This window comes from Aythya ferina (assembly GCF_964211825.1).
Source record: "Aythya ferina genome assembly, chromosome: 14".
NCBI classification, from domain to species: domain Eukaryota; kingdom Metazoa; phylum Chordata; class Aves; order Anseriformes; family Anatidae; genus Aythya; species Aythya ferina.
The window spans coordinates 14,540,869-14,802,831 of NC_140312.1; the positions used below are offsets into that span (position 1 = coordinate 14,540,869).

Below are 261,963 nucleotides of genomic sequence, written 5' to 3' on the forward strand. Positions count from 1 at the left end.
ATTCAGCTCCTAGATTAGTGGTGTTTTGTTTTTTTTTTTTTAATAGCATAGTTAACAACAAAGCCAAAAAACAAAAACAAAAACCAACAAACAAACAAAAAACACTTAATAAACAGACAAACAGACACATCCACCAACAACAGAAAAGATAATTTTCATTCCAACACCCATGTATTTACCATACTGGCAAAGTACATGAATAGGAGCATTACCTACAACAGAGCAGTGGGGCCACTCACAGAAGCATAGTTGATAGTTCCCTTGCAGGTCCTAGACTGATGTGCAGTAGCTGCAGGAATGTATCAGTTATCAATGTCAATTCCCTCTGAAAAGAAAAAATAAAAATAAAGAAACTACTTGTAAATTATCTTGGCTTGTTGCAAAGCATTTCTCTTTATAGGAGCAATTGTTCAAGCATCCTATGCAGACATCTTTATCCTCCTCATTGAACAGCAGGTTCATCGACATAGTTTATGTGTGCCAAGCCAGCTAGAGAGCCACAGGGGAGCTAACTAACCCCTGCGGTCAGGGCACCTGCTGGAAACATACCTGTGCCTATGAAGAACTGGTGTGTTGGAAGCACTTCCTCATTACCTATAGGACAAAAGTGTAATTTGATTAATAGCATGTGGGAAGCAATCAGGCACAAACTCTTGTCCTTTGAGAACAAAAAGTCAAAACTCAGTGACAAAGGAGTTGCTTCCTTCTGTCTGCTATTGTTCAGCAGTGTCATTCTCCTTAGTATAATTATCATTTTATTTTTCCCTCTCTTTCCCTGGAAGTTCACAATGGAACATTTTCCATTTCAGCACTAAGAAATCATTTTCCTCTCAGTTTTGTGAACAGTATACTCCACAGGAGCTACATTTCTAGGTATTTTGTTGTATATTTGCTGAATCATAGACTTTATGAATTTCTGAGTTATCATATGAGCAAATCTCTGCACAACAAATGCTGTCAGCTGCTGACTTGCAGGGCATATTGTGGCCTGCCTTCTGGGCTGGGATTCTTGGAAAGGCTGTAAAATTCTGAGGGTGGAGACTGCAGCTCAGGTCTCCGTACACACCTGACTTCAGAGAAACTTACAACCATAGAAGAAGGACACCACCAGAAGGTCATTTTATTTTTTATTAAGCACCAATGTTAGAAGTGGAAGGAGGTTTCACCTTCTATGAGAACTTATCATACTGAATACAAAAACTGTGAATAGTCATGGCAGCTTCCATAGTAAAAATAAAAAATAAAATAATAATTTAGAATGTAGGAAAGATTGCAGTCATATTTTGGCCAACTAGCATGTGAAAATTTAGCCTGGTTTCTTAAATTTTAAATGACTGGCACCACTTTCCAACAGGGAAATCATAACGGTGATTTTTATTTAGTGATTGTATTTTGCATAATAGCAGCAATTACATTCCTTGGGCATGAAAATTTTGATTGCATAGACATACTATCTCACTCTCTGACCTTATTTGAATATTATACTGTGTTTTCCTCGGGCAAACCGCACAAGAACTATTAAGGAGGTTTTTAAAGGCATACGAAGTATAGTACACACACACACTCTCTTCTATACAAATTCTTTATTAAAAATGCTTCCAGGGTTGCCTGTAACAAAACTGTATCCACGTATAGTTTAAAAAAAAAAAAAAAAATCAAGACATAACAGCATCTATTACAATGCATTAGTATGTTTTCCATCATTCTGGAAGTCTGGTCAGTGCACAGCTATGAACAGTTAAACTACAGTTAAGCTCAGCGTCTATGCACGCTGCAGGCTCTACATTCTGAGATGTTACTCTACATAAACGTGGAACTTGATTCAACTCTTGGTTTGAAAAAAAAAAATACATGTTTTGAAATTTTGTTTGTGGCTACAGTAGAATGTAAAACAAACAAACAAACAACATTATTCCTAATATTTACACAATAACAAGACAATTGCACAGACTTTTACAAAAAGACAAAAAACAAATATAGTACAGGGTCTTTTTTCACTGCCTATAGCCAATTCTTCTGAAGATACAGCTTTTGGAATTGAAGCTCCGAGACAGTTAACCTTTCTGTCTCCCATTTCTCCACCCTGCTCCCCGCCCCAACCTTCACACCACATTCAAATTCTTTTCTTAGTAGAAATGATTTATGTAGAACTTGAAAATAGAACAAATATCCTTTCTTATAAGAGAACATGTATTAAAAATACAGGCAGATCCTGATTTCCTTCTGTGAATAGATTTGTATGGGTAAGGCAAACAAAATTTGACCCTGTACTTCTACTTTAAAACATGAATATCTGATTGCACCAGCAGAAGACAACTCCATTATATTTTGTTATGCTTCCCTTCAGTTTCAAAATGAACATTGTGTCCATGACACTAGCCTGCTTCACAGCCATATTCCCCTTGGCAGTGAAAGGGGATGAGAATTTAGCCAATGCATGCACTAGTATTAGAGAAACCCAGAAAGAGCACTCACCCTTCAAGTGTTGGTTGTTACTCACTGTATACTAGTTTTGGCTATAGATCCTTCAGTGTCTCAGAATAGCTTTGTCAAAATAAGAACTTGCCAAATGCATTTAGTACAGATGGACTATATCAGTGAGAAGTAATTTACAGATATAGCTACATTTATGTTAGTGCTTTAAAAGCATCGCAGCATTATTAGTACCATGCCTGAAAATGTTTCCTGCCTAAGGTAAACAGTAACTCCTTTCAAGGATGTCCATAGAGGACCATGGTTGGCAGCAGTGCAAGCATGGTCTCCCATATAACCTCTTCATTATTGCTGCTGTTTGATCCCTGCTTTTTTATGGGAAGCTGCCGAATGTGGAGTGCTTGGGATCTGAATAAGTATGATGGGTAAAAAGTTTGGGGCTGTCAGAAAGTAGGATGCAATATAGAGACAACAGGCTAACACTTATCCACTCACGGATCATTTCCTCTCATAAACAGCTATATTTTGATGTCTTATTTAAACCTCTGTTCCCTCCCTAGGAAACAGCGTGTTATTTGTGCTGATACTGCTGTAAAAATGGGTGTTAAACTGGTTGAGCACTGAGTTACTATAGCCAAGGTGACTAGAAGGCATAGAATTGGACCACTCTCCCACACCATGACTGGCTATATTAGAGAGCGGAGAGTAGGAGTTAAAGCCTACCACGTTCTGTCCCATTTTGTCAATGGGTTCAGCGTTAAGTCCCAATGGCACTGAGCGGCCCACTGAGTTAGAGCCATTGACATAGGCAGTCATACTAGAAAGGAAGTTACTAAGGCATGGACTGCTGGAAGATGGAGGTGGAGATCCTTTATCAGGTGAATTGTCAGTCCCAGGTGAGGAGTTTTCCAAGATATCCTGATGCTCTACAGCTTTGGGGCTGCCAGTCAGGGCACTATCCTCGGATTTCTCAGATGCAAGAGAAGCAGTGCTAGCCCCAATGTCAGACTTCCTTTTTCTCTTTCTGCGGAAGTTTCCATTGTCAAACATCTTTTCACAGTTCGGGTCCAGAGTCCAGTAATTCCCTTTTCCTGTCAAGGGGGGACAAATGCACATTTTTAGTTTTAAAATAAACACATAGACAGCAAAGAGCAGTTTTCTTCGACTTTTCAATGTTTCTCTCACAGAAACAGGAAAAATTACTTGAACAAAAAATACGCATATGTAACCACAAAAAGCAGAAGTCTCTTAAATTCAGGGGGGGAAAAAAATGGTGTAAAGTGTTTCGCCTGTGTCCTGCAGCCCTTTCCCACACAGCAAAAACTACAAGTGGAACCACTAAGAGGGCTTTTTTTTTTTTCCCCACTTTTTGTTTGTCTCAGTGTGAGAATGAGGTTTTCAGTGTATAGCTGTCCTCTACATTTACAGTACAGAGTAATCAAATCCCATAATGGGTTGCTCCTCCAGGTTCAGTGTGGTAGACTAAGTCACTAACAAGCTAGAACCAGATCTTTGACTCTCTCAGGCAGCATAATTGAACGACTTTTAAATGTTCCCAGTGGTTCTCAACAGCTATTGATAGAAAACAATAAATAAAGGAACAATCTGACAACATATCAGCCAAGTGTGATTCCAAGCAAAACACTATTTGAAGTGAACAAAACAAAAGCAGGCTGCTCTCCTCAAGAGAATTATTGTTGACTCCCTAAAGCCACTGGATTTCTTTAACCAATCTGAATTTTCTTTATCCTCTTTTCATTAGTTCTCGGTTAAGCTTGATATAAGTCAGATGTGTTACACCAAATGTTTTTTTCTGATGTGACTTGCTCAGTCTGCTCCTATGCTTGCTCAACTGCATGCTCTGCACATTGATCAGTTCTCAGGAAGCTTGGAGAGATAAAGAATCCCCTTCCCTACAGAGATTTAGTAGCAACATTGATTCAGAATTCAGCTATGCATAGTTGCCTTCTAATACATCCCCATGAAAACAGAGAACTTACTGAATATATACCCCAAATCTAGGCTATTGGGTCTCTTTATGATTTATTTCACATTGTAATTGTAAGTATTTTTTTTTTTTTAAGTGGAAAATTTTCATTTTTAAATTAATCAAGTTTGGAGAGGAAAACAAACAAACAAACAGGGGGAACTGTACCTGGATCATCTTCATCTCTGGGCACCTTCTTGAAGCAATCATTGAGAGACAAGTTGTGCCGAATGGAGTTCTGCCAGCCAGCTTTGCTTTTGTTATAAAATGGGAAGTTGTCAGCCACGTACTGGTAGATTTGGCTGAGAGTCAGCCTCTTTTCTGGTGCTCCATGGATAGCCATGGCAATAAGTGCAGAGTAGGAATAAGGTGGTCTAACCAACTTCATGAGCTCTTCTTGGGATGGGAGAGGAAGCCAGCCGAGGTCGGTTCCTCCCAAGCCGTGCATATTAGGCAAGAGCTGCCGTTGCATCCCGTAAGACTGAGGAATGAAAGGACTGGCATTGGATCCAGGCAGGTATGGTGGTGGAGTAATGGAAGGTCCATTTAGCCAGAGGTAAGGATTGGGAGTTGCGTTGTAGTCCGTTGTCTCAAAAGTGCTTGGTCGCTGTGGACTAGGGATATTCTGTGGATGGAAAAAGTTCTCATAGTAGATATTCATCTCTGGAGGTTCTTGACCAATATTTGGAAATTGTGGGCTGCAGCGCGGTGGAGAGTGCGTCTGGGGATCGAAGGAGCTCATGCTCTAACACAGGCAGCTGATAAGTTATGACACACCTGTGCTAGTTCTCCTTTCCTGACACAGGTGCATCACCTATGCCCTTCCCTACCTACTTATGCACCTGTAAATGTTTTGGCTTGTATTGCAGGCTCCACCCCATGGCCCTGAGTGGCTGCAGATGAGGACGATATCCTTTTGGAATGCTGGCAGTCCCAGCCAGTCATTGATGTCACATCAACTGAACGTGAAAGTTACAACTGTTTATCTTCTTAAATGAATTGAAGGAATTTTCCACTAATATGATGCACGTAAAGACAGCCTAAGGTGCCTTGAAGTTAAAACCCCTCATTGGAGGTCCACCTCTTTCTACCTTTTACAAAGGAGTTTTAGCATGTAGTTTTTCTTTCTTTTAAAATAAAAGCAGTTTTGTTCCGCTGCTGCTTGCACCCCAGAATGCAAAAGCCATTGTCTTTTGTCAATGAAACAGTAGGCATACTTTAACATTAAAAAAAAGAAAAAGAAAGAAAGAAAAGGTCAGACCTCCTTTTCCTTCTGTAACTTTAATTGCAACTTGCTTGTACTTGCCCCTAGGCAATCACAGTACTACAGGCAAATTCTGCAATTGGTTACTCACGTGAGTAGTCTTACTGATGTAAAGGGAATTGCTTATTAAAGTAAGGTTTAATCTTATGAGGAAAAAAAACAAACAAAATAAACCCAACACGCTTAATCATCAAACCTTTCATTAGAGCTTAAGTAGGTGAACTAAAATGGGAAATCATTATTTGCTGCTTCCTCTTTGCTGCAGGATTGGTGCAAAGACGTCATAAAACCTCTTAGCAGAATTTCCAAGCAAGAAAGAGACAGGTTGCAGTACAGCTTTTCTCCAGCTTATTTCCAACTTCATTTGTAGCTATAAATAAAAACAAAACAAAACAAAACAAAACAAAAAAAAAAAACAGGTTCCTTAGAAATAACAACTGAGCAAAAGCTTCTAGCCATTTAATGACTTGCAAAAATACCTTCTGCCTTGCATGATACCCTGCACTTACAGATGTGAAAAAGCAAAGCTGCAACCTCATCAACACCTGTCTCAGGATGAGAAAACCCTTACATTGTACAACTGCATAAAAAACTCCACGGTAGTTAAAAGCATACCTGCAGTACAACAAAAATGATATTTGCAATTTATTTTTTCTTCATCAAAGGTACATACATATATTTGGAATTTCACTCAGCCTTAATAACTCATGCAATTAAAGGAAGTCCTAGTATGACAAGCATTGAAGATAGTGCTAGTCCCATAATTTCTGCAAAAACGTGGGCTTTGATCTGTAGATTTGAATCCCAGGCTGTAACAAACACTTTTCTGCTTTGTCATACGTTGATTAATTCACTTAGTCTTAAGTGCTGCAGCACCACCAAGATTCCCCCCCTCCACAGTATTGGAGTGAATCGCCTGTGTCATATTGTTACTTTGAAAGGTATGAAAAATATCACTAGAAATACAACTGGAATATTGAGTACAAAGTGACAAAGCTAGCTGATTTGCCACCTTGGGAATGCCTTTCTACATCTGTTATATAACAAATACATACTTTCACTGCACATAAAATCATTTGTACTACAAGTACGGATGAACATATGGATATTTTAATTTGAATGACCAGGAGTTCACAGCTTGTAAATGTTAACTAGGCTATGCATATACACGTTAAACAGACAAAAGTTTAGTAGAACATAGCAGGACTGGTTTATTTTTTATGTGGCATCCACTGAGCAAAAAGCATGGCATGACATAAAACCAAATAATGAGCCATTTTTCAGGAAATAATAATGCAAGTATATCCCTTCTCATGGAAACTATCTAAAACCAATTTTCTCTCTATAAGAATCTCAGTTACAAATATGAAAGGCTGAGCAACACTTCTTACAACTTGATAACTTACTAAAATATAGATAGCTTTTAGAAGTATATATGTAGTCCTGAAAATGCTATTATTATAAATATTGCTAATTAAAAACAAAACAACACAGTATTTACAGAGGAGTCGATGAAACAAAATGTTAAAGAAATGCTCAAATTAATAAAAACAGGACTTGCTTTTACAATGAAATAAAACTCATAATATAGTGTAAAAAGAAAACATAATAAATCTTCGGTCCTCTGAACAAATTATCTTTTTACCACCCACTACAGCTTCTCCACCCCCACAAAAAAACACAACCAACCAAAAAAAAAAACAAGACCCCCCCCCACACACACACATTCCCACCTTGCTAATGTATTACTGCTTAAGGTTTGTTTATACCAAGAAATAAAATTCAGCTCACTGCAATGTGGACTTTGATGAGCATCATCTAAACACTTACTCCCCAAGGTGTTCTGCATGCTTATTTACAGTTCAAATACACCGAGCTGGGTGCTGGGTGAACACTTGCAGGCTTAACAAAAGAAAAAAATATCACTTCTGCAAACAGATGATGAAGTTTGTAAAGCTTCCTCTGAAAATTAATCTTTATGAAGATTTGATGCTGTGCATTTTAGCAAGGTCAGCCCCTAAATTGTGCTCTACTGCTGCTTGAGAATGCATGTTTCTGCCAGACCTATCTTGATGTGACATTTGAGCAATATATTGGACAGATCTAAGCAAAGCAAGCACTGAGATGAAGAATGGCAAGTACTACTTCTAAAGCAATGAAATACAAAGACAACCGCAAGCTTCTGCTTAGGTAGCTCTCCGAGTGCAAAGGTCTGATCCCTCCCTGGCATGTGCGTGCTGGCACGGCTTCTAGTGTAGACACGAGGTGATCACCAACATTTTTCTTCCAACTGACTGTGCCTGATTTACTCAGAAAGGCATATAAACAATGCCAGTAAAAATGGTACTTTGTCAGTACCATGGGCACACCTTACTGCCTGAGAATCACTGCAGCACTTGTTCCAGTATAGCACTTGAGGTGCAGATGCTCCTCAGGTACAGACAAAAGGCAACAAGGGAAGAATAAACGTTGCTCAAGTTGTGATTGCTCTGAGCAGGGCAACTAAGAAGTGGAGTTAATTGAGTCTGGCCAAGAATACTGCCTCGGGGTCTTCACCACTGAGACTGCTGTTCGTGGCAGGACTAGAAGGAGAAGATAGCAATTCCAGAAGTGGAGAAAGGAGAAGGAAAAATGGTGAGTCTTCAATACAGTGAGTCTGGGGACATGTGAAATGCTGGCAAGGGTGTGCTAACAGATTGTGCTTATGGCTGAAAAACTCTGAAAAGAAAATGGAAGCTGATGCTCGAGTCATAGCTTAGTGATCATGACTTTCAAAGATCACTGTGCATTGGATTTGGTGAGGTCTTTGTAGGCAGGATACATCATGTTTTTAACACTTCATTTACTTAACTTTTTTTTCTTTTTTCCCCCCACTACAATACAGTACTGTACAGCCCTGAGGTGCACACGACTATCAATTATCAAGCCTCATCAACCACAGATTTTTGTCAACTTGTGTTATATGAAGATTTGCTCCTCTGGATTTCTTAAATGAAGCTCCAAAAAGCAAAACTTAGGCCAAGCCTCTGTGGAATAGTTCTTTTTGTGTGTGTTTTTAAAGTCAGCTCCTGCATATCCCTCTAGTCCTGCTAACTGTAATGTTTCTTCACACTGGGAAACAGTGCAATCCCTTTTACAAGGGAAACCATAACTGTCTGAAATCTTAGGTTATGAAGAGCTCAAAATACTTTCATTTAAACTGGGATTTCTCAGCATGATCACTTATGCTCCAAAGTAACCTATATATTCAGCATTTCTGAAATGTAGCTACCTGGTAGAAGAATGTACACGCTAGCACACAGTAGAAAGCCAAAGCACAGGGGTCACAAGGTAGAGGAAAGCACGGGGAACTCTGTAGGCTTCTCTGATAATTTTGGCTGCAATACTCCTAACTCTAGCTTCCTAACTGAATCATTTTAAACAATAAAGCCAAATAAAGAATGATGACTGCTAGTATCACAAGCACCTACCAGTCACCATGCTGTTCCACAGCGTGACAGTTTTAGAGAACTTAGATCAAAAGCACCAGGGCTACATGATGCAAAACATGTGCTTGTGCAAACCCACTCTCACTGCCCAATTAGGTTCAATTTTTTGGAGTAGTGACTTCATCCTGGCAAACCTTACAACATACTGTGTAACACTTGTCCCCCATTTTGCCAGTACAAAGCACCCTGTCTTATGTGCTTTTGCTAATCTTCCAGAAAATGTTTATACTTGATTCAGATCATAATACATACATTTGTGGACCACAGGATTATTTGGCTGTATTTTTAATTAATACGAAGCTTTAGGCTGTACTGTTAACATTGTGTATAACGTAATCCAGGTGTATTATCACAGTTTAACACCTTACTGAAGAAAAGTTCATTTAAGTTATTTACGTAGTCACAAAGAAGAGGGAAAACATTTTTTAAAAGAGAGTATATCTACAAGTCAGTAAACCAAGCAATGCAGCTTGTTTCAAACAATTCACACACTGAATTCAGAAATAATTCAGCATCCCTCAGTAAGACATTTTCATGTAAAGGCAAATCACCTATATTCTCAGTTACCTCAAAGTATTTGTAGAAGTCTTCATCCCTTATTCCAATAATCATCAGCACAGAGTATGCATAAAATAAACACCACTACCAGGAGAAATAAGATGTAGCAGACAAAAAGCTACATCAAGGTCACTGCAAAAGCACAGGAAATGTAGAACAGTATCACAAACCAAGGGAACTGAGCTTTATTTGTAGAAATGCAGGTTGAATACTAAATTAAAGGAAAAGGTAATACCATTTGGACCAGTGTCATTGATGCGGCAATGCTGGAATTACCTTAACATTTTTTAATCTTTCAGAGCAAATCCACTGTGGATTTTTCAAGCAATGTTTATAACAGGGATTTTAGAAGACTGTAAAACCTTACAGGTGCTAGTTGATGTTTTCTGACCATAAGAACTGTGATAGTAAGAGTAGTCATAGCTCCTGCTTCAAAAAAGACCTTCCATGATCTTGCCAACACATAATACGGTAGAGGGGATTAGGAGTACCCTGATTTAGGTATTATTCATGACAAACAGTAGGCAGCAAGAAATTAGAAACTTCCATTTGGCTGCCTCTGGCTTTGCTGCATTTAGATACAAAACTATGCTCAGCCCTGGGAGGGAGGGATACCTCAAGTATAAACCAGAGATGGACAGATTCTGCAACTAAATTCCTCTCATTATTATAATCTGTGGTGTTGCTCAGTTCTGGGAAACTGGTACAAATACAGACACTCCAATCAACCATATTTTAACAACCTCACTGCTCCTACCAGCTTCCAAACAGCCAAAATGCTTGCCAGTTTCAGATGATTTGCTTATTCTTCTGTGCCTGCCACTCTAAAAGTTTGCTTATACTAGAGATAAATAGTTCTAAAATCCAGTGAGGTATTGTATGGATATCAGCTGTGTTTATCTAGCAAATTAATCAGTACACTTTTCCAAAGGCCTTCAAAGTTAAAATTCTTGTACATTTTCAATAAGATACACACCAAAGAAAAATTAGTAACAGGCTAATACTTAAATTTGAGTCAGATTTCAGCATCAAGGTATTTGCTTATGCAAACAAATCAGCTTTAGGTCATTGAAAAGACATTTTAGAACAATGGATTTTTCAGAAAACATAATATTTTTTTTTCCCCCCACTCTTTTATTCATGGTGCTCTCTATGCCCTTTGGTACTTGCATAACACACACTTGGGGAAATTAATTAGCAACTAAAAGGGCTGAGTGAACTGGTACAAGTGTAAGTGCAGTGAACTACTCTATGGACACACCCAGTCATAGATAGACTTTAAGTTGTTTTAATTTAACCAAGATTTTACTGTTAATCCTTGCACTTCCAGTTGCTCCACTTTGGTTTTCCTGCTATCTGGGTAGGCACATCAGTAATTTGTTCTCATATATGGGTACAGTACTGCAACCACTTACCTCCCCCTACTGGCAATTTTTGAAAATGTAAAATGTATTGAATTAAGATCTAGCCTAGTTAGCTTTGTCAGTTTCTAGACTAGTGTAATCACTGTCTGCTTAGCAATATTATATATAGATAATTAATTTCTGAGAACAGTAATTCTGATAGTAAAACTAACAATTGGTATATAGAAACAATTTTTAACTTTTTCCATATTAGAATAATTCATATACTTTAAAATTATTTGCAGAAACACTGGTATGTTAAGAGACTTAAATCTTTCAAGTTCATTTCCTTTGCTCTTTTGTTTTCAAATACTGATCTCTAAGAGTACTGTTTTCTTGTCTTGTTAAAAGTCTAAAGGCAGTTGTTAAGAAAGACTCTACAAATTGAAGCTTTATGCATTAGTACTATAGCATGTGTCAAAGCACTACTAAGCATGTCAAAACAACTAAAGTCATGTAGTAAAGACTTCACATTCCTAAATATTTGTAGAACCAGGGTATCCAACCATAACATGATTTATTGTGTGACAGTTTACAACTGTATTTGCAAAAAGAACTGCATCTGGAGCACCTCTATTCAGGGCTACTTTCTTATATATAAAAACATACTAGTGAACATCACAGGGAAAATCTTTCATCAAACTCTGTCATACATGGAGGTTTAAGTCTTATTTTAGTTACAATAAGAATGTAAGATGCCTACTTCCTGTAAATAATCTCCTTTGGCTGCAGCTTTGGCTGTAAGCTTTCCTGTACCTTTTCAATCAATCACCTCTTAAACCCGTTGTAACACCACCAACAGCCACCTACCTTCAGGTGAACTAGTTAAGTATTCAAGTTAATGGGCATGCCTATGAAGTGTTATCTGTGAATGCAAAAGGTTACTGTTAGAGTCATTAACAATCTGTTAGTAAACACCGGTTGAATACCCACATGCATAATGGGGCTGCAGCATGTACTAAATGTCATGAAAAAAATCTTTAACACAGAAACTATATCTGTTAAAGAATGGACACTCACAGTGACTGTTCAATTCTAGGCTCAGACATATGAAAGATCATTCAAGCCACAGTAGACTTTCTGCTATCCTGGAAGAACAAAACAGCACTGAAAACAGATAATTTGGTCCAATTTGGTCAGATGAAACTGTCCTACTTGTCTGAAAACCACGATCATATTTATATAATATTTTAAAGTTACCAAATCCACAGTCTACCTCAGGTTTGTTTGCAGAATAATTATTCCTTTACAGTGTTAATCTTTAGCACACACAGCATGATGATAGCAAATCAGAATAGAAAATTACAGACTGAGTCAATAAAGAACTACTCTCGTCACCCCATAGCAGTAAACATTGTGAATGCTGAAGTCCTTACATCTTGTGGGCAGCCCTGGGATGTTGCTCAATGTTCTCTCTTAAAAGGACCTTGAACACTCAAAAGCAAGTAGGAACTCAGTTCTGAAAGGAAAATACAAACGAATACTCTAATAATGCCAGTGCAATTTCAAGGCAACAAGGATGGGAGATGGCTGGTAAGCATTTTTAATGGAGGCTTCTCTATCCCTGGGAAAATACATAGTAAGATGGAGATATCCACCTCCAAAAATTAACAAGAGAACAGATCCTTAAACTATTTGTCCTCCTTGATCATTTATTTATTTATTTATTTATTTTATTTATTTATTTATAAAGGGATGACTCAAAAGAGAGTTTGGCTTTAAATTAGCTGAATTCTGTTGATTTCTGCATGGGAAGGACCCTGTGTTTGAATGGTAAGTCATCACTTTTATTCCCCTACAGTATGGAGAATCGATCTGGGATATGATTTTACAACAGAATGTCCTAGGCCTAGATGATTCCTATATTGATGTCAGAATACACAGAACTAGACTCTGGGACATTTTCTTTTTTTTCACCTGGATTATGCTGAAGCTGGAACAACAAGGAAAACAAAATAAATTGTTTTCCTGTTAGGTAAGTCAAAATCCTTAAAATGAAAGAGCAAGAAAATTACATGTTTAGATGGCTTTATGCACAAGTCCTGGACCACAGATGAATTAACAAAATAAATAAATAAATAAATAAATCCATTTAATAAACAAAACTGCTCTCTTCCATCCTACCTTTATATTTTAGTAACATATTTAACAGCTTTTCTCATTTAGATGTGCTCTCATCCCATGATCATGGTGGAACAAACTTACTTGAGAGCTCGACTACCTTTAGATTGATTCAAGTTATATCTTGATTTCAAAGATGCTTCCACTTCTCTGACTGAGGTGGAAGTAAAAATCCATTGATAAGCAGACACGATAGAGCTGCTTCAATATTGTGACCTTAGTGACCAGCTTTGATTCAGATTCTGCAGAGTTGTAAGGATAATAAAATTGTTATATCCTATCCCAAACACAATCAACAAGGAAAATGAAAGCAGAGATCCAATGATATCGAATGTATCTTTGGACTCCATAGTGAACAAGCAACGTGGTACCCATTACTTCACCCAAAATTCCACTCTTTTACAGGAAAGATTACAGACTGCAAATTATACAGAAAAAAAAAAAAAAGTCCACTGTCAAGCAGTACCTACAACAAATACACAGATGTATCGCACATTAAGTCTTAGTTCAAGACCAAAATGCATTCCTGGGGTAAATAAAATTTTTATGAAAATTCTCCTTCCCACTGTGTTCAGAAACGTGACCCTACTGACTTCAGTCTGAACACTTCCCTCCAGGTTACCCCAGCTGATTTTTACTGAATTTTTAAGAGCACTAAGTTCAAAAGAGCCTGAATAATTGAGTTGTCATTTCATAATGAGAACTTGTACGGTTTGCTGTACATTATGTTGTGCAAACAAGGACAGATTGAACACCCAAGCTAGTGCCAAATCAATTCAAGAATGCTCCAGAATACCTTGATATAGCAGAATGCACACATTTGCCATCTAAGAGCAGACCTCACACTCCATTGACAGCGGCTCTTCTGGAGCTAGACCACTCCATCATAGATAAATCCCAGTGCCTGTGTCTAAAATTCAGACATCTAGTTAACTGAACATTATGGCATGCAGCTTAAATGCATATTACACTGTTGCAGCTTGACAGCTTTCTGCAAGTCAACACATACAACTGTAGCTGCATATGCAGCCTTTTCTATCCCATGCTAAACACAGATTATTACAGACCCAAGTTACTCAGTCCAAATCCTTACTGTCAAGCAATCCTGAAAGCCAGGCTGTTACTGTCCAGTCTATCTGAAATGTCCGTGAGAATTGGAATGAACTCTGTCAGAAAACACACATGAAAACGTTGTCTCCATAAATGCGTTTCTGACCCTGCATGTTGAGAGGTGGTGGAGCCATACAGATTACAGGTGAAGCTACACATGCTTCATTAATTCCCTGGGACAGCAGCCAAAGCCTGACCCTATCCTGAAGTAAATTTCTACCCTTTGTGATTCACTTATATATACCTATTAAAAAAAAAAAAAAAGTCAAATAAGGTTGGATGCCACCTGAGAATACCTTCTTCTGCATACATGAGCTAAAGGCCTGTTCAGCTTTTGACAGAAATTACAATAATTAGTGTTGAGATTTATGCTTTAAAATAGATGTTACCAGTTTGGCACACTTGTACTTCATTATTTCAGGGCATCACTTGCTGTTTATTTGGACTAAATGTCAACATGCACAGTTTCTGGAAACTTGTGAGTGGCTATGGAGTTTGATGTTCAAACAACATCCTTTAAATCTCAGGTCCATGCATGCTTTGTTCTTGACAAATATTTTTTCTGAGTTATTTTTGTTTTTCTGATCAGAGTTGATTTACATGATTTCAAGCTTGAAATAGATCCAAGATCGGGCTGGCAAGAGTTTGAATCTGTGGTACTGGACAAACTAATATGATTTTTGTTGATATTTGGTAAGTTAAATGTGAATCTAAACCCTGCATTGAAAATTACACTAACCAAATCAAAACACAAGCCTGACCCTTGAACCTCAACAACAAAATACTCAACACAAAACTTCCTTTTGATGTTGTTTTCCTGGCATTTGTTTCTGGGCTCTTTTTATTTTTCCACTCTTCATACATTTTTATCTTAAATTCTAGTTCATATAACAGATTGAGCTAAAACTCCTCCATTCCAATCTCATGTAAAAGCATAGCTACAAGACAAAATAAGCAGAAAATGTTTAAGGTATCTTTACAAAATAAACAGATGTTAAATCATTTCTCCTCACTCATTACCCGTAAAACAAAACCTTTTCTTCAGAAAAAAAAATATTTTGTGATATCAATATTTCTTCAATGAATCTGCAAATAATCGTGAAAGACAGCTTGAGTACTCTCCTCTTTCTTCCCCCAGGTTAGCAAGATGCAAAACATGTCCCCCTCAGCTTTTCACTGAGATACCTACCCAATTAAACTGAGTTGGTTTTTCTAGAAAAGTTTTGTTCTTCGTTTATGCTTCTTCAGAAGCATTTTCAAGTTGCTGTGAAAGGCAAATGAAGAAAGAAAAAAAAAAAAAGTGCCAATTTTCATGACAAAAATCCTATAGTTAGTGTTAAAACTGGACTTTTTTTTTTTTTTTTTTTTCTCTCTCTCTCTCTCTCTCTCTACTGTTATTTTAGGCAAAAATTTGTTTTGGTGAAGTATTAGCTTCAATGGCAAATATTTCAAACTTCTCACTTGCTAATTATTTCTGTAGAAAACAGCCTCAAACTGACAACTAGCAATGAGTCTAAGCTAATTAGCTTATTTAAAGTTAAACGTAAGATTGTTTAGAGCAATAGTTAGGCTTAGAACAAACCGAAGTTGCCTTTCTGTTGATTCTATCACTCAGCAAGAATAATGTTAATCTCTTTCTCTTACCCAAACCTATTTAAATGGCAACTTTTAATTTTGGACAATATACTTGCCTTTAGAAATAACTGGCAGGTTTAAAGAAAAATGAGATGCTGACCTGTGCTGTCTATCTTCATGCTGATAAGGCATTATCTTCCAACTCTGCCTCTTAAGTTGTAGGGACACAGAAAACTTATTTGGAAAGCAGAAGCCTTGGGCTTTTAGAGTTCATTTGATGACAGTAAGATGCTATTAAACACATATGTGATGACATCTAGAGATTCCAGTGAGAAAGGTTCAAGGCAAATAAAGTTTTATTATTTTATTGATGAACAGTAGAAAAATGCAGCTTGTATCTATCATACTGATGGATATAAAATCAACTTGTACATGTGTAAATAAACTTTTGCATGTGTTCAATACAGTACCCGCTACTCTGAAAATAACTTGGGCATATGGTGTCAGAATCATGGACATCACCCTGAGTAAGATTTGAGGATATAGAGCAGTGCGTTGGGAACAGCAGAGGGACCCAAGGAGTGTAAATCCAACTAGGGCCACAGAGCACACTCGAAGTGACTATTTCGTGCTGAGCCATCAGTTGCCTTGACAACCTTGCCAGCAGTAGTTTAAAGATAAGTGGAGTGTGCCTACACAAGCTGCACAAAAGGATAACTTCTGTGCTCTTTGAAAAGAACAGGATAGGACTTACATTATACGGCAAGCACTGCAGATGGCCTTTTAACATCTTTCTTCCCAGGAGTGAGTTTTATCACCAGGGAGCACACAATGATTTGTATAACCACAGGCTCAATAAACTTTCATTTTATATCCTAGTGAACCCATCCTGGAGTATTTGCTTGAAATATTATTCCTGTATTTATATCACATAACTGATCAGAACCCTGAATACTGTTTATATTCTCCCTCAGTCACCTGTTATCGGTGCCTTTCTTTACAGTAGACAGTTGTCTAAAGTAGGATATATACATACATGTATATATAATTATTTTTGGTTGAAAAGTGGTCATTTAATCATTTAATTACAGGAATTAATTACAGATCTGTAGATGGAGATTTGAAATGGTGCTCCACAGAGTACTTTCCATCTTCTAGAACTTTGGAAATACGCTGAAAAAAAAAAAAAAAAAAAAAAAAAAAGAGAGAGGAACTGAGTGCCATATGTTAATATGATTAATGTTTTTGCTTTCAGTAATATTTATATTCATTACTAGATTTTTTCCTTAACCTCTGACTAAAGAAAAAGGCATTGACCAAATCCTGGATATTTTAAACTTGTTTCCCTACTTTGCAAAACTATAAATCTGTATTTAAACCTGTCCACGTGATTTCAATGATACAGTGGCAGCACTATAGAAGGGAATTAAGTGGATTTATTCAATGCTTTTTCAGACTTCAGAAATGGGACATTTTTTCCATTTTATATTCTGTTTAGGTTTGAATGTGTGTGGATGAGATCATGCTGAAAAGCTGTTACTCCTCAGTCTTAAAAGAGCATTACCTGATAAATCAAACATAAGTGAAACCCTACAGGCTTCAAATTAAGAGTATTCTTGTTCTTACTAGGAAAATATGAGTATGAAAATACCCAAATGCTGATTAACCTTCCTAAAGGTATCTCTTTTTTTTTTTTTCTTTAAAGACTCCACTAACTAATTGATGAATATGAAAAGTTTGAAATATGAAATATCAGCACAGAGGTGATGTGTAAAATATTACAAGTGTCACAGAATGCTTAGATACTACACGTAAGTAGATAACAGCATCTGCATTGAATTTCATCCTTCCACTACCTGAAAAAATAGTAAAACTTTTGAATCTTGATAACTCCACTGAATAGTTAGATAGCAATAGATATATAGCTGTATTTTTGTTGTCGTTGTTTAAATTCAATGGTGTTTAATTTTTCTTTTGAAATTTCCACATAAGCCAAAGAAAAGTTTACTACACAGAAAGAAGGTCAATTGTTTAAAGCAACACGATTTACACTCCAGTGTAAGCCAATTTCTACTTTCTCATGATCATCCCTAACACCAGAAACTAACTCACACTCTGAATGTTTTACTGTATATGCTATCCTTATCTTACTCTGATACTAGTGTAAACTGCCCAATGTAATTAAATTGAAGAAGAAATAATTGCTTTCCTCTTTTGCTAATAAGTGTTACATAATTCAGAAAAAATCGGTAGGTCAAATGAGACCTCTTGTGGAACAGATGCAGAACTGCACATCTGTGCCTTTGTTAAACGTATGAAGTACATTCTTATTCCAGAAAGCACAGCCAGGGGCAAATGTTTCTTACGCACAGTTTCCACTCCTCTCTTTGATAAGAGAAGTAAGGAAAAAAAAGATAAAAGTTTCACTTACAGTCTTATGGAATTTTAAATCGACTTGATTTTCATAGCTTAAAATATTTGAAGAGGTAACACTCCCCCCCCCCCCCCCCCCCAACACACAGAATTTACCATTGTCAGAACTTACCATTGTTTTAAATAACTGGTTCACTTTCTTTTTTTTGACGGTTCTCTTGTCACCATCTGAGGTGGAAGGAAACACTGGCTGACTCAGCCTATGTGATGCAATTGTTTCATCAGGTGACACAGGGCTGACGGACAGAGTTAATCCTTAGAACAGAAACAGATTGGTTGAAAAGAAAAAAAAAAACAACGATAGAGTGCAATACAAAGTAGAATTTGAAATAAACTACTGCAATTACTAGAGAGAAATGAGACTTTTACAATCTAATCTTATTCTCAGAATACAAAAATAAGCAAAAATTTCCCCATTTTAACACTAAACTTCATTACATTGAAAGTGAACAGTGAAAAAAAAAAATCAATACATTTGTTCAAAGAAGAAAAATACATGTAGATAAAAAGAAGAAGCAGCAGGCTATGACAATCTGGGCAGGAAATTACTGTTGCATTGTACTAAATGTCTGTTATAGGCATCTGGAAAGATAGGAACAATAACAGGGCTAGATGAAGGGCAGGCTGAGAACTGGATGTGCTATGGAAGTAGATGGGGGGAAAGGATACTGAAATCGTGCAACGTTTTCTCTGTATACCTTGACCTAGAAATGAGTTCCACCTTCACTTACAGTTTTCCCTTCTTTATCACACATTTATCACGCTTTCTAGGGGGCAGTTGTGTTACTTCATTTCCCCTTCCTCTTGCTGTGAGCAAGGCTTACAAGATTCCTCTCTAATATTAACAGCATCAATTGAAATTCCTAATACTGGGCAACCTTTGGGGAAATTCATCTGCCAAAGCAAAAGGATTTGAAACAAAGAAATGCTCTGTATCTAACATACTGAGCTGTAACTGAAGACTACAGAACCCCTTCCTTCTGCAAGCGAGGCCCTTCAGATGAGGGAAGATAAAAAATCCTTGCCTCTTTCAAGGCATGTTGAATGTTCACACTATAAAAGGAAGCAAAATTAAGAGCTCCAGAAATAAGACTTTCAGTATGTTACTACTAGGCAGCACAGAGTTATCAAGCAATAGTAGCAGTCCAGCCTCACGTGTACAGCACACACTTAAATTGTAGTGTTTGTCTTAGAGCCACAGAACCACACAGAGACAGCTACCTGCTTCTGCTTGGAGCAAACACTTCAGTGCTACATTTTCTTAAGTAGCCAAGAAATGAAGAATGCTCATCATCTTACTATAAGCAGCTTACCCGGAATAGTTGGCATAGAACGACTGACAGAGCTCATCTGCTTGAGGACAGATGTCTTCTGAGGTGCCACTACATGCTCTGAGAGGTTGGTGTCACTCATGAACTCATACTTCCTTGACAGCTGTTTAATAACAATAACAATAATAATAAATAATAAGAAAAGCCCTTAATGATGAACTAAGATATGCAAAACAAATATCTAGGCAAAATAATGTTTTGTGAAAAGCATATAAAATAAATAAATAAATGAATGTGCCCAATCCTAGTTCTTTGTGGAATTTCTAGTTAGATTAATACTTCTCATTTGACATAGAAAAAACATTACTCTAAAAAAGGTAGCTAAAAGAGATTATGTAATCTGGAAGTGTAGAATGGTGTTCCTACCATCTTTGGTATGTCATCAGCCAGCTCTGACTGTGTTTTGCAAGGTAAAAATAAGTTTTGAAAATATTTTTCTCTATTAAATTAATGTAGTAGCAAGCTTGGCTGTTACAAGGCTTGTCACTACTTTCCTGAAGCAATAAATAAATAAATAAATCCTGCAACACTATACACAGTTAGGTGGATCTGTACGTAATGTAATCAAAGGGCAAAGATGCTACCTGGTTTTGTATACTACTGCTTCTCAAAACATGCCTGCATGCTTCCTGTCTCTCTTGTATGAGAGCATGAGACAATCACAATCCTCTACAAGTTTCACTACAATTCAAAGCTCAAAGACTAGGGACATGTGGCAGATTGCAGGATCTAGCTCAAAGTAATTCTTCCTTCATTTCTGAAAATGTGTTTGCTTTATTGTAGCTTCTCTCAGCTAAGACACATAAAATATTTCAACTCAAATACTACTTGGAGCACTGCTCTTCCACAAGTAATTAAGGTCTGTGCTCAGTGTTCAAAGATCAGTATTTTCTTCTGACATAGCTTTAAGTTTCTAGTGCTGCCTGTTTTCAGTAGGAGTATGTCACTCTGCTTTGTAGCAGCAAAAAATACGAAAAATTCCAACCTTCCTCGCCTCCTCACTATAGAATGAAGAAATTATGCATGTGTTTATATTACATAAACAAACAATTAAGAACCTAAACCTGTTACATTATATGTATTTACTATCATTTGTGAACATATATTTTGTCTTTTGAAACTAGTGACTACAGTCTGAACAAAATATACTTGCTGAATAGGGAAGTTGTGGGCATATTTAATGCAGGGCATTTTTCCTGCTGTAGTGTGCTTCCCAGAAAATGTCCAGACAGACCAATAAACTAGTTCAGAGGCTTTTCCTTCTCCATTCAAAGTTTTCTCAACTGTGAAATCACACAATTATGCAATGAATCAAATGTTTTTCTGAACTTAAGAAAAGGCAGGTGAACACACCCATTGGATAGTTTCTTTCTTCAATACACCCTCCCTTTATTCTTTTAAGGGTCATTGAAATCTTGGACCAAGAAAAAGAGAAAATACTTTATCAGGCATGAATTTAACTGCTTGCCAGTTTCAAGTTCATATGCAAAGATAAAGCAACATCTCTGGTAAGACTTTACTAGAACAGTTAGAAGAGTTATGACTTAAGATCTCCATCCTTTGAAAGAATCTTAGCTTTCTATTCAATTCACTTTGCCTTTGATGATTCTGCCAAAAATTTTTTGATCAAATGACTTGCACTCTTTTTCCATGTAATTCAGCAGTCTGGTAGTGCCTGACATTTTAATTCATGCAGGGCTTGCCTATCAAAAGTACATCTTCCAGATTGTATTATTTCTTTTTACACTTAAAGAAGAAAAGTCTCCTGAGGACTAAAGCATTAAAATAAATAAATAAATAAATGCACTGTGTAAGTTATGTAAGGCACTCAAGATGATCTACAAAGCAAGAGATGCCCGTGCTTCCAAACTTCATTCTGGCACCATTTAAGGAACTCTGTTTGCAATCTTGCAGTTTCCTAACAGCTGCATGTTCCGTAACAAGGTACAAAAAGTACAGGGCTCATCACTTTTGAAACAGCCCTGACTACAAGGAGCTGCCATGAAATGTCAGCACAGTGAATTGCCTCTCCACAGGAAAGCTACCTTAACCCTTCCAATGTTGTACTCCATTTTAAGTTAAGCAAGCTTCAGAACTGTGCAGCTTCAACACTGTGTTATCTGTCATTCTTAGCACATAGAAATGTTCTGATTTTTCCATTGATTTGTTCCCTTTTTAGTATCCTGCAAATTTCTTTTGTGGCAGGTCAGATCACTTTTGTATCCTGCATAATTCATTTTTTGATAGCTAGAGTTCTATGTGAAATATATATTTTTTGCTAAGTGAGTGATTAATGTCCTCTTTTTATGGATTATAAAATACAAGTCTAAACCAGTAACATACACATTTCATATCAGAGATAGAAATATCAGGTGCTGTCTTCTCATCAGCAAACACCACACTGCTTCTTTTTGTTCTTTTTTTGGACCTCCTCATCTTAACTTCAGGGTGAGGATTAATTTGTAGACCATTCTCCTCTGATTCTGATTTTACTGGCTTTGGTAGCACTACTTCCAGATCAAAGCTGCAGGAGCAAAAGAAAAGAAAAAAAAAAAAAGAAAAGTTGCTGAATAATATTTTAAAAGCCACTGGTATTCTGACATCATTTCCCCATTTTCCATACTCTTTTTTCTACAGTCTTTTGAACTTCTGATTCACCCTCAATTAATGCAGGTCATCCCTTTTGACTTTCAATGCAACCTTGCACACACTGGCAGAAAGTATATGATATGTTTCAGCTGGCAACTGTAGTTGCTAATAAGATGCCCTCAGGAGGTATTACAATGTCTTAAAATATTACAAAGATTGTTAAATATTAAGTGCAAATTTCTCTTTGAAGATGTGTGCATTAACTCAAGGACTCCTAAACTAAACAGGGTCAGAGCTCATACGGCAGCTTTATGTGGGGTGATGATGGTGCTGAAAGCGAGACATGCTATTTTGGATGTTGAACAGGAATAATACTATTTATACACACATTTTAAGTGCATCCTCTTATTTATTTCACCATATTGGACAGCAATACACATACCTACTGATAAAACAAAATCTCCCTCCTCCATTCCTCTAATATTTAGGGTTTAAATATTGGGCTACTCTTTAATTAAGAAAAAACAAGTGGGAAATGGATGACAGCTTTACTCCCTCTCTGCTAATGAAATTATCCTATTGCACATAGGGTTCAAATTATTTTACAACTTACAAATCGATAAAACAAGGTAGTATGGTAAATTTGCTGACCCATCCTGGAAAATAATTAATATCATGTGAATTAACAATATGTGCATGATTTAGCTACTTAGATGTCGTTGAATGGTATCACAGGAAGTGCCCTGCTTTGTTAGGGACACGAGGTGGCAGAAATGACAAATCACATTTGTGTGCAACACCCTTGCTGAGTGGAAGTCAAAGGGTAGGAAGAACACCTGGGGAATTTCATAAGGTATTAGAAACCTCAAAACCTATGAGCATTTAAAATGTAATTAAGTAGTGTTAAACACTGAACTGGCAGTCAAATATGCAAGAAGATGGTGGTACCTTAAGCAGATACTCTTCCAAGTTAGCATCATACACCTTTGGACTTTTTACTTCTTAAAAAACAACTACTCGAAAAGATAGAACAGATTTTACAAAAATCATAATCAAGCACTGCTCAGCGGGATTAATTTTATATCTGCTTTGTTTCTGAAAAAGGCTTTATGTGCCCAAAGGATAATTTATTAAGCAGTTAACTTTTAGATGAAAAAGCTAAATGAACACACCTACAACTGTTCTCTCTGTCTATAAAGCCCTCACCCTAGAGCTGCAGTTAAGAAAGCATATTAGGCAAAACATTTTAACGATGACAGGCTTTACTAAAAAGTTCTACCTCTTCACTTTTAAGCTTGTAAAGGCTTCCCTCTTCTCCAATTTTCACAAAAAGAAGATAGCAAGTTAAAAGCTGTACTGATTCAAAGAGGCAAAAGAACCCAGATATTTGTGTTTTTCAAATTGTCATTATAGAACCATGGAAGGGCTTGGGTTGGAAGGGACCTTAAAGATCACATAGTTCTAACCCCCATTTAAGTTATAAAATATTTGTTTCCTGAAAAAGAAATGTCTTTTTGAGTGAGAATCAAGTGTATTTTGTCTATTAAGGTTGAAATAATGTATCTTTAAAACCAGAGGAAATATTAGCCAAAGTTAAATATCATTTTGGCATAGTCAGAAAAGACTACTAGTGGGATTTATACTTGAATGCTTTTTAATTTTATGTTTCTTATAAATCTTTTAAGTTTCATCCCCTAAAACTGGCTAAAAAACAGGACTGAAAGAAAATTATGTTTGTAACCAACCTTTCCGAAGCAATTTTGTTTGGAGTACTGCAGTCTGAATTCATGGAAGTCAGTGAAATAACTGACAACTGACGATAGGATCTCAGCATTGATCTTGGACGTCCTACTCTCTTGTCATCAAAATCTGGCTATAAAATAGGAAGGATAAACATTTTATCAAACACGTTTGTGTGAACCATGTTCCATCCTTTTTCTCTAGGTTTTAAAGATAGCACAGATGTGTTGAAAACATTTGGCATAGTTGAAGTTATTGCGATTGTGATTATTCCCTCTCTCTGGATAAACTCTTACTCTTAGCCTAAAGACCTCTCAAATGCTATGATAAGTGATAAGCTAAGCTATGGTAAGTGATAAGCTAAATAATAATAAATAAGATATGATAAGCTAAATAAACTACAATTTACATAATTAACTTTGTGTCTGAAAAAAAGTATTAAACAGTGTCTGCTGATCTACTTCTGAACAGACCTACAGCAAGCATTTGAGAGCACTTTAGAGCACTTGCTTGGCCAAATAGCTTTATTTTGTCCTTGCTTGAAGGACACTAATCGTGCCAGAACATATTCTACTGCAATGTACCATGAATTAAAGAATATTCAAAGGGAGTGCAACAGGTACTGCACCCCTAGTGTTGTTCATAGACCACTTCAGGAAAAATCTCCAGGATTAAATTTAAAAGATATATTAAAAAAAAAAAAAAAAAGCTAGAATGTTGAAAATGTTGGGGAGTAGAAGTAGAGATTTTAATAAAAGAAAGATTCACAAAGAAAGTGTGTTCTCTGCTCCTGCAAAATTCTTTCCTAATTGCTGATCCCAAAAAGAGTGATGAAGGGTACAAGCATTAAGCAAGATTGCTAATTGTGGATTACAACCTCTGTTGTTGGTGACATGAGACTGAAAATAACGAGAATGTACAGAAAAAATATTTGCAATTCACATCATATAGGTGTGTAACACAGCACAGTACCCATAATTTAAATTAGAAACTTGCTATTATTCTCCCCTTTAAAAGAATACATACATTCCCTTATGAAATAATCAATGTTAAAGACAACACTAAAATAATTTCCAATGCAAATGGTGTCACAGAAAAACAGCCAAAAATATCCTTTGTGCTAGCCTGCACAAGCTCAGGTAGATTTTTATTCAAAAATTGTCTAAAGGCTCTGTGAAGCTATCCTTCAATTCCCATACATTTCAGCTTGGTCTCAACTAATATTTTTAGTTTTATATACATCATAGATTTTACTTTACAACGCAGCTGGAAGTGGCTAACACAGCAAGACCAATTGCACATCAATGCTCTAAGCTTCTAACAAAAATGACAAAGTGGAGAAACATGAGAATTTGCTTTTATAAGAATTTATATAAGAATTTGCTTCCTTATAAAACAGAAAAGAATTGCATTTTTAATGGAAATAATACAATACTCCAAATCTTCCAAACGAGGAATACTTGACAGGTTAGAGAATTAATCAACTCTCTGACTATGAAACTCAGGTCCCATTACTTTCAGATTACAAGTAAACCCACAAGCAACAAAAGTGTATGCGCATTTGGTTAGGAAAGAACAAGATATATATTAAGTAGAGAAAGCACAGGAGTAGGAAAAAATAAAAAATAAAAGGACAGCAATACCAATTCTCTTGCTCCATATTGTTTTTCCACTTTAACTTTTAAATGCTTGAAACATTCCTCCATTCGGTCATGGAAAGGGCGAAGATTATCGGAAACTCTTCTTTCATGAATTTTAATTCCGGCCCCAAGGAAAGGTATCTTGAAGAGGTGAAAATAGAAGAAAACAAGAGAGAATATTAAACTGGCTCTGACAACCCCTGTAACTGCATTTTAAGTATCTGCTAAATCAACTACCAAACTGTTACTGTTATTGATGGATAGATTTGTCAGCTGAAAATGAGATGATCGGGAGCAAAAACATTCCACAGAATTTTTTACCAGCAAAGAGGCAAATCAGTACGAGCCGAAAAGTGGGCTTGCTCAGCTATAGTGATTGCTTTTTCTCTCCTATGCATTTTGTGTTAATTGTTTGAGATAAACACACCATGTGAATTTTAAAAAAGCAAAAAACCTGTAGACTACCTGCTTATGAAGATGCACGCCGTAGTTTACTAGAAATATGGTAAGGATGCAAAATATCCAACTGGACTCCAGGCAAGTCATTTCAAATTCTTCTCTTTAGAATAAAAGAGTGACTGGGTAAAATTTGAATCAATTTACTTGGGGCTTAAGCATATGATCACTTCTACAATTACTACAGCAATTTAGCATGTTAATGCATGGTTACTAAGAGATGACCTCTTCCTTTCTCTTTGAATTTACTCTGCAGACTTCCCTTCCATTCCCCACACATAAAGAAAAAAATCATTAAGATAATGCTTCAGTACAAAAAACGAACAACTCAAGCCATGACCAGAGGCAGTCATCACTAACCAAGCTGGCTTTTCTCCACTTTATGCCTGTGCCTTCCTTATTTCCAGGATGGGGTCAGTGAGAGGTCACCAGAGGGGTTAAGATCTCTGGCTCCTCCTACTAGATTCAAAAGAACAACTTACCAACTGCCTTGGAGGAAAATACATGACTAAAGACATTTAGAAAAAGGTATCTTTGTATCAGTTCATCAAATAATTCCTTGCACTTGAATTTCTTAAAAATCCTTCAACTTTGCCAGAAGGAATAGCTTTCTTACCAAATACAAAACAAACAAACAAACAAAAATTTACAATGAAGCAAATATGATAGCAATACTACTTTCTAGCCCCTCTTCCCTACAATTCCTTTCTTTGCTTTTATATTGCTACTATTATATTTGCTATTGTATTAGTGTAATAATATCAATTAAAAACAAACAAAACAAAACTTATCTCCAAAGATGATGACACACTTCTACAGGCTGTTTAAATAATAATGTGTGGTCACAAAGAGAAACTTCATGGTGTTTCTCTTTAAAATATAAAGGCATTTCATTATTCTTCAGTCTTTGAAGATGATGATTTATGAGATTTGTTCAACAGATGTGGCTACCCTTTTCTAACTGCTTTACTACAGACTTTTAGCTATTTCCCAGTAATGCTTTTTTTTTTTTTTTTTTTTTTAATCCACTTAGATTCTATACTTACTTTTTGTGTTCTGACCATATAAATACAATTAATATTGTATACATCACTTTCCATTGACATTATCATATTTTTTGGTAGTTCAATTCAATATACATTTTAAAAACATGGTATTAAAGCAGATCTATTACAGACAGATCTGTTTGTCCCCTTTAAAAGGATTTATGGGGACAGAACCAAATAACTATATTAGTTCTAATGCCACACATGGTACAGCATCCACTTAGTACTTCTGATGGTCAGAAAGTGACACTATACAGAGTCAGAGTTGGGCAACAATACAGAAAAAAGCTGTTAAGGTTGGTGACTCAAAGAAATTTCCAAGCTGAATCAAAATGAGACAGGAAGAAACACCACAAAACAGAAAAAAAACTTTCAATTAAAACTATTTGAAAGCTTCATTTCTGAAAGAGGAATAAATTGTTAATTCTTGCTCATTTTGGTCCATGAAAACTGAGATAATGTACCCTTTTATTAAGATGGCATCAGATTAAAACAGCAAGAAGGATTTTTTTAAAATGAGTTTAGATAAGAGATATGGAAGATAGGTAAGTCCAGATTTAATTAATCTGTTGGACCAGACACTTCTGATAGCAAAATATCATATCAACTCATATTATTTCATTAAATGCCTCATGAAAGAGAGATCACTTTATTATACTTGGATAGAGCAGTTGCTGTACACATTAATTTAAACAGTAAACGATTCTTCTTTCTCATTTAAATCATTTACATTTCAGAAGACCTCATAGAGATTTCTTCACAAACTACAAATGTGCAAAAATTCAAGTCTCTAACAGTCATTTATTTTGCTATATATCGTTGCCAATAATTTCTGTTTGGACTAGATAATGCAAATAGAGCTGATGATTTCTGAGAGCAGGTTTTTCTACCCTGTCTTATCATAACAAATGTTTAGGACAATGAGAAGAGCCTTTTTCCTTTGAATCTCAGCAAAAAAAAAAAAAAACATTTTTTTCCTGCTACTACCTCCTGCAGGTGCATTTTTCTCTTCAAGGATAAAAGGGCTCTGCAGGTTGGTTGGCTTATCGTATGTACACTAAAAATAAAACAAGAAACAACCTTGGTGCTGCTAGTATAGACAGAATATTCCACTTTCCTCTGGAGATATAGCTTAACAAATATTTACTAATGGTCTTCCATGCTGTGTGTCACATAAAAGATGTGTAGCATGAGTCGTGAATGGTCACTGAGTTTAAGTAAATCCTGTAAGCAACTAGCATTCCTTAAGATTCCTAATGTAAAACAAACAAACAAACTAATCCACAAACAAGCAACAACAACAAAAAACACAAAAGACACAGTCATCTCTAAGAAAGATATATTTACAAAGACAATTTATGATGTTTAAAAATCCTTGTTTTCCCATCAGTTCATGAAGTCCTTTTGACTTCAGTTGAATACACACCTGAGTTTTGAAATGTTGATTATTTTAATCACTAATGTAGCCTGCTACACATGGCTTTTGGTAAACCGTTCTAAATAGTAAGTTCAAGTACTTTTCTGGCCTACTGCTTTCCCCAGGCCATAAGGAGATGTATGGATAATTTCTCTGATTCAGATGACATTTCAGCTAACTCCTAAAGGACGGTATAATGATAACAATCTTCAGGAAATAAGATGTAATTTTGAAATTGAGCCATTCCTCCAGTTTAGGCACATATTAAAAAATAAAGATAAAAATAAAAAAAAAAATGGGATTGCTTAGATCCCCAAGAACACTTCAGCAAATACATGCTACAGCAGACAGTAAGGAATTATGGTTAATGTTGTTTTGCCGGTGATCTTAGCAGGTTTGTAAAGGAATACACGCTTTCTGTTAGGCACATCAAAACTGATGGTTTAAATCCTTTGTCCTTCTTAAGGGAAATTATTCATACCTAAATAAGATTATAAATAGAAAGTCCTTTTACAACTACATATATTCTAAAAGAAAAGGAATAGAACAGGAAATTTCTAACCAGAATCTTATTTTTCTGTTCCTCCTCACTTTGGGGAAACTGAAAACAAACAAACAAACAAACAAGCAATAGAAAGTTTCCTCTGAGTATAGAAAAACAACACAATCATCTAAATGATGCTACAAGGGAACTGAAAAACAGAAAAGAAAAAAAAAAAAAAGCTGAGGAAGCTTCAGATAACTGCTGCCAGTAAGATGTTACCTGCCAAGCAATTAGATCTTTAAGTCTATTCAGCTTTTCTTGATCCTCTGGATGGTCTCTGATATATTCTTCTGTAAAGAAAGCCTTAGAAAGAGAAAAAAGAATTAATTCCATCAGATAAAGAGATCAGTGATTGCTCCAGTGACTACAGCTGGTGCCCATAATATTGGTTATTAGATAAAGAGACATATCCATGCTCCTTAGCCCGGTAATGCTACTGATAATTTCATATATTAATTGAGAACTGGGGTGTTCTTTTTTGTTAAGATTTTCAGTCTTTATCCAACATTTCTCAGCCTGAGACACTTAATACAAGAAACCAAATTCTTGTTTGTTTTGTAAGCTTGCACTGAAACTAAAAAGCATAAATTTGGAGTGCCACATTTTACATTATCATTTTATTCAGGTGCCCTACACTAACATCAGCCAGTGTTAATACAATCAAGTATGAACTGTCATACATAAGCAGAGCTAGATGTTGCATACATGTAGTCATTTGTTTGTGTGTTTACAAAAGTGGTACTTTAGGACTAACAGCCTGTCATACTCCTCCAGAGCACATCATTTTTATTGCATATATATATTTGGTGTGTATACATACATACATATATACCATCCACTCAGCAAACCTGCAGTCTGTTTGACATGCCAAGCCTGCTGAACAAAGTGCATACTTTCCATCAGGAAATTAGAGGCAGAAATAATAACACTCTACAGCTTTGGAGTAGCCTTACATTCAAGTTCATCCCAAACCTTAGTAATTTAGAATGCAAACAAAATGAATATGAGTTTTTAAACATTCCTTTTTCTTTATTGTTTTTATATTATTATTATTTTTAAACCAAGTTGGCCTTAGGCACAAACTTGCTACAGTTCAGTTACTCTAGACATTGGCAGAGCAGTTTTTATTTGTGTTCTCATTTTTAACAAAAACTGCTCTGCAGAAAGGCTGCAATTGCTGAGAAACACTGATAACAACATAATAGATAACCTACATCTAAATCCTACAGACCTACTACAGGATGAACTTGATTTATTTACTCCAGAGCAAACCTTTTGATGTCTGATGTTTTTCATTACAAAATGTAATAAAAACCCTATATATATATTTATATATTAAATATATATGAAAGCCCTCATGACTGCTATTTATATTGAGCTTCAGTTACTCTCCCAATACCTTTATTGCATGTATGCTACTTTCTGATTTGAAAGACTACTGATCAGGTGTGATCAGCATAAAAGGGTCTTTGTGGATTTCATATTCCCAGCCTAGCTTCCACGGCCACTTTGGACAGAAGTGTATCATGATCAAGTAGAATTAGGATATAAAACATCTGAATATAACCTTTACATTGACTTAAAAACTCCTACCTTCTCATACTTAGCAAAACCACCCATTACAGCTGGATCAACAATTCCATTCAGAAGCATAGAAAGTGGATTAATAGGAAGGTTCTCATCACTCTGGTATTGGTTAATCATCATCAAAATTTTTTCATTTGTCATGGACATGGTCTCAATAGCATTCTCTAAAGGACTAATTGTAGTCTATAAAGAAATAAAAGATGAAAAATATTTAGTAAATCTTTATTTAAGGTAATAACTTGATCCAGATAAATTCAAATACACATTTAGACTTGTTAAATCATTTTTGAGAAAAAAAATATTTGTATACTTGAAACTTAAAATCTTTCATTTTTAAGAATTCATTTTCTCTGTAGTTTCTGTAACTTGGATTTTACCTGTATTCCATGAATGCATTACACAAAGAAACTTCAAGTCAGAGATTAGTATTTGCTACTTCATTCTGACAGATGATTCAAATAATCTCCTATTGTTTACGCCATTTACGTTGTAAACATTTTGTACACTTCAATGCATAGAAAGAGAACAAAAGCCTAATTCTCTTTATCTCAATGTCCTATGATAGAATTTGCATTAAAGGTATCTTAGCTATATTTATGTAATGATGATTCCTAGGTACTTTCTTAAATGGATCAGAAATCCAGTAATAGCGCTTGGTTTGACACCACCATTATCATATTCCATAATGAGATGTAAACAGTCTTTGTGCACATGGAAGCACACCCTCTCTGTAGTGTCTGTGGCTTGTGAAATGCTGCTTGACACGCAGGAGAGATGTTGTGAAGAGGCAAACCCACAGAATGCACCAGCTGAAGCCAGGGCAAGGAGTAGCAATCCATCCTTGGGTGTATCTGTATGCCATTCCCTGTTCTGATGAGTTAGGCACATTGTAGAACATGCAAATGAAGTGCCTGAGCCTTCGCTCATTCAGTGGCTGATTTAAACTCAGAGAATGATGTTGCATCTATAATGCTACAAGACACAACCCAGGCAAATGACAAAGTCTTTTGATCCAAGCAGCTTATTTGTAACATGCCATGACGTGTAATAACAAGAGTAAAAGAATAAAAGAGTATAATAGGAAAATTAAACTTTTCTTAAAAACAAAACAAAACAAAAGAAACCCTAACACTCATACCCTTCAAACTAGAATGGGGGTATGAACCTCTGATGCTAAACATAGTGGGGTTCAAGACCAGACGATGCAAGAGCATGAAATAAAGATAGAAAGCTAACAGTGTTTCAAATAAAAGTTCTGAGGAGAAAAGGGAGATTGTGCCATGCAGCAGATCATTCTGCATGGAAGTAGACAGCAACTGCATTGAAAAGTGCAGGTAAAAGAATAGAGAGAAAATAAGGAAATTAGAAGGAAAAAAAGTCAGGTGGTTAGCTTAAGTGAGAGAAGCAGGATTCTTTCTCTTTTTATTTTTTTTTTTTAATGAGGAATTTGGAAGAGGCAGGTCAACAAATTCTATCAGCTTTGTATGTTTAAAAATAAGTAATGTTTACTTTGTGTGATAAACTTGATAACTATTCTGTAGATGAGGATTCATATATATACACGTTTTACAGGTTCTTAGTATGCTAATACATACCTGTGACATGGAGATGACCTCAAACCATCGTAAAATACCAGGAAGTTTGTACGCTATAACAAATGATGTTCTCTCAATCCACATAGACTATTAAAAAAGATATAAAGGAGAAAATGATACTTCAGGATTTAAAACTTCAATCTTTTCTATCTTCTGAAATGTAAGGGTGAAGATGGAAAACATATGCATATTTATTTTTGCATAAAAAGACTGCAAAAATGAATCCAGCATAGGTATTTGAACAAATCATTTTCTGATTTCAGATAAGGTCATCCTCATGCACTACGCCTGCACAAAGCAGAGAAAATAGAAAATTACCCTTGAACATTGAATTTAGTATCCATTCCTTTGCCATTACAGGTTGAATGTCTGCGGCTAAATGACCAAATGACCTACTCTTACATTCTCTACCCAGATACTGTCTCCCTCTACTTTCAAAAAGTATTTCTGCAATTAAAAGCAGAAATTGCCCTATAACAATTTGCCAGCATTCTTACTCCTTACCATTCCTTCTGAACAAGACTACATGTTGGTATTTTAAAATGCCACTAGTTCATTTGTCCTACTGCTTCTTATTGTAGTGGTATCAGCTGATGTAATATATATACTTATATGATGTAATATATATACTTATACTTCAGCTGCCAGTAGTGAGAAGTGTAATAATGAATGCAATGAAAATGTACTCCGATTCCACATATTCTACCCAATTTCCATGTATCTGAAGGAAGTCTGAATACTATTTACCATCATTAACAATGAAGACAGTCACCATTTAATTATTTGTAAAACAATTTCAAGGACTACATATACTTGGTTTCTGAACTCTCCAGTCCAGAAACAAAGCCAATGTGCATCATGAATCTTGATAATAAAGTGCAAAGGTCAGATGTCAGTGTAGATCTGGCATTTGAAACACTTAATGGTGCATAAGAAGCTTGTTATGTGAAATTTAGTCATTATTTTGCTGACATTATGGTCAGCATGATTTTTTTTCTTTTTTTTTCTTCTTTAAATACTTTTGAAATAAATTGCTGTTCCCATTGAGGACAGCCTTAGCCATAAAGATCAGATGGTATGTTTTCATAAACTAAAAAATATCTGATTTCTTTTAAACACTTGCTAACCTAAAATACAGAAACATACCACATTTTTTATGCATGACACTGAAAAGTAATTTATGGTGTTGCAGAATTCCTAGACTATTTGAACAATAAAGACTATTTCTCAACATTACAACATTATGTGTGGGAATAAAAATGATATAGGCAGCACTCTGGTTTATAAAGATTTCACAGGACTAATGAAAGCAGACAACACACCACTTCATGTCAAGTTGGGAGCTGACAAGCATTGTAAACTACAAGAGGCAAACCATTTGGTATTTACTTACATGTTATCTTGTTTCATAATGAAAATCAGTACCTGAAAATGTTACTGCTTAATGCAAATATGTTGAATATACTTATATGATGCTTACTTGCACATGAAACAGTGATATACCACCAAGTACATAGGAATAGCACTGAAGCAGAGGAATCTGGTTTTTAATCATTTTTGAACCAGACCGTAAAGATACAGGTTCTGTAATGAGCAATCTCAGACTAAGAGAAGATCTAGATCAGAATTCAGTCAGTCATATCTAACAGAAATGTGTCATTTGCTTACTTACAGCAAATTCATTTTCAGGGTCAACAGATCCTTTTCTGACAGGTCTTGAATAGTGGAACCGGTGGACATTGTTGGACTTATAAAAACTGAAAGATTTAAAAAAGACTATTGTAAAATACAGAATTAATAAGTTTATGTCTCCTGTTATCACAGTGAAACATTTCATCTTGAATCAGTTGAGTTTTTAATTGAAAGGAAATTTAATGCTCCAGAAAATAAAAATAAAAATAAATAAATAAATAAAACACTACTGAAAATTCAGGAGACAACCACTTTGTCTGTATCTATAAACCAGGGTCAGTACGCACAACTTTTTAAGTATGTTTCAACTTGTGACTGGGTGCAATTTCCAGGAACAAAAAATGCTAAAACTTCCAGATCGGTATTAGACACAGTAGAAGAAGGTCTATAAAAGATTTTTACTTTCTTGTACTATTACTGTGGCAGGCTCACTGCTTGTCTGCTTTACAGTACCACTTAAAAGGAGTATACTTTTTAAAAAATAATTGAGTCAACAGAGACTCACTTGTACTGAAACACATGTTTTTTCAGCCATGTCCCATTTCCAATCAATTTAATCACTTCTAACATTTCAGCTATCAATGCAGAACAATAGCTATTCAATAAACTAAATACCTAAAGCCATAATTAATCATTTCTTGTGACAGATAAGAAAATGTATATAAACACTTGCAGAGGGAGAATCGATATAAAGAAATCTCTTGCAAATTCATGTTATGTTTTTTTTCTATTTAGTTAATGAATCATCTCAATCACTGTGAGCATCAACAGGACTCATAACCACTCACTCTTCAGCACTGGATACAGTTTTGACTAAGTATTCTGTTGCCCACATAAAGTAATCTCTCTCTGATTTACAGTTTTTATGTTCTGTTTAAAGCAATGTCAAATAAAAGTTAATTTTGCACAGCAAAAAAAATCTCAGAAACATTTTACAGCACAGCTAAGCCATGTTTTGGAAGCCTAAAGAAACGCATAAATGAAGGGACCCCAAACAGTTGTTATTCCACCTACTAAGACTATCTTTGTCAATGAAGAAACAAAACAAAACAAAACAAAACAAAACAAAAACAACAGTTAAATAGTGGCAAAATGGTGCCATATCTAGCTAGATCATTTTATATAGTTCCATCTGAAAGGACAGATGTTTTAAAGCTTTTTGATAGAACAAATGTATTGCCAGCAACTAATGTAACTAACAATTAAGTGCCCAATAAAGTACACTCATAAGAATAAATCCTTCCTCTAACACTAGATTAAATTCACAATTTGGCAGAATACTACAGCTGAGATGAGTAATTACTAAATCTCCTATGTAACAAAAGACTGTACTTTATATGGAGCACTTCCCTAAATAAATCCATTATGAGTCCAAAACGTGGCTGGCACTACACTGAAATCTAGTCTAACAGGACATTTTTACAAGGTGTCTTGTGAAATTCTGATTTTAAAATGAATAAACGTTGAAATTGGGACCACAGTTCATTTATTTATCTTACTGTATAAGATTTGTGTTTGCATCTGCTGTTTTTACTTTGGTGTGTGTGTGGGGAGGCAATTCATATTTTCCTACTCTAAACTTAGTGCAATTTCAGGAAAGATTCTAAAAAGAAGGCTGCACACAGTGGTGAAAGTTGGTTTGAATCGAAGTGTGGACCAGTTATGAATTAATTAATCTCTGCTGATAAAAACTTTCTATCTTCAGTCTCTTTTTGGGAAGTCACAATACAAATGTTATTAAATAAATTATTAATTTTTTTTTTCTAACAGTGTAGGCATTGCAAAGCTTCCCTTTCATGAAAAAATGCAGCTGTATAAGATTATCGGGGGAGCATTAAACTCAAGATGCCTGTTTCAGTTCAGAAGATATAATCATAGCTTGCATTTTCACGAGGCAATTAAAAGAATAGAAAGAAAATATATGCTACCTTAAATGATAGTGCTTGTACTTTATGTTGTCCTTAAGGTACAAGCTTACAAATATTCTCTTGATTTTTTTCACTGACATGCTAGTGATAAGCAAAAGCTTTTATTAACCATGTTTGCAAACATAAAAGTCCATAGGTTTCTTCAATTACCCTACTAGGAATTGTCCTCTAGTCTAACAGCTTTTCTATCAAACTGCAAAAAAAACAGGCAGAATGGACTGGGAGTTAAAAATCTCACGTGTATCAGGTCAGCCAATATTCCAATATGTGCTGTGTTTTTGCATGATCTATTAGAAGGAAGCATTATTTTTCATATGTAATCAAAATGCTTAATCAGAATGTAACATGTTGAACCTATTCTGCAGTGGGTTAGGAGTCAGAAAGAGTTAGGCAGTCAGTTCTCCAAAATATTTTGGACAATTCACTTCCCATATTTCTCAACACAATCTTGATTGTGGTAACAGTGGGAACCATTTTGCCACCAAGTGCTTTGCACTTGGCAAGGTAAATTATAACAAGATTATATTGTACAAGAGCCTTCAATTCAAACTTGCTCATACTGCCCAGTAACCTCAAAGGACCCCCCTCTTCACCACTTGTTTCACAAGCTCTGTTGAAAACTGGAGACCTTGGACACAAAGCATGGATACCACCATACCTTGTAACCATGTGTTATTCCTTAAGTGGTAGTTGTTCTTTCATGAAATGTCTAAGGGATGCATAAGTCAATAAACTAAGACAATAGAAGTTCTAAGACTCCTTGGCAAATGTCTGAGTTCACAAAATAACCAGTTGTAAAATCAGGAGTACAGACTGACTTCCATTAGCTTATCTATTACAGAAATTCACTTACTTTATAATTTGGTCAGGTACTGCCTTATTTTTGAACCTAGGTTGCTCCTCTAGGACTGGTTGCACTGTAAAACACTGTATGTCTTAAATTGTGAATGTTAAGGTTGTACTATTAACTATCATTATGAAATACTAGTTGCTGTGAAAGGAAAAATATATTTCTTGATGAAAAATCTGCAGGCTTTGGAGTTTCATTCGTGGAGCTTTCTTGGCCAAAAAGGGAAACAATGTTAATAGAAATAAGCAAAAATTTACTAACATGAATTTTAAACTGGGCATTTTTATTTTTCACTGAGCTCAAACACCTACAGCCTAATTTATCACACCGAATCATCAATTAAATTTTAAAGCAAAGCCAAGTTATAACGTCAGCATCATCTGTTACCAATTTAACTACTTAGCTTTAAGCATTTATAACGTCATGCTGTTTTTTGAAATCTGTACTTGAGTAGCCCATCTACCTGGGAGTTGCTTTTCCTATGAAGTGTTATGATTTAATCTGACTAATACGTTTGTAAATAAATATATAGTATTCTTATGTGTTTCAGTATATTTAAATCTCATACTTTCCAGTTAGATTATATAACTTTTTCTCATTTAATATATCTTTTGAAACTTGCAAATATAACTGAAAAATTTCTACTTTAAGAAAGGATAGAATAATATCCTCAAGATAAAATAAAAATATTTAAGAGACAAAAGAAGTTTATGGAAATGTGGCTCTCAAACTTAATGTGCTATTGTGGACAAGCCTGTAATACTCTTTTAGTTCAGTCTGCATGTAAAAATAAAGTAGTGTTACTTCTCCAGCAGGTTGCATGAGAACAAACTTAAAAGAACATATGAAACATTATAATATTACCTTGAAAATCTATAAAGGAAAATCAACAAGTGAAAAAAGTTTCTGATATAATGAGGTGGTCTCATAATCTGCTCAGCCAGTAACACTTTAAACCAGAACATGAAGTAAAAATGTGTGCAAGCAGCTGTTACAGTACTTATAAACAACAATAATAATTTAGGGTATTCTGGAAGGTGGTTAATGATTAGCATGCATCAATATTCCTAGGAAATTTCTGAGAGTGACAAAAGACATATTTTATGTGGCCAAGATATACATGTGATATCCAAGTACAGTGCCTGTCAGAACAATATTCTAGGACAAAAAGAATTTAATATCAAGTCACAAAAGGTAGGAATATGAGATAATAAGACAAGTTGCTGCATTAACTTTAGCCAATTTGAATGTTTGTCTGTTTTTGCCTCTCAGAGACAGTAAAGGTAAACTAGACACAAACTTGAACAAAGAGTGAAAGAGACAAAACACCTTAGAATTGTGTAAGAAACAGGAGCAAACACCTTAGAAACAATCCATAAGAGACATGCAGGACATAAGTACAATTGCAAACTGTGCTGCCACTGTAAGAACCTTTCACCCCTCCCAGGATATTATTGTTGCACACAGGTCAACCTCTGATAGAAACAAGTTTCCCCAAACCACTTTGAATCTCTAATCTCCCATATGTTTAAGGATACATTGGCCAGGAGAGTTTTTCACATCCTCCCCAGGTGCTGAAGTGGTGTTCATCTTCTCTGCATTGGGAAACTGACTCATCAGCTGTGCCTGGAAGTCCTCTCTCCTCTCATATTCCTTCCCACGATAGATGAATACTTTGTTCTGCAAGGAATAAAAGGAATAAATACCAGATTCCTTGACGGTGAGGCAGAAGTTGCAGGTGTGTGTTTATCAATACAAAGACACCATAGATGTAAGTAAAGTAATGAAATTCCTTTTGTTCTTGTCTCTCAAGTAAAGGAGTCTCTCAAGAAAGTCTTTCAAACACATTCTATGTTTCAAGTTTCACAGTTTCTGAATAGTAATATATAAGTTTGTTCTGCATGCTCCTTCTCCTTGGTGTTATGGAATGCCCTCATTTACAGTCAAGTCTATCCTCAAATGTGCTCATTTGTGGTTTAGTTTGCTTCATTTAACAAAATACTTATATAAAACCAGAGCACAAGGTGCAGGCTTCCTTTGGTTAGCACATTTTCACTATTGTTTTCCAATGCTTTCAAGGCATCTTTGGCCTTTAAGACTGGGAAAAAGGGGTCTTTCATTGCTTTTCATGTATGAGAAAAGCTACCATATTCATTGTATTCATTCATTAGTATGTAAGAAAGGATTTTTTTTTTTTTTTCTAGAAGAAAACATCAAATATTCAGGCTACTTTTACTTGCATCCAAGCAAAAATAAATCCAGGTCAAATATCCCCAGCGACTCATTTGCAACAATATACCTATAATTTTAGAAGCACATGAAAATAGGTTAGAAATAAAAAAAATATTCAGGTTTACCCTTAGAAATGTAGGGAATCCTTGGCCATAATATCCAACAGCAAAATAGTCTGGTTTAGGCCTCAGAATTTTCATGATGTTTTCATAGAACTTCGCTTGTTGAATCTAAGGGCAAAACCAACCACAACAATTACATCTGGTTTGTTTTATTTTTATTTTTTACCCTCTACAATAGTATTATAGCTATCAGCTGATATGCAAGAGCAATCAATTATGAGTTGTTAAGCTACAGCAATAAACAGTTAATGTGCATAGGACACTGCTGTGGTACATTAAATATAATACCTAGCTTAATGAATATGGCTTCTATTTCAATTATTTGACCTCTGAATCAAGTCTACCCTTAATTTACTGGTGTGGAAAGAAAAAAAAAAAAAAAAGCAATTACTGAAGCCATTCTTTGCATATTTTGTAAGTGTAACAGATAACATCAGTGAAATAATGCATTTAGAAAAAATCCATGCCTCAAATGTTTTCTGAGGTAAGCATCAACTCAAGCTTTTGCTCTAGCATGATGCTATGGTACTAATGATGTAAACATGAATGATAGCTTTCATAAAAAAAAATGTAATGTCATGTGATTTTACTGCTTTTATTTCCTGTGCTATACTGATGAGATGTGCAACACTGCAACTTAAATGGAATTGGCAAAAATATTATCACAAATGAAAAGGTAAAGACATAACATTTAGTGGAAGGAAAAAAAGCTTTCATTACACACTACGTTATTCAAGAACATCATGTTTTGACTCCCTTGTTTTTCTTGCAGAAAGATTCAGGGATGTCTACTGAATGAACTCTAAGCATATGGTAAAGATCGTGGAAGTGTGGAATCTTGAAGGTGGAAGAAAAGAAGGTATGTGGGCTGGGGTTTTCTTTTTGGATTATTTCACTTAAATGTTCAACTACTTTCATTAAATCTGCTTAAAAAAAATAAACATCAAAACCTTTCTTCCTTCTAGCCTTTGAACCTAGTTGTAATTCCTTGTGATGTATTTCTTCCCTCATACCTGATTTGGACAGATTTCTTTCCTAAAATTTAAACAGAAATTCCAAGGAAAAATACAGCCAGATTTTTTTTCTAACATAAAGTACCACAAAGGCCTCAAAAGCCTGTCCCATCACATCATCTTTTTGTTGCAGAAAAAGAGAACATGCTCATCTCCTTGATAGGAGTTTCAAAATACTGTAATAAGTACAATAATGTCCATGCAACTTGAATAAATAGTTCTTTATGAATGTCTTCCACTGAAATTTCACAATACAGCAACATGATTCCTTGACAAATTAATTAAAAATCAATGGTAGACTACAAGCTCATAAGCAGCTCTATCTTTCTGATAGCTCTAAACTACTAATTTCTGTGACTAAAATAATTGAAGATCTGTATGGAATCTTACCAGGTTTTGGCTTAGAAGCTCATAGTCAAAAACTTCCTTTTCATACTGCTCTGCAAGTTCTTTGCATAAAGATATGGCTTCTTCCCACATCTGCAACATAACCACATATTCAAAAAGTAAGTTCAGTAATAACGAACAAGTCTTTAACACATCACTGTTTAGCTTCAGTTGTATTGATTATGCTGTCTTTATATTGCAGTCATTTATTAACTGCATATTTAGAATGGAACACCCAAGGCAATCATAAACTTCAGGAAAGCAGATTAATGTAGAGAACGAAAGTATTTTATGGTTCATTATCGGAAGGAATAAGTAAACCTACTTTTTTTTTCTTACAGTGAGGTTACCAAAAGTCACCTGAACTTTCAGATACAATAAACAACAATCATAAATCACTAGGGTACATAATATATAGAATATACTCCAAGCACAGGAGCAGTTTATGAGGGGACCGATACACGCTTCTCTTTAAAACAAACATTGCATTTTACAAGGAATTCTGAGACATACATACTCATAGGTAGCCTGGCATATGACAGCTCCCTTAGGCAGCTAGAAAATTACAAGGTTTACACTTAAATTACCACTTGCTCAGAGCAACAGCTTGTTTCTTTGCACACTATTTAATAGCTACCTCTGAAAATTACTGTAAGGAATTACAGAACTACATGGGAAGACTAGGACAGTTGCTCTCATCTGCTAAAGGTATTTCTGGAATGTAGCACAAAAAATGGTCCTAAAGCAAACTGAAACTCTCTCTCCTGAGAATATTTCTCAAATTCTGCAAATCTTCTATTTGGAATAAAGGAGACAAAACAGTTTTTCTGAGCCTAATTCTCTACTGATGTAAGGTTGCTGGTGGTCATATGCATTATGACCATTTTTATGTAGGGCTATATACCCCTAGGCAAGATAGTTCTGAGCCCGAGAGGTGCATTCAGCTGCTTGCAAACCTACTCTGGTGTATCTGAGGAGAACAGGAATGCTAGGTAGAATACAAATCGCAAGGATTTGGTTATTCTGACACTGTGGGTGGGGACCACTACATCATAGTTACTTCAGATGCCAGGAAAAAAAATAATGCATTAAATGGTACTAAATTTTCTGCATGTTGCTGAAGCACTGAAAAAATCTCTACCTGCTGAGTTAAAGGAGGGACTTTTGTGGGGGTGTTACAGTTCTATTTTGCAAGAACCAGTGATGAATTGACTACCCCCTTCATACCCTTGATTACAGCTGAACAAGACATACTGACTTACAGGTTCGTAAGATTGGACTTTGCAGTGGTGCAGCATTTTTCCATGCTTTCTAATCTTTTGCTTTACGTGGTGGGGGTGGGGGACAGGTCCCTGTTCTACCAGTGATTTCACATGTATTAACAGATTTCAGAGAAACTGAACTAAACTCAGGTGTTGAACATCAAACAGATACATTTTAAGTTTGGGATGCAATAAACTGACTTCTCTGGAAAAAAAAAACAACAACCTCTGTCTGTTTTTTTTTTGGGGGGCGGATAATGACTGAGTAGTTTAGAAATGCAACCTGTATAGTCTGTATTCTTTCCCTATTAAAGGAAAGTATATTCAACAGTTATTATTACTGCCTGACAGCACCACTGTCAGGAACACTGACTTCTTTCTTTATAAATATGATTATTGAAAGAACATGTTCATATTGAACAGATGTACCATGTGAATAAGCCTTCAGGACACAACTTTTACTTGACCCACATTTCAAAAAGGATTTCATATGCAATAATGAAACAAACATTTTCTTCAGAGAATACTCATTAAATGTTACAACACAAAATAACACATCAAGAAAAATTTGTGGTGTGAAAGAACTCTACAGCTCTACCTTTCCTTTGTCAAAGTATTCTATGATCTTCTCATACAAATTCTCCTTCAAGTGTCGGTATGTCTGTGAACACTGGAACTCTGTTGACATGACTTGGGGTGCACACTGTTCATCTGACCACTGAGGATAAAAACACATTAAAAAAAAACAACAGAAAAAAAAAAAGGAAACAAAACAAAACAAACAAACAAACAAAACCAAACACAGATGTTGGAATTTAACATCTTTCCCCTCAAACCTTCACCAAATCTGGGATACTGCAAGTGCTTTATTTTTTTTATTTTTTTTTTCCTGTCTTTTTTTTTTTTACCCTTCCACAAAGATACTGGGAAAGACACTGACAACATTTTTCAGCACCTCTTCAAAAATGCTGTATTTCATGTAATAAACAAGACTAGACATAACATTTTTAAAACCATGTTCCTCTCCAGTCCCTGTGCCAATGAGCTGAATAAAAAACTAAGGGAGCAAGTTGGATCATTTTAAGTAATGTCATCTTGACTGATTTTTTATTTTTTTTTTTGTATAAAATACATGCACATCATCTTTATCTACACCAATACATTATATACACACCTTGTATTTTTGCATGATCAGAAAAGTCAAAAAGAAGTTTAATTAAAACAGTACTGTGGAATGCAAAATTTAGATGGTTCTGCACAAAAAGAAATTCCACAAGAAATCTTAAATTTATGTTCAAAAAACTTTAAATTTTGAATTTTTCCTTGAAATGGAAATGCTTCTTACTGATCATCTCTACTGAAAACATCAGTTACAATGAGAATAAATACTAGCTGTAGAAATAATTAGCAACTATGAAAGAAAGGAGGCATAATTTGTCACTGTGGTACATACTATTTAAAATTGCAAGTCAGGTGTCCCCCTGTGATAACTTGAAAAAGTGTTTAATTCTTATAATTGCTATATTTGGAACAGCAAGAAAGTAGTAAAATGAAAAACACAAGGAAGCTAAATAGCTTCAGAACTTGCACACACTCTTTTCACTTTGAAAAATATTTTTGCCATAATATTTAGTTTTACCAACACGTGACATCGAATCATTTATTGAAAGTAAAATTTCAACAATTAACGTTTGTTTTTTTTTTTTGACCCATGACAGTATTTGAAAGTAGAAACTTGAGCACTCCTGAGGAAAGTAACTAAAATACAGTGTATTGGAAATTAAGACAAACACTTTTTTTATTTGTAAATTTTAAAAATGCAAAAGCTTAATTATATATTGACTTTAGAAAAATCTAACCTTCAAGAGCCATGTATGGAGCAGAAGGGTATAGGCAGCTTCTGTGTAATTCTCACAGTCTAAATGAAGATCTCGTAATTTATACAAATATCTGTTAGAGGAGAGAACAAGAGTTAGTCCAGATAGTAACCTGACTTGAATTCTAAGTATCAAAAATATTCTAGATAACTTCTAGATAATGGAAACCTGAAAGATGTCATGCAGTCATTACCCAAAGGGTCTTCAAGAGTGCTCCGAGAGAGGCTAATGTCTGCACATTTTTTTCAGGCTTTTTTGTCCTCTTTGTATACTGAAACATTGTGAAAAAAAGTAGGGGAAAGAGCTAACCTCTTTGTGAGAACTAAGAACTCCACTTCTGGGAGGAAGAAGTGTGCTTTGGCTTGAGGTCTACATCAGACCTCTGTGCCCATTATTTCTGGACTGTTATCGTTATTGTTAGTTTTGGACTCCTCACTACAAAAGGGCTGCTTTTGTGTATAAATATGTATAATAAAGTGCAAGAGGCTGGTGAAGGGACTAGAAAACAAAGACTTACGAGAAGCAGCTGAGGGAACTGGGGTTATTTAGGCTGGACAAAAGAAGGCTGAGGGAACACCTCACTGCTCTCTACAACAACCTGAAAGGAAGCTGTTGGTCTCTTTTTTGAGGTGACAAGTGATAGGACATGAGCCAACGTTGCCTCAAGCTGTGACAGAGGATGTTTAAACTGGATATCAGGATGAATTTCTTCACAGAAATGGTGATTAATCATTGGGAAAGGCCACCCAGAGGAGTGGTGGAGACCCTATCCCTGGGGGTATTTAAGTGATGCCTGGATGTGGCACTAAGAGACATAGTTTAGTGATGGGAATTGGTATGTCAGGTTCATGGTTGGGTTTGATGATCTTCAATGTCTTTTCCAACCTAGATGATTCTATGATTCAATAATAAAAAGAGCTGCCTTTCACTGTAGCAGTTTTTGATTGCATATAAATACATTGCACGTAAATAGATGAAAGCACAATGGTTAAAAAAATGGTAAAGAATAAAAAAGGAAAATGCATGTTGAGAAAGATAAAGCAGGTCCCTGTACAACTTGGCAAGGTGGTAAGGGCAGAATATCTGTTTTATATTGGCAATGTTCTTGATCCCTACAGCAGCATTGCTGCTATCATCCCAACCAATGCCTTCCACAGGACTTAAGACACACCTCTTCCACCAGCCAGATAGGAAAGAAAAAAAAAATAATAATAATAAAAAAATAACCTTCGCAATACAAGGTGTTACTATTCTCAGTTGTTGATGCCACTTAAAATGTGCCCCCCTCAGCAACGTCCCACAGGGAGCATTGTTTCGTTCCCATCCACTCCAGTTCATAGCTCCATATTTAGCACCTTCAATGCTCATCCCAGCTGGGATTCTGGTCTTTGCACTACAGTGGCTAAGGGGGAGGAGATTGTGCAGATTTTGTAGAATGAACAGAGAGGCAGGAAACTGAGCACTTAAACAGCAAGATTTGCTGTAGCTCATGTGCAAAACCCTTGGGGACAGTAAGAGGCTATGTCATGCAAAAAATAATTTGCCAGTATAGCTATAGCTCTTAGAGAAAAATGTTTTACCAGTAATTCTGCATTACATGTGGTGTTGCATATTTAAAGAGACTTGGCAGACTGCACAATTCTAGAGAACTTGTTTTTTCGTGCCATTCTAAATGTATGATACACCTTCCATCAAACCTCAGGTCTAACTACATTTTCTGTATTTAAAACAATAGACAATGAATGTTGAGTGATTTGGATCAGCTAGAAGTTCATGCCTGGAGAAAAAAATGCTGCCAATGAATACATTTAATGAACACCAAATTGCTGAGGGCCAGACAAAAAATAGATTAAAAATATAAATGAGACCAGGGCTACAACAGAGTCATTGTGGATAGTAAACTACCATTAAGTAACAGAAATTCAAGTACAGTGATAAAATAATAATAATAATATATAATAATAGTATAAGATAATATATAAGAGAACATTATTGCCATCTCCAAAGCAGACCAACCAGAGCAGCAACCATACCTGATATACATCCCTTCACGGTTAATGTCCTTGTAGAAGTTCTAGAGACACAAACGTTTAAAAGTTATTTCCTAATTTCTTTTATTAAAGCACAAGATATGAATATTTTGCTGAGGTTTTGCTTTTCTTGCTAATATTAGAGTGCAAGAGACACATTACATACAAACTATCTTAAGCTTAAGCCTGGCACTACTGCTGCTTCAATTAATATTATAATTAGTTATTAGTACTTGTTTTTATTACAAATTAATAATATATGTACACTTCTTCCAGTTCATTAATGAAATCATCAGTGAATGTTTTCCTGTTGGAGAAGAAGATAATATCGTTATCCAAAAGCATTAATATAACAAACTACATGCTCTGGCTACACTTGGTGGCCATGATAGAAGCTGGTATTTATTGATATTTATGCAAGCAACATTATTGTGCAATGTCTGTAAAGGGGCTCATTACAGGTGTAAGTCCGTTTTTATCAGCATAACACTTTAGCATGTATTTGAGGTGCTTGGCTGTGCAAAACATCACAAAGATTGCCTCCTTAAGAATTGCAGAAATGTATACCACCTTGCACAGTGATTATTAAGGAACTGTGAGTCTGTGCATGTATATATGCATCATGTTCTCTTTTCCACCTTTAAAGCTGATAAATGTTCATTTTCTGCTTAGAGTAAACTTCCTGGTGGAGGAATATCTGTATGTGATGTTCTCACTATGAAATAGTAATAGAACAAAAGATGGGGTGGCCTACAACTAGATAAGAGACTTAAATATCTTCAGCACCTTACTGCAGGTGTATCTTGCATGCTTCTTCCCCAGATTTAAAAAATAGAATTGCTGAGCTGCTAAAGCAGAAAGCAGGTAAGTTCCTTGTGCTGTTCCAAAACTTTACTTTGCAAATACCCACTGTTACACTAAGCCTATCAACAGGTAAAGGTGTGTAAGTAGTGGACTTCATTATTTATTCACAGAATAAAAGTGGATAAAACATGCAATATTGAAGAACTGAATGGACATTGCATGTTTATGCATATATCCATGCAAATGAATAAAACAAGTTTGAATCATTATTTGAGCACTGTAGACCAGTCCCTTCTCCACAAAGATTTACTTTCACCTTTGGTGACTGGATTATGAAATTCTCATACAAGAATTACAAGAGAGAACATACCAGCAAGTTTACAGTGCAGCTCATGCGATTGTCCTTGCTTTCATCATTCATCACAGTTCGGTAATCCAGCAGCTTCTCCAGGAGACCTTTAACTAGGTTGACGAAGCTTTCAACCAAGTTAAAAATGCCAGGATACTGACTTGCACACTCCGTAAGACTGCAAACACAAACAAAATGATTTTAGAGTACTGTCAAAATCAGCAGCCCATCAGCTGAAACTATGTTTGGACATGAAGGCAAACATAGAATTAGAGCTACAGCAACTGCAGACTGCATTGTAAATTCCCTTTGTGGGCTGATAATTTAGGCATCCAGAGTCATACAAGATGACATATATGTATTCATTTTTCCTGTCCAACAATTACTGCAAATTCAAGGCAATACTCACAATTCCAGAATCAAATAAAATTGCACCTGTGGTATAACATGAATTCAGTTCTCTTCAGTGCCATGCTATGGAAATAAACATTAGACTTCACTTTCCTTGGTTATCATGCACAATAAAATACAATCATTTTTTCCTTCTCTTGGTATGGTTATGTGTCAGTAGAAAGTTTGAATCAACAAATTTTAAGTCTAAAAAGACATTCACTAACCAGACCCTACCAAAGCAATTTGCCCTTTAGAAATAAGCAAAAGCAAACAAAATTTCTGTGGGTTCAAAAATGCAGTTAGTCACCTTTTGATAAAAACTACAGGAAAGTCAGTTTTATACAATATCAGCAGATTCCTACTTACATTAACAAAATATTAGCATATGCTGTTCCTATTAAGTATTGGACTGATTTAAGAGTATATATAATTACAAGTGTAGCTATTGTCCTATATGTGTGTGTGCATATATATATTTATGTATGCACAAAAGTAATTACTTGTATATCAGGCAAATATAATAATACATCAAAATCACCATGCACCTCGTAGGAAAATGGTAGGAACAAGATAGCAATTGCAAAACCCACCCTGAAACTATTCTGTGTGCTAAAGTTGAGCAGTTTCAAGGATATATTATTCATAATTCCTGGCCTCTTAGTTTTTTCTCAATCTGTATGCAAATTCACTTAATAATTTATGATTAATTTTTAAAGAAATACTCAGTTTTTAACTTTCATTATATAATTTTTAGTTTTAATTAATCACAAAAATAAGTTTATACTCCTCAGAATCACATTAACTTTCTTCAGAAACTACATATTCATAATATCTTTGACTGCAAAGAAATCCTCCAAGCTTGGGCCTAGACTGGGGTCTCAGCAAAGTACTCAGTCTCAAAGTTCTCACTCAGAATAAAAACACACCTAATGTTTATTCCTATCCAAAGGAAAAGTCCAAAGGTTGAAAACAGAGTTGTTTTTTTTCCCGAAACAGAGTGTGTGGACATGTGCCTGAAAGAACATTTATATTGTACAAGATGTGAGAGATAACGGCTAACCGCTTGAAGAAATAACTGAAATAATTAAATTACCGAAACATGGCTTTTGATATTAAGCATACAGCAAACTTAACTGTGTTTAACTGGATGTTAAATATTAAATGATCTGAAGACTTGACAACCAATAAAATAGGCTGGAGCATGTTAAATGGTATTTGTGGAAAAGAAAGTAAGAAGGCCTCAGATTTATAGAGAAGACTGGAATACTACACAGGATGAATTATTTTATGTATGTACATATTAGAAATGGGATAAAATGCTAACAAGGGCAAGTACAGTCACCTACATTAGTAACTAAAACATGTCAGGATTCATTATCTGAGCCCGAGAAGAGGTTCAGCACAACTTGCATTCATAAAGCTTGATTTTGATTCTCCTCCATTTCCTGCAATGGGGTAGCCTTGTCTACTGTGCTAATTAACAATGCCTTCTCATCTGTTCCATATTATCCCAGCTCTTCCATGATGTTGTCTGAGACAGCAGAGGACATAATTCTGTCATAGTGCATGCTAGAATTTAGAACTATGTACAACAATAAGGATTGCTGTTTAGATTTCTGCTGACCCTGTTTAATTTGATAGGCATTGGCAAGTTCACAGCAACCAACTACTGTGGGTAAGTGCTGGTTGCACAGGTAAGCACCAGAATACAGCTATTGGCTCACCTAAATATCTGCATTTAGGTGACAACTGGAACTGTGCACAGTTACAGGAAATTAGTTGATGAAAATGAGACCAAAGGAAAAAATCTGGAGTACAACTTAACTGTGTTAGTTTTAATAGTTAAAATTTTAATAGTTAAAATTTAACTATTCAGTCAGGACAGGCAGATGGGGACAGAGGGCTGAAGAAAGTGTGATGGAAGGAAAATTAAAATGACTGGAGATAACAGGGTCCTACAGCAGACAGGTCACCAGCCTCTGTTTCAACTATCCCTCTACATACATCATTAGAGAACTTCAAGGATGAAACAAAAAATCTGAAGATAATATGAAGTGACATCTTTAGAGTTGGAAATCTTTAAGTGTCTTGATGTATTGTAGAGTGTGAGAGAGTACAGAGAAAAAAATACAGTAAAAATGTTAAAAGGTAAGTCAAAGGGAAAGAAAGGTACCCTGGAAAACCAGGAAGATCAAACGTTATGTAGGATATCTGATGAGACAAATCAACTGCATTGCTGCAAGATGGGGTTTATCTGGATAGGTATTCTCTAGAAAAATAATCGAAAGCAAGAGTAAACTGAAAAGATTGCAAACAATGTTACACAGCTCAGAAAAAGGATCTAATTGTCAAATGTGTCTTATATATGAGAATGAAGGAATATTTTTCTCTTAGCGTGTCTTACATCTCAGTTTGAATACATTCTCCAGCTTTAAGGTAGCGTAGTATTTCAAAACAGCTGTAAAGATTGTAGGAATGTGCAGAAAACATGGTATATAATAAATTGAAATATTGGGGCTGTTAACCCTAAAGAGAAGAGTAAAGGAAACTTGACAGCAACCTTCCATTCTTTTAAAATCTTCTATGAAGAAAAACAGAATAAATGATTCGTTATGTGGATAAAACAAGAAATAACTGGCTTAAACTGAGGCAAGGAAGATTTAGTATACATGTTTGGAAGAAAACTTACTAGCTGCAAGGAAACCTAAGCACTGCAATAAATGCCCACTGTGTCTACTGAATCCCCAGTATTAGAGATGATGAATTGTACTGACAGTTTAGGCAGGCAGCATAGTTCAGCCTTTGTAGCAGTGCAACTGAGAAAACTATCTACTTTCAGGTCTCTTCTAGGTCATACCAAGAGCTAGTCTGAATATTTCCTAAGACTGGTAGCCAAACAGTAAACATTCAAAGATGAAACAACAGTTTATTGCTCTCAGTTTACATAGGCATTGCATAATAGGAAGTGAAAATGACATTTTTAAGACTTCATCTTTCCTTGCTAACATATAAGTTTCCATGAAGTTTTCTGTAGCTTAAGAAGTGTTAGTACTGTTTTCAATCCTGCCTCTCTATACTTCATCTGTCTCATCATAGGAGGGAAGCTAAACTAATCAATATTTAAATGGTGTTTGACTCAAATGGTATTTGATTTAAATGGGGATTCTAATTAGAATATAATTAAATATTATTTACATAGTATTTACACATTAATTGTTCATATAATAGAGTATTTACAAGATTATGTTTTCCTTAAATACAGATTTTTTCTATTGTGGCATACACAGGGATTTCATGCTTCACATGAACTGGGATGCAATTTGCAAAGACTGCTACGCCCCCACACAAAAATACAATACATACAAAGTAGCAGGCTGTGAGAGCATCAAAAACACACAGTCAATGCTACAACGTCTATGTCTAGTTTCTGATGTAGCAGAAGTATAGCGTTTTTAAACTTAATAACTAGTTAGGTCATTGGTGCTTGAAAAAGCATGTGAGGAGTTATATTTTTCTCACTGCTACAGTCTGTAAGTCACAAAGCCAAGAACAGTCTCAGAGGTAGGCACAAAGGTACCACCACTGTCCAGCAAATTGCGCATGCCCCTGCCTCTAATGAAGACGCAGCTACAATGTGTGAGAATAAAAACGTAGATGGCCAAAACAATGAGGAGGTGCTATATCAGCTTTTAGAACTTCTTCAAAACATTTTTATTAAATCATATCCCTTTACAATACCTAGACATTGAGAAAGCAAGACAGACTGTTCAAAATGCTCTTTTCTTATTATTGTGACATAAAAACAAGGAAGGCTACAATCAAAAATGGGGAAAGTAAAAAGTTTGGATTATCTTTGCTTTGAAGTTGGGTAGAGAAAGTAAAGTCAAGTATAATTTCTTCATAACATTGGTGGAATACAAAATACTGAAAAACAATTATGCAAACAGTTTCAATGGGCAAAACTACAATGCAAACCAGGTTTACTGAAACAGTATGCTATTTCTAGTCCCTTGACGGAAAAAAATCTTCTTAGTTTTGACTTCATTATAAAGAAATTCACCAATTTGAGAAGATAGAACAATAAGATAACAAATCCTGAAGACATTCGCTGTCATCCACTACTTACATTGACTCAAACAACTGCATGTAGTGTTCATCTCCACGTCCTCCTTCCACCTCATGGTCCAACTTCAAAATGATTTCATTTTCAAACTAAGAAAGAAAAAAAAAAAAAAATCAAAACTGAGCAAGTATCTGGAGATGAAACACATTGCAAATTGATATCAGAAGAATATATTTATGTAGCTATATCAGATATCTGGAAACTAATGGTAACTTGCAAAACTGTTGTTACAAGTATGTATTCAAGTTGTCAGTACTGATGGCTTGGCACCTCTTCAGTGTCATTAACTCCAACAAAATCTCTGGAGAATTTCTAGGTTAGCAATACTCCATTACCTCTTAAATAAACAGAAGTACATGTCAGATTATATTTCAACCCAGCACTTTGCAGGTTCACACTTGAATTACATAAAGGCTTAAAAATGCCATTGTGTTGTTGCGATATGAATATAAAATTATGATTCGTCACTTCAAAGCACTTGCAATACTTTACACACAGGAAATTGCCTTATCATTTTGAAAGGGTTAATCCAATCTAACATGTTCAGATGATATTTGTAATTACTTTTTCAGGCTTTACCATATTTTATGCAGACTGTATTCAAGCCCAGGTAATGAAAACCATAGAAACTACATTACATTCATATAGTGTGTGTGTGTGTTTGTTTTTTCCCCTCTCCAAGTACATTACTAAAACATTAGGATATGCATGCTCAAAAATGTTATTGCAAAGTTATACAGAGATAAAAAAGATGATTTATTTATTTGTTTATTACATATAAAATGAAAAATACCAAGGTATTTTTTATTTGTTTATTTAAAATAATTGATATCAATTGTCAATGTACTGGGAGATGGTTTCAAGAAAAATATACCCCCATTAATACACTCTGGTGTAGACCCATGCATTTTGGACCAAATTACTGGGTGTACTGGCCCACTGGTGTCCTTCAGACATGATCTAAAACAATTCAGAAAAACATGAAGTGCTCCAAAGAACTGATTTTAAAATAACATGTTAACTGTGGAAAACAGAAGACTAATTAAAAGTGATGTAATATAGAAATACTACATGGCAGAAGATAATTTAGTTCAATAAACTTAGCAAAAAGAAATACTGACATGAAAGTGTTGCAGGCTTTAAAATAATGATAATAAAAATAATGATAATAAAATAATGATAATAAAAATCACTAAAAGGCAGTCAGTCCATTTGCATAATTTCTCCCAAGCTTCAAATATTGTCCTGTAAAGAAACTGATATATTTTTGCACCTTCATGCTGGAAACCCAGCACAAATAATAACTATATCACCAAAGGAAATCCCCTTCAAGGCAGAACCATTCTTCTATTAACCAATTTCTAACTGGCTCTAACTACAAAGGGAATACCTTTTATACTCTCTGGTTACCTAAGTTGGTTTGACCTTGTTCTGTGCTTAGCCTTCACTGAATACCTTCATTGCTTCTAAGCCCCTTTTCTGACTTTTCTTTGACTCTTCATTCTTTGACATCTTTTTGGCTTGTTATATTCAAGCCTGAGAATTTATAAAAACATTTCAAGATTCATCACCTTGATTCATAGGCTGTACTTTCAGCACTGCATATACCAATTCACTACACTGCCATTTCATTTGGGTATGCCCTCTGAAAGGAAGTGCAATAGATGGATCTCAACGTCTTACTGCAGCTAAGTCATTCCTTGTTCTTATCCAACTAATTGTATGTTCCGGTATAATATGAGAAATCAACTTGATATAGATTTGTAAAGGAATTGCACAACTGGAGAATAAAAAATTTATAATGTTTTTGAAACACTCCTAAAAACTTGATGTGGCTTTGATTGTCTGTTTTTGATCTTGACACAGTCACCACGTCTCATTCCACATCCCCATATTTTACCTAAAATTTTTGAATATCGTATGAATAGATTACTTAGATCTGGCAAATATTATATTCATTTTTTTGTTTCTAATATTTTGTGTAGGTATTGTACATGTTGTATTGTTAAATACAGTGTGTTAAGACAGCAGAAAGGAAGACTGCTCATTTACATTGTCTGTTCTATTGCCCTATGAGTCAACTAGAGATAAAAAAACAAAGATAGCTAGTGCTCTGAGAGTAAACATGCAAGCTCAGATGTGAAATTTCTTCTAAAGATGTAGCACAGGAAAGACAAGAATGCAGAAGAGCACAGATTAGAAGATATTTGAGAGAAGCCATGAGCTCATTTGAAGCAGAAAGCACATCTGAAAAAGGCTTCTCTTGGTACTAAAGAAATTTTTGCGTTCTAGTAAAATTTAGCCTCGGATATAAGAAGCCTTTGGTGTCCTTTCACATAGCATTTTCAAGAAAAATGAGAAAAATCTACCACAAAGTTCTAGACAAGACATTAACCCATCAAGACGCACAGAAAAACAGACAAACAAAAAATTACAAAATTAGAGCTATGTTGAAATCAATCTCTATTGCTCTATGTGGATAAAGAGATAAAAAAAAAGCATTGTGTCAGAGAAGTCACTACTGTGCTGACACAGAAAATTATTCAAGAACAAGATTTTTGGCATATAAATAATTCTGTTTTGTCCCAGTATTTCAGTGTAATTGAAAGCTTTGACAGATGAGGATCCAGATCATCCCTTAAGAGAACTGGCAGCTTTTCATGGTAGAGAGAAATGCTATAATGTTTTACATGTGATGCTATCAGATGACCACAATGCTAGATATTTTTCCTCACTTAAATATATCATCATCAAAACATTCAATTCTTGCCAAAGTAGCTAAGCCCAAGGTTTAGCAATCATGATGGCCAAGTATTCCCAGTTTTTTCTCCATAATATTATGTGTCCTTCATTTTTTGTGTCCTGAGATTCGGTTGAATGGGACCAGCTAATAGCAAAGATCATTTATTTCAGAAAATAATCCAATCAAGTGATTTTGCCCTTAAAATCAAGATGTAAGAAAATGTTAAAATAACACCTTAAAAAAAGAAAGAGACATATAAGCTACATAATATGTAAAAATCTCTACTGGAACATCCTTAGAACTGCCCCTGAGGGCAACATAAGAAAATCCATTCTATTCACATTTATTTTAAAGCTAATGAAAAAGTATTACATGCTCACTACCTATTTACTGTAAAAAATTCTCAGGTTTCCTTTCCTCACAATATAATCCCATACTGAGACCGTAGAACTAGCAGGATTACTCAACCTGTATTCATCAAAATGACAGCAAGAAGCCATGCATCCAGCCTGAGATCTGCTGGGTCATCCTGATTCTGCAAACTGCTGTGGGGACAGAAGACTGGTTGTTGCTTCTCTCAAGGAGCTTTGAAAGAATGTCTTGAGTAGCCTGACTTCTACATTCATTACACAAAAAGCAAAAAATGAAGAACAGAAAATTAGGCTACACTCCTTTTTCGCTAAGGGTAGTGTGGGGGAAGGAGCAATTTCAACCACTACATATTTATCAGACCAAAGAAAACCAACAAAGTCACAGCTGCAAACATGTGAATCCAAAATTGTGCATACAGTACCCAATGCAGCAACTGATAGATGTGCTTTAAATAGAAATATTTGAACACTTCACAAGGAGTTGATGTGATAACACAAGAACTTGGATACATGCTGTGTAGTACATGCTATATAATGCCACTGACAGACAACTTTGCCAACTCAGCACCACATGTAGCATATTTTGAGATGACTGAGTACAAAAGTAATGTACTTACAAAAGTAACCACGAAAATATGAATATCATCATTTTAAATGCACTGTTTTATGAAATAGTTAAAATAGTGTGGAAGTCTGAATGAAGAAAGTAGAGGAAGGGGAAAACAGGATATATATTTCTAATTTTTATCAGTGAGATGCTTACATATAAAAAAGGTCATTGCTGAATGTGAATGTATGCAAACCAAACACGCATACTACGCATATGACAAATAGAAATGTTAATAGCAGTATAGAACTAACTCCAGTAGAACTGAGCACCACATAGCCATCCAATATTTCAACAAAGTTTGCAGCAAATATTTAATCTCTGTGGCACACTGAAAAGGAGACAATGCTTTCCAAAATAGTTAATGACTTCAGATCTCAGAGGCTTACTTAAGAGAATTACTTATCATAAGTTTTTCAGAGAAAATTGAAAAATGTTTACTGGAAACAGCAGTATCCTATTCTGATTTTCTGATTTAATCTGATTTAAGTAGAAAAGTATTACTACATTAGTACTCTTTCTGCATTTTTTTTTAAATAGGTGTATCAAATAAGAGGGAATCTTATTTATTCTTGAGAGGCCATAAAGAATTCTGGTTTGCTAGGAGAGCTAATATGTCATGATCCAGAACAATTCTTTGTTCTCTCTGTCATTTGGAGGTTTTGCTACTCTAATAGTAGCTCTTTTCTGTAATTAGAATCCAAATTAAAGATTGCCAGAGAAACAGTACATACCATACCAATACGAGAAAATAAAGAACTATCATTGAAATATAGCAGAGGTATAAAGAAACAGCACAGAAAGAAAATTTGTTTGGCTGGTCCAGGCTGAAAAAGTAGTTTAAAGGGCTCAGAATTCATTTGGATGTGCTAGTGCCTATTTGTCTGTTAGTATGGGTAATGCAGATACACAGCAGTTTGAGGACAAGGCAGTATTAACACAAAACATCCAATCCCGTCATTTTGTAGAGCTCATGTCTGTGGACTTACTGCAGTAATGCAGAAACACGTGAATACAGTGCAAGTCAAGCACTGGTTAAAAATTATCCACCTTTAAATCTTTCCTAGTACTTATTCAGCAGGCAGGGTATTGATGACTGCTGTAAGAGGCAATAATTTCACAGATTCGGGACCTGAACAAAAACCTCTTTCTAAGCATTTTTCCTGCAGTTTCTCAACAAGCTGGAGTAAAGGAGAAGAAAAAAAAAAAAAAAGAAAAAAAAAAAAAAGCAGCTTGTTTCTTGAACCAAAATAAATAAAAAAGCTGGCAGAAATGTAGGAGAAAATTTTAATGAACCTGTGCCATAAAGGGATATTTCTCTTCTAACTTAAGTAGTGTGCCTACTTGTAACTGGTATTAACTAGGTTTTAAAACCACCTCTTATCTACCTTGTAGACCAAAGAAATTCCTGCAGCTTTGAACACACTTCCAAATCAACTACACAACATCTCCATTTTTTCTACATAGATCTATCTGAAGCACCAAGCCATCTAAACTTGGTTTCTGATAGTGGAATGATCTCACATCCATCTGAAATCCTTGCATGTAATAAAATATCAAGAAACTAGAATAAGAAATATGGGTATTTAAAGCAATTATAAAGCACACATCAGAGGAGCTTGTTGAAAACACGTTCACTAATTTATTAACATTTCACAGATTTTATCTCAGAAAATTACATGATTTCAGCATGCCATGTTGCTAAGAATAAACACTTATCCAATAAACCTATCAAAAAGTACGTAAGCCCAAGTACACATCATTGGTCAATTGGTCAGCATTATTTGCTCTTTTCAACCAAGATCAGGAAGGAAAGTAATTACAGAATACTTACCCAGATGGCTTCAGCAATTGGTAGAAACCAAGGAAGGTATTAAAGTGAAAATACCAAACACAAACAGAATGATTTATTTGAACAGAAATATAAACACAGATGAATTAATCTTTCCTAAGCCAAGTTAAAATCCGTAACATAACTTGAATCCACATTTATTTCAATGATAATTTCACTTACTCCAAAAAGAGCAATTTTGCCCCCCTGCTTTTTTTTTTTTTTTTTTTTTTTTTTTTTTTTTTTTTTAAGTAAGCTTCTTTTAGCTTCTAGCCTCAAATTATCAGTTAGATAGAATAGATGTAGTTTGCTTTATGATGTGCCTTGCTTTGGGAAGTCTTGATGAGCTGTACAACCTGGTCTATCAAGGAAAGATGGGTAAAAATAATTTGGAGGATGGAATTCTTTTAACATCATGTGTCCAACCAATAGGCAACTAACTTCCCTTTGTACATAAAAGAGATGATGTACCTGAAGGACTAATTCTATCCACTGACACCTAATACAAGCTGAATAAATCACCTTTCTAAGACTCTCTGATCTAATGACAGACAGTGCCTGGATGCCTACAATTAGATATTAATTTCTCCCTCCCTACATCTTTAAAAGTAAAACTGCAAGCTTAAATAATATATTAAATAAATTTGGGTGAACAGAAATTACGAAACCAAGAAGGATTGAGAAGAAAATGCCTTGGCATGCCATACGTCTACACATATACTTAATTTAATGAGAGAGAGAGAGAGAGGAAGAGAGAGACAGAAGGAGGGAGAGATGGAGGAGGGAGAGAGAGTAGTATGCCATTCTTGAGATAACCAGATGTGGAATTTTGCTTTCTCTGGGATTAATTATTTTCTGAAAAGAGTGAAAATAAATGAAACTACTGATAAGTTTAAATAACTTTATATCTTTACCTCATTTGTTGTGAACTTTTTGGAAAGAGTCTGATCAATAAACACACATATACTGTATACATAAAACAGGACACAGTCTCTTGAGCTAGTACCAACCTAACACATACATACACACAGAAAAGAGTGCTGCCACACACATCTCAGCACAGTACCACAACTAATGAAATCAATATTTTGGGGAAAGCTTATTAAATGATGTGGCAGATAGCAGACAAACTCTAGTTCCACTGCCAGTATAGACTACGAGTAAAGATGTCTGTTTTTTTCTCCTCTCTCTCATCAGCAAAAAAACTTCAACACAATTTTGTTTTAACTGAACTTCATCATACAGCAGAAATTTTAGAGAAATTGATCTTAACTACCTCATCAATATAGTGGAGAGAATAAGTACCACAATTCTTGACCAACTAAATCTGAAACAGGTCATAATCCAATGACACTCCACAGTTACATTATGAAATCATTTTAGTGTCATCTGATAAAACTATTCTTACACTACTAAAATGAATGCTCCTGTTCCTCAGCACTGAAGAATTGTCACTTGAAACTTATTTATATCAGCATTAGGAGCGATTTAAGTATCTAGCATCTGCCAGGCTCTTAAACTATTGTTCTTGCTAATCAGTCAGTTTGACTGATAAGTTTCCATGATTTTTGGTCTGTACAAACCTCTACATCCGTCCCAAGAGATGAAGTATAAGGCAAGAAGCAGTAAAATATTTTTGAGAAGTCAAATACAGAACTATTAGGACATGTATGGAACAGATGCAGAAATGCAAAGTAGTTTTTAATCTTGGCCCTGAATCAAAAGCTTTGCACTCTGGAATACAGACCAAAATGCAATTCCATCTGCTGGTTTGTTCCACACTTAACTGACACAGAAATGCCCCACATGATTTAGAGTATTAAACATTAGCTTGGTATAAGTGACGTGTTTATATCTACTTTCCTACGAATGTCCAAAATTACGACTTTTTGTTTGTCGCTTACTGTTACACGGATTGTTCTGAATTCATTATTTGTGCAACTACGGAGCCTGAAGCTCCAAGTTAAAATTTACTGTGAAAGGCAGTGTGCAAACTCAGAAAAGAAAAAAAAAAAGAAAAAAAAAAAAAGAAATCCATGCCCAAAGAGTCTGCAGAGAATGGAAAAGTCAGCTAGGAGAGAAACTGACAGATGCTAACTGTCCAAATGCACATATTAAGCAGTGGAAAGAGATCTAGACCATGCTCCCAAGTGCCCTATTCCACCATCCTATTTCTTTTCTATCAAAAATATGCAATATTTGTGATTTTAAAATACTTTTTAAATATTCTTTTTTTTTTTTTTTTTTTTTTTTTCCCCTAAAACTCCTTTAGAAAACATTTTTGGAATGTCAGATCTTCACAGGGGTTATTTTTCACAAAGTACGTATTTTAAAAAGTTTATTTGAAAATCTATTAATGTGCAATTCATTTAAAACTACTCACTGAAACTTCTGTCAAGACACTCCTTATTAAGAATTTAAAATTTTGTTTTGTAAAGATCTATGTTCCAAACAGGAATCATGAAAAATTTAAACGAGAAGGGACCCCTGGAAATCATTTAATTCTACCCATTATTTAACAACGGACTGACTTCAATGTAATGTCTTGCCACTCAGGACATTCTTCAGTAAAATTTTGAAATTTCTGATGAAGATTCTCTAAACTCTCTGGGCTCTTGTCTAGTGCCTTATTGTTGTCATTATGAAAGAAGTTTTTCTCAATTCCAACTAATCCACTTTGGAAAGCCTAAACTGGCTTGTGCAAGAGCTCTTTCTTTTGTTCTCAATATTTTGAATTTTACTTTTTCAAAACAGAGAAACCCACACAACAAATATTTGCCAGATATAAACTGACTATGTGACATTTAAAAATATATATATATTAAATTTGTAATTACCTTTTTGAATTCTCCTGTCCTTTGATATTCACACAGCATCATGTCAAAGAAAATTGGGATTGTGGCTTTTCGTAGTTCAACCTCTGGAATAAGTGTCATTTCCAGGATGGGTCCAACCATCCCCGGAATAAAGCAAATTTTATTCTGGCCTAAAATAAAATTACACATTAGATATTTGAGAGGAGAGGGAAAAAATGTTTAGGAAAAAAACATTTAAAGGCATGCAATCATTTAAAGCATTTTTTTTTTCAACTGCGTATGGTAATAACAGCCTCAGAACTTCAGAACTTCATCTGTACCCCTTTTCAAAAGATAAAAAAAAAATTAATAAATATACCCTCATTCCAAGATGCCAGAATTCAATGCCAGAAATATAAACGTATGCCAGCTGAGTTGAGATTTTGTATGAACGTTTTGTTTTTTTACCGGTAAACATTCTCTTTTAAATTATTTGAGTAGAAAGTAATAATAATAATAATAATAATAAACTAGGAATCCTTCAAATTCTCTCAGCAAGAGAGCTTCGAATGGAATGCCACATAATGTTAAAAAAAAAAGAAAAAAAAAAAAGAGAGAGAGATGGATTAGACCACCATCAAAATCCAATGACCTGTCTCAGAATATCTGCCTGAAGCTTATAAGGAAATTAAAATATTCAAATATTCTCACAAAAAGATATGACTGGACTTATTCCATAAATAAAAGTAACCTAATTCTTCCCTCACATGGGTGCCATGATGTTGTAACTTTAAGCATAACTGAACAATGATGTCAATACTTAATAGTTTGCAACATTATTTTTTCTTCCAGTCATGTTGATAAAAACTATTACTAATCCTAGTACAATCAGTAATGTCAAGATAGAAAAAAATCTTATGACAACTGAATCACTTTAATAGGGTAGGTATATCTACCCTATAAGACCTATAATAACAGGTATTTTGAAAACCACAGAAATTCATGTATTATGTATCATGTATCCTTCATGTATTATGCATCATGTATCATTCCTTTACCTGTAAAAATAATCTCCAACAAAATCCTCTTATATGAGTAAAAAAAAAAAAAAAAAAAAAAAAAGAAAGCAGAAATCTTAAGCTAAATTATAGCAATATCCATTGCCTGACCAAGACTCAAAGACAAAAAAACAAAAAAAGACCTTAGCACATGACTGTCTGGACAGGGAAAAAAAAATCTTTTGAAAGACTATGCTGCCATCAGCAACTGTTATTTCCTTTTCAGAGATCAAGAGTAACATCTCAAACATCACAACGACTTAAATGGACAAAGGAAGATCATCTGCCTCAAAGAACAAGACAATTTGTATCAATCTTGCTGTAAACCTCCAGCATGGTTTATACTCAAGACATTGTACTGCTTTTCAGATTGCAGACTCCTTTTTATTAAAGCTATAGAAAAAGCCTTTTTTTTTTCTTTTTAATATCCCCTTGTTTTGAAATAACATTTCTTTGCAACAAATATGGTGTATCAGGCAGACTGATATGTGTACTGCCCAATACTGTATTTATGAATAAAATAATAAATTATATGGAAAAGGAAAACATACAATGCACTACCCACACGAATGCCATATGCTGATTTCTTTATGAAATTAGCTGTATACATGCTCCAACCTGAAGAGCTGTCTATCCGTGGTAACACTGACACTACTAGACTGGACATTCCATTCTGGTATAAATTTCAGAATAATTTTTTACTCTCTAAAACAGTGTCTTCAAAAGATTTTTTCCTTAATGCATCTTGAATATTTCTTGTTAGCACTGCTGTTCTTAGCACAATCAATAACAAATTTATTGCAAGAAAACAGGAAGTTAAATCTCCCCTGCCTGCCTGAGAGAAGATAAAGTTCAAGTTCATCCTAAAAATCAGTCAGAAACAGCATCTTCAACTTCCTATGTAATATCTTCAACTGTTGTGTTATTACCCATTTGGTGGAAATCATAAACTGGATACTTCATCAGCCTAAACCTCTTGCCAAAAGAGAATTTCCTGTTTAATGGAAATCAGGATTATTATTATCATTATTATTATTTGCCTAACAACTGAAATGGATGAGCCCTCAATAAATGTGCATACAGAAAGATTACCAGGTAAAAACACAGTTCACCTGTATACAGTTATCTGCTTAGTGGGTCCTTAACATCTATAAATTAAGTAACACAGTTTTTAACATCCCTCATATTCTGCTTATGGTACTTTGTTCAGGATAAATCATGCCTTCCCTTTCACATCCAGTCAACCGGTTTAAATCTTGCCTTGTATTCATGAAGGTGACCCTTTGATGGGATGTAACAAGAGCTCTAATTGTTTGACATTTTAATTTCAAAGAACTTACTATATATTCAGCAACCAAAAAAGACTTTTGCCATGACCACCTTTAAGATACACACACTTAACATGAATCAGGAGCAACCTACTCTGGGAAAAGTTATTTGGTTCTAAATTTCAGCAAAATAAAGTCCAACCATCTTTGAAATTTGAGAGAAGTTTGGGAGTTCTTGTAGTAATAAATAATAGATGATACTCAGACAGTATCTCGTGTCAGTACCAAGTTTAGTCACGAGAGTGAAAACATCTTACAGTGTCAAATTCCACAAATATTTACAAAAACATTTCACATCAGACATTTTTCAGCAAAACATGCAATATGTTACGCATTCGGTTGTAATTAAGTTCATTTGCCTACTCACCAAGTTTGTACCACATATCACGGATAGCAAAGCCAATTAAACGTCTCATATCTCCATATCTAGAAAAAAAAAAAAAAAAGTATCTTTACCATGATCTTTATCATCATTTTAATAAAAAAAATAAAGACATATGATGAAGTATATATTTTTGCTTACTTGTTCTGGATTTTGTTGTATTTTGCATGAGAAAAGTTTTCTAGTTGCAGTGAATCTTGGGTAATAAAAGCCACAGCCAAATGAAAATAGTTGTTCCACAGCTGTAAATTAAATATAAGGAAATTATAATGGTTTTGAGCAAAGCCAAGCAATACTAAACTACGCATAATACTGAATAATTTATGAAACCAAATGATGCAAACAATTTGAGATTTTTATATTATGCAAAGTTGTACATCATTAGTATTATGCAATTAGCAGAAATGCAAGAAAGTTGAAATTTAATAACCACTACTACACATTTCCTCTTGATAGTACAGCAGCTGAATGAATACTGCTAAAATACATTTATATGAGATTCATTAGCTAACAACACTAAACCATGAACCACAGCAGAAGTGAAATACATTACAAGCAAGTGAATCTTAACAGCTCGGACCTAAGGGCACCCAATGTAATTACACTTTGTTTGACACCTACTTCAGAAAGTATCTACCCTCTTCTCTGTGAGCTCTAATTCAACAATAATGTGTGTGAAATTCAAGTATATTTTGTTAAGAGCTGTCTACATGAAACAAGGACAAAATACTGCCCTGAATAAATACTGTTAGTACTGCGTCATGTACTGAGAAAGTAAGCCTATATTTCCATTGCAGAGCCTTTCATTTCTGAAGGCAGATTACTTGTTCTCCAGGCAATCAAAATAAAATACTTCTCTCATATGCTAGAGGTAGGAGGGAAAAAAGAAACTGCAGTAGGAAAAACAAATTCAAGGAAGTAAATAATGCTCTAAGAAGCTTCTAAATAGTCAACAATAGTTCTAGATACTAAATACTAATAGATCTAAATACTTCATTTACTTAAAGGTAAAAATATATTTGCAACTAAAAATATGTGTAATAGGTATCAGGGAGAAAGTAGAAAGAAAACAGTAAGTACAATCAACAGCAATTTGAAGGATGGAAAAAAAAAAAAAAAAAAAAAAAAGAAAAAAAGAAAAAAAAGCCATAACTAAGAGCTTTTCAATGATTTTAAATGGTGAGATACAATCCTATGTTGGGAATCCACATTAGATACTCTAGGAATCTAATGTTTCATCAAAAACTTATGTGACCTTTGTCCTTTATTGCCTGGAAAACCCTCCTGTGCACAAGTAACCATATAGAATAGATACCAGCACACAAAACCACAGATCTTTCCTAAAATAAGTAAAACTTGAAAATATCCTCTCTGTAACATCAAAAAGATCATGTGTTACATTTATTCCTGGGAAGCCCACCTAAAGCTCTACTTAACAGACTTGTTTATCCAAAAGTCTTTAGCTGTTTCTGTCTGTACGTATTTGCAGTTCAGAAGACTTGGTATAGATGAGCAGATTCAAATGGCATTTGATTGGAGACATTTATACAATTCAAAGATGGTCTGAATTCATCCACACCAATCACAGCCTTATTAAAAATTACATTTGAATATTAGCACTAGGTAAAGCTGTAGATCTTTCCCCATTAATAAAAACATTTACATTATGTTCATGTCTAATGTTTGACAGTACACTAACATGCTAATTCAGAGCATTTTCCCCAGGAAAAACATTATTTATGCTCTTAAAAGCCTCTACATCCCCTTATCAAAGTTATTGAAGACTAATTTGATCAATTTAGAGTCTGTCAGTTGTATTTATCAATATATAGGGAATACAGTTTGCATGCGTTAATTACACCTGTAAAATGAACATTTCTCCAATCACTCCTGTTTATGGGCAGAAAAACAATGTCTTATCACTGCATTTATTCACATAATAATTCCAAGTTCAATGCTACCTTTGTTAGAAATACACCCTAAAGACACAATATCCTTATTTATAAAATACTTTTAATTTTTTTCACAGAATACTCTGATGACTGAAAAATAAATGCAGCATTCTGAATTACAACAGTGTAACTTGCAAACTTTTGAATACCAAAACTAACATGAAAACCCAGCGGGGCAAGGTAATCTTTGAATAATAAAAAGTGGATAGGTGAAAAATGCAAAATGTTTATCTATGATACAAGTTTTGATTTCTCTTAAGCCCACAATAACATTCCAAGATGTTTTGCATTTGAGTATCAAGTTATCTAGCACATGATAGGGCTGAAATAAAGTAGGACAGTGACACAAAATGAGGATCAGAACTCTCTTGCTGAGCATGAATGCTCACACTTTGCTGCTTGTCGACATGAGCTCCAGTGATGAGCTGTTGGCTTGGGGACAGAGCCCTCACAGACCAAGCTAGAGCTGAGAAGTGACCCTTTCCTATAATTAGTCAGCAGTTATTCACTACAATTCATACTGAGATGCAGTGTCTGACTGGAACAGTACAGAACAATGTGGGTATTTCACCACAAAGGGGACCAGAGCAGGGCCTTTGTTTGAGATAAACAGCTCTGTCAGATGAGTGGGTCAACTGACTGTATCCCAGTTGACTGGATGAACTGGTGGTATAAATGTTTCACCCCAAGTTAATTACAAAAGAGTGAATATCTCTGAGATATTTCTGAGATAGCCAGACCAGCATGGAGGGAATGCGTATGTGGCTCAGCTCAACATAGAATATAAAAACTAAGCAATTAACAAAATATTTTTGAAAATAGCAGAAGTTTTGAGCTTCCATCAACCCACTTAATCCTTCCCAGAGACCAGGGACAACCAGCTTCATGACTGTGAGCATATTACAGAGATTGGTAACAGAAATCACATTGGTATTGTAGCTGAACAGTGTATTGCAATTGTTAAAATTTACAAAGTCTAAGTTACACTTTTGTTGTGTTTTCTGTAAGACTCTGCTAAGTCAGAAACCTCATGTAACATAAGCTATCTTCATCTAAGTAAATTTGATATTCAACATTACAACCCACATGTGTGGAGCATCTAAAAGAACCTGGTTACAGAGTATCGGACTCTGACAATGACTTTATTAGCTTTACATAAGAAATCAATTTCCTTTGTAGGCTAACTCCCCATAAGCATGCAGCCAATGGCTTTGCATTGAAGAATATTAGTATGCAATACATTACCCAAGAGTTATTACACAGGTTAAAATGAGTGTTTACATCAATCATACAATCCTCTAATGCACTGAAATATGCATTCTAAAATAATAAAGCACAGAAAGAATAGATACTAATACTAATTTTATTTATGATTGAGCCTAATTTACAAGTAACTCCCTAAGAAATCACACCCAATCTTCATGGCACTCCTCTTTGTGGCAGCATGTTTAGTAAATACATAGAAGAAAAGGCAGGTCTGCACAACCAACTTGCCTAGAGTCACATAAAAGAATTTCAAAAGGTCTTTCAAGCATTGGTTTGCTTTCTGTATTGTATCTATTATTTCCAAGGAAAAGAGACACTTGGTAATAAAGCTACTAGATATTTTTCATATCTGATTTCTTAGGTGATTTGCAATTCTCTCTCTCTCTCTCAAAAACTGTTCAGCATTTTACTTCTTCAGTACCAATAATTTATTTTCACCAAGCTGGCCAGACATTTGCAAAATCTGACTAAATCCTTATCCACACTTTTAAAACAGTGCTTCAGTGACTGTGTAATAAAAATCAAAACTGCAATACTGAAAGCACATGCAGATAGTGAAGAGGGAAAAGAGAAAATATAAACAATTTATAAACTCACAGATAAGACTTTTAATTAACACAAAATGCAACAAAGAAATCAAAGAAGACACTGAACACCATTAAGACAGACCATCATGGTTTTAGGAAGAATGTCTAAACTTAGACTTGCTTTACTAATTTACTTTTTTTTTTTTTTTTTTTTTTTAATTTTCCTTGTGTGCCATCAATACATCTCCTTACTATATTCATCCTGAATAAAATAGCTTAAACTATTACACTTTCTGTACTTGCAAACCTTCAGTGGTATGGTTTACCCTTCAGTGAATTTATTCTCATTGTAAATACAGAACACATCTGGAAGGAAACCTGACAGGTCACTTAATCCAGATTATGCCCAAAGTAAAATCAGCTAAATCCCTTCAGGCAGATGTCTGATGAGTCAGTTTTTTAGAACGTTTAAGTGAGAAACATTTCACAGACTTCCAGGATAGTCTGATTCAATACTCACAGTCATGGCACCAAGCCTGCCAGATTTCAAAAAGGATTTGGACCATGCTCTCAGACATATGGCTTCATTTTTAGGTAGTCCTGTATCAAGCCAAGAGTTGGACTTGATGATAATTGTTAGGCCCTTCCAACTCAGAATATTCTATGATTCTTTGTGTTTAACTTAAATCCAACAACGTATTTCAAATACAGAGACAAGAAGAGGATATAAACTGCTAAATATGGAAGGTTTTTTTTACCTATTCCAGCAACTCCTATTAAACTTCAGATTTGCATGCATTGTCTATATTTTCCAGTTTAATTTCAGTACTGAGTAATGCCCATTAATGTATGATGCAAGATTCCTACCTTGTTTATACATGTACAGTATGCATTTATGAACTTAGAGTACCATGACAATTGCAAGCCTTCTTCCGTCTTTGCTTCATGGTCTATTTTTGGTCAAACACAATAGCAATACACTCTCTTCTCCCCAATAAAATTGTTTCTTCTGCAACTCTCAATTTTCTATTTCAACACAACTGTAAATATTCTGTACCAAATGCCTCTTAGTTATTCCTGTCTTTATTATACTAGGTTATGTTGATTATTACATTGAACAACACCTGCAATTTCTAAATCTGATTTGATTTCCAAGAGTGCCTGAAGCAGATCTGAATACATGTAGAATATAAAGTCTGCATGCAGCACTCAAAAAACAACAACTTCCCACCCTCACCCCCCAAAACAAACAAACAAACAAACAAACAAAAACCAAAACACTAAAACAAACAAACAAACGACTTACTTGCCCTACAGGCATATAAATTCAGACATCATGCAACTTCTTTTAAGTTACCTGTAAGAATCTTTTATAATGACTCTCAAACCAAACAACAGCTATGGCACTTCCTGGCTGACCACTGCCAGTGACAGTCACAATATTCAGACCTATTGTAGATAACTAAGCACTGGAATTTTAAAAAGGGCTTTTCACATAAATGGACTCCATGTGCCCAGTTTATTACAGGCTAAGGCAGAAAATTTATGTAGAATGGCACATCACTGCTGTGCTGTGCAGCTCTGGTATTTGTCTCTGAGGTAAGTAACAGCTTCATCACTGAACCTATGGCTTTAAGTTTGTGAACAGTTTTAAAGATTGCAGCCACATCCTTTTACAGGTCCTAAATGATACCTCTTCTTCACTGTCTGCCTGAATCACATTGTGAGTAAAAAAGCAATTCTGCTTTGGAAGCAGGAAAAAGGCCAGGAACCTTTTATCCTCCATTTAACAACCTTCAACAGACTAGCACAAAATTCTGCATTGCTTTTGCTCTAGATGTATTATTTTTTATTTGCTCAATTACTTCACAGTCTACTTGTTTTGTTTGGCTGGGTTGTCTGCTACACAGTCACGTAACCACTCTGCCAAGTGAGAAATGCTCAGATCTACTTCACTGTGCTTTAAATGGCTTTCTTTTAATTACTTTTAATTAGGGTTTTTCTATAATTGTTTGTTAATAACTATTTGTTAATAACCATGCATAAGAAAACATGATCCTAAAACAGTATAAATCATTTGCTCATTTACAAAGAATTCATTCTTTGTAATATAATTTAACATAATTTTTCAACTTTGCCAGTATGCAACTCCAACATTTTCACCATGCTGACATACACTATTCCTATAGAATATAGTATATATTGCTCAATATATATTATAGTATATAATTATATTATATATATAGTATAGTATATATATTGTTCTATATAGAGAAATTCCAAACTGGTTAGAAGTTTTGAATCTATCTTTCTGATACCAAGCTTCCATCAACTGCCAATTTTTGCCTACTGATACTTTCACTGCATTGTAATATTTATAACGCAAGAGTTTGAACTGAATACTAAAAAGCAATATGCTGGCATTTGTTTCTATCTGCAGACTTTTGGCAATAAATACATTCCGTATGAAATGTAAATGTATTGTTTATTTTCATTAAAGTAAGTATTTATTTAAAAACCCTAAATTTCTTTTGAATACAGACACCTTAAAGACATCCTAAAGACTTGCTCTCCTATGCAGGAAAAGCATCTCAAACTTTGACTTGATTTTCTCATCACTGTTCTGTATCCAGAAAACCCATCAATGAGATAATGGTTAAATAAAAATGAAATTAAGCTTGATTTAGAATTTTCTTTTGCAAAACAGCAGTTAAAACAAAACCTACATTATACTAGACTCTTGGTACCTTAACAGGTAAAATAAAAATATGCAAGTACCACAGCAGCTACACAAAGAAGGATAGCTTGTTTGTTTTGAACTAAAAATACTTGAAAACAACAGTTGAAAGGCAAATATTAAATCTAAAAATAGTAACAGCCTTAGAGAGAAACTGTGAAGGAAACTATTTAATAAACAATGGAAGGAACCCATTTACCTGGAGTTAATGCTCATGCTTGCTTATGAACTTCATTAAACAAATTATATCTGTTTTTTTGTTCTCATTTCCTAGTAATGATTAAAAGTTTTCTTGAACTATATAGCTCAAGACAAAATTGATCCTCAGAAAATGAAGAAGATCGACTAAAGGATCTCTCAGGTTTCTCAATTCAAATATATATGTATATATATTTTTTTTTTAATTTTTTTTTTGCTTTAAGTGCTTTTCTGTACTCAAGTCTACACAGTCTGAGTAGTAGCAAAACTCTTATCTATGTATAGATTTTTTCAAACCATGTAAACATGAAAAACAATAGCAATATTTAAGACATTAAATTTTGAGCTATGATCTGAATAAGTACAGATAACTGTGGGTGTCCAAATTTAGATTTTTAATTAAGAAAAGATTAGACAATATATTTTGCATTGTTCTGGCATTTTCAGTCCAACAGCAGCTTTTTAAAGAAGGTGTATTTAGGGTGCTGTTATAGATAGGGTGTCTTCAGAACTTTTATTCATGAAGAAAAAATAAATATCTGCTTGACTTCCACTTTTAAGTCTCTTGTGAAAACTACAATTCTTTAATAGCATTATTCATTTACCATAATGTTGTTCAGGTTACTCAAAGCCTTCAGATATTTGACAAGCCATGAGTAAAAGCACAACCATTAATATATTCCCTTGAACTACAAGGTTCAGTGTTTAACTCCTATGTCCCTGGTTATGTTTGATAACATTCTGGAAAGTGCAGAAACACCACAGGAAGTTTATCTTAAATAAAAGTTCCAAGGTTAGACTGTTTCTTTAAAATTTGAAACAGGTATTGAGTGCCTTGGTAAAATTTTTACATATACACAATCTTTACAGTAGCTAGCATGGTTCTGGTAGCCATATTTATGTCCACCAAATACATTTTATTTGTTTTGTCGTGCATGGCAAAGTAGATATGTTAAAAAGAATGACAGTAAGCACACTAACAAAAGCCCATATTTAAATTATTTTTGAAAGCAAATGCTCAAAAAACAAGCAAGTAAAAAGTGAAGGAGAAAAATAAAGAAAGAAATATCAGGCAAGATAAAAATTAAAAATAAATTCTAACTGGCAAATAATCTAAGCATCAAACAAATTTCAACTCATTCTACCCTATGTACATATATGTGATATTGTAAAAGTTATATGCATTACATCTCAAAGGCTGCCTTTCTGAACACACTTTCCCCCCCCAAAACAAAAGGGGGATAAAGGGGGGGAAAAGGGAAGGGGTTGTCTGCTTGCCTATTTTAAGTGAATTACAGTGCAAAATTCCTCAGTTTTGTCCCTTATCATGAACAACTGAAGTCAAATTTTCACATCATATCAAAGATAGTCTGATCCCACAGAACTCAAATTAATAGTATTTTTACTACCAACAAAATATCAGAAGGGCTCTGAGAGACCAGAATGACAGACTAGAATATATGTGCTACTTCTACTCAGCTAAAAACCTTAATACTTACTTGGACTTCAAAATTCATATTCTCCAGAAATTTTTGGTTCATCGTCTCTGCAAATTTGTTGATGGCTCTCAAGAACACCCTGAAGAAAAAAAAAAAAAAAAGAAAAAAAGAAAAAAGACACAGATCAATAAATATATTCTTTGGAATTCTACTCTAATCTTGTGTAGAATTCTGATTGATGAAAACACTTTTAAACACTGAAGACACTAAAGAATCCAGGTTCACACATACATGAACACAACAGGTTCATTCTGTATGTGACATGTTACTTATGCATCACCAATTTTAAGCATAGCTGTCAAAAAGTTTATTGATTTTTCCTGAAAAATTCAGACATCTTTTCTTTCCTCTGCTGCATAAAACATTATATTCTTGAAAAAATATATTGTGTTTTCAGACACAATTTTACCTTCTGTGTGAAAGAGCAGTTCATTTACAAGATGTTATTGCATTATCCTCATAGGTTTGACAGCTGAAAGAGCTCCTGCACTCATTAGTTAGGAGCTGCCACTGCATTTCCCCAATTAAAAGAAAACTTTTTAGTTTTCTCATAGGTGACTGGAGATGAAGATGACACCTCTGTCCATCTTCCTCCTCAGGTGGATTATAAAACCACATTCAAAGCTGAGTTGATACATAGTATTCTCCAAGTAGAAGAGTGTAAATGTGATGCCTCTAGCTTGAAAAGCAACAACTATTTGTACTTATTATTAAAGCAGCAAGATTAAATGACATTTGTACAGCAGATTTCTTTGTTTAACTTTCCAGCACAATGTATTTGTAAAATAAAGATCAAATGTATTGCAGTAAATTTATAAAGTGTAATAAATAGTTTCATTCAATTTAGAATTTGAAAAACAAATCATCCTATTCCCTCTACTTCAAAGCTAAAATTATTAGTTTTAAGTTGAAATATTTTTGTTGCAAACACTGTGGGGACAAATGTACTGCAGCCTGAAAGTCCTGAACACAAGGGAAAAACAATCCTACTCAAGCACAGTCACTATCAACTAGCTATTACCAATCGGGAAAAAGATCTAATAGTTGTAAAAAGCAGGTCCACCAAAACAAAACAAAACAAACAAACAAACAAACAAAAATAAAAATAACTGTTTAATGGCATCAGGAAAAAAAAAAACAAACAAACACACAAAAAAAAAAAAAATAAAAAAAACAATAAATTAATTTGAATTAGTAGCAAATGTTAAGAGAACACAGGGTATCCATATGTTACTGTCAAAGGAAAGTTGCATCCTAGTGTTGGATACTGTGTGCTGTTCTAGGCTCTCATCAAAAGGATAAAGAAATACCAGAGAGAGAGAGAGTAGAAAAGCAAACAAATGTGACAAAAATGATTACATGATTACATTAAATGGACTGTGGCTAATACTTGGTTTCTTCAGTCAAGGGACACAATATGACTACAGAGGGTTATGGTAGAACCTATAAAATTTGAAGTACCACAGAAACAACAGAGACCTACTGTTTGCTGTTTTTCATGCAAGAAGCGCACAACACTGAGCAAAATCATGGTGTATATTTAAAATAAGAAATAAGCTGTGAAAATCATTTCTACAGGATGCTGTGAATACCTGTATTTTATATCAGCTATTAGATGCATCAAAGACAAAAATCAGAGGAGGACTACTAAATGTCATCAGTCACTGGAGGCTGGGAGAACACAGAAATCAGTGTTACTTTACTCCCAGCTCTGTTATACTGTTCCTAGGAATCTTTAACAAGCCACTGTCAGAAAAAAAATACCAGGTGAAATGGATGTAGGTCTTATCACTAAAAAATAAAAAAATAAAAAAAAATAAATAAACTGTAAGGGCTAAAGCCTTCTGTCTATCCATCTAACATTACTCTGTAACATTGATGTGATCAAGGAAATGAAATAGTTTGTACACAGTGCTGTGTCTTCCTATTTCCTTTGATTTCTTTCTTATTTCATGTGATCAGATAGACAGTATAATTTGAACTACTACAGTAAGTGTGCCACTGGAAGGTACTGCATTTCTAAGGGTGCTGTGTTTCTCTGCCTCATTATCGCACGCTTTTGGATGAACTTGTGTCCAATGGTCTAGGAAGCAATTTGATCTAATCTTCACTAGCGCTAGTTCAGCTAATTTTGCCAGTTGAATTAAGGGTCTGATCTGTGAAATGCTGAGTGTCTTCAAATCACTTCAAGTTCAAGAGACCTCATTTTGCTCAACACTGTTCTTCCAGGCTATCACCACTCTCTATAAACAACCTCTACATGCTCATGGAACTGCCCTGTCTATCCACCACAATTTCAGCTTATGTTGGTCTGAATAGGCTATCGTACTTCGCTTTTGGCCTCTTCTGTGGCTTAGTCTTATTCTGGGAGATGAGATTTCCTCAGCACGCTGCCCCCCACTACCCACAACAAACTCAACATATTCTTTGCTAATGCTTTACTCTCATGGGTACCTTTATCTCTACAGAACTGCCTGATACTTGATAAAAAGAGTTTAAGATTTTGCTTAAAAAGGAATTCTAAAAAAAAATGGTCCACACACACAACAAAAAAATAAATACATGGTTAGACAGAACACAGACATAGTATCCTGGTCTTCCAGCATAAACAGAACAGTAGAGGTACTATTCCAAGTAGAAAATTTGGGTCAAGGCCCTTTTAGTGTCACATCTTTTCTCTAGAACTATATTGCTCTAGCTTCTCCTTTGATTTACAAAGTAAATTATTGCCAACTCACATAATCAAGTCCTTAAGCTGCAACTGCTCACAGTTTTCCCTTCACTCAAAGTTTTCTGTTGGGGTAGAAGGGAGTGTCCTCAGTCTTTGTGATTATTTTTCCCTTTCCCATCTTCTGTTTTTTTCACATCTTAACCCACCACCTAAATATCCTGTTTGGGCAGAACCTAGTATGGTGCTGATAATATGCCTTACAATTAAAAAAAAAAAGACTTTGAAGTACTTTGCCTTTTAGCACAGAAATACAGTGCAAAATAGAGTAGAAATAATCATAATGACCCAAATGTGCATGAACTATACTGGTGTGAGTCTGCTTCATAATATGGATGTATTTTGTGTGTACCATATTTTAAAATTTTTGTGAAGAGCTTGCGGTTTAATGTTTGCCATACATAAAAAGCCCCAAGGACACTTTACAAAAAGTATAAGAATGTATTTAATGTCCAGAAAAAATTACTGAGCATATTAAAAATATTGATAGAGTTCTATACAATATAATCCTATGTATGCTATTTTGTGTGAATATCTCTTTCTTTCTCACAGATATCTTTTATCTGATATACTAGAATGACACATTTTCAAAAAGCATGCAATACTTCCATGCTGTCAAGTTCCAAATATTTTCATGCTTTTGTATTTTGCCTGGAGGATGAGTCTATTTCTGTCATTGTAAGGCAGTAGGTTTGAATTCTATTCCTGGCTCCTGCCAATGCCATGCTGTACCTACCTCAGCGACTTAATACATATATGCTTCAGTTTCCCCCTTCAGAAGAAGGGCATATTTATTGACTAGCCACAAGTGTGAAGTGAAACAGGTTCACTTCACATAAACACTGAGATTTTGATGAAAATGCAAAGTATAATTTTAATGAATATTGAAAAAAAATATTCCTCTTTAAAGAACTAAACATTGCTCCAAGAGGAGAAAGATAACTCATTTGATTGGAGAAATCATTCTCATTACATGATTATTCATAATGTTAGTCACATATTATAACTGACATAACAGAGAAGATACAGATAGAAAAAGATCATAAAAAGACTGGACCCTGGAACAGCTCAGGAAAATGTAGCACATACTATCCAACTTCAGAATAAATTATCTTGAAAAATGACTGAAAGTAATTATCTTGTCACAGTGCAACATAACTTACAGAATCACAGAATCATCTAGGTTGGAAGGGACCTCCAAGATCACCTAGTCCAACCTCTGACCTAACACTAACAAGTCCTCCACTAAACCATATCCCTAAGCTCTACATCTAAATGTCTTTTAAAGACCTCCAGGGATGGTGACTCCACCACTTCCCTGGGCAGCCTATTACAATGCCTAACAACCCTTTCGGTAAAGAAGTTCTTCCTAGTATCCAACCTAAACCTCCCCTGGTGCAACTTTAGCCCATTCCCCCTTGTCCTGTCACCAGGCACGTGGGAGAACAGACCAACCCCCACCTCGCTACAGCCTCCTTTAAGGTACCTGTAGAGAGCGATAAGGTCGCCCCTGAGCCTCCTCTTCTCTAGGCTGAACAAGCCCAGCTCCCTCAGCCGCTCCTCGTAGGACTTGTTCTCCAGGCCCCTCACCAGCTTCGTCGCCCTCCTCTGGACTCGCTCAAGCACCTCGATGTCCTTCTTGTAGCGAGGGGCCCAAAACTGAACACAGTACTCGAGGTGCGGCCTCACCAGAGCTGAGTACAGGGGGACAATCACTCCCCTAGCCCTGCTGGCCACACTGTTTCTTTTGCAAGCCAGGATGCTGTTGGCCTTCTTGGCCACCTGAGCACACTGCCGGCTCATATTCAGCTGACTACCAACCAATACTCCCAGGTCCTTCTCTGCCAGGCAGCTTTCCAATCACTCATCTCCCAGCCTGTAGTGCTGCTGGGGTTGTTGTGCCCCAGGTGCAGGACCCGGCACTTGGCCTTGTTGAACTTCATGCAGTTGACCTCAGCCCATCGGTGCAGCCTATCCAGATCCTCCTGCAGAGCCTTCCTGCCCTCGAGCAGATCGACACACGCACCTAACTTGGTGTCATCTGCAAACTTACTGAGGGTGCACTCGATCCCCTCATCCAGATCATCAATAAAGATGTTAAAGAAAACTGGCCCTAGTATTGAGCCCTGGGGGACTCCACTAGTGACCAGCCTCCAACTGGATTTAACTCCATTCACCACGACTCTTTGGGCCTGGTTACCGAGCTAGTTTCTAACCCAACGAAGCGTACACCAGTCTAAGCCAAGAGCATCCGGTTTCTTGAGGAGACTGCTGTGGGAAACAGTGTCAAAAGCCTTACTGAAGTCAAGGTAGACCACATCCACAGCATTTCCCTCATCCACCATGCACGTCACTTTGTCCTAGAAGATCAGGTTTGTCAAGCAGGACCTGCCTTTCATAAACCCATGCTGACTGGGCCTGACCACCTGCTTGCCTGCAAGTGCCACGTGATAACACTCAAGATGACCTGCTCCATGAGCTTTCCTGTCACTGAGGTCAAACTAACAGGCCTATAGTTTCCCAGGTCTACCTTCCAGCCCTTCTTGTAGATGGGCATCACGTTTGCTAGCCACCAGTTGACTGGGACCTCCTCTGATAGCCAGGACTGCTGATAAATTATGGAAAGTGTCTTGGCCAGTTCTTCCAACAGTTCTCTCAACACCCTCGGGTGGATCCCATCCGGCCCCATCGACTTGTGTACATCTAAGTGCTGTAGCAGGTTGCCAACAGTTTCCTCGTGGATTGTGAGGGCCACAATCTGCTCCCCATCCCATTCCTTCCATAGTAGATCCTTCCTTGGAATGTGGAGAGATCTGCTCAGTTCTGCTTTCCAACTTTAGACTGATTAAAGGACAGGATTTTGGTTTCTCATACATGTAATTCAATTAGATGTTTTTTGTTATTAAACTTCTCTTGTTCACATTTGCCACTAACTTTAATCACTACAAGGGGCTATAAATATATTATTTCAAGTGTTCAATTATGAGAGATCTCTACGGTTACCTGAGTAATATGGAATTTATTTTCTCATTGATTGAAGCAATTTTGATCTAAAATAATTAAAATTCCTTTACCCACAGTCATTTCAATTATAATTTCTGAGTTTATAAGCATTTGTTATTCTAGTTTACCAGCCTCTTAGGCCTGGAGATTTATGGACGATCTTCAAGGCCAAAGTCTCTGCTCTTAATTTAAATATACAAAGGCAAGGCTTTGGCTTAGAAGAGCAAAAGGATCATCATGGTTCAGCTGCTGCTATGTCCTGTACCCTTCTCAGTGTCCTACTGCTTCTACTTTTATTTATTTTACTGGCAGATAAATTGATTTCAAATTCTGACAAGCACTATAAGAAGTCTTCATATTAAAGCCCAAAGAATAGAATCCTACACCACTGGATGTATATTCTAAATATGGCTCAAATAGCACTGTAAAATATACTAACAATCTAAGACCAAAAAAGCTGAAAAAGTATGTCATGTTAAGACAAAGATTTTATTTCCAATTTTTTTCCAGACAAATTTAAATAGAGGGAGTGAAATAGAGAAAAGATGTAGTCATAAGCAGTCATGTAGTCATGATGCTAATCAAAGTAGGGTTCCTAGGTTATTCCTTAGAAGTGATTATTTAATAGTAACATAGGTCTGCACATTGTCTCTGCTTTTGAAGTGCAAATAGGGGATAAACCTAAAAAATAGATCTGGAACTCCAAGTTATTTATAGCAAACAAGTTAGAACTAGTGCACCAGCTCCTTATAGCATAAATCAAAGAGATGATTACAGTTAAAAAATAATAATAATAAAAAAGTGAACTTTAGCAGACTTTATGCATGAAGCTAAAGCCAAAGGAAACTGCATTAAGAAATTATTTTTAAGTAATGGCTCTCCACTGCAATCTATCAACTTAAATAGGCATTGCTGTTCTTCTGTGGCTTTGCCAAAGACATCTTTCTCTGCATCTAGTTTCAGAACACTGTGGCCAAGATAATTACAAACAGTAGTCTAATATCCCTTTGTATTTAAAACCATGAATAGCCATGTAAATAAACGAGCTTGGTGTTGCAAAAAGGCTGAGCACTCAGTAGACTCAGCACTCCTCTTCTGCTCACAGTTCAAACAATGTTCTTCACTTAGCTCTGCACATACAATTTTCTGAGTAGCCAAACTAAATAAAAGAAATAAAATTCTGGGCCCACAAAATTTTATGAAAGACCAAAACCATGAGTGCACCATCCCTCTGACTCTCATACATGAATCCTTCCTAAATCAATAGTCTAAGAGCAGTGAGAGTGACTTGAGAGTCTTCTCAAGTTCACACAATACAGCATAAAATTTGGAAGTTCACGGTTTCAACTTTGATATAAGTAATCCAGATACTGAGGTGAAGACTGAATTCAGTCATCTAGTTATCTGTGAACCCAAACCCATGTTCACTACGTCTTCTAAAGGTATGAAGGTATGACTACACTGCAATATCTGCAAAGATGTAATCGAATATGGACTTTTACTGGATAATTGGAAAAAAAAAAAAAAAAAAAAAGCTTGAAAAGAACATTATTTCCTGTGTTGTGAAAAGTCTTACTCCAAGAAACCTTTAAAAATTTGCATTTTTAATACCATATCTGAAAAACAATGAAGACACAAAAACGCTTTAAAATTCAATTCTTCTTCCCAAATGACCTATGCGCTTTTCCTTCAGAGAACATGGCCCACAATTAAAGACAGGAGGAGCTGCATTAACTTTAGTTTGGCAAGTTTGTGTTTGTAATCCCCAAAGGCCAATCAATCAGCACTTTCATTAGTGAGCCCTCTACTTGATCATGAAAGAATATGAGAGTTCTTTCAAAGCCTAGGAGATGCATCAACTATTATTTTGAAGGTCTATACTGAGCTGTGACAGGCATGGTCTTGCTAGTTATGCCAGTTAAATGAAGACTAGAGTAGGGAAAACAGAGCCAAAATAATGCTTCCATATCATTTATGTTGACTTGATAGGAGCATCCTCATGCCTTTGCAGAGGACACCTTTTTTTAACATGAAGCAGGCACAAAGGAGAAGCAGCTACTAAAGTCAATTCTCTTGTGGGCCTCTGTCATCTTTCCTCTTCTTTCTTACATGTAGAGCTACAAGACGGCATGTGAAATTAAGGAGACTTGCAAAGCAGGTCAGACACAATCACAAATGCTGATCATTATCAATGGCTGAAACAATGACCAGGAATTATAAACTACACCTGAAGATATTAAGTACACAGAGAGACCAGGCAATCAATCAATGTGACAGGCGAAATCAGAAACATACATTTACTATTTCAGTGACCAAAACAGCAGGGGAAAGACTGAGAAAACAGGTGAAGATAATGGCTAGATAACAAAAAATCTTTACAAGTTAACCACAGAAATAATCTGCTAACAAACTGGCAAACTATCATTAATTTAGAAATGAAGGGCAATGTAAAAAAGAAATACTACTTAAAAACCTTGCAGCCATGTGAAATCTTGTTATTAAGAGCATCATAATGTCAACACTTAAGAAGCAATTCACTTCCATGGTAACTGGAAAAATATGACCACTGGTGCAAAGAAAGTAGTATAATTTAATCATATTTCTTCCTTTGTTTCAATTCAGTATTACTACAGACTGAAGCAGAATTTTTGTACCATTCAGACCGAATGAAAATTGGTTTTTTATTAGAATTTTCCTAAACGCTTATGTCAATGTATGACAAGACTCTATGCAAACAGCATGGTCAGAAAACAACTGCTTAGAAGTAACTATTACCCAGCTTCTCCTGTCTCAGTTAAAACTTGTTTTGTACAATTCAATTTCTTTATTAGTAGAGTGCTTATTATTTGAAAAATTTACCTTGAATAGCTATGCCAAGCATACAAAACCACTACATGCTACAAAATATCAGAGGTATTTTGACAGTAGTACAAAAGCAACACCTAGACAAAGACAAGAATGAGCAATTGTTTTGCTGCTGTACAATCAAATGCAAAACATGACAGTTTCCATTAGAGATGTCTATTTTGCTAGCAATCTGTTTATACGCAGCTCTTAATTCAGCATCTACTTACAGCATGTTTTAAAAACTGCTTATCTCCCATTTTGGATACAAATTAATTTTTTGAAACTGTATATTAGGTACATGCAAATCTCTTTTGAAAATGTGATCTTTAGCATGCTTTCAAGAAACATCAAAGCTGGAGAACCAAGTGGATAAAAAGCTGGCATAATACTTCCTGATACAAGTAACATATTTGGAAAAGCATTCTCAGTAATTTTCTTTATACTATGAGTATCTTTTAACTTGAGTTTGCTCTCCTTTTTCATGTACTTCAGCTAATTGTTTTCAGAGTAGTAATATCTTGATTAAAAATAAAATAAAATAAAAATCACACGTCTTTGGTGCTAGATCAAGACTGGGAATAAAAGATACAAAGTCAGAACCATACGTGACTTAACATAGTTGCTTCAGAATGCCATACACTAATAAATACTGTCATATTTGTTTCCCCTCTGCTAACACTGATTTACCCTTACTGCAATATTTCTATATATCATTTAGTCCTCATTTTTATATATCTAATACTTGTGCAAAGGTGATAGTTTGATAAATAAATTTACAGAAAGAAATACTCCTATTATTCAAACGTCAAATGATTAAAATTGCACTATTACATTAAAGTAATGGATAACGCTGTGGATAGCCAGTGCATAATACTAAGTGGGCTTTTTTTTTTTTTTCTTGTTGTTGTCATTTAGTTGGTTTTTAAAGCTCTGCATTCAGGCTCTGTATTTTATTTATGATCTCAACAAAACATTTTAAAGGTTAAAAAAAAAAAAAGAAGTATTTGGGCTTTGCTTTTTCTTTTCCCCATTTAATAAATTTTCTGTATTTGAAATAAATTCTCTCTACTTGTATTATTTTATAACAGTATATGTACTTTCTATTTTTTCCAGACATTCTTATTGAAAATACTTAGCAAGTAAACACATTCAATATAGATTGTGTATTTTTTATTTTTTTTTTAACTTCCAAGGAAGCCTGACTTTTTCTGAAGATAAGAATACAAACTGTAATTACAGACAAATATGCATTTCCCTTTTGTCTAAGTGTTACTTACTTGAGTTTACTACTTCACAACTGAAACTGTATCAATACAGTGGTAGTTGCACCGAACCAAAAGATTAGGTCTTAAAAAGATCATTATGCATTAAATTCATAGTACACCAACAGGGTTATTTTGTGATGTAGCTTTCAAAAATACAAGATAGCTGTTCAAAATAATGTTACATATATGCAGTTGTCTCATTTTTAATTTCCTAGAAATATCTTCAGATATGAAGCATTGATTGAAGTTACTTGTCAGAAAAGAGAGCATGGAAAGATTGCGGTATAGCTTCTACACCTGATGAAAATTATGGGTACTGAATTTTTCAGTACCCATACAACAGGTGTTTTCAGTACACATACAACAGTTTATATCTTGCCGAATTTCTGAAAACACCACATTAACAAGTTCTTCTGAGTTGGGTTGTTCTCCTCACTGAGATTTTCACTTGTAATTGAAGAACTTGTACTCTACGAGCATGAGCATCCTAGGAATCAGCCCCAAGAAAGATGAGCCACTTTGCAGTGGGAGGGGAAAAGGATGACTCACAGCATGTTTTCTCTCTACATTTTAGATGAAAGACTAAATGACTACCATCAAACGTAATACACACCTAATGTGTACTGTGACCATGATATGCAATAGCCTGTCTTGCTGCAGTCAAGATGGCCTTGGATGATCTGCTGCAGTCACCGCATAATTGTTTAGGTGCTCAGTAAGCAGACAATTCCATAACATGGCTAACAACGGGCAACATACAGTTAGTGTGAGTAAACATACTGTAGTACTAAGTATTAGGAAGATGCGATTGATTGAAATGTAGGGTTACATCAGGCTGAACCAGATTTAATCACACATGGTTGTAAGAGATGTTCTGTTTATAAGACAGCAAAGCACTGAATGGCTCAGTCAGACATATCAGCTGCAGCTGGAATTGTAACTCTCCATGGAAGTAAGCTTACAATCCACAATGAAACAACTGCCTCTTCTCTTTATCTGCCTTATTCCATTTCCCTAGGCAAATCTTATTCCATTTGTTCTATTAAAGTACTGACTTTTGTGAGAACTTGGAAAGACAAGTAGGAAACAGAGTTCCCTAGATTTAATGGAAAGGAAATACAAATCCATCAATCTGGGGACACTGTGCACCAAATATCCAATGTAGAAGAACAATAAATTAATAAATAAAATGTTCTACCTCTGAAAGGACCATTACATACGCATTATATATACACACACACAGAGGGAAATTTCATTTCAGCACATTTTTAGTCTCACAGCAGAAACAAACCCTCTAAGTGCACATCTTATCACTAATGATTAAAATGATGACTGAACAGTACAAGCCATCTGAAGCTGTTATGTTTCATATACCTTCTTGTGCATTCATACACTAAGGGATATTTTCATTAGACATTTACGCTTGTTGCTTAGAATACTTTTTCATGTACTTAATTTACAAAGTTATGCTATATGCCATAAGCATGTGTGAAAATGCCTTCTGCCTGACCCCCTGAAAATTCAAGCACTTGATAAAGACAGATGCATTTCTGTCAAGCCTGCTTAGGCCAGCCAAATGTTTCCCAAGGAAAATGAGACCAAAAGAAAGAAGAAAAAAAAACTTGTACACAATAGATCAGCCTTTCAAATTCTGTCTTATTTGCTCAGGATAAACTGCAACGCTGTCATCCATATTTAGTTACATAAACCAATCTTAACTCCTAATGCATGCCTGAAAACAAGAGCAAAAACTAGCTTGAAGTGTTTGCATTTTTTTCCTCCTAGGAATAAATAAATAAACACCCCTTTTTATTCTCTGCAAGACAAACAATGAGACAGGCAATGTTTTATGCCAACTGTTGAAACATATCTGTATAGAATAAATCAGAGTTTTCCTCTGAGAATAGAATCACTTCCTATTAATAATCAAGAAAGTAATATTAAGGATTTTTTTTTTTTTTCCTATTTTGATATGTAATTTGATATTCACTATTTAAAAATCCCATCACAATTGTCAGAGACAGAACCAAGTCTCAGACTGAACTCCAGCACCAGCTGGAGTAAAGAATAAAGCACAGTCTTATTAACTGGATTTGTTTACCTTGTGTAGAGTCAGTTCCACTAGCACTTGTGCATAGTCACAATATCCACTGACATCAATACCAGTAACAGTAGCAAATATTTCTAAAATGTGAAAATAAAAGTTTCCATTTCCACCAACAGATAGATGGAAGACTGTGTTTTCAGCAGCAATATACAGTTTGCAGCATCCCTCCCATCTGTATTTAATTAAACTTGTTTAAAAAAGGCATGTTCCCATACTTCCTGCAACTGCATTCAGTATCCCTTCTTTCCCAAACCATTCTGTCATTCTTGAAAAACGTTCTTAAATTGTGAATACCAGCCCAAGTTTTTTTATTCATAATGTCTAAAAGAAAATGCAGTCCAACAGCTACTAAACTTGTTGCATGCACTTGTTAAAGGCTGTGCTTGCAACTTTATAAATGCCATCTCCTCATAAAGCACGAATCAACTTTTTTTTTCTTTTTTTTTTGTAATTCACAGATCAATACTATAACCAGCTACTTGCTCTGAAAAGACTTTTTCTATTCAAAGATACTGTTGATGAGAAATATGCATATGTATAGTGTGGAATTTTATTTTATTTTACTTTTTCTATTTTACTTTTTCAGAAGTCATGTTTAACTAAGCCATTCACCAATGTTACCAAAAAAAAAAAAAAAAAAAAAAAAAAACGTCTGAAATCCCTAAATCCCTACTTTCCATTTCTTCAAATGTTACCCTGTGCTAGGTGAAGAACTGGAACTTTTTCTGCCTCATTCTGCAGGTTGGCCAGGACCTAATGACACAACATACAGTTGCTGGTAGTCTGACGAATGGTGAGATATCTGGGGTTGCAGGTGGCACTGATTTGAAGCCATAATTAGATTTTCCTGAACTAATAGTGCCACTACAACATATGAGCTACATGAGATCTTGAGGTACCAGGTCTTGAGGGTGTTACCAAGCAGTTCATCTGCAAAAAAGCAGCTATTTTTAGTATGTATAATGAAAGAAAATCAGCAATGTTTCCAGCTGTTTTGCCAAATACCGTCAGTGCTAAACTCTTCAAATTAGACTTAAAACGGTCTAGGGATCACTTGACTCTGAATTATGTCTGAAAACAATCACAGACACAGGTAATGAAAACATATTTTATAAAAAGCTTAACTACTGGTGTTAGAAAATATCCTATGCTTATCTCACATGGACTTTTTCAGCAAATAGGGTCCAACCTTAAGATGCACTGGTGAAAAAGTCCTGTAGAATTTTATTTTTAGTTTACCTAAAGTAGACTAAAATACCTAAGTATAATGTTGACAAGATTCAAAAAACAAATCATATGGACACAGAAACAATGGATATGCTTATGAAACCACTTCAGACTGGACTCTAACCAAAACTAATTCAATGCACTAATTATGATATAATCAAGTGTTTTCAAACTCAGTCTGAGCAATTACCATTTCAAAGCCCAGAGGAACAGAAGGGATGTGAATGTTTCAATTGCTAACTGCCCTAACCATTTCTTTTACTCAGTGAATCTCAGATCCTATGCAGTTCAGGAAGACAATGAGGTATGGGTATTTCTTGGGAGAAATGATGTGCCTCTAAATTAAAATTATGAATACCTGAGAGATGAAGTGGACTATACAGTTTTACCTAAACCAGAAAAAGCATTTCCCCACAAAGCCATGTACCTAGGAATTACTGCTTTTAATAAGCTGATAGCCAATCATCTATGTACCACAAGTGGAATAAAGTGCACTTACAAGCAGCAGCAACTAGGAAGAAGTGTGCAGTAAGCAACCCTCATTAACAAAAGTTAATTAAATTGACCATGAAGGATCACAAAAATAACTCAGCTATTATATCAGGTATTATGACCTCAGTGAGGATTTTACTATTTCCCAAAGTGTTCTGCCCCATCTAGCACGACATGAAAAAGAACATTCTTCCCAACTTACTGTTAATGGAAGGAAAGAGGAAAAGTAAATAAAAACAAACAAACAAACAAACAAGAAAACATTCTGTTTCCTCTCTGTTAAAGTACTCTGTTGATTCTCAGTTGCTAATAAGAACACTCCCACATCAGTGAGCCTCTGCCTCACTTTGGGAATTGTCTTTGGCCAATTAAGAGGCTTTGGGAATAACGATATGCCTTAAAAGCAAACAGCACATCATCTTATATAATAATAATTTAAATGAATATGCAATAAACCATTCCAATGGGCAATACACAGGATCAACCAACATTCTCATGATCAACCAATGCTTGGCTTAGCCCACTATCATTTATGACAACACCAAATCAGACAGATTATAGCCACAGGTTAAAGTGTACAATCTGCACGGTTTAAGATATTTTTCCTTTAGTTAATTTTATTATATTGGAGTTCTCAAAGATACCTTATTAACAGCAATTTCTCATAGAGTAAATAGCAGCAAGTATGATAAACTTGATTATACAAGCTTCTGCTTAGATGACAACTTGATCTACATAGGTAATGTAGATGTTTGAAGTAATCAATCTCAATGAATCCCCAGATGATACATAAGATAGCAATACACTTCCTCAAAAAGCATCCTGGACCCAGACTTCTCCTACAAATACAGAGATGCCCTCAAAGACCTGGTCTTTGTGATCTTTTCAGCAATCCAACAAAGCATATCAGCTCAGGAAAAAAAAAAAAAAAAAAAAATTGCTTTCTAGCTCGTGCATCACAGTTAACTCACTGAGGACATGCTGAAATGGTACAATTAAGATTTAACTGGCCTTTTACGGTTTGGCTTCTGTTGACTGTCACCGACCGTACAAACCAACTATCTACTTCCACTTCAATGTTACTTATTCTTTCCTTTGTTGTAACTGGATTTAGAGCACAGGCAGCTAGCTATTTAATGTATCGTCAGTAAATTATTTCAGATGTTGACCTCTTCTTGACATTCACCAAATTGGAATGGTATTATCTTAGTTGGAATGGCAAAACTTCACTTTTTTTCAGAAGATATAAAACAAGTTCACTTTTCAGAAGCACACAAAACACAAGCACTGAACTTCCAGCCCCACTTTACCTGTTCTGCACCATGCTCATTGCTATCCAGTCTGAAGGGTAAACATTTTTTCCAATGAGATCTTTGAACATTATGAATGTTTCCATCAAGAAGTCCTAGAACAGCAAAATACAGTAAATAAACTTTGTGTTACACAGTCACATAAGTGTTCCTGCTGCAATTAAAGAACTAAGAGGGAGGGCTCCACTCTGCTCCTAGTGAAGTTAATGGAAAAAAATCCCGCTGATACCAGTAAACCCAGGGTTGGAACTGAAGTCCTGCAAAAGAGCAGCCCCAGAATCAAAATGAAGAAAGTTGTTACGTTGGGCTCTTAAGAAAAGATATGCCATAAATGAATGGAAATAAAAAGTTTTAGTACTATATATAAGAAAGCTGCTGAATTGCATATTATTTAGCCAGTCTCATAATGCATAACAAATTAACAGATCTGAAAAACAATACACTTTTCTACTTAGTCGATTTAGTCTAATTTTAGTATTCTAAATAAAAAATTTAAGGCACAGACAGAAAATCCTCCAAAAAATATATATTTTTCCAACAACTATTTAGAGATTCTGGTATACTGAACAAAAATAAAATGAACATCATAATTCAAGCTCTATTTCATGTATAGTGCATATATGCAGTTTTACCCCTGAATTTCTGAGCAAGTCAGCTAAAAATCTGAGGCTAGCAAGATGAAATGTCATCATCTACATGTATTACCAAAACCTCACAAGCAGTTCTCTGCAACATTTGTACTTTGTCAAATTACTTAGAGAAAAAAGTGAACAATAGCTTTCAACACCATGGTTTGAAAAACAGTCTTTATCTTCACTGACATGCTTATGCTCAAGAAGACAACAAATTGATGCCTTTATAAATGGAGAAAAAAAAAAAGAGTTTGTTTTGTTTTGTTTTTTAAATGTGCTCTTCAGATCTGTTCAAGCAGATGAAGTATTACTACACCTGATAGTCTTCATTAGAATTTCTAGATATTATCTAGGACCAAGTACCTGAAGTACGTAAACTGCTTGGAAGCTGAAGTTATTTTAAAATACTCCTATGTTTTCAGGTAAATTCAGGCACATGAAGAATTGCAAAATTTAGCCATGATTTGATCTGCTAGAATTTCAGTTATGGCACAACACTGACTATAACAAAGAAAGGGAAGTGGACAAATCTTGCCAACTGAACGTATTACTTCCATGGAGAACCCATAGATCATGTAAACAAAACCTTAGCCAATACCTAGACTTATTTTGGACTTATGTCAGGAGTATAAATTAAGGGAAAAAGGTCTCCTGAAACCAGTGACTAATGGTACGAAACAGAAATGCACACCAAATATCATTAATTTATGCCAGGAACAACTGATATAAAAAGTTGCATTTAATTGCATTTAGCACACATTATCTTGACCAACAGTGGAACTAGATCACGATGTGCAAAATGTGGATGAAGGGTTGGAATAGTCAGGGATTGCTTTGCTGCTGTTTTTTGTTGGTGGTGGTGGTATGTTTTTTTGTTGTTGTTTCTCCTCAAAACAGAGTGAAACAAAGATCCCATTACTTAATGCTTGATTATTAAATTACTTCCTAAGTGCTATGGACAACAATAGTGACATTTATATCTTTCCAAATTTCTGATCTTAGTATTGTACAAAGACACCATTAGAAGAGGGAGGCAATAAAATGATGGAGAGGCAGAAAATGTACATAAACGGACTTCATGCTAAGAAGAATCAGGCAAGATAGTTCAAAACAACACTTTATTTTTCATAGCTAATAAAATAATTCTAATTATTTATCATCTATGTGTTTGTTTTGTACTCACCACTAGCTCTGAACTTGTCTGAAAAGTTTCAATGTAAACTGAGTAATGCTGGTTGTTCATCTGGTTTAAGATTGCTGTCATGCATGCAACAAAATGACTCTGAAAGAAAACGAGAAAAAATCAATTGAAACATAACACACATCTAGATTAATTTAGATATTGGACTTTATTCTTTCTAAATCAGACCTATTCCAAATGCCTAATAATTATTTTTAAAGGATATTAAAATAATATCAAATGACAACTTTCACAAGCCCATATGCAAAACATAGTAAGAACTCAGAGAGGGTAATTCAAAAGCTACCTTGGCAATAGGCTCTGGAGAAAAAATCTGCACCATTTATGAAAAGCACATGGAAGCACACAATCTGCAACCAGAAAACTTTATATATAAAATACAACTCAGTATTACTATAAGACTCTTAAAAGGCAAGTGATATTTCCTAGGATTCTTTCATTATGAATTCATAGGAAGAAAAAATATATTTGATCAAAACTTTCTAATCATCCTAGAAACAAAGGCTATGGTATTTTACAGGAAGAAATAGTGCAAGAAAGGATATATTTTACAGATGTTTAAGTAACTACTACAGAACTCTAAAGCTTCTATAAAATACTATTATTTTCATCTCTCAAAACTCCAAACTTCCTCAAAAGGAAATACTTTTTTTCTCAATTCCTTAAGATGAAGTGTTGCAAAATATAAAATTATCTATAAGCCTAGGTTTTCACTGCCTTTGACTGAGACTCAGAAAGATATTCCTCATATCTCAGTGGTAGCAGGCTTAACTATTGTTAGTATACCTGTAAGACAGAAAAGAATCCTCCTTATTGATGCATTCTAATTGCCTGAATTCTTGTTTTAAATTGAACCTGCCTTCACTATATTAAAAGAAGAGATTATGAAGGAGATGATACAAAATAATTTTCTAGCTTGATTTGAACCTTTTCATCATGCTTGTTTAGGATAGCTAGAGGTGACTCCCCTGTCCTTCTGACCAGAAGCTTATTTCCCCTTGTTACTAACCAGATTCTCAGTTTAACTCAGATTCACTTTACACTTTTGTTACGCCAGAAAGGCAACACAGGCACACATTACCAAAGTATCAGCTGCAGTTTGCCATCCCCGACCATTTTGTGTACCACTTAAAGGGAAGCCCTCTTTAACTTCAGGTTGTGGCCACTAGAGGTCTTTCAGTTTCATATGTTAGCTGCTGTTCAGTTTGTACTGCCTTTTTATTTTTTTTATTTATTCCTACGTGAGCAGACCCACTACACTTCTGGCATACAAACAGTGAAAATTACAATATAAAGGACCTATTATACCTTCTTTTGGAGTGACACTAGTGCTAGTAACAGGCTTGTCTACTTTGTAAGACTAGGAAGACACATTTTCTGCGGGTAAAGCCAAAGATTTCAGGTAAGGTATCGTGTTCTCGGGTAATGATGCTTTTTTAAAAAGAAATGCTGATTTTCCTGCTGTAGTAGTTCACTTTTACAGTTATGGGTTAGAAAAGTGTTTTCTGTGATGTTAAATATGAAGCTGGAAGTAATAATGAATGAATTTCAAATGATTCAATATTGAAACTGTGTTTTTCCTTCTGATGTCTTGATTTTGAAAAAAATTACTGACAGAAGTTAGAGAATATTATACATGAAAAACAGCTTGTGTTTTTAGTAGTTAAACATATGCCAGAAAATGCCTTTCTGCACTAATATTAAATAATCACTTCTTGAAATAAGTAGCATTTCTTTGCAAGCTTTAAATAGACCTTTTATGTTGCTTAAAGGCATAAAGACTTTAAGAAGGTTTTTTTTGTTGTTGTTGAAACCAACTTCTAAAATGTGTCTAGCTATATCTGTTCTTATTATATTGTCATTTTAAAATTGTATTGTCATTTTAAAATTACCAGATGATTGATTGATTACTGAAAAGAGCCATAAACAAAGATCACATATACCACCTTGCAACAAAACTATCAAATTCATATTAGTGTGACTGAATGATAAGTAGATAAATAAAGCTGTCAGTAAAGCTGGTGTGCTAAAAAAACTTCCTCCATCATTTCCATGCAGCTGTTAAGCAGGGAAATACACCAATACCATTTCATATCTAATAATTTTCTTGTCTGCAATCTCAACTATTAGAAATTAACTGCTAGCTCCTTCATAGGTTAAAAGCTTGCCCCTCCCCTCCTAATCCCCAAACACCAGCAATAAACATTCACTCCTCAAATGCAGCCTCAGATCATTCAAGTACCCATGCTGTCTCAGCATCACCATTATCACTGCTAGAACTTCAGTGTCATTTAGGACTGGGGAGAGCTGTGATCAAATCTGCAAATCTCTATGTATTCATTTAAATTCTCCCATGCTGTTTAATTCTCCTACTAGAATATGCAAAGAACATGAACTGCTTGAAAATACAGTAAGTTCTGCACAAGAACTACTTATTACACTTTGAATGCGGGCTGCATGCTCACTAGACAGACAGAGGAAATTCAGAACCAAGCACTACCTACAAATACAATAGTCTAATGCTTAGGATTCAAAAAAGTATTTCATTTAATCAAGCATTGCATATAGTGATTGAGTAGTATGAAAAAGGTTGCAGCAAACAAGATGAACTTCAAGTAGAATCCCAACAAGTCATTTCAGCTGCGTTGAGGATTTATCTCATGAATTAGAACAGAGAGGCTGATTAAAACTAGGTCATATGTATATATATATATATATAAAGTATCTAAGTAAACATTCAACTGATGAGAGAACACTCACAGAAGAATTATCAGATATAACTTTGGAATACATTGGATCAATTCGAAGAGATGCAACAAAATGTATGCTTTCCAATTTTAAAACCTTCACACACATTTAAATACAAAAGAATCCAGGAACAGAAGCAGCACTGAATTATACTTCTTGAATTAACTGATTTGCTGATATTCTTTCAAAACTTGGGTAAAGAACAAACAAAATAGATGGTACGAACACTACAATTCTATCAGGACCAGAAGCACAGAGAAAGTCAAATGAAAGTGAAACAGAAGGAAGTGTCTCAGAAACTATTCAAACTCCCCATCCATTTAAAAAAAAAAAAAAGCCAACCACATAATTTATATAAAATTTTAATGAACTATAATCCTGGCTTCCTTTAGTATAAGCATTGCAAAATATTGGCTAAAGCAAAAAGAAAAAAAAAACATCTGTTATTCAAGTGCACATTAGCTGTGGATGCAACATATACAAGAAAAGAAGCAACTGAAAAATATTAGGGTCATATGGGTAAGACAACAAACTTCAACACCTAGCAACTAAATCCCAGCATACTTTATGATAGTAAATGGTGACAGGTTGCTGTAGTAACTTCAAATAATACCAGCACCACAAGAATAAATAAAGCAAATGCACTGGAAAACCAAACAGCAACAGAAATAATGTGGACTGAAGCTACACTTCAGTACTCATATCGTAGAAACATTTCAATGGCTGTTCTTTGAATAATTTTCATGCAGCAGTACTTCTGGAATGACTAAGAAGGATATTTATTTCATATAGTTACTTAAATAACATTTATTCTCATTAACAGAAAGCTTTACCAACACAGAGCCATAGTGTAAATATGTAACACTACGTACATCATTACAAAGGAAACAAAATGCAAACATCAATAATTTCTAATAATTCAAGCATTTCTGATGGCCAAAAACATTGTAATTATATTTAAATCTCCCTTTTTAACACAAAGACAGATGTTCTAAATGCCCATTTAGCTTGTTCTACTGTTTTCTTTACATTCATATGCTCTAGCCAGAAGCATATGCAACTATGTAAGTTAGTAGGTTACCAGACTGAAAAACACAGGCCAATTTTGTAACTCAATGAAATCATAATAGCAGCTGCTGTATAAGATTTAAAGATAATCTGCAAGCCAGACAATCAAGGCAATTTCAAAATTATTTCATTTAAGACTTTCTTAAACATAGATAAAAGTGGTAAGACAAAGTTTTATGGTATGACATACAAGCAGCATGATGTTTTTCAGAATGTTTGGTGCCTTTTCTTTTTTTCTTTTTTTTCTTTTTTTTTTTTAATAAAATAGAACAAACCTTTATGCTCATTTCCCAACAATATTAAAAATTAAATTCTCTACAGTGCTTTTACTGCTGCTGAATTTTGTTGCTATAAATCCATCCCAGAATTTCTACAGTCCATGGCTAGGATGAAGACTGTATATGACTTAATCTTTTCATACGTCTGTGCTCGAAAACAGTTGTGCAATTTCCTACTTTTCCCAGAACATTAACATTGTGTTCACCTTTGAGGTGTACATGCAAATAAATCATCAATAATATTATTTGGTACAGAGTGAGAAGTCAATTATTTCTAATGGACAATCATTCCATGAAAACTGTACTAGCTTTCGCAGAACACAAGGTACTAGTAACATCAGCTATTTCACCTTCTTGCTTAAACACTACTGTCCACACTCCTAATCTCAGCTCCGCTGCATCAGGTAAAATCTTTCAACCTTACCTTCAGGGATCTATGCAGCTTCATGCTGCTTGTCTTTCCTTCCCTTCTGCTACCTGCTAATTCGTCTATCACAATTACTTCTAGCTAGTTTTCAGATTGCTCTTGCAGGCCAGAAAAACCTTCCTACTCTGGTACATAAGATATCCACTGAAAATCCTGAAATTTCCTGTGCTGTCAACATTGCTAATTTCATTAATTTCTTACTAATTCCTTGATTCCATTACTCCAGATGGTCAGTCAAGTTGGCAAAACAAGGCTTGTCCTGCCAACCATCCCAGTGCACTCATTCCCATGGTAAAGAGAATGCAGTCAGCATTCCACAGAAACATCTAAAGCATAGAGAGTAAGATTAAAAATATGATGCTTCCCCCCCCCCAATCATAACTTATTTATTTATTGTACTAAAGTTTGGACACTCTCTTGCAGGTGAAAGCTCTGTAAACTGATATGGGAACTTTAAGGAAGTAAACCAACGGCTGGGATGAACAGGAGTTAGTCCCCTGATATAATACTTAACAGCAGGAAAAAAAAAAAAAATAATTGCCAGGACTATAAAACAAAACATACTGACTACAGTAGAGATTGACAACTGTGTCTAAAAGAAATGGCTTGAATTCAGCAATCTATTCCTGTACATATATATAAAGTTAGAGTGTGGTAGCTTCTTTTATTTCTAAGCTGTATATTTTAAATCTACGCGTATCGGGAAGACGCATGTCTTAACTGCTGATTCACATCTTTAAAACAAAATAGAGCCACCTCCTCTATTCCCAGAACTCAGTCACCCTTTAATTGATTTTGTTCCTTTTCAGCTGCACTTACTGAAGACAAGAACAGAAAAATTAAATTAAAAACTCAAACGCACAATCACAGATGAGTCTAATATAATACATTTCTGGATTGTCAAAACAAAGCTTTATCACAGAAGTTACACACAGAGCTTCAGAAACTTTCCTCTTGTTTAGAATTTGTTTTACAGCGAAAATCAAGCTCAATAAAAAAATTCTGCAACAACCCTCATCCATTAAACTTACAAATCTATCAGGGCCATACGTTTAAGATTAATAAATAGCAAATATCTGAGAAATCCACTAATACATATTTGTGTCATTTATATAAGATTTTTTAACCACCTCTATTTAAGCAACAACACAGCTGCAATTGAGCTTTCAAAACACAATGGGTTTTGTCAAAAGGCCATGAAAATCTCACCAATCCTGAAGACATTCATGGAAAAATCCTTAAGTCTGTTTAGCACCATACATGCCCTTTGAAGAATATTTTTTATTTTATCAAGGTACATGCAAACCAGTAATTAAGCATTTGCAGACACCAATATTCAGCCATCTCTTAGGCTGAGATTAAAACCAGCAACCTTGCCTGGTTGGATAACCCTTTTTCTAGGTCAGAGTCTGCCTTTGTAATGTCTAGTACTGTTATTTATTTACACAGCGCTAAGCCAGCCAATAAGATCCAAGTCATTGAGAAATTTAAATTAATTCTAAAAAATATTTTTTCCTTTTTTTTTCTTCTGTTCTTTCTTTTTTTTTTTTTTTTTTTTTTTAGCAGCTGAAACACTCAGATAAACTCAGACTGTTTTTTGTGAGGAGCCTGGTACTTGTTTCTGATATTTTAAATGCACACTAATGCAAAAGTGATTTTAATTTTGCAGCTGGCAGCACCAATTGTAATTTGTCTCTTTCCAAATTATGAACATTGCATTGGTACTCTGGTAACTGGTTTAATTTTGTTAAATGAATAATAAAACTAGATTATAAATTGAAAGTTATAATACTATTTACAGTTTAATTTAAATAAGAAACATTTGTCTTTATCTCCATATTTAAACTCATTTTGACTGCTGTTCTTGTAGATTGAAAGCTGTCTAACTGTGGCCTATTCCACTTTGTAGTAAACAAGAGGTGAACAGAAGACATACCCAGTACACCCTGCAAATACACATTTACTAAAGACAGAGCTTTTAGTGCCTTTCTTTAAAGCTATCTTAAACATAGTGCCTGCCTTAAAAAATAAAATAAAATAAATCAAACAACCAAAACAAACAAACAAAAATAAACACACAATAGAAAAAAAATGTTTGTTTTAACCTACACAGTGAATATATAAATGGGTCATATGTATATAACATGTCATATGTATATAAACACATAAAAAGTGCTCTCTTGCAGAAACATAGGACAGAAAACATGTAACATATTGACTGTGCTACACACTAAGTTAACAATGTAAATTTTACCAAGAACACAAACATCATTTTTCTTAAGACAAATGTTACATTTAACAAATGGTTGGAATTTATTTTTAATAAATTACTTTTTTCAACTCTGGTGTTGAGGGACCAAAGCTTAGTTCTCACTTCTAAAACTGTATCTGGGCAGTAAACTTCTAAATTTGCTTCAAAAGCAGCTCTCTGAAGCTGGAACAGAAATTTTGCCAGTAAATTCACAGAAAAGCAGACAGAATTCCAAGAAGCTACAGCTTATTGGTGCTTGTTTTTTTGCAACACATTACTGTACTCAGAGGCAACACCTCTGCTATCTTGGAAGGAAATCCTTCTGACAATAAATGATATCCTCACTCTGAAATTAATCTCTCAGAAAAAAAATATACATGTACAAATCCTAATCAGAATAAACGGTGAGTATAGATAGAGCAGCACTATGTTACAACAGGTCTTCCAAGCAGAAACTAGTTTTCAAACTTTACAGCATTTTAGCAGACATGCATATCAAAATTACTTGTTAGGTATCAAAACCTTGATACCCGACCCGTCTTCACGGAATGACAACTATACACCAGTGACACTTCTTTCTCTGGGTTGCTTTACGGTCAAAATATTCAAGGCTGTTTGTGGTGACTTTTTGATTTTTCCTAATCACTAAACTAGGATGTCACCTAAATAGACTCTCTTGCTGACAAACCAGGGCATTAACACTCCTGAGCCAATCAAAGAGAAAAGCTGGGAGTATAGATGTATACTGGGTAATACCAGCTGGTAAAGCTGATGGAATTGCATTCCCAGCAGAAAGCACAGTTAAAATCACACCCATATATAAGCAGTCTTATCAATGAGTCAGAGTGCCAAAGAAATGGGATATAAGAAAAATATCATTTGTTATGCCTCTGATATTTTCTGTATGTATCTCCTAAGCAGTTTTACAAGGCTCTTATATTTATGATTAGTTGCTGTAATACAGAAGGTGTGGAAACAACAGTGTATATATAACAAAACATACAAAAATAAAAGCATGATGATTTGAACTAATGTGATCTACTCCTCCACTAATGAGGTTTCTATATTAATTACTTATTAATTATTAATACTATTAGCTTTAACAGCAGTTTCAGAACTACAGAACTGAGACTGTTCATTAAAACTTACTAGGTCATGGTATATACAATCAGTATATACAAGTACTTTGAGATGATACAAAGGGACCTGCTTATGAAGCAAGTAATTTTGTGTCATTTTAATTCAGTAATGAATATAGAATACAAAAAACTCTTAGAATTATGAATGACAGAACATGTACTTGACAGATGCTATACCATCACATGTTCAGAAGAATTTGTGAGATACTTTAAGAGAACTTATCTCCTGAGGACATAATTATGGTATGCTTTATGAACTAAACCAGATTCTTTTCTCTTTTAAGATAGCATAAACTCACTGTGCTGAATGCTACATTATATCTTCCTAAGCCTGTATTTTGTGATCTACTGCATGGCTCCAAGTCACACAAAGCCCTTTCAATTACAGTTGCAACTTTACAATAGGAAGTACTGAGTTTTGAAAGCTAGTGGTGAATCTTATGGTCTTAACTACAAAAGGGACCAGAATCAAATTTCCCATGGATTATCGATTTTCAAGGCATGTTTTATTATGAATAATAATAAAAAAATATTCTTCTGCTTTTATTTTAAAGGATACTGCTAATACTCTACAGCTTAAAACAGAGCTTGCTAGACTGCAAAGGTTAGCATCAGGAATTCAACATTGTAGAGGATTAAAAAAGGGGTGCGAAAAAACAACAAAACAATATGCTAAGGGGCATTTGCAATAGAATTTCCTGCAATTTCCTTCCCTTAACTACTACACCAAAGCCATTTTCTTTTTTCAAATTGTACTCTAGTCATGTGAGCTAATGCAACTTTTTTTGATTTCTTTTGGGTGCGATGTCCTGACATATGAGTGTGCTATATACTGCAAACATTTAAACAGTTAACTAAATTTTGGGCAAATAATTACAAATAATTTATACAAAATATAATGACAAAAAGCAATTTAGAAACAAACAGGAGAAAGAATATCATTTATATTTTGGACACCTAATGGATAAACCAGTAGGGACAAAGCAAATTTGAAACCCAGGAACAGCACTGGAGCTCCTTTAGTCCTTCCAGATTATCACAGAATCATGGAATCATTCAGGTTGGAAAAGTCCTCTAAGATCATCTGGTATGGACTTTAGCATAGCACTGCCAAGTCCACCATTAAACCACGTCACTAAGCTCTACATCTACACAATTTCTGAAGACCTTTAGGGATGGTGACTCAACTGCTTCAGGGGCAGCCTGTCCCAACACTTTACAACGTTTTCAGTGAAGAAATTTTTCCTAACAGCCAACCTAAACCTCTCCTGGCACAACTTAAGGCCATTTCCTTTTGCCTTATCATTTAGTGCTTGGGAGAAGAGACCAGAAAAAAAAAAAAAAAAAATCATAAAATTCCAAATGAAAGTGCTGCAACTAGACAGTTCCAGGACATTAGTTTGGACTGCGTAGTTTGTTCCTCTGAAGTCACAGATGCTCTGGAAAAACAGAGTAATCAAGCATGAAAACAGGAATTCTATGTAATAGTCATCAAAGTTTTGGAGGAGAAAAAAAAAGAACTTGCATTCTATTGAACTCAAGAACACATTATTCAGGATTTTAAAGAACTGGGTAGGGAAGAGATTCTGTAGTGGAAAGATGACTATGTTCTAGAAAACTGAAGAAAATAAATATGTAGCACACAGACAGTGAGCTAGCAGAGTAGTTTAGAATGGCTATTATTGGCAACTGCCAAAACCCCAAATTGTTTACAAGTGTTTTTCTGTTGCGAGCTCTCCCTCCTTGCTACTGGTGCTCACTGACTGGTTTGGGGCACATCAGCAATTCATGAAAAACTAAGTGAGGAAACAACCTAAATGTACAAGCATATTTAGTAAAATGGGGACATGCAAAATGTATGAGAAGTCTGCATGGTTTGATGACAGATAGAGAGATATTAATTATTGCACCAGACACAAATATGGGAATCCTACACTTTTCTGAGAGCTACCCATGAAACAAATAGCACCTAGGAACACAGACATCTCTATCACGATATGAAATCAGAAAAAAACAAAAATGAGGGAATGTGTGAACACACAATTCCCACTGAACTGCGTCATTACCATTTATAAGGATATACATGCCTCTAGACTGCCAGTTAGACATTCCTACATTTTATATTTTTTCTGGACTTGTAGTTAGGAGAATAATGCAGCAATATTGACAGATTACACACAGCAACATTTTTGTGGGTTCTATCAAAAATTATTTTTTTCAAGTAAGTTTTTATTTTTAGTTTTATGATACATAAAGAACAAACTAAAGAAAACTGAAACGTGTACCTAACTATTTTTGCTAACAGTATAAGATAACCAAAACTTCTTTAACAGATTTTAGGTTGCCTGCCTTACCAAGCTTTGTGGCAATATATTAACTTGGTTTCTTGTTCAACATTGGAAAAACTGCATGCCCACTCATGTCTGAACTAAGACAAAACACACACTATGCACTGTTTCATTTTCTTGTTAATACTGCAGGAATACATTTTCAAAAAAAAAATAAAAAATCACTTAATCAGACTTCTACTTATTCAAGTAACACCTGAAGCTATACCCACAGAGCCCTTTTAAAATAAAATTATAGTTTAAAATAAAAAACAGTACAATTTTGTGAAAATAACCTCACCACAGAGTCACTAAGGCAATGTACTGCTTGTAAGGCTGAAGTAAGAAAGGAAATAACTTCTATGAAATTATAGATGTCACAATAACAGGCCCCAGGAAGACATCCCAGGATACAAAATAGAAGAAAGGGTTCTTTGTTCCAGAGTCACCAAAGTAGGGCAGGCCATATTACATATGATGCAGCCACTTATGTGCACAGCCTGCTGTTTTATTTTCAAAATCACTACAGATGCTACAATCATGTAAAACACACATTGCCTGGGTCATTTTGTATTCTTGTGCTTAGAGAAGTATTGGAAAGCACAGGGAAATTGGTTTTAAGGCAATTACTTGTGGTGATTAACTTACAGAATACATTTTTAAGGATTTCACACACTTCACAACATACAAGGAACGCATTTTCTGTTTGTTAAGTCTACTAGATCTATACTATCTGTCAGTATCCTTTGAAGTTTACAGCTTTCCCATGTGGAAAACAATCTTCAGGCTACAAGATGTTTTTGAGGATGCTTACTTCTGTATGGTTTTTGAGTATGTTTGTTTCAATTTCCACAACTACTAGAGACCTTTAAAATGCCAGCTGAAAAAAGACTGAATTACAAAACAAACAATGAAAGACAAGCAAGTGCCACACAATTCAGGACAGCACAGATGTATTACAGAGATGAGTATCAATAATTAACTACTCCAATAATAACTTTGTTAGCTAAAACCAAAATTTGACTCCATACAAGTTAGAAAGGCTATCTGATAAAAGGCAAAGAAATAGCTTTGCTTTTTTTTTTTTTTTTTTTTTTTTTTTTTTTTTCTTCAACATCACTGGGACATTTGCTTATGTTGCCCAGAGAAATGGCATGCTTATTTCTTCAGCAAGGTTCAGAACCCTTGCTGTGTTCATAGGTTTTAATTTTTTCCTGTAGTGACATCAGTAGATTATGAAAGGATGACCTATCATCCTTTCTGTTCTGACAACTCTAAATGACATCAAGGTTAACCATAAGCCAGAGGACAATGAAATGCTTATCTACACTTCCATGATTTTTAACCACATTGTTGCAGCTCTCCCTTCTGAAAGCCATTCAAAACAGACTAGGCATAAGGTCTGGTTGATTCCAAATGCCTTCACAAAATACATGCTAAAATATCATCTCACTTTTTTCCCTGTCATTGTACTGTTTTCCTCTTAAATATGATATGGAACTTGTTATCTCATTATATGTACCACAAACACCTCATGCTGCCCTTCATCCTCCTAAGATTATGCAACTGCGTAACATTTTCTTCCTTCTGTTTCTATATACATAGTGTGTGGCAGGCTGAAAAACCCATAGTTACTAAGCCTCTCCCTTTAACTTTACAACACCCAGACATCTCAATAAAATCCTCTAACCTCAGAGTCCCATTTTCTTTACATTGACATTTGAAAGCTAATATTGAGAGACTTAACAAAAACTATCAAGATTCAGAACTGAATGCACTAAAAGAATTAGTTCACAAATAGAAATGCAAAGCAGATAGAAAACCTATAAATTCATCCTCCTAGTATATATTTTAATATATTTTAACTTGGCACCTTCAGCACTTCAGTCCTTATGGGCATTTGGGTACCTATGTAACTTGGACTTTTCCAACAAAAATTTATTCACAAATAAACAAGCTTTGGATAAAGATAAGCTTATACTCCTTCTAAATATCAAGGGGAAAAGTAGTTATTTTTGAGCACTCCTAACATGTTACTACTGAGACAACTTTAAAATCTCATTACCTGAGTCAGCAATAATCAAAAAAAGATAAAAGAATAGTATTTGAATCAAGTATGAAAAACAAATCATCCACTGGTTTGTTTTACCCCAGTGGGACCAAACTTGAGTGATTTGCCATCCAACGGCTTTGAAGAAAGAACAATTTTAAGCCTTAAATATATTGAAATAATGCTACAAATGGCAATAATGCTATAATTTAGAATTGCTACCTCTAGCAAACTGAGTTGCAGAGAAGCTTACATTCAGTGCCTGGGGCTCCTAACACTGGGAGAGCTGGAAAGCAAAGAGAGCAATTGTAAGGCTACAGTACTTCCAAGGCTGCAAATAATTAACTCAAGTATTTTATTTTCTAATCATCTCCTCACACATAGTGAAACATCTGGAAAACAACTTATCTCTACTTTTAGAAAAGGTAGCTAGGCAATAACTGCAATTTATTTTTAAATGCTACAATTTATTTTTAAAGGCATGTGCCCTGCATAATCTGTGCACCTCACAAGCAACATTGAACCATACACAGGACATTAAAATACACAGAACAAAAGTCAGTGATAAAATGACAGAATAAAATCACAGAAAACTGAGGATACCAGCTGTACAAAACAGAAAACATGACTGTAAAGCAAACGAACAAGCAAGCCCAAAGACTTTTCTTCATCACACACTTCTCATGTATTCAACTGGAATCTGTCAACATACATGTCACTGAACTTGCCAACATCTGCAGAGTGGTGTATCTTGAGGTAAAATGACTCATAGCAGATAGAAATAATCAACAAAGGTTTCACTCTTTCTCTACGCTTCTCAACAGTCCTTCTCACAAATGGATAATTCTGGTTTATGATAGTTTGGGGATGAAATGAAACAGAATTTATACAAGAATCTCAACTACCAGTCCAATTGACAATTATATCACTGCTTCATTTTGCAAAAATTGAAAGAAAAGGCATGCCAGTTCTTTAGGTTGTCTTAGCAGACTACACTACAGCAAGATAAAACTTGAGAAAAAGGTTGCTCTGGTATTGAAAAGCAGGCATGATTATAAATAACGTTTTCTCAGGAGTTCCCAGCTCATTATATCTCAACCTAGATATTTTTCTCCACCTGCAGCTTTTTGCAACAAAACCAGGGAGCTTACAGGAAATGTCTCTTTCTCTGCATATATCCTGCCAAAGCCAATAAGCATAATTTCAATCTCTCCAGCAGTTACTGCCAGCCATTTTCTGGTAATCCAGTCTCTTAACTGCTATAATTCAATTCTCTCACATGGAAAATGTTTGTTGTGTGTTTTTGTTGTTGTTGTTGTTGTTTGTTTGTTTTGTTTGTTTGTTTGTTTGTTTGTTTTTTCAGAACCAGAAGTTAGAAAGAGATAGAGGAAAGTATACTCAGCCTAGTACACACAAAAAAAATGCATTTCTTTAGAGCAAAATATGCTGCCACTTGCATTTCTGACGTCATCCACTGGCTGGAAGGAGTACGGGTGACAAAGCTGTAAATTGCAGATTTTAAATTCCAGCCCTGCTACCATGATGAGATTTGGCACAAGCTTTCCATACCAGTTTCTCTATTTCTATAGAAAATCCAGAAGCCATGGAGAATGCATTTCGGCACAGTTTCTTCTCTTACTGTCTCCCAACACATGCTAGAAGGTTTGTGATATGAGAGCAACTGTTGACTCCTCCTTACATTCATTGAATACTCAACATCCTGAAGTGGCCAGAATTTAGTTACTTGTTTGTTTATTTTAAAGTTATGGACATCCTGGAGAATCACAACTGAAAATACAATGCTTGCAAGACTTGAACTAGAAATGCAGAACAGGAGATTGCTAAATATTTTTCTTTACTCGCTTGCCATGTTATTTTGCAAATTATCTGGAAAACAACAACAAACCCCACAGTAATACAGAAACCAACTGAAAGCTAAGGAACTGCACCAAGTTGACTGCCCAGAGTTGGTTTTCTGAAAGTAAGCAAATACTGCAATGATGGAAACAACTCAAGTGTAGAAGTCAGTCTTCAGCAACTTCTCTTTTTAAATGGCTTAGGTTAGAAATAGTCATTTTTCCTGGAATGTAAATCTCTTACATACATTCCACATATGCATAGTTGAAAAGGGAAACGGTGCTTAATGTACAAATATAGCATTACCTCTGTACTCTTCCTTTTCACTATCCCCCAACAATTCTAATAGGAAGAACGTATCAAACACCCTCCAAATGGAAAGGAACTAAAGAAACATTCTTTCCAGTACTAAGACATGCATGGATATAAGACAATTATAATTAAAATTTCAAAAAGCACCTAATACAGTAACTTCTTACTTGAGGAATTCAGAACAATCTGCCTGGAAAATGAAAGTATGTACACCTAGAATACCCTTTTCTGAATAACAGCATCCCCTCTAATAAGTTTGCATATCCAGTTTAACAAGGAAACACGTCCATGATTTTCCCTTCGTTGCACATATAGCCCTAACATTAGACTTCTCTCTGTTCCTAGTATGTTCCAGTCTTCACTGCACAAAAGAAGACAAGTCACATTTCCTCTAGCTATACTCTCAACAGGTCTGTTAAGAGCCAATTCTGACCTAAAATCATATTATCAGATCCACTGGGAACTCTGCAGGAAGAAGTAAGGCTCAACCTCTCAGCCAGGCTTAACTTGCTTAACTTCACTTGTTCAAGTAGTGGCCCCCATTTTTAAAATTGAATCATAGTATTAAGTATTAGGAGTTAATCCAATATTCCTGTATTCCCATGTAGAGCCCTGTGCTATACCAAACAACCAAATTAAGAGAAAAAGCAGAATTGTCTTCAATTATCAAATGATATGTTATATTGACCAACATTATTCATAAATACACACAATGAAAAATTACACAACTTGGGGCAGAGAGTGTCATGTTACTACGTGATCCCAATATACATAGGTACTACAGATATAAGATAACATTATGATGTTTTCAAAACCCAGAAATACAGCAATGAAAACAGCAGTGTTCTGTAAAACTCCACAGACTTATTTATTTTATTTTATTACTTTTTTTACAGAAGATGGCATATTCTTTTGGTTACATACTTCTTCTTGCATACTGCATATGTTAATTTTCTCAAGGTCACACAAACATCCTCATAACATTTTATTAATTGAAATTTAACAAAGCATGCAATACTCTTTTCAATGCCAGTGTTACAGGAGCATATACATTCATATTTAAGGGTTCTACAGGTCACAAGGAGATAAAAATCATACTCAGTGTATGCAAGTCTAGGCAAAGATCATGTTTCTTTTTCAAAAAAGAAGCTTTATGCACAGGAGGGTAAAATAATGCCAACAGGGGAATAATGGTTTTTTGTTTGTCCAAATCAGTAGGATCAAAAAACAAAATATATCTATTTTCAGTATGCAATGAAATAGAATTGAAATTTGAATAAAACTTTGTCCAAGTTAAACTGAATGGATGGATATACTTCAAAATCACAAACTTAGTCCTTATTGTTAATCTCTATGCAAATGGGGCCTCAGTTGAATGTTTACCTTACCAACTACATCTTGAAAACTGAAATAAAAGCTGAAACCTAATGCTGCATGCTACAGCCAACATATAAAGAATATAGATCTCTGCATAACACAAGATTCTCATATGGAAGAAATCCCTGAAAGCATCCATGTGAGCCAAGCACTCAAAAGAAAAAAAATAGTTTTCTAATGAAAATATTTGTGTAGCATAAGAACAAACTCCATCACTTTTTGTTGCTCTGGTACTAAACAAGATCCAGTGTGATGACAGGAAGAGATTACATTACAAAATCATCATAAGACACTTGAGATAGATTAGGCTTCTTCTCCTGTCTAGAAAAGATGTAGACTACTTTCAGAAATAAACAAGTGTTAAACACTGTAAAGGAAGAAGTTCAGCACAGACATGAAGCAAGTGTAACCTTCCAGAAACTGGAAGGAGTAAATACACACTCCCGGTCTCTTTTTCCTCGCCAGAACTAAGATTTTGAATAAACAAACCCAAAAATTCAGACAAGAACATATAACATTTTATGATGTTGCTATCTTTAGTTTGGTGCTCTGCTAGTTGAACCAACACAGGACATGAAATAAGACTGAAGTATGTGTTATGTCCATCCTGTCCCCCCCCCCCCCCCCCCCAAGAATAATAATCAAGAGATATGGAAATAGATAATAATAATCAAGAGATACGGAAAAAGGTAATAATCGTGTAATCAAGAGATATGGAAAAGAATTTTTTGGTAATATACGAACAGCTGACATCTGAAGGAAGAACAGACAGAACTCAAAAGTTTCAGTTAACATATCAGTTATCATACCAGGAGAAGTGTGCCAAAACCATATATTCAACACACAATATAAACTTTCCACAGCAGTCTTAAAGACACACAGAGAAAAAGTAGGGAAAAGAGAAACCGTCACTCCAGAAACCATGTAAATCTAGATTTTAGTTTGCTACTCAGCAAATACATTGTTTGGTTGTTGGCCTACTTGTTATAACTACACAACTAAAGAAAAAAATCAAAAGATAAATTTCATTAACTAGTATGGCTAGAATCAAACAGCAGAGGCCTGCAAAGCAGCATACTCTCAGAGCTGCATGTCTGCCTATGCACAGACTATCTATATATCTACATCTACCTACAGATATAGATAATGTTAACTTTTTATAAAGGCTGTATGCAAATTTACAATAATTTAAGGTGTAGTATGTATGCTCACACTTCTACACTGAAATCAAGTACTTCCAAATATTTTTTTCAATGAACAGGAAAATAGTAGAATACCAGACTTATATGAGAAAGAGCAGTGAAATTTTATGCTATGAGACAGCTATTTGGGCACTTTCCAACCCACCAACCTGTCACATTGGATAACTTCCATTTCCCTTTAAGCACTCACGCATTTTTTCAAGAAAAAATTCTCAGTTATAAGTACACTTATCTTTGCAAACTAACACTGCCAAAAAAGAGTGGGGGAAAAGCCTTTTATGCTATATATGTTGGAAGGAATTTATTCACTTACTATCAGAAAAATGTGTTGTTTCTTATCTCCTCAAAATAAACCTTGAATTAGCATCCCCTAAATACAGTCTCCAAAATAAAATCTCATTTTATCATCTCTTCATTTATCATCTCTATTTTTCAGTGCATCTTCTACACTTTGTGCAGAATGGCACTGCATCATCTCAAGCAAAGTATAGACATATCACAGTCAATTTTCATTCCTAAAAGTTGCCCAGCTTAGATCATTTTTTGCTAAAGTAAATACCACAGTATCTCCTCTACTCAGTCTCACCAACCTGAAGTAATTTTTATATCTTGATGTAACACTAAAACAAAATCCTATAATCTCTTCCTCTGCTGAAATCCTTTTCTTTTTCAAGATAGACGATAACATACTACCCTGTATTACTGATCTATGTTAGATCCTTCTCTCCATTCACCTTCATCCCACCTTCAGGTGGGTCACAAAACCTGCTAGAACTACTTGAATATATATATAGTTAAAAAAAATAAATAAATCTTATGCTCTTCTTAGATTCTTCTTTCTTAGGTGCTAAGCAAGGTTCATTCAACATTACCAAAAACCACTGCAGCAGGGAACAAGGGAACATTTGAGCACATACAGGAACACAAACATAGACAGAAATCTTCTGTGGCAATGCTCACAATCAGAACAGAATATTCTATGTACTGGCCAATGAGAATAAATAATCAAAGAATACTATCCAAGACAACCTGTTCACTGAAGAAATCTCCAGATACCAGACTATGCTACACAAATTATTCTATCTCTCACAAAAATAAATGCACTCACTTTCATAAACAGCATTTTGCTTTACTCTGTGAAACTCAAGGCAGTAAGACGTCTTACTAACTGATGATCAGCCCTGTACATGTAGAGGTCATTTAAAAGATTTCTCTCTGCTGTTTCATGTTTCCTTCTTTCTGTCAGCTTTTTCCATTGTATCATTGCAGTCTGCAAATTTGCACTTTGGGAGAATTGTTTTAAGTATGTAGGCTCTGCACCTTACATGCATTTTCAGCTAAAAATACTTCCTTCAAAAGCTTGCTTGCAGCTTATCTATACTTTCAGTTCATTTTCATCCATGCCCTTACACAAGAAACTATGTAAAATACTTCCTAAAACTTCTTCCTTCTCATCTTCAAGATTTCTTTTTTAAGAGAAAACTTTTATTTCTTCAAGAGAATACTTATATTTTTGTATCAAAAAGACACGAAGCAAATTTTGCGAAAACGTCAAGATTTGCATACCGTCACTCACTGTATGACAGACTGCTCTTGCCATATCTCTTTTTTGCCAACAACAAATACTTGTTTGCCATATGTCACCTTTGAATACAAATGTCATGAAGGAGGCACTTGAGTCTCACTTGAGTCTGACATCCTGAGCAAGTTTTGGACATTTGCATGTTGAAAAAAAAAATTGTGATTGGAAAATAATGAGGTGAGAATATTTCATGTTAACATCAGAGCATAAAGGCGATGATTGCCTCTTTTCAATATATGCTGAAGGAACTCTTTAAATAGGTACTACTTATTTCCTATGTTCAAAAGGTAGGGAAAAAGAAATGCAGATTATTAGAGTGTCTAGCTAAGCTGTAAAAATGATACTATACAAGTCTCCTGAAAGTTAAAAATTTATCATTTCAAAATTTTGCCATTTTGGACTTAAATCTACATCTCAAACAGAATAAATATGCCTACCTATTTAAATATTAAATTAATCGAGATACTGTGCTTAAAATCAGTGCAGAAACGTAAAACTTGAGTGTTATATTTAGAGAGGCTACATCAAGAAAAGCAAAGCTGCTTTTCATCAGATTTTGCGGGGGGGTGGGGGAGAGAGGGAGGATAATTTTTCCATTTCTGAAAAGATGATGTACTGGTTTTTCATGCATAATTTCCAAAGATGAAGCTTTCATGCAGAGCAACACAAAAGGAGGCCAGAAGTGTTCTCTCCAACTTTGCCTGATATTCCTTTTCATACTCTCTTAATATGTTTTACAAGCTCCGAGAAACTCACCCAGTTTGTTAGAGACACCTCCTGGAAACAGAGCTTTCCCAACCATTCCCTCTGTCTTTCAGACTAGAGAGGAATAAATTCAAATCAGGAGTAGTCTGTGGCTGCATCTGCAGACAGGACCCTCAATCATCCAGTGGCAGCTCACCACTGCTTCCTCTTTGACTGGGTGCCAGGCATAAAACCAGGATACACAGATGAAAAGGGAAGACTGAGATTGTGTCAAAACATTGGACAGTAATGTAGAGGATATTTGGCAGCATATATATAAATAGTGAAATAAAAGATAAACTAAAGGAGAATTAGCTAAAGGGCTCTCAAAATAATCTGTACTTAGAGCGGCATTATTAACAGGGCAACCTACACAACTCAATTTTAACAGTTAATTCTGAGAAGCAAAACAAAGCACATCATAAAAACAGTTGTACTTAAGCAACGTCATTGTGAGTAAAATAAAACAAATGAGACATCTATGGCTTTTTCAAGATAGTCCTTTGCAGACCCTAATAAAAATTTGGGAGCCAAAGTTCAGTTTGCTTATCACAAGATACAGATGATACTTTTTATATTGTTTTGATGACAGAGACTTGTTGTAAAATAATCTTTCTGGATTTTAGTAAAAAAGGAGCTGTGAAACAGAGGAGCAACCCAAACCATTGGAAGTATAAATTATAAAAGCAAAATAGTGTTAAATCAAACATACTTTGGCTAAAGGAGAGCAGATGGGAAATGCTTGAAAGCTATGACTACTTCAAAGAGAGAAACCCAAAAAGTCAGTATTATGCAAAACAGAAAAACATTAAAGAATGACATGATAGACCTATCTGACAGTCAAGTATTCTAGGAAATTTATTCATGAAAGAATAAATCTCCCTATGGAAGTAATGGAAAAAATCATATTAAGACCCTCTTTGTACTATGCAATTCCCTTCTGTCAATACACAACAGTAATTAAGTTGCTTCGGATCTGCCTAACTTCTTAAAATGTGTTATATCATGGAGTAAGATACCTTAGATGACCTAACAGTGTCTGTAGGCTACCTTCTGATTGTGCAAACAAATTGTCCTCTTACAGAATGAAATCAGGCAGTTTGTTTAAATAGCATAAAGCTAGAAGATCCTTGAAGCTCCTGAAAGCACCACTGAAGTCTATCAGAAAATTAGACAAAATAATGAAAAGAAGAAACCAAAGATGCTCCTATCTAGAAAGTATTGCTCAGCAATGTAGTATCGCTAAGAATTTCACTGCAGAATGCAAACAAATTAAAGCAGCTGTAATTTGTGACACTATTAGATTTAACTATGGCCATTAAATTTAATAACCATTAAATATAATTGACTGCCAATTATATCTCTGTCCTAACGTCCTAATTGGTTAATAGGTAACTGCAAAGTGTGATATGTTTTCATCTCTATTTTGACAAAAAACAATTAAAAAAAAATAATCTTAGATATGACAGAAACTGTCTAATAGTAAATTCCCAGCAAATTCTGGAGTAAAGCTTTCCAACAGAGTTGTTGTACCAGACCTGAACAGCACCCTATGTAGCTCAGAGGCTAAGAGCTTATATCTGAAGATATATCTAAAGATATCTTATATCTTTATATATTTCAGCTTGATTACTGGACCAAGATCCATGAAAAGTCATTTAGAAAAGCAAACAAACAAAAAAACACCTAGTTTAAATTACTAAAATATATTTAATTCGTTAGTAGCAAGAAATCCCAATCAGTTTGCATCCCCTTTTACTACACTGTGTGCAAATTAGGGTTATGCTCTTTGCTTAAAAAGATCAAAAGTCATTATTTGACTATAATCATCATGTAAGCTGTATGATGCAATTGGTTGTATAGGAAACTTAAAACTATTTTTTCCCTGCTTACTTTTCCCCAAGTAAAAGCACTGCATATTTAATGAGAATCAGCACTGTCACATAGTTGCAGCTGCAGCTTTACGTCAGTATCCTAATATGACAGGGTCAATTAAATATTAACAAGCCCCTTAAACAAAGCGTTACATAGAAAAGATTGCCTCTGTGACTTCATACACTTTCAAAAAGTTTTAGTATTCATGTGGGTACATTTTGTACAAAATGCAGTACTATAGACTGTTGATGTGCTAGGTCTGTCGTGGTCTGAGTTCTGCATGGAACAACTGGATGGAAACATCTCCTTTTTAAACTTTAAATGGGTCTAAGCAGAAACATGACAATGAGGCGCTTACCTGAGCCAACAGGTCCCTTCACCACACCATGTGCAAGTCACAGCTCCAGCTGTATATACACAAGAACTTTCTGACATTTAGCAAATAAGCAAATCTCTAAGTGCTCTGTAAAAACACTATCTCCTCAAAGCCTATACAATGCCTCTTCTAACAGATGATGAGATTCAGACAGGCAGAGAGGATGAAAATGAACACATCGAGCCTAAGCCAAACCACATTTCCCATATTTCCAGAATGCACGTGGTGCAAGGAGGGATACTCCAAACACAGAAAAAATATCAAAAGCATTAGTATTTCTGAGTGCTTGTCCCAGGGACTGAGATAAATGAAATCACACTTCTTTATGGCTACAAAATCTTGTATCATTCATAATTGGGAAAAATTATGCTTAAATATCTGATGATGGTGTCTATTTTCAAATTAATTGCCTTTTTTTTTTCTCCAGTATGATTTCCAGAGAATGATATAAGAGGCCTACATAATGTCTCTCTATTATTCTATTCCAAACTCTCAAAATCCCCTAGTAACCTCATGCTACTATAAAAGAGGCTGCTATAAACATGAAGGCTACCTTAAATTAAAGGTGAAGCTATCAAAAATAATTCCGCAGGCTGCTGGACTGTGATGAATTTGTTTCTGGCCTTACTGAATACAAAAATGCTGTTAAAAACAAACAGGACTAAAAACTCCATTGGGGTTTCTTATGTTATAAAAAATTAAATTGTTCATTAAAAATCATCCTAGAATGACTTAACAACAATGGTTGCTTTAGATGTTGCCTTTGAGAGAACACTGAACAAGGAAAAAATTGAACAACAGTAAGAATTTTGAAAGGTAAATAACCAATAAATTACATTACACTTTTAGATTTTAAAAATTACTTCCTTTTGGATAGAGTATTTTTCATCCAGCCTTAAGTTTTACATTTCAAAAAGAAAAACATGTAGCAAGCTGTCTTGTATTTTTTCCCAACATATATCTTTTAAAACTTACTGTGCACTGAAAAGAAGAGAGAAAGAGCATCTAAACATGACTCAGCTTTGAGGAAGGAGTGGAAAACAAAGTCAACTTCACACCACTGTTTACGATTATGCTTGGGCATAAGGGGAAACCAATGCAGTTCAGCTTAGGATATATTATGACAAAAGGGCAATAAAAGGGGAGAGATTGTTAGAATCATCCAACCCCCAAAATTTTAAATCCATCTCTAGCTCCTCATACTATCTGCTGCTATGTGTTTCAACTTAATCTGCAGAGATTTCAGAAGTACTATCTGGCTTATCCTCAACATCTCTCACATCTCTCATGATTTTGGAGAAAAAGACAAACACAAATATATATATATATATATATATATAGAGAGAGAGAGAGAGAGAGAGAGAGAGAGAGAGAGAGACTAAATTAAACCACTTGGCCAATACCTATTGTTGAAGTTCACAAAACAACAAAATGGAAAGTGAGCATGATGCCAACTGACATCCAAATCAATGTACAAAAATTGTGAATTCATATTTGTCACTGAAAAAAATTCCACTTCAGACACTAATTTATTTTTTTTTCCCAAAAAGAAAAAAAGACCACAAACCAACAAACCAACAAAGTATCTTTCTTCCAAGATATGGAACTGTGATAAAGTCAGCACTAGATTATTTTTTTGAAATTTCTTGTGATGGAATACAGCATTAGCATATTTAGAGTTAGGGCCAAGTTTTGCTATGACTAGTAAAATTAGTCATCAGAATTCTCTCTAATCTCTGAGCTCTTCACTATTTTCAGAAATCTCAAAGATGTAAGAAAGTTGCATTTGAAAAAAATCCTCCATCTTGTTGAGTTGTGAATCCAGGTATTAACTAGCAAGTTCGGATCTGGCCAAAACACAAGTACAACAACATTCTGATGCTCAGAAGTAAAAGGTAAACTACACTGATCGTGTTCTTGCTGAAAGCCCTCACAAAATGCTATTAGCCTAGCGTTTTGGTTATTTTTAAGTGCTTGGCCAGAATTATTTTCCAAGAAACAATAGCTTTAGCATGTGCACACAGGAAAAGCAGAACACTACAAATACAACACGCTGTCACTACAAAGAAAAAACATTTTTTATAAAGCAGACTAGTAAAATGGAAAATCAAGATGTCAAACTACAACTAAATGAATCTGAAAACCAGATCAAATATTCAACTTTTTCATCAAACTGCAGCTGCACTTCAGTCAGAAGAAGGGCAGAACCACCACAAATACACCTATACTCCTACAAAATCACTACTGCCCTTCACTACATGCTTTTTCAATTTACGCAGTTTCCTACAATCTCCACTCATCCTTAAAAACTGCATCCCTCTACACATAGCTTCAGTCATTAACCTAAAATACAAACCAAAATAATGTTTGACTCTTTCAAAGAGAGAGAGGAAAGGAAAGATTGAAGAAAAATTATAAGAAAAATATACTATTTCTTCTGGTCATTCTCTGCCTGGCTGACTAACTAAGCTGTCTGTGCACTTCTAAATACTCAGAAATGATTCTGAGATTAGAAAAGTAGTTTAACAATCACTGTTCAGAAGTACCTGCACAAAGCAGACTTCAAAAATCAAAATTTGCTTTAATGGTATAAAATAACCATAAAGAGTAATTAATGGAATTAATGATATCTATAGTCAGATTCACATACTCGAGTCATGAAGAGCATGAAATATGCACCATATTAGTAGCAGTGTTTAATCATAAGCATTAACCATCAAACAGTTAGTAGGTCACTTGCTTCAGCAACCACTGAATGAAGAGACTGGAACAAATCCACTGTGCTAATTAAGCAAAATAACCATGGCAAAAGGCTTCTCCTCAAGATTGATGAGCAGCTGCCCACAGAAGGAAAGGGAAGGAAGAGGCTGGATGCAAGGTCATGGAACCTTGGCAGAAATTCAAGTCCAGTAAATTTCTCCTACCAAAACTGTTACTAGTATTACAACAGATAAATTTAAGACTGGCATTTTTATATATATATGTGTGTGTATATATATATATATATATTCATTTTTAGGAGTGACATAATTAATATATTAGAGGAATTTCTATAAAATAGATCATTAGAATTCTTCATACTTCAGTCAATGCAAAATAATGAGCAAAACAAAACCCATAAATATTTGTACTAGAAAAGTACAAGAGATTATATGCTGGATTTGGGACAATGCTATTTAAACATTTTAACTGGAAATGTTACATTGACTTAGGAGACAAAGACACCTGTAAATTACTGAATTTCGTGAATTTGGGTTTTAAACACAAATATTTTAGCATTGCTATCTATCTATATATATTTCAACTTTTTAATATGAACAACGGCATTGAAACTCTCATTATAACAATCCATACTAACCCCAGATCAGTGGATAATAAAGGTAACAGAAATGGTACAGAATTAAATGTGCAATTTGCAGATTAAGAAGTCAATAATCTATCTCACTTGCCTTCTATAGCCAAAGTAGAGAGCTCTTATAAAAACCTTACAGGCTTTCTACTTGTATTTAGAGTAGGGTTAGCTCCTATCTGAATTTAATTGGGTAACTATAACTTTAAAGTAGTCCGTCTGCCTGGAGCATAGCAGCTGTGATGGGAAGTGGGGAATATTACTGCATTATTTGGATAAATTCTCAAATAAAACTGTAAAAAGCCTCCAGTAACTACTGGACAATATGAGAATTCATAACTTGGCACTGGAACTTAATTTGTAAAAACTATTTGACTTGTTTATTGTGTGCATTTGTTTAGAGTGAACAAGCATTACAGTGATTTAAGCTACTTGACAATTAATGTACATATTTGTTTCCTGTTACTTTATGGAACATTTTTCTCTGCATTGAAATCACATGATATTCTCATTTTTTTCTAAAGCTTAATAATAGAATAGCGTATTATTACTTTGCTAAAATTACTTTGCCAGAAAGTTACATAAGACTATATAAGCTTGCTATACCCTGTAATAAAGTATCTTTCCCACTACACTCATTACATCAGTTCCTCTAAGTTAAATATAGTAAAGTTTGTGCAATGCTTAAAAAAAAAAAAAAAAAAAAAAAAAAAAAAAAAAGTATACTAAGGTAATACAAGCAGTCATGGTAATTAAATCAGCAGTTGAACAGTGCCTTAAATTAAGACCATGCTAGGAAATTAGCCCCAATCTTAAGAATCTTTGTAATTCTGTAATCATAAAAGCAAATCCTATCAGATTATTAAAAATCCTAAATATATTTCCCATACTTAGCACAAATTTCTCCTCTTAACCCTATTCTATTCTATCAGACAGTTTTAGATGTAGCAGTCTAGCACTATTTGTTGCATAGTCTGAATGCGGGCCCAAACTATTGTAATGTAGGTAGGAGAAATCACATTTGAAGTGAAATCTATAACACAGATTATTTGGGTGAGGAACAGAAACTACATCTGGAGTGAAAAAGTCTTGACTAAAACACATGCAATTTAAATGTACATAACTTGAACAAAACTACATACGGTATATACTCACCTCTGTTCTAACTCAGAAAGTCATCATGAGTCTAAATGTGTAACAAGGATTGCCAACAAAATTCTATAAAAGTAACAAATTTTAAGATGAAAATCTTAAAATGAAAATCTTAAGATAAAAATCTTGAAGTAACAAGTTTACTTTTGGCCTATGTGATTCCTAGTTATATGTGAAGCAGTCTTCTTTTTTTCCTGCTCTCTTGCCTTTATATTTTCTTACTTCAACCCTAATACATTGTAAGTGAATTAGTGATGCACTGTGATGCCTTTCCCATGCCATGTTGTGCCACATATTAGCTGCTCAAGGCTTCATATTCCGAGAAGTAAACAATACTGTGTAACCCTTGAGTCACTGGAACATGCCACTGTTCAGCCTGCTACAGGGTGACTGCCTAGTTTAAAGGAATCTTCTATGTTACACCTAAGCACAAACTTATGAAAAAACCATCATCAACGCAGGAGATTTGGTCATAATCTGCATTTGCAGTGACAATTCACTATCACTTCAAGTTTCACTAATAATACCATTTTTATGTAACAGATACATAGAATTTGAAAGTAGTCAGTGCTCATTACACCTTAACCTATGAATGCTGTGTCTTTGTGGCAAACGAAGCTTCATAATTGAAATGGCAGCTGTGACAATTGGGTCAAAGCTTTATTTTTGGGACACAGAAACAATTAGTGGTTGTATTACAATTGAGAAAGGCTAAAACATTTGCAAGTAAAATTTTGATAACAGTCAGCTCATAATAAAATGTTCAATTTGACTTCTGTGCTTCCTAATTCTATTTTGTATGCAATACATCGTCATTATGAATATATAATTGATCTTATTTTTTTCTCAGAGCCATAAGTCTAAATGGTCACTCAAAATATTTAACATTTGCTTTTTTATGAGCTCTGGAGAAGTGACAAACCACAGTTTTAGAGTCCTGTTTCTTGCATGCAAATTGAGTGAAATGCTTTATATGCCTGTGCAGCCGATTTCAGTCCTGATCACCACAAATTGGATACTGTGAGGAAAAGATTTCATGTCCCAACAGGAAGTTCCATTTGCATTAATCTCATTTTAAAACATCAGAGTAACTTATTTTCTCTTAAGCAAGAATCATGCTCAGATACGAACACAAAAAATGAACAACTAAAAAAAAAAAAAAATTTAAATGCTGAGTTTAAAACTTGTCACCAAATTAAGTACTCAAATTTTTATTTTGCACTTCTTGTATACTTCATACATAACAAGACTTACTAGCCATTTGTTAAATCTGAAACAAGACTTAAATCTTAAAATCTAGATTTGGCCCCTGATTCAAACCTACACATGAGTACTGTTCACAACAAAATAAAATTATTACTCTGAATGTTTTCTTTCCATTTTTAGTTGTTTTGTGACATTTCATGTGAGGAAAACTTCAGGTGCTCCAAAAATTATAGGAAAAAAACAATCATTTTTTATACCAGGATCTCACTGCCAAAGTTATAAAACCATTGGAAATTAAGTGTTGTTAGAGGTAGCAGAAGAAAATTACATTTGGTAGTTTGTTCATCTACAACTGTTGTCTTCTTACTTTCAGGCAACATTTCGTATTAATGTGCATTTGCTGGTTATTCACACTGGACCACTCTTCAGATGTCAAAGTACTTACAGAACTTGACCAAATGACACAGTCCCTTGGATACAGTTGGCCTCATACTTACATGAATGGAAGTATCAACCACACAAAATAATGTCTCTCAGTGAACCCTACTGGATATTAGTTTTGCCTGCTCAGAAGTGGTTACATTTTGCTTAACTATACGGAAAGATGAGTTGCATCTGCAACATTAACAAATTTTCTGAAGAAAAATTCTTTCTAAAGAAAGCAATTCTGTTCGGTATTAATGGATGTAATTCCATCAGTAAAACTATGCATCAGAAATGAAAGTGCCCCAAAAAGTTATAAAGCCTGTTGTTTAGACAATATGCATGTAAGACATATGTAACAGACATAAAAAAGCTGCATCACTGATGGAGAGCTGACTGTCAAGTAAGAGCCATCAGGAAAGCCATAGACTCAAGCTGACCTTTACATTAGTTACCTATAAGCATAACTGTCTGCTTTGCTTCACAACACAAGGATTTCTGGATTCTCCAGCTACAAAAAAATCTTTCCTTAAATTTGATATTTAATATCTTTTTCTACTGTTTGGATTGATCAGCAATTAAACTTGAAAGAGTATCCCTAAAGAGAACATGTCAGCTAAATGGATATACAATAACAAGACGAAGAACGAAAGGCTTAGTTTCTTCATTAGTAAGGTATTCATTTCCATCTAAGGAATACAACCATAAAACAGAGCTCAAATGACAAATGAAATGGGTCGCAAAGAAACACATTATTTGCAGACTTTAAACTGTGATTTGGTGGCCCAGCAAAACATGAAAATGCGTCCAGTGCTGCTGAAGAGAAACAGTCTGGATTCAGTCGATTTTATGAGACAGCCACACCACCGCAGAAGCAAATCTCAGCAAGTTCGTTTCAAAGATGATGGTATGAACATGAAGACAGCAGGTGTCACTGAACTGGGTACTAATCCAGCCCAAGATATTGCATTAGTGACCAGAAATAAAGAAGTAGCTAGGCACCACAATTTTTTGCTACAGTCTCCATCTTTTCCCAAGGCTCAGAAAGGGCTTCAAAATATTGCCATACAAACATCTCCTAGCCTCAGGAAACACTTCCCTGTTTTTAGAAGAAAAAAACTGGCAGTAAGCAAATCATTAACAGAAATGCCAACCGAGGCTGAAAATTGCATCCAAGCAAATGGCAATCTTTCTGAGCAAGACATTATGTCTTCAGACCTCTGTTATTTAAGAATAACTAATCATTGGGAAGATGGATTTAGGAACAGTAAGGTAAATGGTCAGTTAAGTCAAAGACCATCAGAAGCACAAAGAAACGGACCTATCCATACAGATGATTTCTCTGTAACAGAAAAGACAACTGTTTCTACACAGGTGCCTGAATACATTCATGTGAATTTTCCACAAAACAGCAATACTTCCACGGATGCACCAGATACAACCGTGAATTTAAGTAATTCACTACATTCTTCTACTATCATAAATAGCAATGAGAACAATGAAAAGAGCATGCTGTCATCTGATTGTGAAAAAATAAACCCTTGCCTAAACCATTCTGCTAATTACAGTGAATGTAATCCTCATTCTGACTCTTTTGAAGGAGATAAAAGTGACTCTGAGCTGCTTGTAGTCAGCACAGATGCAAGCAGTCAGGAAACTACGCCATTATCACTTCCATCAAATCACACCATATCTCCTTGTTCCCTCAGAGACCATCAACAAGCAGGAGAGCACAAAACAGGTTCCAGCTGTGTGACACTAACAAATGATGATCACGCAGTAATGTCATTGACCAGCAGTAATGCATCAAAATCTATTTCTTCATGCAATACTGAAATTGAGAAAAATTCTACCCCGTCTGACGTTTCCCAGTGTAACAGCTGTTTAGAAGGATTTCACATAAAGTCTTATCTGCCAAGGAATGAAACAGACCCACAAACCAACAAAGAGATTAGTGAAATAAATCAAATTCATCTGGCACATGGTGAACTATGTGCCCTACAAGGCAGGCTACAGTCTGTAGAGGAATCCTTGCTGTCGAACCAGGAGAAGATTAAAGTCCTTCTGAATGTAATTCAAGACCTTGAAAAATCCAGAGCCCTCAGTGAAGGGTACGGTGCATTTTAATATCGGTAATATATCAAAAATCTGAAGTAGATATTATCATTCTTTTAACCTTTTTTACTGAAACATCTTTCCCTGAAATATTCAAAGATGAGTTTACAAAGATGATCTCATTCAGTTTTTCCAATATTTAGGCCCCTACAGAAAAGCAAGTCTCTTTACAGCTTGGCTTTAATTAACACTGCCTTTAGTAAACTCAGTGTGAGAGACAGTTTATTAACTCTCTTTGTTATTTAGATTTATGGTGTCAGATACAATGCTACCTACACATGAAAGCTGGCAGCTTCCATCTAGCTAAACTCTCTACCTTGTGGAACAAAACCCAACAGTCTAATATACTAATGCAATACAACAAAACTACAGCAAGCCAGCTTTCTCTATCAAGGTCAGATATGCATTTAGTGCCAAGAGTCTTATTGCTAAAATAGTTTATATCAGCAAAAACATGTTCTGTTCAATAAATTAGTCCTATCTTCAAGAGCAAGCAAATATACTAGTGGCCAAAGCACAACATCTGCAGCCTGTTTTTGTTGGGGACTGCATTGTTGGTTACATTTCATGATAGCACACACAAAATAGCTGCTTAAGGGGAATGTCTTTACAAGAAGAAAAGGCACAATGCCAGGTTACTTTCAAGATATACAACGTGTAAGGAAAGTTTTGCAGGAGGTGGAGATTAGTGCTTAAAAGGGGTTAAAACTATGAATATACAGCATGAAGATTCTGAGCAAGAAATCTTTTAGGAATCTTAGATTTTAGAAAGACCACTTTCTGTACTGTCATTAAGAATGCACAATCTGTATTTATTTTTAGTAAACAGTGCCATGTCTATTAGCCAAAGCTGCAATGATTACATATCATTGAGGTGGAGAGGTTGAGGGCCATCAGGGAGTGTGAGCGGGAGATAGACTTCTGGAGTAACTCCCTGCAGGGCCTCAAGGGGAGGTGCCGAGGTGAGACTCCTCAAATGGGGGCGGACCCCCCGCCCTGTCCCCGTCGGGCAGAGGGAGGGGATCTGGGAGCTGAGGAGGAATGGAAACAGGTCCCTGCTCGACATCGCAGGCGATGCTCTCCCCTTCCGGCCCCACCTTCCCAGGTGCCCTTACACAACAGGTTTGAGGCCCTAGAGATTGAGAGACCAGTGGGTGAGGAAGAGGTAGCAAATGTTCCCAGGAGGATGCCTGGGGCGAGGAGGTCGACTCCGCGCCTCAGGACTGCCTCCACCAAGAAAGACAGGAGGGTTATTGTTGTTGGTGACTCGATTCTTAGGGGAACAGAGGGCCCTATTTGTCGGCCTGACCCTACCCGTAGGGAAGTCTGCTGTCTCCCTGGGGCCAGGGTCAGGGACGTTGCCAGGAAGCTTCCTAACCTGGTACGCCCCTCTGACTATTACCCCCTTTTGATAGTCCAGGCGGGCAGTGATAACATCGAAGAGAGAAGCCTCAAGGCTATCAAAAGGGACTTTAGGGGACTGGGTCGGTTAGTGGATGGAGCGGGAGTGCAGGTGGTGTTTTCGTCCATCCCTATGGTGGCAGGGAGGGGTTCAGAGAGGACACGGAAAGCCCACCTGTTAAACACGTGGCTCCGGGGCTGGTGCCAATGCAGAAATCTTGGGTTTTTTGATCATGGGGCACTTTACTCAGCACCTGGCCTGATGGCCGCAGACGGGTCCCTATCTTTTAGGGGAAAAAGGATCTTGGGCCAGGAACTGGCAGGGCTCATTGAGAGGGCTTTAAACTAGGTAGGAAGGGGGATGGGGCTGAGGCTAGGATTGTTGGGGCTGTGCCAGGGGGAACAATGGCAAGGCCGGAGGATAAGGCAATGGCCCAGCTGAAGTGCATCTACACCAATGCACGCAGCATGGGTAACAAACAGGAGGAGCTGGAAGCCATCGTACGGCAGGCAGGCTACGACTTGGTTGCCATCACGGAGACGTGGTGGGACCAGTCTCATGACTGGAGTGCTGCAATGCCTGGCTATAAGCTCTATAGAAGGGACAGGCAGCATAGAAGGGGTGGTGGTGTGGCTCTCTATATTAGAGAGTCTTTCGAGGTTGTAGAACTCGAGGTTGGGAATGACAAGGTCGAGTCCCTTTCGGTTAGGATCGGCAGGGACAACAAGGCTAGTGTCCTGGTCGGGGTCTGCTATAGACCGCCGAACCAGGATGAGGAGACGGATGAGGAATTCTACAGGCAGCTGACGGAGGTTGCAAAATCATCAGCTCTTGTACTCGTGGGGGACTTCAACTTCCCTGACATATCCTGGAAGCACAACACAGCCCTGAGAAAGCAGTCTAGGAGGTTTCTGGAGAGCGTGGAAGATAGCTTCCTGACGCAGCTGGTTAGTGAACCTACCAGGGGTGGTGCCCCGCTAGACCTTCTCTTCACAAACAGAGAAGGACTGGTGGAGGACGTGATCGTCGGGAGCTGTCTTGGGCAGAGTGACCACGCAATGGTGGAGTTCACTATTCTTGGCGAGGCCAGGAAGGGGACCAGTAAAACCGCTGTATTGGACTTTCGGAGGGCTGACTTTGAGCTGCTCAGGACACTAGTTGGTGGAGTCCCTTGGGAGGTGGTTCTGAAGGGCAGAGGGGTCCAGGAAGGCTGGGCGCTCTTCAAGAGGGAAGTCTTAATGGCGCAGGACCGGTCTGTCCCCACGTGCCCAAAGACGAGCTGGCGGGGAAGAAGACCGGCCTGGCTCAACAGAGAATTGTGGCTTGATCTTAGGAGGAAAAAGAGGGTTTATAAGCTTTGGAAAAGTGGGCAGGCCACTAGGGAGGACTTTAAAGAAGTAGCGAGGCTGTGCAGGGACAAAATTAGGAAGGCCAAAGCTCATCTGGAGCTCAATCTGGCTACTGCCGTTAAAGATAACAAAAAACGTTTCTATAAATACATCAACACAAAAAGGAGGACTAAGGAGAATCTCCATCCTTTACTGGATGCGGGGGGAAACCTAGTTACAAGAGATGAGGAAAAGGCGGAGGTGCTCAATGCCTTCTTTGCCTCAGTCTTTAGCGGCAATACCGGTTGTTCTCTGGATACTCAGTACCCTGAGCTGGTGGAAGGGGATGGGGAGCAGGATGTGGCCCTCACTATCCATGAAGAACTGGTTGGTGACCTGCTACGGCACTTAGATGTGCACAAGTCGATGGGGCCGGATGGGATCCACCCAAGGGTACTGAGGGAACTGGCAGAGGAGCTGGCCCAGCCACTGTCCATCATTTATCAACAGTCCTGGCTATCGGGGGAGGTCCCAATCGACTGGCGGCTAGCAAACATGACGCCCATCTACAAGAAGGGCCGGAGGGCAGACCCGGGAAACTACAGGCCTGTCAGTTTGACCTCAGTGACAGGAAAGCTCATGGAGCAGATCCTCCTGAGAGTCATCATGCAGCACTTGCAGGGGAAGCAGGCGATCAGGCCCAGTCAGCATGGCTTTATGAAAGGCAGGTCATGCCTGACGAACCTGATCTCCTTCTATGACAGAGTGACGCACTGGGTGGATGAGGGAAAGGCTGTGGATGTGGTCTACCTTGACTTCAGCAAGGCTTTTGACACCGTCTCCCACAGCATTCTCCTCAAGAAACTGGCTGCTCTTGGCTTGGACTGGTGCACGCTTCGTTGGGTTAGAAACTGGCTGGATAGCCGGGCCCAAAGAGTCGTGGTGAATGGAGCCAAGTCCAGTTGGAGGCCAGTCACTAGTGGCGTCCCCCAGGGCTCGGTGCTGGGGCCGGTCCTCTTTAATATCTTCATCGATGATCTGGATGAGGGCATCGAGTGCACCCTCAGTAAGTTTGCAGATGACACCAAGTTAGGTGCGTGTGTCGATCTGCTCGAGGGTAGGAAAGCTCTGCAGGAGGATCTGGATAGGCTGCACCGATGGGCTGAGGTCAACTGCATGAAGTTCAACAAGGCCAAGTGCCGGGTCCTGCACCTGGGGCGCAATAACCCCAAGCACAGCTACAGGCTGGGAGAGGAATGGTTGGAAAGCTGCCAGGCAGAGAAGGACCTGGGAGTGATGGTGGATAGTCGGCTGAATATGAGCCAGCAGTGTGCTCAGGTGGCCAAGAAGGCCAACGGCATCCTGGCTTGTATCAGGAACAGCGTGACCAGCAGGGGTAGGGAGGTGATCGTCCCCCTGTACTCAGCTCTGGTGAGGCCGCACCTCGAGTACTGTGTTCAGTTTTGGGCCCCTCGCTACAAGAAGGACATCGAGGTGCTTGAGCGGGTACAGAGAAGGGCAACGAAGCTGGTGAGGGGCCTGGAGAACAAGTCCTACGAGGAGCGGCTGAGGGAGCTGGGCTTGTTCAGCCTGGAGAAGAGGAGGCTCAGGGGCGACCTTATCGCTCTCTATGGGTACCTCAAGGGAGGCTGTAGCGAGGTGGGGGTTGGCCTGTTCTCCCACGTGCCTGGTGACAGGACGAGGGGGAATGGGCTTAAGTTGAGCCAGGGGAGTTTTAGGTTAGATGTTAGGAAGAACTTCTTCACTGAAAGGGTTGTGAGGCATTGGAACAGGCTGCCCAGGGAAGTGGTGGAGTCACCATCCCTGGAAGTCTTCAAAAGACGCTTAGATGTAGAGCTTAGGGATATGGTTTAGTGGAGGGCTGTTAGCGTTAGGTTGGAGGTTGGACTCGATGACCTTGAGGTCTCTTCCAACCTAGAAAATTCTGTGATTCTGTGATATGTAACTTACTTATGCATTATAAATAATAATCATACTACCCATGTAATTCACATCAGAAGACTGAAGAACTGAACTTTCATATGACAAAGTATAATTTTTGATATTTTTATGCTCAAAAAAGATTTTACAATGTCCTAATAATGCTTTACAAAGCATTACCAGCAGTTCCAACTTGCAATAAATATAGCTTTAAAACGTATCCTAGATATCTTTTATGATAATGTAGTACTTTCATCAAGTACTTTTAATCTTTGGGGAAAACAGCAAATAAACCTTTCAAAGAATCAAGAAAATCAAAGAATTCCTTTTTTTTTCCCCTTTAAAAACAAAACAAGACAAAACACTTTGAGGTCTAGGTTACCACACATTTACTTTCATACACAGCACAACTGGCTGAGTGTACTGGGTCTGGCTGGGAAGGTGTTTACTTTCCCCCCAGCAGCCCCTATACTGCACAAACTACAACACTCAGGCACCCAGATTTAATCATCTATGCATAATTGGTTTGTGCATAAAACAAAAACCTTCATTTTAGCATCAAATCATGTGTATCAATACTATTAACTGACTACAGTTAAGGAATACATGTGGTAATCTTCACTCCATTTTCTTGCACCAAGTTTGTAATAGCCTAGACACAGCTGACAGAATCCACAAACACACTGATAACAGGAAAAAAAAAAAAAAAAAGTTTACTTTAGAAGAACCACAAAGGGGGAAAAATATTCAAGTAGGTTCAAGTGCAAGCAGTCTAGTTTAAGCAGTCTAAACTACTTTTTTACTACTGCCACACAAATAGAGATCTTCAGGGATCACAGAATCATCTAAGTTGGAAGAGACCTCCAAGATCAGCTAGTCCAACCTCTGCCCTAACACTACCAAGTCCTCCTATTCCTACCCCTATGTATACATGATATATCATGTATGACAGAGTGGACAAGCTTCAATTAAGTTTGTGTGTCTAACCATTAAAAAGAATAGCCTGCTGTAAAGCATACATTCAGCATTCTGTTTTTTTCTGTTACCACATGGCTGAAAACAAATTTTTTGCCAAGTGTCCTGAAGTTTTTCAGAGATTCCATGATCAAGATCCATCCATTTTGCTAGAATCATCTAGCAAATACAGCAGCAAAACTCAACAAAGCAAGTGTTTCTGGAGGTAGCACAACAACCTATGTGAAAAGTCTCCCCTTTAACTCCAGGAAGAACCAGAAAATTATCTTGGTACCACCTCATTTGTTTTAATTCAAATAAAATGTATTTAATATAAACATTATTGCATTCTTGAGATGTAAGGAGACTTCAGATTGTTCCTAATACAAATCTCCCCACCTTACAACTTATTCACCTCTAGTCACTGTTAAGTCACTTACTTGTTTTCTTAACACTCTTCATTTGTTAGCTGTTAATGTTAAAAATCTGAACTGTTTATACTAAAGTGAGATGACATGAAAAGGGGAAAGAATGGAAAGCATATGGGTAGAAATCAAATTAATTCACTAAAAGCATAGATATACAAATATTTCAAAGTGAGTTTATAAGCAGCAACAGTATGATTAAGTGTGGGGGGTGGGTTTTGTAAAGGAACCTTGAATTACAGAATTTGGCACTGAAATTTTTAATAAGAACAATAGAAATGATTAACATAACTTTCTTCATGAGAGAATCATAGAACTATGTTAATATATTTACAAGTACGCATTACATGAAACTACTGTCTATTACAGGCGCAACTTTTTTCACACTGGTCAAGACCTCAACAACTGCAGCACCTGTCAGAACACCGCATGTATCATTTACAGGTACCGCACTTCTCTGCACAATTTCCTGTTGTCCGATTATCTCTCACAAATTTACAATACTGTGTTCTGTTCACAGATATAAAAGGTCTGTTTTTTACTATAAATAGAATTTTTAACCAAAGACCAAGGGGAATATGTGAAGGGTTGTTGTTTTAACCATTTCTCCCCCTCAAATACAGAATAATTAGGATTGGTGTTATCTGAAGTACTATACATCTGAGGCCTCAAATAGGAATTTCCACCAAAGTTTCACAGTGTTACTATTACCACCATGCTTTGAAAACCTTTGAAGCAGCTCCTGATGATGAAATGCCCTGTGTTACATTTTTCAAGCTGAGATTTCTGTAATAAATTTGGATTTTGGAAAAGATTAACACTGAGTTCTACAAATGCCAGTAAGCTACAGCTACAGTTCATGTTTATGTGCAAAATACAATAACCACCCCCACACTTCTCACTTCAGCAGATCAGCAGATGCTTATTTGTTTCTTTCTTCCTCCCTCACAATAAAAACAAAACCAAAAAACTTTGCTATACATACCACATTTTTATATGCTGTATTATTTTAACATTTATTAAAAGGAACAAAACAAACAAACCAAAAAAAAAAAAAAAAAAAAGGAGAAAAAAAAATCAAAACTTTAGTGGAAAATGAACTTGACAGAAACAAGTGTTGGAGTCATTAATTATGACCCAGCATAATTAATGAATAAACTTGACTTGAAAGATCTCCTAGAAAATTTGGATCCCTTCAAAGATATTAATATGTTCCTGAGATTTTACATATATACATCTTTACATTTACAAGAATAATAATAAAAAAAAAAGGGTAGGAGACTCTTTTACAGAGAAAAGTTTCTCTTCATTTCGAAGAGTATGGCAGACCATTAGCTTTGCCAGCTTGTAAGTACTATGCCTTTAAAATATTCTTTTAAAAATGGAAATAAGACATATACTATACCCATAGGAATGTGGTTTTCACACCACATTTTCTACTTATGCCAAATATATTAAACAGATTTATGTACTTGTTCTGTAAAGTCAGGGTTGGACAAAGCATTGGAAATTATCGCCCAACATATAACTCAATTGAGAACTGATGTCCTAAACCTCTCGTAATGAATTGAATATTTATCCTTCTGAAAGCACTTGACATCACAAATTAAATCGCACATCTCCTCTGAGATAAAAATTGCTAGTCTTCTCCACAGTACATTGGTTACTGCAGGAAGTTACATGAATTATGCAAAACCATGGACTCAGTCTCTACAAAAAGGAAAACCTGGAACCATAAAGATTTCCTTTACATAGTCACCGCCTCTGAACAACCACTGAACAATCTCTGACCCTTTACTACAGGATATCTTCTCTCTTTGGAAGAAGAAACTAAGATGCTTACCCTCCCTTTCAGTTTACCTAGTTCTAATACAGGAGAGATTGTGAGCAAAAAGCACAAGTATTTGAAATAAAGGACAGAAGAAACAGATAAACATTGATGTGCCTTTTGGTTTACTAGGTAGTTCTCGATGTTAAGGTTGCCTAGAGGTTTACACTGCAATAGTTAGCAGAATACATACAAGAATACAGTTCCTGCTCTGAACAATTACTAGCGTTAAGAGACAAAACAGAAGACAGCAAGGAAACTTAATTGTTTCCACTCTTACAGAGATATCCCACAAGAGGCCATTATAAAAGGACTTCTGAGTAACTAGTATTCATTGTAAGTTCATTACAGATCCATTGGAAAACATTCTGAAGGAAGCAACTGTGCTCGTCAGTTTTTGTTCTAGACAGACCCATGTAATTCCTGTTTCATGTAGCCAAAAAGATCGGTGCATGTATTTTTTCTATCCATGTAGCATCACTATTGTCATTAAATATGGAACTGTTTCACCTTCCTCCCTTTTCCTGCTTTTCAAGAACCTAAGTCAGTAGTGAGTCAAACACAGCAGAGTGATGTGTTAGTGTCACTGAATCATCTTCATCACTTATCCTTTATCACCTAATCAGCAGGGTTATGTGAAGTGACTTGGGAATTGCATTCTAGACTCTATGACACATATTTGTATTATAATAAACAAATAAATATAGCAAATTAAAACAAGCAGTTATATCAGAATACAAGGACCAAGTATTAAATCGAGACCGAATTGATCTCTTGCCTCTAGAGACTTACCCCTCCAACATTAAATTTGAAACTTTGAAGAAGGGAAGAGAAAAGAAACATGAACAGAGGCACTCCTTAAGTATAAAAGGAGTACATCTCCAGTGTTCCTGATTTACGACTGAGGAGTACTAACTTGCAGTTTTAGCCCTAAGAGGATAAAATGGAAGACATGTCAAATTTGTTGTTTACATCACTTTCTTCTATACCTTATATTTATTATGTATTACTCTTTGTCCAAGAGATCCTTAGCCAATTCTGCTAAATTAGAATAATGATATTGCTTTGTTTGACAACTGAGTTACTTTATTTCATTAAAAAGAAAAAAAAAAAAAAAAAAAAAAAAACAGAAACAAACAAACAAAAAAACATTAATTGTAAGAGCAACAAGCTTCTAGTTAAATTTAACTTACAATTCAGCACTGTTTATACATTTAGATGCACATACACACACTTACAATTAATAGTGTGTTTTAAAAATATGCATGTTAACAAATTTTAGACATTTCTCCTACTCAGTACCCAAAGCAGGATCAGAGCCTACATGTGACATCCCAGCATTCCTCAGATAGTAATTTTTTCCTCAAAAAAATGCTTGTTTTATGGAAAAAAAAAAGCAAACAGCTTCTTCCTGCACTCCATTCCTCCTGCAAAAGCCTCCACTTCAGATAGTGCCAATACAAATCCCATTTACCTGACAAGAAAAGGTGTTTGAAATAAGGGATAGACATGCAGCATCGCTTCTTCTCATTTCTTTGTTTTTGCTTAACTGTACTGGTTGCATCAGACTCATAATTTTCCACACTGGTTCTTTTGAATCTTACCTTTATTTCTGTGCACAGAGTTACTCTTATCATCTTAGCTCTTATTTGACATCAATAAATTATGACATTTCATACAGAAAATGAGAGTTGCCTTCTACTATCTACTTCCCTGTTAACTCATACCACCTATCTCAAAGGCATGTCTTTTCTTTTTTGGTCCCAAGTGGAGAAAAACTTCTCACGTTCAGCAAGTTAATTATATGAGAGTTTTGAATTCATGCCAAATATATGAGTGAATTAGATCACAGAATCAAAATCTAACCATTGAATAAAATGCATTGAAAGGTCATCCAAGTACATTTCACTTCTTCTCCCTTGATTTTTGGCCCATTTTTTTTTCACAATGCTGGAGTTCTTATATCATGTAAAGAAAGGGAATTCCCTTAGAAAAGGTAAATAAATCAACTTATTTTCAAGGCTGCAACCTCTACTGCCTTTTAACCAGGCTCTGATATTGAATAATGCCAAGTTATTCTAACAAAGTAAGCACCTTTTCCACACATTTTTTAAAGAGGGAATTTCTCATCTCTCTTCATTTTCTTATAGCGTAGAATATGACTTCAGACAACAAGAAGGAAGATTTCATCAGATTTTGCAAAGACTGGAACATGAAGAGCAAAATCCAGCTTCAGCTTCACCTCAAAAACTATCATCTGATCATCCAGTTCCCGAGAAAAAGGAGTTAAGAAGAAAAACAAAAAAGGTGAAGAAAAAATGTTTCTGGTGGATTTGACTTCCTTACAGACCTTATATGGAAAAAATATTTTTATTTATTTATTTATTTTTACATTTCGAAAAGCACTAGAACAGAAGGAAGTTTGACAGCACACATCTGAAAACATGGCTTTATGAATTCACAACACTACAGAACATTTGTTTGATAAATAAGAACTGAATTTACTTATTAAACCATCTCGCTGAATAAAGACGCATGAAGAGACTATTTTTTGAAAAGGAATTGTAAGATTTTCTTTTTTTCCCCAATGACACTTTCATATGCTATAACAAAGACTTTTTTTTTTTTAAATAAGGTTTAAATTTCAACTTTAAAAAGACAATGTTAGTCAAACGTACAATCTTCATTTCCTATTTATAAGCAACATGAACTAAATGGAAAGAACTTTATGGATCTTTAAACAAACTGCATAATCAAGAGCAAGTACAGGGGAATTTACATTGTTCAAAAAAAAAAAAAAATCTTCTCCCCAAAGGGGATAATTATAGTCATTTCACATCCTCACTGACATGTATTTATTGTTTTGTCCTTTTATCGGTTCATTTTAAAGAGCAATCATTTAGAAGTTTGTCATTTAATAGACTTCTCTGGAAAGAATCTTAAAAACATACATTAAAAAAAAGGGGGAATACCTTACTAATTCTAGTCTTAATTCCCTTCTCAAAGGAGGTCTAATTAGATGCATTTAAATTTCAGGTATCGTCAAAGACAGAGAATTCAAAACATCCAAGGGCGACCTTTTCCAAAATTTGACCACCTCCACAATGAAAAAGTTTTCCCTAACATCTGATCAGAATTTGAAATGACTTGTAATTGTTATGTCTTGCCCTATCCCAACACACCTTTACTTCGGCAAGAATTAGACAGACTATAAGACCTTTCTCCTAAGCTTTCACTTCCTGAAGACTGAACAAACCCAATTTTTACAGCCTGTCTCCATGTGCCATACACTGCAGCACTGCAGCCCACAGTCTGGGCACCCTGGTGGTCTCCCTCTGGACCATGCTCCAGTATGTTCATGCTGTACAGCAACACTGACCCTGTGCCACTACACATTTAAGATCTATACCACTATATCAAAATATATATATTTTTTTTTTTTCCCCTCATTAAGAAGAGTAAATGAGTTCATACTGGCCTACAGAATACAAAATCAGTTATAAAAAATAATATTTAACAAAATAATCTGTACTGCATAAATTTTCTTAAAAGTTACTCCGGTTGATTAGTTCAAATGGTGCCATGATATTGCAAGAGTTGGACTTGATGATCCTTAAGGGTCCCTTCCAACTCAGGATATTCTATGATTCTATGATTCTATGATATTAAATACATTAACCCTTAGATCCTCATTTTTTAAAACAAAATGTATTTGTAATGTATTATTATACTTCTGTGTTCCACCAGTTCTTAGGGTTAGCTATACATCTGAAGACACCTTAAAAACAATTTTGTACTGATGTCAGAAAAGACCAGAAATGACAAAAACTGGTCACCATTTACAAGTCAGTAGGCTATGTTGCTGGTCTTAATTTCCCAAGGTTATAAAGGGTGACAGTTTTAAAAAACATGATACGTACAGTCAGTATGGAAATGACAGGTAGAAAATTATCATTACTTCAAAGGCTTTTAAGAAGAAAAGCTGTACATGAAATTTTACTAGCAACAAGTATGCCTTTAGTGAGCCAGGATAGCTCTTCAATAACAATTTGTGAATATAATAGAGATTAGAATTAAATTACATAAGAGCATGTCCTTACATCACACTCAAATACACATACTGCTTATGCTGGCATTCCAACAGCATTCCTATTTTGCATTAGTGTAATTGATGTACTGAAGGATCTATTAGTGTGCAAAGGTTTCTTGTGTATTAAAATATCATCTTAAGATGAATATCCTTCTGGGGCAAAGGCATAATAATAAGTAATACCAGCAGGAGTAATACTAACAAAATCAGTACTGTTTTTTTTCTGTAGTGAGCTAATTTTCAATAACATGTTACTGTATGAAACATCTTATTGTCTTTCTCCTTGCCAAATAATAAGCACCAAACAAAGCTCATTTTAAGCTGCCTGATTTTGTTTTGGCTTGCAGAAATATGAGGCCTTTAATAAAGGCATCAAGAAATCCAAATTAGTGAATTTAAACAAACCATGGTATTTTGGTTTGCTACATAACAAAAATCAATTCTTGTAGTCAGTAAAACTATAGAAGTATGAAAATATGCTATTTACTTTGAGAAAGTCTATCCAAAAAAAAGTTCTAGTAAGGCTCTAAGTCTTTCTTATGATCTGAACAAACATCAATACTTCTAAAAAACTGAAATATACTTATTTAAATGGTTACTACTATTTGTATTTTAGTGTCTGATCTTGGAATTCAGAACCGTACACAATTGTTAATCCTTAATGAAAAGAACGTGAACAGGACTCCTCCATCATCTGGCTTGCAGAAGCTCTGACTACCAGGAACAAAAAAATACAACTTAACCAAAAATGAAGTAAAAGTATGCCAGAAGTTACTCATACAACAGAATAAGTATCAAATTTTCACAATAAAACCAAACATACCAAATAAATTTTTATAGCCAGTCTTCTCCACAGTATGTTACAAAAACAGGCTTTCTATTTAAAATTTTGAAGACATTGGAGCAAAAGGCTATTTGTTACATTAAAAAGTAACAGTATAAGACATCAGCCACAGTATGTATCAGCCACTGTAAGAAGGTAAAATTGCTTAGTTGGTTTATGTTTTGTTTAAATTTAACATAGGTATGTTTGTCCTAGCCCCACAAAATATGTAAAAAATTATATATTCATAAGACATAACTGGAGCATCTAAACTATGTGAAAATGTAATGTCAATTTTTATTTAAAATATTTCAATAATGAATTATTAATTGATATACATAATAAAGTTAGATGCACACTACACAACTATATGATGTAAGGATTAGAAAACCAATTTAAATGGACAGATAATTAGCAAATAATGGTACCAGCTAAAATAATTTTTCTGAATTAGAAAATTATATTGCAATGCCTGAAACTCCTTAGCTCCCTAAGTAAGAATTAAATGTTAAAAAACACATATGAATGCTCTTAAAAACAGAACAACAACAACAAAAAAAAAACCACCACAGCTACTTGATAGCTCTTACACATAAAATGCTGTAGGCTTCTCTGAAAAACATGTACATAGGCTGACTCCATTAAAAAGGAATTTCAAATAAAGTAATTTCAGAATATGCTAACTTTCTTTAAAAGTACAGAATGTATGAAAAGAGTAATGATTGCTGTCATGTATCAGCAGGTCATACAAGGTTCACTGTAGCTCTTCTGAAAAAGCCACAATACTTAGCAATTATGCTATCTTAGATACAGATTATCTTCATAAAGAAATGTATATAAAATATAAATTGTATACATTTTTAAGTTATTTAGATTTTATTTTTCAATAAAATTAGATTTTTCTTAAGTTTCAGAAGTTGATTAACAACGAACAGTATTTAGATTACAATGGAAGTGAATAATTATTTATTCTTTAGAAAGGAAAAATAACTGTGAAATGAGTGAATGGTTCTTTCGTGAGATCATTCTGCAGTTTTTATGGTAGAGAAAGTTTCTCAATCTAAAAACTGAATAAAAAAAGTTTTTAGCTAGTCTATCTGGACACGATGAATTTTCCAGCCATGTCAACTCCTCAGAATGGTTCCTCTAGTCATTATTTCCCCAAATAGTATAGTTTTCGCAAGAGTGTCCTATCTAGAGTAGCTCTGGTTAACAGCTACAGGCTTTTCACTTTTTCCTTTTTTTTTTTTTTTTTTTGAAGAGATACTAATTTTCCCTCAAAATATTAGTTGTCCTTTATGTCCAGAAAGATAACTTCTAATCATGCCTATCACTGAAAAATAATAATTAAGAATCTCCACCTGGTGTCTTTACAGCAAAGTCATGATTTGTAGAATATTTTATACTGATACTGTCAAACAACTTTTCTATACAGAAAAGTCGTTCTACACAGAAAAGTTGTTTGACAGTATCAGTATAGTAAAGTCGTTTTCTACATCCTCTTGACCATGTTAAACTGACAACGTGAACAAAAGTCCAGTTTGGGAGTACCTAAGGAGACCTTTAAAAAGTGTACTGTGCATTTACAGTATTTTTGGTTACATAAACCAAATGGTACAGAAAACAACTAATTCCCTATTCTACATACTACTATACATTTTACTTGTATAATTACTGAAGTAGAACTTGACTGAAACACTATGTCTTTTAACAGCCTAAATCCTTGTAGAGACTCAGATCATGAAGAACTAATCTCACAACAATAATCTTGTCCTTCCTTATTACAAGTTTAGAAGCACTTCAAGAACAAACACTCGAGAGTTTTATTTATTTGTTTGTTTTACTAGTGGAAATAACCAAGACACTGTTAAGGCCTTTAGTTGCCAAACATCACAACGAAACCTTCAGCGGCATTTAAGTCTTCTCTGCCATAGCTACAGATAGCCAAATTACTTCGCCATTCCCACCAACTTCTCCTGAAGAGATCTTGTCCTTCTTAGCCTGACCCTTTCCAGTAATTACACCAACAAAGCTTGCAGCATGTTGTTACCAGCTGAGCACAAGGCAGAGTCTTCCCCTAGGTTCAAATGGCATTGTAGCAAGCAAAGATCAAGGCAAACTCTAAGCCAAAACCCCTTAACTCCCTGTCTGCTAACAACCTAGAAGATTATGAAAACCTTATCCCTGCCAGAAGACAGAACACTCAGGCAAATTGAATCCAGTACTCTAATCAGCTGCAGAGCATTTAAACTCCCAAAGAATCTGAGGTCTTGTAAACTGTAACCATTATTCTCAATATTAGCAAGATGGTATTGGCATTGTTTTTCACACAATAAGCGCTATTTTCAAATTGTGGAAAATTACACAGCAGAAAATTAAAACACTTGCAATATTCAGAAACACAGCAACAGATCAAAGAATCTGGAGCAGCCTTCTGTTCCCTAAGAGTTGTAGTCCAATTTGAAACATCACTCTGATCCATAAAACATCAGGTGCAAATTAATACTAAAACCAGAAGACTGACTGCAGCTATCCCACATCCCACCTTTATTTGCAGAGCTCATCATACTTTTAGCAACTTGAGCTCACCTAAGCATTCTGCAGAAAGCCACACTTCCTGACTGTTTCATTTAAGTTTTGCCATTTCAAGAGCTTTTAAAGCTTATGTGCAAAATTAAGAGACTGCACTAGAAGTACTACACAGAATATGACTTGAGCTTGTTTTGCTCATTTTTGTTTATGAATGTAGAAGAATAATTTGTGCATTACAATTTCTTCATATGTAAAACATTGTCGTGTTGAGAGGTCTTGCCTCAGCTCCAGAAAACTACTTGAAATTTTGCTTCAAAAAATCTCTAAAATGCCCAGTACACACATACACACAGATGATGAGCATTATTAACATTCAGACATCCAAATTTCAAAAGTCACGATTGATTTGATCTTTTTAAATAAAATATATGAACAAATCACAGGAGAAAAAACAACAACAACAGCAAAAAAACAGATTTAATCTGACTGTAAGCAGCTTGTTTCCTACTGTTTCATGACAATTAAGATACTTATTATAGGATAATGAGAAGTTTCATTTTACTTCCTCATCTACTATTCACAGTATCCAGAAATACTCCTTAGTAGATTGTTTATATCATCCATATAACTCTTATGACACTTTCTTTGTAAGTACAGAAAGCGTTTTCAAACACTGTAGATAACTGACAAGCTCATTGCGCCTTCATTCAAAACCTCTTCCAGTTATGACCACACATACTTACTAGAGAATTGCACACACACCAGAACAGAAGTCTGATGCACAGGTAATAATATTTCTGAAATTTTCAGATCTACTACTAGAATATTTGAAGCAACCACTGGCAAGACCATTCAAACCATTCAAATTCTCTTCTGAAGAATGAGGTTATTAGGAGGCTGATTATTTGGAGACAACCATGCTCTAACTGGATCAAAACTTATTTTAATTTTCCAGAACAAGGCAATACAGTACCCTTCCAAAGACATGCAATGTACTTCTTGTGGTTGAAACAATCAAATAAATGTTGTTCATGATTTTACAGAATAATGTAGTTCTCTAAGACTAAAAAATAATACACATTTTCTCTTAAGTGCATAGTCCGAAGGACAAGTTCCATAGTTCCTTCTGAACACAAATGACTTGCATTCTCAGAAAGAGTCCAAGTCAAGAGAAGAGTTTGTGAGATAGCATACTTAAATCTGAATAAATTGCAGAATCTGTCCTTGAATTCAACTTTTAAGCCACAGCATAACCACAAAAATCTTGGGCATGTGCTCGTTTCAAGCATATGCCCAGATATTTCCCCTGTGCGCATAAGGCATCAACTTCCTCCTACAGAAACAGCCAAGAATGGCAATCGTTCCACAAGCAACTCAAGCTCACCAAAAAAGTAAACGATGTGGAAAAACTAGAAGAAACAGAGCAACCAATTAGATTATTTACATAAAACAGCAATTAACTTTAGATGTAGGGGATTTTGTTTGCTTGCATTTTGTTTTTATTAGTTGTTGTTTTAAAAAGCACAAATCTCACTTGCTGTGTTCAACTAAACATTGAAAAACACTATGGCAGCACAGTTGAATGAAAAAAAAAAAAGAGTAAAGCTCTTAATTTTAAATCTATAAATGTGCACAAGCAAGGTCTCTGAAAATATTGTATTTGCATTTTTATAGGATAACGATGAAATGAGTTTCAAAGCACTAAAAATACTTTAAAATATTACTCACAATTAAGGGATCATCTCGTCTCATTGTAATAACAGTTCTGTTCACTGTGCGTAATAACTGTACCATTATTTCTTGAATATGGTGATAAGTTGATGCCTGTAAATGAAAAAAAGTATATTTTGTATTAAATCTATACCTCCTGTAAAAGACAAAAAAAAAATTGATTTCCATGTTGAAAACTGTTTAATTTAACCACCCTGTTGAAAGAACAATACTAATTCTTCTTGCTTGCACTGCTCAATTATTCCAGTAATTTCCACTTGGCAGACACCGGTAATAGTTCTATGCATCCCATACCTGTTTTTTGTTTCAGATCGACACTGCCCATCACTTAGTCAAGGAACTTGTTTCTTTTCCCAATAAGTAGACTATAATTTAATAGCAACACACTGGCAGCAGATGATTGAGGTGAATTGAATCACAGCTCTCCACATCTGTCAGTGGTCCTCGGCATTGTTTGGACATGAAAAATATTCTTAGCTTAAGGTCAGAAAGTATGTAATTATTAGTGGAAAATGTTATCTTCACTTCACTTTGCAGCTCTGTGAGGACAGAAAGTGGTCTGCTCTTTGTCCCCACTGCCAAATTACTGGTTTAGTTGAGTCAACTGAGAGTACATTAGAGACCCATCAGGTGTCAGCACCATGGTGTGAGTGAACTTTGAAGCCCAATGGCAAATAATCACCGACTTGGTTCAAATGATCAGTACTACCCACATGTTGCTTGGAAAAGGATATTAGGTGATTTACTTTAAAACATTGAGTAAGGGAGTACAGCCTTATACCTACCAACTTCACTGTGCTTACTCTGCTCACTAGACAACTTTAGAAATTAGCATGTGATATAACTGAGGAAAGAAAAGCTCTAAAGAAATTTCTGCTCAGACGAATAAAAAGTTAGTATACACCAAACAAGGCGCCTCTTTTAACATCATGTGTAGCCCAGATGGACAGCCACAGACACCATTGGGGTACAATATGTAAAGTGTCTGAGCTCCAATACCACCCCAGAAGAAGCTGCTTCTGAATTCATGCAATATGACTTTCCTCATACCTGGAAGTAAGACTAAATGGGGACAGTGTGTCCTTTCACTTATATTGTATATTGTATTTTGTGTCCTTTCACTGTGACACATTCAAGCCTGTCACAGCATTTAAAAAGTTTCTAGATAGTACCTACAATGTATTCACATAAAAAAAAAAAAGTATTATATCATACAGTATGCTGGGGCTATGTATTTTAAAACACTGGAAATATCAGAGTGAAATTAAAACCTGCAGTGTATTTCTCCACAAATCAACTCTAAAAATTAATCAAACATTGTTCTGGTTTCTGTTGCCTTTAATATTATTATTTACCAGAAGAAAAAAAAAAAAAAAAAAGAGATAAAATTGCATTTTTGCCCAGTAAAACATAGCTGCTGGCTGTTAGAGAAAAGAAATGTGTATATATATATATATATATATATATACATAAAAGACTTTGGTTGATATATATATATAGAGAGAGAGAGAGACTTTATATATAAACTTTTTTATATATATATATATATATATATCAACCGAAGTCTTTTATCCTCCGTGTTGCACAAAAATGGTCTTGGTCATCTCAGAGTCTTGGGCTCATGAGTAATTAGATACTATCAGGTATAAAACCAAGTTATTTACAGTGTTTCCAACATGAAACTACCTTCTTTTTCTATAAGATCTCACATTGAGCTGTCCCACACTGATCTCGTATAGTTATGTATTACATACACTAAAACAGGAACCAGCATATGTCAACAGATTTTGAAAATGAAGTAGGAGGGTGCTAGGAGCCACAATATTATTTCAAGACAAGCATCTACAACATGCAGTGAGCTCTAACTTAAAATTCACTGAAGCAACATAGCTTAGTCCTCCTGATGAAATGTATCAGCACAATTGATCTCTAAATAGCAAAAGGAAAATCCAGTCTTGAGGCTGGGTTATTGAACAGTTGGAAGCCCTTGGCATCAGAGTATCTTCAAAAGCATTTCACTATTTCACTTTTTGGATTTATTTTTTTTTATACAGTTAAAAAGCAGTTTGAAATATTCTCTGTATAACAGTACAAGTTGTATTGGACTAACATGCCACACAAGCTACTTTTACCATCTCAAGTATTTCTGTTTCTGAAGACTGTATTAATGCATTACAAATGCATTTAGCTGGATCACAGATTCTTCACTACCATTTCACATTATGACGATGCAACTGAGAATTAGGGGCAGAGCATAAAGGACAAGAAAAATGAAGGATATCAACTCACGAGAAGCTGGAAAAAGGAAAAAAGCAGACAGACCATAACAAGAGTGAGGAAGAAAAGAAAAAAAAAAAAAAAAAAAGAAAAAAGAAAAAACAGGAAAGAAAAATGCCACCAAGGTGCATGAAATAGTGTAATTTCTTGGACGGGGAAACATATAGATAAGGTTTGACCTTACCCCTGCCTTTAGAGCCTAAACACCACCACCTCATCAAATCCTGCTCTTCCACTGGAAACGTTAATGAAAACTACTGAAAAAAATACCCTATTCCAATCGAGTATGGTCATTATCAGAATTTAGACGTTGTCTACTTAACAAATATAACTTACACTTAGTGAGAAAAATGGAGGAAATTAGCAAAAAAATGGAGGAAACAGCCAACTTTAGTACACAGACATGGAGATGTTTGAGAGCTGTGCAGTGAAAACCATTTTCTTGCTACAAGTACTTGCTGTTTTCAGTGATATTTCATGTTTCTGTCAACAGCATCCTGTTTGTTCTTTGAACTTGAATGCTTTCCATACTCGCTAGCACTGTTGTGATATAAAACATAATTTCCAGGAAATAATTAGGATGTGTTTAACTACACTCTGAATAAGTTTCTGACGCATCATCAAAGCCTACTCCTGATGAATGCAGTTTTACTTACGAAGGTCTAAACAGTTTTTCTGTTTTGTTTTCAAACCTTTTTGTTGTACATTTTTCTTGAACTCTAACAATAATGACAGATTTTGTGTACTTCACTCCAAAAGCAGTTTGCCACCCTTTCTTTCAGTATTGTATTTATTAAATAATTCCAAGGTTTGCTTTGAAGTGTAGAACATTTGTTACCCTTGTGCATGGGGGTACCAGTTAAAAGTTAGCATATTGTTTCAAATGTTCTCAATGGTTGAAGAAAGGCATCCTAGTACAGCGGGAGATGGGGGGGGGGGGGGGGGGGCTATGGCTCGTCACCTGTCATAAAACGTATAACAGTAGAGGAAAGGCGAAGCAACCTGGAGTACAACACAGGTTTATATAATTATACACCCTGCACCTGCATGTTTGTTTCCTAAATCAATTGGAAGCCTGCTAAAAATGAAGACATAATGTTAAGACCATATATAACTCAACCTAACTCCTGTACAGTAGTCATCAGGAGCTGCAGGAGGAACCACATCAATCTAGAGGCTCACTCCTCTTGTGAAGCATTCCTTGCTAATGCAGACATCACCTTAATAGCCTACACAGCCAAGTGGCTGGCTGAATATTATCAGTACATAAAAAATATTAATAAAATAAAAATGCAGGCTTGCAAAAATCCTAACTTAAACCACAGCACCTTTTCATGTAAAAAAAAAAATAACTTCAATGCAAAGATTTTATAATCTAGCTTCACTTTCTTCCACATTTCAGCATATGCTGTACCATTACTATTAATAATAATTCAGAACATTACATAATGGTTTTAACATTTAGCCTTGACTCCATTGTTAAAGATAAGTTCTATTCTGAATTCAGAAGTAGTGTATCACATACCTTTCCTGGAAAGAAAATACAACATATGCTCAAGCATGCATAAGTCTTTGAATTTTCAGAGAAATGTAAGGACATAAATTAGAATGGTTTCTTTTTGAAACAGAGTATGCCTTTCCTCTTGATCATCTAAGAAACAATTAAGGATTCAATATTGACATTTCATATATTGCCTAAGTGCAAGATTTCAGCTTTTATTTTAACTAAGATTTTCTAGTTTGAGAAGACAGTTTAGTAACTCACTATAGACAACGTGTTTCCACAGATCAGATTTCACTTCACATGGGTGACATACTTTCCAGGGAAACCTGGAAAACTCACCATTTGACTGCAGTCTATTTGGTTAAATCCAAATTCAGAAGCCAAATTAACATACTTGTACCATACATAAATGTTGCTTTAGAAAACAAGAATTGTATTATTCCATTTAATGGTCATCAAAAACGTGCTTGACTTATGTGTTGAAAAGGATTTGCTGAGTGCCCAAGGAATAAAACAGTCAAAGCTCATTCAGGTTATTCCAGGCAGCAGCAGGAAGTTTTCTTACAGAGTTCAACTACCTTCAGATGCATTGATAGGATGGGTGATGGTACACTCAAGTTGGTTAATAGAAAATCCAAACCAAACAAAATCTCACTTTCTAAAAACATCTGTGCAGGGTAATAACAGTTATTGTTGGAAATAACTTTCATGTTCTATTTAAACTTCCACAGGGTGGGACAAAAATTAGAACAAGTCTGTTGTCTCAGAGTCAACTGTGTACCTTAGAGTGCAATAGAGATATCAGTTATTTGGACAGGGAAAAAAATGAACTAACTGAGCAACTCCTCCAGAATTATAAAACTAAACAATCTCTGCTTGAGACACCCACTTGAGTTCTCTCTTTGGTCAATTTGTTTCAGCTGTACCAGCTGCGTCCCCTCCCAAACTGTTGCCCAACCCTAACCTACTCTCCCTTACAATAATGACAAACAGAGAAGGCCTTAACACTGTGCAAGCACTATTAAAGAAAAAAACAACAATGAAAATTTTAGTTATCAACACTGTTTTGGTATCAAATCTAAAACATAGTGCATCATATGAGCTGTCATAAAGAAAATGAACTCTACCCCAGCCAGACCCTATGTACTGTCTTAAGCATCCAGTTCTGTGACGTCTATACAATTCTGAGGTGTTTCCAGACTTGTTTGCTAAAATAATCAACAGCTTAAAATGCAGCTGACAATTACTGACTTTGTGAACAAAATAGGAAACGATTATGCATCTCACTTCAACCTGTAGCCTCAACCAAGATTTTACCTCAGATTCCAAGAGAAGTTTACATTTAATCATGTAATCATTAAAAAAAAAATAAGGTTCTGATGCAGTAAATATTAAACTATAGGATACATGTCAGATTAAAGACAAAGTCACCTTTTGAAAGACTGTCAGACTGCACACATTGAAGTTGTTGGAAAGGAGGAAAATACACTATTTTAATTAAATTAGAAGCAAGAAGTCACAGATTTCACCATGATCTTTAGCAGTGGTTCATGTCCTGCAGTTCTGAGCCACAACTGTATTTTACAGGTGATGAAAGCACTTGCACACTGAAGCTATGAAGCTGATTTTAGAAATGATTCAGTCAAAACAATGTCATCTATGTCCAAAAACTGTTTACTATAGAGACAATTGAAAACCAAACTTAAGTATCTCACCCAGATCCCTAACACTGTCTATTCAGAAAAATATAGATCTTACCATAAACCAATGTTCTTAAAAATGCACTTGTTACCCACAAAACCCAGCAGCTAGACAGCTGATGAGAACAGTGTTTGAAGATAAGGACCTAACAATTCCAACTGACCCATTCCCCTAACTACACAGGGCAAAACAGGAGAGCAGAGCTGCTAATATCACAGAACCCTTAACAAGGGGAAATATATGTTTAAAAACTTATATCAAGTCTAAAGAGCATGTCAAAATATAGATTTTGACTACACAGAACTACTGTGGCTTCTTTGAGACCTTTGTCTGTCTTCTGCTTCTGGTGATTTTCACATTATAAAGATGTTTCCTTCCTTTAGTCATTTTTTTTCCTCCTTCAGATAAGATACCTCAAAATTCTTTTTTATTATATTTTATTTTTTAAATAAAGACAAGTGTTCACCACAGCTTAAGAAAATCATGATCTGTGGATTCTGTCAAGGAAAGGAAAAAGTGCTACTAATAGTCACCCATTTCCTGTTGTAGTTACAAAAAAGCAGTCTCATACTTGGTGACAGTTACCTAAACTCATTCTAACATCCTTGCTGCCTCTGATCAGTAATTACATTGCCAGAAGGCAAGCCAGAGTATGTATTTTCCTCAGCAGAAGAATCTGATTCTTTTGTTGATTTCCCAGCTGTTCTACAATGTTTCTTATAAACTTGAACACAATTCCTCCAGAGGGGTTGTCATATGCTGTTAATACTATTAGATTTAAACCCATTCCAAGAGTCTTTTCTCCTTATATTAGAAATTCACGATTATTTATTGCAAACTCAGTCTGTACATAACTTCCACCCAAACATCTCACAGAACATCTCCAGTTATATAGGCTACCTTCCTTAAAAGAAGTGATTGAAGAAATGTGTAAATTTATTTATTTTAAAGATACATACTTCAATTTTGTCATAATAGCTGCAAATTTAGTGACGTTGCCTAAAAAGCTGTTGTTTGTCATAATGCAACAAGCTTGCATGGCTACCTCCTTGAATAGAAATAAAAGGACAGTACTCATATTATGCTTTTAAACAACATCATTCTATACAAATAATTATATAAATTTAATTGGACTGGAGTCCAAATATGTACAATTAGCCACAAAACCTCTGTTGCCCATCTGCTTAAGCATATGTATCATATTGATGGGTTAAAAAAAAAAAATCAACAAAGGAACTATTAGTAAAGTTAATATTCTCCCCAATAACAAAAGTGTATTTGATTTTAAATGCAGCTAAGCATCTGTCTAATATCAAGGGAGAATATCAGCAAGAAAAAAAAGTAAGAGCTTTCAGAAGTTCTCAGCAGTATCACACTAACAAAGCAGTTTTTAACTAAAATGATCACAAATAAAAAATGAATATTTTTCTAATTTTTTTTTTTTAAATCCTCGAGGCATACGCTGCTTAATTCATTCATGCAATTGTCGTAAACCAGAAGTAACAAACCTCTCAAACACAGAATTTACTAAAACACTTTCTTCCATTCAATCATCTTTGCACTTCATTTACAAGTTATTCCTAAATTAATGGATACAGGAAATATACCAATACAGAGGTAGATCATCTTCCATGCCTTAAACTTTATGACTTTATTATTTTTGAGGATAATATATCACTTAAAGTATTTTAAAGTGTATATCTACATTTAAGTGACATTTTTTCCAAGAATTACTGTTAGCAAGCATACTACTAACTGGCTTTGTGCCAACAGCAACAAACTCAGAAAAAAAAGAACAAGACAGAGGTTGAAAGGGGTGGTTTTTGCTAAATGAACTAATAAAATGAGATGCTTTAAAAAAAATGCTTTTTTTTTTTTTAAATATCAACATTTTCAAATACTTCCTCTGAGGAAAACAGCTGATCGCATTTCTACATCATTCGGGATATCTCAATTCATACTCTTGGAAATTACTCTTCAAAATGCACCAGACTGCATACGTGCATACTCATGGAATCGTAGAATGAATTGGGTTGGAATGGACCTTAAAGATTATCTAATTCCAACCCCCTGCCATGGGCAAGGACACCTAAGTCAGATTGCTCAAATACCGAGGAACAAGAGTTAGGCTTCTTCATACTGTTCTGCATTCAGCAATTATTGTTCACTCAAGCAACCGGGAACTACAAACCAGACTTTCAATAGGAGGTAACAAGTCTTTGATATGTCAGCCACTTTTACTACAGACATATGGAATTAAAATTAATGTATGTGGTACACATGCAGTGAGCACAAATCTATCTCACTTTGTGGCTGTGTTTTACCTGTTCAAGCATAAGGTAAATAACTGGTTTACTTTACATTATAGCCCAATAAACTTAAAACTTCACACTCTACCCTATCGTACTTTCACCTCTTTTGAATTCCATTTGAAATCCAAGCTTTCCAATACCTCTCAAAAATCACCTCATATCAATCCATCCTATGGTACTTAAATGAAAAACAAAAAGTTCATAATATACACTATAAGACCACTCTGTCCAGATTTTCCTGCACAGACAAGCCTCTTGTTATGAATACCCCAAAAATTATGAAATCACGAAGCATGTTGTAATGATTTCATTACTAGAAAATGACCCAAGGATCCACAGTGAACACCAGACTAAAAAGACAACTTGCCTTTATCCAAGGCCTGTAAAATTTGGAGATGTATCAGAAAAGTATAGCTCGGGATAAAACAAGCACCTGTTCAAGGGAAGAATTACAGCTTTCCTAATGCAGTTATGAGCTCTTCCTAGAAGAAATTCCTCAAATGATGGTGAAACTTGATTGAATAACCTACTACCCATTAAAAGGCTGGGGACTAAAAAGTCAATGAGATATTCACTCAAATGAGGACAGTAACCACCCAGACCATGATTTCTAAATTGCTCCAAATTACAGGTGCCCAAGTGATAAATGACAGTCTCAAAATGTACAGTAATGTTCTCAGCGCATGTTGCTGAAAGCAGAAAGCATAAGCTACAGTATTTGTGCATTAAAAATGATACCTTTCAGAAACTGAAGATTTTCATAAAATGGTATTAAATTTGAAAATTATTCCAAATACTTAGAAACACATTCTAATTAATTTCAGTAGTTACAACATAGAACTTCAGTGGTCAAAACTAGCCAGAAACTCTGTTAGGATAAAATCAATGCCACCTTAGCACTTTTAATAACACTATGGTGATTTGCAGCAGCTGACTTTCTAAGGAACATAAAACTGAGAAATAAAAGAAAGACACAGCACAGATTTCAGCATTTCACCTTTAAAACATCAACTGCTCTAAATAAAGTTTATGAAAAATAAGAAAAAAGTTCAATTTGACACTAACTCATATTAAAAATTTAAATGAGATTCATCAGCATCAATAATTTATTACTTAATCAGCTCAGGCTTACTACAGACTTGGGCCATCTACATCATCATCAATACTTACAGGGTCTTGACAGCTCAGAACCTCCAAGATACTGTTGAGTAATTCAACACAGTACTTCTTCTCTTGGACCTGCTGATCATCTTTCTGTTCCAGTAATTCCTTCAGCTCTTTGGTAATCACAGGAAGCAGAATGTCCCTACATTCTGAAAGAAAAAAAAAATGTCTTAAGAGCAAATATGCATGAAACACTATTTGCAAGTAAATACTACTTCAAACAGTGAAACATAACACCCTTTAAAACAGCTACAGTCTCTTCCAATGTGGAATTGATTTTGCAATCATGCCTCATGGATACTCATAAATTATTACTGTGTAATATTTTTGTAAGTCTACAGTATTTCTCATATATATATAATAACTAAAAATAAAAATAAAAATCAACTCCCTGAAAAAAAAAATGTTTCAGCTAAATACTGAGTGCTGTTTAATTTGTCTCAAACACCTAGGGAAAAAATATTCAATTTACACACAAAGCATCTAGAAATACTCCCTGTTTAAATAATGAAAGGATTTTAATGTAAGAAGAAATACTCTTAGAAGTAATATTTATAATATTGTAATATTCTATTGTAAACAACAGAATTTTTCTACTTGCATTGTTTTGAAACATACTTTCTAAGAACATATACAAAAATGCAGACAGGAAAAGGACACTAATGAAAACCTTTCAGGCCTCAGACGAGTGAGAGCTACGCATATATCCATTCTCGATTAAATCTAAGGAAGGTGACAGAAACTATAATAAATTACATTAGGGTCTCGCATACACATTGACATTTTGGGACAGAGGTGCTTTCTGAAATGCTCTAGGGATAAGATGCACAAATTTGAAATAACTTCAGTGAAGGTACTGACTAAATAGGGATAAAAGGTACAAAAGTTGTGTTTTTTTTGTTTGTTTGTTTTTGTTTTTTGTTTTTTCCTAATTTATTGACACATCACGGAGTGATTTAAGTAGCAACTTACTTGTACAATGCTACATAAACAGAGTACAGTGCCACATTGTGAATAATACTAAGCACATGCTTCAAAGACTTAATATATTAAAATAACCTGGGAAGAAAACGGGAGTAAATGTAGATTCAAAGGTTCTACCTCAGAATAAAAGAAATTTGCAGCAGTCTATAAGACACTAAAGAAACATTCTACTAACTGGAAGAGAGATGAAGTTCTTACTTGTTTCACTTGAGTGAATTCTTATTGCTTATAATTACGCCTGTTGTAAGCATTAACTCTTTTGAAATATATTTATATCATCATTTGGATACTATTTTCTGTCAATAAGAGATCTCAGTGTTTCTGAAAAAATAATTGAACATAACTAGAAAATTCAGTTTTTACAAGCAAAAATGAAAATGGGACTTTTTTTTCCTTTTAAGACTTATTTAGAAAACCTTTACCTGTATATAAACTATTCGAACTCAGTGATAAACCCAGTGTGAACCACAGCAAAACTATACTATGTGATCTAAAACCAAGCCAGGGACTAGGAATCCCCCCAGTAAGGCTACTAATACCAGATGGCAGGAGGGGAAGAAAGTAAAGGATGAGAAGAATGGGAAGATTATAAATTCCTGAATTTTACAGATGAAGCAAGAGAGGCCACCAGTGCAGAAGATTATTTTTATTTCAAGTAACAGCTCCTAGTCATATAAGCCAGCAGCTTCTAATCATGTCTTAAGGGCAGAATCATTTTTTTCCTCAGAAAGTACCTCTACTCTTAGTAATGCCACAACATGAATAAAATCTTTTTTTTTTTTTTTTTTTTTTTTTGGTAGCCCTTCTTCCAAGTTACAAGAGAAATCTTATTCAGCAACTAAATTACAAACCCAGTAATAAAACCACAATTATAGACTATATACCAACACCGCATTTCCTGTTCAAGGAACAAGACAGAAAGGAATTTCACACAGCTTACGGCTTGTGTACATGCAAACCCACAACTTTCCTGCACTGAATGCAGGGCACAGACTATCCATCTCCAATTCAACAAGAAAATAGCTGTATTTGTAAAGCACTTAGTGGATCATACTGTAGAGCACAGTAACACTCCTAAAGCACTTCAGTGTGGATTTGCATCCAGGGAGACAGAGAACTCCTCTCCAAAAGTTACCAATACTGATAATGTAATCAGCAGCTCCAGACATCAGACATTATACAGCTATCTCAAACAGATTTAATATGCAAATTAGCAAATTCATTCCTTTCTTGATCTCCTCATTTGAAGCACCTCTAATAACCAGTTAGAAATGTAACAAATGTAGTCCATTAGCTTCTTGACCAAAAACTAATACAGAAACATCATTAGCAAAGTTAAAAGGTATATGCAATACCTTTAAAACTTTCGAAAATTTCATTCTAGATTTTTCTGGATAAATAATATCCAGCTCAACTCTTAAACGACTGAAATCACCCTTGAAATGACTGACAGTAGCAAATATAAAAAACGTCTTTAGATAGTTTTTTAAAGTTACAGGAAGCAATTTCATTATAAATCATAATAAAAATCTGTACTTACTGAACTTCATTTCAAAAGTGAATTAAGAGAGTGTATGAAGTCCTGTATTTTAGTTAATATTTATTATTATTTTAGTTGATGTGCATTTTATATCTGTAATTATACATAGAAATTGTCAGGACTGCATGGTAGATATTATGGCTGTACTAATCACTAAACTACACCTCACTCCACATGCCAGCAATACCACATGCCAGTGAGACCAATAACTGGAAAGTATAAAGGAGACCATGCACTGCCCACCTTAAGGAAGTATGGAAGTAAAGTTCTTTGTTGGAAGGAATTTAAAACTCCTTAATACCAGTGTTTTCAGAGGCCATTTAAAACTTTTCCAACCAGAATCCAACTGTCCAAATCATCTAAACCAAACATACACACACCTTTTTGTAAAAAAAATAAGTCTTGGGCATATTTCCTCTTACGTATGAAGCCATCCAGACTTGTTAAATATCAAGAAAGCAGAGCTTCTTGATAAGGAAAAAAAATCATCCTTAGAGGACAGCTGAAGCAGAAAGTATAATTGATTTCCTCCTGTTTCAAAAGCTAATTTATCTGTGAGCTTCATGACTCCCATTACATTTTCATTATAAATGAAAGAAGTCCATAGCTGATACATATAGAATCCATTAAAAGGACTTAACATATGCAGCCGATCAATTATTTACTGTGAAGTTTCTGATGTGAACAAATTTGAAGGGTTGACCTATAAGGAAATTCAAAAGTTGTTGAACTAGCCTTATCTATATTATTTCATTAAAAAAAAAAAAAATCAAAAACTGTTCAATACATTTTTAAAAGCAAATTGAATGGATTGTGGTAATTATCTTTGCTTAGATTAAGGTTATATACTTCTGTTTTGTGACTGGCGCCTACATAAACTCAGCTTGTTATTTAACACAATACAGGAAAATTACATCATTTTCTGTGTAGGGAACAATTAAGATAATATACTTTTAATGTATTAAATAGAAATAATAGACAATATTCTTAGAAAAGGAAAAAAAAAAATGAGTGTTGTAAGAGCCTTATAAGTTGAAGTCATCCTATATGAGGATGCAATTCCAAGATACTCATATAATCTAAATAACTGAAAAGGTCTAGTATTTGTAGCAAATGACCCCTGATCTCAATCAGAGTTTGCAAATGGATTAATATTAACAGAAAACTACAGTCATGACTTCTTTTTTTTTTCCCCCTTCCCTCCAACAGGATATTTACATTAAAACTATACCACTATTTCACCAGCCTTTTATATAAAACATGTAGTAATCCTATTACCATGGGACAAAAATTTCTATTGAATGGCTATATAAATTCCAGCTTATACTATTAAGATATGAACAGACGAGTTAAGTAGCAAAATGAACAAAGTATTCATTTGGACATCAACAAATCATTGGCTAGAAAAAAGCTGAGTAGGAATTAAGAAACCTATGGAAGGAAAGTTTACAGCTATAAGAAAGAAATAGCCAAAGTAAAGTTTTCTGTTATGGTATTTGATAACTTGTGTTCATCAAGCAATCTTCCCCCACTACACCCACACACCCGTTCAAGAAAGCTCAACATGGATGGGAGGGACACGGAAAGGGGGAAGGTACTAGCTGCTTTTTTTGCTTCATAAATTTAAGTGCTAGCTGCTTTTTTTCTGTTTGATAAATGATGTAAGAAGAAAGATTGCCAGCAAAGACATACACACTTTTTAAACTTTAAAATCCATGAAAAAATAACTGATCAATGTTTTACTGGCCTTTCCTGGAAACTAGAATAAAACATATTGCCTCAAACTGTATTTGAACACAGAAAACATTTGTTCCATCAATGTCCCTCAAAAGAAATACTGTTCTTTAGAATACGTTTTAATCAGTCCCAAATTCTAACACTTCTCAGAGCAAAGTTCCCTGGTAATAGCTTCATTAAGGTTCAGATAGATTCATTCTGGTAAAGGATTAAACATAGCTGTGTGTAATTGTGTTACTCCCCTATTTAGAACTCTTTAGAAAATAGCTAATGATTTCTTCTGTACCAGGTAAGTGAAACTCAAACTTAATGTTATTAATGCAATAATGTCATTAGAAAAGACATTTGGGGTCTCCTTTGGCAAAAATCACAGGTGTGCTTCATTCCTGACTGCCTCATATGTGCAGCCAAAACAGTAATAAAGATTTAACACCACTTTTATCTCCCTTAGGAAACACTACCCTTGATTACCTGGCAAGACTGCAGTCAGAGCCATCTGTTAGGATGGTTTCATGCCCACTTGAACTGGCATGCCAAATTAATAAGGACATAGGTGTCATTTGAATACAGATTTAGAGCAAAGCCTTAAAAATAAAATCAGTGAACAACATCCTTTCAACAAGGAGAGACTTCTGATGGCAGTCAGTGCACAATTACAGTGCCATGCTTCTTCACAAAGGACATCTGTTCACAACAGCAGGCATCCTTCTCCTGAAAGTCTTCCCTCTGTTATTTACCATGTAACTCTTTGTTGGGAGCACAAAAGTCATGAAGTTAAAATTAAAGCCAAAGATGGAGAGAGACTGTAGATTACCTATAGACTGACAGCACTGTAAGCAGTGAGTTCTGTGTGTCCCGGAATCCAGTACTGAGGCAGAAAGTCAGCACACAGTGCTGGAGCTGACCATTCCGGGCAAGCATCAGCAAGGTTAGACAGCAGAATAGGTACTGGCTTAACGGTCACAGAACACCACCACCAAGCTTCAAGTACTGCAGAATGCATCCAATTCCCAGCTTTAAGTTTCTCGAACTCTGGCTGGGAGCTGAGTTGTGTCATTTACTGGAAGGCTGCCAAAACAACATCTAATGCCACCTTTGCTATAGCCAAAGCAACACTGAGCATTCAGTGCATTTTCCAGCTTGTCCACAATCATTGCAGCCTGCCAGCCTGCCACAAATGCTTCTCAGCATGTCCTCTCCAACAGATTTAAAAATTTGCCTTGTGTTTGGACAATGGAGTATCGATGAATTCCAACTTTCATCTTTCCACATTTTGTTTAATTGATACACTAAACTAAAATAAGCAAGAGATTTGTATCAACTCTTGTAATACAGCTGTTCTCTTTTCCACTTGACAGAGTTATAAGCAGACTGTTTTACATTTAGAAGTTCACTGTTAAAGTTAGTTTACCTAGCTAGATTTATATTTCCCTCCAAAAAGCAAAGATCTTGATGTATTTATTTAAAAAACTTACCATAATGGGTCAAGACCAAGAAAATGTTACAAGTAGCAGATAATTATCAAAATGTCTAGCATGTTACTTACTTCTCCATAAACACAAGAAAATAATGGCTTTAACCCGCAATGTGTCACTATAAATTCATGAAAACAAATACTTGTAGATATGCATATGCCCTCCATATCCATGTCAAACAACTGCATGAATAAAAGTATGCAATACAGGATTTGAGATGTGATACTTTAAGGATAAAGAAGTGTTTCTTAGAAGAATATTTTTAAAGCTAAGTACAAAATTCAAGAGCAGATCCACATGAGAGATTATTTTTCAGTGTAGAGATATTTTTAAGGGACTTTATGAACAGTGTTTTGGGGTTTTCCCAGTAGCTAAAAAAGGGAGAGTAAAATTCATTAACAATTTCCTACTTTTAAACATATTGAAATGCTGGAAAATTGTGTTGAACACAGTGCAGGAAAACAATCCCAGAAAATGAAAAACAAATTACTTCAGCTTAAGTACTCATATCACAACTTATTATGAAACTAGGTTCTTCTTCTTATTATTATTTTATCTGTAACTCGTTTCTGGCAGTAATAAAATTGAAAGATGCTTCATCAAATTACTAGCATTCATTCAACTTTTTTTTTCAACTTAGTTCTTATCAGTCCTGAAGACAAAAGCAAAACACAGATTTCCACATCTTTAACTGGATGAAACAGCAGAGAAAAATCAAATAATTCTAATTAGGTGTCATAATTTTAACTTTAATATTTCCCTAAGTAGATCCTTACTTGCACTTATCTGAACTTACAGCATTGATTTTTCAGGTAGATGCTTACAAGAAGAAAAGATCAGAAGTTATCTTCCTTGTGCAAGTTAGGCATTATACAGCTATGCAAACCTACATGTATGTTATCTAAGAGGTCATACATAGTCCATGTATCAAATTCAAATTGTGAGAAAGAAGGATTCTAAAGAACATGAAAGTAAGAGTCATTTTCCTTTTTGCTCTAACACAAAAGCGTATGTCGGTATCTAACAGGAAAATCTTAGATTCCTGAGGCTCTACTGTACAAAAACATTATTACCAAACACACTGTACAAAACAAACATTGCCAAACCCACTGGTATTCACTTTGTACTTTATTACACAAAGCAATGTCTTCTCCTCCTACAGGTTGTCACTAGTTTATTATTAAAAGTCATGAAAATATTTTGATTTCTGGACAAGCTTTACAGAGCATACACTTTGTGGCTTGAATTTCACAACTCACTTTCATTTACTACAGGAATACGAGTATACGTACTGGACAAAGTTTTCTATCACTTAGATTTGTTATTTATAATACATTACATTTTGCTGTTAGCAGTTTCAAGAATCATACTATACAAAGAAACAAACTGACTAGGTAAGGTTTTAACAAACATATGTGATTCTAACAAATGTGACAGAGGATACTCATTACACAGAATGAAGAGTGTATAACCTATAAAATGATGCAGAAATTAATGCTTCTGCCAACAGTATTATATGTGAATCAGCTGTTGCATCATTTATTGTGTTAATCCCTGTTACTAAGTTAAAATTACTTTTTATTAGTGGCAATATAGCTTTTTATATCTCCAATCTACTGAGCTATATTAAATCCAGTCCCCAGTTTCTTCATAAAGAGCTGACCAACAGCTACTGAAGCATAACTTGAAATTAAACAAAAATATAAATCAATATATACTGTGTATTAGATATATGCATAATTTATGGTTCTATCTGCCAATTAAAATTAGAGGCACAGAAATGCACCTCTAATCTAACAAATTTCAGTTTACCTATTTTATATGGGACTGACTAAATTGAATATTATAGAATTGAAAATCATACTGCAATTAAAATGTTATCATTTTAACCTGTAACAACACCCAATATACATAGCATAGGACCAACCAACTGCAAACAGACAGACAGTTTCACTCAACTACATCTTAACAATATAGGACATATATAAATATGTACTAAGGGATAAATCTCAGATCTGACCTAAACATTTGTTCTTCTAGATCACCAACATGGACTATTGATACCTTTCAAGCAGTGAAACTGAAGAATCAGAGCATTCCACAGATACCTGAAGTTGGTAACATATACATGAATATTAGGAAACTAGTCTAATTGCAGACAAATACAAATAAAACTTTTGTTTAAATAAAATTTTGTTTAAATAAAATTTTGTTTAAATAAAATAGGAGTTCCTTTAGAAAAACAATTACTATAGTTTCAGCATTTCTTCTAGCATTTGGCAAATTAACCCCTACTGCTAACATACGTCTCTTGATGCTGCTGCCTCCAGAAATCAGCAAGTGCTTTGCATATGCTGAACATGCAGGAGCTATGTCTGCAGCTAGTGATCAGAGGCTCTGGATTTTGAGCCAAGAGACTGAAGCTCTATTCCCAACCCTGCCAATGACCATCTGTGTGACCTACTTGTACTTTATATTCTTTGAAGCAGATGTCAGTGTTTTGCTACTGCACAAACTCCTAGTCGGGAGTGGACCTTTAGAGAATACCAAGTGAAAAGCAGCAATGTGAACATATACACTTTATTTATATTCACATACATGTACAATTAAGAATTTGATATTCATTTCACACCAATAAAAAACAATTTTCCAAAGGCTAACTGATTTACAAATTTCAATATAATGTCAGTGAATATTCCACGTTCATCTTAAATAAAAATCTAGTTCCAAACACTGTAAGCTTGGAAACAATAACAGCAGCAAAAATTTCATGCAATTGGTAAACACTTATGTCTAAAAATGGTTATTTGTCAAAAACAGAGAGGTAGTTGTGGAATTTTGGCAATAGGTTTCCTAAAAACTAAGTGTGCATCAATACACATGCTTTTTACAGAAATTAAGAAATTCTACCAAAACTTTTTTCAGCAGGTCCAAAAGAGACTTTCCAGAGAGACAGAGATGAATCCATTAAATACAGTTATGCAAAGGGAAAAATATCTTCCAGGAGATCATTCCTTACATCAAATGATACTGAAATCCCAGTAAGGGTGTTTATGAAGGACAAGACAACCATTTCTTTCCCTCAGATATGTTTAAAAAAGGAATCATCTACAGATCTACAAGGAAAATGTCAAAATTAAGTTTAAGATTTCTTGTCCTTTAATGAGGGACACAACACTATCTGAAGGCAAAAACTGGATAAAGTGTCTGCACATGTGCTTAAACATCACATAAGAATATTCAAAAACTTAATGGTTAAAGTGCACAGGCAGTTCCCAGTACATTCAGCCCCTGAAACATATTAACCACCATACCCATCTGTAAGAAGTTTTTTTATGTCTTTTTTTTTTTTTTTGAAAACAAACAAACAAACAAAACAACATGTTTTCCTGTTATCTCAACTCTACTTCCTTAGAAAAAGTGGTGAACATTAATGGGTAAAGGAAGAGAACTACCAGTATATGAAATCTAATTATATTGTAGGATCTATAGACAATACCACTGGGTATTGACCTTGCTATTGGTGAATGAGCTCAACTGGTACTCTAATGAACTACTTAGGAAGAGACTAAGTGTTAAAGCTGGAGGAAAAATGGATAATCTGAAAAATGCAAATGAATAGACTTCATCATAATTAGCACTTTAGTTAAGTATATTCCATATTCTCAGCAAAATAAAAAAACACTACCTCTTCTAGATAAACGTGAACATTAGTTAATGATATTGTAAATTATCATGCTGCATAGTATTTTGTAATACACTACATGTGCTTCCATTCTTGTTAATTACTTCCACCTCATTGCTTCAAGTAATGAATCAGGCATTGTCCACACCCTACAAACACAGTGCTAAATGTGATGTATTTTACAATCAATTGTATTTGATGTAGAACATTAAAAGCTGGGTTTTGGAGTTTTATTTCTATTTTAAACTATGGTCATGTACAATAAGGACTTGTTTTCTCTTCACTGTGCTCAATATTAAAATAGCACAGTACAGATTTTTATTTTTTTTTCATACCACTATAGTATCAGTCAGATAAATAACTGTATATTGTTTTTTTTTCACATTACACAGTGCCAGAAATTAAACATGTTGTGGACTTTCCCCTGCAATACTTACAACTTCCAGGTTAAATCTAAACAATATGAAAATACAACATAAAAGCAAATTATCTTAAAATATCAGTTACAAGTAAAAACACCCTGTAGTTATCCCAAGACTGATTTTCTGCCATTAGTGATGTAGAGACAGTTTAGGTGAAAGGAAAATACTAAGATCATCACCCAAAAGACAAGCTCTATGATTAAATGGCATAACAGATATTAAGGGAATACTACCGAAGCAATAGTAACTTTGTTACGTAGCCACAGTAAGTGTCAGAGGGATGACAACTTCTTCATGGAATGGTCTCATGAAAAGGAAAACATACTTGGAAGAGTCTACTTGACCCTCACTGGGTTGCACTGATGATAGGAAAAGGTAAATTCCCTGCACCCCAGCAAAAAAATGCATCCCAGTGAATGGAAATTGTCAAGTACAGATATGTGTAAGCTTAAAACTCTTAAAAAAAAAAAAAAAAAAAAAAAAGAAGAAGAAAAAAAAAGACATCATTCCCTCACTTCATCAAAACATTGAAATACAAAATCTTTCAATGAATATTCTCTAGTTAGCATAAATATTCTCTGATGAGCAAGAAAATGACTTACACAGCATACATTTTAGCTTTATTTTAAAAAGATATCCACCTGAATTCTTTGTTTTGGAAAACTGCTTCTTCAGAGGATCATCTTTAATTTTAAACTAATAATTAAAAACATCAGCTGGTATTTCCCCAGGCTCGTCTAAAAACACTATCATCTCAGCATTGTTATATAATTATATATTTCATATTAATAAGATCATCTTAAAGTAGATCTTGTGCATATAATCACCATATACATATAAACACACTGTGATTTGTATATATTAAAAAAGTGCATAGATTTTCACTCTCAGTTACTAGAGCAAGTTTGGATCACAATGACCTATTCAGATAAGCAGGATTTTAATACCCAGTGTGAGACAGCTAGGGCGGTAAAGGTTTTAAATAAGTATTATATTCTGCATTTACAGTCCTCACCGCATGGTTTTGCTGTCAAGTGTTTGATATTAGCCAAAATTGCACAAGGAGGTTTTGTACACTTCTAGAATTTATAACTAAGATTAAATGAATCTACTAACTACTCGTCTGGGAAAAATTAAAATGTGCTGATTATCTGGTCAGCAGTACACAAAAGCTCCACTTTGTTTTTTTACAAAAGCTCCTCAGAATTAAAAATATTTTTAGCAAAACTTTTAACACATTATTACCCTAAAAACTTCAAAATTGAAAATATATACCCTTCATATAACTTGCACCATATTCTGAGGTAGACATTTTCTATGATATACCAGCTACGTATTTCTTGACTTCAGACAACCTGCATTTACAAGCAAGCAGCAATCCATTACTATTATTTATCTGCAAGCAATAAAAGCTTTACAGAGCATTATGCATTAACAGACTGCAGCTAAAGCAAAGGCCTGTTAGAGTAATAAAAGAAAAACCATGCTAAGCAGACTATAATGGTAACTGGATTTGAATCTCACTAACTTTTGATTAATAACCACTGAATAAAGACAACCTTTAGAACTGGGAAAAGACTGCTTTTGCTTCTGGAAAATTTGCAGCAGATCAGCAGCAAAAAGCACTAAAAACAGACAAGCATCAAATTAAGGTACTTGCCATGTCATGGGAAAGCAAACCTCTGACTCCTCCTTTGAGAACCTTATAGAATGGAAGTTGAATAGAAACAAAACCATCTTATACAAAAGTAAGTTCCAGATCTGGAGCTGACAGGGAGAAACCACAAATATAGCTTGGGAAAAGATTAAGACCGCAGGTTTGGGGCGGGAGTTGCAGAGACCAAGAGCAAAGCAACACACTTAAGCTCTGATGACTATTTCTTAACTGTTCTTCTAAACTATAACCCTCTGTTATCTTTGCAAAATCAACTTTGTTTTATTACACACAGCTCCCTTACGGACTGTTATAGATTGTTTAAATATATGACAGCAATGGTTAACTACATGCAAAACCCAACCATTTGCCCAAAGCATGTTGTTAAATATCAGACCAGGAAATTTATGCTTTTAAGTTACGAGTGTTAAATACTCAGAGATCTTAATATGTCTAACAAATATACAGACACATATTCACTAGCAACAAGACATTACCATTGCTTCATTATCATCTGCAGAAGCCTCTTTAAAGTGACCTGATTTTCAGCTAATGTGATGACTTCATACTGTGGACAGTTGCCAAACAACATTTTACACAGAATTTAAACTAAATTCTAAAGAAATACTTACAATGAAATGATTTTCAGATAGCTGTCAAATAGATACATCCAAAGTAAGCATAGGAAATATGGGAAAAAAATACATGTATTTTAGATAAAACAAAAAGGAAAGAAAGCCTGCCCATCTCTATTCCCTTCTCCTACCAGCAATTAGTTCAATATTTAAGTCACAAATACAGTGGTTGCACAAGACAGAATAAATATAGAAATGACCTTTCATTTACTATTAGAATATCAACTAGGGTGAATGACTGCCATAACATGAAAAATAAAAAATCGAAAGTTTGTAGAATGGCTAGATTCCCCAGAGAAACACATTTGCCACATACGAACATATTCTTCAGTAAAGAGCTGAAAGAAAATATCCTTCAGTGCAATCGGATAAAAGTTACAGGCTCTTTACAGTGGGATACCATTTCACAACTAAGTAATACATCTAAGAAAGAAGGGCAAGAGCATCTTAGGACAAACTGCAGATTTGAAGGGAGGACACACAACAAGCACACAGACTGATGAGAAAAGCATGATATAAACAATGCAAGCAACAGCAAAAATTGCCAAGGGTGGCTGAAACAAAGTCTCCTACCTAGAAAAGGAACTGTAAGTTGCCCTAAGCATTGATTAAGGGATACTTTAGCCATTATGTACTGCAACAAATAAAGCAAATTGTTTGGTTTTATTTAGCCAAAATTGTATTTTCCTCTATAATTCTTTCCCTATCTCCCTTACCTTTTATTTGCCTTTCTCCCCCTCCAGCAGATGACCACTGTCTGAACACAGGATTCGAGATGTACTTGTGCACTGGTTCTACAGTTAATTTCTTGTTTAAATCTCATTTTACAAAACCAGTACAGTCAGAAAATGCCATATACCCATATACTCAGTGGATCCTGGATTCAAGGCTTGTTGGCACTAAACTGTACCTGAAAACATGGAAGTTATTTATTACTTTAAAAAAGGTGGTGTTTTGTTTTGTTTTGTTTCTTTTTTTCAGCTTTTTTTTCAGCTACATCTAACATAAAGCTCCGGTTGACAACAAGCAGCAAAATACTTGGAAAGCATTAAGTATAGAGCTGTTATTAGGAAAACAGAAATAATATTTATATGGCAGCCTCAAACCTAGTCAATACTGAAGGTGCCTACATTACACTACTGCCCAATGGAAGTAGTCTGTCTCAACAGGCTGATGCCCCAAGAACTTGCCCTCTGACAGTTTGCATCAGCTTACAGAATACTTCAAATTTCACGTAATACTTCAGATATTGTTTTATTTCTATATTTGTCAATAAAACTGTTTCTCAAATACTACATATATATGTTGAGATTACCACTTTACCATGCATTTTTGATGCATTTGGTCATTATTATACACATGCTTGTTACCTGACTCAAATGCCCCACCATAAAAACATTAATTTATTGAAAACAAGTGAATACTTTTGAGAGTGCGACACTATCTTCAAATCTGTAACTTATGCATTTGTGGAGCATTCAGAGAACAACGCCGAAAATCATGTTCTAAATACTGGATTGGACTCTAAGCTTTACTGCTTTAACAAATATGTAAAATAAATAAATAAATAAATAAAAACTATTATGAGAAAAAATTATGATGCTGCATGATCTCCATAATAAATGTAAATATGATCTTAACATGTTGTAAATGAAGTTAAGACAACATATTCTTCTGGGGTAAATTAAGCATCTTACATTACCATATAACATGAATAATAAAGAGACAGATAACTTTTCACCCTGCAGAAATCTGTGGGAGCACAAACACTTAAAGAGACTGTATAAGACTAAGGCAAACAGACACATTTGTCTTCAAGTACTATAAAGGAAATCCTAAACTCTCTAATTCAAATCCAGACATCCAGCTTCAAGGGTTAATATTACTTGACATGAACATTACTCTTGCTAGCAAAGTTTGATTTTCAGTAGTTGACTTGTATTGATGCATATGTATAGTTGACACATATTTCTACCAAATGCAAGATATAGGTGTTTCCATATATCAATAAGGAAACTGACTGACCTAAATAACAAAACTAAGAATCATCAGCTCCCACGTTTTCCAGTAAGAGCAGAGTCTGCAGACAAGTAACAGTGTACAGGTCACAATAATTTATGGCATCCTTCAGTGTAACTATATATATTGCAGAATTTGGACAGTTTAAGAAAAGCTGTAAAGAACTAACTACACTTGGACAGCTCTGTGTCCCCCAGCAGAAATGCAGCAAAGACAACTACTACGCTGCTGGTGCACTGACGTGCAGTGTTACACTGTTTAGTTCCTTTTACTGAGCCTGCAAGCTCCTCCTATCAAGCTGCTTTTTCTTCTGATTTTGTACAGCACTCAGCACAAAGTCCTACTCCTGAACAGTCATAAACAATGTGGTGAAAAAAACACTTGTTTTCTTCTGGAGCATACATAGATATGGAAAGAAGGAACTAATTGTGTAGTGTACACCAGGAGGAGGAAGGTGCAAGTCAACAGAACTGTGAAGTACACAGCTTATTTTATGTTCAGCTACTTGTTTCTGGATCTTTCTTAGGGATTTATTTCTTATTATAAAGGGTGCTGTTTTTCTGACCAGGACTCCTGATATATGAACCAATAAAAATGCATTTCAATGACAAGCTTCTTTAAAGAAAAATATCCAGCTATTGTTATTCCACAGCAGTACCTGCCCTTATTCTCTGGCTTGTAAGATTCACAGACAGAATGATAAAAATCTGAATTTTTCTTTCAGCAAAACAACTATTTGGCTGGAAGTTAACGTATCAACACTAAAAGCATAAACTTTAGCAAAATACAGACAAAAACAAGTAGTATCCTCAGTACTATTAGAACTAGAGTTACTCTGCTCCTTTAAATCTGTAACTATTGAGGCAGATAGTTAGTTTACTGGAAATTGAATAAAATTGTCATTATCTGAGGAGCTGAGGCTGGTATCTTACATACATATATGTTGCAAACATCATTAGTATTGCACATGCACACAAAAAGGACATTACTGCTTACAGTTAATTTCTCCATGTTAAACATAGTCAAGGTATCTAGCTGAATTCTAATGAGATAAAGACTTCAAGAGATTGGCTTATTTTCACAGAATCACAGAATTTCTAGGTTGGAAGAGACCTCAAGATCATCGAGTCCAACCTCTGACCTAACGCTAACAGTCCCCACTAAACCATATCCCTAAGCTCTACATCTAAACGTCTTTTGAAGACTTCCAGGGATGGTGACTCCACCACTTCCCTGGGCAGCCTGTTCCAGTGTCTAAAAACCCTTTCAGTGAAGAAGTTCTTCCTAACATCTAACCTAAAACTCCCCTGGCTCAACTTAAGCCCATTCCCCCTCGTCCTGTCACCAGGCACGTGGGAGAACAGACCAACCCCCACCTCGCTACAGCCTCCCTTGAGGTACCTGTAGAGAGCGATAAGGTCGCCCCTGAGCCTCCTCTTCTCCAGGCTGAACAAGCCCAGCTCCCTCAGCCGCTCCTCGTAGGACTTGTTCTCCAGGCCCCTCACCAGCTTCGTCGCCCTTCTCTGCACCCGCTCAAGCACCTCGATGTCCTTCTTGTAGCGAGGGGCCCAAAACTGAACACAGTACTCGAGGTGCGGCCTCACCAGAGCTGAGTACAGGGGGACGATCACCTCCCTAGCCCTGCTGGTCACACTGTTTCGGATACAAGCCAGGATGCCGTTGGCCTTCTTGGCCACCTGAGCACACTGCTGGCTCACATTCAGCCGACTATCCACCATCACTCCCAGGTCCTTCTCTGCCTGGCAGCTCTCCAACCATTCCTCTCCCAGCCTGTAGCTCTGCTTGGGGTTATTGCGCCCCAGGTGCAGGACCCGGCACTTGGCCTTGTTGAACTTCATGCAGTTGACCTCAGCCCATCGGTGCAGCCTATCCAGATCCTCCTGCAGAGCTTTCCTACCCTCGAGCAGATCGACACACGCACCTAACTTGGTGTCATCTGCAAACTTACTGAGGGTGCACTCGATGCCCTCGTCCAGATCATCGATGAAGATATTAAAGAGGACCGGCCCCAGCACCGAGCCCTGGGGGACGCCACTAGTGACTGGCCTCCAACTGGACTTGACTCCATTCACCACGACTCTTTGGGCCCGGCTATCCAGCCAGTTTCTAACCCAACAAAGCGTGCGCCAGTCCAAGCCAAGAGCAGTCAGTTTCTTGAGGAGACCCAAATTTAACCCATTTAACCCATTTTAACCCAAATGTCTTTCAGTTTTGGAAGAGGTTGTCTTTCTTTCTGGTCTTAAATGCTACTTCCTACAAGAAGCAGAAACAAAAGCTAAGACTTATACTTCTGATCTTAGCAGATGTAAATGTAACCAGTAGTGCAATAATATCTCAGTAACTACTTGGAAAATAGAAATACAGTAAACTGTCTGAAAAAAAAAAAATGAATACAGTTTTAGATCTGTTTGAAAGTTAACTTGTTTGATCTGCTCTTAATAGCTGTAAAATAAAGTCAAATTTCCATCTATCCTTGCTAGTTCAAACTGCATCACTCTTCTGGCAATATAGAGCAATGAGAATGAGATGAGCAGAGCTGCCCACCCATGCTCAGTACTACTTGCCGCTAACTGCAAAGTTCCCAGAATCATTATCTACAAATTGTCAGAAACAAATTACGAGAGAATGGCCAACCATTTGAGTAGAACTTTTGCCTTTCAAAGCTCTTGTGGTCTTTTTACACACCAGTACAATGCTAAGATAGAAGTAAGCCATCCAGTCCACAAAAGTGGAGGCAGAACCCTTAAATGTCAAAATGAAGTCAACCAGGTAAAATCCAGGCTTCTCTGCTAGGACTCCTTGAGAAAAAATTCCCCATCTGCAGCAGAACAAAGGAAAACTAAGCACAAACTAGGCATAAACACGTTGGTATCATTTTTTACTCCTGTTCTGAGAATGAAAAAAGACACTAAGATCTGATAAAAGTCAAGAAAAATACTGATTCCTATAAACAGAGGAACTGCATTGCAGCTAAGCTATATTACAGCACAGTCAGGATTTTTCTTCGACTGAAGCAAAAGCCTTATATAACATACCATAAGCCGTCTTCACAAGGTTTCATTTCATGTTCCTATTTCAATATAGAGTTTACAAATGGGTTCAAAGGATAGATATAAAGCTCTATCCATCTAACCATTATATCAGAGGAAAAATACAAAACTCTTCCTCTGAGATCTACCTGTTCAGTGTTTTCTGCTAGCAACTATGCTTTGCACAACAGCAATCTGAGAAAGCTTAATCCTCTCCAGAGGTCAGACTTCTAGAATTCACACTTTCTCAGTATCAGTTCTACTCAATTTCAAACATGAATTGCACAAAACAGAAGTCAGTCAACATTTCCACACCTACTTATTTAAAGCCTTAAAGGCATTTTATATTTACCTTGTTTTTTAAAAAGGTTGCTGCGCACTATTTCCTTCATGGACTGCACTTTCTGCTTCTGTAGTTTCACTGGCGGAATGCAAGTGTAAAATTCATATAACAGTTGGCTGCATGTAAAGGGAGAGTGTCATAAATACAGTACAGATGAATTCATCACGTGTTAATAAGAAACACAGCAAAAGCAAAGTACTATATATTTCTAAATATTTTTTTTTTTTTTTTAAGATTTAGATTTATTTCCTGTATCACAGGTTACAAAGATAATTTTCAAGAGTAACAAGATGAGAATGATCTAGATGTTGGCCATGTTTACAAATTTTTATTTCCTTTTTCTTTTAAGGCAGTAAAACTATTCTTGTACAGTGGAGGCAATTCTTCTTTGACAAATAAACATACTTATTTCTAACTGCAAAAATCAGATTTGGTTTTCTTGAATAGCACTTATTCAAGGGGGAAAAAATGATAGCATCCACTTGTTCATTTCATTCATGGAGTTACTGCTTAAGAATTGGGCCTCAATATTCAATTCTGTCAAATCAAATGAGAACAACACATGTCCAGAGTTCTATCACTGTCTCAATCAGCAGAAACAACCATAGCTTTGTTCACATAAACCAATTAATAATTAATTCCAGGTACAAATTAGTTTTAAATTGTACACATCATGTGATAGATACATCTATAAAATGTTCAAAATCAGCTCACCTCAGTAACTTGGCATCAAAGACCATTTCAACATCATGAAGAACTGATGGTATATACTTCAAAGCAGCAACCTGAATTGAAATACAAATCGTGTTACTTTTGTACGTTTATCTGTAAGGATAACAGTCACCTAACCACCCCAAAGGCTACGCTTTCTGTGGAAGATGAAATGGAGCATCATGTCCCTAACCAATCCTCTGCAGCTAAACTATCTGAGGTTATAGTTTTTCCTAGTCATTTCTGAGATGTATTTTGATAATGTTGTGGAATCAGCAAACCTTAAAAGAAGACAAGGATCATGGACAAGAATACTCAAGAGGTAATCCTCAAATTCAAAATCATCACTAACATTTAAACACAAACATTCTCAACGACTAGCTTGCACTACTCACTGTCATAAAATTGTTTTTGAGATGAAAGATTTTAGATTTCACTGAATTTACTATTGAAGAAAACACCTGGAAATCATGAATTACATTAGCATGCTGTTATAAATCCAACTACAATAAAGAGAATAAATTATATAAATTTTTAATTTGACTAACCTCTTCATGGTCCAGATAATGAGAATTACAAAATTAATAGCTGCTTTACCTTATTATGCAACTTTAGGGTGTAACTTGCTACTAACATTTTGCTGGGAACTAAGTTACTGCAAAGTCTTCTATTTCTGATATAGCTCTGATTTTCCATCATAGGTATGTTCCATCTATTATACTTCCTGAGCTACCAAAAGAAATCCCAAAACTACAGGTTACACAAAGACTGTGTCTTTTCTTCTAGGTGATACGATGTACACTACAGGACTGATTAAGCCCTTTATCCAGTAAATGCATGCTGAAATTAGACACTTTTTTTCCACTCATAATAGTGGAGTTTACTGCCCACCTTTCAAATCAGCATAGTTCTTGCTTTATGTCACTTGCTTATATGAATTGTAATAAGTAAAGAATGCACTTCCAGCTTTACAGTGGCAAAACACGAAACGCAAATTAACTTTAAAAAGCCCAAAAAGGAGTTTTGCCATTAGCCCCTGAAGTCCATACATACTTAAATTACAATAAATGACGAACTGGATTAACTATAAGTACTTGTGCTTTTTAATTATGAGCTACTGATACACATCAGGGGAAGTCTCAGAACACTTTATAGTTCCTGTAAACAAGGTAAAACAAATGATTTAAATGTAGAGTAAGTCATTAATTCAAAAAAAAATATTACAAAGGGCTCCACAGCGCTCTCATCTATACAAATTCTTTAATCCTTATGCTTGCCTATACACAGGCCAAGCATTTTCAAGTGGTAACACTGAGTTTTGACAATTATATGCTTCCAAAACAACACTATAAAAGCATGTTCCATCTCTCAGTGTGTGTTTCAGAAATGACTGCTGATATCAAATTGCTGTTAAGTGATTTGATAGCTTCTAGGAAGAAACAGCAAAAGTCAATGATTTTAGTATGATGGGGCAAAAAGCTCTGTCTTGCTAATACTTACAGCTATGTGCCACACGAGATTCTCCCGTCATTTCAATAAAACTCAATACAACCTCTATGTTAACCCACTCAGCTAAAATTCTTCTCTTCTGCAGAAGAGACTGAAAAGGAAATTTTGAAGTAAAATCCCCAAAATGTACTTGAACCATGAGACCCAAGTTTTTGTCCTACATAAACTTACACAACAGAGAAAAAACTAGAAAACAGTCTCAAGCCCACAAAAACTCATGAAGGGAATTCTCCCAACAGCAGAAGCCCTATCAAGAGGTGTAACAACCATAAAACAGGAACTGCAAAAGAATACTGATACTCCATGGATTACTACATAACTTGGTGTCTATCTGATGCAGAGCCACATTGGGTGTACATTCCTATAAAATGGAATAAATGAGGAAAAAAAAATCATACTACTGTATGCATGCTATCCTTTTAAAAAAATTTACAATTTTTTGTACTGCTTATATCACTTTGGTGGCTGAAGAGAAAAGGGTAGGCTGCACTCAAATGATGTCAGAGCAGAAGTAATATCTGATTTTTGACTACTATGGAGAGAATTCTAACTCATTGAATAAAAAAGTATCAGAATGATATTGCATACAGTCAACAGGTCACAGAATCTCAGCCACAAAACATTTGGTTTTCCTGAGTTTCTAGATCTTGGTTTCATATAACCAGAAAAATATTTAAACTATCAGACAAAGATTAGTCCAAACAAGTATTTATGAATGGACCCTTCACATGCATAAACTGAGCATTTGAAATATACAGCAATCCCACCACTGTATCAGTATTTCAGTTTGTCCACAAGAAATTTAGGTACATGAATAAGACAACAGTTATGATAGGTGGACTAAGATGTGCAAAGTAAAAGTAGAGCTTACTGAAATATTCCCAGTGAGCAGCAGGAGTGTAAGTAACAAGGCAATGCCAACAGTAAAGTGAAAAGCACATGAAAACACAATCAGCAGTAGGAGAATGTTAGCAGGAATATCCCATTTTACTGAAAAAGACCAAGGAAAAAGTGTTTTTCTTTCCAGTTATCAATTTGAAATTTTAATATGCCAATAGCTAGACAAGCTTTTTGTTTTGTCACTAAATAAGAACCTGTCTCCTGTTTCCTGATTAGCTATCAACATTACAGTGCTTCTGTACTAAACCTTGCAAAGATGAAAGAGCTGCTCAAAAAAAAGTCTTAAAATCAAACCTATGTAGACTCAGTAAGTCTCTACACTGTAAATTCCTTTTTAAAAACTTAGTCTCTTCTTTATTGGGGATAGGTAGATTAAAATAAATACAATCAGGGTGTTGCTTTCTTTGGCTCCTTTTTAGATATTTTAAAAAGGATAAAGCTATTGTATTAATTTATTCCTATGAGAGTCTACTGCAGTATATTAGCCAGCTCTTACTTGTTTGTTTTGTTTTTGTTTGTTTGTTTGTTTGTTGTTTTACATAGAAATAATTCAGGTCTTGATTCAACAAGAAAGAATTTGGGCTGGGGCAAAGATGCATATACAGTACATCAAGCTGGCTTAAAATGCCTTCAGATAAAACCCTTCCTCTGCATACATCATCCCCACTCATACACAACTCCAGGAAGGTCAAAGGAGTATTTCAATGCTGCTGCCACCTGAACAAGATTACATCTTCTTCTGCTACTATCCACTAGTACCTCCTTGAAATAGGTGAACAAAATGTATTCTCTACAGGACTGCGAAATAATGGGGCTATTTAAAACACCTGTACAGATACCTGCAAATTTGTAGACTAGAAACTAGTCCTAGGTCCAGTTTTACTTCAGTAATATGTCGGTGAAAATACTGTACAATTAGGATTTTCTGAATTTTGTTTTATACTAATTCACAGTTGCTCTGAAAAATGTTTGACAAAGGATAGTGCCACCAGTGACCATGAAATAATTCAAGCAATACTGCAGAGACACTAGGAATTATTAAGCTGTTTGCCTTTCCATATAGTACATATTTTGTATCTGTACAAGGAGGGAAAAGGGAAGGATGTAGCTACCATTATACTCAGATCTGTAGTACCATCTGAAGTACAATAGTAAGTATATCCATTCTTTTAAACTGTTAAGTTTCATTTGCAGTAATTGCTTTAAATGATGCACTATGGACACAACTGAGCACTGCCCTTAATGAAGTCATAAAAATCTCCTAGTAAGCAGTACAAAATGTTCTGCATTGTTCAGACCTCAGAGATTAATTTTTAAGCAGGACACAGAAACTCCACAGCCTTGTAGAGAATTATTTCATATATATATAATATAATGTTAAATTTATTTTAACCTTTACTCCTGACTAAGCTTAATTTTTTAGATGCCCTCATTTACAATGTTACATTATACATATTCAAGTATGCATGAGATGAAAAGAACATTCTCAGAAGCTACTGATGCCTTGCTTCCTAGTCTAATTTTATTTGCTATCAAGGCAACACTGCAACTTACACCTCAACCTAAGCATCACTGTCAGCACCTTTCCAGCCTTCTTCTCTCAAAAATTACCTATGTATTTCTGTACCATTTTAAACTCATAGAACCTACTGCAGCATCATTCAACAGCAGTATGGATGGATCAAAAATGTGTGGTAAAGATTGAGAGTAATAAGATAGCAACTTCATACTACACTGTTTTCAGGCTGTTCAGTGCCATAAACAATTTCATCTTTTTTTTGATTCTATGACCTTGAGAATGTGTCATATGAGGTTTCTGAAAGCATGCGTGGAATTGAGAGTACTACTTACTAAAATCAGGGCCTAACAGCAAGCTGGGCATGGCCAATATTAGCAAAAGACAAAACTATCTGTAGGTCAAATCTGATGCATCCACCCGAGAGACAGCACAACTTTTGGAAAGAAGCAGGGCTTACACTTGTAATTTCAGGTTCAGAGCATAGGCTTGTCAGAGAAAAGGCATAGGCACAGAGCACAGATCAAATATCAAGAGTTTGACCTTATAAAAACACATCACCTGAAATTCAAAAATAAATGTAATTGATCAGATTTTATTCAAAATAAAAAGGATATGATATACACAGAGATACTTTATACAAATCGTATCTTCAGAAGGGAAAGTTACTGAAAACTTCAGTTTTCATAGTACCCCCCCACCCCCCCGGCCCCTGAATTCTCCTTTGAACTATTTGCAGGTTCTGGAAATCTATTTCTAGCTTTCCAGATTTCACAAGGTTTATCCTCAGAAGTATAAACTTTCTGAAAAACCCTATCTAAAGAATTCATCAGCAATGGCTACAGAGAGGCAACTGGTAAATGCAAGAGTTGTAATACCATCCTGTTGAGACAAATTTAAAAACAAACAAACAAACAGGTTACATATTGAAGAAGACCTGGACTACTTCTGTATCATCAGCAGTGAACTACTTAAGTTCTGAAATTATCATTTTAAAGAATTACAAGTAAATATGTACTAAGTCTCCTTAAAGGAGAAGTCCTTAATTCTGCACATCCACATAGAATCTCTTACTTGTGAATTAATAACATTCCCAATCTTGCCTACCGGTGGCAATCTCTTTACAAATCAACATTCTAAAAATTGAAAACAGGCCACTTCACACTTCATACAAGTGCTTTCAAACATCAGAAAATGCTCTGCATCAGCAAAGTTAGGATACTGAAATGATGATCCTAATTGTAGTAAATTTGAGAAATGCATTGTCTGCATCTTTAAGCAAAAGAGATAACTTCATCGATTCCATTAGTATCAAAAAAGGCTAATTTGGACTTACATATGAATTTTTAGTTTACCTACAACAAACTAACAATTTAACCTTTTGGTTGTTCAAAGCTTACATAAATAACACTGGAAAAGATGACCACATTTTTTGCTTCTTGAGCTTTGAGAAAGACAGATAAATCAAAGTATCTATTCACTTCAGCTAATTTTAGAACAGAAGATTGAAAAGCTAGATTTTTATTTTTATTTTTAAGCTTTTCATAAATTTATACAGCATGTTACAGATTAGAAAGTAAGATATCACTCTGAAGATAAAATTAGTTAAATTGAAACAATAAAGTGCTTCCGGCACTGACTAGGCTGTTCCATATGACATGTAGTTTTAGGAACAATCTTCTCCTGACTGAATTAATATTCGACACAAGTCTGAGTATGACTGGTATCAATAAAAGTGACTCAGAAATTATTACATACTAAAATACTGAGTTCCAAGTTTCTGAGTCTAAAAAAATAAAATAATCAGCAGAGACCAAAAGACACTTTAGGTTTCAGAATAATTCTTTACATCTTCCCAAATAAACTTCACAGGTATTTGGGGAGTTTATAAGGTATAACACCTATGAAATCATGGGCTTTTGCAGTATCTCTGAAAAATAACCTGTCCCTTACCCTGCAAATTTAAATAAGTACTAGTACAATGTTTAAAGTCCCAAAATTAAATGGGAAAAATCAGTATTGGTTTTAGGCAGAGGCAGATTTATAAATTTATTTCCACCCCTTTCCGGTCCATTTCACCCAACACAGAAATGATCTCCAATTTTCTGGCCAGTTACAGACAATTCTCATCTACCTGCCAAAGGAGAAGGCTCAAGTACCATAACTGAAGTCTCCTCCAAATAGTCACTGAGATATGTATCATCCTTTGTGAAAGCTACTGTGACCAACATGCCTATTGAGTTAACAACAGTTTGTTTGTTTGTTTGTTTGTTTCATTTTGTTTTTCCAAGAAACTTATTTCCAGCAGCAGGTCCTTAACTACAATGGGATACTTCACATTCCATTCATGCACTGACATGACATGCCTCTCCTGAGTAGCATAAAAGCCACCAAAATCTATTTGGTAGATGATTAACATACTAATACAGTATAACTACCATAAGAACAAACATTATTATAAAAACAATCTCTTCCAGTATTACTTTTGGTTAGAAATCTTTTTTCTTCTGAAGTTTTCTGATTCTGATGCTATGTCTTTCAAATGTATAAAATTTTCCCCGGAACATTTGTACATAAGTGTCAAATAACCACAGATAGAATCTGAATTGTTTTCAAATGCTTTTAAAGCATTACTATAATCATGGTATTATACAATTGAAGTAGTACAGATGTTTAGCTCTTTTGCAGGCATGCATCATTCCAGGCAGTGTCAGAGAATACCAATCTCAAGACCATCAGTCACCTGGGAACATTTATTCAAGATAGAAAATTTATCCAGTCTTCCACTAAACCTCAAAGCAAAAGGAATCAAAACACAGAACCAAAGGAAAACTCAAGCTTAATAAAACAGTGAGTTCAGGGAAAGAATGTATGAAGCATTAATACTGCAGTAATCCAGTAAAATCTTCTGTTTCCTACTTCAAGCACACAGCACTGGTAACATTCTATTTCAATATGGAACTATATACCAATTGTTTGATATTAATAGCCCTAATAGTTCCTGCTTTTCTAGTTTTCTTAAAGCATGGGGTTCTAAAACATAAGAATGATTAACACTGACATGTATGGGAAACACTGACACTATTTTCAGTTAAGTAACTCACCTCCAAAATGCTGATACTATCAAGTTTACTTTTCAAACTAAGATGGCAGAATACCTGTTTAGCACAACCTGAAGAAACTCAAGAAATGCTCAGCTCTCACTGGAGACTTCCCTATATTCCTTGAGAAATTCTAGCATCCATATTTTAGTTCTTTCAGTCACGTATTGCATGTTTGAAGTTATATAAATTTATCTTCTCCTGACCTTTTCTACTTCAACTTTACTAAGCAACATGATCTTGAATAAAGGACAGTTACAAAAGAGAAACAAAAGATAAACTACCTAAGAGTGTCTTACCCTCTATTTCAAAACCAAAATGAAAGAAAACAATAAAATGCCAAAACAAAACCACATACAAGAACAAATTAAAAAATAAAAATAAAATAAAATTTCCAAGAACACACCAACCTGCAACAAAATGGTAGTTTTATGTTGGCTTTTCATCAGGTTGTTGATGGATTCAAAGAGTCTCCTCATAGATTCTTCAAATTCTGTTTGCTCTTTGCCTTCATATAATCTATTGAGACATGCACTGTGTTATCATTTCAGAATCAGGAAACTTTCATCATTCGAAGTGTACCAAGTTTCAAAAACAATTTAAAAATAGATTTTAAAAGTTGATCTGATATTACATACATAGATATTTCCCCCAATTGTTATATCTGTTATTCACTCTAGTAAGTATTCTTCAGCTTGAGCACAATGTAACAAAGTTTTCAGATTTTTTTTGAAAAAAGCCTCTAAATAATAAAATCTCATATATTTTAAGTTATTAAAAAAAAAAAAAAAGAAAAGAAAGTTCCCTTTCCAAGTGAGGATCTGTCTCAGCTCTATTAATACAAAAGATTCGTCTCAGAGAAGGCTATTTTAAACCTTCAAAAAATAATCCTAAATCCCAACTTCTTTCAAGGGAATAAAATATACAAATCCATTTTTTCCACATTTCCTCCTTTTTCATAGACCAGTCTGACAGTCTTGACTGTGACAAGTTAGATCAGAAAAACTTGAGACAGATATTCAGTATCAGAATATACTGTTGTTAACTGATTCCTTATTTTTTTCAGCAGGTATATTCTTACAAGAACAATTACAGTCTATAATAATAATTGTCCAACTGAATATAGTTTCAGACCTTTGGTTAATTTTGGTTAAGGTTGTTGTAAGGAAAACTAAAACAAATAGATAAGTACAGGTAATCGCTTGAATATGCATCGTATTGCAACAACTCCATTTATAATAGACTGTCAGATGTACACACTTAAACAAACAAGCAACAAAAAATCTCTGGCTTCTCTGACCATCAGCCTTACAACAAATTTTCCATAATGCTCTACACAATGCTTCCTCCAACAAGGCTCACAATATCCCCTTTTGCCATGACACCTATTAAAAAAATTAAAACAAAGCTTTTGCACTGCTAGCTATATTCTATCCCCATGAGTGCCATCCCCTTTGTTTTTACAGCTTCTCATCTTGTTTGTCTGTATCTATCTATAAATAGCAAGTTCTTAGAGACAAAACTATTTCTAAGGGACTATTTACCAGTAGCCAACCACTTCTGAATCTACTCTTATTTCAGTCAGAATTTCATAATTCAACAAATAATATACTTAATTTAACAAAACTATATATCCATGTGGAGTTTTTGAAAAACTGGGCAGAGTAACAGAGAAAAGTTGTATTAGTGCTCTTACTTACCAAAAAGCAGATAAAACCAGAACACTTCCCTGTTCTGTTGGCTGCCAACCCTCAAGTTTTACAGCCAACAACTGGGTGTACCCACAGTCCTGAATCTGTCACTACCTATCTTCTGGCACTGCATCTCCAGGGGAACAACGGAACAAGTACTATGGGGGAAATCGCTGGGGATAAATGAGAGAGCAGGAATGAAGAGCAAAAAGAGGATGTGGATGGGATCGGTGGGATGCAGGGAGAATACTTAAAGGCCAGTGGAGGAAGTGGGGGCCACAGTCATTACAGTATAGTTTTCTTCCTTCCAACTCCTTTCTCCTTCTCTCCCTTTTCCCTATACCTGAATACCACTCATAAACAACACACCTCATCTATTTGGCTGAGCTATACATATCTAGTCCTTTTAGAATTTCTTATAAGCTCCTGCTTGTCTGTAACTCTACATTCAGTTGGACAATGATTACTGAAAATTACCTTGTTCCTTGCAGTCTGAACTTCTGAACACAGCTATCTCAAGGACAAACACACGCCTTCATGCCATCTGTCACAATGTTTGGGCATACACTGGTCTTAGGCCAAGCCATCTGATACAAGAAATAATCATCCTTTGAAATTGGCTGCTATTACTAAATACATCTCTGGAGCCTACACTGTAAATCACATAGCAATTATTTGAGGATTCCCTCTCAAAAAATGTTATCTTAGCAAAGTCTGTATTTTAGGCCAGTGGCAGTATAAGAAAATGTTTGTGTTTTATTTACAAAAAATAATTAAAAAAAAAAAAAAGAACAACTGTTCTGGAATCAAATTCTTCTGTTTCACAGGTCTACTACTCTTTGTGGTATTGCACTGATAGTTAAGTGGCTATAGCATGGGCACTTACTGTGAAAATAACGTCCTTGATCTCACAATGAACTTGAAAACATATTCCAGTGCTTTCAGAGTTCTTAGGATAGGTTCACATTGCTCTCCTCGGCTGGAGGTATCCAAGTAAGTCTTCAGAACACTCATTAGCTTCCTGTAGTTAAAAAAGACATTTTTAAAATAACCTTTTCTAAAATTAATTTCTCTAACTCATTTGCCAACTCTAAGAGAATATTTATTCTTAATCAAGTATTCACACAACAAAACATACAGCATTTACTTTTGTGTTAATGCCACACAAACTCTATCAGAATAAAAGAAATGAGCAAATTCTTAACTGCACAAACAAGAAACAAATCTGAAATCTCAAACTAGCAGCATAATTTCACACAATCCTGGAAGTGTTTTAAGAAATGGTTATTAAATATATGTGCAAGCTAGCACAAATGTTATTTCTGCCTACCTACCTGCATTAAGTAGCAATCCAGTGATTCAATAGCACCACATGCTTTAAATTAACTAATTGTAAATGTTTCAACTCTCCTGTACACTGCAATATCTGCTTAAGGTATGTATTTTTTTTTTAAATACCTCCTGGTTTTGTATCCAAAGGTAGTTTTTGCTAAACCAACACATAGCCTGTTATCAAAGTGCAAAAGCTCATCTATAAATAAAAGTCCCTATATTTACAGTTTTAGTTTTATCCTAAATGATTGAAGTAATATTAAGGATGTAATCTTAATCATAACAAGGCCATAAAAAAAATTCAAATCAGTGTGTTTTATTTTTTCCCTGCAGATCAATACAACGATAGGAACCTACTATCCCCTACCCCAAACAAACTCAAACGAGTACTTGGTTGTTGATGAAATTTAACAGTTCACCAGCTGGAATGATGAAACATTATGAAGTAATTATTCTATCTGGGACATACTCACATGGAAATAATAGTTCCAAGAACCTCTAGCTACTGCACAAAATATAAACATTGTCAGCCCCACAGCACCAGCCTTCAGATTGCAGAACCAAAATATCATACTTTCAGCCTCTCAGCCTTCTGGGGCACTATATCCTTTTTTTTTTTTTTTTTTTTTCCATTTACTGCTTCATATCACTTCTCTGAATTCACAGCTTTACACTGAGTTTGAATAAAATTTATCTAACTTATATGCAGTGTCAGTCCACTCAAGGTCCCTCAACTCTCAATGTTAAGTCCTTTCGTAACTCTACATAAGAACTACATACAAATGGATGACTAATCAGAAACTGAGTGAAGACCTCACAGTTTGACCAAAAGACCGTATCATTAAATGGAGTCAAAACATCTATTTAGGAATGACTTTCAACAAATCTTCCTTGCTTGACTGACCTACAAATTCAATTGGCCTAATCAGTGGCACCTGACAATGGGAATCTAGGCATTGCAGTCTAAGTACAGGCTATTACAAAAACTCTTCACATTACACTGGAGCAAGGATAATTAGCAATGCATCATTGCTAGCATCAGAAAATGCTTCTAATAACACAATGACAACTAACTGCAGGAAAGTTACTGACCAAAGTTAATCTGCTGCTGACCTGGCAACTTATTTCCATGTACTATAAATTGTCACGCCTCCAATCCAAAGCTTTTGAGTATCTGCTCAACTCTCCAGAGGCGTATAAGAACTTGTGTTTAACTTGGACACTGGGTATAAAGGAGCAGTGAAGAAAAGAAAAAAGTGAAGAAAAAAAGTGAAGAAAAGAGGCAAGGAGAGGTAATATTTTGCTGATAATACCCAACATTAAAAATATGCTCCTATGAAAAATATCAGACTCATGTTTGATCACAAAACAATTAGTTTAATGTGTCTTACTACTTTATATCAAGTGAAGGAAACAAAAAAAGGTTTTTTTGTTTTGTTTTGTTTTTTTCTTTAAACCTCTCATGTATCATGGATATTGTTTGAAATATGAATCAGCAGAAGTGATGCATGGAACTCCAAGATCACCCTCCTGTCCACCTCCAAGGAACTGCAGCCATCAAGTATGATGAAATGTCAGAAATGAAAGCAGTTGCTACAGTCAATTCTCCTTTTCCACAAACCTAGGGGCACCTTCATGTGAAAGGAAAAGTGGTCGTAGTACGTCTGAGACACAGTATCTCCTTCCTGACTATGAATTAGGCCATATACAGTTATCTGTATTTCATAAATGATTCTTGAAACAGACTGTATCATCCATGGGATGATACATGACTAGGAATGAATGGCTCCAAGAAAATGCAAGATTTTGAGAACAACCTTAACCATGATTTTGCCTCTGCAGCCTTGATTAAATCATTAGAAAATGCTAGTCAGGTAAGTCTTCGAAAGACTTCAAACAAATTAGGCAGTCCTAAGAGGTTCTGTACCAGATCTTCTCTACTTTCACAATACCAATGCATTAAATTGCATGTGCTAATTACATATGGAATGAAGGAGAATTAAAGACCACATAGTTAGTTGCTTGAGGTTTCTGGGCTCAATAAAGCTGACTTCAGCTTCCCTAGAACATGAGAAAGGACTGACTGTGCACTGCAAGCAAGCATATCTTCTAATACAACATCTGGGGGACTTTTTCTGTTGAACTGGAACTGGTGCATATTCATCACAGAACAGTACAATATATTCTCACCTATTCCAAACTTTCAGCTAACGTCTTTTATCTATTATTTAAATCTCCAATTAAAGTCTTGTTTCAATCAGTTGAACTGCCAGGACAAGACTGAATGATATATATATATTTACAAAAAAAAAAAAAAATATATATATATATATACATTTATATATATTTCATACATCAATTTTATATATATATATATATATATATATATATAAATGTAAATGAAATATATATATCCTATTGGCACTTCCCAGAGACGTGCAGAAACTGATTAACATCATAGTTCTTCATAAGCCAAAGCAATTTTATCCTACTGCCACCTCCAAAAGTATGTTTAGAATAAGGAACAAATCCAGTATAAAATTTATTGCATAATGTGTCTATGTGTCCCCACAGTTTTTGTTCTTTTCTATTAAAGCATATCTTCCCATTTGGGCATTATATGAAAGATCCAACCACTCTACCTTCCCACTGGAAGGACCATGTAGTAAATAGTAAGATTCCAGTTCACAACAGACCGTGTAACAAAATTGAAAATTTGATTTAAATGCACCTAAACCTTTCAGGTACAGTACCAGATAGTGAACTGCATACAAAGATTATTTTTATTTTTTTTTCCCCCATGAATTTGTTTGCTCTAAGAGAATATGTGGAAACCTACATAAATAAATGGGTTAATGACATCCTCAGGTCCCCACTTAAAGCATTTCAGATTAAGATCAGGAATGTAAACGAAGAGGATTTATAGCAGATTTTTGACAAATTTGACAGGATACAGATGATGTGTAGACACAGCAACATAATTCAGATGAGAAAAATGAATGTCAAAGAATTGTTTAACCACAAATCAATTACTTTTTGTCAGTTAACTCTACCTATGGTCACATCTGTTTCTCACAGGCAGGTCTGTTTCCAGATAAGCAAAAGCAGCGTCAGAACAATTTTAATAACTACATCAGAAAATAACGCTATTTCCTTTATTTAATTTGATTGCAGAGGCTTTAGAATAAAGAAAAAAGAGAAAAAAAAGAAAAAGACTTACTTGTATGCCAAGGTTGCACTAAAATGCTGTTGGATATACGCTTCCAAAACAGTGTTAAAATGCTGAAATTTACGGTCTGCAATGAGTCCTATGATATATATCTGAACAGAGATGGACATAATTAGCCTTTTTTTAAAGTCACACTTCAAATGAAAACATTACTCTCCTGAAACATTTGTGATAAACCACTATTTTTAAAGTGTCTTTTTTTTTTTAATAGCTTTGGAAATAGTAATATCCTATCTTCTCTGCAGAGATTTTGAGTCTACTTTCTTGAGATAAACAATGTGATAGTTCATTCACATTCATAGGATTCTTGACATTGACAGATTAAATCACCCATTGCCCATTCTTACCAGTGCATCAAAGACAAGGATATCATACTCATTACTGTGGGAATGTTCCATCATGATGTTAAACAGGGCATCCAGCGTATCTTGGAGAAACTATACAAAAACATGAAAAGACAAACTGACAACCAATTCAGCTTGAAAACCACACAATTCAATTTTCAGATAGGAGACTTTTTCTCAAGAGGGGATTTTTAGAGGCCTTTACTGAAGTATCAGCCAAATTTAGAACACATTTCTGAGGATTTAGGCTCTAGTTTCTTTAATTTATGAAATTAAATCCTCAGACATCAGCAATCAATAATATATACATAGCTCAAAGCTTATGGAATTAAGCTAAAGATGTTACATAAACTAATGATAGTTATCTAAAAGTGCATTCCTAGTTCCTTAGTGATACATATTGTAGTTGCTATTGTTACCTACATATGGTGATTAAAAACATGCTTCCAACTTCTGTGTTCATATTCAAATCTCTTTAAATCAAAGGATAGCTCCCCAGTGACTTGGAAACCAAGTCACAGAATCATTTAGGTTGGAAAAAAACTCTAAGTTCATCCAGTCCAACCCTTAACCTAGCACTGCCAAGTCCACTATTAAAGCATGTCACAAAGCTATACATCTAAATGAATTTATGAATTTTGACCTCCAGGGATGGTAACTCAACCAATTCCCTTCTTTCATTGAAGAATTCTTCCCTAATATCCAACCTACTTTCCCTCCCTCTCCTCCCCCCCCCCCCCCCCCACCACAACTTCGGGCACTTTCCTCTTGTCTTAGCACTTGGTACTTATGAGAAGAGACTCATCCCCATTCTGCTATAGACTTCTTTAAGGTAATTGTAGAGTGTGGTAAGGTCTCCCCAAACCTCCTTTTCTCCATGCTAAAAAAAACCATCAACTCCATCAGCCACTCCTCATAAGACCTGAGCCACTCATAAGTCTCTATTGTTTTATTGTTTTTTTGTTGTTTTTTTTTAAATAAATTTTCCCTCCTCCAAAAGAAACAGGAGAGGTGTCAAAGAAACAGGAGAGGTGTCTACTGCTTTAGTTTAAAAAAACAACAAAAAATGTAAGAGACTCCTAATCTGAATAATGGAGTCACACTTAATTTGATTAAATCTAACAGCAAGAACCACTTATTTGTTCTTTCATCATTTCAGACTTCACAGCAAAATACTCCTTTCAATCTTATAATTAATTTTGGTCATTTTGGAGACTATTACTTCTACTTCTTTGTGCATCAAAATAGAGAATCTATCTTAAATAAGATTACAAACTCTTACTTCAGAAAGATTTTCCAAAGATATTTAGCATGTGTCACAGCACAATACAACTAAAGATCTCTCACACAAAGTTTAGACTAGTTGACAACCCGTAACAGATGAATCAACTGAATCTTGAAAGACAAAGACAAAATGGAAAGCCTGTTCCCTGGGTAGAATCAGGCACTAAGAAGAAAAAAGTATAGTTCTAGACAGAAAGAGGTGTTCTTGCTTTGTTAATTTCAAGATCAGTTCTATGTATGTCTGTCCTTATCAGCATTATTTTAAACTTGTGATCATGTGTGTTTCTACATACACATCCATATATATTGCATAAAATATTAGTAAAAGGCAAAGTAGAAATCTGATAAAAGCATCCAGAAAGGAATCCAGTATTGCATTCTTATGCACTATTTCCAGAACACCAACAAAAGATATACTTTCACAACTTCCTCTCCATCCACAATCTTCAGTTTTTCCAGGTTTTCCTGTAGCAGCTCTGGCTTCATACGCCACTTCAAGAGACCTAGTAAGCCCACTAATAGAAAATAAATTAAACAAAAATTAGACAAACATTAAAATTTAATATGTGATTTCTCATTTGTGCAGAAGTCTTCCTTCTAAAATGTCTACCTGTTTAAAAGATACATACCATTCTGAGTTAACTTTGTAGAACAAACCAGAGTTGAAATATAAAATGCATCTCGTGAGCTTACTGAAAGGCCGCCTACAATACTTGAGTTCCTGCCTATGGTCGCTCCTTTATTTTCTATGTGTTGACGTGTAGAAGGTAATGTCAAATATGCACTAGAATCCTCCATTTTTTTACTGTCACCCTGAAAAAAATAATGTATTTATCATTTATCACTTACTTCACAACACTGGATTTAAAAGTAGAGTTATTTTGTAAAAGTAAATAAAAAGATATGCTTCTATGGACTTAAATGAATGCAATTAAATTAACACAATAAAAATAATAAAGAAAACAAAAGCCCCAGCAGCAAATGGGCTTCACAAGACTACAATGAACATACTGTGAAAATTCAAAAATTGAAAAGATATGTGTTTTAAGGGTTCAGGAAGGAATTATGGTATCACTAGCAGAATAAAAGCAAGATCAGACTTCTCATTAAGATGTGACTAGAGATAGAAGATGAGACTACTGAGCATCACCTTGAAGACTGTACACAGGATACAGGTCATATGGTAATGATGTCTGCACACAATTTAAGAACAGAAAAACTGATTGATAGGGTAAGAATAGCAACTCTATTTTGATATGTTTATTACAGCTTCATACCTGGACCTTCAACATAAAATTTCAGGACAGACAAGGACATGGTGAGATTATATTTTACGTTTGCCAATATGCTGTAGTGAATAAGCAACACAGATGATGGAACTCATGGTTTTCAATAGCAGGAACACCACAAAGACCCAAGATGTATTTCCTGATCTATGTCCCCTCTCTCCCTACTACACCATTTCATCAAGCTGCATGCCATAGCTCTCACTGAGATTTGTTACATCTCAACTTTAGATTCCAACTCAGGACTGGGAGGCAATGAAAATTGCATTCTTAACTGTACAGAGTACATCATTTTTCTTTAACACAATTGGTAAAGAAAGTTCCCCCCATGCATTTATGAACTCTGTCACTTGAAGCTATAACACCTCAACAGATTTGATTCAATCAATTGTATCATATTCTTAGACTACAATTGCATGTATACAAAGATTTGCAAAAAACAATCTAGAATGATTTTCTAATGTTTTAGTTTGTATCTGCTTCAATGACTATAGTCATTGTCCTACTAAACAAGAAAGTTTCAAAAAACTGATTATAAATATATGTAAAATGACAAAACACGTAATCCTTAAGCTGCAAAAAAGACAGTATTACTGACTTTCATGGTTGTATCAATCTTGCCAAGTAATTACTTCTCAGAATTTCTGGAACCAGAAGGGTTCTGACTTCCATTTTTTTTGAGACAAGTTAGACGTTTTGAAAAGACCTGAAAACGTGTTCCAAAAGTCAGAAAGATTCCATGTCTGAAGGCAGTGAAAATCAAGTACAACTTGATTTAGTTGTATGTGTATCGCTTGCCATTTGTTATAGCAAACTAGTTTACTGAAAAGAACACTAAGAAATAGAAGAAACAAGTAAATATTCTAGTGAATTGGCAATGCTTCCTGGTTCATAGTTCCTACTTGTTCTCCAACATAAGAAATAATACAAGCAAAACAAAAAACAATCTCAAGACATACGTTCCCTGCTTCAAGCCACAAAGTCATAAATCCTACCTATGTCCAATCAGGGTGAGTAAAAACAATGTTCTTTATGTCCAAAATCAAATTCCTGGAACTTTCAGTTTGGTATCTGAGAAACTATAAAATTGAATCAACAACTCTCTAAGATTACATTCTGTGATTGTTCATGTAATAAAGACTCTAAGTGAACAAAAAACCACTTCTCTTCAGCCAGCACAATGGTACATATCCAAGTACTTAGCTCTCACATTACTTCCTTTGTAATAGGAAAAGCCAAAATCACAATACCCAATAAAAATATGAGGAAGAGTAAGTGTCTCTCATTGTTCTTAAATCATCTAACTATAATTAAAATGTAATATTATGTTTACCAGCCAAGGAAGAAGTTGCACCTTTTTTTTTCCTCAGATGAAAATATAATTCTTGTCTTCAATGTATTAATAAAATTAATTTAGCACAAGGACAATAAACAATGCAGTCAAAGACGATAGTGTGAAACAAAGGTCTCTTAGGGAGGAAAAAAGAAAAAAAAAATCCAATACCTTTAGGACTAACAAATCATGGATGCCATCTTGAAGAGTTGTTCCATCCTCCTTCATAAGCCTTATGTAGGCCATTGCAAAATTCTTCTCTCCTTTATCTTTAGCTGCAAAACAAAAGATTTGCAGTTGGCTACTGATCGAGGAATTAAAATTCACTGAAGTAAAAATTCTCTACTCACACTCTTGAGATGACCTGTGTCTGAACATAAAGCGCAGATGTATCCTTTGCATGTCTTCAATAGGAACTGCTACCTTTAGTAAAATCAGAAAATACATATATTTTTATAATTAAATTCCTCTTCAAATCCTTGAGTAGTATCCAAAAATAATGACTGCTTTATTTTTAAAGTAGCATATGTAATTGTGACACGCATGCAACAGAAGACCAATTGTTAACAAAAAAAAATTAATAGCAACATGTTTATAATTCTAAATTTAGATCTGTATTGCATCAAGTTGACTCACAACTCAACTTCCCTTTAAATTTTTTACTGCATAACACACTTCATAGTAACTACACTTTTATTAACAAAAGGATCTACTGTTAATAATTCTATTAAAATGTTTCCATACAGACATCTGAAATACATATGAATTTTAAAAAACAAAATAGTACACAAACCAAAACACAGGAATAGTCAATGTTTTCCAAACAACAAATACATTTAAAAACACATTAATATTTCAAATGACACAAATGACATTCATTCCCTGCCCTGCGCTATCTTGGGGACACACCACCCCTTACTAACTGTGGGCTTGCCATACATGACAGTAGATGTCTTCATAAAAAATAAATTAAAAAAAAATCACACTATCAAGCCAGAGACATGCTTTATAAGAACTACTTCTAGAAGCTTCTAGGTATTTTTTATTCAAATACATTAAAGCCAGATTTAGTAGTTAGTAGTGTATATCTAAAGTAATTTAGAACAGCTTTTTTCTGTCTAAAAGAATATTTTTTAATGCCTCTTTCTGATTTTTTCAGGCAATTGAAGTTCTTCATCTCTAATATTTCGCAGCAATAAAACAAATGCAGTATATCATCTTTCATGAAGCTTATTAGGACGTGAGGTTTTCTAAGATGATCTCATTTGTTTTGCTAGATAAGATCTTAACATCATTTTTCTAAGCCAAATTTCAAACCTCAGTAAACACATAGTCCTAATAACTGATATCTGACTAAGACACTACCCTTCTTGTTTTATTCGGGGTGAAGGTATCTTAAACCTATTTTATAAAAAGCTGATGCTGTGCAACATTACCTGAGGTACCAACAAGCAATGAGGAAATAGAGCTAGCGAAAAGTTTCTGCAGCCTACCTTTAATGTTTCCATCCAGCGTGGCTGTTTGACCTGGTAGTAGAGAACTGATCTGTATTCACTCACGGGTTTGTCTCCTGCTCCCAGGCAAACAGCATTCTTACAGAAAGGAGGAAAGAAACAGTTCACAGCGGCTCACTCATTTCTGTCAGTTATTGTCACTTGTGTAAAACCAACCAAACCGGCTGACCTGACGATCAAGAGCCTCCTCTGCCATCCCGCCCCCTAGTTTACCTCAGTGCCTGATGGGATGGGTGCAGGACTACATGCCCTCACTGTGCCATGCTGAGGCCATGCTCACTGAGGGCCAAAGTCCCTGGAGCCCACGGCAGCCCTGGACTGAGGGAATGAATGCTTCACACCTCAAGTACCATTCCCTGAGGGCCCAGCAATCAGGGCAACAGGAAGGCAAAGCCACTGCCATGGCCCTCAGGCCTCTCTCAGGCCTGGGAGCCTGGAGATGCAGTCCTGAAATGATACAAGTGTGGGACTGGCACATACCATGGGGCAGGAAGACCTGTCTGATAACAAAAGAACAAACAGAAAGGAAGCTTTGACAGGAGATGCTGTTTCCAACCCTCTGAACACAAGGAAAATGAACATTTTTCCAGAATTATACTGGGCCTAGAAGTAGATGGCCTTTTACAGGCTCACAGCGGGCTGTGAGGAAAGCTAGGTAACCAACAGAGAGGCTCCCTTTCTCTTCCAAATGAGGAACTGAAGTAACAAAGGCATCAATCACCTCAATTAGTGGGAAAGAAACACAATGCAACAATTATTTCACTTTATTATTTCTTTGACTTTTCCCCTGACTTTAAAATACTCTATTTTAGCACAGTCTCATAAGTATTGTTTATGTACCAAAAGTTACTTCTGAACAAAATGATACAGATGCACCAATATAACACTCTCCTGGATTTTTTTCCCAATGAGGATTTCTGATTTTTTCTTGTTTTTACATTTTCTGCCCCTTGTGCTAAATTTAATTTCTGCATTTCTTTTTTCAATAACCTGTACTTACTAATCACTTTAAGGACTTTCTCCCTCTGTGTTTTAACTTGCAATTCACCTGTTTCTCCATGAATTTTAGCTATTTACTTCTTACCTTGTTACACTTGACAGCCTAAGTTACTACACTATGCTGACTGTCAGAACTAGTATGGCTCTAACTTGACTTTTGGTCAAGTTAAATTTGTTGTAACAGAGAAATTCAGTCTTAGTGAATCTGGAAAGAGTCTCAACCTACTTCCCCCATTCCTGTCTGACTGCTGTTGAGGTTTGTACATGCAGGATAACTGCTAACGATGATAGCGGATGAAGCAAAATTGCTGACACCTCATAAAGCATCGATGTGAAACTGCAATGCATGAAAGAAGCAAATATACTAAGTTCTCTACTGATGGCACAGATGAAGCTAGCCTCATAGAAACTGCACTAACTACTACAACTTTCCTGTTAAAAATCCAGTGACAGAAATCTTCTTCAAACACCAGGAAGGACATCTGGTGACAAGTAAGGTATGATGCTGATACCTGATTTCTAAGGCCTGGTCTCTGTGACTTAACTACATAAAGGTATACCCGATTTGCACAAAGGGATTATTTCAAGGTTTGTACACCAACATGTTTGAATGCATTCTGTGACATTTAGTTAGAAAAGAAAAGGCCTTTAATTTGCAACAAAATGTAGTGCCAGCCCTTTCACCTGAAACTAATTTGATACCTGAACAGGAACAGCAAGTTCCATGTTAATAAACATGTGTTTAATCTGAATTATAGGGTACGATAATTAGAAACTTCCAAGTTTTTAAAAAAAATCATAGGTTTAGAAGTTTAGTGATATTTGATTATTTTTGAAAGCTAAAATTGAAAAACATTTGCTTTTGTTATTACTTGTCTTCAACAGTGTTTTAATCAGTTCCTGAAAAATTGTCATTTAAGCATGTGTAAGGCATATTGCCCCCAGAAAGCAGGCATTATTTGAACATCTATGTCAGATCATAGACAAAGGGACAACCCAATTTTCTGCTAGTATTTGGAGAAAAGGTGCATCCATGGAACTGAAAATATATAACATTGGAATGAATGCAAGATTTAATGCATTACACTGGGTTCATTTCTTTAGTGAATACTTTGGCATATGTTTTAAGCATATTATCTGTAACTGCAACCAACAGAGTAGAAGCCAGTGAAGTCTATATTACAACAGTTATTTCCTATACACACCAGTCATATGGTCAGGTGTTTTCTGATCAGGGTTACAATTTGTTTTGTGGACCCTAGGCATTACATGAGTTTAGGGTTTTCTTCACTCAAGCTTTAAATCAATATTGTAGGTCAAATATTTAGTTGTAATTCATCAACACACTGACATTGCAGCAACTCATGAAGCACACTGCATTTCTCCAGTTTTATTTTATCTCAGTAATTATCATAATGATTTCACCCTCATGATCACAGTAGAGTTTCAGAGAACAGTATAAAGCTCAAAAAAGGAAAGACCAAAAATCCCACTGAATATTGAACTAATGTTAAGAAATCCAAAAGGAAAAGACAAGTATTCATAAAATCATAAATAGACAAGACAAAAGATACTGTAAATATTTGTTGTATAAGTGCAGTGTCCACACTCCACTGTTTTCACTAATAATGTAGTTATTTGCCATGTACTTTATTCACAGAACAGACAGTCCTTCTGGCACAAATCAGAGGCTCACATAAGTGAAAGAAATAGAATGTAAATGCACATTTAAATGCACAAATGTGTTCCTCCAAGAATTCTCCACCTCCCCCTCCGTTCTCTCCCTCCCCCCCCTCCCCCCCCAAAAAAATGGGGGGGGGGGGGGGATGATAAACAATGTAATAATTGTCAGGAACAGCATTTAATCTTTGTTCCTTAGTCACAGCTAAAATGGGTCAGTGTCATTTCTCTTTTCCAGTAGTTTTACAGTTGTATGCAAGACCTGTGCAAGAATTGAATAGATTTGTCACAGTAAACATAAAATTCATCTGTCAAAAGATGACATAAGTGAGAGAACTGATGTTTTCTATTGTGTTATTTTATAAGAATTTTAAATAAGTTTAAGGGTTACTTCTGTAACATACTTCATTTTTGTATTTCTGTCTTTCTGTTATGCAGTGAAAAAAAACTTACTGGCAGAGTTTTTCCTTCTTCATCACAAACACACATTATTACTTCCACATTTCTTTGAGTTGTTTTATTGTATTTGTCAAAGTCTCCATACAGTAGTGTAATATAAATGTCATTTCTTATATCTCCTAAAAAAGAAATGAAAAGGTTAAAAATGAATGAAAATGCTGTGAGAACAAAGGGTCGGATTACCTTCACAAGAGTTTTTCTACAGTGGAACACATTAACATAGAAAACGTCTCATTTTCCATCTGAACTTAAAATTTCCAGCTCTTTTATTGTTAGCGAAGATCTCAGTGAACCGTGTGAAACGAACCAAACAAGGTTCCTGAAAGTGCCTTCAACCGATTCTCATCCTGCACTGACACCTGCTGGTGAGGTGACAGCAGGATGCCATTACTGAATTTTGTCCACATTAAGAGCTGCCTTTCTAGAAGGAACTATTTTAATTGTCTTCTGTGAACAAAATTACAGTTCTCCTGTGAATTAAGCTTAAAAGTAGTGAGATTTGAATTGATTTTTATTTTTTTTAAAGAAGAATTGTTGACAGTGAGTGAATTTAGTTGGCAAATACATAATCATAAATCCAAAATCAAGAGAGGGTAAAAACATTTATGTATTTACTATTTATTATTATAATTAAAGGACAATGATAAGTTACAATAAAAATAAGGTTAAGTTAAACTTTTAGTAAGCAACTTAAAATTTTTAGTAAGCATTTCCTTAGCAAGGAAAGAAGCTATGTATCAGGACCTCAGATTATCCCTCACTGTCTTGATTTTATTTTTTCTGTTTTAGTACTATGTAATACTTTCTAGGGACTTCACTATTTTATATAAACCTGTAATTTTGGAACAGAGTTTAACATGAAGAGTAAATTCTAGATTCTCTGAGTTACTCCTTACTGAAATCAGTAATTAAGGTCATAGCTGATGCTCATTAACCCAGGAATGACCACAAAAATCAGCTGCTGATAGAGAACAAAACACCTCCTACCTGGCATGATTATTTCAGGAAATCCTAGTTTTCTAGCAACAACTGTTGTTCTGTCTACAAGGTGTGGATAGTCCTTCCTAGTTTGAATCACATCTCCAACAAGCATTTTGACAGTTACCCAGAGACCTATTAAAAGGAGGAGGAAAGAAAAAATAAAAGAAAAAAATCACACTTTTTCTAAAGAGAGGAAAGAAAAAAAACACACAACAAAAACACACCTCTCTCCTTGGATGGTGTTCTCATTTCCTGACCAAAATAATTACAAGAGTTCATTTCTCCCACTTGTTTAGTTGGAAATAAATGCTTAACATCCAATACTTTTAAATACTAATTTAAATAGCCTCCTACATTCTGCAACTAAGTCATGATTCTTCGCTTCCAGCTTCAAAGTTGTACACATGTCCATGGTGGTGTTACAGGTATAACATAAAAGTGTTTCTCTAAAATGTAAACAATATGAAATGAAACTCCACTGAAATTCCTTGTTATCTGATTTTAGAAAATAATGTACTTCACCTTGTCCACCACTGTCTCCTTTTGATGCTGTGATTTTGCTTAGGAGACTGTGTAAAAAGTCATTCTCTGCCACTACCCTGCAGGAGAAAAAACAATGACTACTAGGAATTAAGCACTAACTATTTTAAATACCATTCAGAACATAGATAACAAACAGCCTCAGTTCTCTTTGCCATACTTGGACTTATTATAATAAATTGTGTAATTTCATCATCTCTTGCTCTGATTTGCAGACTTTTTGTGCTAAACCCATGTGTAGACTGAAGTGAAGAAAAAGATTAATTCAACAACTTAAGGAACTGTGCTCTGTAACAGACTGACCACAATACATAAGCCTGTCATTTTGCACAACCTGAAAGCATTCACCAACATGCCTGTGCAGTCCAGGTTTTCCTGATGAACAGCCTGACTAATGAACTTGAATTTCAGCTCCTCTTGAAATTATGACCAAATTCTCAAATAACAAAGTTGGATAAAATTGTAAATAAGTAAAATAGGCCAAAGTCTGATACATTGGTTTATTTCCAGAATTATATTAATTCTCCATACTACATAATGGTAGTGCTATGTAGAATGCACAAATATATTTCCAGTGAACATTGACATTTGACTTTTGAGTGTTGCATTTTTAGGCAGCTGGTCTGGTTGCCTAAAACCTCTAAAAATTACTTTCAAGATAGTTAACGTGTGACAATTCAACTACTTTCAAACCTAAACCCAGTTCTTACTCAGATTTTTCTCAAGTTCAAAGTAAATTCAAGCACATCAATTACTAGTCATTCATGGCTGTAAAACTTATTGCATTAAAGGTATGATGATTTAACTAGCTTTTTCTTAAATAGGACATGGGACCAGATGACAGAAAGAGAATATTTCTAGACGTATACATTTATGTATACGTCTGTAACCTCTATCAAGTCTTAAATGCCTTTTAAAGTGATAATTAAATAATTAACGCTACCACAAAGTAAAAGTATAAAAAGGAAAAAGTATTTTTTCTTGAATCATTTCATGGGTCATTTTGCTACCCAGCAGATGTAGAAACGTGTACAGAAATAGGATACTTATGATTGTCTTACGGATGGAAGGGTATGAAGTGCTGCTTTTCTTCATCACTTTCAGCTTTTCCTTTTATGATATCAGTAATATCCATAACTACAAAAATAAAAGAAAATTATCAAAACATAAAATGGCATTGCTAAATATCTCCTCCTATCCCTTAATACTGTGCATTATATATTCTTGTTCCTCGAGGTAAATATAGATTCTCATTAGCAGGCGGCGTAGCCCAGTAGGAGTAAATATGTGGATGAGAACTTTCAGTGCAAAGAGCGCACTACAGACGTGAGGCTATGTGAGGAGCGAATGGCTTCAGACTAGTTTTGATCTGATCTTGCAAATAACGTGCGTGCACTGGTGGTCTTCCTGGCACATAATCAGTGTTTTTATTTCATCCACAGTGAATTTTGTTATTAATACTGTGGTACTGTGTTTTGGTTTGCACTTTGTAGCAGTAAGCATGAATAATTAGGAAATGGAATTCAAAAGCACATTTCTGACATAACTAAAATGCTAATCTAGGTGCAGTCTTTATGGACTTCAAATGTTAAGTACAAAAGTACTATCAACTATCAAGATAGTTGATATGTCTATTTTAGATTCTGGCATGTCTTCATAGAGATTTTATTGTCCAAGGTTGGCAATTATCACTTAACACCTGCTTCAGATAGAGTACAGGAGACATCAGTTACCTGCCACTCCAAAAGGCCGCCTTAGTCCTTGTGTGTATTTCTTTGAGTTACTGTCTTTGAGATCCATCCTTCCAACTCGGACTATTTGACAAACTAAATAAATTTTGTCTCTGCTAAGGTCTTTATTTCCAAGATCCTAAAAGAAAAAGAAAAAAGATAGTTAAAGTATTATTTGGGGAAGAACTTGGTCATGAAATTTAAGGAGGCTCTCCAGTAAGAAAATAAGCCTCAACAACCAGTGAAAAACTAGTGAAAGGGAAAAAAAAAAAAAAAAAAAAAAAAAAAGTCAACAGAAAATTAGAAATAGTGTAAGACTTTCAAATTTGAGGAAAACATAAGCTAAGATAAAAAGAAGAAAGTAGCAATCAATAGCTACAACAGATAAAATATCAAAGTCATCATTAAACTGATGAAGCAGACATTAGAAAAAAGGTGCAAATTGATTTGAAGAAAGGACATCAAAAGCTCTGCCCTAAAACATCCAATGACTGATCATCTTGCTGATCACAAGATGACTACTTCTTCCTTCCTCATTCTCAGAAATTCTGATAGCGGCCACAGAAAAGAGAGAATCTGATTTGAAAGATACAAGGAAAACTGAAAACACTTACTGTGAACACTACTTTCAGATTATTGAGCATATCAATTTCCTTTGGAAAGCCTTTACTCCCCCATCTCACCAAGTAGTTCTCACTGTTTTGAAGATAAATTTCTTATTACCATGTGATTTAATAATTCTTCTGTTTCACAGTATATCAAGAAAACATAGAAAACAGGTTGCAAAACAGAAGACAGTCTGTGACTGAAGCTAATACCAGACTAAAAGACAAGCGCTATACAACACACCATCAGTAAACGCTGAAAAGTAACTTACACATTAGACAGAATGGCAATTTTTTGGAGAAAACATTGTTATCATAATAATCTCACAGGAATCGTCAGCAGAACCTTATTCCACCTGTGAGTTTAGAAGTTCCTCACATTTTCTCTCTCCCTCCCCCTCACTTTGCAGCACTTCATTCCAGATCCCACAACACCCACAATACCCATCAAGAAAGTCATGTAGTCGATCCACTGACATTGCAAGTCATTCTTCCAGGCACCCAATTTTACCAGATGGCAAGAATAAAAATAATGTTAATTACATCTGTACGTATTGCCTGGTAAAACAAATCAAGACTTCAGATTCAGGCCTGGAGCTGACCAAAGATAGATGCAATCTAATACTACTTTTTCCTTATGCAACTAAGAATGATCATACATGGAGCGATTAGAGCACTTGCAAAGTACAGAGAAGATCTTGACTATCTATCCTTGATAATCAGACCATGACTGGACAAGGCTTTGAACTATCTGATTTAACTAAGCCAGCTCTGCTTTGATAGGCAGGTTTGACTATGCAACTTCCAGAGTTCAGTATAATTCATTCTACTTCATAAAGCTGTATAATAGGGAAGACAATGCTTAATTTCCAGTTTTGTATTCTGGCACTCCAGTATCCTCTTCATCTAAAATAAAGTAATAAACGAGCAGTCAAGTCATATGAGAGGTATGTTTCCACAAAAGAAGGATCTCCATCAATTTCTGAAGACAATCTCAAGGTTACCTTTGGATAAGCAACAAGAACAGTTACCTCTAGAATTTGCATGTTTCTCTCTTCCTTTTCGTCCTTTTAAAACCCATTTTAACAACTGCCTCAGACTCTACCTAATATGACTGAGTTGATTGGCTGGATTGACAGTCTTATAAACATCAATATATGATGTCTCAGTTACTACCACATGAAGTTTCTTTCTCCTGAAGTCTGTAAAAGCTCTAAAGTTAAAGACAACTATATCGTCTTTATTTAAAACACAAATCCCTCCAACAGTACTGTCATCTCTAACTTTGAAGTGGTCTTGAGATTCTCCAAAACTCTCAAATGCTCACTCTAGAAGTTATCTGTCAAAATATTCAGGATCCATTATCCAAGAATGCTTTAATAGCCAGCAATTAAATCTATCCACACTTTCCTTTTTTTTGGTTGTCTTCCATTTATTTATATATTCTCTGCATTACTAGCATGTTGGCAACTACTGTACTTCATTATGGCCAGCTCCTCTCATTAGATTTTTTTCTCTTAAATAAATAAATAAACTTACCTTATAATTGTTAATTTCTGTGGATCATATAGTGACATAAAGAGTTCTGCATCCTCTCCAATTCGGCAAACAAAATTGCGCACAAAGACATATAGGCTATGGGTGGGGGATGAAGACATTCGGGAGTATGATGCATAATCTGGTTGATCCTTTGACTATTCAGAAGAAGGAAAATCATAAGCTACATCCAGGAATTAGTGGTAGGATAACAGAAGCAATTTCAATTGTTATTACATATTGTAGTTGATCTTGAAAAATCAGTACATTCTGCTCACTTAAAGAACCATCAAACAGCAAGATTTGTGTTTTTTTGTTGTTGTTGTTTGTTGTGTTTTTTTTTTAAAAAAAAAAAAAGGCTTGCTTTCTACCAAAAGCTTTTACCCTGTATGTTACTCAGAGAGAGATTGTCTAGCAATACGAAAATGACCAGAAAGTAAGTTTCTGATGCTTCCCGATATGTCTCCAGTGTATCGACATCCTTTTCTATGATGAAGCAAGAAAGCTCGCAGGTTAGTTAGAAGATGCAGAAGTGACATAGGTATGGAAGATCCCTTGCCAGACCCTTCAATGTATGTAAGAAGATGAAAAACTCAGACTGGATTCTTCCAAACACTGTACCTGGCCTCGGGAGCTACCTCACTGTGCAAATAATGAAAAAGCTGATGACAGAGGTGCCTTAAATCCAGCTTTTGCAGGACTTAGGGGACTTATTCAATATGATCAGTAAGAATTTCCTTTCCATGTGATTCTAAACATATTATCCTTTCCCGATTGGCGTCTCCTTTCAGAAATGGAACAGGGTTTACTTTATTTAACAAATATTTTCAAGGAACACAATAGTTATGCTGTTTCTCTTCCCTTCACCTCCAGAAATCTTCTTGTCTTTAATATCTTATACTTAATTTCACTGGGGAGATAAAAGCCAGGTTAATATCCCCTCCACACATTGAATCAATGTATTCAAAACCTTAACTACCAAGAAAATTGAACTGCTTTCAGTGGAACTGTTCTGACATCCTTTATTAAAATTTTGATAAAGAACCATGCCTAGAAGATTTCAGAATATTTTTCCAGTGGTGTAAGAACTTAAAGCCCTTTAGAAAAAGAGATTAACTTGACTTCCATACTCCAGGCCAGTTCTTTAGCCACAGGACAATTATAATGAAGGGTGAGACATAACTGTCACTTTTAAAGAGCAGAAGAAAAAATGTCAAGCTGCCACTATAGAGCCAAACCTACAAATCTGCACCATATAATTTTTCGAACACAGTAGCATATAGGAGGAAGCCTACTATCTGCATTGTAATGAGGTTTCACCATGCCAGCAACATAAATAAGAAAAATACAACTTTCTGAAGACAAATAACAAAAAAATGGTATGCTGGGGAAAGGACACAGCTGAGCAGAATCACCATCTCAAAAATAGACACCCAAATTCTACCCACATCTTATTTTAAACACCTAGAAACAGCCACTTAACAGATGATGTCCTAAAGTTCTTCTTATCCATTGTTTTGCTGTGTTTTTAAAACAAGCCAATGTAGTCTGTTGCAGACAAACAAGTTTTAGTTTCCTTGTATTGTCAGTTAATTACATGCTGATGTCTGGGAAGCAAGATTTATTTAGTGACACTGATGAGAACAACTCAAAAGGTGTTTTCCAGCAGTTTGACATGGGCATTATTGATGTGTCATGATGGCACCTTTTTTTTTTTTTTTTTTTTTTGCCAGATATTGTACTTGCTTTATCACTATTTTCTCATGAATGAAGAAAAGAACTAAAGTATCTTCTAAGTCTCTGAACAGACTTAATATGAAGAGATCAAGGAAGTACGAAGTACAGTCACTTGCTTAGTATTTTAGAAGATTAAATGTATATGCCCTCATTAGCTTTGGTTAGATGTGGTTAACTACTGGTACTGGTCCACAAGATTATTCTGAGTTCACCAAACTCCTTGTTAGCAAGCTTAAATTCTTTAACTCCTTCAGACCAACTAATAAGCAGCAACTTACAGCAACCAACCAGCATTTTCACAAGATTCTTTTAAAAAGAACTTAGATTAGTGAGAAGGTACAACCTAAACTCCAAGTATGTAACTACTCAATACACAAAGCAGCCTACTGAGTAAGCCCACAGATGGATTTAGGAGACCTTTTTGCATTTAGAAAGCAAAGAATGTGTTTAGAACCAGCTTTATGGACAGGCTTTCAGCCCAGCCCACAGACTGAATCCAGTGCACAAATACAACTCAATTTGAGGCTTCTCCATATTTATAAAACATGAATGCGAATCTACTCTAAGGTAAGTTAGAGGCAAGCATTTCTAGCAATTTTAAGGTAGAAGTTTGCACCCTTCAAGCCTTGCACTGAATTTTCATTTTGATTTTTAGTAAAGGAAGCTTTAAGTTTTGCCCATTATTCCTACCATTTCCTCTTTAATTCGCTCAGTGATTTTATTAGTTGCTTCTTCATGTGCATGAAATAGGCTGATGACACTGGTTTTATCTGGATCCAAGATATTTCCATCTTCATCTCTAACTATTAGATCTAGCTCAAGTATCCTGCAAAAACAGACAGATCAATATGGCATTTTCATCAATCATTTCCTTCTATAAAAATAAAGCATGGAAATGCAATGCACAAGGATTTACAACAAATTTTAAAGCAGTAAAATAAGTTTAAATAAATATAACAATATTTTACTGAACAAAGAAAATAAGCAAAAACTACCATTTCCTTTTCAAGCTGTTGTCCAATATTTATTCTTTTTGGGAACTGATGGTAATGTCAAAGCATTTAAATGCTTAGCATTTAAAATAGATTCACTATGTTCAATGAGTTCAAGCAGTCTTAATCTTTTTTTTTGTTTTTAATGCATAATTTTGTAATCAATATGCACAGGTTTTTCCTGTTACCTTCTGCTTTTTTGTTGCTCTTTTTCTCATGTTGCCCTGTTGCTTGACTAACAACTACACTCTCTTCTCCTCTGCTCTTATACAAGTCATGCCTTTTTCTTTTCCTTTGCTTCATTTTTTTTCAGTGTTCGTAACTTTCAAGTCCAACCTCCCTACGTCCTATGTGTTCTTACCGATGGTGCTATGGTGTCACCTCAGTCGTCAGATATACTTTCTTGTCTATCCAGGATCTTACTCCTCCATCCGTCTCTAAAACTGGTCTACTTCATGTCAGACTGTACTTATCAGTTTCTAAAATGTATTGTCTACCATTATGTTGTTTGAAGAAGTCTGTAACACCTGATGACCCTCTTCATCTTGCATCATTTTCTTTCTGCCACCTCTCCTGACTTGGCGTTCAATCTCCTCTCCCACAATGACCACTCAATTTCCACTTTCATTCCCTTTATTCCTTCTCCAGAGTTCAGCAAGTTTCCTTCACATATCTCAACTTTTAACCCCACACTCTCAGCCACTTGCAAACACTATCCACTTTGCACTCTTGTTCTATCCAATCCCAAGCCATTTTAAACATCACCTTTACTCTTGCTCCTTTCAAGAAAGCAGCTTACTGCCTCCTCGTCTGATGGATAATAATAATAATAATAATAACAATAGTAATAATAATGTTGATGTTCTCTTGGACAGAAATAAGATTCTTTGATTGGAACATTTCAAAGCAAAAATGTGTCCTGGACTGACCATTCAGCTCCACATAACATAACAGGATATGTATATTCCCATAGGATGTTCTGTAAAAATACAATTTATCATAAATCTGTAGATCCAAACCTCAGTGAACAAGATAAGAATTTCATAACATCAGGTCATTGCTTGTGTCTAAGCCACAAGTAGCTAAATACTTTCAACTGCATATGGGCTGTCAGGCCACAATAACCACAGTCATTTGCAGTAGCATTTACAGTTTATGAACAGATTCTACTGCCTATGAAGTGCCTATTATGCAGTGGTTTACTTTCTTCACCTTTTATCAGATGGTGGATGCTCAACCCCACATAATAAAATTTTTGCCAAAAATATGTTGTGCTACAATGACTTTCCTCAGCAAGTAACATACAAGGCATTTTGTCAAACACTATCCAATCTACAGTAGTTTCACTTCTATTACCAGAACCAGATTTCTGTCTGGAAATTCCCTAGCATATCTGGGGACAGTTGCCTTTAACAAAGGCTCTGTACACTTCAGACTTCTGCTATTTATGTACAACTAAGGTCTCTCGACACCACTGCTCAAGGTGTTGCATAACACTAGCAGAGGTAGGTTGTGTTTGTGAAGGGATAGATGAGTTTGGGGGCTTAGAATACACTGATGTTATATTGATATAAAGGCCAGTCATCTGACCTCAAATGCTTACAACTGACAAGTTCATGTTTCTATAATTAACAAATAAATTAATAGTAAAAAAAATAATAATAATGCATGTGGGATGAGGACCCTCAACATATTATTACCTCAAGAGTAACAGAAGTTTGAAAAGAATGATTTACTAGGTCCACATCTCATATTAATGACCTACAAAACTGCAACCAGGAAAAGTTTATCATCATCATCTCTGTTCTAGCTGGGTACTTTAAAATAAGACATAGTTTTCAGAAGCAATATAGCCCACTTACTTGTTACCGTAGTCAATTTTGGAAGTAACCTTCTGTTTGAGCTCTTTAAGCTCATCTTTTGGCAGAGTCCCGGAGAGAAGCTGTGACCTCCACTCCATTAAGTCATACATCATAGACTGCACCTGCTGGAACCGCTCTTTCTTATTTGTCTAGGACACAGAAGAAAACAATAATTTTCAAGGTTTGTAGAAAGCCGAAGTGACACATTAACCTTGATAATTCAAGGATGCATCATATTTAATACTAAATGATTGCAGGATCAAGAATTAAAATACCCAATTAATCCAAGTCCAGTTTTGCAACTTTACATGTGTTAAGTACTCCACAAATCCTATTAGACAATATGAAATTGTCTGAAGCCTGACTTCCTTCCTCCACAGTTTTTTAAGGACAGAACGTCCCATGGAATTTCTAGTATGTTGTATGAGGATAGACACATTATTTTGTTTTTATTTAACTGTTTGTGGACTGAAAGTCATTAACTAGGTCTCATCCAGGGACACCAGTAGAGAAGCAATTCATTTCTGTATAAGACACTGATAAGTGCATGCTGGAAACATTTGACTGTGATATTAATACATTTAAGACAGAAGTGAGAAAACACTTAGAAGTCGCTAAAGAAGTTCCAATGTCATCCACTGAAACAAGAAGTGTTCTATTTCCTGACTTTAACTAGAGGAAGACTGGGAAGTGACTGGCTTCAGAAAATGAATATATTAATGAGGGAAAACTACAAAGTAATCTATCTATCTATCTATCTATATTTTTTTTTTTTTGTAAGAGCACTACAATGTGGGAATTACAATCACATACAAAAGACAGATGCAAAACTCTGCAAAAAAGATGCAAAAAAGACACATGCAAAAATCATTTTACTTTTTATTTTATGTATTAACCAAAGTGTTCACAAGAAAAAAAAAATGGTTTTCTCCAAGCTGGAAAAAAATAGGTCTCTATCTCTTTAAGAAATGTAAAACTACGATATTGAAAGTGAAAGAGACTGAATTCTGGAAATTGGTCATTGTTAATAGCTACATACTACCACTTGAGTTCTAGCACCCCAACATGTTGAAGATTTTTCAAATGCAACTTAGTTATGTTTAACACGCTTATCCTGAAACTTGTCAACTCCCCAGAGAACAACTATGAAAAAATCATCAGGTACATGATACTAAAGGTTGAAATTAAAAGGAGGAAGTTACACCAAAGTCATACCACATAGAGCTGTTTCCAGATACTTCCCCATTCCCAGAGTGTAGTGGTAACTTCTTGAACTAAAGGAATTTCAGCAGGTACTACATTTTCTGTGTGTCTATGAAAGGAAAGAAAATTTAGCACAATGAAAAAAAATAAATCATAGTTTAATAAGTTTATTAGAGTTGTGTTTAAGGCATATAAAGTATGTAAAGACTCGTTATTTAGCAGACAAAATACTTAATGTAAAACAATAGTTAAACTCAGTACCTTTTCTTTTCAACATTAACTTCCTTGATGTGGATGAAAGATTTAGGAAATATTCCCTGTTGAGAGAGGGGAAAAATTACAATCCACTTTGTTATCATTCTCCAACATTTAACAAATGAGAGCTTTCCAAAACACACTTCTACCAACTGTTCTTCATAAAACCATGATCATTAGCATAACATGTAGTCTTCAAATTAACTGTTGTCTCTTTGGTTTTCTGCACACGTAGATGCCTGTCTGCTTGACAGACAAATATTAGCAGCATTGTCATATCCTTTTGTACAAAAATAGAATGCATAGGACTACATTTTCTCATTAAGGACATCTTCTGCCATCACCTCACTTCCCCATCTCCTGACATAATCTTCTACTCTCCTAGAAAACAGCACATACACTGTAAATATGGTTAAGAAACATTTTTGTCTATGATCAGCTTGATTATCAAAGGAGAGATGCTGATACAGGATCAGCACATCTAGTAAAAGAAATATAGATAGACTGCAGAAATTGCTCAGGGCAAATAGACAAATGCCCACTGGCAGGAAGGTTAGCTAACTCAGACTCAAAATTTACTTCCAAGCATAATAGTCAAAATCATTCTGCACAGCACTAATGTTATTCTAAGAAAAAATAACAGGCTTCATTTGCAATGCACAAATAGAGATATTTAATGAAGCCATAAACTCTCAAGCCCTCCTAGGCATGAATGGCACCAGCTCAATCGAGGTCATGGGCTCATTTTGTAATACCTAGGCCATGCAGTAAGATGATCAGCAATATGCAGCAGAAAAGTATTCTCAAAATCGATATGCAATTGACCTGTGTAGAAAAAAGGTGACCAGACAAAATGATCTGATGATTCCTAGCTCTATGACAGTGAAAACATTTTATACAGCCTAAAGGAATGTTTGATCATCAATGCACACATGACAACCTTCATGTTAACTAGCAAATCTAGTCTTGGTAATTGAGCTAGGGGTTTGTAAGATTTTTCTGTATGCAATAACTGACATGCATACATGGTACTTGACAAAGCCTGAGATTGCATGTAGCCTTTAACACCTTTAAGGGGGGGGTGGGAAGGGGTAATATGCAGAAATATTTTGCAGCAAATTAATTCCAGAGAGTTATTTCAACTGATACCTTGGTAAGCTTGTTAACCTGAAAGCACAGTAATTTTTTCATTACTTTCCTTCTCCCAGAGCTTACTTTTAATATTTACCAACATTATCCAGAACAAACACTGCTCTTTACATCTTGAAAAGAATGAAGATGGAAATTGCTGGCTTCAGTGATCAGAATAGAATAAGACATTCTAAAAAGAAGTCTCACTTCATCAACTGATTCTTTAAAAATAGCGTCATATAGGAGTGAATAGTGTGATCTTACCTCTGATCCTTTATGTCTCACTAGATAACCCTTGTACCAATCTAAAAGGAAGAAAGAGTGCACTCAGAAGCTTAGAATAAAAACATGTACTTCAAGAAACATACAAAGTTTTCATTGTTGTTTATTTGTTTTCATTTTGTTTTTCCTCCCCTCCATATAAGAACCATCTGGCACAGGATGTTTAAAAAAACAGTTATTTCAAAAAAAACGTAGATTAAAGCCAAGTGAGTAGCAGGAAATGGCACTACTTTTACATTGGCAAGTATGATTCTGTGATCTGTTTTCAAGTCTTGCACAGTAAGAACATATCTTATGCAGAATATAACACTCCCACACTTGCATATAAAAGATAGGATAAGCTGTTTCGTTACCTTTTATATACGTATCAACTAAGATCACTCACGTTACTGCAAAGCCTGTGAAGCATTTCTGATTGCGTTCTAAGGGTAGTATTGAACTGAGGCAGTATACAGCTTAGACATACAGTTTCCCAGTGTTAGAAGAGAAACCTGTCACTCTGCCATGAGAAACTATAGCTTTTAGACCTTACTCAAGTAAGCAGCTTTAACTGTAAAGTTCAAGGCAGAAAGTCAAAAAATAAATGAAGGGCTATTGTAAGACTCCTGCTCCATTCATCAACTAGAAACCCCTTCTGAAAGAAACAGATGTTCAATACTGCAGCAGTACTAATTAGGACACAAATTCAGACTGTTCTATTTGTGCCCCAGTTAAATTGCAATAAAATTCTACAAAGAACACAAAATCATGTTCAACCTTACTAAATTAAAGCAGAAACCATGTCCACTGTACACACATTCCATCATCATGAAACATTACCTGCACAGCAGTATTACTGGACTTTGCATTGGCTTCTAGTTCATTCCCAAGGAAGCATTTTATGACTTGAAGCTTACTTATTCTGACTGTAATTTCATGAAGAGACATACTTCTTCCCTACCACCTTTTTTCCTCAAAATTTCAAACACAGCAATAGTATGTCAGCCATACAACTAAAGCATTAAAAAACTCAAATGTTAACAAGCAGAATTGTGAGAAAGGCAAAATTAAAAGAGTCAGGGAAAGTATTGACCTAGAAGAAAGAAAGAACATTTTTTTTGTGTGTTTTCTTAACACAAGGATCCTTGTGTTTTCTCAACACAAGGATTTTTTTCCCCAGTATCTTCTCAGCAAGAAAAGTTCCAAATCTTTTAAAGCTGAATGATTTTCACATAGCCTCCAATTTACAAAAAAAAAATGTTTAAAACCCATTTCATCCTATGTGCTGTGACTACACACACAAGTTCTGCATGCATATTTTGCACATTTAAAATAAACAAAAATAGCACAAAATGTGCACAGAGAAGAAACTGTTACTCTTGGTTACCCTTCAGCTGCAGCTGACAGCATCTTTTTAAGGTATCTGATAGAAGATCTACTTCCTCATGTGCACAACGTGAAAGATGGCACTTCTTCATTGACAAACATATTTCTTAAAAACAAGTTATGACATGGCGTTAGGGCAGAGGATTCAGAACAAATTTTTAGATAAAAAAATAACCCCATAAGATCACCACTTCAGTTGCCAGGCTATCCTCACAAACTTGACTATGAATTTAGCACGTTTCAGGTCAGAAACCTGACATGATTGTTGTTTCTGCCATTAACAGAGGCAATGCAAGTATAAGGAGGTCCTGGTTTGCAAGTATATTTTCTCCCTTCAGCAAAAAACCTAAAGAATTATGCAGACTTCTTTTCTTCTTCTTCCTTTAGGGGAGGACATAAATTGTTACTCATGGCTTTAAATATGCAATCCGTTGACTAGTAGTCTAATGACTTACATCCATTTTTTTCAGTGATGTTTATAGTGAATATAGTGATTAGTGAATTACTCTTAAGAATACACACACACACACACACAAAAAAAAAAAGCTCTGAAACATTGGAAATGTGGTTTCTCAGATGCTCCTTTCTTAAAGACCTTGCCATTTCCAAACAGCTTAGAGACCTGTGCAGTGGAATAGACTGGGCACAGCTAGCCTCAGATTCTTAGCAGTCTTATGACCAAAGTGGCTTACAACTCTGAACTGTCTCTCAGAATGCACAATGCAGCAATTGCTCTCTAACATGCACTGCATTTAAGATGATACAGATAACAGACACTGGAAGTAGGATGAAGATAATTTATAGTTGTTTTGCAAAGTTTGAAGAACTTTTAAAATCTAATTTTTAATTTTTAACCTGGTCAACTATATCACTGCAGATTGTGAACAACAACAACAAAAAATCTATTACAGTGACTTTTGCAAAGACACCCAAATGTTGAGTTGATATAATTCTGATGTCTTTGCTTTATACTAATAAAAACTTAAGCACTTTAGTGGACTTGGGAGGTAATTCAGTAAATATATGAAGGTATAAGAAGGAATACACTATCACTCTGGTATCAACAATGAGTTCAGCTTCACACATCTACAAAGTTTTATGCTCTCTTATTATTCTGCTGCTTGTCCTTATTTTACATTTAGGCCAGTTGGTCAGCTGTCTCCACATGCCAACTCCACATACCCAAGCTCGGGTCAGCATATTGAGTATTTGTTATGCATTACTTGATGTGGACTTGTGTTGTTTAGTACATTTAATATGTCAAGTGGTTTTCAGAAGTGTTTTTATCATGCTGACCTACAGAATACTTTAAAAATACTTGATTTCCTTCTTATAATATAGGAATACTATGGTGCTGAATAGCAACAAATATTTAGCAACAATAAGAAATATCTAGCAACAAATATTTAGTTTAGAGGCAAAAATGTGCTCCATTAATGCTTGCATCAAATCTAATGCATCTTCCGTCAGGTATAGTACAATCTGGCATGAATGTCACGAACTACCTTGATGACTTCCTCATTTGATAATGGCATCCCAAGAAAACCACATGTACTGTAACATTTCTGGTTGTGGCTCTCCAAAAATGATTAAGTCGTTACTCAAAATAGAACACTGGCAGCAATAATACAAATACATACCAACACCATTTGGACAACTACTTATGTAACACAGGCAATTGGTGTGAAATAAAAAGACTAAATTATTTAAATAAAGAAAACTATAGCCTTAAGTCCACTGGCTTACCTTCACAGGACTCCAAGATGTGGACCACATCACCAATTTGTAGAGCTAGCTGTTGTGCTCCTGTCCCTTTGAAATTGTATATAGCTGAAAAATTAGAGGGCAAAAATACTGGTTTTCAATGTAGCCATACATTACAATTGAACTGACAAGCACATGTTTATTAAGATTCTGATACTAGCATGAATAGACTAGGATAAATAAATAAGTGGAACTGTAATTCTATCATCAAGCTTCATTTGCTATCATTACTTTTATCTCTTTTCTTCTGAAAATGTAAATGTTACGAAGGTCATTGTTGCAAGAAAACAAAGCCATTTATAGCAACTACTCTATATGCTTTAGAGCACATATTTAGATGCGTATCTTCAATATATACATGTTCATTGTGATGCAAATCTATTTGTCTGCTGCTCTGACGAAGAATTTAAAGCACAGTTTCAGAAATGTACAGTGATTCTGGGGATAATGGGGACAGAGAAACACATGCAAACTGTCTTCATCTTAACATGAAACTATTTCATTTGGAAGCAGCAGAAAGTTTCTTCATTTTCTGTATTTAATTACTCCAATAGGAACAAAGAAGAGGCAGATTTAAAAAGTCTTCCAATTATAACCTTATCTGCATGGGTTTAAAAAACAACTTAGTTTCAGACAGAATTCAAGAAAAATGAGTTTCTTTGCTAGTTGTTACATTCTAAGACTGCAGGATGTGGGCTGCTATGGTAAGCCTTTTTTTCTGTACGTTTTTTTCTTCAGAGGCTTGTTTATAGACAATAGCATTACAGATTAGAAGTGGTTATTGAATCTAGTATCAACCAGAGAAACTATTTAAAGTACGTGAATCTACAACCACAATTAAACTGTGCAAGTAGTGACAGAACACTAACTGCTAACCATGACGTCTATTGTGCCATAAAGATACTAGTGTGCAGGGCTTTTCTTCCTTTTCTCATGACAGTCTCCCAGTCCATCCATCCATACAGAGAATCCAAACATGCAATATTTTGAACTATTTTGAACCTCATCTAGAAAGATCTGCCTCCATTCAGCCTATTCCAACATATTTTTTGTTTCCCTCTCTCTCTCTGAGGCTTCTGAACGAAGCATGCTGATTTCTCTAGGCCAAAATGTATGTTAGTGACATATTTTACTTAAACATTTTACTTAAAACTATGTTTAAAATATCTAATGAAATTGCCTTTCAAGTAAACACCCAAAGTAGAAACATAGAGCTAAATCAGTTCATTCCTTTCACTTTTATATGTTCCATTAATGATGTTATGATCTGAATTTTTGAGTAGACCTGAGTGGTGCTAGGAGTTGATCCTTATGGGTCCCTTCCAGCTTGGGATATTCTTTTTTTTTTTTGGCCATGATTTCATTATATTTCTGGAACAAGTTAGAAGGAATTTCATATTTAATTAAGAGCCTTATCTGAACAAAAATAAGTTCTTATTTTTGTCAACACTTCTCCTGGTTGGGTAGAACAGGGATTGAATATAAAATAAAATAAAATAAAATAAAATAAAATAAAATAAAATAAAATAAAATAAAATAAAATAAAATAAAAACTTGGAGAGGGCCTGCTTTACAGATTACGCCATTTATTCAAGATAATCTTATGATGATTTCTGAGCCATTCTCAGAGAACTGGCGTAGCTCAACACAAAATTAAATTTAGGTAGTAGGTATGTAATTACGTTCAGACTGGCTTTAGTCTTAAAATAGATTTCAGTAAATGAAGATAGTTAACGACCCTTATAAGTACTATTACATTTACAGATATTTGCAACTTGTTTCCAGAGTTTATGTGTAGATTGTGGAGCTGAGGCTGTTACTGTTTTCCTGAAAGGTCCATGTAGATTAAGACTACTGTTGACTAATATACTCTAAATTTCAAAATATGCAACTTCCAGATGCATCTGTCTCAAAATATAGATACAAATTACTGAGTCATATTTACATTGCATATTGGTTTAGCCCTCTGTTAATAACTTCATCTAATAGCAATTGATATATTGAAAAGTGTGGTAACTAACTGACTACGGAAGTGGTTTTACCAACTAAGACTTTTCTAAATGAGTAAGTGGAAACATAATTAGAGAGATATTACTGTAGTATTGGGATTTTTCAGTAGGAAGAGTTTAACTAATTCCTTTAAAACATCTTAACTGTAGACATATCCAGACATTTTATGACAAGAAATCATTTCCCCTATACAGTTGCAAAAAACGCTACAACCAACCAACCTAATGCCATCAGCTACATCCAGATGTATTTTTTACAGCACTGGACAGCTGGACAGTCAATGAAAGGTTGACCATTAAATCCAAATGTATCTTCTGTTAACTGCAACTTCACAAATATATGGATTCATATGTTATCTGATAGGATAATCACAACAGGATTTATAAAAACAAACTCTCCAGACAGTTGAAATAAAGGCCCCTTCAAATTACTGTGAAGAAAGTTGTCAATTTACTTTGAAGAACGCTGTCTCAGGGCATTCACTGATTAGCCTCAGTGCGATCTGTTTGAAGATGCCAATATTCATTCTAAAACCCAATAGCAAGTCTAGAAAACAACAGGTCAAACTGTTGACATAAAAGATTTTCCAAGAAGAACTCCACTAAAGCACAAAAAGGTGTTGAATTGTATGGAAGACGGAAGGGATTCCCATCAGTCCCATGGAGCATGCCCAGCATATCAGTTCTTGTTCGTCTGAAAGTGACACATGCTGACATGCTGTAAAGACAGTCTAAGAAGCTTCAGAATCTAACTCTGCCATCACTCTCAGACATTCAGGCACCTGTAGCATAAGACATCTAACAGTAACCACCCCAGTAGCAAAAAAAAAAAAAAAAAAAGAGTATGAAGGCTAAAAAAAAATAAATCCTGTGCTTCCATCTCATTCCGACATATTGATTACAGTGAGAGCACATACATAGGAGTGTGTAACATATGATCATCCCTCCAACTAGATATATGTAAAACTTATATAAGCTACTGGATAGATATATGACTGTGAAGCCTCTTTCATTAAATGTCGTAGGTATGCATATGTTTGCCAAAGCAAAATAATGATGAAAACATGTACAAGATGTTTATAGACTTCCCAAGAAACCAATTGCTTTTTGTTCAGAGTAGGATTCCTGTTAAAATATAGATTTCAAGAACTGCTTATTGGGACAAACACACAATTAACTTATTGTTTGAATTAGATCACATCCTCAATTTAGAAGATGACAAGCCATAAAACAAACAAACAAACAAATAAATAAATCATACTTTGTAGCTTGTTTGGGAATATTCAAAAGACAAAGCGCTCCAGGATCCCTTCACTAATCCAAACAAAATTATTCTGTCATGAAAACCAGCTAAATTCCCTCAGGCTTCAAGTACTTAAAAAGCCCAGATTCTCGGTATTTATCAAAAATACCAGACTGTAAACTAATGCAAGACAGGAATGGTGAGCAAGGAAAATCTCACAAACTGGCAACACTGAAGCCATTCATTAACCTAATCTTCCTACCTGTCTTTCCTGCTTATTTTACTTCCTGTGAAGTCCTTGCCCTCCTTATTAAGAAAAGTGTGATCATTACCTTTTTCACTTTTTACTCACAGCTTTCTTACTAGTTGGTTTCCTTGCCTAATTTCCACCGTTCCACTTAAAAAGAATTTGAAAATGACTTCTGAGGTACAGGTTTGCTCAATCAGCTCTTCCTGTGTGACGTGTTGCTGTGTGAGCTGATCTAGGCGTTCCTGCTCTGGCAGGGGGATAGGACTAGATGATCTTTCAAGGTCCCTTCCAATCCCTAACATTCTGTGATTCTGTAGACTCTTAATTTCACTTGACAATGGTAGGATAATTATCTGGCATGATATCCATGTGATAACTCATGGAGCAATATTGAATATTCAAAGAGTCCTAATGAAGAGCTTCAGCAAGAATCCTGTTCTATTTTATTTTGAAACATTATAACTCTACTTTTATGAGTAGTAATATAAAAATTTCACCTTCTCTCTTGACATATCAATTCCTTGTGTTCAGCTACCATTTTCTTCTCATAAAAAATAGTGTGAAATTACTCAGCAAGGACACTGACATATCTCATCTGAAAATACTATGCAGTCCTAACAGTATTCCTTGATTTCTCAAAAACAAACAAACAAAAAAAAAACTATAAAATTTGTGGATATCAGTGAACACCAGACTGGAAGGTGTTAGGTACGCCGTTAATTGAAAGCTCACAAATTCAATATGAGAATCATTCATCAGAAACTTGAAGACAAAAACGTAGAAAACAAAATAGTCCAAAGAGGTCAAAGAGCTTCCAGTCTTGAGGAGACTGTCAATTTGAATGCACTTCCTCTCAGTAGACTCAGTTTGCCCATATTGTTTGATTTTACTGAGACAAAAGTGTGCTTTCAGCATAGCTGTTCTATTTTCCAGGCTTCATCATTCCTTGAGTTTCCTACAGGTAAAATTAAGTAGTTACGCTATTTTCCCTCCTATTAATAAGAGCACAAAAATACTGAATTTCCAAAAACCTCTTTGAACACCTTTCCAAAAAAAACTGTAACTAAATCCTCAGTGTGACTATATCCCTGATTACTTTTTGGTTTGTTATCTGGTTGGTTTTTAAGCCTATTCTGGGTCAAAGATTCTCCTGCTATTCTCACCTAGCTATGTAATTAAAGAACAAATACATTTAGTTTCCAATATAAATTAAGGAAAACAAAACAGGGTGTGAGCCAACTCTTGGCATGGCTAAGAAAAGGAACTCCTGTATATAAGCTGCAGCTTTTCTTTCAGCCTTGCTGACCTTCCTTAAATTTGTAGTTATCTATTAACTTCAAGTGATTATGCAATAGCAGAAATTGAATGCTCCCTAGTGAAGAAGGCCTACAAGGAAAGATTACATGTGTGAGTACTCATTTAAGTGGTATTTTATTATTGCTGGAAAGTCCATTTGACTATTGTTATTTTCTCTACTCCCCTTTGTAAAGAATAAGCTTCAGACACTGATATCATTGTTTCTAACATACAAGTATGAAGTGACTTTTAATAGAGTTTAATAGAAAAACTTTACATAACCCAGGAAACAGACTTGGGGTGGGTATATAAACTGTGAGTAAAGTCATAGTATTATTACCCTACATGATGACACAACTTGCACAGATTCTCTTTTACATCAAAATCACCCTAGAACAGCATGGGAGCAAGCATGGGGTGAAGGAAATACCACCAAGTCTGCAGTGTCACAAGCAACCTACTCTAGAGCTTTAATTATAAGATTCTGGTTTGGACTTCCTATTGGAAAGCACAATTATACCTGCCATTCTTCGAGAAACAGTTGGAATGCGTGGAGGAGACATCTAGAACACTTAGTAGAGCATTGCAATAATCAGTTATGGCTGTGGTAACTACATTAGAGGAAATCTATGTTCAATGTGCACACGACCTCAATCTTAAACAGCAGCTATTATTTTCCAGCTTTGAAATGGGTCATGTCATGGATTCTTTAAGATCTGATATCTGCCAGCTGCAAACGTTACAGACTAATGCTAAGCCCCCACAAACATAAAACTTGATTATTTTATTATTTTTTTTAACAGTTCTCATCTGGTTCATTACTAGTCTGGCTCAGCCAAAGTCATAGTCTTTGCTTTAGAGCAAGTTATTCTGTGGCTAACTGGGTTTACTTTTTTCTTGTTGTTTTTAATAAATGCAGAGGAAAAGGTACCGTGTTTGAGAATTATCATAGTGTTAACCATAATTCCATCTGCTCCCTCACAAAGTGGATACATCATTTCCATTACATACATAAAAGAAACTTATCAAAGCTATAAATCTCATCTAGGTTTGAACACAAGTGAATTTCCTTAAGAACACAGATAATCCATTGCACCTTTTCCCATTTTATGCACTTAATCTTATTTCATTATTCAAGCAATTTGCTGATATCTCTTTGTCAAGTGGTGCCTGTTGGCTTCTTTGAACTACTCAACAGTAGTTCAAGTGCTAAGTCATGTCTTAATTCGCAGCAGGAAATGATTTCGAAATAACTTGCAAATAAAAAAGATAAAATTTTAGTTTGCCGCCATCTTCTGTCTTTTTGACACTAAACTACCACTGATGTCCTAAATGCTTGTATGAGAGCAGTTAGTGTTTCCTTAGTTCTGACCCCCAGTCCACAAGGTACAGTTCTCTGTGTTGGCACCTGAAAATTTCCCAAGTGCCAGGCCCCCCTATTCCCCCATGATACAAAAATTGCAATATTCAGTGAAGTGACTGACTTGAGTAACACAAATGTGTCTTTAGCACATGAGGAGCTGAAATAGACTTGTTATACTAACAGACCATTTTCAAGACTTCCAGGTTGTCATAAATAACCAGATTTGAGGAGACAAGTCTTATTGGGGAGACGGGTGGAGACGGGTGGGAGGAGGAGCAGCAGTATTCTAGCAGGCCATGTTTCAGGAACTGGTATCTGCACATAATCACAATTGCAATTGTAAGGTCTTATGAGCTACTGTGAAATGAATGCCATAGTCAGAGCTGACAGTGTTTGGGAAAGCAGCAAGAGCACTGTTTCATTGCCAGAAGTAAATCCTACTCCTTTTGAGTTTTTGATAATTCCCCATCGTGTTAACTATATTGCAGTTTAAACAATGTTAAAACACACCCATCAGATGTTTGCTGGTATTTGATTGCTTCTTATGTGCTAAAATTAAAGTGTTCACGATAAGTGATTCTAGTTAAACTCCTGGTTTTTTGAATTAAATATTCTTAGATCAGAGGTAGACAAAATTACTACTATGTAAAATTGCATGTCCTGAGTAGGGTATTTTAAGTAGAACAGTGAAGTGAACTGTTCAATCAAGATGCATTGTTCGCCTTCATGAAACAAACATCACTGGACTGAATTACCCTTATTTTTGAATATATTTCACAGAATCACAGAATGTTAGGGATTGGAAGTAACCTTTAAAGACCATCTAGACCAATCCCCCTGCCAGAGCAGGGGGATTTCACAAGACTGTTTTTAGTATACATGGTTTGCTGCAGCTTTCAGATACCATAAGGACTACAAGATCATAACAGCCTTTTACTGGCTATAAAGTTACATGTTGTCAAATTCCACTGTCAACAAACCACAGCAGGCCTTCTCAGGGGAAATGCATTGGTCATACCCCCAAGGCTGCTCCACTGGAGGGGTATGCACAAAAATTCACTAGCATGCATCACACGGAACATCAAGTCAGAACACATAATGGTCTCCCATGATAAAAACTAGTGCAGGAGGAATAAGACTTCCGTTGTTATTATGTCCAATACACTCCAATCATAACGTTCCCTGTAAGAAGCTTCTAGAAGTGAAATTTGTTTTTTATTATTCTTGTGAATATGATCTATCACTGGTATGTCAATACAGACACCACATCCAACAAATCCAGTCATAGTCCCCCAGACCAGTAGCTTCCAGGAAAAAAAATATGTTAAAATTAAGTGAAGTACTTTCTACTACTTGTAAAAATGAAAATCTTTACACCTTTCATTTTGTAATATAAACTGCCACCAGAGCAAGGCACTTCAATTTCACAATTCTGTCCCTGCTGCACATGGAAGTTGAACAGGAAGACATTCTTTTCCTCTTATTAATTCCCTGATTCATTTTTTCATGACGCCAGTTTGGTGGTTTTTTAATGTTTTTTTAATATTGCTTTTAGTGTTTTTAATGAAAATGTTACACCCTCCTTAACATAACAGTCATTTAAAATAATTTGGGGATGTCAGATTAATAACTACACACTAGTATGTAAAATAAACTACAAGAAATATAACATTAACTATGTTCTGTACTGGAAGCCCACAGTTAACTTCAGCAGAGTATTTGTTTCAAGTGCTTCAGTGCTGCTTCCTAATTTTAAAATGCTGTTTATTTATTTTAACTGTAATTCAGACCTTTATGGAAATTAACATTATTAATTTTAAGGAAAATTGATGTTGGAAGGTGGCATTCTTTTCAAAAAAGAAATTTACTACCACTACTCATATACAACTTTTTCAGTAACACTAACTTCAAGTGAACGTCTTCATGATCTCTCAGAAGCGACTATAGGATTCCCCTTCTCCAGCATTTGTTTCACCGTAACTTCTAGCTACTGCTTACTAAACAATACGCTACTTATTCAATGTGTTTCTAAAATACAGAGGTGGGAAAAGCTGTGTTACTGTTAGAGTTCAAGATCCAAGAGGGGTGGGAGCACGGAGGGGTGGAAGGGTTACATCTCCCAAGCTGGCATTCACACACTAGTTGCCATTCTCTTTGAAAAATTAAAACTTTGTATGAAATTGATCATTTCAGTTAAACTACTGTGATAAAGTTGAGGATGTTATCATACTAGAGAAAACACCTGCCCACATCCTGTTCAGAAGTTATGAGGACAAAATTCAAACAGCAGTTTACTGAGTTACATACCCACGCCAGTCTTCTTGTCTGTCTTGCGCCATGTCGCCATCGTACATGAGTCTGCGAGGCTCCAACGGATGCCCACCACTGAGGCAGACAAGATTTAAAGGATGCGAAGTTTGAGATGGGCAACCAGCAAAAGGAGCTGGAAGCAAAATCTGTCTCCCAGCGGTTGTTACTGATGCCTAGGAGGAGCCTGAAGCTGGCTGAGGCAGCTGTGAGGGTTCTGTGAGATTTGCTGCTCTTCTGAGCTGTGAGCTTCCTTCCTCTTTTCTCAGTTCGAGATATTGTACCCAAGTGTCATGGGGGAGGGGAAACCCAAACTGGGTGTTTCTGTTGCATGATACTGGCTGTAACACAACAGCAGGCGCAAAGAAGCAAAACCACTACACTGCTCTCCTGCACTACTCTTCAACTTGCACCTACATGGAAGGCATGTAGCATGTGCAAAGCCCAGCCACTGTGACCACCTCTACACGCTGAACACTTCAGTTTCGAAATGCCCTTCATTTCTTAAACTTACAACATAAACAGATTTTAGATGATTTGGCTTTTTCAAGACATGAACTTGCTTTTAACCTGCCCTGGAAAAGGGATTTGTTTTTCATAATAGAAATTCTCTCAGAGAAATGAGGTGAAGAAAAAGCCACATTTCAAACTCCGCCCATTCCTCTTTATTTCTCTCATGTTACATTTGGAGAGAAAAGGGGAGTTTCTCTTCATTTTCTAAACAAATCAGCACTTAAAAGCTCATTATCTAGACAAAATTTCAAGAACTGGATTACTAAATATTTACAGCCCTTACCTTTACACAGATAGGTGTGTGAGAACTTAAATAGTGATGTTTTGGGTAAGCAAAGATCAAGCAAAGTTGTTCACCGTTTGGATGAAGGACAATGCACGGGATTGAAAACAAGTATGTCACCTGAGTTCACATTCTTTACTTGTGAGTTTAAAACATTAAGAAATAGAAAATATATAGAAAGATTTATTCTTATCTCCAGCTCAGTACAACAAATCCATATAACAGTCCTTTCCTCAGGATATTACTTTCTATCTTAGCAATCATGGCTTCTGAAAACAGTTTAACAGTGTTGTGCTGCATCTGTGAGGATAGACTTTCATGACACGTGACTTGTCAGTTCTTGATTTTAACAAGCAGTTAAGAGAAGTCCAGACTGCCAGTCTTTCTCTTGTTGCACATTGTGTTCCAAAACCTATTCTGGAGGCAAAACAAACAAATAAAACTTTAGCTAACCTTAGTAGAAGGATTTGGTTAATTATTTCATAGGGAAAAATTAACTTGCTTAAAAGTAATACTGTAGCTCCGTATTGTTTATTAACATGAGCTAGATTCAGAGCAACTCAGAACATCTCCATCTAAGGACAACCAATTTCAGCTATGGTGTCCTAACTGTTCTTTTCCATTGAACACCCATTTTATACTCTTCCCAAAAGTAGATTTTGAGACTGAACCATTTCATCTTTCTTTTTACTATGGATTTTGAGTTGTAACTTCCTAACTTTCAATGACTGTTTTCCTTACTCTGAATCCTTACTGCAGCAAATCACCCTTTCCCATAAAATACTTGGCCTAAAGGGCATTCTCACATTTAATGTCTTGTTCTATATTTGTCTTCCTCGTTATGTTTCCCTCTAATACAAAAGTCCTGAAGAAAATTGTTCCAATATAGTACTTACTCACTTAAAAACATGCTTCATCCTTTAAGTCTCATAAGACTACTTTATTTATTTGCTTTAAAGTACCCATCATTTACAGAGCAGGCACAACACAGGACTACTATATTTTGAAAAGAAACGATATACAGAAATTTCATCTCCAAAGACTTAAAAAGCAATACTGTAAGTACACTGTGGCAACAGAAGCCTCAATTCTGGCCATGTTCTGCCATGTGGTAAATCAAATTCTTTAAGAGAGTTGTAAACATGCATTTATTATGTGAAACCCACAGACTCAAGAAGCTACAGTAATGCAGGCAAAGCAATAGTGTTTTTTTTGTTTGTTTGTTTGTTTTTCCTTCTTTTTGGGGGGGGGGGGGGGGGCTGAGGGATAAATAGATAACTCTAAGCAGCTTCATTCATTTGTTGAAGTGATATTGTTTTCCTCTAATTCAAACTGTTACGTACTTTAGTAGTGTTAGTTGCATCACCATGTGCAGTAAACAAAATTAACTATTTCACTATTGGTGGAAAATAATAAAAGGGTTTCTTCTAATGTTTTGCCCTATGGAAAGCATTTCTTTCATTTAGTATGTACATGTGAAATCAGTGGCAAGATGAAAAAGAACTAGGCCATGGATAGTTGCTAGCTTACTCTAATATCGTGGAATATTATAAACCAGAAATGAGAGATTCTCAGTTTACTAAATTCATAAATAAGACTGAAGGATATGGAGAGATATTAAGTTTCTCATTTTGAGGAAGTGATACAATTGAATTCTATTATATATTCACTTATGATTATGCAAGAGATAGACGTCCTCCAACTTGCAGCAAAAGCTTTTTTTTTCCTATACAAACAGTATCTAGAGGTTCTTCTGGGAGTGGTGAAGAAATGGCAGTCAGCATCACTGCTATAGTGCCAGCTACCAAATGGAACAGGAATTTCACCAAAACTAGAATATAACAAACATTACACAGCAAGTTGACTTTTATCAACTCTGTTATCTCCTGATGCCGACCATGAGCATCTGGCATGGGCTTAAAATTACACCTCTGGAGTAAAGAAGGTATGCCAGGGGTCTTAGATTCAGACATACCGACAGAAGTGTTGTGGATCAACCTTTAAAAACTAAAAGCTTTGGGCTGTAAGATTATTCCAATAGATCTTCCTCATAGATCTTCCTCATTTTCTTTAAAAAGAAGAAGAAAAAAAAAGTTTTTTCATCTTAATCTTTTACTTGGAAAATGGCTAAACCATTCACTAGAGGGAGCTTAAACTACAGCATGAAGGCTCAATCTTGTATTGCCAATATAAATACAGGAACTTTAGAGGCACTAGCTTAGATGTGCTCCCCTCAAAATTATTCTGCATGAAATATCAGAAAGGCATGATTAATCTAAGAATAAGACACAGCACATGCATTACAATATCTTAGCTTTTATTGAGTTGTACTTTTTAAACAAAATACTTCCAACAAAACATCTGTCAATCAAAAAGTGGCAATTTTAAAAAAATGTTTTGTCTCAAACACAACAGACTAATTTTATGAAGGTATAAAAAGCAAAGTTGATTTTATTTATTCATACAAATACAAGACTGTAAAGTTTCAAACGTATACCAACCCACAAAATGCATAAAAAATTGAACATACATCTTGACAATCAGGTCAGCCTGCAAGCTGAACAACTACATATTAGGGGGAAAAATCATTAAGAATTCTGAATCCAGGAATTGAAAGAAATTCAGGAGCAATTGCTCATGACTTAGTTTCCTTCTGCATCAACATTAACCCCTGTTTCTATAGCAAGTACTTATCATTCAGAATAGCACTATGCTTCCAACAAGTGATGACTAACAAGCATGTAGAATCTTAGCTAAGATTCAAGACAAGGCAATGCTTCAGGTCCCATTGCCAGGGTACTTAACAGGTGCTCTCTGGGAAGTTAAGACATCAAAAGTGCAGCTTTCATTAATGTAGTCATACTGTTCAGAAAACAAGGCAGATCAATATTTATTTTTTTTTTTTAGCAACCTGTGTATTTACATGCAACATAAGTTTACTCAGCATTTCCTGCTGAAGCAGGACTCCAAACTATCCAGCTTCCTTTCAGAAAATTAGTTTTACTGCTGAGCACATTGTGTTTCAGGAGTTGGTTTAGAAGACACATACAATGTAGTATATTTTTTCTTTTTTGTTTTCTTCTCAGTCGTGATTATATTTTCCTTCTTATCTTCATTTTCCGTAGTTTCAAGTCTGGATTCAGTTGTTAACCTACAGGCAAAGCAACCATTCTAAATACATATTTAGTTATTACAAAACAGAGCTAATATAAAAGTTAAGCAAAACTGAGCAAGCCAACTGGCTTAAGAGCATCCATGTGCAAAGAGAGCAAGGAGTATTAAGAATAAATTAAGGTGAAAATTGTCTTTGTATCATTCCTCCTTACATTTCATCACTTCACGTATTGTCTTTTTTTGCCTCTTATCTACTGCAGTCTAGCAAAAAAAGCTTACTGAAATTGGTAACTGGTCGGGATCAGCCTTTAAAAAAAACACATTGATTGTGCCATGTATGCAAAGATCACATCACAGCAGTATAAAGCTCCAAGTGAAGTCTCAGCAACATTATACGGGTGTGATCAAGTTGAGCTTTTGCATTAACAATACAAAAGATGACTAGATAAAACAAGATACTAGTTTCCAACCACATTTTTGCATTATTACTGCTTTATCTTAGTTCCTGAAGATCTGAAAACAAGAAATGGGAAGAACTTGATCTTCAGGCTTGAAATTACATAATTTGTCCAGTGACAAGTTTTAATTCTGATATGAATGTAAACAGGAATACAGTGTTAGCTACTGCAAAGCTGTTAAAGTGTTAAGTTAAAAAACAATTATTAGACCTCTCAGCAAAGTTGGATGCTTTAATTAAGAATCACTTAATAAGCATACAAATGTCATTAAAACTAATTAATAGTAGCATCTCCAGATCTCCTACAAATAATTAACTATTATACAGAATTGTTTCAACAGCAAAACAAGTTATGGAAAATGAAGTTGCAAATTACACATTGCTTGACATACCAACACAAGTTTTACACTGACTTATCAACACATCTCCACTAAAGCAGTTCTCTAATAACTTGAATAATTTGTAGCAGTCTGAAGAGCCACTAGTGAGCAGTCCACAACAATCTACAGCTGCTTTCAGTAATAATTTTCCAAACAAAAAGGACTGCTAAAGTCATTAGAGATTTATTTGTAATAGAGAAATGCCTAAGGACAAAAAACACGAAAGCAACTGGAATAGGAGTATTTTGGGAGCCTCAACTTAGATGTTCCCCCAATCCTCCTAACTTGATCTTTACACACACATATATCAAATAAAGCACTTAACCATTTTAAGTATTCTGCACATTGTTTTCTATAAGCACTGCCTCAAAACACTAAATAGCAAGTATAGTTTGCTGTGCATCTCCCCTTTGTAGGGCTGTTTGCATTCCAGCATTCATTTGGTAACAAGTCCACACCTGTCATTCTGATGGGTAACCATTTTTTGTCCATAATCTGCTTGCCACCAGGTGCACTCCATTTTAGATGTGCTGCAACTTGCAAGTAATTACACAATTACAACAAGAACCCCCTAATTCAGGGAAGAAGAGAATTCTTAGTAATCATTTTCTGGTTAGTGTTTAATCTGCAGTTCACCCTGTGTTTCCCTAGCATCGGTAAGAAAGGACTGCTCGTGCCTAAGCATCTGTTTCTGCGGTCCCTCTCTTCCACCTTAAACAATACCTGTCCAATCCCCCTGCCCATCCAAAGAGTCTAGCGGCCAAAATTTCCAGCAAATCCCTATTTAAAAAAAAAAAAAAAAAAAAACAGAACCAAGAAAAGTTTCAAACAAACCAAAAAGACCAAACAAAAACAGAATTAACTTGAAATATGTTCCAAAGCAGCATGATTTGATTTATACAGAACGCTCTCCTTGAAGGGAATCACCTAATACTATACTGTAGATGTAGCAAAGTAACTCTCGAAATCACATTTTTATCAGAAACATCACACTATCTCAAAGTTAAGAGCTATTAAAATAACTTAATTTTATGCTTCAAAAGTACAGCAAAATGTGTATACAAGTCAACAGAAAGTAACCCAAGTTCCTGAGACTATGTTAACAATATCAGAAGACTGATACTGACTTATGAGAATAAAGTGAGATATTTCATAGTGGTAAACTCCTTAAGTTGGTTACATTTTTTTCTATCTGGGTCAGCAATAGATAACCATAATTTACTTCCACTTACAAAAAATTTGGCTTACAGTAAACACACACTGAGAAGTGACAAAAAAGCTTTAAGGTGATAACGAACAGGTAAGGCTCCCGCTAACCATCCAAACAAATAAATACCAGCAACCCACATCAGGGCTCCACCCACCAGACCTCTTTCACTTCAGTGTATTATAGTTGGCCTGGAAATACTTCAGGGTACTACATGCAACAAGAGAAGGGACAAAATCCATTTTTAGTTAAATTCCAAAATTATTTTGTAACAAAATGCTCACCTGCTCTTTGCTGTCTACAGCAAAGAATAACTATAGCCTCCATGCACCAGCTGAACCATCTTGCCATCTGCTGAACAACTGGAGTTCTAACCCAGAGACCAAGGCCTTAAGTTTTGGAAGACCTAAACAAAGTGGCTTGACCAGTTCCACTCCTGGGTTCACCACAATGCCAATACAACACAAAGCCATTCAAGTGTCTCAAGCAATGACTACCTAGATGGACGAGGTTGGAAAGGGTAGTTTTTCAATCACAAATCAAAGTTGGAGACAATACCACTATGTATCTCGAGCATCCTGGAAAAGCTCTCCTACCTTTTTAATATACTCAGCCATGACTATTACAGAAATAATTTCACTGCTGTTAGTGGGAACCTCAAACATGTTTCAACTCCGCATTTACTACCTCTGCAGCCACCCTATAAATACAATTGTAATTTCAAATGTTCGCATCAATTTAACTCTAAAAAGGATGTACGTGTTAGTACAGTCCACTGCACTTTGATGAGCAGTATTATTAAAAAGTGACATTATTTAGTTTATGCTCACCTGCACTTCTTACCCATACTGCCTTGACGACTGCTTATGTGCATGTTTGATTTTGAGATTCAGCCCCAGAAGTGTCACACTTTAAACTACCTTTTCTGTTTAATCATATAGTCCAATTCATGTGGTTGAGTGCTGAATTCAGCAACACTCACCTCCTCCCATAAGAAAGCTTAAACAATATTCTAAGACAACCCATTTTGCACCACAGAAACCTAGCTGTGAGTTTAGCAACTCTGAATTCATAAAAGTCAAAAGGCAAAGTAATTGAGTAAGTATCTATTGACTATTCTAAGTTTAAAGTCAAGGTCTGCGTAAAGTATTTTAGTGTAAAAGTTTGAGAACTGCTATGTGACAGACAGTTCTCTCTAAAGAAGTATTGTTAATTTCAAAATGAATCTATAGTTGACCAGCAAGAGGTAACAGTAATTTTATGGACTCTTCTCTTGACTGTACAGTTTTCCTAAGAAGCTACTAACTTCCTGTTCCTTGACTCCTAACTGTACCTTGCTGTTGTTGCCAGTACAATGCTGCACAGCCACAAGCAAAACTAACTAATCCATTTTTTTAATTTATTTAAAAAAAAAAAAAAAGCAAGCTAGTCAAAAAAAAAAAAAAAAAAAAAAAGCTAGCCACCAGCAGTTTTATAAAGACAGATAAGCCATGCATTAGGTTTATGTAGAAAGGTGCTGGTGGGGGAAGTGAGTGCAGTAGTGGCCTCCAAGAAGCACCAGGGTCTGCCCCTGTGCCAGCCAGAGCCATCTCCAGAGACCTGCTGCTGGCCCAGGCTCAGCTCATGGCAACACTGGGGACCACCCCTGTGATAACATATTTAAGAAAGGATTAAAGAAAAAAACTGCACAGCAACAGTGAGGAAAAAACACATGAGCAACAACCCTGTAGACACCCAGGTCAGTAAAGAAGGATGGGCAGATTTTCCTGGCACCCGAGCAGAGACTGCCCTGCACTCCAGCAAGATGACCCCAGTGAAGCAGGTTGTTCTCCTGCAGCCCATGGAGAACCAAATCGGAGCAGATCTCCAGGCCATACCCCATGGAAGGGAACGAAGCTGGAGCAGAGCAAAAGCATGAGGAAGGAGCAGCAGAGCATGCCATGAACCAACTACAAGCTGCCACTCCTCATCTACCTGGTGCTGCTCAGAAGGGACAAGGTAAAAATTGGGATTAAGGAGTAAAGTTGAGCCTGGGAAGCAGTGGCGGGAGTTGTTCACTGTGTTATTTTTTTTATTTTTATGATTGTGATTTTTTACATCTTTGTTTTGTCTTCATTTTTCACTATTACTCTATTATTTAATTGGCATTAATCTTCAAGTTGCCTACGGGGCAAATTACTGGGCAAAAATAAACTCGATCTCCGTGTATCTCCACCATGACCTTTTTCATCTTATTCTCTCTCCATCCTGTTGGGAAGGGGGACTGAAGGAATGGCTTGGTGGGCATCTCGCAGCCAGCCCAGGCTATCCCAGCAACCCTCATACCAAGCCAGCTCCTAGAACAAACCCCACACCATCTGGGAATCCCATCCAGTGTCAGCACAGGGAAATAACGCAGAGAGAAGACCATTAAACACTTACTCTGAAATAAATCCTTTTTCAACTATGACATGATTCCACCATGTTTTATCTCTGTACACTCCATAAGCATGACATAGTTCTTCTGCCCACTTAAGGAAGCTTGACTGGTCTCATCAGATGCCACTTTACCTTCTGAGGATGGGTGTCACGCTTAAAACCTTGAAGGGAGTATTAGTTATCTGAATCTCTTGCTCAGCCAAATGGCCACAGGCATTCTGTTAAAAGAGTCTTGTTTAACCCAAGTCCAGATGAGGTTAAGTTTGCCATACTCTACCCATCTAAATAACTTATAAGAACAGGTAAGCTTTTAGGCACACGAGTCCTTCCTTAGTTCAAATTGAAACAAACAACCTTTAATAAAGGCAAACTAAACTGAGTAGCAAGGGCTGAAACTTGCTATTTGAGTTTCAGAAGTGAAGAAAAGCATTTTTGTACAGATCTCTGTCTTTTTACAGACAGTTGGCCCAAGAAGATATCACTACCTATAACCTCTCAATTACAATAGCAGTAACAATTGAAAATAATCACAAAAATATTTAAGCCTTTAGTCTCAACTACCACATTTTCAGCAATCACAATTCCTATGTTTCATTTGCTACCTTAAAACTTTTCTAAGTCAACACATCTGCAATGTGTACTTATACTAATAGTTCAGTTATCTATTTTTATCTTGCTAAGTATTACATTAGCAAGCAAGACTTCCACAAGCAAAGAAATCTGCCACCATTAAGTACATACAGATCATCTCTGACTACTTCCCAATCACTCCAAAGCTAGAATAACAACACTTATTAATACCATGTGCTAGAAATGAGGTTTGCAACCCACTCACACTTTTTATGGCTCTTTCTAGTGCCACATTTCATGCAACTCTAACAACTTAACTAGACAGATCATTGCACAAATACCACTCCAGTGACAAAAAACACCCTCCAATGACCACATTAGCCTTCTTGGCTCAAGCATCCCATTTTCCTCCACACAAGATAGAGGAAATACTGGCAATACTGGCAATTACCTACCACACCAATGCCAAATATTTTCTTCTTCCCCCAAACTCTCCATTTTCAGGTCCACATTTGTGCTCAACTTGGCCACAATTTTTGTGCCTCTGCATTTAGCAGTATTACTGTGTAGGGTTTTTACCCATGTCCATCACAGAACAGTCTGTGCTTTGTTTAAAAAGCCAGCTTCTCAAAAGCTCAGATTTTACCAAAACTTCCTACTTCATAATAAGTCATAACAGATTAGGGTTAAGGGAATCCTCAGTGTTACCTTAACAAGATCATTCATTGGGGATTTAATAGACCATTAATGTAACTTCAAATACAAATAGAACCTTCGGTCTGGATTTACCCTTTACTGGTTCTTCACACCATTTTGAACACCTTAAAAGTGGATATGGTGCTGTTATTTGTGTGTCTATGTGTGGTTTTGTGGGGGTGTCCCTCCTTCCCCTGCTAATGATTTATATTTTATTTTTCTTGTGTACCAAGGGCAATGGGTACAAAGTTACAACACCGAACACCCACCTGAACTATGACTGTTTTCTTTCACTTCTTTTCCCTCTACTTTCAACACATCAATCCCAAAACATATTTTTCCCTCCTCAACCCCTTCAGCTCGCACGAGGATTACCTCTTCAATTCACATAAACTGTTTCTAATAGCTTTCTCTTTGCAGACATTTTACCTTCTTTTCCAAATAAATAAGAGGAAATGAAGATAAATATTCACACCCAGGTTACATGATAGCTATTCCTTTATGTGCACAGAACACCATCATTAAACAACATCACTCCTCTCAACTTTCACCATCCAAGCTTGACTTCCCTGCTCCTTCCTCCTCAGGAACAGTCCCTGCATACACTGACATAGCTATTTAAACAGCTCTTTCTACCAGACCATTTCAGAAGCTTGCACTGTCTGCTTACTTTAAAACTGTTAATTGTATCTAATACAACCGTGAACAATTGATCTGATAGTCAAAATACCAATCCAATTACATCTGAATGCAGCTTTGGATCTACTGAACAGACTTCCACATAGCTGGGCCTCCTCCAGCCTTGAAGCTTCTGCCATTCTAGATGCAATAAAAACAGTCTGAAAAGTATTTGTTACTGACAGGACTTGAAATACTGTTCTAATTATCATATTCTTTCCTATGCATTAGGTATAGTATTGCCATATTAACTTAGAGTATCTTTAAGCTTTCTTCGTTTTTATTCCAGAACAGGCTGAGACTTGGTTTGAAACACATATGCCCTCTGGGATGTTGGATATCAAGATACAGCATTTCCCCTCAACCAAAGCATTTAAATCCCAGCTCAGGTTACACTGCTAATTTTAACAGTGTCAGTGAACAGTTCCTTGTTGATATCATCAAGAATCTGCACTTCATCCTGTAACAAGTTACATATAAAAAGTTCTGTATACTCAATTAACTAAATTCAAGTTTGTGTTATTTTAGCGCACCCTTTCCTCATTGGATGGTTCATAAAATCTGTTGAATACAAAGCTACTGCTATGGAGAACATAGCAAGTAGCCCTGCAGGCAACAACAAATTAAAGCGGTGTGTGTACTGGACATGGGGAAAAATATGGAAGCTTGATTGTGGGGGGACAGACGAAATAAAACTTTCTAGACAGGGAAGGTTTAAGCTTCAAGTCACTTCAGATCCCCAAGCCATTCTTTTCTCTCCAGCCTTATATCACTACATGAAAAGCCAAAGAGAATGGCTTCCATGTGGGAGGTTTCACAAAATGGAAAAAAAATTCCCTCAACTTCATTGTATTTCTGACAAATGTTCTGTTGTTTTCTCTTTGAAAGTTATTTGATCATGTGATTGAAACTATCAGACATATGCACAGAATCACACCTTAAATATTGAAGAAAGCTCAGAGGAAAGGGGGGTGGGTGATGGGAAGCTAGGAAGAAGCGTTATTTTTACTAGCAAATATCATTGATATATAAGCTTGTATCATTTAAGCTATCCCCAAAATACTACGTTTATTGTAATAATGAATATGAACAGCAGACAAAAGCACCACCTTGGGGTTGGTGGGTGGAAAACAACATTCCTTTTACCAAGGTGAAAAAAAAGTTATAATTACTGTGCCAAATTACTATCTAACAAAAAGTAACTAAAATTCTCAGTTCTTTTCCTCAGGAAAAGATTGATCTTAATTTTAACAGCTATATTTCAAGTTACCAGGTTAGTGAAGTCAGTGGCCTGCCAATATGAATTCGTGGCATGATTAAACATGATTTTGTATACTGCAAGTGATGCTAACCCAAGTGGGACTAATAATTACTAAAATATTCAGTAATTCTTAGGCTTTTAGCCACATCATTCCTCATTCCAGCTGTCCTCAAATTTCAGAGACTGAAGCATGATACCTACTGACTGTTACCTTAAGATGCAATCCAACTATATAGCAGCTTTGAAGGACCAAGAAACAGTCCTGTTTCTGAAGGAAGAGCAAACTGAGTGAGCTGTCACAGTATCTGCACACCTTAAACTTTTTCAAGTAATGGGAAAGTTATTTCAAAGGTTGTTAGAGTTTCAAGAGTCTTTTCCATGAGCCATGATTTTAGTCTTTCTAAAAGGCTTTAAGAGGTTGAACGCAGGCAGCCGGAGCTGAGGAATTACTCTGCATGCAACACTGAGGAAACAGATAAAGAAGTGGATAGCATAGTTCATGCAGCGAAAGAAAAGAGATGCAGGTCTGTGCTGATTGCCTTGACCATACACAGAAGTTGACACTGACCTGGGGGCAGTCGAAGTCAAAGAATTATTTCCACTTCTGCTATGTGAAGTATAGTTGTCATGACTCTCATCTTCAGTTTTAACCCTCTTTCTTTCTCTGTCAGGTTCAATTACTTTGTGCATCATTTGAAGAGCTATGTTTATTGGTGGTGCTTCAAGAACTTGTTTTTTGGGAGAAGAGTCACTTTGCTCCAAGTTCTTGCAAGTGACTTTATCTTCCTCCTTACTTGGCAAATGAGTGAGAGCAGCTTCTTTTACTGAAGTATTTTTGCTGTCCAGATATTCACAGGTAGTGTCCACTGGAATCTTCTCCCTCTTCTTTTTAATTTTAGTGACTTTAAGTAACTCTAAGGAAAGAAAGCAATATACTTTTTATACACAAGTAAAAAGCTGGGATTAGCTTTTCCACCATTCTTAATAGCCATCAAAACTAGTAAAGAGCATTTTACGTGACTAAAGACCTCAGAATAATTCTTAATAGGTTACTTAGATTGCTTAAAGAGCACCCATTCACATAACTAATTATTGGTAACTATGGACCAGATGTACTTCCCTCTATACATTCTACTTTTTTTTTTTGTTGTTGTTCCTAACGAATCATTTGGGTCTGGACAAGTACCAAAACAAATTTGCCTCAGAACACTATATTTGTATTGTTCAGTCTCCTAAAATTAACGTTACTATACATACTGAAGTAAGATCCTTCAGCAAGGTAGGTTTTTTTTTTTTTGTTACTGTTTCAGTTCAACAGGTTTTGGACCAGGTTATTATCAAAAGACCACCATTTAAACATTAATTTGTATCTTGAACGAAGGCAGTAGCTTAAGTTGAACAGCACTGAACAGGCTGTTTGAGAAATCCATGTATTTTCTTTTTGCATACGGAAAAGCAGTATTTTTACCTTCAGGTTCATATTTCATTTTTAACTCATCCAGCATAACTCGCAAATTCATATTCTCACTCTGACAAGCTTGCAAATGCCTCTCATTTGTGAAGAGCTTCCTTTCAACTTCCAGAACCCTTTGGCTTTCATACAAAGCTTTCATCCTCTGCAAGGACAGTTCATTTTTCAAGGTTTCAGTTTCCTTACTGTTTTGGAAGAAAACAACAGTCAGTTTCTTTTTAAGGCAGTATGTACAAAGTTAACTAAACATTCAACTACTCCACATAAAATTCACATTTATAAAATAGTAGGAAGAGAAAGCCACCTTCCAGCAGAAGGAGAGTTTCCTACTTGAAATTAACAAAGAACAGTGAGTTACCAGAGACACAGTGTGTGTTAAAAACTGCATTAAAAAGCTGTATTACAAGAATGCAGACATGATTATGTAACTGGTTCAAGAAGCTCTCCCTGACTTACAAATTCACTAGGGTTTATTTTTTGTTGTTGTTTTTAAGTCCATGTATGTTTACATAACTACTTCTGTAATTGATAATACAATCTTTACATAAAGAAAAGGTATTACTCTAAGTAATCAACACAAAAAATTATGTTAAGATAGTGCATGTCCTTGCCTCTGTTTCATATGTCACTAATTTCCACATCACAAGTGCAGAACCATCTTTCTTCAGTTGTCCTATAGTACTTAGATCATGCTAGTTTCTCATAACAGCAACAATCAGGTAATAAACTTCTCTATGTCCAGATGATAAGACAAGGGCCAATGGGCGTAAGCTGGAACATAGGAGGTTCCACTTAAATATGAGACAAAACTTTTTTACAGTGAGGGTGACAGAACACTGCAACAGGTTGCCCAGGGGGGTCATGGAGTCTCCTCCTCTGGAGACTTTCAAAACCCATCTGGACGTGTTCCTGTGCCGGCAGGGGGATTGGACTAGATGGTATTTCAAGGTCCCTTCCAATCCCTAATATTCTGTGATTCTCTAAAATTTCCACAGCAGACCATCGTCTCCTCCAGGAAGCACAAGACTTCCATTTGAAGGCTTCACAACAGTCCTGAAGCCAGACGTGATAGAATTTCTAATGAATAGATATGGAATTCACTAACTAAAGAGCACAGCTCAACTAAGTAGAGCCATAAGGCATTTTATGTATTATCTGGCTCTTTTTACAGAGAAATACAGCCTATAGAATTGAAGAAGCTTCATACAGTTGCCACACAGCTTAAAAGACTTGTACTTTTAAAAAATGTGAATACATACATATTTGAGTTATCACCTAAGTAATAGAGTATTAACAATGTTTCTAAAAGGAAGCAGCAGTAATACAAACTGGTTCTGCTGCCATTTGTTACAACAATAAGTATAATGGAAAAGAGAGCATCTTGGAGCTCTTGTAACAAACACAGGATGGTTCCACAGCATTAAGCAATGAGCATATTTCCACATGCAGTGAACATCACAGAGAACAGAAAACATGGAGAAGGGAAATAGATAGCTAGAAGACATTCACACTGCAACCAACTTCTAGGCCTAGGACCATTAGGTACTTACTTCGAGCTGTCAAGTTTCATTTGCAGCAAATCTGCATAGTAACCATCTTCGGACTCTCCTTTCGAGCTAGTACTAGCTCTGCATTCTTCCACATTCTCATATAAAGTCTGTCGGAAGAAGTGTCAAGCTGTTAACTACTGAACTTTCACAAGCACATAAGCTCAGATGAAGCTTTCACTGTGCTTCTATACAGAAGCTTCACGGTACGCTTAAACATACTAGAGAACTGAGCTGCTCTGAGCACTTCCTGACTTGCTACAAACATGCAAGTGGCCAGTCCTCTGTTATTCAACAGATGGACCTGCAAAGGTAGAGAATAGAAGCCACGTTGGTCAATAGCCCAAATTTAATTGCCAAAAATCTGAAAATCAATTAAATTTAAGATAAGAAAATCGGTTCACATTGAAGATGCCACAGATGTACCAAGTGTTTCATAAAATACTTGAGTCTCATGTGACATTCTGGTCACAATTTTTGGTTTGGAAAAAAAAAAAAAAAAAAAAAAGACTACTCAGATTTAAAAAACTGTCAGACAGATCTCAGAACCTCCTGTCAGTCACTGAATACAGGAAATTTTGATAGCTATTTGAATCTATTTCACCTGCTGACACTACAGATTTGGTGCATAGAGACAAGGAAAAAAAAAAGTCTCTCTCAAGCTTACATGTGACAAAACTGGTAAAGTAACCAAGCTGTCTTGACTGCTTATTAAAATGGGTTAAGCCTAGCTTTATGCTGCTTCGGTTAAATGCAGAATAGAGGACACTATCCTGGAAAACTTAATCCCACAGCATAAGCTAATAAACCTCAGTTCGCATTCCAAAGCTATGATAAGAAAGTGCTAATTAAGTAAGCAAGGCTACAGTTTTAGACTTTGAATACACACAAACATCAATAACATTGGAATAGTGCATACATGTGTTGTCCTGTATTTCTCCCTTTCCAAAATAGAGAAGATGCTGTCAAGTTGCATAAAAATACTGAAAAAGTTGCTTTGCTAGAATCATTTAGCAATTCAGATATAAAAAAAAAAAAAAGAGCACTTCAGCTACTGAGTCAAGGTATCATAATATCAGCAAATATCATATATATCAGAACTCTTGGAGAGACTAAAAACTGATGCATTGTCGTGGTTTAACCCGGCTGGCAGCTAAACACCACGCAGCTGTTGGCTCACCCTCCCCCTCCCTCTCTGGGACGGGGGAGAGAAATGGAAAGTGAAGCCCGTGAGTTGAGATAAAGACAGTTTAATAAGACAGGAAAAATAATAAATAACAATAATAATAATAATAAATAACAATAATAATAATAATAACAATGGTGATTATAGTACTACTACTACTAATATGTACAAACAAGTGATGCACAATGCAATTGCTCACCACCCACAGACCGATGCCCAGCCTAACCCCGAGCAGTCCGGCCCCCTCCCCCCGCCTAGCCACCCCTATATATTGTTTAGCATGACGTCAGATGCTATGGAATACCCCTTTGGCTAGTTTGGGTCACCTGTCCTGGGTCTGTCCCCTCCCAGCTCTTACTGCACCCCCAGCCTGCCTGTTGGCAGGACAGAGCGAAAGGCTGACATGTCCTTGGCTTGGTATAAGCACTGCTCTGCAACAATTAAAACATTGGGGTGTTATCAGCACTCTTCTCATCCCAAGCCAAAACACAGCATTCCACCAGCTACTAGGAAGAAAATTCTGTTCTAACTGAAACCAGGACATGCATACATCTTCCAAAAAAAAAACCACAAAAAAAAACACAAAAACAAACAAACAAACAAAAACCACAAAAAACGTATTGCTCAGTGAACTTTGACCAAGTAATTAAACACTACAGGTAACTATCTAAAATATGAAGACATTAAACAGGAATGGGGAAGGAGGGGAACAGAAAATGGGTTTCTTGCTTATGTGAACTTCAGAACTGTGTGTTCTTCAGTTCTAAAAAAGAACTTCAGTCATATCAAGGAATGAGAAGCCTTTGGATCCCTTTTAAACCTAAGCACAGACCTTAGTTTTAATCGTTCCTTCTCCTCATGCGTTACCTTCTGAGTTTCCCGCTTAGAGATGACATACCTTAAATTTTTCTAATTGTCTCACTTTCATAAGAAGATCTTCTATTTCACCATTCTTTTGCTCCAACATTGACTGTAAGCGTTCCAGCTGCTCAAATTCTGCCTGAGAGCCTTTCATCTGTAGCAGTGTAGCCATTTGCAGCTAGGAAAAAAAAAAAAAAAAGGAAAAAACTTTTATAACAAGCACTGAGTTAAGCAACAGAACATGTCTTCCTCTTACTCAGAAAGCTCAGGATACCCAAACCTCTTGCTTCTATTTGTAAATATAGAAAACCACTGGGTGTTTAAACTCAATACTGACAACTAAACATAGTGTCAACTTATAATTGTTAATACTAAAACTCTCCAGAACGGCCAAAACCTTCCTGAACACAACATGGTCCTAAGGTGTCATCTCTCCTCATTGACTAAAGAGCCTATAACCATGCTGTCAAGGAGGTGCACAAAACATTTCGCATTTGAAGCTTAAACACCAAGTTAACTAGAACTCAGCTACATTGCAGGCTCATTCAGAGCTAAAATGCATCTATGAAGAACTTCTCAGTTCAAAAAAAAACAAACAAAAAAAAACCAAACCTAGTTCCCCAACAAGTTTAAAAACCAACCAAACAAAAACACTTTCTTTTGCAGTTCTGATTCAGAGGTATATAGCACTTTAGTTTATGCTCAGTAACACTTATCCAAGAATTTCAGCTTCTTTTACATCTTCCATAGAAGGCACCCTTCCAAGCACAGGAAAATCCTTTTTCATTATAAAAGTAGAAATAAATCAAGATCTAGCATTTAGAGCAGATTTTTCTCACATTTAGCATAACATCATGCTACAAGGTTTTTAACCCATCCATTTACAAGGGACACAACAGATATTCCAACAACTAAAGAAAGAATATGAAATGCAGTTATGTAAACACGTAATGGAGTGTTAAAAATGTCTGGTGAAAGTTTCACAGTTAAGTCAGCATGGATGAAGTAACACCATAAGACACTTGGAGAAGTGGCAGAGAAAGGATCAACTGAAACAAGCTAAGACTACAGATTAACAGAGCAAGCTAGCGAAGAACATTTGCCCTATTTCATCTTGTATATCAAATAGAAGAGATTGATGATTCTGTACCCAAATCAGATCTAAAACAGATTCATTCATCTCCTCCTCCTCCTCACTTCCAATGGATGTAGGGGGAAATAAAATTTTACCTGCCAATGGCTGACTAAAACTATACTTGCACTCCCCACTGGTGTAGACATATAGCCTTTCTCCCTCACTTAAGAGCCTACTTGCTAACTGTCAAAGTTGCAAAGTGCAGTGCAAGTACATAAAAACAACAGCAACAAAAAAGAAGAAACCGGAAGGGCTACTACAAGCTGCGGTAAATACTCCAGCCATGGCAAAACCTTTAGAGGAGTATTCTTTACACTGTGTCCAGAAGTCAGATGCTCAGAAGTCCTCAGTCAATACCCCAATTCAAATACGCTGACAACTGATGTTGCAACAATGTGAACTACACTACTGGAGTCAGGTGAACTGATGGCTAGTCAGTACTATACACACAGTTTTAGCACAGCTACACAATGCAAGGCAAAACAGAAGAGATCCCACCAGAGACCTAAGATACCAACTTGAACAAAACAGTGGTCATAACAAATGACATCTCCCTAACATTGGTACTAGCAGATATTTTATTAGGATAAAGTAGCACAAACTGGAATTCCAAATACTAACTTTAAAAAAAGGGATACCTACTTGCCTTAGTCCTGAATGACAACTTTAAATGTAACCATTCGGCCAATATAATCACTGACTTGCACTCAATACAAGGAGATAAAAGGAATCTAAGAAACTGATTCTATTCAACCATTTTACTCTCATCTTCAGCTCTCAATGAGAAATTCCAATGAACATTCCTTGGCTATATAGTGCTTCTTCCACTGTCCTTCGTGGTGTTTTAGTTATTTTCAACTTGCTTCTCCACAAAAGCTAAGTCACAGCTCTATATATTCAGTGCTACTCTTTATCACCACTTAAGTTTCAGTACTCGTCTCAGACAAACTGCATGATCCAACTGGAATGATCCCTTCTCATATAAGGCAACCATAAGGCCAACATGAAAACAGTTGACAATCTTGCAGCAGGCCCTTGACATTGTCTTATAGAGCAGCTTCGGCCAACTATGGTTCTCAACAGTATTTTACTAACCTACAAGTTGCCAACCTAAGGAAGTCTAGATGAAATAGTTATGATGAAAGTTATGATCATAGAATGCTTTTGGTTGGAAGGGACCTTAACAACCACCTAATTCCAACCCCCCTGCTAGGGGCAGGGACATACTCCAGTAGAGGTGTTAACTACAGTTCATTTATAACTTCTATTCTTGCATTAAATATAGGGAGAAGGAAGAAAAATAGGAACAAAAAAAGAAACAACAAAAAAGCAACTCAGAGGAAGAAAAACTGTGATAAAATGACAGAGTGAAAGCTTTCTCTGTTGCTTACAAAGGCATTAACTCCTGAGAACCTCTGTTAAAACACAAGTTATTTATGTAGTATGAGAATTAGAAAAAGAAAAAGCAACTGCCAAAAAAAAAAGACTGGCAGAAGCTGTTTTACCCATTTAAGAACTACTATCAGCATAAGCAGACAGTGCCTTCAGCTTAACTTAGCATTCTAGAATTAAACAGTAGCACTAGAAAAAGTGTTGATATACTACTGAAGCTAAGTAGCACAATGACATACCACTTGTCTTCTCTCCCATTCCTCCCCACCCACACAACAGCACTAATGTACCACAGTTCAAAGAGAATCAGATCCCCTAGCCTGTGTTTTACAGCATTACTTTATCAGACCCCAAGGAAACCCTGGAGTATTACAATAACGGTCATACCTTCATTCTTTGCAACTGTTCTCTAGTGAATGCATGCTGTTTTTGTAGTGACTGATATTTTATTTTCACACTGATCAGCTGTCGTTCCATTTCTGCCCTACGGTCCTCCACCTATAGAACATTTTTAACAATTATTACTATGAAAATAACACTTGTCACTTGGATTCTGAGTGTTAAAAAAAGTTAACTAGCAATTGCTGTTGGTTCTGAAAACACTGCTTTTCCAACAACAGCGTGCTACTGTCAAAACTTCCAAGATAAATACTGAGTAGACAGTCCTGTAAGCAGCTGAACTCTAGTCAATCAAGTACAAGAGATTTCTTTTGTTCTTTTGATATTGGAATAACTAACAGTTAGACAAAACTATTCTGGACCAGTATTGATTCTTACTATCTGTATCAGAACAAATAGTTTAAAATAAATATGAACTGCGTATCAAATGAAGCCATTCAGTGAGGGTGGTCAGAAAACAAAATGGCAGCATATAGGCCAGCATTTAATACCACCTAAACTCTTATTCAAAAACCCTCCTGAATGTTCAAATATCCAACCATTTTTCAACATGCTCTTTAAAAGTAGCATTTAACATTATCTTTCAAAATTTCATTCATTATCTTCTGCATTAAAGAAAGGTCACCAGCTGAACAAGACTCCTTAGAGCAAAGTTTCAGACAGAACTGTTATTATGAACCCTCAGTTTCATCTTTCATCTTGATAACCAGGCAACTTTAAGTCATTTCATTAAGGTCATTATCTTCCCAGCTTTAGATTGTGCATGCAAATTGTTTTCCTGAGGTGTCCCTTGACAGTTCAACACTGAAGGAATAGAAGAATTTGAGGAATAGAGATTTGTGCCAGATAGATCAGGTACTTTTATGTTTTCAATACAACGTAAGTCTGATTTCTTATGGTAAAAGATCTCTTCTCTGCATATTCTCAGACATCTGTTGCATAGTTGTACCTCAGCAAAGAGAGAATTGCCTTTACTTGTAGGGTCCAAAGATTGCTGCACTGCATGATCCAGCTGAACCTGAAGCTCTTGATTAGCTTCACGAGCTTTCTAGATTTAAGCAAAGAGAAAGCTAGTTTAAAAATGTGACATATTGCATATTCATTTAATCAAACACTTATCTATTTTGTTCCTCATACATTTAGCACAAACTACCTTGTACAGTAGTATTTAACTGTACATACAGTACTAGCCAGAAAGACAGTGAAAATCATTTTACTAGGAGGCCCAGTATCCCACTTGCTCTTACAGATAATATCATAACTAAACCCTTTAAAGAAAAATTTGGACATTTATCAGTTGGATTGACGACACCGATGCTATCATCCTTGCTATGGTGGTAGTCACAGGCACTCCACTCCCCAACAGCATTCTGCAAGGCATTCAAAAGGACCTTGAAATAAAAATGGGAATCATGTAAGGTGACCTGTTACAAGTTCCTGCTACAAAACAGGATATTGCAATGCAAAGGATCTCCATGTGCAGCCTTCCACAAGGAAATGCCAATACAGAGACAAACTGTCAACAGCTAACACAGATCTGGAGTTGTGGACTCGAATGAGGGTGGAAAGGCCTTGCACAGGGATCTGGATAGGTTGGAGAGCTGGGCGATCACCAACCGCATGAAGTTCAATAAGAGCAAGTGCCGGGTCCTGCACCTGGGACGGGGAAACCCTGGCTGCACGTACAGACTGGGCGATGAGACGCTGGAGAGCAGCCTAGAAGAGAGGGATCTGGGGGTCGTGGTAGACAGCAAGTTGAATATGAGCCAGCTGTGTGCCCTGGCAGCCAGGAGGGCCAACCGTGTCCTGGGGTGCATCAAGCACGGCATCGCTAGTAGGTCAAGGGAGGTGATTGTCCCGCTCTACTCTGCGCTGGTGCGGCCTCACCTCGAGTACTGTGTGCAGTTCTGGGCACCACAGTATAAAAAGGACATGAAACTGTTGGAAAGTGTCCAGAGGAGGGCTACGAAGATGGTGAAAGGCCTGGAGGGGAAGACGTACGAAGAACGGCTGAGGTCACTGGGCCTGTTCAGCCTGGAGAAGAGGAGGCTGAGGGGAGACCTCATCACAGTCTGCAACTTCCTCGTAAGGGGGTGTCGAGAGGCAGGAGACCTTTTCTCCATTAACACCAGTGACAGGACCCGCGGGAACAGGGTTAAGCTGAGGCAGGGGAAATTTAGGCTTGACATCAGGAGGGGGTTCTTCACAGAGAGGGTGGTTGCACACTGGAACAGGCTCCCCAGGGAAGTGGTCACTGCACCGAGCCTGTCTGAATTTAAGAAGAGATTGGACTGTGAACTTAGGCACATGGTCTGAACTTTTGGGTAGACCTGTGCGGTGTCAAGAGTTGGACTTGATGATCCTTAAGGGTCCCTTCCAACTCAGGATATTCTATGATTCTATGATCTACTAAATATGATTTAGCCTTTATTTCTTCTGAATTCTCTTCCTCCCTCCTCTAAACAAACTCCCCTTAAAGCTCTTCTCCTTACTTCATTGAAAATCTAGCAGCAACCACTTGTGGAATTCAGGGATTAGCTAGCACTGTTGCATAAAATTAAGAGAATACCTCTAAAGCGTTACAGTAAGAAACAACTTCTTTTTCCCTCTCTTCTTTCTCTCCCTGTAGACGCTCCAGCTGATTACGTAAGTTGCTGTTTATGAGTTCCAATTGTTCTTTACTGTACTGCAGTTCATTCAGCTTTTCTTCAACATTGGCCTAAATACAGAAGTCAAGTATGAAATAAAAAGCTTATGAAGCAAATTCAAGAAAAGCAGACCCAAATGAGACAAACACGCTTGTTACTGACAAATGACTTTTTAAGACAAAATATAATCTTGAAGAGGTTGAATTAAAATCTAGTTGTTAAGGCTATTGCTATATTTTTTCCTGTGATTATTTTTTCCTACTAAGCCAAACTAGCAAAACACACAAAGCACCTAAAACTGCAGCGAGCAAAAAAAAAAACACAATACTCAAGTGCTAACCACACACCTTCACACTTTCTAGTTCAGTGAGCTCCATCTGAAGATTGAGCATTTCTGAAGACATGGTTTCATGTACACGTTCAGACATCATGTGTAGCTCTTCTGATTTAGCAGCAATTATTTCTTTCTGATGATCCACTTTGTGTCTCAATTGTTTTTCTGAGAGTCGGGTTTCATCTAGTTCTGCTTTCAGGTTCTCCAACTTAAAGGACATTTGACAATTAAGTAGTACCACTTTAAAGTAAATTATTAGAAGCACAATATTTCAGCCTCATGTTCAAATCAAAGAAGTGTCTCAGAAATATAAAATAAATTGTAACCTTTTAAAAATAAGCTTTGGAATTGTATGCAATTTACAATGTAGCTATGCAGATTTTTGTTAAACATCAACTAAACAAGCTCGTTCCCTTTTTAACAACAATAATTTAGGCCTGTGACATCTTTTATGATCTCAATAATTCATTTCTTGTTGGCAAGCTGTAGAATATTTACTTGGATTCTTTTAATCAACAAATCCGGCCTTATTGTCTTGACCTTTTTACTCTAGTTCTTGTTTTAATAAAAGCCATCATGATAGTTTTAATACTTCCGTGACAGTAGTTGGAAAAAAAGTGAGCCCAGTTCCAAATCAAACTGCTGAATACGGCAAAGAAAGATAAGGCTACATATTACAACTATTCATTAGATTTGTTTTGGTTACAACTACACAGTTAAAAGTTCAAAACATTTTTAAACGCTATTAGTAACATTTTAGCTGTATAATAGGTGCAAACCTTGTTTTTAAGGTCACTGATTTCTTGTCCATGAACTCTGGCAAGTTGTTCTTTCTGTTTCTCCAGTTGCATATTTTGCTGTTGCTTAAGGGCATCACATTCAAAACTCAAGCTTTCCAGCATTCTATTCTTAAGTTCAATTTCTCTTTGAAGAGAGTATTTATCTTGTTCAAATTTCTGCAAGAAATAACATCGTGATAAATCTAGACATAATGGTCATTGCACTGAATAAAGGCTCTGCACCAAGGCACCAACTGCTTAAAGCCTGTAGCTCACTCAACCTTTGTCGTGGTTTAACCCGGCTACAGCTAAACACCACGCAGCCGTTCGCTCACCCTCCCCCCTCCCTCTCTGGGACGGGGGAGAGAAATGGAAAGTGAAGCCCGTGAGTTGAGATAAAGACAGTTTAATAAGACAAGAAAATAATAATAACAAAATAATAATAACAATAATAATAATAATGATACAATGGTGATAATAGGAAAGTAATAATAATATGTACAAACAAGTGATGCACAATGCAATTGCTCACCACCCACAGACCGATGCCCAGCCTAACCCCGAGCAGTCCGGCCCCCTCCCCCCGCCTAGCCACCCCTATATATTGTTTAGCATGACGTCAGATGGTATGGAATACCCCTTTGGCTAGTTTGGGTCACCTGTCCTGGGTCTGTCCCCTCCCAGCTCTTACTGCACCCCCAGCCTGCCTGTTGGCAGGACAGAGCGAAAGGCTGACATGTCCTTGGCTTGGTATAAGCACTGCTCTGCAACAATTAAAACATCGGGGTGTTATCAGCACTCTTCTCATCCTAAGCCAAAACACAGCATTCCACCAGCTACTAGGAAGAAAATTCTGTTCTAACTGAAACCAGGACAACCTTTTGTTGATGTTCCAAGTAGGGAATTGTCACACCCAAGAACAAAAAAAACCTACATCGTTGCTCTCAATTTTTATGAGTGAGTTGGTTGTGGGTTGTGTAGTATTCTGTCCTCCATGGAAATGGCATTTCCCATTCAAAATAAAGCATTGGCACCTCTTTTTTTTTTTTTTTTTTTTTTTTTTTTTGCAAGTTTAACAGTGAGAGTGTATGTGTCATTTCTACCACAGACGGAACTCAATCGTATTAAGAGTTAGTAACAGTGTATTGAGTGTTCCCCTACCACAGAACAGTTGGGTTCTATGCCTGGTAAAGACAAACTTGCCTAGTGTTCTGTTATAAAACCTGTCAGCCTTTCCAGACTTATGAAGGGCTTTTTAATCTGTTTCTCTGTATGCCAGATCATACACATACACTACCAATAGAGAGGAGCATAATTTTACTTTTCCATTCAGCCAGCAATTAAGGAAAAGGAAGAAAATAAACAAGGAAACTAATGCAAAAAAATGGCAAAATGTAGTTACTCTGAAGTTGTAGGAGTATTTTTCTTTAAAATCAATCTTAGAAGACAAACCAGAACGCAAAAGAAACAACAAAATTAAGATCTGTCGAGTAGGAAATCTACCTCTGCTGCCTAGACATCAGCTTATCAGGGACAGGCTTAAGTTAAACATACAGAATGGACTTTAACAATGATGAAGACCTGGCAATGCACTGTCGGCCATACCCACGTAAAGCAAGTCTACCATCAAATATCTACGCAGACTTTCACAAAAGCGCACAGAGACTTCTGTGTTTTGAAAGATTTTGGCAACTACTATTGGAATTAATGTGTCTACAATAACTACTTTGGAAGTCAGATTCCAACGAGAAGTATGGAAATCAAGTTCTTAAGAAGCTGTTGAATAACTGCAGTTTTCACAAAGGATGTTATTCTACTCGATGAAAGCACACAATTCTTTCCCCCAGCTCTTGAACTCTAAGTTGGACTGGTTCACAGAAGTTTAACTCATAACTTTGCTCCAGTCTACAGCAGTGGAACGTAACTTGTGTGTGCAGGTTCACACCACAGGCTGCCTGCAGAGAAGGATGATCCTGCTCTGCCTTCTTCATTACTTGTGCTTTCCAACTGCCCCTCTTGCACTAAGCCTACTAGTGGCACACCAATCAAATAAGTTATTAGTGTTCATTCACAACAGCAGGGTGCCGCCAACACTCCAGCTGGCCACAAGGAAACACATTTTAGCTTTATCACAAAGGAATGGATAGCAATGTACTGCCAGGAAAAGACCAGATTAAGAGAAACAGAAAATCTGAAGGATGGGCTGACTGAGAAAAAACAAAGTCAAAATTGAATTGTTTAGGAAAAGTGGAAGGGATGTCCTAGGCTGGAATTTTCTTGTGCAACTATCAAGAAGATGACTGGAAGACTAAATAATATCTCTATACTGTAACACTACACTACTTTCTTTTCTTAACTGTAAAGAAATGTACTAATGATTTCAGAGTGCCTTAGCATTTAAAAATTGTAAAGAGTGTACAGCCCAAGAAACCCATTTTGTAGTCTCGCTGGTAACATGTTTTTTTTTTTTTACAGTTTAAGTGATACCAAGTTTACAGGCAGAGCATAACAAATTGTTAAACATATTCAATACATATATTCTAAAGCAAATTGACTTAAGCAACTATTATTCATTCCACAATAGAGACAATTAATCCTATGCGGTGCTGAGCATTTGATGCAGAATAAAATATGAAACCCTGACCCAGTTAGAAAACAAGAGCGTGCTCAACATCTTACAGAAGTGACAAAAAACCCTCTCAACAAACACTTAAAGTAAAAAAGTTCATTAAAATTAATCTGGACATTTAGGCATTTAAACCTAAATGCCTTTAAAACTTGTGACTTTCAGAAAACAGAAGAAATTTCTTGTTTTTTTTTTTTTTCAAGTTTAAAACATCACCTCAGTTTTCTCCGTCAATTCACGACGTGTTTGATCCAACTGATTTTGAATTTCACTTTGAGACTCCAGTAAATGTAAGCCATATTGCGCTGCCTTCCTTCGCTCATTCTCTGCTTCCTTGAGTTGTTGTCTAAGACTTAACACCGTCTCTGTCTCCATTCTTCCTCCTTTTGTTACTTCAAGATTGAAAACAAATTATTAAAGAAAGTATTGCAGTAAGTTACAGTAATTAATCTTAAAGAAGTTACTGAATTTCCTTGCTTAAACAAAATAGAGGAGTATATCTTTCATCAATACAAGACAGAAAAGAGAGCTCTCTTAAGATGCCACCCTGTGAATAGTTGCTTCTCTAAAAATTCAGTCAGCCAATTCCTGACTATATAGCATGAATAGATAGCATGCAGTGGAACAACTACGTAGAGCTATCTTGAGATGCGTAACTGAAGGCCAGGAAACAACCTTCTAAAAAACACCATTATGCATGTGACGGATGTTTTCTGTGTTATTAAAACAAAACCACACAAACTATATATAACATTACTTGCGCACACAAATTACACTTAATTCATGCAAAGTCATCCAAAGCCAATGTTCCTAATTTATATTACTTCAATATTCAAGTCATTCCTCATTCAATATCTTGGTTTTGTATATACAAATTAATTGTTGCCACTTCTTACTACCACATCTGAACATACCCTTCTGAACATTACCAAGATACTTGTTTTAATCATAAGTAAATTTGACTCTTTGATTCAGAAAAGAGTATTGCTAAGAGTCATGATTTTAAGTGCAATGCCTTAATTTCAAATTTATTTTTTTTTTTTTTTAAGTTTTATGTAACAAAGGTTTTTTCCCCACATCTACCTAGTGAAGTGCTTGAAACACTAGTTTTGCAACTTTAAACTAAAATAAACCAGTGGAAGACACAAAGTTGGTATGCCTATAATCTCTAAGAATAATCAGTAACATTATTAGTACTACAAGTACACCTACACTATGAGAATTTAATATTTAAACATTTAATAGCAAGACATAGTAACATAAACAAAACTAAGCTACAACTCCTGGTATGACTTTACATCAAAGGGGATTACTTCCTCCTCACTTCAAAAACACACTAATATTTAAGATACAGTAATTTAATTGCTCCTAACTTACTAAATTAAATTTGAATAGTATTTTTAACTCACCTTCAGAATTCCATTTAAATCTTGCTTGATCTTATTTTCTCACCTCACCTACAAAGAAAGCAACAGTTGTCTAGTCCAGAAGAGTACAAGCTGCTGTCCTTCATGGCAATCCTTTTCTGTACAGCCTCCACGCTGTCTCATGAAAATTCAGATTACCAACTAAAACCCCACAAAAATGCAAGTCTTATTCAAGTCTCTGGAGGCAGCTGTCAGATAGTTGAGGAACCGCCAGACCAGGCAGCGCTGCCAAGGAGGGCTGCAGTGTGGGGGGCCTGGGGAGCAGGGAGGGGGCTGCACCAGCACTGCAGGGGTGCTGAGGGTTGGCTGGGGTCTCACCCTGCTTCTCCAGGCTCTTCTGCGTGCTCTGCTCCAGTTCCACAGACAAGATCTTTTAGCTCTAAACAAATCGTTCACTGGATAAAACCAAGAGAATTTTTAGGCTTTCAATTTTATGATAGAAACATAGAAGAAAAAAAAGAAAAAGAAAAGCAATAATTTCCCTATTGACACACTGCTTGTTAGGGAGAAGCTGAAACGTGCCTTTAGGATCACAAAGAAGCGCTGCTCTCCATTGTCCGCTTGGGATCAGCGCACTGAGCGGGCAGCTTCGGTCTTAGGGCGACGCTGCTACACGGGGCACAGCCGCCCATGGCCAATCCTACGGGGGCTGATCCTGAAAACAGGGCTTTAAGGGGAATAAACAGCTAACGAGGTGGGCAGATAAGAGGGAATGACAATGAAACAACCCGTCTCCTTTCATCCTACAGCGGAACAGTTTCGCCAGTTACTTACTCGGGGCCAGGCACCCTCCCACACCCGCTGTCAGGCTGCGCGCGGCAGGCTCCAGCCCTCGCCTACCCGCCGCCCAACCGCCGCTCCACGCAGAAAACTTCAGCCGCGCCCAGGCTGCGGCGCCCCCCGTGCAGGAGGGAACCCCCCGAGCACAGAGGAGCCACCCCCCGCCCCTCGCCGTGCCGTGAGGGGCGGCGGTGGCAGCAACAGGAGGAGGCCGCCGGCAGCCGCCGCCCCCCCCCCCTCCTCCCATTACCTCCGCCCCGCGCCGCTCCCGGGTTCAAACTGGCCTCCGCGCCGCCGCCCCAACTCTCGCGAGAGCCGCCACCGCCTGCCCGCTGAGGAGGGCGGGGCGCGCGCCCGCCGCGACCGTTACGTGAGGCGGGCGGGCGGTGCTGAGGGGGCGTAGAGCAGCCTTGCCCTCAGCCCTGGGGAGGTTCCCTAAAGCCTCTCCAAGGGTCGTGCAGTGCTGGTAACGCTGATTCCAGAACTTCTTCCCACCGTTTGTCTGCCTCCCGATGTTGTTTAGTACCTGCTCAGCTTGCTTTTCTCCACCAGGGAGTGATCTCCTGGTGTTAGGTACTCCAAAATGCACAGATGTGAATAACATCCACCCTGAGCAAACCTCATCGACAAGTAACCACTTGTTGATGTCCAGCCCTGAGGGTTTCTTGGGACCCGCACACTGACAGGGAAGCACACTTCTCTCTGCTGTTCTTCCCCACCTTAAAAGGAAGCCTGAGTATTTTTAAATTTAACCTCTACGGGAAAAGGTTAACTTACTCATCTGTGTTTGCACCTTCAATCTGTGACTATAGTAGGCTTATTCTTGCACCTGACATAACATCCACACCAAAAGTCACTGCACAGAAACATACTAATACAAATTCTACCATGACAGAAATAAAACCTTTTTAATGCAAAGTTACATTCAAGCAATGGGCTTTAAGTGGATGCACGGGTAACAATCCTATTTGCAACAACGAGGACAGAAATAGATGTCTTAAGATAACCAGGGCTTGGAAAATGAGCGCATGGCATGAAATACTATATAGGAAGACAACAAGAATAAAACAGCCCAAACCATAGATTATTATATATGCTGCTATTTAATCGAGATGTGTGGGTCTAGCTTTTGTCAACAGAAATGGGATTAATTAATAGTTATACAAAGTGGTCTAGACAGGCAAGAATGCCAAGTTGATTAAAACATGGGCAGGAAACAAGAGAATCCTCTGTTCTAATCCTGATTCTGCTGCATTCCCTGGGTGATTAGCCATGCCAAATACCCACAGCTCAACTCCCTGGTTTAAAAACAGATAACAGCGACTTAATTAACACATCTATGTAGTTCTCCTGACAGTTACTGAGTACAGCTTCAAAACAAGCAAAATGCATTGTGAATACTTTATATTAACACCATGACTCCACCAGGTCGGTTATCCATCACTTCATGCTAAGCCACAGACTAGTTAAAATAGCTGCTTGCTTCTCCCCCACTTCAGTTCCACCGTTGTGTATCGTAGGTGATATTTAATACGTGAAATGCATTAACAAGCTCCTTGATATTTTCCCCGGCCAGATTTTTCATTTATGCTTTTCAGACTTCAGAGCCTACATACAAAATTACAAATTCATTATTTAAACCATTCCATTATTTTCAGAATTTGTTCTCTTTTCCTTCCTGAATTGGCACCAACAAAGACACTGTTTTACTGATCACATATACTACTTGTGAATATAAAATATGTGCATCTTTTAGTTGCTCATAAGTTACTTGCAATGCACATTTGTCAAGTAGCATGACTGTTTTGTCAGAGTGCTACATGATTATTCAACAGAGTGATAAAAAATTTAATAGCTACATAATAGTAGTATTTGCAGCTCAGCTATATACCAGGATGCATTGAAATGTACTTAGCTTGTAGGAAAGTAGATTTTAATTTAAGTGGTTGCAGACGAGCATAGAAATACAAGGTCATTGAGTTAATCTTCTGTAGTAAATTTGGCTTTACAGAGAAAAATGCTTTTCCCCCACTTAGCTCTGAAAAGACAGTTTCCATGTTTCACATCAGCTTAGGTTGTCTTTAGTTTGCCAGTTAGCTTGCCAGTGGAACTATATATTTGGTTGTAGAAACTTTTCTCCTGCTTATGACTGCAACAGCAGCTATTTTCCCATAGAGATTCTGCAAATCCAGGGGTTACTAATGCATTAATGTTTTGTGAGCAAGGAGCTTATGTGGTTTTGTTCATTGACATTTGGATAGATGAATTTAATTAAATCTGTACACTGGTGACTGTATGAAATGTAAATGCATGCCTTCTAAGTCTTATCTCTGTTAGCAGGCAAGCATTCTGTGTTAAGCAATGGAGTAATTACAACAATTATATGGCTTTATTCTGTAGAGGAGGCTTGTTTTCTTTATCTATGTTAAAACAAATCACATTCAAAACAACTCTTAATCTTTACCTGCTAATTGCTCAGTGAATCTCGACAGCGTAACATGGGAGCTGACGATTGTTTTGCTACTGTACTTACCGTCCCAAATGCTACAGGAAGCAAGCGAGTTACAGCAGCCTACCGACAAGCTGATTACTTGCTGCTTAAGTCATTTTGGCTAAACAGATCAAGGGTTAAGTAACTTGTTGGAACACTACAGTTGATTTTTTGTTTATTTGCCGACATTTACCTATACTTCATTGTTTCAGAACTCAATTTTGTACTAAAGCCATGTTAATATACTTGCTGGAGCAACCTTTAAAAGCCAACTTTTATTCCCTTCCACATTTTTTAGTTGGTATATCTGTTCTGCTTTCTTTGACAGGAGGCACTTTCACCTACAACTAAACAGAATTCATGATCTGTAGATTATTACTGTGAATTCCAAGTACACTAATACTTAGGTTCTCTTGCAAAGAACTCACTCAGTTCAGTAATTACAGCAACAGATTGAGGGCCAGTAACATACTGTTTCTAATCCTCTCTAACCTATTAGTGGTTGACCTCATCCAAATCACTTCATCTCACTGTTTCAAGCATGTTAGCTAAACAAAGAGACCTTTTGCATTTTTCTTGCTAATTTCATATTAACTAGCCTTCTGACACTTCACATGATTGCTTAGGGGGAAAAAAAAATCCATTCGGGGTAAGAGTCTCTTCTAAATACAGACTTTCAGCTACTCTGCTATAAAAAAAGTTTTTTTGTTTGTTTGTTTGTTTTTTCCCCTCCATTATAAATTTATCATGTTTTCTGCTATTGCTTAAACGGGCTAGGAGCCTTACCAATAAACTTCTTAGATGTATGTAGTAGACGGGTCCAGCTATAGAAGTGTGTGTACTTCAGTGGATATATACTTCAGTGGACAAATTCAGAGCCAAGCTGTGGTGGAAATTTACATTATAACTAAACTAGTACCTTATATAACTAATTTATATTTTTCATCCTTCCGTAAAAAAACAAGGCCAAATTAGATGTTTATTCAAAACTTACTAAACATTTATGGTTAAAATAACAGTTGTAAAATACTGAATCACAAAGCTGTTACAATTTGTAAAAGATAACAAAATAAGTTTCGCAATATGTTTGTTTAAACCTAGGAGCTCTAGAAATCAGTCTCATAACAAATTAAATTAATAGAATCATTAAGATTGGAAAAGCCATCCACGATCATCTGGTCCAACTGTCCCCGCCATCAATATCACCCACTAAACCATGTCCTTAAGCACTAGGTCCAACCTTTCCTTTAACACCCCCCAATGATGGGGGCTTTACCACCTCCCTGGGCAAACCCTTCTAACATTTAACTACTCTATCCAAAAATAAATTTCTCCTAATTTCTAACCTGAAATTGTTTTCAAAAACCATGTTTAACAGCACATGGAGTGCATTGCAACTCAAATGAATTTTAAACTTTCTTTTTGAAGTGGTACTTAAAGAGGTCTCTTAAACTTTACATCCAATATCAGTTTAGATACCCATTATGATCGATCCATAATTTAACACTGATCCAAAATTTTCATTATTTTTTCCATGTTATTAACATTAGTTGATATAATTTAGTGTTTAAATCATTTAAATCATTACAACGATATTTAGCTAACTCAGTATTTAGGTATTATTCTGCTCGTCACCAAAAATGCAGTTTGATAACAGCATCATGCAAGCATCAAAATTCACATTTCACATATAAGAATATACATTTATCATAATTAGCGTTATTAATAATGTATTTATAAAATAGCCAAAATTATAGTTTACCCGTCTTTGAAATGTCTTCCAGAATTCACAAGAAACAGAAGATGCGTATCGCCTTGGCTTGTTACCCAGCTGTTGCGTATCACCAGCACCACCTTGTGGGTATCTCACTTAATTACTGTTTGCTTGTACAACTTGCAGTTCCCGCGCAGGTGGGACAGCACTCAGTTGTTGCTACTTAGAAGCCTTCTTTGTGATAATAAAGACCGAGTATAATGAGAAACAGGTGATACCTATTAATTGTTAAGACAATTTTATTTAATGAAACTTCAATTTCATTAAAATGAATTTAATTCAAATTAAATTACATGATTACATTTTTTCAATACATTTTGGACAGGATTTATAGCACTGTTACTGTGCATTTCGAATGAAATGGAATATAACATTTAATCAGCTTTCCAAGCTGGAACTCATTAGATTTTTATCTATCAAAACCAATTTAGCTTTCACCTGAACCCCTTTTCAGGCTTACTATAAAATGCCTTCATTTTTCCCAAACGTATGTCAGATTAGGAGTTTTGTATAAGTGCAGGGAGAGAGCAAACATGCACTAACCAACTTGTTGTGTTGTTGTTGTTGTTTTTTTTTCCTCCATTTTTGTCTAACTATTGTTGTTAATTATGGGCAATGTTAATTTAGGTTAATCTTCAACTGTAGTTTACTGTTTTAATTTTCTTGTTTCATAAGATTTTTCACTGTTGTTAGGTAGCATTTGGAAATTTTAGAAGACTATGATGAGTTTCCTGTTAAGGAATACTATAATACTATACATCTATTTGCTGTTTAGTGTGTACTTTCTAAAAGTGCTAATTGAGAGATATATGATTGACAAACATGGTAAAAATAAAAAGCTAGTGGTAAGCTTTAAGAGCTATATTTCAATGCTTAAAGGTATTGTTGTGAAAAAGTAAAACTGAGTTGTTTCTTGAAGGAGTTCCTTAAGGTTCAAAACACAACCACATGTTATGCATAAAAGCAATGTTATAAACAACATGATATAGGAATAGTTTGTGGTCATTTTACATAGGTATGCACAAACCATAATCAGTAATATTACCAGTGATTGAGTTTCATTGCTCTATAACCAGCTGAAACTTGAAATTCTAGAATCTTAAGTTAGTATCAGCACTGTTCAATATTCCTATTTTGGTAAGCTTAAGTGTGTTTATCCTAGGCTGTAACAAGGAAGACAAATGAATTGAACGGTACTTTATTTCACTCCAATTTTTCCCACTTTTATGATTGCTTTTGATTTAAAGTAATTTCTTGTGATTTTACTTTCAATGCTTATCCCTGTGCCAGCCCCTCTTAAAAAGTAAAAGCAGTTAAACGTTTTTAAGGTGGAACTGATGAATGTGTTTTTATACTATTTAGGATCAAGCGGTCTTGTTCTCAGCGTGGAAGTGTATAATGCTATGTGAGACTGCATGAGCTGGACAAAACCTGATGTTCTTAAAGTTAATGAGTCTAATAACATCTGATACCTGACAGCTCCCATTCAGAATTATCAGACTGAAAAGCTACTAGTTTTAAGGGGCTTTAAGGTATGTCATACAGTATCTAAATTTCTTTTCAGCTGCCTGCTTTCCTGCCAGTTTACAAGCATGTCATCAACCACAGCAACTCAATAGCTTCATTCTGTGACTGGCAGGCTCAAAATGACTGGACCTGTGAAAGTCTTGACAGCAAACAGCTAAAAGATCTCTTTAAGACTTTGGAAGGTTTGTAAAAAAAAAAAAAAAAAAAAAAAAAAAAAACCATAAAAAATTGTAGAAGTAGGGGAATGAGTAGTATTGAATAAGATACGATAATTTAGAAAGATAAAATGGAAGGTTCTAATCATTTGAATGTGTCCTTTGTATACATGCTTAGCCTGGCAAAATTCTGGGACTTTTAGTCCTAACTTCTTTACTATGTAATGACAGTAATTGATAGCTTTAATGGAAAATCAGCAGCATAGTCCTAGTTCAATTTCAAAATCCTAAGTAATGTTTATGATGTACCTTCATGTACAGAACTGTTTAATCTTGTAAGTTTAGAGTGCAAAAGTTCAAAAAATGTTTCAGTGAACATGGACTGTAGTAATATTTTCTGCTTTGTATTTATGATTATAGTGTCTTTAACAATATAATAGATCTTCTTACCCAAATTCCATGAATAGCTTGAAAGGTTAGCACAAAGGGAAAGACTTCCTGTGTCGTGCAGTGTGAAGCAGTGCATCTGCTTTTATGAAGTTTTACTTCAGCCAAAATTAGTCTAGATGTGCTATTCAGACTCAAGTAAATTCACATTCTTTAGGGCCAAACATACCTCTTCAGAAAACTAATATCACTTTATATAGCAATTACATGCTAAAATACTAATTTATATAAATTATATGTAAATTGGTTAATTTATAAATATATACAAATTGGTGCGTGTGTGTGTTTTTGGCACAAGTCACAACTCGGGCTCTGTTTCCTAAAAGTACTAGTTTGAAATTGGGCAGAAGATAGAATATCTCAGCAGTAATAACACATGCTTTCTTCAGCTAAAAGTAGAAATGCAAGCATTTGTCAGCACTGAGACACTTTTTATTCAAACTATGTAGCCTTCCTTTTGGGGATTGCCTCAGTATTAGGAAAGGAGGAAAACGGTCGCATTATTCAGCCCTCAATCAGTACTAAGGAGTCTGCCTCATTGTAGAATGTCGTAAGATATAACTACATAATACAAACTGTGGGGGTGCTATTCTCTTTAAGTTCAGTATGATGGTTAGCAGTTCTACTTGAAAGACTCTCAGTAATGAAGATTAAGGTGGTAGGGAAGCTAAAATGTAACTTAGATCAGCTTTCTTATTTTTTTTTCCCTATTGCATTCATTTAACTTAGTGATTCACCTGGGTTCTCCTGTACTCTTCATCAGGATATTGTACTTTGTGTAGCTAAACTATATTCATATGCTATTCGTATAATATATACATATACGTAAGATAAAGTATGAATTAGCAGATATTGTTATGTTTGTGTTCATTAAATAGCCATTTCTTCATGATTGTAGCAGTGGAAACAGCTAACCTCTGTTAAGAATTTGAGGTACAATGATCTGTTGTTAAGTGTTAACAGTTCATGGGTTTTTTGTTTTTTTCACACTGATCATATCAAGGAATAGTAAACCATGTTTGCTTTTTTTTTTTTTTTTTAAACCTGTGGTATGTTATATGTCTGTAATGTCTTGGGACCTTTTAAGTTGTGTGCTGACCTTAGCAGCTGAGATCCAGCTTTGGTGTAAATGATACTATCTAATAGGACTTTAACAATATCTCCAAAATTAGCTAAAGAAGATGGTCCTGATTAACTAATGTACCACTGGATGTCACTGTCTTTCTCCAAATGCAAAGCTTTTTTTTTTTTTTTTTTTTCTTTAAAGTACTATGATAAAGTACTAAGGTGGACTTACTTGTTTTGATTCTTTGGGTAAGCCAGGCCCCTGAACTGGAGCTTACCTGTCTCCATTTCTTATATGGGTAATTTAGCTAGAATGCGAGTACCACTTGGTTTCAATGTCTGCTGAAAAATTATTTGTGTTTTATCATGCATGTATTTTTGCGTGTGTTGAGTTCACAATGAGGTTTGCATTCATCCTGTTTACCTAAAATTTCAGTATCTCTTAGTATCTTCTTATTCATCACCTGTTTTGGACTATTTAAATAAGCTGCTTTTATGGCAGGTCTGCCTCTACCATTAATTTTATTCTGTTATTCAAGGTTGAATGGTGGAAATACTGTCTTCTGCCCATGTGCTGTTGTGCTGTTCAGTTTTCTATTCCTTTAGAGGAAAGTTTCTCTTAGTAAAATCCTGCATAGACAGTTTATAAACAGAAATGAAGTTAAATCTTTTTTGTTCTGCTAATTCAAATATGTAGCTTACTGGGTCATAAGACAGAATTACAATCTGATATCAAGTTTAAATGTTATAGAAACAGCAGTAATCATGAAGGAAGCAGTGAAAATGCCCTTATTTTGCTGCACAGTGTATTATGTGATAGATACCGAAACAGATGTGCTTTCCTCAACTTAGAGTGAAGCTGGGACTTGGGACTTCAAGCAGAAGATAGTTTGTCCTCCCATCCTCCTCAGCTATGAAAATACAATGTGAATTAGTAGAACTGGTACCATTTCTTGAACCCCTTTAATTCCATTTGACTCTCTAGTAGGTTTCACAATTGTTTTAGTTGCAGTTTCCCTTCTGTGTAATTCTTTAATCTTGTAAGCTTTCTTGAACCCCCCCCCCCCTTAGCACCTAACCAGCTTTTAACCTGTGTTTTGAATGCATATATTTAAAAAAAAAAAAAAGAAAAAAATGATGAAGGCACTTCAGATGATCACAGAATCACAGAATTTCTAGGTTGGAAGAGACCTCAAGATCATCGAGTTAGATCAGAGGTTGGACACTAACAGTCCCCACTAAACCATATCCCTAAGCTCTACATCTAAATGTCTTTTAAAGACCTCCAGGGATGGTGACTCCACCACTTCCCTGGGCAGCCTGTTCCAGTGCCTCACAACCCTTTCAGTGAAGAAGTTCTTCCTAACATCTAACCTAAAACTCCCCTGGCGCAACTTTAGCCCATTCCCCCTCATCCTGTCACCAGGCACGTGGGAGAACAGGCCAACCTCCACCTCGCTACAGCCTCCCTTGAGGTACCTGTAGAGAGCGATAAGGTCGCCCCTGAGCCTCCTCTTCTCCAGGCTGAACAAGCCCAGCTCCCTCAGCCGCTCCTCGTAGGACTTGTTCTCCAGGCCCCTCACCAGCTTCGTCGCCCTTCTCTGCACCCGCTCAAGCACCTCGATGTCCTTCTTGTAGCGAGGGGCCCAAAACTGAACACAGTACTCGAGGTGCGGCCTCACCAGAGCCGAGTACAGGGGGACGATCACTTCCTAGCCCTGCTGGTCACACTGTTTCGGATACAAGCCAGGATGCCGTTGGCCTTCTTGGCCACCTGAGCACACTGCTGGCTCACATTCAGCCGACTATCCACCATCACTCCCAGGTCCTTCTCTGCCTGGCAGCTCTCCAACCATTCCTCTCCCAGCCTGTAGCTCTGCTTGGGGTTATTGCGCCCCAGGTGCAGGACCCAGCACTTGGCCTTGTTGAACTTCATGCAGTTGACCTCAGCCCATCGGTGCAGCCTATCCATATGATGTTCATATTCTGATGTTCATACTCTCTGGTCTACAGCCAAGATGTTCCATTTGTCCACAGGGTTGGTTTTTGATTTTTCTTTTGGATGCTTTTAAATGCTGACAGCCACAGATGCAAAGTCATGTGACTTACATGTGCAACAAAATCAATCAGTCTGCGTTTCCTCTATCTTTATTTTATGTGTCTTATAAGCTTTCTCTCTTGTTCAGCTCTTGAGCTAACTGCTGGTTTTCTCCAGCAATGCCAGGTGCTTTTTCTTCCAACTCTTGGCTTGTTATCATGGTACATGCAGACTTTTTTTCACTGGTCTGCCAGCTGTGGTTATATACTGTAGTTAGAGTCAATAGGTTTGGTGAGGAAAGTACAGATACTAGTGCTGTGGTTGTGAACTATTTAATTGGATGTAAATCAGTGCTGCAATTGAAGAACTTGGTTGTTTTTTTTCCTGTCCCTGATTGCTTGATTCTTTGATAACACTAATAAAAGCATTTCTCTAACTCTTCAGTGAAATGATTTACAATGATTTTAAAACTAATCCAGCCTGAAGTGATAATCTTAAGTGTCATGTTCTGTGCAACTCTGACTCCTGCTTTGTGATTAAATGACTCATTGCAAAGGTTACAGTTTTTCTTGTTAAGGCCTTTTTAAACTCTACCTTCACTGCTCTATCATTTAGACTTAATTGTAGGAATTTAGGACAGCATAGTGAAGGTGGTGGTACTTCACATGACATAATTCCATATTAACTTAATGGACTATTTTCCTTTTGATTTTTTTTATATTCTAATCATGTTTTGAGTGAATTCAGGCTTCAGAAATGGAAGCTTAAAGGTTTTCCATATAGGGTTTGTATTCTCTCAATCCATGATGTGTGGAATAACTTCTCTGAGCCATTATGCTGTGTTTTATGAATTGACTTGCAAGTATTTTGTGTGAGCTGAGTAATGTTATATTTAGTGTGGCATAGTAGAAAGCTACTTCATGCTATGACTTTGAAGTTGTTATGAAATCAAACTACATCTTATCAGTTGAGGAGATTTGTTCACCTTTAAGTTTTTGCCATTCCAATATACTTGCTTGCTCATTCAAAGAGCAACAGATGTGGAAGAGGGTTTAACACAACCAAAGTTGAATTGTTTTTTGCATGAGTAAATTTCTCTATAGACCAGATGCTTTAAATTTGTGTGAGATTAATTTGTTGAGCTGTATAGACCTCCATTTTGTTCAGAGTTTTTGGAAGATAAGCCCTTCACTTTTCCTATAAAGGCAGGAATCTGCAGAGTGGGGAGAAAAAAAGAAAAAAAAAAAAAAAAAAACAAAAAAAAACCAGTAAGTGTAGTCATACTCTTAAGCACTTTTCAAATATTATTTGCTCATTAGGAGGCACTTTTATAAGCAAGCCACCTATATTATAACTAAGTTCCATGTCAAATTTGATGTGTCCAACCAATCAAGTAGACTGATTCCACTGGTCTATCTTAAATGTTTGCTTTAGCTGATCAGTATAACACGTTATTCAGTGAGATTTTTCCATATCTTCTGGGAGAAGGGTATTAGTCATCTAGTATAAGGTGCTTGCCTAAGTCAAACCACTGAATATTGCTTGGATCCATCCAGCAATGTGTTATAGTAGAGATGGAAATAACTACTATAAACTTCGTCAAAAAAAGGAAATGAATGCTACATTAGTTTTCTCCCATATATAGGATAACAAACTCTATAGTCTTCTCTTTTAAAGCATAATAAGTTGCCCTGGGGCCTTTATCTTGTCTCATAAAAGCTAATAGATTTTTGCTTTAAGCTTTTTTCTGCAAGTATGATTAGTTTTAGAGTGACTATGACAAGGAAGGTACACTTCTACTTTCATGTACATGTAGTACCTTCACTAAATAGTTCATACTTGCACCACGCAGTTGGGCTGGCTTCACCTCATTGAGTGCAGCTTCCTCCAAGATGATCCTGACAGACCTCACGATGGGTCTTTAGCATGCATCTTCTGTGAAATTTTCTACTGTTTTTAGAGGTTTTCTCAACACAAAATAGTTTTATCTGAAGCCAGACAGCCTGGTGTGGAACTTGAACCAAGTTAATATTGGATGTATTACTTCTTCTGTCCTGTTGTGTCACACAAGTGCAATACACTACCAAATAAAAGTTAAGTAATTAATGTTTTTCTTTTAAGTATCACTTAAGCCCTTAAATTTTACAGATTGCATTATCTCAGGTTACTTCTAAAAAGTACTTTTATATATTTTATATATATAAAATTAAAATCTAGCACAAACTGTTTTGGCAGTCACTTCCCAGTTAGAGAATGCAAGTCCCAATTAAGGCTTTTCCTTAGGCAAACTTTAAATGTGATGGGAGGAGTAGGAAGAATCATCCACTGACTCAGTTGTTTACCACAGGTTTTATTTTGAGAGAGCTTATGCTGACTCCTTATGCACCTTTGTAATAGCTTCTTTACTCCTACTTTTCCTTCAGGGGGAATAGAATCAAATGTGTTTAATTTTTAGGCACAAAACTGGCAAAAGGTTGTGTAATTAATACTCCTTCCAATAGAATATGAGTTAAAAGAATTGGAGCACATTTGGTTTAGTATTTTTGGCTGGCATCTTCAAACAAGTAGTGTTTGAGGTACTTAAATGTTGAGCACATGCCTCTCCTCAAGAGTTCTGAAGATGCCTTCAGTGTAGACATTACAGGTCCTCACATATTTTGGCTTCTAGATAATTTGTTCCTTTCTGATCTTTAGCCTGTTACGTGCAAATAATCCAGACCCTAGAACTCATTAGCTGTCAGAGCTGCTTCCTCCTTTTTTAACTTCTTTTTATTTAGGCATCTTGTCTCTGGAATTACAGGTGAGTGAAGAAAATTTAAAAAAATAAAAATAAAAAAATACAATGTGGAAAGCAGTCATTTGTAGTAGACTAGCTTTATTAGAAACAGATGTATTTTTTTTTCCTTTGGAATAGAACTGTTAAAGAGTTATTTTGATTATTTTTAATATAGCAGTCTTGTAAAAGGCATTTTGATTATTAACATAATTTATAGTTGAGAATGAAGGAGAAAATAATTTGTTTTAAATTACCATTCATAATTTGCTATACTGTTTTTTCAGGTACAGAAATTTTGGTTGCATTATCGCAAGAGAAAGTTGTATGAAATAACCAAGATCTGCTTTATTTTGTAGGCATTTGGGATATTACTCACAATGATCAGAATGCATATATAGATGTGGTGTAACTTTAATAGAAAAGCAAGCTGGAAAACAATGTGTTGAAACAGTGTATAAAACCTGCACTGGCAAATCTGGATCTTAATTATATTTTTAATAATTACATTTTTGTTTGGTATTTGTGTCTTTCCTCTAGCATATTATGGTACCAAAACATAATGGATAGTTGCAGTTAAAAAGGAAAGTGTAGATATTTGCACAGAGCTATTTACCTATGGTGGTGCTATCTGCTTTTCAAACTGGGGTCTGAAATGTTTGGCTTTAGCATGAATTTCTTAAAGTTTGCTGGAGTCCTCCATTATGTTACTTTTAAACAAGCTATTTATACAACTATCCAAATACTAGGCATCAGTTCGTAGTAGCAGTCTGTATCCAGTCCAGATTTCAGGACAAGAATTGAAATAACCTGAATCAGCAGCCCAACTGCCTTCAGTCAGTCTGTAATTGACTGTCTATTCTGCAGAAAGTGCTATTGTTCTAACAACTAATATTAAATTGAAATGTTTGTGAAACTTCATATTTTGATCAGATGTTCACAAAGATTATTTAAAATCATTTATCAGCATCAAATGTGCAAGCAAGGCAATTTTTCTAAGTAGACAGAAAAAACTATTTTGTCTGGTAGCACTGTGTTACTGTTTTTTGCCTTAGTTTATTGTTTAATTCTTTACCTCTGGTTGACATGTCTGTTGGTTATTTGTGTTCTCTCCTTGCCTTTATTGTGTAGTTAAGGAAAGTAGAAAACTAAATCTTAAAGTGAATATCAGATCTTCTGTTATATGTGATCTCATTTGCTCATCACACACTGAATATGCAGATTGTACTAAAGTATTTTTAGTGTATGAATTATTTTTTCTTGGTAAATGAGCTGAATAAAAAATACAGAAGTTTAAGTTTGTAGCAGTGTGTTGTGGGGTTACTCCAGTGCACTGCACTGAGGGATGTCTTCTCCAGTACTGTCAAAGGTTGATTCACAAATGTTTTGACCTGACATGACTTTTTGGCCTGTGCCTTTTAAACCATGAAAATAATGTAAGCTGAACATTTTCTTATAAATAAACTGCCAACTAACTTTGTTAGCTTTTGGGGTGCACAAGAGCAGTGCTTAGTCCATGGTATTGTTCATACTGTGTCATGAACCAGCTCGCTTCTGTGCTGTGAACTCACAGTACCCTTACACACCCTGTGCTCTCATATGCAGCACAGTGGCTGCAGATTTTCACTATTCCACTGAAGTTTTCTTGCTGTTGAGATGTTTTTTGTTAAATAGTATAAAATCATTCTTGAATTGCTGCTTTTCAGCCATTCTTTCACAATGCGTTCAACTACTTTGCAGAACATGTCCTGTCCCACACGTGTAAACTCACAGATATTTAGAATATGTTATGAAGAATGGATGATCATTAGGGATTTAGGGAACCATCCCATAAAGGTACTGTTTGATATTTTTAACTTTTTTTCTGAGATAAACAGGAACAAAATGTTTCACTAGTGAAGTGTTCTAAATATTTCTATGGCTTGATCCTCTCATCCTTTTGGGATGTGCACAGAAGGTAGCTAGCTTTGTCAAAGGAAGCTCCTAGGAGGGAGTATTCATTAGGGATGTTAGTCTCTCTAGGTTCCACCTAAGAACAATAGGTAAAAGAGCTCCTCCAGAGACTGATCTAGAGAAATATCCCAAGTTTATGTGAGGGTTTCAGTTTATAAGTAACACTTGTTCTCCAAATAAGTCTCTGGAGGTGTCTTTCTGTCCACTGGTTATGGAAATAACTTTTTTTTTTTTCAGATCGTTTCAGTTGATTTTTTTTTTTAATGTAACTTGGAAGGAGTTAAACCTGTCTTTCATCTTGGACAGTGTAATAGTATGGAGTTACCTGACAGCATTACCTGACTGCTGTTAGGAGAAATGGGCTACATTGAGTGTAACTGGTATGATTTACAGTATAATTCTTAATCCTTCAGCAATGTACTTCCACTTCTACGTGGAGCAGCTCACTATCAATTAATCCTCTGTTTATTCTTCCACTAATTGCTAATAAATAAGGTCAAATATTCTTCTCAGTAGTTATATATTGGAACCATGCCACTTAAATGTTAAAGCTAAGGCTGTTCATACAAAAAAAACGTAATCTGGCAATGAAGAAAACTACTGAGGTGTTTTATTTATAGTGTGGGTAGATGCATTGTTATTACAGTTGAACTGCTTGAAAAGGACTCTCTTTTTCCCCTTTATTTTAATAGAAGGCCAAGTAAACAAATGGTGATGGATCACATTGGACCAGGGTTTCTTAAACTCCAGTCTATGAAGCCATCTTTGGCTTAAGCTTTAACTCAGAACAGGAACAATGAGGAACTGAATGCATATGGCCTAAGACTGACAGTAGCAGTCTACTGCAAAAGTGAGCTCAATACATCTTGCTGGCTTGAAATGAAAATATTTTTAACATTCAGTATCTCTCATGTATATCTAACATTAATTTAGCATTTTGTGAGGAGTTGGACTTGGCTTGGGTATTAAACTTTCTCATGTATATAGGTTTCATCTGCAGCTCATTATGTTTGGACAGCTTTCCTTGAATATCTGCTCAGTTCTAAATATCTCCAAATGTGGTAATCAAGTCTGTTTACCCCAGGCTCATGTTCTGCTTTAACCTTTGTGATCAAGTTAAGGAAAACAAAACCAAAAAAGGCAGTTCACTGATGCTTGTTAGAGTACTGGTGTTTCTCAATGATTTATTATTATTAATACCAGGTGCAAATTAGGTGCATCCTAGTTGAATCTAATTTATAAGGTTATAAGTAATGTAAGCTTGGCTACGTGTAGCTGCCCACTCTGTAAGCCACTTATTTGTACAGTTAATTTCATAGACTTCTCTGCCATCCTCAGCTTGTGGTTTTTCCTCATTGCTTATTTGATGCACTGGAACGTATTAGAAGTGGATACTGTTAAATTTTCTGTGGCAGGTAATGAATGTTAACAATTCATGTTCTGAATGAATGTGTGTCATATAATTCATCTTGAGGATGAACTGGAAATTCTTCCTGTGCTTTGATCCTGGGAAAGAATCAAAACAATCCATCTTAGAGATGCTGGGAATGACAAGCTTAATACAATGATGCATACATGCAAAAGTACTGAGCCCAAGTTTTGTTTTTACTACTTGGAAATTTACTCCTAATTTATTAACTCTTCACACATGTCACAGCTGAATACTTGGTTTATGTATATTCATAATGGCAATCAAAAGAAATCTACTTTTTAAAAAATGAAGGGACATAGAATCTAAGACTTATAATTGCAGTGTTATTTCCTACTCAGAACAAGTTAACAGGAGTTCAGAAGTACATGAGAAAGCAGCCCAAGTCATTTCACTTCAAGTCTTGATAATATCTTAGTAGCCTTGATGCTATCTAGACAAGCCCTGATAGTTCAAGCAGTAGAAGCAAGAAGCTGTATATTAGTCTCTGGCCCAAAGCATCTAAGTAAGAAAGAAACACAAAATACCTTAGGGTCAGATGGTTCATTAAGTAAATACGTTGATTGTAATTTTGACCTAATAAACATACTTGTCAACTCAGAAATAGTTGAATAAGAAGTAACAATTATATCCAACGAAGGAATACTGTCAGGAAAGGAGGTGATGAAACCCAGGGTATGTTGACATATTGCCTATCATTCCACGGTTGACTAGCATGCACTGAGTTTTATGCTGTTGCTAATTTAAATGAACCAATTTAAAGCTGTCTTGGAAATATCTGCATTTGTTTATGTACATGAATACTCTCATTTGATGTATTCTAGTTTTCTCCTGTTGTCTATGGTTAGAAGATACAGGGTTTGATATACTTTGGTGTGATATGGGACAGCTGTAAGCTGTTGCCAGGCCTGAATGAGGCACTTTTTTTTTTTTTTTTAATAATAATAAAAACAACACTCTCCTACCCCCCGTGGTTCCATGCTGATATTTCTTTAGCAGCAAGGCTTGCACTCCACTAGTGTGGGATCACTAGAGTTGGGAGAAAAAGCAAGCGGTGTTTTTCATAGATTATGTAAAGTGGGCTGTGTTGGAGTTCTCATCAACCCTAAAAGACTTTTAGTTTTATAAGTCTTGAAGTCTAAAAACTTCAGAGAAAAACACTGTATTTGTCCAGTGAGAGCAGCAAATGCTGTTTTTCTGTTGTCCTGATGGATTTGGGGATTTGTGCAACACTGACCAACATCTAGCCTTCCACATCGCAAGAATCCTAGAATGGCTTAAGTTAGATGGTAGCTTAAAGACCACCAACTCCCAATCTGCCCCTGCCATGGCCCCAACACCTCATCCAGGCTGCCCAAGGCCCCTCCAGCCAGGCCTTGAGCACTTCCAGGGGTGGGGTATCCACAGCTTCCCTGCACAGCCTGGGCCAGGGCCTCACCCCCCTCATAGTAAAGAATTTCTTCCTTGTACCTAATCTAAATCTACCCTTTTTTAGTTAATTACCCCTTGTCAGGGAATGAAGTGGTAGGACAAAGAGTCCCTCTCCAGCTTTCCTGTAGGCCCCATTTAGGTACTGGCAGACCTCTGTAAGCTCTCCCTGGAGCCTTCTCTTCTTCAGGCTGAACAGGCGCAGCTCCCTCATCCTCTCTTCACCGGAATGGTGCTCCAGCCCCTTGATCATGTTTGTGGTCCTCTTGCGGACTCACTCTAATATGCTCACATCCTTCTTGGGCTGGGGGCCTTAAAGCTGAGTGCAGGCTGCAGGTGCGATCCTACAAGAGAAGGGCAGAATCCCCCTCCCTTGCCTGCTGCTCTGATCTGCTTTTAGTGCAGACCAGGGTATGGTTGGCTTTGTGGGCTGCGAGTACACACTGCTGGCTTGTGTCGAGCTTCTCATCAACCAACACACTCAGATTCTTTTCCTCAAGGCTGTTCTCGATGTGTTTTTGGCCCAGCCCTTGTTCTTAGGATTGCCCCGGCCCAGCTGCAGGACCTTGCACTTGGCCTTGCTGAACCCTGTGAGGTTTGCACAGCCCCACCACTCAGGCCTGCGCAGGCCCCTCTGGATGCCATCCCTTCCCTCCAGTGTGCTGACTGCATTGCTCTGTGTCATTGGCAAATGTGCTGAGCATGTGCTCAGTTTTACTGTCCATGTTATGAATAAAGATGTTAAACAGTGCCAGTACCAGTCACTGAGGAATGCCACTTGTCACTGGTCTCTGACTGTAACTCTTTGAGCACAACTATCCAGCCCGTTCCTTACCCACTGAGCAGTCCATCCATGAAATCCATGTTTCTCCAATTTACAGACAAGGTTATCATGGGGGACAGTGTCAAATGCTTTGCATAATTCCACGTAGATGATGTCAGTTGTTCTTCCCTCACTAGTGCTATAATCCCCTCATAGAAGGCTGCCAGATTTGCCAGGCATGACTTGCCCTGAGTGAAGAAGCCATCTTGGCTGTCGCCAATTACCAGTGTTTTCCATATGCCTTTGTACAGCTTCTAGGGGGATCTGCACCGTGATCTTGATGGGCACAAAGTGAGACTGACTGGCCTGTATTTCCACGGGTCTGCTACAATATTGGTCTTATATTTATAAAATTCAGGGTAATTAGATTTCTTCTTAACTCATCACACTTAAATGGCTTTGCAAGTTAATGATGCATTTAGAGAATGGTTACTTTTGTCTGTCAGTGCCTTCTTTTACAGCACAATCTCAAGTTCAGTATCAGTAAAGTGACTTATCTGAATTTCTGATATTGCTGGGTGCAGCTGACCTATTGCAGTCCATTTAGACATGAGAATGCACATCAGTAATGTTTATGAATGGGTAACTAGGTGTAGGTGCCTGGAAAAATGTCCTGCTGGTTATGGAGAAATTAGCTATTTTCACTTATATTTTTGAGGAAAAATAAAAATATTCAAACCTGTTGTGTGCATATGTGATACATTATTTTTCAAATGTACCATGTGCTACTTTTTTTTTTTTTTTTTTTTTTTTTTTTTTTTTTTCTTTCTACCCAAATGGTTATATAATATCACAATTGAGGTATCCAATACATTCATTCACTAGTAGGTTATATCTTCCGAATGCCTGATATAGCAGTGTTAATGTAATTAGCTGGGACTTGTTAATGTTTTATGTTTTTGTCTGGAGGTTAATCCGGGGGAAGGAAAGTGAGAGGAACAAATAATGAATTGGGCCTACCCTGTTAATGGTGGACATGGCTTATGACTTGGCAGCTGTTGGCCACAGGAGAATATGTAGCTATCGAACTTTTTCCAGACATAACTCTTTTAACAGATTTATTTTTTTTCCTTCATAAAATCATCTTTGGATCAAAAACTCTACAGCTTAGAAGACCACCTCCTTGATTTAAACAGGATGCTGCTTCACGTTCTTGGATGATTTGTTATTTTGGAGCCAGTGTAACCAAAAGCCAGATCTTAATTATTTCACACTTTTTATAGTATTATATTGATATTCTGACAAAAAATCTTTGGATGAGGGGATGAGGAATTCTGGTTACCAGCATCTGCAATGCAAGCTGCCCTTAACAAGGGATGGGGCAGCCGTAAGGCTTATTGTTCTTACTCGAGTGTTGTAGGTTACTATTATGATTGCTGGTCTTAATTCCCTGTGATAGATCTTCTTACTTACAGTTAGCAGATAACTTTGGATTATGTATTCATTCAAATAAATTCTAAGTGAAAACTATGTTTTCAGAAACTCTGTTCAGTTTAGATTGTTTTCACTTGAACAGTTCTCAACAGGCCATCAATTCTAGTGCTCACTTAAAATAATCATTTTCATTTGGCTGTGATAATTCTATATGAAGTGACTTTGCTCATCAACCAATTTGCAATCTAAGTTCCCTCCTCTCCTTCCCCCCCCCCCCCCCCCCCCGAAAAGTTAAATGTAAAGCTGATTTCTTTTCTTTTGAGAATAAAATTTAATGTAGGACATTTATATGTTGACATCATCTTTGTGCATCTGATAAAATATTGACCATAAACCAAGAAGGAAGAGAATATTCTAGATTGTTCCTGACAACATTCTGGTTAAAGTGATTTCTGAGGTATGTTTAACTATCACGTATTGAGAAGAAAGTCAGGAGTAGGTGGTAAAGCCATAGATGTGTTCTGTCATAACTGTAGATAAAAATGGGAAAAGCTTTTATTTTGTTTTAGACCATGAGGTGATTATTCCTTGATCACATGATTTGTAGTTTCCAAGGTAAAACATAATTAGAATGTGGACCTCCATGTGGTATAATTGAAAAATATGTTTAAAAATTAAATCACTAGCAGCTAGTGTTTTTAGCTGTTGCTTTGAAATTCTCTAATTGAATTATTAGCAGATGGTGCCATTTCTATTGTCTTGCCTCACAGCAGTGACTTCTGAAAAAGAAACAAAAAAACACTCTTTATGTCTAATTAGAGGACTGTTTCATTTGGAAATCCTTGCCTTTAGTAATATGCTGCATAGCTATTGTCAAATAGTTGTAGATGAGTTAATTCCACTGATTCATAGATCTTTCCTAGAGAGCATGGATTGTAACTTTGTTCCAGTGAGAAGTAGAACTGCTACCTTGTTGTATTTTCCCCCCTGATAAGAGGCAACATTAGGAAATTATTATTATTAATAAAAATAATAATTAAAATCCTAAACTAGGAAATTATGTCTATTGAACTTGTATTTGTGTTGAAAACCCTTTGACTTCTTCCTTTGGAAGTTGAAATGTAGTATTCATTTTCTTTAATTTTAGTGGAAATGTATTGTCATTATGTGGTTTCTATAACTTATTTTTTTCCTTTTATTTACTTCATTAATAGGCAAAATACTTACTCTTTTGGCTGGGACATAAGCTGTGTGTCAAATCCAGTCAGTAAATAGCTTAAATAATTTCTATTCTATTTTCTGTGCAGGCAAAAACTCTGCTTATTACTGTTAAACTATTTACCTTGTTCAGCTTGTGAATCTTCCTGAATGCTTTATAACTACTCAGTTGTTTCACTATAAATAATAGTTCTAGCAAGTAGATCATAATTTAGCAACAGGACTTGGTTATATCCTGAGGTGTAAAAGAACATAGTTTTGATATGATGGGAGCAAACAAGTGAAAATTTAGTCCTAAAGCAGTTGAGTTAATTTCAACAAATGTGTTGAAATACTACTAACTGATCAACACTGAGTTACTTTGCCCTGTAAAGCTTGATTATTAAATGGGTATTTTAAATCCATCTTTACTGTAAATATTTATACTCCAAGACTCCTGTTAGAGAGAGATCATCTTAAGTGTCAATTCTGAGAAGAAAATTGTCCTCTCCTTGGATAAACCTGTTGTAGAGTTTAGGAGAACATCACATTTGCGAAAAAAAAACATTCCCTAAAACTTCCTCAGTGTAGCAGGAGACTACTGTTAACTAAAATTTACAAGAGTAAAGAGGGCTCATAGTTGCCACCTAAGGACATAAAGTACAGACTTCAGGTTTCCCCAGATATAAAGCTCTTAAATTACCTAAGTTGTCTAAATATCAACATCTCTAACAGTAAAAATTGCTAGTGGAGTGAGTGTCTGTCTAATAGCATACATGGATGGGGCCTTTGGAGTCTTGATAGCAGTTAGCAATTTACAATCTGTATTGTCTAAGCCACAGTAGAAATTATCAATTTTGTGTGCCTTTGCCAGCATTGACTATACGCATGCAGTATGACCTTACTGTATCCAAAAGTTGTGATTGCTCCTTTTGCTAATTGAAAAGTGTCTTGGAAAATGAATACAGATTTTTAGACAGTTCACCTGTAGTTGTTGCTTACTAATTTGGGGAGATTTAACACAGCTGTTTACTGAAGGGAATTGTTTTTAAGTTTTTCATGTTAAGGCATTGACCACTTCTGATTACATTTACTCACCAAATCGACCAACCCCCAAAACTGTTGTCATTAAATGCAAATACTTGCACCTAGCTCTATTTCTGAAATCTAACCACTTGTAGCTACTCTTGAATGGTTACACTATACAATGGGTTAAGTGTTTTGCACTAAAACAGATGCACATACAAACTTGTGCATGGCTTGAACTTTCTGTAATAAGACAGGCATCTCTAAATCAAGTATATATTTTTGATATCATCTACTCAAGTAGATGTATTTTGCATTGAAAAAGGCAATACTTCAAGCTGCAGTTTTTTACTGAAGTAATAAGAATATCTGTGATAGATGGAAGAGGTGTAGGAGGAAGAGGAAGAGTTGTGGTAAAATTAACCCTAATAGGAACATAAGCAGTTAACCACCATTTGTGGTATTTTACCAATAAGTAATTAAGCAATTAAATGTCTTTTTTTTTTTTTTTTTTTTTTTTTTTTTTTTGTCTTAGTTATAACTTCACAAAAATTCTGTCTGGGAATACTCTTAAAAGGAAACATGATTATTCCTTTACCTTTATTTTAATTGATTTCCTGTGGACCATGAATTCTGTAGTTCCAATGTCAGTGATTAAATGATGGTCACTGTCTATATTTTGTTTGGCTTTCATTGTAGAAAGATAGTGCTGCCGTGTAACTTTTCTGATTCGTCTTCTACAGTGAGTTCTAAGAGAAAGTTTCTCATAAACTTTCTTATATCCATTCTTCAGAACTAGCTGCATGGTGGGCCTGATCTGTGCAACATACGCACTATTCTGAATGCTCTTGGTTGCCAGTCAGTTAGCAACAGTACTGAAAGTGAGACAAAGTAGTGCTCAGAATCATCAAGGCTGAGTGATGAAATGACACAATGTTGCTTAAAGAAGGCCACTGGACTTTGAGACCTAAGACTTAGAACTCAGATAAAATTTATTTAGGTGGTTGTACATTTGTGAGGTTTTTACTGTTTGGACTTAAGAGTTACGTTAGTTTTGTGGTATCATCTGGTCACTTCTGAGGGATGCATTTATATTTGCTTTGGACAGCTGTAGTGGTGACATCATTGCTACACCATGTGTTTATAGAAATTGTCAGGCCTGAAACCCTTTATAAGGTTTTTATGCCTCAGTTAACTATGTCTGGTTTTAGATTTCAAGGTATGTGGTGGGTTTTCTCTAAGGGTGATGCTGCTTGAAGCTAGAAAACTGGCTGTGTCTTGGTATTGAATCTGTGTTGTAGATGCTGATGGTTTGGAATGTTTCCTGGTGTAATGGGATAGTAAGCAAAGTATAATGAAATCTTCGACTTCTATTGAGTTTTTAAATACAGGGGCTGCTTAATGCATTTCTTGAGAAAGGGAAAAAAAAAAAAAAAGGCAAAACAAAACACCATTCAATCTCAGGTTTTTCAAGTTATCCAGCAAAACAACAATTAGGAGTTTACAGTTAATCTGTAGGGGGGAAAAAAAAAAAAAAAAAAAAAAAAAAAGCTTCATCCTATGTAGTGTATTACCTCCTCCTTGCAAAGCGATCAAAGTTAACTCACCCATAGCTTGTTCTGTTTAGGTGAGTTTTTCTTGAGACTCTCTGCATCTGAGAATTTTATTGTTTCTAAATCTGAGTTTTAGTCAAACATATTTGAGCATGTTACAGCTAATGCTCCTCAACAGACTGTTTAACTTGTATATAAGTGGGTATGTTATATTAAAATACTTCACTCTTAATGAGCTATCTAGAAATCAATGTATTATGACTAGTAGTCATTATGAAGCATCAATATATATGTGCTGTAAGTTGAGGGCTTCTCATCATCTCAGTTCCTGCTAGTAGAGCTGTATCTCGTAACAAAAACCATTTAAAGAAATAGTTCTATCTTTGTGAAGCCCATTAACTTTATTTTGGCAATGAAGAAGCGCAAACACAAAAAAAAAAAAAAAAAAATCTTTATGCCCTTCTCAAGTACATTTAATTTTTTATTATTATTTTTTTTTTTTTCTGAATAACTACTGGTTTAAGAGCCATCTGCACAATTTTTCCTCTGTGTACAAATAGAATGTTTATTTGTGTTGGCACTTAAAAGCGTATAAGACCTTTTGTCAAAAAAAAAAAAAAAAAAAGAAAAGAAAAGAACACAGACTGAGTCATTAAAACAATTGGAGGAGTAAAGGTAGTGGTTTGAGATTATCAAACATGGTAGTTTCTAAAGTTTTATCATGAACAGACTGTCTAGGAAGTTTTCAACTTTTCCTTGAACACCCCCAGGAACAGTGACTTCCCTGGGCAACCCCTTCCAATGCCTGACCACTCTTTCAGAGAATAAATTTCTGCTAATTTTCCACCTAAACCTCCCCTGGCACAACATGAAGCCATTCCCTCTAGCCCTATTGCTAGTTACCTGTGAGAAGAGGCCAAAACCCAGCTCCCCACACCTTCGTCTCAGATAGCTGTAGACAGCAATAAGGTCTCCCCTGAGCCTTCTCTTCTCCAGACTAAACAATCCCAGTTCCTTCAGCTGCTCCTTGTAGGACTTGTGTTCCAGGCCCTTCACTAGCTTCATAGCCCTGCTCTGGACACATTCCAGGGCCTCGATTACCCAGGCTAGCCCTAGTACTCCTGTGAAGGGTAATTAGCTAACACACAATGAAGACTGAAGTTACTATGTTTGCATAGCTGTTCATGGGCCAGGTATATGTACCAGTTCATGTGAATCTTCTTTGTAGAATCATTACACATCTTCTAAGGATACAACAGTCCTGATGTGACCCAATAGACTTGCTGTCTATTCCTGACAGTTCACTTTGTTATTTTTGGTATCCTTTTCTGACTCTGATACAGATCTTGTGTAGATCTTAAGGGGTTGAAGTCTTTTCACCTAGGGTTTTTTCAATTATTTGAGTGCTTAATGGGATGGATTTTTTTCAAGCAATCCATACTAGAAAATCTGGTAGGTGAATCACAGACAAGCTGCAATTTCTAAAAAGACAGATAAAGATATGGATATGTGCCTGAATGGAAAACTTTACTGAAAGCTTATCTTTTGCCTTCTATACTATGAAATTCTGCCAGTGACTTTTAAACAATGATAGCTTATCTTCCAACAATGAAGTCATAGTATTATCCTCTGGCAAAAATTACCTCTTCCAGGTTCTGAAAGCAATACTCAATAGCATGCTGCTAAGTTACTGGAAAGCTGTCACTGCAAAATTAAGGTGGAATGACTGATCAAGCAGCTTACCACATCCTGAATGGAATATAAATCTTCATGTCAGCTGTTTCAGTTGTCCTCTTTGCAAGCATATGCAATCACAGAGAAGAGGTTAGGGTAGAAAAACATGAAGGCAACTTTGCTATTAGCAAAATTCCTTATAACTGTTCATCTGATGTATTTGTATGGGATACCAAATAAGTAGCTTTATTTTTAAAGAAAAGCTAAGGTTGAATTACGAATCAGTGGTATTTCATCAGCAAACATCCCTACATTTGTCCTGCTTCCATTTTAATTTTTATAAATGGGTCTTTTTTCATTCGAGTGAAATTCAGGGAAAGTAGTATACTAGTTAACAAGTCAGAGTTTATGCTGCTGTTATACTCAAGTATTATTTTTCAGCTGGCAAAGTCAAAGTTCTGCTTTTCACGTAGTTCTGCGTTTCTTTTCACGTAGTGTCCTTGCTTCCTGATCCCTCTGTAAGGCAATCAACTCCAATGTGATTGAAACAATTCTTATGTAGTAGGTTAAGGCAAGCTAGAGACATGGGGTCTTAGGTGCATCTGAACAGTTGTTCTAAAGCAAGGCCTGATACTTATGCTTTTGTGATACTTATGCTTTTGAAGGTTTATCTTTCCTAATTTTATTTTTCCTAATTTTGATTAGGCAAGATAAACATTTTTTTTTTTTTTAATGCCAGAGATACGCTGTCTGGCAGATGCCTCTTCATCCTCCAGGGGCTGAAGAGTCTTTTTTTTATACTTTGTTTTGTTTTCTTTCAGACTCTTTAATCATAG

The 261,963-nt window shown here is 35.8% G+C and overlaps 4 protein-coding genes and 1 long non-coding RNA gene across 14 annotated transcripts in view; 1 reads left to right on the top strand and 4 right to left on the bottom strand.

The window, feature by feature from the left end:
- The window catches only part of LOC311444483, a 10,578-nt gene extending 10,245 nt beyond the window's left edge, over positions 1-333 (bottom strand). Inside the window, exon 1 of the long non-coding RNA XR_014697899.1 lies at positions 213-333. This is a non-coding gene — a long non-coding RNA (uncharacterized lncRNA). The remainder of the gene's footprint in view (positions 1-212) is intronic.
- A 1,235-nt stretch (positions 334-1,568) lies between these two features.
- On the bottom strand, positions 1,569-5,866 carry FOXI1 (forkhead box I1). The gene is made up of 2 exons (XM_084535551.1): positions 4,589-5,866; positions 1,569-3,524 (listed from the first exon to the last, which is right to left on the bottom strand). Exons 1-2 carry the CDS (start codon positions 5,160-5,162, stop codon positions 2,971-2,973), a joined length of 1,128 nt encoding a protein of 375 aa, XP_084391677.1. The 5' UTR covers positions 5,163-5,866; the 3' UTR covers positions 1,569-2,970.
- Positions 5,867-16,277: 10,411 nt separating this feature from the next.
- DOCK2 (dedicator of cytokinesis 2) lies at positions 16,278-208,485 on the bottom strand. The gene is made up of 52 exons (XM_084535549.1): positions 208,239-208,485; positions 199,753-199,836; positions 196,624-196,664; positions 195,235-195,290; positions 194,986-195,082; positions 193,771-193,919; positions 191,607-191,742; positions 189,183-189,337; positions 187,653-187,734; positions 187,042-187,177; positions 186,370-186,445; positions 185,291-185,367; positions 184,775-184,900; positions 183,782-183,906; positions 180,629-180,727; positions 179,486-179,558; positions 179,307-179,410; positions 177,146-177,329; positions 176,934-177,031; positions 175,236-175,325; positions 174,880-174,980; positions 171,214-171,348; positions 169,047-169,155; positions 161,614-161,684; positions 160,909-161,015; positions 143,362-143,504; positions 134,395-134,490; positions 87,468-87,566; positions 85,653-85,747; positions 70,674-70,752; positions 62,636-62,736; positions 62,480-62,538; positions 59,769-59,917; positions 51,383-51,468; positions 46,885-47,041; positions 45,714-45,754; positions 43,663-43,753; positions 42,402-42,521; positions 40,545-40,634; positions 39,145-39,249; positions 38,326-38,467; positions 36,791-36,872; positions 33,990-34,074; positions 32,318-32,404; positions 30,729-30,905; positions 29,355-29,438; positions 25,676-25,813; positions 24,038-24,165; positions 22,047-22,227; positions 19,686-19,806; positions 18,485-18,627; positions 16,278-17,112 (listed from the first exon to the last, which is right to left on the bottom strand). Exons 1-52 carry the CDS (start codon positions 208,276-208,278, stop codon positions 17,038-17,040), a joined length of 5,505 nt encoding a protein of 1,834 aa, XP_084391675.1. The 5' UTR covers positions 208,279-208,485; the 3' UTR covers positions 16,278-17,037.
- Positions 88,683-130,754, top strand: INSYN2B (inhibitory synaptic factor family member 2B). Of its 2 annotated transcripts, none has more exons than XR_014697878.1 (4): positions 88,683-88,887; positions 115,179-117,360; positions 123,763-123,837; positions 127,372-127,409. XR_014697878.1 is itself a non-coding variant. In XM_084535550.1 (4 exons), exons 2-4 carry the CDS (start codon positions 115,949-115,951, stop codon positions 127,556-127,558), a joined length of 1,653 nt encoding a protein of 550 aa, XP_084391676.1. In that variant the 5' UTR covers positions 88,683-88,887; positions 115,179-115,948; the 3' UTR covers positions 127,559-130,754. The 2 variants fall into 2 exon arrangements, 1 of the variants encoding a protein (XP_084391676.1); XM_084535550.1 differs by having other exon boundaries at positions 115,179-117,339; positions 127,372-130,754.
- Positions 208,486-211,334: 2,849 nt separating the features above from the next.
- Positions 211,335-240,827, bottom strand: SPDL1 (spindle apparatus coiled-coil protein 1). Of its 9 annotated transcripts, XM_084535763.1 has the most exons (14): positions 236,461-236,558; positions 235,939-236,015; positions 235,603-235,650; positions 234,410-234,585; positions 231,568-231,744; positions 230,802-230,996; positions 230,376-230,525; positions 228,756-228,854; positions 227,795-227,905; positions 224,918-225,058; positions 222,837-222,943; positions 221,284-221,471; positions 220,384-220,729; positions 211,335-212,185 (listed from the first exon to the last, which is right to left on the bottom strand). In XM_084535763.1, exons 4-14 carry the CDS (start codon positions 234,566-234,568, stop codon positions 212,035-212,037), a joined length of 1,824 nt encoding a protein of 607 aa, XP_084391889.1. In that variant the 5' UTR covers positions 234,569-234,585; positions 235,603-235,650; positions 235,939-236,015; positions 236,461-236,558; the 3' UTR covers positions 211,335-212,034. The 9 variants fall into 9 exon arrangements, with proteins under 9 accessions (XP_084391889.1, XP_084391890.1, XP_084391887.1 ...); XM_084535764.1 differs by lacking the exons at positions 235,939-236,015; positions 236,461-236,558 and adding an exon at positions 236,651-236,741; XM_084535761.1 differs by lacking the exons at positions 211,335-212,185; positions 235,939-236,015; positions 236,461-236,558 and adding exons at positions 239,678-239,774; positions 240,654-240,792 and having other exon boundaries at positions 218,357-220,729.
- Between the last annotated feature and the right edge of the window lie 21,136 nt (positions 240,828-261,963).

What these genes read in the sequence shown, in the direction of transcription:
- FOXI1 (XM_084535551.1), bottom strand. Translation starts at nt 5,162, where the DNA reads ATGAGCTCCTTCGATCCCCAGACGCACTCTCCACCGCGCTGCAGCCCA. An exon ending in CAGAGATGAAGATGATCCAG is followed by an intron (nt 3,525 to 4,588) that starts GTACAGTTCCCC and finishes CCCCCTTGACAG; the next exon opens with GAAAAGGGAATTACTGGACT.
- INSYN2B (XM_084535550.1), top strand. Translation starts at nt 115,949, where the DNA reads ATGACAAATGAAATGGGTCGCAAAGAAACACATTATTTGCAGACTTTA. An exon ending in TCCAGAGCCCTCAGTGAAGG is followed by an intron (nt 117,340 to 123,762) that starts GTACGGTGCATT and finishes TGTCTATTACAG; the next exon opens with GCGCAACTTTTTTCACACTG. An exon ending in ACCGCATGTATCATTTACAG is followed by an intron (nt 123,838 to 127,371) that starts GTACCGCACTTC and finishes ATTTTCTTATAG; the next exon opens with CGTAGAATATGACTTCAGAC.
- DOCK2 (XM_084535549.1), bottom strand. Translation starts at nt 208,278, where the DNA reads ATGGCGACATGGCGCAAGACAGACAAGAAGACTGGCGTGG. An exon ending in AAAATTGACTACGGTAACAA is followed by an intron (nt 191,743 to 193,770) that starts GTAAGTGGGCTA and finishes CTGTTTTTGCAG; the next exon opens with GATACTTGAGCTAGATCTAA. An exon ending in AGCGAATTAAAGAGGAAATG is followed by an intron (nt 189,338 to 191,606) that starts GTAGGAATAATG and finishes TCTTCTGAATAG; the next exon opens with TCAAAGGATCAACCAGATTA.
- SPDL1 (XM_084535759.1), bottom strand. Translation starts at nt 234,568, where the DNA reads ATGGAGACAGAGACGGTGTTAAGTCTTAGACAACAACTCAAGGAAGCA. An exon ending in TCAGTGACCTTAAAAACAAG is followed by an intron (nt 230,997 to 231,567) that starts GTTTGCACCTAT and finishes ATGTCCTTTAAG; the next exon opens with TTGGAGAACCTGAAAGCAGA. An exon ending in CTTACTGTAACGCTTTAGAG is followed by an intron (nt 228,855 to 230,375) that starts GTATTCTCTTAA and finishes GCTTAAATCTAG; the next exon opens with AAAGCTCGTGAAGCTAATCA.